This window comes from Amphiprion ocellaris, chromosome 21 (assembly GCF_022539595.1).
Source record: "Amphiprion ocellaris isolate individual 3 ecotype Okinawa chromosome 21, ASM2253959v1, whole genome shotgun sequence".
In the NCBI taxonomy this organism is placed as follows: Eukaryota; Metazoa; Chordata; class Actinopteri; family Pomacentridae; genus Amphiprion; species Amphiprion ocellaris.
In genome coordinates, this window is record NC_072786.1 from 1,142,807 (window position 1) to 1,375,171 (window position 232,365).

A 232,365-nucleotide genomic window follows, 5' to 3' on the forward strand; every position below is an offset into this window, starting at 1 on the left:
ATAAATTTAGCAGCGGCTATCTGCTACTGCGCCTATTAAAAGTGTGACTGAATCACGGTCAGTTTAACTCAACTTTATTGACAAGAAATTACCAAAACAAAGACTCTTTCATGTCAAGCTGGATGTAAATTAGTTAAAAATATTAAATGTAAAAATACTGATTGCAGCCATTTTGAAATACAACATTAGTGAATGTGCACAGTGGTGGCAGCATCATGATGTGAAACATTGTGGTGGCAGCATCATGATGTGAAGCATGGTGGTGGCATCATCATGATATGAAACATGGTGGAGGCAGCATCATGACGTGAAGCATGGTGGTGGCAGCATCATGATGTGAAGCATGGTGGTGGCAGCATCATGATATGAAACATAGTGGAGGCAGCATCATGATATGAAACATGGTGGAGGCAGCATCATGATGTGAAGCATGGTGGTGGCAGCATCATGATATGAAACATGGTGGAGGCAGCATCATAATGTGAAGCATGGTGGTGGCAGCATCATGATATGAAACATGGTGGTGGCAGCATCATGACGTGATGCACAGTGGTGGCAGCATCATGATATGAAACGTGGTGGCAGCATCATGATGTGAAGCACGGTGGTGGCAGCATCATGATGTGAAGCATGGTGGTGGCAGCATCATGATATGAAACATGGTGGAGGCAGCATCATGACGTGAAGCACGGTGGTGGCAGCATCATGACGTGAAGCACGGTGGTGACATCATGATGTGAAGCATGGTGGTGACATCATCATGACGTGAAGCACGGTGGTGGCAGCATCATGATTCAATGTTAAATCCGCTGAAATGGAAAATAAATTGGACGGCTGCATATTTTAGTTTTTTTTTTTCTTTTTACATTTTTCACTTTGACATTAAAGAGTCTTTATTTGGGAATTTTTGATGAAGAAGTCAAACCAAATCAAACATGATTTGATGCTAAAACACAATAAAAGTGAAAAAAAAACTTCCTCAAGGGGTTCAATTAGTTTTATAGTTGCTTTATAGGATCCTCAGAACATAAAAAGATAAAATCATAAACATAAATCTATACAACTCTCTCTCAGATACACTGGTTTTAAACTGGCTTTAAGCTGATTTTAAACAGTTTTTTAACTGGATTTACACTGGTTTTAAACAGGATTTAGACTGGATTTATGCTGGATTTAAACTGGATTTAGATTAGATTTTGGACGTAGTTTTAATCTGGTTTAAAACTGGAATTAAACTGGTTTTAAACTGTTTTTTGACTGGATTTACACTGGATTGAAACTGGAGACTGCATTTTGGACGAAGTTTTAATCTCAGTTTTAAACTAGAATTAGACTGGTTTCAAACTTGTTTCAAACTGATTTTAAACAGGTTTTAAATGGGATTTACACTGGTTTTATACCGAATTTACACTTTTTAAAAACTGGATTTACACTGGTTTTAAACTGGATTTAGACATGTTTTAAACTGGATTTAAACTAGTTTTACACTGGCTTTACAGTGGATTTAAACTGGATTTATGCTGGATTTAAACTGGATTTACACTGGTTTTACACTTGTTTTTAACTGGATTAGCAGTAGTTTTAAACTGCATTTAAACTGGATTTAAACTGGATCTAAACCAGATTCCATCTCTGCTGTTTCCTGACTACTTCAGGACGTTTTCGTCTAAAATCTTTTTTTTCTGTCCAGCTGCAGCATTCTGCCAGAGAACCGAGTGATGAGAGAATAAAGAGAACAAATGTTTCGTGATGCGGGCGGGTCGTCCTGACATTTCCTGTCCTTCTACCTGTTTCCACCCAGCCAGAGGTGAGGCGACACTGCGCGACACTAAAATCCTCCCCCACACTCCCAGGAGCTCCACAACCACTCCAGCTCCGTTCCTATTTATAGACGCTGCATCCCAGAGCCGCTCACACAAAAAGACTGTTTTCTGATGTGTTCATAAAGATGAGGGGGAGGGAGGGGGACTGGGAGGACTGGGAGGACTGGGAGGACGGGGGAAGGGGGAGTAGCTTCAGGCCATCGTTGCAAATGAAACTGTGAAATATGCATCAAACCCGAAACAGTTTGGTGATTTGTTGGACGGTTAACGGGAACATCATCCAGTTATTGATCACCACCGAAGAAGAAACGAGGAGAAAAAGATTTTATTGGGTTAAAGAGGATCAACAGATCAGATCTGGAGGTTTAAACTGCAGATTTTATTCACTTTAAAGCAGAAAATGTGTCTAAAATCGCAACATCATGATGAAGCATGGTGGTGGCGGTATCATAATAGCAATTTTGTGTCTCTTTGGGCTGGTTTGTGTCTCTGTGGTTGTTTTGTGTCTTTGTGGTTGTTTTGTGTCTCATATTTTCTGTGGCCATTTTAGGTCTTTAAATGTTGGTTTGTGGTTATTTTTTGTCTATTTTCATTATTTTCTTTTCCTTTAATGGTTGTTTTATGTCTCTTTGTTTTGATCTTGTTTGTTTTTATGGTGGTTTTGTTTCTTTTTGTGTTGTTTGCTTTTCTTTGTAGGGGTTTTGTTCTTGGTTTTGGTTGTTTTGTGTGTCCCTCTGGTTATTTATGCCGTTTTTGGTTGTGTCTGTCTTTTAATGGGCGTTTTTTCCTGTTTGTTGTGGTTTTGTGTCTTTTTGTGATTTGTAAGTTTCTACATTTTGGTCTTTCTGTGGATGTCTTTCAGTAATTATTTTTTGACTTTTTATAGTTATTTTGTGTCTCTTGGTCGTTTTGTGTGGCGTTTTTGGTCTTTAAATGTTGGTTTTGCATTTGTTTATGGTTGTTTTGTGTCTCTTTGTTGTTTGTGGCCTATAATTGTCTTTAAATTGTTTTGTGTCTGTTTGTGGTTAGTTTTAGTCTTTGTTAAAATTATTTTTCCACTTTTATGTTTATGGTCTTTTTATGGTGGTTTTGTGTTTATTTATGGTTGTTTTATGTGTCTTTGTGTTTTTTTTCTGGCCATTTTTGTGTTTAAATGTTGGTTTTATGTCTTTTTGTGGTTGTTTTTGGTCCTTTGGGGGTTTTTTGGTCCTCCTATGGTTATTTATTGTCTTTTTTATGGTGGTTTTGTGTCTTTTATGGTTCTTTTGTGTCTCTTGTGTTGTTTTGTGGCCATTTTATGTGTTTAAATGTTTTTTTGTGTGTCTTTGCAGTCATTTGTTTGTCTTTGTGGTTCTGTTTTTTTAGTTTAACTTGATTTAAAACTCATTTTCTCCAGTAAAGCTGCAGGTGAAACTACTCAGACCTGTGTGGAACATTTATTTAATTCATCTTCTGATAAACTGATGATTTATTCACAGTAAAATCTGACGCCACAAAGAATAAAACTCTGATTTCACTGATGATAAAGTTCACTTTTAAACTTTTATCACAGCGTCCTAATGCTTCTTCCCTCCTGCGCTGGCTATAAAAACCATTTGGCGTGAGAGAAATCAGCTTTATTGAGTTTAACATGTCGACCTTTTTACCCAGAATGCACCACAGCGGCGCCTTTTGTTGTGTGAATTATTAAAAGCCACTGGAACCAGCTACATCATTTATGTTTTATTACATTACCACAGCGGCATAATTGCAGATGTCAGGATGAATTATGGATGAGATTTACCTTCGGAGGCGCAAAGCACAAAGACACACACACAATAATACAGTAACACACACGCACAATAACACACACTGATTTATTGACGGGGAGCCTTTAGAACATCGTTACTGTTACAAGAACTTCAGTTTGGACTTCAGGATCCATCAGAGATCAAAAACAAACTGATTTAAATCAACAAAAATATCAATTTAGTCTGTTTTCTATTGATTGACTTTTTTGGAAAATACAGAAAACAACTTAAAGTCACAAGTTTGAGACGAGTTTTAAAAGATCTGATTCCTTTTTTCAAGAATCAAGTTAAATCTTGTTCTGCCTTTAACTTCTTTCTTCATGTTAGTCGACTCAAAAGGACCACAAAAAGACACCAAACGACCACAAAAGAGGCAAAACAACTACAAAACAACCAAAAAAGGACTCAAAACAACCACAAATGACACAAAAATATGCAAAACAACCACAAAAGACACAAAACAACCAAAAAAAGACTTAACCACAGAGACACAAGTAAGATACAAAACAACCACAAAAAACATAAAACAACCACAATAGATCACCAACGAGTCTGTTGGTTTCGGGTCTTTGTCCACTTGTTTTTGCCACCACCCTCCTGGTGGATAAATATCTGGTACTCCCCACCAGGCTTTCAGAACTGAAGAAGCCTCTTGGATGAGAGGTGAAACGTTTTCGACTCACACGAGGTTAGTCCAGTTGCCATAACTTATGCTTGCTTGAGACTTATCATGACCTGGATGACTGAGAACATCCACAGATTTAACCACAATAGATGCAAAACAACAACAAAAGATGCAAAAAAAGACGCAAAATAACCACAAAAGACACAAAACGACTAAAGAAACGCAACATTACAACAGACGGACACAACAACGACGTCATGAAGTCAGTGGACATCTGAACTTCAGAGGCCTCGGCGAGTGTGAGAGTCTCGTTTCCATGACGACGGCGACTCTTTTCATCAGCACACCTCATCCTGCTCCTCTGTGTGTGTCTGTGTGTGTGTGTGTCTGTGTGTGTGTGTGTCTGTGTGTGTGCGTGTCTGTGCGTGTGTGTCTGTGTGTGTGTCTGTGTGTGTCCGTGTGTGTCCGTGTGCGTGTGTGTCTGTGTGTGTGTCTGTGTGTGTGTCTGTGTGTGTGTGTGTGTGTGTCTGTCTGTGTGTGTGTGTGTGTGTGTGTGTCTGTGTGTGTGTCTGTGTGTGTGTGTGTGTGTGTGTGTCTGTGTGTGTGTGTGTCTGTATGTGTGTGTGTGTGTGTGTGTGTGTGTGTGTGTGTGTCTGTGTGTGTGTGTGTCTGTATGTGTGTGTGTGTGTGTGTGTGTGTGTGTGCCTGTGTGTGTGTCTGTCTGTATGTGTGTGTGTGTGTGTGTGTGTGTGTGTGTGTGTGTGTGTGTCTGTCTGTCTGTCTGTCTGTCTGTCTGTCTGTCTGTCTGTCTGTCTGTCTGTCTGTCTGTCTGTGTGTGTGTGTGTGTGTGTGTGTGTCTGTGTGTGTGAGGTCTCTGAACTCCATCGATCTGTTTCTCTGTGGTTTTAATGAAAGCAGCAGACGACCAGAATACTGATGTCAACGTCCTCGTTTGTCTGAGTTTCCTCCACTGAGTGATTTTTAATCTTCATGATTAATTATTTCAGAGAACAACAGGAAGCAGGGACTCAACGACTCCATCATGAGGGCTGCTAGCAGAGTTGCTAACAGGGCTGCTAACACAGCTGCTAACAGAGCCGTTAATACAGCTGCTAACAAACTTGCTAAGAGAGCTGCTAATACCTTTGCTAGCAGATCTGCTAACACAGCTGCTAGCAGAGCCGCTAATATAGCTGCTAGCAGAGCTGCTAATACAGCTGCTAACAAATTTGCTAACAGAGTTGTTAATGGCAGTTTTCTGTTGTTTCATGTGTCACTTTTTTCTAATTTTATGTCTAATTTTTTTTGTTTTGTGTCTCATTTTTCTCATTTTGCATCGTGGTTTTCTGGATTTGTTTAAAAATTTTCTCATTTCGTGTCTCATTTTTCTGGTTTCATGTCTCATGTATCTTGTTTTGTGTCTTACTTTTCAGGTTTTGTGTCTCAATTTTGTGATTTTCTGTCTGTTTTTTCTCAATTTGTGTGCCATTTTTATTGATTTGTGCTTTTTTCTCATTTTCTGTCTCATTTGTCTAATTTTTGTCTAATTTTTCTCATTTTCTGTCTCATTTGTCTCATTCTCTGTTTCCTTTTTCTCATTTTCTGTCTTGTTTTGGCAGTTTTGAGTTATTTTTTTCTCATTTTGTGTCTCATTTATATTGTTTGCGTCTTGCTTTTATGGGGCTGTGACTGCTTTTTCTTTTTTTTTTCTTTTTTTTGGTTAGAGATCTTGTTTCGGTCATGTTGTACCGGGTCTTTCTTGTTTCATATCTTGTTTTTCTCATCCTGTGTCTCTTTGTGATGTTTTCGTTTCTCATTCTTCCCGTTTTGTCTGATTTTTCTAACTTTTCATTGCAGGATCTAACATCAGCTCAGACCAGAGGCCCCAAAGACCCACTGAGAGTCTAATTAATTACACTGAAACCTCCAATCACTTCATTACAACATCAATGATCCTCTGAGACACAAAATGTGTTTTAACAGAGAAGAAAAAGAGTTTAATCAAAATCTAACACAAGTTTTATCCTCCAGGGACCAGTTTGATCCAATCAGCTTCAAATAGAACGTAAACACCAAAAGGAGTTGAAGCGACGCTGAAACAACAGTTTTCCCCAGAGATGCAACAAACCAAAGCAAACAGTAACACAAAATAGCACACAATAACACACAGTAATACACTGTAACACACACCAACACACACCAACACACACTCAGGTCACCCTCTGTGGGTTTCAATCTGACTTCAGTAATGGTTTTTCTGCTTTGCGTGCAGTCGAAGGCTCTGAGTATCAATCATCATCAGATCACACATGCCTGTGTGTTTTGTCATTTTGTGTCTCATTTTTGTTGCTATGTGTCAAATTTTTTTTCTTTTGGGGCGGTTTTGGTGTTTTTTTGTCTCATTTTACTTGTTTAATGCCTTATTTTTGGTCTTGTTTTGATTGTGTTGTCTCATTTTTTTGTTCTATGTCTTGATTTTGTCATTGTGTCTGTTTTTCCTCATTTCTCTTGTTTGGTGTCTCACTTTTCTTGTTTTGTGTCTCATTTTGGTGTTTTTTTTTCATGCTCTCTCATGTTTAGTGTCTCATTTTCTGCATTTTTTTGTGTTTTTTCTCATTTTTTGTCTTTTGTTGGGCATTTTTGTGACTTGTCTTCTTGCTTTGTGTGCTGTTTTTCTAATTTTGTGTCCTTGTTGTCTTGTTTTCATCATGTTGTGTCTCATCAGGTTGTACCATCGTGGTGAAACTCTTCCAACCTTCACTGATGGTCATGATGTCTAAAGACCAAACTAACGAGATCCCATCAGAGAAGAAATCAGTTTCAGTTTTCCTCCTTTCTCTGGTTTCTTTGCCTCCAAAATTGTTACTGACTCAGAGCATTGATCCATCGAAGGGATTTTACTGGTTAAACTGGGAGAAAATGACAAGAAGAACCAGTTAGAGGACGGATTGAAGGATCAGGTCAGGAGATAAAGTGGAGACAGAAACCGAACATCATCAACTTTGGGATTGATTTTAGATCTGAGGAACAAACAGAGCTCTGAAGGTCAGAACGTCCACCGATGAAGGAGATGAAGGCGATGATGGAGGGTTGATGGAGGGATTATGGAGGGATGATGAGATGATGAGGAGAAGTGAAACCAGATCTGATGTTTAACGACTTTGATTAGATCCAATAATAACCGACCTGCAGCACTTGGATCAATAAATGTCGCCTCCACAGACAGATTTCTGTCTTAGTGTCTCCTTCATCTTTGATTGTGTCTTGTTTTTTAAATGTTGTCACTTGTTTTTTTCATGTTAAATCTCGTTTTTTTTCATTTTCTATCTTGTCTTTCTCATATTTCTCATTTTCATCATTTTGTGTCTCGTTTCTCATTTTCTTTTCAATTTCTCTTATTTTATGTCTCCTTTTTCTCATTTTTGTTTTGTGTCTTGTTTTTCTTATTTTGTCACTGTTTATTCACGTTTCGGTCTCATTTTTCTCATGTTTGATCTTGTTTTTCTCATATTGTTTCTTATCTTTCTCATTGCTTTTCATTTCACATTTTTTCCCCAGTTTTTCTCATTTTGTTTCCAGGATCTCATTTTTGTCTCATGTTTCTCATTTTTGTGTCTTGTTTTCCTCATTTTGATACTTTTTTCATGTTGAATCTCGTTTTTCTCCATTTTTATCTTGTCTTTCTTGTATTTTTTCAGATTTTCACCATTTTGTCTCATTTGTCCTTTCTTTTCAGTGTATCTGATTTTGAATCTCATTTTTCTTATTTTATTCATGTTTGTCTTACTTTTGTATCTCATTTTACATATTCCACCCCCGAGTTTTCTCATTTTGTTTCCAGTGTCTCATTTTTGTCTCTTTTTTCTCAATTTTTATGTTGTTTTTCTTGTATTGTTTCTAATTTTCACCATTTTGTGTCAAATTTCTCCTTGTCTTTTGAGTTTTCCCATTTTCGTCTCATTTGGTGTCTCATTATTCTTATTTTGTCACTGTTTTTTCCACATTAAGTCTCATGGTTCTCATTTTTAATTATTAATTTTTTAATTTTTTCTAGTTTATTTTCTTTTTGTTTGTCATTTTCTCATTTTGTTTATAGTTTCTTTCATTTTTGTCTAATTTTTCATTTTGTGTCTCATTTTTACTTTTTTCTTGTGGTTCTCATGTTGTTTCTCATTTTCTCTCCTGTTTTTCTCATTTGGTTTCCAATTTTTTTCACTTTTGTGTCTCATGTTTTGTTTTTTTGAGACACAAACAAAAAATTAGACATAAAAATATAAAGAATTGGAAACAAAATGAGAGAAACTGGAGGAAAAATGAGAAATGAGACACAAAATGAGAAAATGAGACACAATATGACAAAAAGCAAATAAAAAATGATAAAAATGAGACATAACAAGAAAACAGTGACAATATCAGAAACAGACAAAAGAAAAAATGAAATGCAAAATGAAAAAAATGAGACAAAAATGAGAAATTGGAAACAAAATAAGAAAAGTTTTGTCTCCAGTGCTTCACATTTTTGGGTCTCATTTTTCTGTTTTTTTTTTTGTCTCGTTTTTCTCATTATGTGTCTCATTTTTTTTCTCATTTTTGTCAGATTTTTCTAATGATGGGTTCCATTTTTTTCTTTTATGTCTTGCTTTTCACAGTTTTTTTTTACATCATCTAGTTTTTCCCATTTTGTATCTCATTTCTTATTTCCCCCCAGTTTTTATCATTTTGTTTCCAGTTCTTCAAATTTTTATGTCTGTTTTTCCTGTTTTGTATCTCATCCGTTTTGGTTTTGAGTCTCGTTCTTCTCATTTTTGTTTTGGTTTTTCTCGTAGTTTCTCATTTTCTGTCTTTTTTTCTTTTGTGTCTCATTTCTCATTTTCATTTCAGTTTTTCTGATTTTGTTTCTTATTTTTCTCGTATTGTTTCTCATTTTGTGTCTCATTTCCCTCCAGTTTTTCTCATTTTGTTTCCAGTTCTTCATATTTTTTGTCTAATATTTCTTATTTTGTTTCTCTTTCTTTATTTTCTGTCTTGTTTTTCTGACACGATGTCACGATTTTTTCAGTCTTGTTTTTTTGCAATTTTTTGTCTTGTTTTTTGTCAAATTGTGTTTACTTTTTCTCATTTTGTTTCCAATTCTTCACATTATTATGACCCATTTTTCTGTTTTGTGCCTCGTTTTTCCTCATTTTTTATCTGGGTTTTGTTTTAGGTCTTCATATTTTTGCTTCTCTTTTTTCTCATTTTGAGTCTCTTTTCTCATTTTCTGCCTTGTTTTTCTCGTAGACCCAGAGTTCTCTGCATGGATCGATGTATCTCATCCGGCCCATGAACATCTCAGGATTCAGGAGGATTCATGATAAATCTTAATCTTCCCAACAACATGTGGACATTTCTGACAGCAGAACATGTTAAATAACGAACTGGAGGCCGTTAATTTATCGACCCGGTGCTGTGTCTGCTGACCGACAGCTCTGTTACTGTCAGGATGATGCATTCACTTACTGCTAACGCTGCTGCTGCTCATTAGACGACGTAAACATGTTAGCATTCATGTCACTCTCTCTGTTATTGATCTCCAAATAACTTTTGATGTTTCCACGGGACGCATCGTCTTCATCTCTCTGGAGGAGGAGGAGGAGGAGAGGCGTCGCTGCGGCAACCGGCATCCTCCTAACGACGGCCTTATAAGGGCGCCGGTTCACAGATTATGCTAATGAGACAAGACAAAGAGGAGGAAGATGAGCAGGCGAAGGAGGAAAAAAGCCATTTTCCCCGGCAGCAGAGCCAGAGGAGGCGGTGATGGAGGTGATGGATGGAAGTGATAAAGAGGAGGAGGATGAAGAAGATGAAGTGGACGAAGGACACGAGTTCAGGGTCTGAGTTCAGTACTTTAACTGAACAACTGGAACATGATGAAGGCCGGGGGGTTTTCTGGTCACGTCCAGCTGAAGGAAACTAGAAAACTCACAAATAAACTCCAGATTAATCAGAAAAACTGCTGGAAAGACGTCAGAGTTTCAGAAAAACTTCTGGAAAATCCTCAGTGCTCATTTAGTTTCACTGGGTTTTGTCATTTTCATCATTTTGTCTTTCTTTGTGTCTTTTTTAAATTTCACTTGTTTGTTTCCAATTTGATTCTCATTTTTCTCATTTTGTTTCAGTTTTCTCATTTTAGGTTTTGTTTTTCTCATTTTTGTCAGTCTTTTCTCATTCTATATTGTTTGTTGTTTTGTGTCTCATTTCTCATTTTGTTTCCCACTTTTCTCATATCATGTCTTGTTTTCTTGTTTTTCTCATTTAGTTTTGTCTCATTTTATTCTAATATTATACTATAATATATTCCTACAGTCTTTTGGTCCTAAATGAATCCTGCTGCAGGTCAGAAATATATTTAAATATCAGGTTCTTATAATTATCAGCTGCCTGGGAGGCAAACATCGGGGCAAAAAGTGCAGAAAGCTGCATCTGATTGTAAATATTCTGGAAATAGAAACAGAAAAATGCTGCATTGTGTGTTTTCCAGACAAATATAAGATGTTCTGCTTCTAACAGGATCACTTAGAGGCACGGGAGTCGCAGGAGAAAATGGAAAAAAGCATTTTTTTATCATGCGGCGGCAGTAAAACCTTAAAGAAGATATATTTGGATGAGCCGATTCAGTCAGAAGCTGTTTTTCTTATCGTGTTCTCTGCTGAGCTTCTCACACAGAAACACTGATAAGAGCGAGTGCAGAAGGTAAAGAAGTAAATCACAGCAGGAAGAGCCGAGGAGGAGGAGGTAATGCTGCATTTCATCACTGTCAGCACGCCGACCGCCGCTCGGCATGCTGGGATGCCGACACTCGCGGTTCCAGCTCACTAAACTCAGTTCGTTTGTCTCTAATCCCTTCGACAAAACTCCCAGAGACACCGGGAAGTCGTCATCCACCGACCTCTGGCTGCGACGGCGAGATGGAGAGCAGCGGGGGGACGACGGAAAATCACCAAACGCCACGAGAAACAAGAGAAGAAACACAAAATAAGACAAGAAACACGACAAGAATCAAGAGAAAAAACACCACAAGAAACACTACAAGAAATGCAAAATAAGCCAAGAAACACAAAATAAGACAAGAAACGAGTAAAAACACCTAACACAAGAAGAAACTAGAAAAAAACACAAAAACACAAAAAGAAGCACAACAAGAAACACAAAAACATGACAAGAAACATAAAACTTGTCAGGGTACATGGAGTAAGTTTTATTACAAACTAAATTATTTACATTAATGCTGAGGAGGAACTAAATAACACCAGGAACAAACCAACAGAAACACGGTGAACTAAAGCTGGGAATGAATAAACTCAGGCTGGACTAACAGGGAGGGATGGGGGCAGGAGGAACACGGTGGTCTGGATAAAACCAGGTCCTCCTCAGGGAGTCGGGGTCCAGATGCCCCTCTAGCGGCCAGGTTGTCCAGCAACGTCAAGGAGGTCCAGGTTGTCTTCTAGAGGTGGAACAAACCTGCAGAGAACATCTGGAGCCTTAAAACGAGGACAGAACCAGACAGAACAAGACAGAACCAGACAGAACAACCAGAGAGAACCAGACAGTCCAGATGGTAGAATAAACAGAGCTACAAGAAGATTCCTCACAACTTGGAAAATAAAAATACAAACAGAGCCAGCTCTATCGACAGCACAACCTGAGGCTAGAGATCCACAGCCAGGCTTTATAGCAGCGATGACTGGTGCAGGTGAGCTGCAGGTGAGCTGATTACCAGCTTCAGGAGGTGGCGGAGCAAAGCTGGGACCCTGACAGGACCCCCACCCTCTACATCCACCTCCTGGTCCACAGCTAGATGATCAGGATCCTGACGGAGAATCCCTGATGAGGAGGAAAAATAACCATGCTTCACATCATGATGCTGCCACCACCGTGCTTCATATCATGATGCTGCCACACCATGCTTCACATCATGATGCTGCCACCACCATGCTTCACATCATGATGCTGCCACCACCATGCTTCACATCATGATGCTGCCACCACCGTGCTTCACATCATGATGCTGCCACCACCATGCTTCATATCATGATGCTGCCACCACCGTGCTTCACAGCATAATGCTGCCACCACCATGCTTCACATCATGATGCTGCCACCACCGTGCTTCACATCATGATGCTGCCACCACCGTGCTTCACATCATGATGCTGCCACCACCGTGCTTCACATCATGATGCTGCCACCACCATGTTTCACATCATGATGCTGCCACCACCGTGCTTCACATCATGATGCTGCCACCACTATGCTTCACATCATGATGCTGCCACCACCGTGCTTCACATCATGATGCTGCCACCACCATGCTTCATATCATGATGCTGCCACCACCGTGCTTCACAGCATAATGCTGCCACCACCATGCTTCATATAATGATGCTGCCACCACCGTGCTTCACATCATGATGCTGCCACCACCGTGCTTCACATCATGATGCTGCCACCACCGTGCTTCACATCATGATGCTGCCACCACCGTGCTTCATATCATGATGCTGCCACCACCGTGCTTCATATCATGATGCTGCCACCACTGTGCTTCACATCATGATGCTGCCACCACCATGCTTCACAGCATAATGCTGCCACCACCGTGCTTCACATGGGGATGGTGTGTGTATTCTCTTTTGAGTAAAAAGCAGGTGAATATTTATGCAGTCACTCATTTTAGATTTTATTTCTGTAATTAGTTGGCATTACTTTGTCGAAGCTTTTTATTCTGTTGTAAATTCTTGTGAAAAAGCCAAATTAAATTGATTGTGATTCAGTGCTTTAAAGTACTAAAAGAGGTAAACTTCCAGAGGGATGAAAACCTTCTACAGGTTTTACCCCTTAGAGTTGCTCTGCATCGATGCAGTGTTGAAAACAAATAACACAAAACAGAAGCTTGAAGGAAACATGATTTATTTTTCTGTCAGGTTTCTGTCTGGTTTGAGCCGCTGACTCTTTGACCGACTCCGGCTTCCAGCACATTGTAAACAGGCGACAGGAGACGGAGGAGTTTTTTATTGTCGTCTTTTCGCTGATGAAAGACGGACGTGGATCCTCCCCGAGAAACAATCGTCTCCTCCATCAGCTGCTCACACTTAATCGTCACACTTCATTTGTCTTCGAAGCTCCTCCTCTGCTGTCGGAGGCTGATGGACTCGGTCCGTCCGGGACAGATGTCGGGGGATTCGGGGGAGCAGGCGTGCAGAAAGGCAATATGAGCTGGAAATGGGGGAGAATTCATGCGTGTTGTTTGGGGATGGATTGAAACCTGCAGCCGTGGTATTGACTGGAGTCCCTGCTGACGGAGGGAGGATGATGGAGGAGGAGGAGGAGGTGAAGTTTAACTGCAGACAGGATGGATGTGTTTCTGACGGCCGGAGGTCAGCGACGGTCCAGACAAACTCTCAAAGTGAGATAAATATGATCTGCTGCATCGTCCTGCACAGTCTCTGACCTCAGCTGCTGCTAAACGCCAACAACAGACAGAATGAAGGCTTCGGTCCTTTAAAAGTGACGGAATGTTAGAATAAGATTTAAATAAAACACAAACATGTTCATCAATGTATTTGTTTAGACACAAAAAAGACTAAGACTAAGTCACATAAAGCAACCACAAAAAAACCACAGACACACAACAATCACAAAAACACACAAAACGACCACAAAGAGACACAAAACAACAAAGTGACACAAAACAACCACAAAGAGACACAAAACAAATCTTTTCTAATTAGTTGATTATATTTAACTCGTTGTATCTATTATTGATTAAGCTACATTTTTAAGTGACTGATTAATTTTGCACATTTAATGTCCAGTAAAAGTTTCCAGTACAGTGAAATGAGATGATTTCGGTGCTTTAATTATTCTAATTATAACCAGAACTCACAGAGAGGAAAATAAAAACAAATATTTAGACTCAGAAACAGTCAGAGTGAGATAAATGTGAAAGTGGAGTCTGTGACCTGAGCTGCTGCTAAACCTGAACAACACCCAGGTTTTTATTTTATCCAGCTGCACCGTGAAAAACACAAGCTGTGAAACTCCAGAAGAACATTTTAACATGTTAAATTTACACCCAGAGTCTCTGCAGCTCTCTGGGAGGAGCAGAAGGAGAACTTCACAGCGCTGGAATGTGTTTTCTGACAAATAAAGTGCATTTAAAACAACTTCTGCTGAGATTTTATTAGATTTGTTTCACGCTGACAGTAAACAGCTCGATGTTTAACAGCTGCACCTACTTTTAATCGTCTAATTTTAACGAATAAAACGTGAAAATGTTTATTTATGGGTTTCTTTAGTTGTCTCTGCTGAACTAAAAACTTATCAAGCTTTTTACAAAACCTACTGGCACAAAGCAAACACAAAAAGATACAAAACAACCAGAAAGACACAAAACAACCACAAAAACAACTAAAAGAGACCCAAAAAACAATCACAGAGACACAAAACAACCACAAAGAGACACAGAACAACCACAAAAAGACAAAAAAAACAATCACAAAAAGACAAAAAACAATCACAGAGATACAAAACAACCACAAAAAGACACAGAACAAACAGTATAGATGTATAAACAAAACCACAACTGAAAGAAAATGTAAGTACAGATGAATTTAGTTTGTGAACGAACCAGCAGCAAACAAAAACAATGAAAACCCAATAGTTCAGGTGTGTTTTCTGTCCAGAGCAGCATGTGTGGCTATAGATCATCTTTCAGCTCTCAGAAGGAACGTTGTGTTTGTGTTGTCGGGTTGTTTTCTGTTCTGACCTCGTCGTCGGTCTGAATCCATCCTGGAGTTTAGAGCGTCTCCGAGGAAACGAGACGAGAAGCTGGACGAGGAAGCAGCACATCTTCCACACATCAGACCTCAGAATAACGAGAAAAAGTGACCTGCAGAGTCCGTCTGATTACCTGAAGGTTCCCAGAAGGTTCCGAGCTGCTCCTTTAGACCCAAACATCACCCCAGGAACCGGTTTATCCCAGGACCCTGAACACAACACGGACCGACCAATGAGCTGAATCTGAACTAAGAGAAAGTTTTAGTGTCGCTAACAACCACAAAGACACACAAAATGACTACAAAGAGACACAAAACCGCCACAAAGAGACACAAAACCGCCACAAAGAGACACAAAATGACTACAAAGAGACACAAAACCGCCACAAAGAGACACAAAATGACTATAAAGAGACACAAAACCGCCACAAAGTTGTTTGTTCCTAATAGTTGCTGTGATTTTAACTTGTTCTGACTCATTCCTCTGTGGTTTTAGCTGGTTCCTACTGGTTCCATTCGGGTTTTAACCAATTCTTACTGGTTCCACCGTGACTTTAGTCTGTTCTTACTGGTTCCCTGGTGGTTTTGGCCTGTTTTTACTGGCTTCATTGTGGCTTTAACATGTTCCTACTGGTTCCACTGGGGTTCTAGTCAGTTTTTACTGCTTCCATTGTGACTTTAGTCTGTTCTTACTGGTTCTGTGGTGGTTTTAGCCTGTTCCTAATAGTTTTACTGTGGTTTTAGCTGGTTTCTACTGGTTCAACTGTGGTTTTTAATCAATTCTTACTAGTTCCACTGTAGTTTTATGCTGTTCCTACTGGTTCCGATTATGTTTTCAGTCAGTTCCAAATGGTTCCACTGTGGTTTTAGCCTGTTCTTAGTGATTACTCTGTGGGTTTAGCAGGTTCCTTCTGGTTCCAGTTGTGTTTTTAGTCGGTTCCTACTGGTTTCACTGTGACTTTATGCTGTTCTTACTGGTTCCTGGCCTGTTTTTACTGTGTCCACTGTGGCTTTAACATGTTCCTACTGGTTCCACTGTGGTTTTATGCTGTTCTTACTGGTTCCACTGTGGTTTTATGCTGTTCCTACTGGTTCCGCTGTGGTTTTATGCTGTTCTTGCTGGTTCCGCTGTGGTTTTATTTTGTTCTTACTGGTTCCGCTGTGGTTTTATGCTGTTCCTACTGGTTCCGCTGTGGTTTTATGCTGTTCTTACTGGTTCCACTGTGGTTTTATGCTGTTCCTACTGGTTCCGCTGTGGTTTTATGCTGTTCTTACTGGTTCCACTGTGGTTTTATGCTGTTCCTACTGGTTCCGCTGTGGTTTTATGCTGTTCTTGCTGGTTCCGCTGTGGTTTTATTTTGTTCTTACTGGTTCCGCTGTGGTTTTATGCTGTTCCTACTGGTTCCGCTGTGGTTTTATGCTGTTCTTACTGGTTCCGCTGTGGTTTTATGCTGTTCCTACTGGTTCCGCTGTGGTTTTATACTCTTCCACTGTGGTCCAGCTGATAAATGAATGAATCTCCTCCAGGCTCAGCTCAGTTTAAAATATGATCCCAGTCGGATGTTAAAGTGCCGACTCAGCTGAGAAGCAGAGAGACAAATATATTTCCATTTGTCACTTTCACTTTTCGACTTTCTAATTCAGTCCCACTGGGTTCTGCCTGTAATATTGTACATCACTGGTTTTTAATTGCATCCATTTCTGCCGTCTCTGTGAAACTAATCTTAATTATGTGGAAGGATTCAGGTTCAGTCAGGCTTTACGAGCTAATCTACTCCCAGCTTCATATGAAAGGATCATCTGCAGACATTAAAGGAGCTGTTCAGCCTTTCAAGAAATCCTCAGTGTAGCTTAGCTTAGCATTAACACTGGAAACAATGGGAAAATGTTAGCCTGTCCAAAGTTAAACTACACCAGCTAACAAACATAAAAATAAAACCTGCAGTTTGTGGTTTCAGCTGAAGTTACATGGAAACCTGTTAGAACTCTGTTGTTAACATCAAACATTTGGTCTAAAAAAAGACCAGAATTCATTTACAGCAACATTTTGGAGGCAAATTAAATCTATCCTAAATATTTTTGTTAATGTGGTCTTCGTTCAGCATCACAGATGTAAAAAGAGATTGATTTTACAGCTATACTAACTTTTTAACTGACAAACACTATAAAAATAAACACGCAGTTAGCAAACAAGTGTCCCAGCTAGCTATAACATTACAGGCTAGCTTGTTAGCAAATGTTTGATTACTAACATTGATAATGTTGACATGTATTTGTATGTCAATTCTGATTTAAGTGTAACTCCTAATTTTTATATTTTTATCTCTTTTCCTGCTGATCAATAAAGTCTTATCATTAGCGTGTTATACTGGCTAATGTTATCTTGTTTCTAGCTAGCGATCATTAGCTTGCTGACTAATTTTGGTTCACAAATTTGTAAAACATTGACAAATATTTTAATGTAGCTCTAATTTGGTGTTATCATACCATAAAATAAATTTTATTTGTGTTTCTTTATCTCCTTTGCTGCTTATTTCCACCAGTGAGCAACAAAACTTTATCATTAGCGGTAGGCTAAGTTATTGGTTTGTACTAATGTGTTTCTAGCTAGCTATTAGTTAGCATGTTGGCTAATTTTTGTCCACAAACTTGTATCATGTTAGGAAGTATTTGTTCATAACTCTAATCTGGTATGATAGTAGGGAATAGTATCTCTCCTATTTTTGTATTTTCAGTCACATTTTTGTTTATCTGTTTTGCTGCTGATAAATAAAGTCTTATCATTAGCAAGTTAGCTACTTTGGTAGGCTAATTTATATTAGTACAGCTGGCTATGTTACAGCAATGTTAGCATTTTAGCATGCTAGCGGATGTTACCAGCTAGCTTGTTAGCTTATTTTTGTCCAGAATCGCCAACTTTGGCATGTAACTTTTTGTAGCCCTGAATTTATTTTATAGCGTAGATTTTTTCATTGTTTTTGTGTTTTTAGCTGGTTTGTTTCTTAGTTAGCTTGTTGTAATGTGGTTAGCTATTCTCCTTTGGATTATTAGCAAGTGAGCTACATCAGTGGGCTTTTTTCTTGATTCATTTTTAGCATGTTAGCTGATGCTACCAGCTAGCTTGTTAGCTTATTTTTGTCCAGAAATGCCAACATTGGCATGTAACTGTATGTAGTTCTAAATTTATTTTATGCTTTAGTTGTTTTTGTATTTTTGCTGGTCTGTTAGCTTATTGTAATGTGGCTAGCTATTCTACTTTAGATATTAGCAGGTCAGCTACTTTAGTGAGCTATTAGTTCTTGCTGTATTTTTTTCAGAAACGTGCGTAGTGATGTTGTTTTGCAGCTAAGTTAAGATGCTAAATGCTACATGCTAACTTTCAGGAAGCTAACTGTCTTTATATTTCCTGTAGCTTGTCTGTACAGAGACACCAGATGCTGGTAAACTGAATGTTTGAACATCAACGCTTTACTTTAAGTTTTCACTTTATCAGTGGCTGTGATCTAAATATGAAACCCGGTTTGGTAAAAAGTCCAAACGGAGTCTGGGCGTGTCGTCACCTCCGACCTTGGGGGCTTTAATGTGGCAGTAAAAGTGTAATGGAGCCATTAAAGATCGGTCGATAGTCGGATGTTGGCCGAGCTCGGAGGAAGGACGGCGGGATGTGAGATGGAGATAGAGGAGGAGGACGAGGCTCTAATTTGCTCTGCAGACTGAGAGGTAATTAAAAGAGACTGACCTAATTAAGTAAGAGAGCTGGGACTAATGCCTCTCCCTGTGAATTACACCGTTAGACTGTCCATCACGCTTTAATCACTGCCTCAGTCGCCTCACAGCCTTTAGAATCAGTCGCATTATTAAGAAGACGCACAGAGAACATAACGAACCTCAGCGTGAACTAATACTGGAGCTTTAAACTGATATCATACGTAACCACAGATACACAAAAAAATAGCAAAAAAGACACAAAAATACCACAAAGACACAACAATGACCACAAAAAGACACAAAAATAGCCCCCAAAGACACAAAAATACCACAAAAACACAATAATGAACACAAAGACACAACAATGACCACAAAAAATTATACAAAAAGACATAAAGACACAAAAAATACCGAAAAGACACAAAAAATAGCCACAAAAAGACACAAAAATGACTACAACGACAAAACAATGACCACAAAAAATTACACAAAAAGAAATAAAGACACAACAAAATACAAAAAGACATAAAGACACAAAAAATACAAAAAGACAGACACAAAAAATACCAAAACGACACAAAAATGACTACAAAAAGACATGAAAGACAAAAAATATCAAAAAGGACACAAAAAATTATACAAAAAGACACAAAGACACAAAAAAATACCAAAAATGACACATAAAATCACAGTAATACACAAAAATGACCACAAAAAGACACAAAAATATGCAAAAAGACAAAAACACACAAAAATACCAAAAAGACACAACAGTGACCACAAGACACAAAAATACCATAAAAGACATTATTATTTTTAGGCATCAGCAGCTCAGCTAACAAGAAGCTTCCATTTTACTCCAACAGCTGAGAATAAAAGCAAATAAATTATTTAAAAGTGGAATAAAGATGAGTGAATGGAAGCAAAATAAAAGCCAGAGTTCCATTAATCTGAGCGATAATAAGAGAATCTGCATGAAAGAACTCCGAGGTCCAGGTTTTATCTGCTGCAGGATGAGGAGGATTCAGGTCGACACGAATTTAAAACGTGAATTTAAGAGAAAACAGAGCTGGAGGATTTTTCTTTTGACTGAAAATCAGTGAGAGCTGCTGCAGGAAACACACGTCCCGTTATTACTGAGGAAAGACACAAAAAATACCACAAAGACACAAAAAATTAGACTAAAAGACACACAACAACCACAGACTGTTGTGACACAAACTAATTGTGACAGAAAACAAAGAAAACAACCACAAAGACACAAAACCTCCATAAAATAATACAAAAAAACAGGTTGTCCAGATGTTGTAGCAGTTTATACAGATGTTAAGGTTTGTACATGCTGTACAGGTGTTGAAGATGTTTGTACAGATGTTAATTATGTTTGTACAGATGTTGCAGAGATTTAAACAGATGTTTGTGCTTAGCTTTCAGGGAGGGCTGGTGATGGTCACACACATGCACTAAATATTAAAATATTTAGCCGCAAGACTAAAATATGCATCAGTCTCATACAATGTTGACTCCTCTTTTGTGGAGTTAAACAATGAGAATAAATGCAGACAAAAATAAATAGATAAATAAAATAAACAGATGTTTGAGGTGTTTTCCAGATGTTTCAGAGGTCTGTACAGATGCTGAAGAGATTTGAGTAGATATTAAGGTTTCTGCAGATGTTTAGACAGATGTTGTAGAGGTTTATACAGATGCTGAGGAGGTTTGTCCAGATGTTGAGGAGGTTTGTCCAGATGTTGAGGAGGTTTGTCCAGATGCTGAGGAGGTTTGTCCAGATGTTGAGGAGGTTTGTCCAGATGTTGTAGAGGTTTGTCCAGATGCTGAGGAGGTTTGTCCAGATGTTGAGGAGGTTTGTCCAGATGCTGAGGAGGTTTGTCCAGATGTTGTAGAGGTTTGTCCAGATGCTGAGGAGGTTTATACAGATGTTTAAGGGTTTTGTTCAGCTCATACAGATGTTTTAGGAGCTCCAGATGTGTTGAGGACATGTTTACAGTCCTTGCAGGTGTTTCAGAGGACCTTGAGGACAGGTGAGGTGAGGACGTCTGTCCTTACTGAGTTTACGTGCAGCTTATTTCCAGCTCAGCCAATCAGAACACAGCTGGAAGCAGTTTGTGTCCTTTTGTTCATTTCCTCCTAAAAGACGAACGAAGCCGCAGAGAAACGAACTGATGATCAAAAATACGTCAGAAACATCTGAGACGGACAGTTGGAGACACACCTGTCCTCCATGTCTCCATCCTCACCTGTCCTCATCTGTCCTTCATGTCTCCATCCTCACCCATCCTCGCCTGTCCTCCATGTCTCTGTCCTCGCCTGTCCTCCATGTTTCTGTCCTCCCCCGTCCTGTCCGTCCCTGTTGCGACCAGCAGCAGCAGCAGCAGCAGCAGCAGCAGCGTTGCAGCAGCAGTGGTAGTACTGCATCGCTGCTCCGTCTCTCCCTGCAGGCCTCAGAGCAGCAGCATCAGTCAGATCTAATTCTCTGCATCCAGTCGGATCGTCTCTGCAGGAGAACCAGGATCCTACTGAGACTCTGATCTCCTGTCTGGGATTAAAACTCTCAGCGTTCAGCCTCTAAAACCCATAGCATCCTTCATGTCTCTGTCAGCAGGAACCAGGAACCAGGGACCAGGAACCAGGGACCATTTGTTCTCCTGTCAACATTCAATAAAGTTCCCACTCAGAGCAGACTGCAGGTGGCGCTACAGTCACAGTACACAGCTGTTTAAGGAACAATAGTTGGAATAAAAATGTATAAATTTCTGTCCTTCAGGCTGAAAACCTCAGCAGAGTTCAGAGACGTTTCTGCAACCAGTTTATTTCAGTCAGAGAGCGATATTGAACAGAAACACAACAGAATGCTACTGTTTCCTGTAGGAACGTTAATAAATGATACAAAGAGACACAAAACAACCACAAAGAGACACAAAACCACCACAAAGAGACACAAAACCATCACAAAGAGACACAAAACAACCACAAAGAGACACAAAACAACCACAAAGAGAAGCATAATTTGTTCATTTTGGACATTTTGACCTTAAACTAGAGCGTAGCAGAGTTGGACATGAGACATGTTTTTCTTGATTTGGAACTTGGTTGATTTGAACTGAACCTTGTTCTGGGACTTGTTGGACTTGAAGTGAGACTTGATTTAGGACTTGTTAGACTTGATTTGGTACTAGATTTAAACCTTGTTGGGCTTGATGCTGGACTTCCTTTGGAACTTGTTGGATTTGAACTGGAACCTGATTGAAGTTTTGTTTGACTTGATCTTGGACTTGATCCGGGTCTTACTGGACTTGAACTGAACCTCGATCTTGGACCTGTTGGACTTGATCTTGAACTTGGTTTGGGATGTAGAGTTAATCTGCTGACCTTTAACCTTCTGGGGGTTTCTGGGAAATGTGGTCCATTAAAGTCCTCTAACACCAGAACCAGGACTAACCGGACCAGGTTCTTGTTCTGTCCCATTCTTGGTGCTTCCTGTTTCCTGTTTCTTGTTCATCTCTTCCTCTCGGTTCTGCTGCTGAGTCTCTGTTCAGAGTTTTTCTTCCCTCTGTGTGATTTTGTAGTTTTTTTCTCTCTTATTTTCTGCAGATTCGCCTCGTTTTCCTGTCGGCTGATTTCGGAGCTGATAGTTTTATCTCCTGTGTGGCTCCAAACGTTCTTCTGATAAACAGAAAACCTCGCCTTGAACCTGAAGCTCACCTTTTGTCTGTGAACACGGAGAATTAATGTGGGAACTCAGAGGCGGCAGCGACTCGTCTCTGTTGGATTATTTATCATTCGCCGCCGCTCGGCTTCCTGCCCACGACGCTCCCGGCACAAATTGGATTTTCTCCGTCACAAAAAGTGTGTTGGAACATCCAGAAACAATCTTTAGAGCGCCGGTTCTCCGCATACAAAGAGCGTCCTTCATGTGTCATCCTGCAGCGAAGCTTTTATCTTCTACTACCGCCCACACCCAAAACATTCAACCATCAAACAAGAACACAAAGACGTACTTTGTTCTGTTCCTCGTCCTGAAAACATGAAAGGAACTCCGGAACATTTGAAGAACTAATCTGGTGAAACAGATGACAAGTTAGAACCCAGTAGGACGATGTTTTAGTTTACTGACAACATGCAAACACAGTGTGGAGAACAGTTGGGGTTGTTATGTTCCAAAGATGTTCTGAGAAAGTTCTGCAAAGTTCTACTGGTACTTGAAGATATTTTTAATTCCCAGAGTGTTTTTCTGAAAAGCAGGACTAAAGACATTCTAAAAATGTCACATGTAATGAATTGTTTTGTACTTTTTAAATGTTGCTTAGATTACCAAAAATTTTACTTTTGTTTAGAAAAGTTCTATAATTTGTTCCATCAACAAAAATGTCACATGTAATGAATCGTTCTGTACAAAAACAATCCTTAAGAACATCTGGAAAACATTTTTTAAATGTTATTTGAGAACATTCTTCCTTTTATTATTAGAGAACATTGTGAGAATGTTTTACAAAAGAACGTTCTGTAATGTGTTCCCTTAAGAACATCCCCAAAACATCCTCAGATCATTTCAGACAGAATGTTTCACCTTTATCTGAGGTCTCAATAACATCTTGTTTATGTTCCCTCAACATCTTTAGAACATTTCAGACATAACGTTCCTGTCCATTGGTGGTGGTGCTCTCTCCCTCCTCAGTGTGTGAAGCTGGCAGCAGCTGTGGCTCGTTGCAATCAGCAGATCTGGTGCAGATGTGGTGCAGATCTGGTGCAGATGTGGTGCAGATGTGGTGCAGATGTGGTGCAGATCTGGTGCAGATGGGGTGCAGATGTGGTGCAGATGTGGTGCAGATGTGGTGCAGATGTGGTGCAGATGTGGTGCAGATCTGGTGCAGATGTGGTGCAGATGTGGTGCAGATGTGGTGCAGATGTGGTGCAGATGTGGTGCAGATCTGGTGCAGATGTGGGAGCTGCTGATTGCTCACTCTGGCTTCTTCGTGAAAGCAGACTTCACCCGTCTTTGGAAACTGGACCATCATCTAATCTCCAGTCGGTACTGGGAGTAGAGCTTATACTTAGTACCATCAGCAGCCCTGTTCTCTGTGTTTGCAAGTTGAGTCCTGCCTGGATTTCCTGGGTTTCCGTCGCCTGCTGATTCTCCGTTCATCCAAGGATTCTGCTACCCACCTTCTGCCAGCTTCGCTTGGGAAACATCAGCTCTCCACCTGGGACGAGTTACGCCATGAAGGACGCCAGCCTTCAACCTCACTCCACAGAGGCCAAGCTGCCATCTCTGCGTCAGACAGCTGGGAGCTGGATGGAGGCTGGTTCCAAGTCCAACGTTCCCCCCAGTTAGAGTCAGCTAAGTTCCCAGTAGCACCAGACATGCAGTTCATGCAGTAGTTTTACATATTGAATTTTCTAAGTCACTTTCCGTGTTTAGACTTCTGTTACTTGTATTTTATGCGTAGCGTAAAATAATTTTTTGTCTTGGGGTTTTTGTATCAGGGAATTCTGTAGTCTAGGTTTTAGTTTTAGTTTTGGTATTCTAATTAGTTTCCTGCCTTGGTTGTACCAAACGTGGGTTAACCTTAGTTTAAGTTTCTTCTAGTTGTAATTAGCCCTCTGTCCCTTTAGGGGGTTCATAGATCTGTTCCGTCCTTAGGATTCAGTAGTATTTCCTTTTCCGGGTTCTAAGTTCCAGTAGTCATTTGTAGTTCTATTTTTGTGTTGTAAATAAAAAGCATTGTTAAACCGTATTCCTCAGTCTGCATCTTGATTTCCTGCTGTAACAGTTCCACCATTGCTTCTATTAATAAACTAATGACCCAAATTATTAGTTTAATCTGAGATTTTAATCCTAAAGTTTGTGTCAAAATAAAACATATTTTTAAAAACAGAATTCTTTTATTGTGAAATTATTTTTTTTCTAATAAAACATCATAATAATCCTGATTCTATTTGAAGTTTTTCTACATTTTAAGGTTCCACTTCCTGTTATTTTCTAGAACGAGTGTTTTTATTGGTTGGATAGAACTCAGAGTTTGTTTTAACTCTAGAACATTGTGTTTTTATGGTTCTCTCCTCAGATGGAACCTGATGTCTGACACTAAGAACCTCCAGATTTCCACTTCCTGTTGATCTTCTTCTTCATTAAACGCCACCATCAGGGCGATCGAGCTGCACTCGGACCAGAAGAGAGAGAGTGGAACCAGCTTCAGGCTGTTGGATGTAAAAATAGAACGTTTTCTTTACGTTGTCGTCTGAATAATGAAGTCGCCTGAAGCCTTGATTCTTCTTTATTCTGTTTTCAGCTCCGATTCACCAGAAATCCTTTTATGTAACGACCAACAGACGGCAGAAATGTTCAACGAAGTGAACGAAGCTGGAGCAGCTGATGGACGAGATGACATCAGCTATCAATAGATTATTAGATTATCAATAGATTATTAGATTATTATTAGATTACTAATGGATTATTAGATTATTAATAGATTACTAATGGATTATTAGATTATTAATAGATTATTAGGTTATTAATAGATTATTAGATGATCAGTACAGCAGAAACACACCTCATACCAGAAACACAGGAAATAACACAAAGAGAGAAAGATTCCAGACTGTCTAACTTCATCTTCAGACTCTCCAGGTCAGATTTGGACATTTTCAAGTCATTGTGGAAGCATTTAGATTAACTGAACATTTTAAACTCATTTCTGGAGCTTCTGGACCCTTTAGAGTTTCTGGAGCTTCTGAAGTTTCTGGGGGTTCTAACCCTGACCTTACTAACCAGACTAACCCTACTAACCCTATCATTCGATATGTCCATCATGGTAACGACAGTAAACAACACTGACTGAAACAGGAAGTAAACATCAATCTGTGATGTTTTATTGACCCATGGATGGATGGGTCTGGTGGCTAGACAGCTCTGCATCTCCTGACCTGAATCTGGCTTTTGATCTTAGAATTTTGACTTTATCTCAACTATTTTTATTCACTTAAATTTTTTTCTCATATTTTTAACTATTTATCGACATTTTTGCTCAGTAATTTAGACTTTTTATTATGTAAAGTTTATTGAACAATTCTGCCGTTTTACCATATCACTTTCATAGCATCATTTTGATGCTTTCTCTTCTTTTTTATTTTATTTTTATTTCATCTCTTTTATCAAATCATAATTTTGAAACAGGAACCAAACCGTGATGTCCAGTGTTTTATCAACCCATCCATCCACCCCGGCCTCAACCTTTAGCCTCGATGTCACCTGATTGGAATTTAGGCTTTTAATATTTTTTTTTATTTTTTATTTGAATATTTCTCCGGTATTTTTTAGGTAGTTTTGAATGTTTTACCTCTCTGTTTATATTTATTATTTCTGTTCAATGTTTTTGATATTTTATGTTTGTTTCATTGTCGGTTGTCATAAAAGTGATCCAAATTGACTCAAAAATGATCAGAAAAGACAAACATGGGTCCAAACCTGTCCAACATGCCTCAGAGTTTGTGGAGCAGCAGCAGGATTTTAGATTTGAGCTGCAGGATTCTTGTGTAATGACAGAAAATCTTTAAACTGAGTTCAAACAAAGCAGCGGTTCGAGGAGGGTGGTTTGAGGCGGCAGCTGGAGCTCAGCGAACATCTGGACGAGGAGGAAGCATCGGGGGTCAAACGGGGACACCGCTGAGGTCGGAGGGCCGCCGTCGTCGTGGCAACGACACTAAACAACACCGACGGAAACCAGAAGCAAACATCTGCCCGCGGCATTTTCTGGAGCCGCCGTCCAAACTTTGAGTCTCTGCGTCACTCGACCTACATTCAGTCTTTTCATCTCAGCCCTCCGTTAAATCTGGATTATTCTGCAGACAGCTGTGGACAGATGTGCTGCTGCTGTTCTAAACTTACTCTTTGTTTTTAACAGTCGACCAAATTTAATCACTCAGACATGAAGCTTGTGTTTGAATTAAAAGCATAAAAACAAGCTGAAATTGAAAACTTCTCACTGAAACAGAAAATGTCTGAAGAAATATTGAGTCTAAAAATACAGATTCCGGTTAATATGTCCTCCTATAATTATACAAAAAGTATCATTTATAGAAGAACATTAATTCTGAAAAAGCTGACATAAACCCTGGTCAGTTCCTTTAAGTATCTCTGAACTTTTACTTTGAAGCATACGTCACAGAATCCTGTTGACTTCCTGTAAACATAAAAGTTTTTTGTGGGCTTTAAATCAAAATTCAGTTCTAAATTCACATCCAGGTTACTCAATGCGGTGTCACTGGTACAGACTCTTATTTTGAAAGTGAGTCCAAATATCAAGCTCCTCTGAATATCAAGACGCTTTTATTTTGACAGTCTATTACAGACACATGAGGTGGTGTGGGGTTTTTTTTGGGCTAATTAGGGGCTTTTGCTTTGAAAAGTCCACTTACAATTAAAATCAAGGATCTGACTTTAAGTCTGCAGAGCCTTGAAGCGGAAACTCCAAAGCTCCAGAAACACCAGAAGCTCCAAAACCCCAGAAGGTCTAGAAACACCAGAAGCTCCAGAAGGTCTAGAAGCTCCAGAAACCTCAGAAGCTCCAAAAGACACATTTTCCAGAAGAATTTTAATGAAACTATGAAAGAAATAAAATGTGACAAAGATTCATGTTTCAATGGTTCCACCTTAAATTCAGAGTTCTAGGAGTCTTTGAAGACTAAAGAGTGAATGATGAACATGATAAACAACACTTCTGTCTGTAGATCTGGATCATCTTTGGTTCTTTCCTCCTGACGGCAGAATGTTTTTATTTTCACACCGCTGATATCAGATTGTGTTTCTGCCGTTCGGTTCCTCAGAGACTCTGAAACTGAAACGTCGTGTTTTCTGTCAGCTCCCTGAAGTAAACAGATCTCAGCTGTCGGAGCAGCAACCGAACATCTGGAGGCAAACAGCAGAACATCTGGAGCCTCAGCAGCCTTATGTAACATCTGACAGTCAGAGGAAGGAGCTGCAGCTCATCACCATCATCTTTCTTCAGATTCTTTATTTCAGGTTTCTTAATCTTCAGGTTTTTAGTTTTTCTGTGTTTTTCTGACTGAAGATGAACCGACGTCACTTTAATGTTCCTGATCCTCAGGAGAACGTCTTCACAGGAGAACGTCTTCACAGGAGAACGTCTTCCCCAACGTTCCTCACACAGTTTAAATTAGATTAATTTACACTTTGACTCCAAAATGACACAAATTTAAACGACAGAATTCTGATTAAAGGAGTTCATCCAGAATCAGAGAATCCAGCAGCAGCAGGATTTTAGGATTCAGGCTGATCTGCTGGATTCTTCTGTAACAACAGAACATTTTTAAACTGAGTTAAATCAGACGGACGGATGTTTGGTTCAGCAGCTGGAGCTCATCGAACATCTGGATGAGGCGCACAAGAAACTCATTTTAACAAACATTTCAGTCCTTTTACACTAAATTTTGTACAAATACTTGATTCTTTTTTGGACAAATTTTTAAGTCTTTTTTAATTTCAGTCATTTTGGACAATTTTTTTCAATAATTTTAGACAAATTTGAGCTTTGGGGTAATTTTTTATGTGTTTTTAAACCAATGTTCAAGTCTCTTTTTTTAGATACATTTTTTGAATGTTTTTGGACATATTTTGTGTCATTTCGGACAAAATTTTCACACGTTTTGAACAAATTTTTGCCTCTTTTTTGACATATTTTTTAGTCATTTTGGACAAACTAATTTCGACAGATTTTTTTTAGTCTTTTGAGACCAAATTTTCAGTCTTCTTGGGCAAATTTTTGAATGTTTTTGGACATATTTTAAATCTTTTTGGAGAAATTTTATGTCATGTTGGACAAATGGTTGAATGGTCAAATTATCAAGCTAATATAAACAAACACATTTTGGACAATTTTTGAGTCATTTTAAACAAATTTTGTCATTTCAGACAAATTTTTGAGTCACATTGGACAAAATTTGGACTCGTTTTTGACACATTTTGAGTCATTTTGGACAAAATTTCAAGCTAATTTCAAAAAGTTTTGATTCATTTTGGACAATTTTTTAATCTTTAGACTTTTTGAGTAAATGTTCAAGTCTTTTCTATCTTTCAAGTCTCTGGACAAATTTTGGTAATTTCTTTTACCTATCTCTAGACAACTTTTTGAGTCTTTTTGGTCAAATCTTGTGTAATTTTGTACACATTTTTGTAGTGTTTTTTTTTGGGGGGGGGGAACCAATTCAGTCGTTTTGGACAAATTTAGGAATAATTTTCAACAAATTTTGAATAATTTTGGACAAATGTTTGAATGTTTTTGGGCAAATTTGAAGTAATTTTGGACACATTTATGTCTTTTTTGTTGTTGTTTTTTATGTTTGAGTGATTTGGGTCAAATTTTTAAGCTCATTTCCAACAAATTTTGATTCATTTTGGACATTTTTTGAATCTTTATAGACAAATTTTGTCATTTCAGACTAATTTTTGAGTCATATTGGACAATATTTGGACTCATTTTGGACACATTTTGGAGTCATTTTGGACAAATGTTTAATCTTTTTAGACTCTGAGTAATTTTGAGTAAATTTTCAAGTCTTTTCCAACTATCTTTTAACTCTCTGGATAAATTTTGGTAAATTTTGGTAAATTTTGGTAAATGTTTTTTTTACCTATCCCCATCCATCCCCATTGGCTCCCTGTTAAATCTAGAATAGAATTCAAAATCCTTCTTCTGACATATAAAGCTCTTAACAACCAATCTCCATCATATCTTAAAGACCTGATAGTACCATATTACCCTAGCAGAACTCTTCGCTCTCAGACTGCAGGCTTACTTGTTGTTCCTAGAATCTCTAAAAGTAGAATGGGAGGCAGAGCCTTCAGTTATCAGGCACCTCTCCTGTGGAACCAGCTCCCAGTTTGGGTTCGGGAGGCGGACACCCTCTCTATTTTTAAGACCAGGCTTAAAACCTTCCTTTTTGACAAAGCTTATAGTTAGGGCTGACTGGGTGACCCTGATGGGGTGAGCTGGTGTTTTCATTTGCACAACTGACTTCCCCTCTTGACGTCTCTTTAGTTTGCCCCTAGTTATGCTGCTATAGGCCTAGACTGCTGGGGAACCTCTCTTGATGCACTGAGCCCTTCTCTAACTACCTATGTATTTACTATATATACCATTATTGCATTACATTCACTCTGTTTCTTTCTGTGTCCTTTCTCTGAGTGTCCCTGGTCCCAGAGCTGGATGCTGGATGCTTCAGATGTGTGGCTGTTTTATGGTCCTTGTGTCCCACCCCCCCACCTCTCTATCTCTACCCCTCTATCTGTATCCCTCTATCTCTATCTCTACCCCTCTATCTCTACCTCTCTACCTCTTCTGTCCCTCTCAACCCGCCCGGCCAGCAGCAGATGGTTCCCCCACATTAGAGCCGGGTTCTGCTCGAGGTTTTTTTCCCTGTTAAAAGGGTGTTTTCCTTGCCACTGTCTCCTTAGGGCTGCTCTGGGGGTTCAGGCATATGGGTTCTGTAAAGCGTCTCGAGACAATTTGACTGTAATTGGCGCTATATAAATAAAATTGAATTGAAAATTGAATCCAAATTTTTGAGTCTTTCTGGGAAAAAAAATCCAGTAATTTTGGACAAATTTGGGAGTAATTTTGGACAAATTTTGAGTAATTTTGGACAAATTTTTTGAATGTTTTTGAGCAAATTTTAAGTCATTTTGAACAAATGTTTGAATCTTTTTTGTTGTTGTTTTTTATGTTTGAGTGATTTTGGTCAAAATTTTAAGCTAATTTACAACAAGCTTTGATTAATCTTGGGCAATTTTTGAGTAATTTTAGACAAATTTAGAGTAAATTCTCAAGTCTTTTCTAACAAATTTCAGTCTCTGAACAAATTTTGGAGAAAGTCTGAATAATTTTTAGCAAATTTCTGAGACATTTTGAGACATTTTGAGACGTTTTCGTGTCATTTTGAACATAAACTGTCCTTTCTAATGATGATCTTGTCCATATTTTACCATCTAAGCTCCTCCAGCTCCTCCTGTAAATATGTTTTATTCCGTACGTAATAAAAGCGACCAGCTGAACTCAGTAATGACCTGCAGCTCAGGTTTGTTTTCTAATGTCCTCCTGATAACTGGGTAAATATTCGTCCTCTCTGGGGTTCGGTCCACAAACATCCATCACATGTTAATAACGGGATCATGTTCTGCTCATCATAATGAAGCCTGCCGGTTGAAGAACCCACCGGGAACCAACTCCACTTTAGAGCCAATTAGCTGGAGCCGGGTTGGACGGGGTCCTCAGGGGGACATCGAGCCTCTGCCGCCTCCCACCAGCTGCTTTATTTAGACGCCGCTGAAGGTGTTGAGATGCAGATAATGAAGATCTGAAACGTCCTCTGGAGGCTGCAGCTGAATCAGAAGCAACGTCTGAATTCCTCACAGACGGAAACGAAGATTCAAACCTAAAGAACAAAAATGATTCAACCTGAAGGACGTCACGGTTCAGCGGTGACTTTGTGGTTGTTTTGTGTCTCTTTGTGGTTGTTTTGTGTATTTTTGTGGTTGTTTTGTGTCTTTTTGTGGTTATAGTTTTAGTTTTTTGTGTCTCTTTTCCCCACTGCCGTCTCTCTTTTCTCTTTCTGTTACAAACTGGTCGTTCTGCAGTCGTCGGATTTATTTTGAGGATTTATTTCTCCACATAAACGTCCCGTCGTCCATCATGACTTGGCCACAAACTCTCTGGTGGAGTCGAACTGCTGAACCTCGGAGGTCGACTCTGAACTCGATGTCCTCGTTACGCTGGACGCTCCTCATCGCCACGGCGACCTCATCTGATCTGATGCAGGTCATTGGATGGCGGCGGGATTGAGGTCACGCCCCCTGCTGCACGGCCTGATGGGAAGACGGACGCCGCTCTAATGGAACCAATCAGGGGACATCAGGACCCAGAGGAGACGCCAAGGTGAGGACAGGAAGTCCACCTGGAGACAGGAAGCTCAGTCACACTGGACCTGGAACAGATACACAACAACAAACACAACAGCACAACAATAACAACAACAACCACAATAACACAACAACACAACAAGAACACAAGAACAACAACTACAAAACGACAAAATATACACACAAATCCGCCAAATATACATATACACATACATATTTGGTAGTTTTGTGGGTATATTTTGTAGTTTTGTGTGTATATTTGGTGGTTTTATGTGTAAATTTTTTGGTATTGTGTGTATATTTGGTAGTTTTGCATGTGTATTTGGCAGTTTTGTGTGTATATTTTGTAATTTTGTTTGTATAGTTTGTAGTTTTGTGTATATATTTTGTAGTTTTCTGTGTATTTTGTAGATTTATGTGTATATTTGGTGGTTTTTTGTGCATATTTAGTAGTTTTGTGTGTATATTTTGCAATTTTCTGTGTATATTTTGTACCTTTCTGTGTATATTTGGTGGTTTTGTGTGTATATTTGATAGTTTCGTGTGTATATTTTGTAGATGGATGTAATAATCCTCCAGTTCCTCCTCCCAGTGATGAAGATGTTTTATTCTAAATGTTCCAATTAACCCGTCCTGTTCTGTTCTCAGACGTTCTCTAAAGGAACCACTCTGCTCTCCTGAAGGATTTTTATTTTATTATTTATTTTATTTATGTTCTCTAAATGTTCTCAGACGTTCTCTAAAGAAACCGCTCTGCTCTCCTGAAGGATTTTTATTCAGAGTTTCCTGAACAGCCTCATTTTTCTGTCTGGTTGTGGCTCGTTGCAGAGAAAATGATCCCTTCATCGTCCTCCATCCTTCATCCGCAGACAGACTCCTCGTCTTCATCATCTTTACTGCCGTCTCGCTGCTCTTCATCATCCTCCTCTTCCTCCACAGCTGATGATCTACAGACTGAAGCCAGAACACCTGAGAGACATCATCCGTTATGGAGTCGCAGAGAGGTTTGTAGAGCATCAATCCTCCTGGAAAGAGACCAAAAAACCTGCAAATATACCACAAAAATACTAAATATGCACACAAAACCAGCAAATATACACACAAAACTACCAAATATACACACAGTAATACTAAATATACACACAAAACAACAAAATAAACTACAAAACAAATGAAGGTAGACATTAAATTACTAAAATTAGACACAAAACGACAAACATTTGACAAAACTACTGAAACTAGAGACAAAGTTACTGAAATTAAACATAAAACAAACAAAATTGCACATTAAATGACAAAACTAGACACAATACTGAAATTAGACAAAATTATCCAAATTAGACACAAAAATACTAATATTAGATACAACAACCAAAATTAGACATAAAATGACTAAAATTTGACAAAACCACTGAAATCAGACTAAAAACTACTAAAATTAGACACAAAGCAACCAACACAAGCTGCAAAATGATCAAAATTAGACACAGAAAAACCAAAATGAGACAAAAATGACCGTAATGTGACCAAAAAAATGACAAAAACGAGACTCAAAAGACCTTTAGGGGCAAAACCACAAAATGAGATTTTAAAAAATAGCAAAATGAGAAACAAAACATCATCACAGAGACTCATTAACTCAGAAAATATCAGATTATTGTGAAACTAAAACCAGATTCTCTCTGGAGTCTGATGGTTTGTCTTTGGTTCTTTTCCTGTTTCTGGTTTCAGCTCGTTAACCGTCCTTCCTAACGAACGTGTCGTTGATCAGACGTTGAATTAATCGTGCTGCGCTCTGATTGGCTGCTGTGATAATCAGGTAAACGGACTGATTTCCTCTGAGACTCTGATCTGATGAAGCTCAGTTTAATCAGTTCAGTGAAAGAACGACGGTCAGATCTGTTCCTGTTTCTGTGGATTCATTATTTATCATCGTTTGGAGCAGAAATATGGAACTAAATTAACCAAAGCTGTAAACATCAGCCACAAATATTTAACTAACAACTGAACAAACAACTAAAATAAGGCATACAACAACTAAAATTACACACAAAACAACCAAAATTAGACACAAAAATACAAAAATTGGACATAAAACAACGAAAATTAGACACAAAACAACCAAAATTAGACATAAAAAGACTGAAAACAGAGATAAAAATAAAGAAATTAGATACAAAACAACCTAAATGAGTCTCTAAACTTTTGATCATCGTTGTACCTTCATGTTTCTTAAATGTCTTTTATTTCTGCGGGTACACAGGAAGTTACTGTGATCTACATCCTGATAAACAACATCTTTAAAAGGTAATGAAGTAAATAACGAGCTATACCTACGACTTCATCTTTACAGTCTGACACCAAGAACTTTAATAGAACCAAGAACCTCTGAGATTAATGGTGTTTATTTTTACAGCTTCTATCAAACAAAGAGTTAGGAGATCTTTTACAGAGAAAAGCATCAATAAATCAATAATTATTCATCAATAAACCACCAGGAAAGACCTCAGACGGCCTTAAACTGAGTCAGAACAAACACTGGGTCTGTTTTTGAGGATAAATCTGTTGTTTCCTGTGGTTCCGTCTGGTTCCGTCTGGTTCCATCCTCCGCTGCTCTCTTTGTTCTGTCGCCTCGCTGGGATTGGTTCCTTCTTATTGGCGCTGCAGCGGCAGAAGTCTGGATTTTCCTGTGACAGTTTCAGCCAGACATCGGCTTGTTTCAGAGTTTTCCTTCCAAACATCAGACCGGAGCTCCGATGACGTCGACGCTTTCACAGCTTCTCTTATCAGCCAGAAACAAACCCAGAGTCTGAAGTTACAGCCTGGACTGCTGGAGGGAAAAACAAATTCATGGTTTATAGTTTATATTCCTTAAAGTCACAACATTTAACCCAGTAGTTCAACTTAAATCACAGTCTGGATTTTATAAAGTCCATGTTTATCGGCTATGGTCTCCAAAGACTCCTAGAACTCTGAATTTAAGGTGGAACCATTGAAACATGAATCTTTGTCACATTTTGGTTCCTTCATAGTTTCATTAAAGTTCTTCTGGAAATCAGACAAAATCTGCTGGATCATAAATAAACAAACAGAAACTTAGAAAGTAAAGTTCTGTGGTCAGATGGAACAAAAACTGAAGGTGAGGCCTTCAACCCCAAGAACCTAAAACCTACCACCAAGCATGGAGGTGGCAGTATCATGCTCTGGGGCTTTCTAGAGGAGCTTCTGGACTGGTTTCAGACTGGATGTTGAACTGGTTCTGGACTTCTTCGGGACTGGTTTATGTTTGGTTTCAGACTGTCTTGGGAGGGTGTTGGACTTTTTTAGGAGTAGTTTAGGTAGGCCTTGGTCCTGGTTTTGTCCAGGTTTTTGACTTCTTTAGGACTGGGTTTGGACTGTATTGTGACTGGTTCTGACTGGTTTATGTTTGGTTTTGGTCCTGGTTTTAGACCTTTTAAGGACTGGTTTAGGACTAATTTCAGACTGTCTTGGGCGGGTCTTTTTATAACCCCAAGAACACCAAACCTACCATCAAGCATGGAGGTGGCAGTATCATAGTAGGTTATATAGGTTGATCTTGGACACAGTTGGATGTTTCAACCAGACAATGAGCCCAAACACACATCAGACGTGGTAAAGAAATGGTTCCATCAGGCTGGAATGAAGGTTCTAGACTGGTCTCCTCAAAGCTAATATTTGGTTAAATTTGTCAGTTTCCTCCTCAGTTCAGTTCTTCTGGTTTCAATCTTCTGGTTTATCTTTGACTCCTCTGGACAGAATTGGTTCAGTTCAACTACATTTATTTTACTTGTTTCTTCATCAATCCATAGGTTCTTGATGGGTCTAAGTCAGGACTTTGGGGAGACCAGTCTAGAACCTTCATTCCAGCCTGATGGAACCATTTCTTTACCACGTCTGATGTGTGTTTGGGCTCATTGTCTGGTTGAAACATCCAACTGTGTCCAAGACCAACCTTCTGCTGATGGTTTTAGGTTCTCCTGAAGAATGTGGAGGTGATCCTCCTTCTTCATTATTCCATTTACTTTGTGGAACGATCCAGTTCCACAGAGCATGATACTGCCACCACCATGCATGATGGAAGGTTTGAGGTTCTGAAAGAGGTTCTCCAGGACGGTTCGTCTGGTCAGACCAAAGGTTTAATCTGTCCTGAAACAACCAGTAAGTTCAGCTGTTAGAGATCCTTCAGTTACCTGAACGTCTACCAGGAGAAATTCAAACCTGCTGGTTGGGTTCTGCTGATCAGGTCTGGATGTTGACTTTTTGTTGTCTTGTTGTTGTTGTTGGATTGTGTGCAGTTGTCTGTTGTTTGTGTGTTTCTTGTAAAACAGTAGAAGGATGAAGTGTGAGAATAAAAGAGGAAGAAAAAGAAGAAGCAGCATCTCCTGGATCAGAGCTCTGTCTGGTTAAATTAAGGTTCAGTATTTTTAGCTCCAGCTGCTCCGTCATCCTGCTCAGGCTTTAATTAGAGAACCCAGCAGAACCCAGAATAACCTGGAGGAAGAGGAGGAGGAGCTTCACCTTCATCATCATCATCATCATCATCATCATCACGTTTATCTTCATCATCATCATCATGTTTATCTTCATCATCATCATCATCCTCATCTTCATCTCCGTCTCTTCATTTGTTTTTCGTGACCTTTGTCGACTTTGCTGCTCTTTGTCATCCTGTTTGTGTCAAGAAAGTTTCTGTGATTAAAGTGTGGAGAAGCACACACACGCACGCACACACACACACGCACGCACACACACACGCACGCACAGCGTTCTGAAAATGAAATTGAATATCTCTGCTCCAGAATCACATCAGGCCTCCATCTGCATGAAATTTAATTTGACGTCTTCAGACTTCAAACAGCTGCTTCCTGCCAGTAAACAGACTCTGACCGTCCTCACCATCACTTCCTGTCATCATCCCTAACATATATATAACATCTCCTGACCTTCTCAACTCCACCTCAGAAAACTAATTTCAGCAGGTTCACAACCTCAGCTGAGGAAAGACAGAAACTCTGTTTAGACGTCTGAACATGGCAGCGATCATTAGAAATACACCTGTTACAAATATTTATATCAGCTGCCACATGATGCTTCCACCGCCATGCTTCACATCCTGATGCTGCCACCTCCGTGCTTCATATCATGATGCTGCCACCACCATGCTTCACATCATGATGCTGCCACCTCCGTGCTTCATGTTATGATGCTGCCACCACCATGCTTCACATCATGATGCTGCCACCACCGTGCTTCACATCATGATGCTGCCACCACCGTGCTTCACATCATGATGCTGCCACCACCATGCTTCACATCATGATGCTGCCACCTCCGTGCTTCATGTTATGATGCTGCCACCACCATGCTTCACATCATGATGCTGCCACCACCGTGCTTCACATCATGATGCTGCCACCACCGTGCTTCACATCCTGATGCTGCCACCACCGTGTTTCACATCATGATGCTGCCACCACCGTGCTTCACATCATGATGCTGCCACCACCGTGCTTCACATCATGATGCTGCCACCACCATGCTTCACATCATGATGCTGCCACCACCGTGCTTCACATCATGATGGTGCCACCCCCGTGCTTCACATCATGATGCTGCCACCACCGTGCTTCACATCATGATGCTGCCACCACCATGCTTCACATCATGATGCTGCCACCACCGTGCTTCATGTTATGATGCTGCCACCACCATGCTTCACATCATGATGCTGCCACCACCGTGCTTCATATCATGATGCTGCCACCACCATGCTTCACATCATGATGCTGCCACCTCCGTGCTTCATGTTATGATGCTGCCACCACCATGCTTCACATCATGATGCTGCCACCACCGTGCTTCACATCATGATGCTGCCACCACCGTGCTTCACATCATGATGCTGCCACCACCATGCTTCACATCATGATGCTGCCACCTCCGTGCTTCATGTTATGATGCTGCCACCACCATGCTTCACATCATGATGCTGCCACCACCGTGCTTCACATCATGATGCTGCCACCACCGTGCTTCACATCCTGATGCTGCCACCACCGTGTTTCACATCATGATGCTGCCACCACCGTGCTTCACATCATGATGCTGCCACCACCGTGCTTCACATCATGATGCTGCCACCACCATGCTTCACATCATGATGCTGCCACCACCGTGCTTCACATCATGATGGTGCCACCCCCGTGCTTCACATCATGATGCTGCCACCACCGTGCTTCACATCATGATGCTGCCACCACCATGCTTCACATCATGATGCTGCCACCACCGTGCTTCACATCATGATGCTGCCACCACCATGTTTCACATCATGATGCTGCCACCACCGTGCTTCACATCATGATGCTGCCACCACCATGCTTCACATCATGATGCTGCCACCACCGTGCTTCACATCATGATGCTGCCACCACCATGTTTCACATCATGATGCTGCCACCACCGTGCTTCACATCCTGATGCTGCCACCACCATGCTTCACATCCTGATGCTGCCACCACCGTGCTTCTCAATGGATCCACAATGGTGGATTTCTCATGATCTGCAGTGTTTTGTGTCTGGGAAACATAAAATACTTAACTGCAAAAATGAGAAATAAATTATTTTCACTTAACTTTCATAACCGATTGAGCAGGTAACGACAAGTTGTACCATGAAAACAAAAGAAAAAACAAAAACTGCTCATATTTTAATCCAAGTAGAAGTGGTTCTCCAAAAAATAACTCTGAAAAGCTGTAGTTTTAAACCAACATTGGATCATAAAGCTGGTTTGGAGGGGATTTGTCATGTAGCAATATTGAGTACACAAATACCTTCATAAATATCTAGATTTTATGTCATCAAATTTTCAGACAACTCAGACATAATTGACCAGAAATTCTTCTAAAGATATCATGATCTGAGATGGAATAACCTTTGAAAAAACACATAGGTTCAGTTTAATTTTGGTCATTTGGTCTGTTTTTGTTGTTATGAGTTCTGTTTTTTGCTATTTTTGTCTTGTTTTTTGTTGTCTTGTTATAAACCACAGATGTCCAACGCATTGTTCAGCTGTGATTCTTACACTTTCGGTATAAACATAAACTGTTCAGTAAATATCGCCGTAAATTTGTTTTTGTTTTCTTTTCAAAAACGATTATTTCAAGCAGAATCCCCACTTTTCTTCTTGTTTCTTTTCCATCTCATGTAGGTGTAGAAGTGTGATCCTTTGTAATCATTAAAAGGTCAAGTATCTCCTGAAATGAATCCAACCTCAATAAAAAAAGCAGCAGAACACTAAATGTTCTTCCAAACTGCAGCGCTGCCACCTAGAGGCCGGACACTGCTTCATCTGTGGACATTTACCAAGAAACTGTGGACGTTTGGCTTGATATCTGAAATACAGTCAGATATTTTTATTTTAATTATCTGTTGACCCACTTTCTGCATGTTTTTTTCTCACATTGAAATCTGGGGCTGTTAGAACAACAGTATCTAAGGAACTATTTAGGACAAAATGAAAAAAAATCCTCTGAGTTATATTTAGAGAAGAGCATCAAGAACTGAGCTTTACTTGGATCAGGCTGTTCTGAATATTTTAGTTTTTCTGTCAAACCTGCTCAGTCAGTTGAGAAAGTTTAACCAAAATAAGTTTCTTTTGATATTTCAGACTCAGTATTTTATATTAAAATATTCTATATGTTTAGTTTTATATTGTTGTGACCTGCAGCTACATGTAGTTCCTTAAATATCACTAGTTGGCTTCTGATTATCAGTGTCTTTTTAATGAGCTCAGAGATGGAACAGCTTTTATTTCATATTTAAACTCAGCCATAATCAGAGATTATTTGATTTATTTGTTCAGTATTACAGATTCTGAATCAATGCCATGATTACAAATAATAGTGAAAATGATGTGAAGCACGGTGGAGGCAGCATCATGATGTGAAGCATGGTGGTGGCAGCATCATGATGTGAAACATGGTGGTGGCAGCATCATGATGTGAAGCATGGTGGTGGCGGCATCATGATGTGAAACATGGTGGTGGCAGCATCATGATGTGAAGCACGGTGGTGGCAGCATCATGATATGAAGCACGGTGGTGGCAGCATCATGAAGCACGGTGGTGGCAGTATCATGACGTGAAGCACGGTGGTGGCGGCATCATGAGTTGAAGCATGGTGGTGGCGGCATCATGATGTGAAGCATGGTGGTGGCGGCATCATGACGTGAAGCATGGTGGTGGCGGCATCATGACGTGAAGCATGGTGGTGGCGGCATCATGACGTGAAGCATGGTGGTGGCGGCATCATGAGTTGAAGCATGGTGGTGGCGGCATCATGACGTGAAGCATGGTGGTGGCGGCATCATGACGTGAAGCATGGTGGTGGCGGCATCATGACGTGAAGCACGGTGGTGGCGGCATCATGACGTGAAGCACGGTGGTGGCGGCATCATGACGTGAAGCACGGTGGTGGCGGCATCATGACGTGAAGCACGGTGGTGGCGGCATCATGACGTGAAGCACGGTGGTGGCGGCATCATGACGTGAAGCACGGTGGTGGCGGCATCATGACGTGAAGCACGGTGGTGGCGGCATCATGACGTGAAGCACGGTGGTGGCGGCATCATGACGTGAAGCACGGTGGTGGCGGCATCATGATGTGAAGCACGGTGGTGGCGGCATCATGATGTGAAGCACCTTGGTGGCGGCATCATGACGTGAAGCATGGTGGTGGCAGCATCATGATGTGAAGCACGGTGGTCGCGGCATCATGACGTGAAGCACGGTGGTGGCGGCATCATGATGTGAAGCACGGTGGTGGCGGCATCATGACGTGAAGCACGGTGGTGGCGGCTTCATGATGTGAAGCACGGTGGTGGCAGCATCATGATGTGAAACATGGTGGTGGCGGCATCATGACGTGAAGCATGGTGGTGGCGGCATCATGACGTGAAGCATGGTGGTGGCAGCATCATGATGTGAAGCATGGTGGTCGCGGCATCATGAGTTGAAGCACGGTGGTGGCAGCATCATGTTTAGTAAATCAAATGTTGACGCAGTCATGCAGGATAAAAACCAGTGTTCGCCTGCAGTTCCAGCTGCGACCTGTCGTGTCGCTGCAGCTGCTTTGATCCGCTCCGCCAGTCAGCGCAGAAGAAGAGTTTTAGCGCGGGGAGTTTGATTCAAAGCTAACGGCTACAAACAGTTAGCATCAGCGCGGCTCTGCTCTGTCAGCCCGGTGAGTCTTTTTAGTGATTTTACTGCTAAAATAACCCAAAACCTTCTTATTAATGTCACAGTTTTAGTCTCAGGCGACACTTTAGTTAAAGTTAAAACAACCAAACCGTTAAATCAACTTTATATTTCAGCTCTGACAACTGCTCCGCTCCGAACTTTCAACCAGACTGGGTTAGGAAATCTGCTATTTCTGTGTTTTATTTAGATTTTAGACAAACTTATATTCTATACCAGACTAGTTAATATGTCTAAATAATCAGGAGGATGTGGTGTTGTGTTCGGCTCGTGATTAAAGACGTAAAACTATTAATATTCTACATAATTTACCGTTATAGTTGTGGCTCAGTTATGAAAAACAACCGCACCGGCTAACTACATTTATATATCAGACTTTTAGACGTATTAAGAGATAATTAACAGATGGTGCTGTAAATGCTGTTAATGATAAGAGAAATGTAAAGTGTTTGGTTGATAAAAATGAAATTAGTGAACGTAAATGTCCAGATTTTTAACCGGAGTTCGGTGCAGCTACTCTGAGTTTGGTAAAGTTGGCAAGATATTCACAGATTCGGACTTCCGGCATCAATAACTCATGAGATATACGTTGTAAAAACATAAACAATACCTCTTTCAAATCGCTGTAAACTAGACAATGTGCTACGAGGCCAGTTTTATCAAAAGTCGCTGTCTTTCAAGTTGCAGAAATAGCACTGATGTCTATGAGCAGCTGGCTGTGCAACGAGTGAACAGGGACCGTCTGCAAATAGCAAAACCGCTGCAACAGCGAAGAGAGAAATATTCAATTACTTAACTTTTATACACTGTAGTGTCACCAAATTTACTGCAGCCATCAATTGGCTCCTGCTCTGTTTGTTAGTTTACTTCGTAGAAATGAAGGTTTTGCTTTAATATCTCACTGAAATAAAGTTATAGCTGCAAATATTAACTCTAAAAAGTGGCAGAACTGTGGCAGTTAATATACAAAACACAGAAACACAACTTTATTTCTATTTCCTTCACATTTTACTTTGAGTTCACAGGAAATGACGTCATTACTGTGTCTATAAATCAGTTTTAGTAAATCAATACTTAATCAGTATAACAGTTAACGTTAGCCTGACATGTTTTCTGCGTAATTATGTGTGTTTTAACATGTATAATTAAAAAATAAACATGTATAGTATGAAAAATACCAAAAGAACAGTGTGGAAAATAGAATATTTTAAGTTTTGTTTCGGGTTTTATTTAAATGAAAGTTGTTGTTTTTTTTTTTTTTTTAGCAATAAGTAAGTTTATTTAATACAACATTGCTGTAATAACTCTGTTAGATGAATTTATTAATCCATGGAGGGAAAATAAGTTGTGACACCAGCATTAATATTCAATAAAGAGCTTATTTAGCTCTTTATTATAAGACAATACAGAGTATTAGGGGATAAAGTGAAGGTAAAATCAAATAAAATCATCAAAATATATACAACATAATATAGAAAAAATCAACAGAATATACAAGAGTGAAGATCTTTGGACAAACCAAGACATTAGGGGAAACTAATCCACTTTTTAAAAAAAAAAAAAAAACAACTATTTTCGAGACTATCCTTTCACCAAAGTAAGTGTTTAAATTTCAGTTTTGACATTGTCGTCTTCTTCTTCTTTTTCTTGTTCTTGTTCTTCTTCTTCTTCTTCCAGGAGTCATGGAGGCAACTCAGAGCCGATACGTTCACCTGCTACAGCCAATCAGAGAATTAACCAAAAACTGGGACATCGACCTGGCGTCTGAGCTCAACGACTACTTAGATGAGGTTAAACCTGTTTTTATACGCAGTGAAAAACTGTAATGTTATGGTCACATTATGATGCTAAATTACAGATTTGTGTGGGCAGTATTTATAGTTTTAGTTGGTTTTTATTGTGTTTTTTCTAATGTTTAACTGGTAAATTAAGACTTTTTCTGTGATTTTTACAAGATATTGTCTGTGAAAGTATATTATTTACCTTTTTAAATGATCTTTCTTTCAAATATTAACAAATATCTAAAAAACTATATTTTTCTTTGTTTAAATGATATTAATAAATGAGATTTTATTTATTTCTTTGTGTCTCCAGCTGGATGAGATGTGCATCACCTTCGATGGAGGAAAAACCAGACTGAACTTTGCAGAAGCTGCTCTGCTGATCCAAGGATCAGCCAGCATCTACAGCAAGAAGGTCAGGAAACTCACCTGTTGGTTTACCTGTTGGTCCATCTGTTGGTTCACCTGTTGGTTCACCTGTTGGTCCATCTGTTGGTTCACCTGTTGGTCCACCTGTTGGTCCACCTGTTGATTCACCTGTTGGTTCACCTGTTGGTCCATCTGTTGGTCCACCTGTTGGTTCACCTGTTGGTCCATCTGTTGGTTCACCTGTTGGTTCACCTGTTGGTCCATCTGTTGGTTCACCTGTTGGTTCACCTGTTGGTCCATCTGTTGGTTCACCTGTTGGTTCACCTGTTGGTCCATCTGTTGGTCCACCTGTTGGTTCACCTGTTGGTCCACCTGTTGGTCCATCTGTTGGTTCACCTGTTGGTTCACCTGTTGGTCCACCTGTTGGTCCATCTGTTGGTTCACCTGTCCGTTGGGACTCTAACTGTCTGTCTTGTTTCAGGTGGAGCTGCTGCACAGTCTGGTTTTCCAAACTCTGGAGTTCATCAGCGACAGGAACAGGAAGTACGATGACTTCATTCAGGATAGGTGAGGCGTTCACCTGGTTTCAGTTTCTGATCTTATTTTCTGCCGACAGACGGAACAAACAGGCAGCAGCGTCTCAGGACGACGACAGAGCAACAGATCACCACGACCATGGCAACCAGGACGAAGTAAGAAACCAGGAAAATACAAACTCTGTCTCAAAACTTTATTGAAACGTGTTTTTATCAGAATGTGACGGTGAGACTAGAGTCTGACTCTATTAATAATAAACTCTCACTTGTAGCAGCTAAACTAACAGGTGAATGTTTTACTCTGGTATAAATAACAGTTAATGTGGATCAGAGTTTCCTCAAAGTCCAGAAATATTCAGTTTACTGTCACAGAGGAAAGAAAACTAGAAAATATTCACATTAAAAAGTTTATATAAACTGTTTATATCAATAAAAAATAAATGAAAAAATGTCTGTTTACTTTTTAATGTCTATTGAAGTTTCTTTTAAAAAATAAACATGACCTTTTTTGTTACAATTTTTTTCGTAAATTTTTGAAAAATATTTTTGCCATTTTTTGAATATTTATCAACATTTTTGATTTTTTTTAAATGTTTCTTTATTTTTCCATATTTCTGTTTAGATTTTTAATAATATAAATAATAAATAATGCTTTTGATATGTTTAGATTTGTAAAAAAAAAATATTTAGATGTTTATTTTGATTTGTTTTTTTAAAACATTTTAGATATTTTAAAAAAGATTTTTATTATTTTTATGTTTTAATGGCTTTTTAGTGTTTTTAAATAGCATATAAATTTTAGAATTTTTCTAAAACTTTTAAAAAATATTTCAGTTTTTCCATATTTTTTTATTTTTTGAAAATATTTTTTTATTTTAAATATATTTTTAATAATGTATTTTACTGCTGTTGGTGCATGTTATTATTGATTATTTTTCTGCTCAGTTCATTGTCCAGCTGCGGCATGATGTCACTTCCTGTAGCTGCGGCCTCAAAGCATTCTGGGTAATGTAGACAGCCGCTGACATCATCGTCTGTTTGTCTCCTTCAGTTCAGGCCTCCGAAGCTGCAGGAGTCTGAAAATTCTGAGACTTGTGACTCTAACATGGTGAGTTTATTGATCTGTAACTGACGTCTGATCAGTTTATTGATCTGTAACTGATGTCTGTAACTGATGTCTGATCAGTTTATTGATCTGTAACTGATATCTGATCAGGTTATTGATCTGTAACTGATATCTGATCAGGTTATTGATCTTTGTTCAGATGGTGGAGGTGATTCCTCTTCCTCCTCAGTCTCTGATTCCTCCTGAAACTCGTGAGAAGCAGAAACTTCCTCTGATCAGGTTGGTGTTTTTATTATTGATTAGAATCAAACAGTTTTAAATGTCTGTTAAATTGATCAGATGGCGTCTTCTGATGCCGGTTTATCAGGTTACTTTGGTTTGGGACAGAAAATCATCAAATCCTTGTTTCTGAAAGACGACAAGAAGGAAATTGAAGTATTTACATGCAGCAAGCAGAGATACATGAGTCTGCTGGTTTTCCATTGTTTATTGTTTTTTATTGGTTTTCTATTTTGTGTTGTTTTTTGTTGTTTATTGTTGTTTTCTTTTCATTTTCTGTTGATTTTCCATAGCTTGTTGTTTTTCCATTGATTTTGGTTGTTTTCTGGTGGTTTTTCATTGGTTTTGGTTGTTTTCTTTTGATTTTTGTTGGTTTTCCAGTGTTTATTGTTGTTTTCTGTTAATTTTCTATTAGTTTTCCATTGCTTGCTGGTTTTCTATTGGTTTTCTGTTGGCTTTGGTTGTTTTCATTTTCTGTTGGGTTTCTGTTGTGTTTTTGTTGGTTTTGGTTGTTGTCTGTTGGTTTTACATTGTTTATTATTGTTTTTCTGTCGATTTTTTTTATTTTTTCTTTGGTTGTTTTCTGTTGGCTTTTCAAAGTTTTTGTTCTATTCTATTCTATTGGTATTGCATAGTTTTTTTTTTCAATTCAATTCAATTCAATTCAATTTTATTTATATAGCGCCAATTACAGTCAAATTGTCTCAAGACGCTTTTTTGTTCTCCTCTGTTGGTTTTCCATTGTTTATTGTTAGTTTCTTTTGCTTTTCCATTGGTTTGGGTTGTTTTCTGTTGGTTTTCCAAAGTGTTTGCTTTATTCTGTTAGTTTTTCACAGTTTTTTGTTCTCTTGTGTTGGTTTCTGTTATTCTGAGCTGCTGTGTTTGTGTTGCTTAGTGTGAAAGGCGACATCGTTTGCAGTGTGAAGGACTTCAAGATCAACCTGTTCATCCCCGGAGACGAAGACATGATTCTGCTGAGGCACCGATCGACCGTGGACAGGTTTCTGATGCTGCAGCAGAATTCCACAGAGTTCCACCCGCAGCAGCTGCTCACAGGTAGAAAAACGATTTAGTATTCAGTTTATTCACTCTTTACTGTCTTCAGACACCAGCAGGACCAGCTTCAGTCCACTGATCTACTGAGTTAGAGATACTTTTAGATACTTTTACTGATTAATTCCTGCTTTAGGCCCTTCAGGTTCTTGTTCTTTACCTCCAGAGAGTCGATGTTTGTTGATTTGATCTTTGTTTTAGATGCTGAAGCTCCGGTTGGTGGAGCTGAAGCTGAAGGATTTGAAGCTGAAGATGTTGGAGGTGAAGCTGCAGAGGACTTCATGGATGTGGAGGAACACGTCGACCGACACCAAGGCTCAGTACTGATCTGCTTTTATGTCCTTTGGGCAGATTTCTTCTTCTTTTGTGGAGTTTTTTAGCTAAACTATGAATTAAAAGTTAATTTGTGTCCTGTTTTTTGGTCTCAGGCTCCCAGTGAAGGTCGGATGATCAGAGAGAGACGACAGATTGAAGCCGACAAAAGGAAGAAGATGGACGAGGTTCAACCTGAAGTACGGAAATTAATGTGCTGCTTTGTTCTCAGAATTACAACAAAATAACTTTTCTCTCTGTGTTTCATGTTTTCCTCCACATTATCACCATATTCTCAAAGTAGTAGGACTTTTTTTCCTAATTAATTCATTTAATTTTATGATATTTTTCTAAAATTGCCACTTTCTTTACTTTATTCTCAGAATATTACGACTTCAGCTCCATAAAATTCAAACTTGATGCATAAATTGTAGGTAAATATTTCTCAGAATCTACAACTGTGGTTTTAAAATTTTTGTGTCAGATTTTAGTTTTTTATTATTATACAATTGTAGCTTTATTGCATCAACTAATTTTTAATAATTAGAACTCAGTCGTACAAATGACTTTAGTTTTTTTTTTTACATGTTTGTGTATTTTCTTACAAATTTTTCTTCTAAATTACAACTAAATTCGTCGAATTTCACAACTTGAACTTCAACTTTCTTATAAATTATGGCTGAATTCTTGAAGTTTTTGGTTAAATTGAACATTGGAATTTGTTTTTAGTTACTTTTCTCATATATTGAAACAGTATTTTAATTGATTTTGTTGGTTTTCTTTTGGATTTAATTGTTTTCTGTTGTTTTTATGGTTGATTTTCCTTTTTTTTCTCTCAAATATGTAAACTAAAAAAAATTTTACTTTCTTGTAAAATTAACAGTTTATTTTCTTGTAAATCATGATTTTATTCTTTTAAATGTTCAATTATTAAATTTACTTTAAAAAAATGTTTTAAACTTTTCAAAAATCTGCACCATTATTCTAAAAATCTAGTTGTTTTTTCCTAAAATTCCACCAACAACGTCCACGACTTTTGTCTTTCTGGTAAAATTTCCAAGTAATTTTTAAAAATGTTTTATATTCATCATTTTTAAAAAGTTCTTTTCTTTAAATAATAAGACTTTTCTTCATATTACGGCTTTTTAAAACAGCGGGATTATTCTTAGAGCACTTTTAAAAAAACAGATTTTTCAGGTGTTTTTTAGTGAGAATGTGGGTTGATTTGTGTTTCAGGATGTTTGGACGCTTCATGACGCCTACGCTGTGCTGGACGGAGAAAAAACGATAAAATTAGGTAACTGAAGACTCTGCTGGTCTGACTGTCGTGTTTTATTGTTTGTGTTTTGTTGTATTTTGTGTGTAACGTTGCTGACAGTTTGTGTCAAATGGTCTGAAATTATTTTAATCGTGTCCAAAACGTTACAAAACTTCTCAAAAATGGCTCGAAATGTATTAAAATAGATCCAAAAGAACTTTAGATTTCAACAAAATTACTAGAAATCTGTCCAAAATAACTTGAAACTTGTCCAACATGTCTCAAAGGTCTCTGAATTGACTGAAATGTGTCTGAAATTGCTTGAAAATTTTTCATATTGTCTCCGCTATAAGTCACAACTGACTAAAACTGTTCAAAAATGACGATGCTTGAGACTTGAAAGTTGTAGACAATGATTGAAAATGGTCTGAAATTATTTTAGACCTGTCCAAAATGTCACAAAACCTATCCAGATGGACTCAAAATGTGTTAAAAATATATATAAAACATGTCAAAAATGAATAAAACATATCCAAAATGATTTTAAAGTTTCCCATTATTACCAGAAATTAGTGTAAAATGATTTCAAACTTCTCCCAAATAACTTGAAACTTGTCCAACAGGCTTTTAAAGGTTTTTAAATTGACTCAAGCTGTCCAGAATTACTCAAAACGTTTTAAAAATAGATTAAAACTTGTCCAGAATTGATAAAACCTGTCTGAAATGACTAAACCTTGTCCAAAACATCTCAAAAATGTATCCAAAATGACTAAAACTTGTCCAAAATTATTTAAAATCTGCCCTAAACAACTCAAATATTCCAAGTTTAAGCTGTCCGAGTTGACTAAAACCTGTCCAAAAGACTTGAAACTTGTCCAACATGATGGGAAATGGTCTGAAATTAGATTAAGTGTGTCCAAAATGTCACAAATGTATTAAAAACAGATTTAAAAGATTTAGATTTAAAAACAAAATTAATAAAGCCTGTCTAAAATTTCTTAAAAATTGTTCATAATGTGTCCACAACAACTCAAAATTTGTCCAAAATTAGTAAAAATTTGTCCAAAACCACTCAAATGTCAGAGGTTTAAACTGTCCAGAACGTCTGTGTTTCAGGAAAGTGCTACAAGGTTCCTGATGGTCTGGATGACGGAGGGAAACGTAAAAGAAAAGCAGCTTCTGCTCTGCAGGACTTCAGCAGCTGGATCAGACGAACCTGTAGGTTGAAATCAGTTTAATCTGCCGCAGGTTTCATGTTTACAGAGTCTGATTGTGTTTGTTTGTTTGTTCCAGATGATCCGTCTGAACACAAACTGAAGAATGGACCCAAGTTTACAGGTAACAAGTTAAAAACTGATCTCAAATAAAGCTGAAATGTTGAAGCAGCAACAGAAATGATCAGTTTAGAGTGAAATTATTCTTTATTGTTGGTTTTCTGTTGTTTTCCCATTGTTTATTGTTGTTTTCTGTTGGTTTTCCGTTGGTTTGCCTTTGTTTATTGTTGGTTTTCTGTTGGTTTTATTGTTGTTCATTGTTGGTTTTCTGTTGGTTTCCCATTTTTATTGTCGTTTTCTGTTCATATTCTGTTGGTTTTCCATTGTTTGTTGTTGGTTTTTGTTGTTTTTCTGTTGATTTTCCATTGTTTTTTTGTTGGTTTTCTGTTTTTTTTCCATTTTTATTGTTGTTTTCTGTTCATTTTCTGTTGATTTTTGCATAGTTTGTTGGTTGTCTGTTGTTTTTTCTTAAATCTGAATATAAGGAAAGAAAAGGAGGAAAGCTTATTAGTTTATGTAAGAATTAAAGAGTTTCCTTAATGTTAAATTAAAACTTCTTGTTCTTTCAGACCTGAACTACATTTATTTGAACACAATGGAACAAAGACTGAAGACTCAGAGGAGGATCAACAGAAGGGCGGTAAGAGAAAGTTGATTTCTCCTCACTTTGTTCATTTTTTAAACTAGTTTTACACTGTTCCACCTTAACAGCTCTGATTCTTGACTCACACATTTATTTGCCTTTTACACAAGAAAACAAAGCTTTCTTTTTTCCAAAATCCTCTGAAATATTTGGAAACTTGCCCAAAATGAATCACAAATTGACAGAAACTTGTTCAAATGAGGTAGAATTGATCAAAATGACTTAAAATTTGTCCAAAATTGCTTAAAACCTCTAAAAAAAATGACTCCAAACCTGTCCTAAGGGATTGAAAATTGGTTCAGAATTACTTATAACCTTCCAAAAGTTGTCAGAAATTTGTTCAAACTGGGCTAAAATCATTCCGATTGAGAGTTAATTTCTCCAAAAAAAGGTCTAAATGAATGACAAAGCTTGTCTAAAATGACTCGGAGCCTGTACAAAATTACACAGAAGTTGTCAGAAATGTGTTCAAAATGATTCAAATTGTTCAGATTGACTCAAAGGTTTTGTGTTTCACTGAACAGACGTGACATATAGCTGTTTTACACGATATTTTATATCAAAAATTATCAAATGAATCACAAAATTTGTTCCAAAATGACAAAATGTCCACAAATTTGCTCAGAAAAAGTAAAACAAAAAAAGACCCAAACTGATTTGTAACGGCGTTAAAACTGTTCAAGATTACCTTAAAATGTATTTACATTTATTTAAATTTTTCTGAAAACTGTCTAAAATGACTCAAAACTTCACCAAAATGACTTGATAATTGTCTAAACATGGTCCAAAGTGAGTTGAAATTGTTCTGAACAGCTCAGATTTTAGTTTTTCTTTAAACATATTTGACATAAATCAGTTTAATGTGTTGGTTTACGTTGGTCTGAACCTGTTGATGTTTCAGGGTTTGGTGGTTTCTGACGACGACATGAGGAGGACGTTCCTGCAGAGGGAGGGGGCAGGGCTAAATGACCAGGGGGAGGAGCCTGTGGACAGGTTCATATCACCTGACCTGCCAGGTAACCGTCACACATTTACCTGAGAAGATGATTCCTTCACTGCACATGCTCAGTAGAGAGTACCTGCTGGCTCTGCCCACATTTTCACTTGACTTTACGTTATGGTGATTTTCATTACTAAAAAATTGTCCAAAATGACTCAAATTTTGTCCTAATTGAACGTAAAAAATTTCAGAACGACTCAACTTTTGAGTTTCACTGAAAAGATTTCACATTAATCTGTTTTATGTGACAAAAGAAATGACAAAACTTGTCCAAAATGACAGAAGTTTTGAATGAATGACTGGGCCAAAATGACTTTAAAATAGTCAGAAATGGTTCAAAATGAGTTGAAACGGTTCAATATGGCTGAAAAAATGGTTCACAATTACTTGAAATTTGTCCAAACTACATTTAGAATGTTTAGAATGACTCAGCTTTTGAATTTCACTGAAAAGATTTGACATAAATCGTTCCATATGTTAATTTCTCCCCCAAAAATGACAAAATGAATAATAAAAACTGTCCAAAATGACAGAAAATGTGACTTGAAATAGTCAAAAATGCTCTGAAATGAGTTAGAATCGTCCAAAATGACAGAAATTTTGTCCTAAATAAATTGAAACCTGGAAAAATTACTTTAAAATAATCAAAAATGCTTTCAGAATTATCTGAAATGGATTAAAATGACTCAAAATTTGTCTAAAATACATTTAAAATGTTCAATATTGACTTAGTGAGTTTATTGAGTTTGTTGCTGATTTAAATGAATGTCCCACAGGTGGAGACGACGATAACTTTGATAACTTGGAGGTTTTTCCTGACGAAGGTGACGGAGGAGCAGACTTTATTTCTCCTGGTAAAACTGATGCTGTCTGATTAAAACTTTATTAAAGAATCAATATGGTCAATAAGTTAAACGAGTTTCATTTTTTGTCTGTAGAAGCTCAGAGAGACGAGCTGAGTTATGAAGATCTGGTGATGCTGCGAGTGGTAAGAGATCAATGATGTTACTGATATGTCTGCTGACATTATAATGTTTTAATTATTGTATTTAGAGTGATTTAAATTAGAGTTTAGATGTTTGACATCATAGAAAGTTTGACAAGTTAGATTTGAAATTATTATGTCATGATGAAGCACGGTGGTGGCAGCATCATGATTAAAGCACGGTGGTGGCAGCATCATCATGACTTTAACACTTCCTGTTCTCCGTGGTGCGTTCAGGAGCAGCTGGTGGCCAACAGTCAGGCCTACACTCAGGAAACGGCTCTCTCCCGACGGGTCAAAGACTGGGAGGAGAAGATCCGACCTCATCTGCAGCTGCAGGTAAACCTGCTGGAAACCGGTTCAGACTGGTCGCCTGTCTCAGTTCGAACCACCTGTCCTCTGACATCACTTCCTGTTCCTGCAGGAGGAGCGTCCGACGTTTGACATCCACGACTACGGAGATCGAGTGGTAGAGTCTCTGGGCGCCATCAGCCATCGGAGGTTCTTCTCCTCCATCGTTCATGGTTTGGATCCAACAGAGGTCTGCAGGTTCCTGCTGGCGTCACTACAGCTGGTAAAACACAGCAAAATGACACAAAATTCACATGAAAAAGATCCAAATAACCACAAAAAGATTCAAAATCTCAACAAAAACACTTCAAAAAGCCTCAAAATTGCCACCAATGACGCAAAAATAACCACAAAAAGAAACAAAATCACCACAAACATGTGTAAAATCTATCCAAAAAGATGTAAAATAACCACAAAATGACTCACAATCTCCACAAATGACGCAAAATCACCTCAAAATGACAAGAAATCACCATGAAACGCTGCAAAATCACTTCATAAAGATGAAAACTCACCATATACCACCAATCAAAATTACCACGAAAAAACACTGCATACAAGCACAAAAAGACACAAAAGCATACAAAATCACCACAAAAAATACCAAAATCACCCAAAACAGGTGAAATTGCGACAAAAACTCAAATTTGGCACCAAAAAAAAATCAACCAAATAGGACTAAAATTCCTTCCTGACCTCCTCAGGACCATCTGGTTATTCATCTCCGGTATCTTTATCAATGATCAGAGTTCTACCTTGATACTGGGAATATCTCCAGAGTTCCAGGTCCTCGAAGTCCATAGAGGAGAACGTCTCCTGGAGAAAGTTCTGTCCAGTTGTCGGTAGGTCTACTCTAGAACTTTCTCCAGTTGTCAGTAGATCTACTCTAGAACTTTCTCCAGGGGACGTTCTCCTTTTCTGCTTCCAGTCTTTAAGTTTAGTCTCACTTAGAACATTCTAGAACCTTGAAATCCATAGAGGTGGGTCCAGATTTATCACTGTTTGATGGACTTTTTCCATCATTTCTTAGCCTCAGAACTTGCTGATTATTGATTATTGACGGGTGTTTCCTGCAGGCCAACGACTTGACGGTGCAGATCGACAGCGCTGCAGGACTCGAGGACAGTTTGGACACGATGAGTTTGATTCTCCTCAGCACTCAGAGAGCGACAGACCGGTTCAAGACTGACCGACTCCAGCTGAAGATCAGTGATCCTGCTGCTCCTTCATTCAGGCCTGTTGACCTGTAATCCTCAACTAAAATCATGCTGTTTGTCTCCATGGGACCTCCTCAGTCGTCCTATAATCTTTTTAAATATCAATATTTTTAATAAACATCCATGTTTGCAAGAGCTGTGTGGCTCTTTATAAAAACACTTTCCAAAGGTTGTATGTTTGTTTTATTTCCCGTCTTTAAATTTAGGACATCAGATAATCTGGAAACTGAAATTTCCACAAAAACTCACCAAAGTAGAAAATATGCATCGTTATCTTGTATTTATTCAGTTTCTCACAATTCTGATTTAATTTAACAGGTAAGGTCGGAGATGGTGAGTAGAAATGATTTTCTTTTTTCAACAAAGTACTTTGAAAAAATAAATATCTGAACAGACACACTTTTATGGAAACAGGAGGTTTAAAGTTGCCATACTTCCTTAGATATCTTTGGAAAACCATTTTGAAACTACGGAAGTTCGATGGAAATAACTTTTTTCTCATATGAAGCATCATGATGTGAAGCATGGTGGTGGCAGCATCATGATGCGAAGCATGGTGGTGGCAGCATCATGACATCATGACTTTTTCACATTTTATTTCACCCATAATCAGTAATTATTTGATCTACAGGAAAAATTTTAAGTTTCAGGTTTTTGTCTTCAATAGTTCCTATAAATATTGTTCAGACTCAGATTTTAATATGAATTTTAATATGAATAAAGGAAAAAGTCGATTTTCAAAACAATTTTACAACAAATTTACAATTTATTGGAGTAAAAAGAGTCAAACAGAGACGTCATCAGAGTTCGAGGCAAAGCTTCTGTTCCTCCTTTGAAAACTTTACATTTCATCTTTTTATATCACATTATGATGTAAAGTTCATCACTTGGTTGCATTTTTTTTTTACTAGATTTTACACCCTAGTAAATCATGAGGACATTTTTGCCGTTATTTTTTTGCTCTTCTCAGACACTGATTTTCTGCTGTTCAGAAAAGACCTCCAGAGCTGCTGCTCTCTCACCTTCTTCAACCAACTGTTCATCTGAACTCCTTCACACTGAGACTGACGGATTCATTTTAACGTTTTTGCTCAAAAATAACTTAAAAGACACTTTAAATCTGTCTTTCAACGGCAATAGCAGGTTTGTTTTCTCAAAGCTGAGGAGAACATGTAGGTCTCTGGTTGTAGGTCCGGACGGAGCTGCTGATGTGGTTCCTGACGTTCCCTAAACAGACATGAACTTATACAGAAACAAGAGGTATCCGTTTTAAGAAATATAATTTTCTTAGTTTTATTTGAAAGTTCAATGAAAGTAAGTTTTTCCTTAATTTGCAATCCAGTTTTTCATGTTTAGTGGACCGCAAACGCAGCATCACGATGAAGCACGGTCGTGGCAGCATCATGATGAAGTTCTCTGGTTTTGGATCCTGTTCTAGCTGTCGATGTTGTTCCCGGTGGTTCTCCAGTTTCAGATCTTGACATAGCCGTTGATGCGGTTCTTGACGCTCTCTGCGATCTGCTCCTGGTTCTTCATGCGGTTGTAATAGTCCACGAACAGCCCGTCCGGACTGATCAAGTAGATCAGAATCGTGTGATCCACGATGTAGTCTCCGTCCTCGTCCTTGGGCCCAGCGCTGGCGTACACTCTGTAGTCCCGCCCCGCATGTTTCACCTCCTCCAGTGTACCCGTCAGTCCGATCATCCGGGGGTGGAAGTCCTGCACGTACCGGGCCAGCGCTGCCACGTCGTCCCGCTCTGGGTCCACGGTGATGAAGAGCGGCTGGACCGGCGGCAGCGACTTGTCCTGGTCCAGAGATGCCACCACGGCGCTGAGCTTGTCCAGCTCGTCTGGGCAGATGTCTGGGCAGTGGGTGAAGCCGAAGTACAGCAGAACCCAGCTGCCCAGGAAGTCCTGCTTGGTCCGGCGCCGGCCATGGTGGTCCAGCAGGCTGAAGGTGCCCTGGCCTAGCGCCACCTGTCGCAGCTGCTCCACACGCTGCCGCCGCAACTTCTGCTGCTTCTCCCAGCTCACGTACCGCCAGGCAGCCATGATGCCGCCACCGAACAGCAGCATGATGAGCAGCCGAGTCCGAAGCTTCAGTTTAGCCGCCGACGCTGAATCCCGACCCTGAGACCTGAAGCGGACCTGCTGAGGACCAACATCCCGCCGGGTTGGACGGACCGCCGAGCTCAGAGACGATGACGACACAAACGTCCTCAGGAGTCGTCCTCGCAGATCTCCCAGAATGCAGCGCAGCGCCAACATGGCCGACGTCCTGCTGCAACACAGACAGAAGAGGAAGTGAGACGACGTTCACTCTGCAGGTTTTAATCTAAACCTTTTACGATCATGAAGCCCAGAAATATTCATGATATGATAATTAAAGATGCAACTACTTTACATTTTAATTATTATCTGGATGAATAGATCAGCTGTTTGTCGCTAAAATCTCAGAAAATGGTGAAAAATATGGGGGAAAAAAACCCAATTTGGTCGCCCAGATAGCTCAATTTGCACATAATCAGGGATTATAGTCCCAGCGCAGTAGTCATGGGCTAATGTACCTCGTTTTTTTAGCTAAATTTAGCTTGACTTAGGCTAACATACCTCGTTTATTTAGCTAATCTTAGCATGACTTCAGCTAACATACCTCGTTTTAGCTAAACTTAGCTTGACTTAGGCTAACATACCTCGTTTATTTAGCTAATCTTAGCTTGACTTCAGCTAACATACCTCGTTTTAGCTAAACTTAGCTTGACTTAGCCTAACGTACCTTTTATTTTTTAAGCTAAATTTAGCTGGACTTAGCTAAATATAAACTAACACAGTCTGATATAGAACACTAAAATGTCCGAATGTCAGAAACCATCGTTGTAAAACACTCTAAAGCAACACTATTAAAATTAATCAGAAAAGCGATTTGGTTTAATTTTGACCCCTTCGGGCTTCCATATATCCCTAATGTGTTGTAACCAACCTCCGCCATCTTGGCTCTAAATTTAAACAGTTTCCTTCGCTGGGTGATAATAAATCCACTTTCAGTGACTTTAAACCCGCCTGACATCGACATGAACCCTCCTGTCCTGCTGCCCAGACCTCCGCCTGCTGCTCAGGTGAGTTTAGAAACGTCTTTAACATTAAAAAAGTTGAATTTAGCCGCTGGGAAGCTAACGGTCTGTGGGAGCTAACGTTAGCAGTTAGCCGCGGTGCTAACGGCTTTAGCTCCAGTTACTTCCGCATCAAATTGAGAGTTTCAGGTAAAGAAATCAGCTGTTAACTCACCTGTTCAGGTACAAACACGCACCGGAGCTCCGCGGTCACACGCCGGTCAGTTTACATCACAGCACCGGATTTACTTTAACCGAATCCGGTAAGCAGATTCGACACGAACCGGAAGAAGAACTCATGAATCCTGATCATCAGAAAATCAATAAAACATATATTTATTGTTTCTCTACATATTAAACTGCATGTAAGGAGACAAATCTCTTATAATTAGCCAGAATGCTTTTCTTTTTTTCTTGGATCTGTTCGATTACTATCAGCAGATTCATGCCTTTTTCACTTTTCACAATAAAACTTAAACAAATATAAAAGATTTAACTGTAATCTTCAGTCTTTATGTAAATAAATAAAATACAAACAATAGCAAAACCAAATGAATGCTAATGACAGACGCGAGGAAATGGGTTTATTTCAGAAACTGTTGGAAAATAGAGTTTATGGAACTTTATTTTGAAAACATCTAATATAATTCAAGGTGGGTTTGTTAATAAAGTTATTAAATATTACAAAAAATAAATTAATTCTAATAAATAAAATGTGACAGATAAAAACTGACAGCAAAATGTAAATAAAAAAATGATAAAAATAAGTCATTTTATTCTATGTACATGGATTCATAATAAATACTATTTTAAATGTATTTTTATATATTTTAGATTTAAAATATTTCAAAAAATCACATTCAACTGATAACAGAGAATAAACTGTGAAACCTGTAAAATAACTATAAATGAATTTCCTCAGAAATACCAGCACATATATATTTGAAATATAAACATACAGTAATATAATAAAGTCATAAAATTATTGATTAATTTGTTAATGTTCTAAAGTATAACTGACACCTGATTTATATTTATACTAATAACAAGAATATTTTTTCTATAATAGTTATTAAAATATGCTAGTTGTGTAAAAGAGGAATAAAAATCAATTCATAAAAATGAAACGCTAAGATGTTCTTCTTTATACTCAAAAGTAGAGAAAATGTTCAAATATTCAGATTTCAGCTTCCAGATGTGGAAAATTTCCTGTTTTTCTTTGTGCTTTTCACATTTTTTACAAAGATATTTTTAATTATTTGGAGTTTTTTTAAACTAATAAACACACTGATGCTGTTTTTTCTGAACAATTTTCTAAAACTGTTATTATTATTATTATTATTATTATTATTATTATTATTATTATTATTATTATTATTATTATTATTATTATTATTATCATCATCATTCTTATTATTATTTTTTACTGGTTTTCTTTATGTCATTGTTAAAAAGATTTCTATTAATCAGTTTATTATTCATGATTGTGACGCTTCCTGTTTGTTGCTGTGACAGGTTTTCTCCAGCAGGTGGCGGCCTGATGCTTCCAATTATTTTATTCCAGCAGCTTTAGGTTCATTCTGTAGATTCATTACAGGAAAATAAAAGTTTCTATATAATTTCTGAATCGGTTTCTGCTTTTTATTATTGTTCTAGATTTATTTATGTGTCTGTAAATAAAGATGAAAAGTTCCCAGATGATCCTCCGACTTCTAAAAGATTTAAAGCTTTTCTAGGTGCAGCTTCTGATCTCCAGAGTTTTAATAACTTTATTAATCAGGATTTATTGTTGTCGTTGGATTTTAGAGAATGTTTGTGTTTCGTTCTCTGAAGGTTCTTTGTTCTCCTGCAGGAACATGTTTTATTAATGAGCTGCAGAACCAGAAGAAGAAAAAAATAACAGGTCAGAGAGACTGAAGACCATCTGTCTGCCTGTTATTATTATTATTATTATTATTATTGTTATTACATCATACAGGAGAATCACTAACATCTTCAAAATATCACATTTTAATAGATTTTTTTGTGTTTTTATTGTTTAATTTATTAATATTGACATTGTGTGTTATCATATTTTCCCCTTGTTTTATTTTCTGCTATAGTATGCCATAATATTAACTGTTAGCTTAGCTCCGACAAACCCCCAGGCTAGCTCTGATAGACGGCTAGCTTAGTTCTAAACTGATAACTTAGCTCTGACAAAATGTTAATTTCGCTCTGGCAAATTGCTAGCTTAGCTCTAATAGTTAGCTTAGCTCTGACAACACTTTAGCATCTCTCTGGGAAACTGTTAGCTTAGTGCCGACAACTCTTAGCTCTGGCAAACTGTTAGCTGTGAAAATTAGCTTATCTCTGACAAACTGTTAGCTTTGATCTGACCAACTGTTAGTCCAGCTCTGACAATTTATTAGCCTCTCTCTGACAAACTGTTAGCTTAGCTCTAATAAAGTATTAGCTTAGGTCTGACAAACTGTTAGCTTAGACAAACCATTAACCTAGCTCTGACAAACTGTTAGCTTAGCTCTAACAAACTGTTAGCTTATCTCTGACAAAATATTAGCCTATCTCTGACAAACTGTTAGTTTAGCTCTGACAAACCATTAGCTTAGCTTTGACAAACTGTTAGCTTAGACAAGCTCTTAGCCTAGGTCTGACAAATGGTTAGCTTAGCTCTAGAACACTGTTAGCTTAGCTCTGACAAACTATTATCTTAGTGCTGACAAACATTTAGTTTAGCTCTGATAAACTGTTGGTTTAGCTCAAACAGTTAGCTTAACATGAAAAACTGTTAGCTCTATACTGTTAGCCTAACTCTGACAAACTGTTAGCTTAGCTCTAAAGTGTTAGCTTAGCTCTAAACAGTTGGCTTAGCTCTAAACTGTTGGCTTAGCTCTAAACTGTTAGCCTTGTAATATCTTGTTGCTAACTGTGTGGCTTCATGAACTGTAGCTCAGTCTTGAGTACAGTTTGGTACAGTGGTGATAAATTAATTATTATGAATTAATTAGATAAATAGTCTGTTCACAGATGGTTTATTAACAGTTAGTTCCTGATTAATGATCTGATATTAATACTAGTATTAATTAGATAAATATTTTGTTCATAGATGGTTAATGAACAGGTAGCTGCTTATTAATGATCTGATATTAAACCTTTTTATTAATATTATCTCCTACTACAGGTGATGCAGCAGAAACACGCGTGTTCTCTGCTGCAGATCAGGAATAAATCACGTCATACTGCCTCATCAGGATTCTCATCATGGAGAGTCTGACGTCGCAGCAGCAGTAAATATAGGACAGGAGGAAGAGGAGGAGGAGGAAGAGGTCTGGAGGAGGAGGAAGAGGTCTGCAGCAGCAACAACGCAGCTCTGCATCAGGTAACGTCTTTATTCTGCATGTTTGGAGCAGCGACGCATGAAAAGGTTTTAGACCAGGAGGAGATGATGATGATGATGAAGGTCATTCAGAGGAAACAGACGCTGCAGTAAAACCAGAAACTACAAATCAGAGATCAGAGGACGTTTGTAGCATGTAATATGTAGTGTGTAATGTGTAGTATTATATGTAGTATTATGTGTAGTATGTAGTATTATATGTAGTATGTAGTGTGTAATGTGTAGTATTATGTGTAGTATTATGTGTAGTATGTAGTATTATATGTAGTATTATGTGTAGTATGTAGTATTATATGTAGTATTATATGTAGTATGTAGTATTATATGTAGTAGTATTATGTGTAGCATGTAGTATTATATGTAATATTATATGTAGTATGTAGTATTATATGTATTATTATATGTAGTATATGTAGTATTATATGTAGTATTATGTGTAGTATGTAGTATTATATGTAGTATTATCTATGTAGTATGCAGTATTATATGTAGTATGTAGTATTATATGTAGTATGTAGTATTGTATGTAGTATGTAATGTGTAGTATTATATGTAGTATTATGTGTAGTATGTAGTATTATATGCAATATTATATGTAGTATGTAGTATTATATGTAGTATGTAGTATTATATGTACTATCATATGTAGTATTTAGTATTATATGTAGTATGTAGTATTATATGTAGTATGTAGTATTGTATGTAATATTATATGTAGTATGTAGTATTATATGTGGCATTATGTGCAGTATGTAGTATTATATGCAATATTATATGTAGTATGTAGTATTATATGTACTATCATATGTAGTATTTAGTATTATATGTAGTATGTAATATTATATGTGTAGTATGTAGTATTATATGTAGTATGTGGAAAAACAACCAGAGCTGCATCGTTTTCATAAAAAGGTAGAAATGAGGAAACAGCAGCAACAATAATGAGGTTAGATCAGTGAAATATCTTCATTAATAAACGAATGCTGTAATAATCAGTTATTAGTAAACAGTGACTGAAAACAGGAGTGAGTTAAATGATCCAGGTTCTACCACCAGCTCAGTATCAGACATTAAACTGTTTAAACTCCTGCTGGGATCAGTTCAGTCTGGAGAAGAGATTAAATCTGGAAGTCCTGGAGCAGCTCTGTTCTATCAGACTGGACCATTACCGACCCGCTGGACTCGATATCGACCCGTTGGACATATTATCAATGCCCTAGACTCATTAACGACCCGCTGGACTCGGTATCGACCAGCTGGACTCATTGGTATCAACCCACTAGACTCAGTATTGACATGTTAGACTTGTATCAAGCCTTTGGACTCGGTATAGACTCGTTGAAATTGGACTCGGTACCGACCCTTTGGACTTGGTATTGACCCGCTAGACTCGGTATCGAGCCTTTGGACTCTGTACTGACTGGTTGGACTTGGTACTGGACTTAGTATTGACCCGTTGGACTCGATATTGAACCTTTGAAATTGGACTTGGTATCGACTCGTTGGGCTCGGTATCGACCTGCTGGACTCCTTGGTATCAGCCTGTTAGACTTGGTATCGGCCCGTTGGACTCGATATCAACCTGTTAGAATCAGTATCGACCTGCTGGACTCGGTATCGACCCATTGGACTCGGTATCGAGCCGTTTGACTCTGTACTGACTGGTTGGACTTGGTACCGGACTTAGTATTGACCCGTTGGACTCGGTATCGAACCTTTGAAATTGGACTTGGTATCGACTCGTTGGGCTCGGTATCAAACTGTTAGAATCAGTATCGACCTGCTGGACTCAGTATCGACCCATTGGACTTGGTCTCAACCTGTTAGACCCGGTATTGACCCGCTGGACTCGGTATCGAGCCTTTGGACTCGATATCGACCCACTGGACTCTGTATCGAGTCAGACTAGTTGGTATTGACCTGTTAGACTCAGTCCTGACCCGCTGGACTCATTGGTATCAACTCGTTGGACTCTGTATCGACCTGTTAGACTCAGTTCTGACCCATTAGATTCGTTGGTATCGACTCGTTGGACTATGTATCGACCTGTTAGAACCGGTACCGACCCGTTGCACTCGTTGGTATCGGCTCGTTGGATTCTGTATCGACCTGTCAGACTCGGTACCAACCCGTTGGACTCTGTATCAAGTTAGACTAGTTGGTATCGACCTGTTGGACTCGGCATCGACCCATTGGACTCCGTATTGACCTGTTAGACTCGGTATCAACCCAGTGGACTGGTTGGTATCGACTCGTTGGACTCCGTATCGACCCGTTGGACTCTGTATTGACCTGTTAGACTCATTGGACTCGGTATCGACCTGTTAGACTCTGTACCGACCCGTTGGACTCGTTGGTGTCGACTCGTTGGACTTGGTGTCGGTGCTACAGTTCTCATCCTCCCTCCTCTCTGCTCCAGGAGGATGAAGGAACCTCAGCAGCTCCCTCTGCCCGGAGCGTGAGGACGTTTCTGGGCCGTGTCGTCCTCGTTCCTCACCTGTGGTCCTCCACCAGCATCTCTGCAGCAGCTTCTGTCTTCGGCTGAATCATGGACGGACTCCGGCTGCCTCCCGTCATCGAGGAGGTCCTGGACCCGGCAGGTCAGTGGTTACTGGTTTTACTGGGATGATTAAACCCACTGTAACTGGTTTCATGAGTCAACCAGTGCTTCAGATAGAATCATTTATTCAAGGTTTTACACTTTTAATGTCGATCAGCGGCGAGTTTCATTATCAGGCTTCAGGTGAAGGCAGCAACTCAATCAGAGGCTGGAAACAGACTGAAAACGCACATTCAAGGTAATTAACACTTAGAGTCGTCTCTCAAGTCAAAGCAAAGTAAAAACAGCGACTAAAATCGACTAAAAACAGTGACTAAAAACGACTGAAAATGACTAAAAACAGTGACTAAAACGACTAAAAACAGTGACTAAAAACTGATTAAAAACAGTGACTAAAATGACTAAAAACAGTGACTAAAAATGACTGAAAACTGAAAACAACTAAAACAGTGACTAAAAACGACTAAAAACAGTGACTAAAAAGATTAAAAACAGTGACTAAAAATGACTAAAAACAGTGACTATAAACTGACTGAAAATGACTAAAAATGCCTATAAACAGTGACTAAAATGACTAAAAACAGTGACTATAAACAGTGACTGAAAATGACTAAAAATGCCTATAAACAGTGACTAAAAATGACTAAAAACAGTGACTCAAAACCACTAAAAACAGTTCTAAAAATGCCTATAAACAGTGACTAAAAACAGTGACTCAAAACTAAAACAGCTACTTATAAACAACTGTAAGCAACTACAAACAGTGGTGAAAGATGACTGAAAACAGTGAATGAAAATGTCTGGAAATATCAACCCAAAGCATACAACAGCTACTTAAAAAAAACTGCTATCTACAAACAGTGATGAAAAAAAAACTAAAAACAGTGACTGAAAATGACTAAAAATAACATCTGAAAACATAAATAAGCAACTGAAAATGACAGAAACAGTGTCTAAAATCAGCTTTTGAAAGAGACAGAAAACGATGACTAAAAACAGGCCTTTATGGGGGAAAAGGACAAAATCAGACGCAGAAAGTTAGTTTTGTTTTATTTAAAATTTACCAAAATGATTCAAAAATTGTCCAAAAATGACAACTAAAAATCACTCAAAAGGTAAAATGACTTTTGTTCTAAATGTTCTAGAACTTGTCCAACGTGACAAAAAAATAACAGTCAAAAATTAATTAAAAATTAGTCGAAAATGACTCAAAATTTATGCAAAATTGTCAATTTGGACCTTTATGACTCAGAACTTAAGTGGGGAAGAAATTTATTCAAAATGAATTAATTAAATATTTTTCTAAATTATTTTTTAAAAAGTAACTTAAAATCAAAAACACCTGTACCTCCACCTGATTAAATAGTGAGAGGCTCCACCTGGTGGAACAACCGGGAACTACAGCTGATCTACTTTTACTAACATGCACGACCTTCTATCGGTTCATATATTTTCATTCTATTTTAATCTTGTTATAGTTTATCGATCAGTTTCTTCTTTTTGTCTGCTGCATATTTCCCCCTGAGACTGAATTTATTTCTGGATTTATTGTTGGATGTTTCCAGGAGGATAATCAGATCAGATTTCATCACCTTCTGTCAGCCAGAAACGCTTTAAAGTCACTGAAATATCTGGACTTCATGGCGTCTTTTAATACTTTTAGAGGAATCAGAGTGAGGCGGATCAGCTCCGTGTTGGATTTGGTGTTTAAATGAGATTTACTGCCTGAAATGAAAATCCAGAAAATCACCAAAGCTGCTCAGAGCGGAACAAGTCGTCTTTTTTTGATCCTTCTTCTGTCTCTCTGTTGTTCTGCTGAGGCTAATTAAAAAACCAGAGATCAAAGAAAGACAACGGGGACAGACACTGATGAGGTTTTAGAGATTCACAGCGGACAATGATGCCGTCACAGCTGGAACATGATTGGCCGCCTGCCAGGAGGCTCGGCCAATCAGCACCAGACCTGCAGACAGAAGAATAAACATGTTTAAATCCTCCTCTGCAGTCTGGAGGCCAGAAACCTTTCAGGATGTTTGATGAAATAATCCAGATTTATCAGATGTGCTGAGTGTCGGGTGTAGATGTTTCCTGTTCTTATTAAATCATAAAAACTAAACATCACAAACACGCTGGACTGTTTGTGTTTCGGTGTTTGTGGACTGAAATAAGCCGATGATTCCTGATGATCTGGTGTGTTTCGGAGCCTCCTGAGGAGCAGCAGAGAAACATGAGCAGATCTATTTATAGCTAAGTGATGACGATGGAGGATGAAGGTCGACAGCAGGAGATGATGGAGGCTTCGTTTGGTCCAACACACCGACATCAGACTGAAACCCAAACACTTTCATTCACAGAGGCTGCAACGAACATCACGTCTGACATTTAAAAATACACACATATATATTATGTCCATCGATGTTTTTACACTCTCATGAGAAACGATGATTAAAGTAGATTAACTTGGTTTACATCTTCTGGTTTATCTTCGACTCCTCTCGACTTTATACCTGCCGTCAAGCAGAGAGGTGGCAATATGCTCTGGGGCTTTCAAGAAGAGCTTCTGGACTGGTTTCAGACTGTCTAGGGAGGGTCTTGGAATTTTTTTTTAAGAAATAGTTTAAGTTTGGTTTTGGTCCTGGTTTTTGACAGTTTTAGGACTGGTTTCAGACTGTTTCTAAAATTAGTTTCAGTTTTCGTTTTGAACTGGTTTGGGTTTAATTTTGGTCCTGGATGAGGAGTGGTTTAAGACTGTCTAGGGAGGGTCTTGAACTTTTATTTAGTAGTTTAGGTTTGGATTTGGTCCCGATTTTGTACTGGATTTTGACTTTTTTGGGACTAGTTTTGGACTGTTTCTAAAACTGGTTTTGGTTTAGGACTGGTTAAGGACTGGTTTCAGACTATCTTGGTCTTGTTTAAACCCCAAGGACACCAAGCCTACCATCAAGCATGGAGGTGGCAGTATCATGCGCTGGGGCTTTCTAGAAGTGTTTCTGGACTGGTTTCAGACTGGATGTTGGACTGGTTCTGGACTTTCTTGGGAGTAGTTTATGTTTGGTTCCAGTCTTGGTTCTCCTGGTTCTGGATGTGATTTAAATTTGATTTAGGATTTATTTTGCTCTGGATCTGGTCCTGGATGAGGACTGGTTTCAGATGATCTTGGGTGGGTCTTGGACTTCATTTAGGAATAGTTTAGGTTTGGTTTTGGTTCCGATTTTGGACTGGATTTTGACGTTTTTGGGACTACTTTTGGACTGTTTATAAAACTGGTTTTGGTTTAGGACTGGTTTCAGACTGTCATTGGTGAGTCTTTTTTTGAACCCCAACAACCTCAAACCTACCATCAAGCATGGAAGTGGCAGTATCATGGTCTAGGGCTTTCTAGAAGAGCTCCTGGTTTCAGACTGTATGTTCTACTGGTTCTGGACTTTCTTGGGACTGGTTTATGTTTGGTTTCAGTCTTGGTTCTCCTGGTTTTGGATGTTCTAGACTGGTCTCCTCAAAGTTAATATTTGGTTAAATTTGTCCACTTCCTCCTCAGTTCAGTTCTTCCGGTTTATCTTTGACTCCTCTGGACAGAATTTGTTCAGTTCCACTAAACTTGTTTTACTTGTTTCTTCATCAGTCCACAGGTTGTTGATGGGTCTAGTCAGGACTTTGGGGAGACCAGTCTACAACCTTCATTCCAGCCTGATGGAACCATTTCTTTACCACGTCTGATGTGTGTTTGGGCTCATTGTCTGTTGAAACATCCAACTGTGTCCAAGATCAACTTTCTGCTGCTGATTTTAGGTTTTCCTGAAGAATGTGGAGGTGATCCTCCTTCTTCATTATTCCATTTACTTTGTGGAAAGCTCCAGTTCCACAGAGCATGATACTGCCACCACCATGCTTGGTGGTAGGTTTGGTGTTCTTGAGGTTAAAGAAAGACCAAGACCCACCCAAGACAGTCCTAAACCAGTCCTCCTCCAGGACCAGATCCAGAGTAAAATAAATCCTAAACCAACTTTAAATCACATCCTAAACCAGAAGAATCAAGACTGGAATCAAACATAAACCAGTCCCAAGAAAGTCCAGAACCAGTTCAACATCCAGTCCTAGAAAGGTCTAAAATCAAAACCAAAATCAAACCTAAACCAGTCCAAAAAATGTTCAGAACCAGTCAGAATACAGTCTGAAACCAGTCCTAAACCAAAACTGAGACCAGTTTTAGAGACTGTCTGAAACCAGTCCCAAGAAAGTCCAGAACCAGTCCAACATACAGTCTGAAACCAGTCCACAAGCTCCTCTAGAAAGCCCCAGAGCATGATACTGCCACCTCTGTGCCTGATGGTAGGTTTGGTGTTCTTGGGATTAAAGGCCTCACCTTCAGTTTTTGTTCCATCTGACCACAGAACTTTCCTCCAGAAGGCCTTTTCTTTGTCCATGTGATCAGCAGCAGACTTGAGTGGAGCTTTAAGGTTCTGCTTCTTCATGGAGGCATTGGAACCAAAATGTGACAAAGATTCATGTTTCAATATTTCCACCTTAAATTCAGAGTTCTAGGAGTCTTTAGAAACTCAGGAATATCATGGTAAACATGATCTTTACAAGTGGATGTAAACTTTTCATGACTATCTTTACACAGCATTAGTTCCACCTGGTTCCTCCTGAGTTCCTCCTTCATGTCCAGCAGGTGGAGCTGCTCCTCACCGTTGTGATGGATGATCTGATGTTTGACCTCTAAACTCTGATCTGTCTGCAGACGAACTCTGTGAGCTGAAGGGGGAGAAACCTATCATGTTGGGAGAAACTCTGACGGCCAAAGAAAGGGAGTCTCTGGAGGAGAAGGAGGAGCAGCAGGAGGAGGAGAAGGAGGTGAAGGAGGAGAAGGACCAAGAGCCTGGAGGGGGCGGAGCCAAGGGCAGAGAGGCGGAGCTTCAGGAGCTCAGATCTCAGGTGTTACAGCTGCTGCTGGAGCTGGAGGAGACCAGAGAGGTTTCTCAGAGACACGAGGAGAGTTTCACCGAGCTGCAGGGTGAGTATAGTTACAGTTACTCTGATTACATTTGCTCTATTACAGTTACTCTATTACAGTTACTCTAGTTACAGTTACTCTGGTTACAGTTACTCTGCTTACAGTTACTCTGCTTACAGTTACTCTGGTTACAGTTACTCTGGTTACAGTTACTCTATTACAGTTACTCTAGTTACAGTTACTCTGATTACAGTTACTCTATTACAGTTACTCTGATTACAGTTACTCTGGTTACAGTTACTCTGACTACAGTTACTACAGTGAGTCATCTTCACCTGTCCACCCATCAGGTCTCCTGGAGGAGGAACGTCTGGCCAGCGCTCACCAGGCTGAGAGCTTCACCAGACAGATCCAGAGACTTCAAGGTTTCTTTATTTAAAACACTTTGACGAAATACCCGAAACTAAATATTTAGATTTAAATATCTGAGCCACAAAATGTCTGAAGTTTCTCCTTTTGTTGTCTCCTCTGTTGTCTGCGTTACCTCCATTACCTATTTGCCTGCGTTGCCTCTGTTGCCTCCGTTGCCTGTGTTGCTGCATTGCTGCTCTGCAGCTCAGCTGCGCTCAGTGCAGGAGGAGATGGACAGCCTGGAGGAGGAGAAGGAGAGCGAGCTGGACGAGGTGCAGCAGGAGTTGCGGTCGGTGCAGGAGGAGGTTCTGGTTCTGCAGCAGGCGGCCGAGGAGGTGGCGGCGGAACGGGAGAACGACATCGCATCGCTGCAGGAGGAACTCTGCCGTCTGAGGGCGGAGCTTCAGAGGCTCCACGCCATCACGGCCGAGTACGAGCTGGAGGTGACGACACTGAGGGCTGAGATGAGCATGAAGAGCAGGAGTACGGCCCCGCAGGGTAACTGTAACTAAGTAACTGTAGAGAGTACGGCCCCGCAGGGTAACTGTAACTAAGTAACTGTAGAGAGTACGGCCCCGCAGGGTAGCTGTAACTAAGTAACTGTAGAGAGTACGGCCCCGCAGGGTAGCTGTAACTAAGTAACTGTAGAGAGTACGGCCCCGCAGGGTAGCTGTAACTAAGTAACTGTACAGAGTACGGCCCCGCAGGGTAGCTGTAACTAAGTAACTATATCTAAGTAACTGTAACTAAAACTTATGAGGGTTTGAAAAGAAACTGAACAAAAGACCTGAAAACTCAACTGACAACCTGAAAACCAATCAGAGAAACTATCATCAGATTAATCAATAATGAAACCAATCAGAGAAACTATCACCACATTAATCAATAGTGAAACCAATCATCTGATCAGTGCTGGTATTGATCTGTGTATTGATCTATGTTCAGGTGACGTCGTCCAGCTGCAGGAGGAGTTTCTCTCTTTGACATACGAACGTCAAACTCTGACCTCCGACAACAAACAGCTGAGCAACAAAGTGGAGCAACTGCAGCAGCAACGAGACACGTGAGTGGTCCACACAGCTGTCAATCAAAGACGCATTTTAACTCGCCTCACCTGTCATGTCTGCTCTCACCTGTCCTGTCTGGTCTCTCCTTCCTGTTCGCTCTCACCTATCCTGTCTGCTCTCACCTATCCTGTCTGGTCTCACCTGTCCTCTCCTGGTGAACAGGTGTGATGACGTGTACCTGGCAGTCAGGGTGGAGGGCGACACCGAGCACGTGGACCAGGTGAAGGCGGACTCTTACATCACTTTGTCCCAGTCGTCACCTGACCAGCAGGACTCGGACTCGTCTTCGGTTCTGGAGGACGTCTCTGAGCTGAACGTCCTGAAGGTTCAGCTGAAACAAGCCGAGGAGACGGCCCAGAAAGTCCAGAGAGAGGTACCAGCAGCTGTAGTACCTGGATGTCCCACCAGGTGGAGCCTCTTTCTGTTTAACACGGTAGAGACCAGAGGTAGCAGAGAGCATTGTGGGACACATTTTAGACAAGTTTCGAGTCATTTTGGTCGAGTTTCGAGTCATTTTAAACAAATTTGGAGTCAACTTGAACCAATTTCAAACCATTTTAGTCAAATTTAGAGTCATTCTGGTCAAGTTTCGAGTCATTCTGGTCAAGTTTTGAGTCATTCTGGTCAAGTTTCGAGTCATTTTGTTCAAGTTTCGAGTCATTCTGGTCAAGTTTTGAGTCGTTCTGGTCAAGCTTTGAGTCATTTTGTTCAAGTTTCGAGTCATTCTGAACAAATTTCGAGTCATTCAGGACAAGTTTTAAGTCGTTTAAGTCAAGTTTCGAGCCATTTTGGTCAAGTTTTGAGTCATTTTAAACAATTTTGAGTCATTCTGAACATGTTTTCAGTCACTTTTGATAAAAAAAAATTGAGTCATTTTGGACAAATCTTTCTCAATTTCGACAATTCTGAGAAATTCTGAAGAAGTTTTGATGATTTTAGACCAATTGTGAGTCTTTCTTGAGAAATTTGAAGACTTTTTGGGCAAATTTTTAAGTTTAGTAGAACCTGGTTCCCCTCTTCCTGTTTAATGCTGTAGCGACCAGACTACAACAGAGAGCATTTTGGGAGTTTAGCAGCAACGGGCACCATGACAAAGACTTCTGGGACAGTTAATGACCTCCAAAGAGACTCAAGTGTTTTACACAAAGTGAGATCAACCTGGACAACGTAACTGTGCCCTGTTCTGCTGGTTTTTGTTCATATCTACTGTCTGGCCTCAGATGATGCTCTCTTATGAATCATTTTGGAACATTTTGAGGATGTTTTGGCAAATTTTAAGTCATCGTAGCCAGACAGATTTTGAGTCATTGAGAAGTTTCAAGATGTTTTAGTCATTTTTGAGTTTAGCTGTAGTACCTGGTTATTTAATACTGTAGAGACTAGAGGAGGCGTCACTCAGACTACAGCGGAGAGCATTGTGGGAGTTTAGCAGCAACGGGCACCATGACAAAGACTAATGTGGAGCTTCATGACATCCAACCAGAACTCATATGTGAAGATCTGCTGGGATCTGAAGCTAAAGTCATTGGTAAAAACAGTAAGGCTAAGAATTCAAATGCTGATTATCAGTTAAATCCCTGAAGTAGAAGAAGCCTTTATTTGTCACAAATACGTCTTACTGCATTGTGAAATGTTGTTTTTGAGTATCCCAGTTGAGGTCAGAGGGTCAGCCATGGTATTGTCCTGGAGCAGGAAGGGTTCAGGGCCTTGATCAAGGGTCCAACAATGGCAGCACTGGGGTTTGATCCTCTGACCTCCTGAGAACTTCCTATCAGTAGCCCAGAGACTTAGCCGTTGTGCCACCACTGCCCCTTGAGCTTCTTGAGCCTGATATCACTACATGACAACAACATGTAATCTAGTATTGACATTTTAACGTCAGCACATCAGACACAAGTTTGTCTTGAACTTCCCACAGGACTGTCGGTGTAACATAGTGTTTTCTTCTGTCTTACTCAGTGCGACGGTCTGAAGGGCGAGCTGGCCGAGCTGCAGCAGCTGTACGACTGCAGCCAGCAGGAACGAACCGCCCTGGAACAGGAGCTGCAGCGCTGCAAGGCTGAGCTGCAGAAACTGGTGGGCAGGAAGTCAAAGGTGAGAGGTCAAAGATCAGGGCTTGGGTGGTTCAGGGAAGGCAGTCATCCTCCACATGCATGTAAGAGATCTCTGATATATTAGAATTCAAACCAGACATGCATCATGTTACCGGGGTTTAAAGGTTTAGATGGGAGCTTTATTAAGATGCAGCCGTCCTCTGAAGGTAGGATGTCGGTTAAAATGACATCAAGGTAAGTTTAAAACACACGAGACACTACAGGATGATGGGTATTTGTCAGATCCATGTTCCGTCACCATGAAGTCTGTTTGTCTGTTTGCATGTCGACCGACAGCAGCTGAGCTGAAACTTGTTCTGGATGCCTCATCGGTCATTTTGCTTCCTGTTTTCTGGCTCATCGGTTCCTGAGCTTCTTCACAACTTTGGTTTCAGGGCACTTTGTTTTCCTCAGACTCATCTGTCTGTTTCTACGTCGGCTCAACTTACGTCTGATCGACCGCCTCCTCTGAACAACCCTCCGAAATCTATTGAGTTATTGAAATCTGCTGTCAGAAACACACCGACAGGACCATCTGATTGGCTGACAGAGACGCATCAGTCCTAACACAGATTTGGATTCTGACCTCAGAAAGTTGAACAATCTCAAAAAGACTTGTACCTCCAGTTCAACACCAGACTAAAGATTTGAATGTGATTTCAACCCAGAGACTAAAACAAGATTTTTTCCAAACAGGATTCTGGGTAACATCATGACCTGAGACCAGACTTGGGACTCGAATTGTGACTAAAGACTTGGAACAACATAAGGTTCGCCTCATGTCTTGACTTGAATTTGACATTGGACTTAGAAGAGTCTAAACTTAAAACTTTCCATAACCTGGAACTTACCTTGGAACTTGAGACTTGTCATGAGACCTGTGCCTATTTTGATTTGGGACTTGAGTGCCTTTGCTAAAGACATGAGGGTTTTTGAACTTGATTTGATATGAAACTGAGACATGCTACATGCGATACTTAAAACTTGATTTTGGCTGGACTTGCTGTTTGACTTGAGACCTATTTGTCCCAACCTGGAACTCTGGAGTGTTGACATTTGATGCTAAACACATGAGTTGCTTGTTTCTTGGCTTTCTTGACATGAGATATAATTTAACCTGTGACTTTACTTGGTAACCTGAGTTGTCAGCACTTGAAGGAATGGATTTAATTTGTCAAAACTGAGTTTCTACTAGCAGATGTCTTGTCTTTACGTGGTATCTGCCTCTCAGAGATTTGACTTAAGACTTGGGACTCGCATGCCTTGGAAAGTCTTGGATCTTGATTTGAAACTTTAGACTTGTCATGAAACTTGGGTATTTTGATTTGGAACTTGTCTGCCAGTGCTTGAGGTCTTCATATAGGTCTTGACTTTGAGCTTGACATTAGTCGTAGACTTGATATGACACTTGGAACATGACATGGGACATGTGAGACTTGAAACTTGACTTTGGTTAGACTTGCTGTTTGACTAAAGACGTTTCTGTCCTGAACTGAAACTTGGGAGTGTTGACACTTGAGATGAAATTTGTCTGAAATTCCACTTGTTTCTTGGCTTTCTTGACTTGAGATGAATTTTAACTTCACTTGGTCCCCGAGTGTCAACATACAGGACTCAAGTGTGAATACTTGGTGGTAAACATGGATCTTGTCTGTCTTGACTTGGAACTTGACGAAAAACTTCACTTGTTATAAACTTTATTCGAGAACTGACTTTCTTGACATGGGACATGAGTTCTGAGATGACTTGATGTTGCCTGTCATGACCTGGTTTTGTATTTATTACTTTAAACCTACATTCATCTTACTTGGTAGGTAATTTTCTTGACTTTGGACTTGACTTGTGATCAGAAATGGGACTTGGGTGTCAAAGCTTGGGACTAGACATGGGACTTATCTGACTTTGGTCTTGAAGACCAAGAATTAAGACCTGAAAGTAATTTGTCTCAAACTTGCCTGTTGGTACTTCTGACTTGTAAACAGTGACTTGGTTCTACCTCTGCTCCTCTTCATCGAGTCATTCATGTACATTCCTGTCCTCCACGGTTGTAGTTTACCTGCTGGTGACTCATTACCCATGATCCCCTGCAGTGCTGATGCCTCTGAGTTGGTTTTTACGGCGGCACTTCAGCGTATTGCGGAGATCTTTAAATGACAAGATGTGGATGTTTTTAGCTAGCATCTTGTCTCTGATTTCTTGCTGTTTCTGTTTCCTCCCTTTGCTTCATCTCCATGTTTTTGTCTGATTGCCACCACTTTTGTTTCACACAAACTTCACACGACAAACTATCAAATTCTCTGTAAATTTGATGGGTTTTGATGCTCAACCTGCCTGCTGTCAATCTCTACCTCTCTCCTTTTTCTGTCCTTTTTTAAATAAAATCACTTGTTTTTGTTCAGCCCCTGCTCGCCGTTCTTCCTCACGCCTTCTGACTTTATTACTCTGATTATTTTCTGGTTTTATTTTCTCCTCTCTCCATCCCCCCTACACTCCTTACTTTGTCTTCTCCCCAGAACTGCACTCGTCCGTCTGAGCCCCCTGTTCTCTCCATCCCCTTCATAGGAATGATTGTAATAGTGGCCTTGATTTGGTGCTGGTGGGAGGAGCTGGCGTCCTAGAGGGGACCAGGTATGGCCACGCCCTTCTTTTTCTACCAGCATCTTCTTTTGTGGTCTGAGAGTGGCTGAAACATGGGGGTTCATCCAAGCAAGCTGTGTTCACTCCTTGTTTCTGGAACAAACTGAGGCAGGGTCTACATGTAGGTTTTAAAAAGTGGGAAGTTTCCTAAGAAAATGCATTTGGAAACTCAAAAACAAAACTGAAGTGCTGTTTAGAACCAAACCACCATGCGTCAGTCAATTAGAAGCTTGAAGAGAAGCTATTACCGGTTCCTGCAGACTACCATCAATACACCTTTATCCACTGCAGTACCTAAAGGGGTCTTTTAGGTCGGACTTAACCTTTGGGTGTTCTGACCATCAGAACATCTTTCAGGGTCCTTTTCAGTCATGAACCAAAGTTTACATACACTTGTAAAGACCATTAATATCAATTGCCAGTGTTTGACATCAACATGAGTGGAGAGCATCCATGAAGAAGCAAGTTCTTCCTCTAGAAGCAGAACCTTAAAGCTCCACTCAAATTTGCTGCTGATCACATGGACAAAGAAAAGGCCTTCTGGAGGAAAGTTCTGTCATCAGATGGAACAAAAACTGATGTTTGGAGGAGAAAAGGTGATGCCTTTAACCCCAAGAACACCAATCCTACCATCAAGCTTGGTGGTGGCAGTATCATGCACTGGTACTTTGCACAAAAAACGACCAAATAGAGTCCCAAAATTCTTTAAACAAGGCACAAACAACCAAAATGATGCATAAAACGACCAAATGAGGCACAAAATGACCAACATCAGTCACAAAACAACAGAATGAGACGCAAAATGACCAAACTGAAGCACAAACTTAACAAAAAAGACACAAAACAACCAAACTGAGGCACAACACAACTAAATCTTTCATCATTTATCGACCAGAAACTGCAAAACCATAAAGAATCCACAGATTTTTAACTTTCCAACACTCCTTAAATGTGTCAAGTACAGTTTGCTGCTGAGGAAAATTCTGTGGTCAGATGGAACAAAAACTGAAGGTGAGGCCTTTAACCCCAAGAGCTAAACCTACCATCAAGCATGGTGGTGGCAGTATCATGCTCTGGGGCTGTTTTGCTTTTGTCTTTCTGTGGCAACGTTTCATGTGTTTCAATGATTCCATCAAAGAAGACTCAGAGTTATAGGAGTCATGATTGCCCCAGTATACAAGGTCTTTACGAGTGGATGGAAACTTTTGTACTTGCCCAGTATGAGGATTGATTCTGATCCTCTGTTCCTCATTTTAATGGATAAGTAACTTTATTTTTACCTGTTAACTTCAGAACTATTACTGTTTATAGTCCCATTCCACAAAGTCGCCTAATTTAAACAAAGACAGTAACACCTTTCTCGACAGGTCAGCATTCTAAACTGAGCTTCTGAACATCCTTCGTTCCAAAAGCTCCATTTACATTGATGGAACACATTCAGAAAGCTGCATTTTAAAGAAAACCTGTGTGGACAGAACCAAAGAAACATGCTTCAAATTAACTAGTCAATCAGTTGGAGATTCCAAGGTTCATGCTGGAGCAACTTCCTGTCAAACCTCCCTGATCTCAGTCCATTAAGTCCTGCTGAGGCTGGAATACCAACATGAAAGAGCAGCACCAGAGGCCTCATGGTCATGAAATCCTTACCAACGAAGTAGAAAATCAGCTACAACAGTTCCTCCATCTTGTAGCCGTTACTTGTAAAGGAACGTTTTTAGATTTAATTTATACTGAGCTCATATCTAAAGTTTGTTTTATCCAATGACTTTGACAGAAAATCTTAGTCAAGCTGGTATTTATCCAACACAGAAACATTCTAAAGCTCAGTCGTCCAAAGTCTCGTACACTCTAAGTTGTTTTCTTTCCTTTTTGATGGATTCTTTGGTGTAGTTTGGGGAACTGAACATTTTCAGAAATGGAACCATTGCAGAATGACCTCATGGCAACCATTTTACTTTCCGCTGCAACGGAATTAAATATTTTTGAACCATTTCTCCTGAACACTTTCGTCTCTTTGGCATCAGTTTGACGTCATTTTGGGTCTTCTCCTGGTCTCTTTGTCGTTTGGTGTCTTTGTCAGTCATCTTCTCTCTCTTTGGGCCTTTTGTTGTCATTTTGTCAGTGCAGGTGATATTTATTTTAAGTTAAAGCATTGAACTTTGTACACTTGAACAGCTTTTTTTTTTTTTTTTTTTTACCCTAAACTGTTTCAGAAATGGAGCCGCTGCAAAAACATCTGGTGGTGGCCATTTTACTTTTGCTCATAACCTAATTTAATATGTGCTGTCCACCATTTCTACTGGACCAGTTTTGTCCTTAATTTAAAAATGTTTTACATCTTTTTGTCGTCATTTTCCGAATTTCTTGTTGTCTTTTAGTCTTTGTTTTATGCTTGGTAGCCATCCTGCAGCTTTTTGTTGTCTTTTTGCATCTTTATACTTTTTACTTTCAGCCATAACCAAATATTATATCCTATCTCCTATAAAATATTAACTTTTTTGTTAATAGACAAAGTGGTTATTGATTTTAGCTTTAGTGTCTGGACGTCACCTTCTTCATGAAGCTTTTGAACCTTGTTGTTCAGCAGTTTTGTTGGTTTGTGATGAGGATGTGTGTTTTACTGTGTGTGTTTTTGTGTGTTATCATGAATCTGTTGGTCAGTTCAGTTCAACATACTTCACTGTGAAAGTCTCCTCTGTTTTATTGTTCTTCTCTGTTCTTGGATCGGTCTCGTAGAACAGGTGTGTTATTAGAAAACAGGTTCCAGGGCTCAGGCAGGTGAAGGACCGCCCACCTCACCTGTACAGGAAGCTAAAACTAAACACTCTATGGTCATTTTTCATCTCTTTGTGGTAAATTTGTGGCTGTTTTGGGTATTTTTGCAGATTTTTTGATGAATGTTCTTAAGAAAGATTTCCTTTTTTCCACCAAAAAATGTTGAAAAATTTCCCAAAAATGCTAAAAATGTGGACATCAGAACTTTCACTGTGAATTTTTATTTTTTTTTTCACATTTCCAAACTTTCAATTGGCAAAATCTTCAGGAAGAAGATTCCAGTAATTCCTTAAAAGTTTCCCTTAAAAATTTTGTAAAAAAATAAAATAAAAATTTCCCCAAATTTGGCAAGAAAATTCTTGTAAATGTTTTCAAAAAATTAGTAAAAATCTTTCAAAAATCTTAAAAATATCTAAAGTGATTCCATATATATCAGTAAAATTTCTAATATTTTCTTTAAGAACATTCAGAAAAAAATCTACCAAAATCCTGTGAAATTCACTGGATTTTGGTTGATTTTTTTGTGAATGTTCTTAAGAAACATTTTTAACATTTTTTTTCTACCAAAAAACATTCAAAAATTTCACAAAAAATGTTGAAAATGTGGACATCAGAAGTTTCACTGTGAAATTTTTGGGTTTTTTCACATTTTCAAACTTTAAATTTGCAAAACCTTCAGGACGAAAGTTCCAATAATTCTTTAAAAGTTTCCCATAAAGGTTTTATTTAAAAAAAAAAAAAAAAAATCCCCAATTTTGGCAAGAAAATTCTTATAAATCTTCTCAAAAAATGAGTAGAAATCTTCCAAAAAAATCCTAAAAATATCTAAAGTGATTCCATATATATCAGTAAAACTTCTAATATGTTCTTGAAGAACATTCACAAAAAATTTCGCTGGATTTTTTTTTTTGAGTTGATAATATTTGTTTGTGAATGTTTTTAAGAAACATTTTTAACATTTCTTTTTTTTTCCACCAAAAAATGTTCAAAAAATTCCCAAAAATGTTGAAAATGTGGACATCAGAAGTTTCACTGTGAAAATATATTTTCTTTCCACATTTTCAAACATTAAAACGGGTCAATTTGATCTGCAGGACGACACGAGGGTTAAAGGGATCTACGAGGTTTTGGTTCAATCCATCCTGAGCTCATGAACTTTTAACTTCTCATTGTCTCCACCGTTCCTATTAAAGTTTCTTCTGACGTTTCTCTCCCAGCAGAGTGACCATGAAGGCTGGAACCTGGCGGTGGCGGCGGTCGCCGTGGCAGCCATCGTAGTTCTGGTCATCCCCAGCTTCACCCGGGCCTGAGGACCAAACAGGAAGTGGCCTCCCGTGGACTGTGGAATCGCCGTCACCCATCCAGCGCTGCCCTCATACATGTCGCCGTCCTGATGTCTGCTCGTCGCTTTGACCGAACGCCGCCACAGACGTCAGTGAGTTCTGGAGGGAAACGCAGAAATGTCACGACTCCAGCAGCCAGTCGGATTATCAATCAGCTGATCAGATCTGTGGCTCTCAAACATCCACTGTCATGATCCAACGTCCAGCTGGAGGTTCAGGTTCAGGCTGAGGCAGGTTTTAGCAAAAAATACAGAAGTTCTAGTGGAAAAATGGAAATCAGGATCATCTTTATTTAATATTCCAGCTCATTAACCCTCCTGTTTTCTTTATTTACGGGCACCAAAAAATATTGTTTCCTTGTCTGAAAAAAATCCAAAAATTCAGTGAAAAAATTCCCCAAATTTCTGAAAATTTGCAAAACCTTCAGGAAGAAAATTCCAATAATTCCTTAAAAGTTTCCCTTAAAAGTTTTATTTAAAAAAAAAAAAACAAATGTGGCAAGAAAATTCTTGTAAATATTTTCAAAACATGAGTAAAAGTCTTCCAAAAAGTCCTAAAAATATCTAAAGTGATTCCATATATATCAGTAAAACTTCTAATATTTTCTTTAAGAACATTTTTAACATTTCTTTTTTTCCACCAAAAAATGTTCAAAGATTTTCCAAAAATGTTGAAAATGTGGACATCAGAAGTTTCACTGTGAAAATATTTTTTTTCCCACATTTTCAAACTTTAAAACGGGTCGATTTTGACCCGCAGGACGACATGAGGGTTAAAGTGAATTCTATCTGTTTATCATTCAAACAGCACCGTATAGAACACGTAAATAACGGTAGTTATGTATTAAAACAAGCTTAAAGTAGTTTAAACGTAGTTAATCCAGGTAAATGCTGGATTTTAACCTTAATATTTATACTTATTAAATGGATTCTAGACTTAGTTTTAAACTGAAAATCACGTTGATGACTCATATGTACTGCTTAAATAACTTTCTTTTGCTTTCCACAAAATCACTTGTAAACCCATGTTTACAAGTGATTTATAAATAAAGTTATTAGAATTTAAAACTTAAAGATTAAAAAACAAATCTATGTTTTGTTCTATCATAATGCTATTTACCTTTTCCCATAAATACACCATACAAATTATAGTATTTCTCCCTGAAATGTTTCAGAGGCAGAAAGTAACATGATGTTTAATCGCAAAACTATTTTATTTATGGAAAATCAATAAAAATTTAGTACAAAACTGCAAAAAAAAAATTACTCAGCAGTCGCAGTTCGTCCAAGTTACGGACAAAAAAATACAGTGAAAGTTCAGATTCTGTATATTTTTATTTTTATAGCCATGAATCAAACTTGTTTAACAAAAAAATATAATAACCACTGAAATATTGGACTTTGACAAAACATTGAATCTGCTGCAGTGGACAGAAGTAAAGCTGATTTCTTGCCACTAGAGGGCAGAAATTTAACTCCTACACATTTACATAGACTTTCAAAATTATAAATAATAATTAACGATAATGTAGTTGTTTATTTAGAGTCACGTTTTTGTCTACTTGACATAGAAGTCTAATATTTTGTGTGTTTGTGCTCTGTTTTTGGTCTCCTCCATCCCTATAAGGATGATTCATGCTCATCAGCTCACCTCTGGTTTTAACTGATTCGGTGAAAGTGAAGTTCGTTGATTCAAAGTTGGAACAGAAGTATTAAAAACATCTCAAAACATCTCTACATTCACATTAAACTAAAAAACATCGGTTTACGAGGCTTCGAGTGAAAAAGTTTGTCTATAAATTAACTCTTTAGTGGAACTTCTGGATCGCGACGGCTGTTTGAGAATCACCTGATTTGCTGTTAAACTATTTCTTTCAAATCATTTATCAATGAAACAGTTGATCGATTGATTCTGTATTTAATCTAAATCTGGAATCACCAAAGTCCAAAACACAAAACTGGTTGATTTTCTAAAAACTCCGATCTGAGAATCTTAGCAGATATGTTTTAGATTTTTACTTTTGGATTTATTTTGTTGCTGATGGATCGTTTGAGCTCTGAGATTCTTCTGTTTCTTCGCTGGATTAAAGAATATTTTTCTGATGATGGAGAAGATAAAGTAGCAGATAAAACTTGATTGTTTGGTGTTATGGCATCAACTCTGCTTAACGGTGTTCATCGTCCAACACGTGTCTGTTTAAAACCAACCAGTTTGGAGCTTGAAAAGCTGATTTATTTCATAGATCAGTTTAAAACGTCTGTATATGTGTGTTTCTTGAACTTCTCCACCAGTGAAATAGCACTTTTTTAAAAACCTAGCAGTTATTAGTTAGAATAGAATAGAATAGAATAGAATACAATAGAATAGAATAGAATAGAATAGAATAGAATAGAATATGCTTTATTGTCATTATACAGTGTATAACGAAATTGAAAAGCTTCTCCTTTTCAGTGCAGAAATCTTTAAAAATAGTGCAAAACAGTCTATTTACAAATATACATATAAATAACAGTGTGAATATAAATATAAATAGCAAAGTGAATGAGGTAGTGGTGTATATTGCACATTTGGAGATAATTTGACTGATTTCACTGTGTTTTAACTCAGACTGGACTGGAGTCGCTTTAAATCTAAAAAAACCGACTTCTGTTGTAGTAAACGGTTGGAAAAGTGTAAATGTTGCTGTTAAAAATGTACATTTCAGGTTTTCTTTATGCAGATATACACTTTATTGTAGCTCTGAATGTTGATCAAAGTTCAGGTTTTAATGAAACTTAAGAAGCTGAAAACTAATATTATTTATTAAACCCTTTACAGCCCCATTCTGACAAGATTAATATGAAATATTTCATCTTATGTGGACATTATTTTAGCCATTTTCACTAAACAGAACCATTTATAGCCATTTTCTGCATCATAAAATTTATATCATTACCACTTTTAACATCATAGATATAAAATTATTTCCTTTAGTTGCACTTTTATAGACAAACTGCTCAAATGTTTGAAAACCAGTTGTGATTTTACAGTAAAGTACATCATATTCAGCCTGGAAAAGAATTAGTTATTTAAGTAATAAATTCTTTAAGTATTTTTTTTCTCACTGTGATTTTATTTTTCCAAAGAAAAACTGTTCAGAAGCCAGATTAGTTGAAAACCGTGAACAGAAGAGGACTGATAACGGAGCCCTGTGGAACCTCGGCTAACTTCAAAATCAGACAATGTCCTGAACGGCGCCCCTTGTGGCCACAAATGACAATCACAGCACAGGATACGTTGAAGTTCTCTTTGTTTCCCAACATTCTTGGACCAGTTGTAGTTGTAGAAAGTCATTTTTACTCTTAAACAGAAATTCAGTATTTCAATTTTTTGCTTTTTCCTTCAACAAATATTTTACTTTTTACTCTACTACAACTATGTGATAACTATATTTACTTAGCAGATTTAGTTTAATAATCCAAAATATTATCAACAACTAAATGATTGTGTAATTGAGTAGATTTTCTCGTTTATTGATTCCTGAGTGAAACTTCAAACTTCCCAGCAACTAAAGTCTAATTAAATCAACTTTTCAGTTTTAACATTAAAGTGAAAATAACAATCCAAACCAATAATATACAGAATTATTTTCATAATCTACCATCCAGCATATGGAGTACTTTTACTTTTAGTACTTTAAATATATTTTGATGTTGATACTATGCACACTTAAATATGAGTTTAAACCGAAGATGTGTTTATTTCTACACTGTGATACTGGAACTTTTAGTAAAGTACAAGAAGTACCACGTACCTTATCCACCTCATGAGTTAAACTTTTGTGTCATTCAAACATTTTAAACAAAAATTGAGATAATACAATATTTTTAAGGCGGAGAATAAGAGCAATTAACAATTTAAATAGAAACCAAAGAGGACCGACAATAGAGCCCTGTGGAACTCCACTTCAAGAACAACGTCATAAAAACATTTCAGTTGGGTTATCATCCTGATTTTTTTTTTTTTTTTTACTATTAAAAGAAAAAATAAGTAAAATACAGAACAAATCCTGTCTGAATGCGGCTTTGAGGATCTACTTTCCAACTACGTTTTGGTTTTTAGTCGGTCTAACCTCTCAAAGTCGTCTCAGATTATTTTTTCTTACGATTGTTTTGTAGCTTTAACTTTTTTATTGATAAAATCTTCCTTATTTTTGCACAGTTTCAATCTTTAAGTAAATCTTTATTCATGTTTACATTAAAATTGAGACCAAATAATAGAAAATCTAATTCAGACGACTGTGATCCTGTTTGACGCTTAATCAGGTAGAAAATAATAATCAGTAACAGACATTCCGCTTTATTTAAGTTTTAAACCACAGAGAAATAAAATAAGAAGCTTCCTAATATCTGAAACACAAAGAACGATCTGTGATTAAATGTAGACAACAGAAGTAGAGACATTAATGAGACAAAGAACGCCTTCAGGATGTTAAATGAACTCATATTAGTTCTTTAGTGTTTATTGATAAGAATGTAGCAGGTTTCTAATGGTTCTAAATGATTAGTAGCATGGACACATTCTGCATGTAGTTAACTAAACTTTAAAAGTGTTTTTGTGACGTAATAAATCAAATCACATCATGAACATAACCATCTAAAGTCAAAAATCACAGAAAAAAACACATTTTATGAAATATTAAGTCAAATTAAATGTACAGAAGCCCATTTCTGACAAAAAAGAAAAAACAATAATAAAAAGCAAAACATTTGACTTAATGTTCCATAAGTTTGATTTAAAATCTGCAAATTTTGACTTAATTAACTTCAAAATTTAGATTTACTGAATAATAAATGTAACACAATGATCTAACTCTGACTTTTTAAGTGTTTTACTTCATGTTTAATAACTTTTAGTCGTGTTTCCACAGTTTCATCGCCGTCTTTATCTGTAAATACTCAACAGAACGGGTTTTATTTGTGAATATTGCTCGTTTAGGTCACTTTATTTTTAAATTAATTAATGTCAGTATATATTCTAAATCTTCATGGAAGCTGCATGCTAATATCTCTGCACCAATATCTGATTATTTTTATTGACTTTAGTTTTTTCTGAGAACAGTTTTGATGCCTGTTTTATCATTTTTCTTATGACTGATTAAACTGTGGATGTTAATGAATTCAATGTAGCACAGAAACAACTGATTATTGGTTTATTGATGAACAAACTGTATATTTTCGGGATTTATTCTTCCGTAACTAACAGCATCAACACAACTGAGTGCTTTAAGTGTTTGAAATGTTTTTTTTGTTGTTGTAAAAGTTCTGATATATTTAAGTGAATAACTTTTATTTGCACTAAAGTTCAAGAAACTTGAACTTGTGCAAAAGTGCAAAATTCACTCAAAAATCAAGCGTTAAAAATAAATCTGCGAAGTTTGGTACGAACGTTTTATGTGTGAAAAAGTGTCTAACATCTTGTCACCAAACCTGATGGTTGTAAAAGTGAAACTAAGGGTGCTTTCACACCTACGTCTTTTAGTCCGCTTAAAGCGGACTGGAGTCCGCAACACCTGCAAGTACGGTTCGTTTGGGCTGGTGTGAAAGCATACCAGATTTTTTTGGTTCGGACTAACGAACCGCACCGAGACCACTTTCGGGAGGTGGTCTCGGTCCGCTTCTATGTGAACTCCAGTTCGGTTTGCTCCTGGTGAGAACACAAACCTGTCTCCATTCGGACCGGCTTGATGGCGCAGCAGACTTTTTGGTCTACGGGAGCTTCCGTAGCTTCCGGGATTTTTCCCTCTTCACATGCTGCGCCAATCAGCGTACACCTACGTCATCGTAAACGCCTTGTTTTCTAAACAGCGCCGCCAAACGACTGGGGGGAGATATAACATTAATTGGAGTAGGTTCAATGGCGAAAACACTGGTGTGAATGCGAACCGAACCAGTTGAAAATAGCAACATTGTAACAACTTTTGGGTCCAAACGAACCACTCTAGCAGACTAACAGGTGTGAAAGCACCCTAATAGTGATGAAATAATCGTCAAAACAAAAGAAAACACGACGACTTAGAGTAGCTGCTTAGTTTTCTATAAATATTTATCATGTTATTCGAATATCTACAAGCTTTATTTAACGTTTTATTGTCATTTAATTGTTAGTTTTCCACAAATATTCAAGGAGCGGTTTTATAACTTCATGTATAAATAATACTGTAGATTGTAGATTCATCACCTGAACAAAAAAAAGTTCCTGAAAGTCCCTCAAGCATCTTCGAAAAACAAGCGTTTTGTTACCGAAATGTACGAATTTAGAGGAACCTATGAAAGTTTCAATAATTTCTTCTTCGTGACGTTAGCTAGCCATAGCCGTCGGTGTTGCATGTTAGATTTAGAGATGAAGTGAATTTGCATGAAAGTAGATTCAACCGCTGTAACAGCTTTAGCTTTAGCTATAGCCTTAGCATTAGTGTTAGCCGGCACTCAGTGGTAGCATGAGCGCTGTAATCCAACTCTTCCATTAGCTAACCTCAACTGTTTACCTGTTTTGCTGTTAAAGTCTGATATTTCAAAATCTACTCGTTTGTAAAGAGTTTCCTCCTGTGTGCAGGGTTAACCTAGCTTAGCATATGGAATGGAATTAGTAGCAACCTCTAGCTACTGTTGCTATAAAATGACTAGCTTGATTGTCCGACAATAAGTTAATATCACTAGTAAATGTTGGCAGCTATCCAACATTATGCTAGCAGTTTGTAGCTAACTGCTGTAAACAGTTAACCTAGCTTAGCACAAGAACAGGAATTAGTAACAACCTCGAGATATTGTTGCTATGAAATGACTAGCTTGATTGTCTGACAAGAAGTTTATATCGCTAGTTGATGTTGGTAGCTATCCAACATTATGCTAACAGTTTATAGCCAGCTGCTGTAAACAGTTAGCCTTGCTTAGCATAAGGACTGGAATTAGTAGCAACCTCTAGCTACTGTTGTTATAAAATGACTATCTTGATTGTCCGACAAGAAGTTTATATCACTAGTTGATGTTGGCAGCTATCCAACATTATGCTAGCAGTTTGGAGCTAGCTGCTGTAAACAGTTAGCATTATCTAATAGATGTTTTAATGGTTACAAACATCATGTTGGGCGGACTAGTGTAGTACAATGACTGTATTTGCCCCTTGGAGATAGCTGTTAGCAGTGACGCTACCATGATAACTGGATAAGCTTTTCTAACTAGTTATTGTTGTTAGCTACAGTTAGCCTATCCAACACTGTGCTAGTTTTAATAGTTATGTCATTAGGTGAGCTGTTTGCAGCTAGTTGCTGTTAGGATGGGTACAAGCAGAGTGTTTGGTGGCTAATCTCTGTGGGGTTTAGCCTAGCTTAGCACATGGACCGGAATCAGGAAGAAGCAGCTGGCAGTGTTGCTACAAGATGGCTAACGTGATTATTTTATGACATGTTTTATAGCTAGTTAATGTTGTGTTTTTTGTTTTGTTTTTTAGCTATTTGCAGTTAACAGATATAATCGGCTGTTCATAGCTAGCTGCTGGTTGTTTGATAGCATTATTAGCTGTCTGGCTAGCAAAGTAAATCTGTAAGAATCTAACAGTTCCACCTGTTTCCAGTCTTTGTGCTAAGCTACGCTAACATGTCCTAGACCTGACACACAGATAAAAACTGAAACAAGAAGGTTTTAGAGATGTTTAAACTGCTCAGATTAGCGTTTGTTCTGTGAGACTGTGTCTGTTAGCTTTGTGCTCGTTGCTGTCAGGTGATGTCATGTGATGTCAGGTGATCTCAAGTGATGTCAGGTGATGTCATGTGATGTCAGGTGAACTCTGACATTTTGTCTTGAGGCTGTCTGAAGTGATTTTCTGATCTTTGTTCTGATGTTTCTGCTGTCGTCAGATCCAGATTGTATTTTTGTGTTTCATGGACTAAAACATTTTGTAAAAGAATAAATAAATGAATAAATAAAGTTGATTCTTCTGGTCTTTAATGTGTTTGTGTCTTATTGTGAAAGGTTCAACTTAATAAATGAGGAACATTTAGATTTAATTTCGAATATTTCATGTTTTGTAAAATAAGTCACAGATATCAGCTAGTTAGTAAAATTTTGCTTATTTTTTTTCTTGTAAACTCAGTTTTTTGGCACTTCAGGGCGTCCGTACAAACACCAATTTAATCCGACGGATGAAGATGATTCTGTTTTTTTTTTTTGTTTTTTTTTTTCAGTATCTCTGCGTCTTCCTGCCGAAGCCTCTGAACTCCTTTGAGCCTCTGATCATGACGGTTAAATTTAGTTTGTCTCTAATTTTACTGTGATGATGACAGAAATCTGAGCCCACAGAGATTCTCAGAGTGTTTTTATAGTAAGAGCCATAAAAATATCTGCTGCTGTCATGATTCTGTTTAAAACATGACGTCACTGGACTTTAGAAACACAATAAACATGTTATTTACTGTCTTCTATATGTAGGACAGAAACTCACCATTTTCTATATTTAATAATCTTATTTTTAGTTATTAAATTATAAAATGTCAGAAAACGTTTAAAAAACTTTTATCTTAGTTCAACTGAAAATCACAAGCGAGAAGCTGCAACCAGTTAATCAATAAATTAACTAATTATTTACTAATTAACGCTGAAATGCTTATTTAATTCATTATACAAAGCTTTTTTGTTTAAATATTTAATGTGACTAAATCATGGAGCCACAGAAGTGCCAGAAAAAAAATAATAAGAAGAAAATAAATGTTGAAAAATAAAAGAATAACTGTCAGTATTTTTATTTTCACATTTAATTGCCTGTTTATTCTGCATATATTCCTGTTTTATGTACATTCAGCATATAGGTTGTTGTGTTTGTTCTTTATTAACACATAAAATTAGTTTATTTTTCTTTATTATTTTCTCCATTGGTTTTTGTTGTAGTTTTGTTTTTTTATGGCACTCCTGTGACTCCGTACAAAACCGATGCATGAAAACAGCAACAAATAAAAACAAATTATTTATAATTACACTAAAAAACAACAACTAAACACATAAAAAAAAACAGTAAATAAGGAAGAAAATAAAGCAAATTTGGCATTTCCTGGTTCCCACAGTTCATGTTGCTTTGAGTTTTAATAAAATCAGAAAATAAACAGATTATTTAAAAAACTGCAGCTTTTCTTACAGATATCTAATTCCACATATTTGCAGCTCACTAACTGCTAATTATTCTGAGAGTTTTATCTGAAACAGACATTATTTGGTGTTAATGAGACTCTAGTTTCTACGTTCAGCCAGCAGGAGGCGCCGCTGCACAGCTTCAGTTTCACTTTAAATGTCGAGAAAATTTTAAAGCAAACGTTTGAAATGTCAGAAAATCATGAGCGAATAAAATTGGCCTCGTCAGAAGGTGGTGCTATAAACTACAACAGCTGCAATAAAAAAAAATGTAGAAAAAAAGAAAAAGTATAAAGTTTAAAAATTACAGTGTGTAAAACAGTAAAAAAAAAAAAAGAAAAGGAAATTACAAAATATATAGTGTGTAAAAAATAAATACAAGAATTTTTAAAAAATATATAGTGTATGAAAAATAAATACAAGAAAATTTTAAAAATATGTAGTGTGTAAAAAAAATAAATACAAGAAATTTTTAAAAATATATAGTGTGTAAAAGTGTAAGAAAAAAAGACTAAATCAATATAGTGTATAAACACGCAAAAAATAAAAGTAAAGTTTTAAAATAGTGTGTAAAAAAGTTTAAAAAAGAAAAGAAATAGTGTGAAAAAAGTTTTAAAAATTTAATTAAATTAAAAAATATAGTGTGCAAAAATGTTTAAAAAAATAAAAGTAAAGATTAAATAAATATAGCATGTAAATCAGAAGAATAAAAGGAAAATTTAAAAAATAGCGTAAAAAAGTTTAAAAAAAGATTAAATCAATATAGTGTATAAAAACAAAAAAATAAATGTAAAGTTCAAAATATATGAATGTGTACAAATGTAAAAATAAAACTAAAGTTAAAAAAATATAGTTTACATCACTTAATTTTTTTTTTACATTTTTGCAAAAATATTATTTTACTTGACTTTATTTTTGTTTTTTGCACACTGTATTCCCTTTTACATTATTTTTATTTTTACATTTTTGCACACTGCATATTTTTTTGAAATCATAAATTGTTTGCATTTTTACACTCTTTCAAACTTTTCAAACTTTTTTCACAATTTTGCAGTGTATATGTTTAAACTTTATTTTTTCTTCATTTTTGTCCACTATATATTTTAAACTTTGCTTTTATTTTGATATTTTTACACATAATGTTTTTTGAAACTTTGCTTTTTACATTTTTGCACCCTACATTTCACATATTGTTTATATTTCTAGACTTTAACATGTTTTTGTATTAAAAACTTGTTTTTTATATTTTTGCAGTGTATATTTTTACATTAGAATTTTTAATTTAATCAAAAAATGTACTTTTTATGTTACTTTTTTTTACATTTTCACACTTTTTTTAACGACTTTTTTTGTGTTTGTTTAGTTTCTCTGGGTTCGTTTAAAGTTAATTTTAATTAAAAATAAAATAATTGATGAAACAAGAAATTTAAGAAAATATTTCTGAACAATTAAATTAATAAAAGTTAAATAAATTAACTCAAATAATCAGAACCGGATGTGATCTGATTGGCTGCCCGCCGATGACGACAGGATCCTGTTATTGAGGGTCTTTTTAAACCACCCCCTCCCCCCTCCCGTATCTCCCGGTTTGGAGACTAAAAATACCGGAGGTGTCACCGAGTGGGGGTCCGGTGTGACCACGCCCCCTTCCAGGCTCCGACCAATCAGCGTCTTCTTCCGTATCTGCGGTGATGGAGGATGGAGGTTTATGGTCACAGCGGCGGCATTCCGGAGAGTCCAGCGGACTGACGGAGCCTCTAAACCCGCAGAGGAGCCGCTGGAGCCGCAGTCTGGGCCGCCAGACCCAGACCAAGAACCAGACCCGGATCAAAAACCAGACCCGGACCAAGAACCAGACCCGGATCAAGAAGCCAGAACCGGATCAAAAACCAGACCCGGACCGTCCGGAGGAACTAGAACTTTCTTCTGCTCCATGAGTCTCCGGACCAGCGGATCTTCTGACTCTGGATCTGCGCATGTTCCGCTCTGAGTGACTCGAGGTGCGCCCCTTTTCTCTCTTCTGCGTGTTTTCGGACCGAACAGCGGAACCATGATGAGCAGCAGCGGCTACCTGGAGCCGCCGCAGTTCTACCAGGCTCCGGATCCCGGCGAGGAGGAGGAGGAGGAGATGCCGGCCACCGAGAAGGACCTGGCCGAGGACGCGCCGTGGAAGAAGATCCAGCAGAACACGTTCACCAGGTGGTGCAACGAGCACCTGAAGGTGGTCAACAGGCGGATCGTGGACCTGCAGAAGGACCTGAGCGACGGGCTGAAGCTGATCGGGCTGCTGGAGGTCCTGAGCCAGAAGAAGATGTACCGGAAGTACCACCAGAGGCCCAACTTCAGGCAGATGAAGCTGGAGAACGTGTCGGTGGCTCTGGAGTTCCTGGAGAGAGAACACATCAAGCTGGTGTCCATCGGTGAGTGGTGCCGCGGCTTTTACGCACAACTTTGCGCACAACTTTACGCACGGTTTTACGCACGGAGCAAACTTTGATCAGAGGTTCTTAGATGATGTAAAATGAGGACGAACCACGTGTGTGTGTGTCCGTGCTGAGTGACAGCTGACGGTGCTGCTGACAGGTGTGGTCACAGGTGTGAAGAAGCAGCTGATTGGTCCGTGGGGGTTAAAATGAGAGTCTGTTGATTCAAAGTTTCTCCTAAATCAAAGACTTAAGTTTTTAAACGGAACATTTAAACACGTTTTGATCAGTTTCAGGGTTTCTGAGGTAGAATAAAATATCATATTTAGATTTTAAATTTAGAAGTTTAAGGTCTTCATGAGGAGTCGATCCTCAGAAACAGAAACTATTTCCAGTTAAATCTGTGGTTTATTCAGGTTCTAGAGATGTTCCAGCTGAATTCTGTTCTATAAACTAAGTTCTGTTCGTCTCCACTGTTTAATTAAAAGTCAGCAGATAATAAAAAGTTTGAATCTTCTGTTGGTTCAAACCTGAAGGTGTAAAAGGTTCTAGAAGAGGAACTCATTTAAACATCTTCATTATTCAGTATTTTTAGAATGTGGTATCAAAGAACCAAACACTTCCTTTAACTTGCAGAAGGTTTGAGTTCCACCAGGACGTTCTAGAGGTCTTTAAAAGGTGTTTGTGTATTTTTATAACTAGCTGAGAAGATTCTGAGGAGGTTTCAGAGGTTCTTTTTGAGGTTTCAGCAATTCTTTTGGAGGTTTCAGAGGTTCTTTTGGAGGTTTCAGAGGTTCTTTTGGAGGTTCCAGAGGTTCTTGAGGAGGTTTCAGAGGTTCTTTTTGAGGTTTCAGCAATTCTTTTGGAGGTTTCAGAGGTTCTTTTGGATGTTCCAGAGGTTCTTGAGGAAGTGTCAGAGGTTCTGAGGAGGTTTCAGAGGTTTTTGAGGAGGGTCCAGAGGTTTTTGAGGACATGTCAGAGGTTCTGAGGAGTTTTCAGAGGTTCTTTAGGAGGTTTCAGGGTCTATTGGTGGTATTTGAGGTTGAATTAAACTTTGTTTAGGTTTATAGGTCTTCAGTAGGTTCAAGGAGTGCTTGAAGATGCTCCAGGACCAAATTAAGTGGTTCCAAACATCTTTGAGGAGGTTCTAGAGGTCTTGATGAGGTTCTAGGGGTGCTCAGGGATGTCCTGAGGTGAATGTCAGAGGCTTCTAATGTATTTCAGTAGGTCTCAGATCTTGAACAACTTGAAGGACGTTAATGAGTTCATGGATCTTGAATGGCTCCTAGTCCATGGTTCCAAACATCTTTGAGGGGGTTCTGGAGGTCTTGATAAGGTTCTAGGGGTGTTTCAGGAAGTCCTAGGGTTAGGTTCCTAGAGGTTCTTCAAGAGGTTTCAAATGTATTTTAGTTGGTTTCAGGTCTTGAACATCTTGAAGGAGTCTTTGAGGACCTTAAATGGTTTCCAGTCCTGCTTCAAAATGGTCCCAAGGTGATGAACTGGTTCCAAACATCTCTGAAGACGTTCTGGAGGTCATGAAGGTGTTCCAGGGTTCTCTTGAGAGGAGAACTGCATCCTTGTTGGGTTTGGAATTCTGGTATCAGTTCTGGTTCCTCAGTTTGTTGACTCAGCATGATATCATCAGTGCAGCATCATGACGAGGTCCAAACTTCCTTCAGATGTTTGCTGGTTCCTGCAGAATCAAACCGCTCAGAGTTCATTAGAACGTTTCACCTTCAGCTCCTGTTCAGATGTTTATCAGTCTGTGATGTTCAGTCATCTTCTGGAGATCAGAAACACTGACGCTTGTTTACCTGCAGAGGATTGTGGGTCAGAATCTCCAGATTGTTGGTTAGAACCTCCAGATTGTGGATCAGAACCTCTAGATTGTGGATCAGAACCTCTAGATTGTGGATCAGAACCTCTAGATTGTGGATCAGAACCTCCAGAACTACAAACTACTGCAAACTGCAGAACCAGACCAGAAACAGTAGAACATTCTGGTGTTTCTGTCATTTCACAAACTTTATTGGAACAAATTAAGTCTTTTTCTGGACACACTGTGGTGGTTCTGGTTAGAACAGAACCAGTTTATACTGGGAACACGAGGGTCACTGGGTTTATACTGGTCTGACTGGATTTTTACTGGGTTTCCATAATGTTTGCACTGGGTTCTATGTACTGGGTTCTACATATTTGATACATACTGGGTTCCACATACTAGTTTGGGTACGTACTAAGTTCTGCCTACTGGGTTCTACCTACTGGGTTCTACCTACTACACTCTATGTACAGGGTTTGAACCGAGTTCTGTGTTCAAGGTTCTACATACCTGATGTGTTCTTGGTTCTAGTTTGTACTGGAAGTTTGTCAGGTTTTTTGTGTCTGAAACTGAATCTTTTCTGAGTTTTAAATCACTGAGAGAAAAAACAAACTAGAATTGTGTTGTAAAAAGATTTCAGTTTATTATCGTAGTATTATTTTAATCAGTGTGGAATAAAGAACCTGTTTTCAATGATTCCAAGATGTTCTGGTTCTGTTCTAGTAGAACCAGGCCCTGTTAACTGCAGGTATTGGATCTAGATGTTCTGGTAATGGTTCTATGGTTCTGTTCTGGTCGAACCGGTTCCATTAATCCAAGATAATGGATCTAGATGTTCTGGTAGAAGCGGTTCCTGTTTACTCCAGATAATGGATCTAGATGTTGTGGTTCTATGGTTGTGTTCTGGTAGAACCCAGATAATGGAGCTGCTGTTGTGGGTCTACGGTTGTGTTCTGGTAGAACCCAGATAATGGATCTAGATGTTGTGGGTCTACGGTTGTGTTCTGGTAGAACCCAGATAATGGATCTAGATGTTGTGGTTCTATGGTAGTGTTCTGGTAGAACCCAGATAATGGATCTAGACATTCTGGTTCTACGGTTGTGTTCTGGTAGAACCCAGATAATGGGTCTAGATGTTGTGGGTCTATGGTAGTGCTCTGGTAGAACCCAGATAATTGATCTAGATGTTGTGGGTCTATGGTAGTGCTCTGGTAGAACCCAGATAATGGATCTAGATGTTGTGGGTCTATGGTAGTGCTCTGGTAGAACCCAGATAATGGATCTAGATGTTGTGGGTCTACGGTTGTGTTCTGGTAGAACCCAGATAGTGGATCTAGATGTTCTGGTTCTACAGTTGTGTTCTGGTAGAACCCGGGTAGTGGATCTAGATGTTGTGGTTCTATGGTTGCGTTCTGGTAGAACCCAGATAATAGATCTAGATGTTGTGGTTCTACGGTTATGTTCTGGTAGAACCCAGATAATGGATCTAGACGTTCTGGTTCTACGGTTGTGTTCTGGTAGAACCCAGGTAGTGGATCTAGATGTTGTGGTTCTACGGTTGTGTTCTGGTAGAACCCAGATAATGGATCTAGATGTTGTGGTTCTATGGTTGTGTTCTGGTAGAACCCAGATAATGGATCTAGATGTTGTGGGTCTATGGTAGTGCTCTGGTAGAACCCAGATAATGGATCTAGATGTTGTGGGTCTATGGTAGTGCTCTGGTAGAACCCAGATAATGGATGTAGATGTTGTGGGTCTATGGTAGTGCTCTGGTAGAACCCAGATAATGGATCTAGATGTTGTGGGTCTATGGTAGTGCTCTGGTAGAACCCAGATAATGGATCTAGATGTTGTGGTTCTATGGTAGTGCTCTGATAGAACCCAGATAATGGATCTAGATGTTGTGGGTCTATGGTTGCGTTCTGGTAGAACCCAGATAATAGATCTAGATGTTGTGGTTCTACGGTTGTGTTCTGGTAGAACCCAGATAATGGATCTAGACGTTCTGGTTCTACGGTTGTGTTCTGGTAGAACCCAGGTAGTGGATCTAGATGTTGTGGTTCTATGGTTGTGTTCTGGTAGAACCCAGATAATGGATCTAGATGTTGTGGTTCTATGGTTGTGTTCTGGTAGAACCCAGATAATGGATCTAGATGTTGTGGGTCTATGGTAGTGCTCTGGTAGAACCCAGATAATGGATCTAGATGTTGTGGGTCTATGGTAGTGCTCTGGTAGAACCCAGATAATGGATCTAGATGTTGTGGTTCTATGGTAGTGCTCTGATAGAACCCAGATAATGGATCTAGATGTTGTGGGTCTATGGTTGCGTTCTGGTAGAACCCAGATAATAGATCTAGATGTTGTGGTTCTACGGTTGTGTTCTGGTAGAACCCAGATAATGGAGCTGCTGTTGTTTCCTGCGGGGGATGATTGATGCTGAACAGCTGAACTCTGAGGTTCTCCGGATGCTTTAAATAGACTCGGAGGGAACCGGCTGCTGAGCTCCGACTTTACTAGAAACAAACCAACGAGAACCGACCAGGTTCTGATGACCCAGAACACTGAGGCTTTATCCTAATTAAACAACAGAATCTCCTTCAGGATTAAAACATTTATAAACCTTATATCTGATCTGATAATCGATCGGTTCATAGAGGAGATAAACGATGGAAAATCAATATTAGATCAATAAAATAATGATGAAAACACGTTTAGATCCTCTTAGATCTGAATATTTGATGTTTTCCTCATTTTTCTTATTTTTAATTGTTGGTCTGAGTAACAAATCAAACGTTCTCTGGATAGATTTCACAATAATCTGATGTTTAAGCACAATCAATAGAAATCAATAGAAAACAGATAATCAATAAAACTGTCATTTATTCATAATAAATAGACCTCAGAACGTTCTCTTCTTACCTGCTGGGTTTTTACTCCAACACACCTGTAGATGAGAACCCGAAGGTGTGAAGGAACATTTATGGATCAAACACTGAAAAATCAATTGATCGATAAAGAAAATCAAACATATTGATGATTGTTGATGGTTTGTTCCTGAATCGGTTCCTGTTGGCTTCCTGATTTCATTCTGCTTAGTTCCTGGTTATTTGTTGGTTGCTTGTTGGTTAGGTTTTGGTTATTTATTGGATTGATTGTGGTTATTTATTAGGTAGTTTTTGGTTATTTATTGGTTAGGTTTTGGTTATTTGTTGGTTAGTTTTTGGTTATTTGTTGGTTAAGTTTTGGTTATTTATTGGTTATTTGTCAGTTAGTTTCTGGTTATTTATTGGTTAGTTTTTGGTTATTTGTTGGTTAGTTTGTGGTTATTTATTGGTTGGTTCTTGGTTATTTATTGGTTAGTTTCTGGATATTTGTTGGTTAATTTCTGTTCATATCTTTGATTGTTTCTGTTTTTTTGTTGGTAAGTTTTTGGTTATTTGTTGGTTAGTTTGTGGTTATTTATTGGTTGGTTCTTGGTTATTTATTGGTTAGTTTCTGGATATTTGTTGGTTAATTTCTGTTCATATCTTTGATTGTTTCTGTTTTTTTGTTGGTAAGTTTTTGGTTATTTGTTTGTTAATTTCTTGTTATTTGTTGGTTAATTTCTGTTCATATGTTTGATTGTTTGTTTTTTGTTGGTTAGTTTTTGGTTATTATTTGGTTGATTTTTGGTTGTTTTTTAATTAGTTTGAGTTTTTTTGTTGTTTATTTTCTGGATACTTATTGAATTGTTTTTGGTTATTTGGTGGTTATTTCTTGGTTAATTTCTGTATATTTCCAATAATAAAGTCTTGAAATGGTTAATCTAACGTTCTGTGAGTGTTCCAGTTGACCTGATTTCTGCCAGTGACGGTGCTCTGCTGGATAAACCAGACTCCATTCAGATTTCTGCTGATTCTGGGCCTGTTTCTCTCTAATGGCTTCCATGTGTTGCAGCAGTCAGCAGTCAGGAATGTTGGAACCGTCAGTAAAACTCCACTCGATGTGTTGCAGTGATTCGTGTTCGGCCCTTTGTTTTACGGCCTCCAGCTCTGAATCGTGTTTCCTGAATGTAATCCGACTCTGATGATTCAAATGTAAAATATGAAACATCTTCTGCAGCAGGACTGAAGGAGTAAAAACCAGTTGTTCTGCAAACATCCCACCATGCTCAGCCTGAAGTCTGGCTGATGTCAGTGGTTTCATGGTGTTTTAGCACCTGACAGTTCAGCTGTTAGCTTCTGGTTTCTGTGGTTTGTTCAGCGTTTTCCTCCAGAGGATCAAACAGCAGGCTGACAGGGATCATGGTGGAGGAACGTCTGGAGGTTAAAGTTCAGGTTCAGGAGGTTTAAGTCGGAGACACGAGTCTGGATTGAAGCTGCTGCAGGAACAAAGTCTGTAGAGAACAAAAGAAACCAAAGAAAAGACTCTTCGACTGATCAATGAAACCTGCAGGTTATCAGATAAGATACAACTTTATCAATTCAGAAGGAAAATTATGGAAAAACAAAATGACAAAACATCAGAAATGCAGTGAATAAAAAGTTGCTCTATATTGGTTATAGATTTCAGTTCATTTCAAACCAGATGTTAAAATCAAAGATGAATGAATTTTCCCGACTTCCTGTCCTACCTTCAGTCTGAACCTTTAAAGACGTCTCTCTGGATTCAGTCTAACAAGAAGTTAAAGTTCAAAGACTAACGACGGATTAGTGACAGAAAAATGATCGTCTGACTGAAACGGGAAGAATTAAAGCTGACGGTGATGATGATCAGCTGCAACTGTTTAACAAACCAAGAGACGAATATATAAGGAAGGAAGGAGGGAAGGAGGGAAAGGAGGGAGGTAGGATGGAAGGAAGGGAGGGAGGGAGGAAGGATGGAAGGAAGGGAGGGAGGGAGGGAGGGAGGGAGGGAGGATGGAAGGAAGGGAGGGAGGGAGGATGGAAAGGGAGAAGGAAGGAAGGGAGGAAGGAAGGAGGGAGGGAAGGAAAGAAGGGAGGAAGGAAGGATGGAAAGGAAGAAGGAAGGAAGGGAGGAAGGAAGGAGGGAGGGAAGGGAGAGAGGAAGGAAGGGAGGGAGGCAGGCAGGAAGGAAGGATGGAAAGGAAGAAGGAAGGAAGGAAAGAAGGACGGAAGGAAGGAAAAATGGATGGACGGAAGGAAGGAAGGATGGACGGAAAGGAAGAAGGAAGGAAGGCGGGAGCGAAGGACGGAAGGAAGGATGGAAAGGAAGAAGGAAGGAAGGAAAGATGGATGGACGGAAGGAAGGAAGGATGGATGGAAAGGAAGAAGGAAGGAAGGAGGGAGCGAAGGGAGGAAGGAAGGATGGAAAGAAAGAAGGAAGGAAGGGAGGAAGGGAGGAAGGAAGGAAGGGAGAGATGAAGGAAGGAAAGAAGGAGGGACGGAAAGGAAGGAAAGAAGGATGGAAGGAAGGAAGGACAGACGGAAAGGAAGGAAGGAAGGAGGGAGGGAAGGAAGGAAGGATGGAAAGGAAGAAGGAAGGAAGGGAGGGAGGACGGAAGGAAGAAGGAAGGAAGGGAGGGAGGAAGGAAGGAAGGAGGGAAGGAAAGAAGGAAGGAAGGAAGGAAGGATGGAAAGGAAGAAGGAAGGAAGGGAGGAAGGAAGGGAGGGAGGGAAGATGAAAGGAAGGAAAGAAGGAAGGAAGGATGGATGAAAGGAAGGGAGGAAGGAAGGAGGGGAGGAGGAGGGACGGGAGGGAGGGAGGGAGGACAGAAGGAAGGATGGAAGGAAAGATGGAAGGAAGGAAAGAAGGATGGAAGGAAGGAAGGATGGATGGAAAGGAAGGGAGGAAGGAAGGAGGGAGGGAAGGAAGGAAGGAAGGAAGGAAGGATGGAAAGGAAGGAAGAAGGAAGGAAGGATGGAAGGAAGGACGGACGGACGGAAAGGAAGGGAGGAAGGAAGGAAGGAAGGAAGGACGGAAGGAAAGATGGAAGGAAGGAAAGAAGGATGGAAGGAAGGAAGGAAGGACGGACGGAAAGGAAGAAGGAAGGAAGTAAGGAAGGATGGAAAGGAAGAAGGAAGGAAAGGAGGAAGGAAGGAGGGAGGGAAGGGAGGAAAGAAGGAAGGAAGGAAGGGACTGAGGGAGGCAGGAAGGAAGGATGGAAAGGAAGAAGGAAAGAAGGACGGAAGGAAGGAAAGGAAGAAAGAAGGAAGGAAAGAAGGATGGAAGGAAGGAAAGATGGACGGAAGGAAGGAAGGACGGAAGGAAGGAAGGAAGGAAGGAAGGAAGGAGGAAGGAAGGAAGGAAGGAAGGAAAGAAGGATGGACGGAAGGAAGGAAGGATGGAAGGAAGGAAGGAAGGACAGAAGGATGCATGGATGGTGGCCAACATTAGCATTAGCCACAACTATACAAGAATCCTTAGATTTGGCTTCTTGTACTCTAATGTGGCTAACATTAGCATTAGCCACCACTATAGGAGGATCCATAGTGTTAGCATGTTGTATGCTAATGTGGCTAACATTACATTTGATAGTCGTAGTGCTAGCAGCTTAAGTAGAAGTAGTGGTTGTAGTAGCAGCTGTAACAGTACTAGTACTACTTGTAGTAGTGGTAGTTGTGTAGTAGTGTATATTCCAGTGTGTATCTCTGTGTGTGCGTGTGTTCTAGTGTGTATTTTCCAGTGAGTGTGTGTTAGCTATCTGCTGACTGTCACACTGCAGCTTCTTCTCTTCAACAAAGACTCACTTTAGTTTCTGAGATCACATGACAGGCATGCGTGTGTGTGTGTTTTAGTGTGTGTGTGTGTTTTAGTGTGTGTGTTTTAGTGTATGTGTGTGTTTTAGTGTGTGTGTGTTTTAGTGTGTTTTTGTGTGTGTGTGTGTGTTTTAGTGTGTGTGTGTGTTTTAGTGTGCGTGTCTGTGTGTTTTAGTGTGTGTGTGTGTGTTTTAGTGTGTTTGTGTGTGTGTGTGTGTGTTTTTGTGTGTGTGTGTGTGTGTGTGTGTGTGTGTGTGTGTGTGTTTTAGTGTGTGTGTGTGTGTGTTTTAGTGTCAGCTGTCATCACAGTTGTCGTCCAGCGTTTTGTGTTTTCAGCAGCTGGAGTCTCTTCAGTTTGACTTTAACTCAGTTTTACAGATAAAATCAGCTGATTTGATCTGTTTTTTGTATTTATTGTTTGTTTACGTTGTTTGTTTGTAAGATGGATTGTTTATTTGTAGGTTTATTTAGATTCCTGCAGGAGAATCAAACAGACAGTAGCTGGAGGTGAAACTAAGAACCTGATGAGAATAAAACCACAGACCGTGTGTTTATCTAATGTTCGGTTTAGTTGTTTACATGTTTATTTACAGTCAGAAATGATGATCAGAGTTACTAATTATATATTTGATATTTTAATTATTTGTATATCATAAAGTATTCAGTGATGAAAGATTAGCGTGTTTGATCCAACACGTGTGTTCCAGTTTAACATGTTAATAGTCAGTTATTATTAAAGCAGATTCACACTAACAGTAGTTCCATTTACTGAGGCTTCATTTACACGGTTTATGGTTAGAATACGGTTTGTTTAAAGTTTGTTTTAGGTTAGCTTAGGATGCATTAAAGGTTAGAGTCAGGTTGTTTTATGGGTTATGGGTATTGAGGTTCATTTGTTTAAAGTGAGTTTAAGTTAAAATTCAGAGAAGTTTGAGGTTAGTTTAAGGTTTGCTTCAGAATTTTAAGGTTAATTTAAGGTTAGCTTAAGATTTGCTTAAGACATTTATGGTTAGTTTTAGGTTTATTTACCACTTTTAAGGTTAGTTTAAGGTTTGCTTAAGGTTTGCTTAAGACATTTATGGTTAGTTTTAGATTTATTTACCACTTTTAAGGTTAGTTTAAGGTTTGCTTAAGGCTTGTAAGGTTAGTTTAAGGTTTGTTTGTGCTTAGTTTAATGCAGGTTTATTGTAGTTTAAAGATAATTCTGCAGAGTTGAAGTAAATCAGTGAGAAATTTCTGAAGTGATGGAAACGCGAGAGACTTTGTTTGCTGACGTGTCTGAACAGGTGAAGTAAAATCCAAGATTCAGTGAAAGCAAACAAAGTTCTGGTTCTGATCTACTGAGAACAAAATTCTCAGAGTGGGCGAGAAAATGTGTAGAACAAGAACTACACAACAGTGTGTCTGCAGCTGTGTGTTACTGTGTTTACTGTGTGTGTTTGTGTGTCTGTCGAGGACTGAATCAGCTGTTGGCTCGATCTGCAGACTTCAGTCTTTAATAGCTCACAGGTGTGTGTGTGTGTGTGTGTGTGTGTGTGTGTGTGTGTGTGTGTGTGTGTGTGTGTGTGTGTGTGTGTGTGTGTGTGTGTGTGTCTAAACAGTTGTGTCTTTGTGTGTCTCTCGGGGTTTTTCAGGATAAACAACAACATTTGTTTGTTCAGCCGTCCTCCAGCTGCTCAGAGTTTCTAAACCTCGACTGTTTCTGGTTCAGCTGCAGATATTTTCTGCTGCATCAGCAAAGAATCAACCAATGGATCCATTGATTGTTTAATTAATTAATCAATTAATGAAGAGTTTTCCTGTTTTTGATGCCTTTGGTAGTATTTTGCATTGACTGTTTCTCTGGTGTTTTTAGTGTTTTTCTAGCAGGTTTACTGGTTCTTCTCATCCAAAACATTTCATAGTCGACTGTATGTTGACCTGCAGATGACAAATAAACAAATAAATGATGAATGAATGAATGAATGAATGAAGGTCCACATTTCTGAGCTGCATCAGTCTCCACGAGGAGCTCGGGGTTGATGGACGGCTACAGACTCCGTTAGTGTTTCGACAGTTTGACAAGAGTCACAGCATTGCTAACAAAAATGAGACAAAAAAACTACAAAACAAGACACAAAACAACACAGTGAGCCACAAACTGACTTTATAACGAGACAATACTTTGTTACCTAGACAAAAAACAACTAAAATGAGCCAAAAACTACAAAAACAAGACAAAAAACAACCAAAATTAGCCAAAAACTACAAAAACAAGACAAAAAACAACCAAAATGAGCCAAAAACTACAAAACCAAGACAAAAAACAACCAAAATGAGCCAAAAACTACAAAAACAAGACAAAAAACAACCAAAATGAGAAAAAAACTACAAAAACAAGACACAAAATGACATAAATGAGGGAAAAAAGCTACAAAAGAAGACACAAAATGACTAACGAGATAAAAAACTAGAAAAGAGACATTAAAAACAAGACACAAAATGACAGAAATGAGACACAAAGCAACATAAACGACACACAAAATGATGAAAATGAGGCAATACTTTGATACCAAGATGAAAAAACAACAAAATTAACTACAAAACAAGACACAAAATGACACAAAAAAATGCATAAAAACAAGACAAAAAACAACAAATAAGACAAAAAATGGCAAAAATGAGAAACAAAACAGAAACAAGACACAAAATGATTAAAACAAGACAATACTTTAACTGTTTCTCCTAAATGTTATGGTTCTATCTGCTGGACTGATGAAGTTCTGAGGATCAGAAATGATGGAAAAAGTCCATTAAAAAGTGATAAATCTGGAGCCTCCTCTATGGACTTGAAGGACCTGGAGTTCTGGAAATATTCCCAGTATGAAGGTAGAAATCTGATCATTGATAAAGTTACTGGAGATAAAGAACCAGATGTTCTGAGGAGGTCTGGGAGAAACTTTAGTCCTATTTGGTCATTTTTTTTTTGTACTGAATTTGAGTTTTTATTGCAATTTCACCTTTTTGTGTTGATTTTGGGACTTATTGTGGCAATTTTGGTCCATTTTGTGGCGATTTTGGTCCTTTTTGTGGTGATTTTGCGTGTTTTGCTGGCATTTTTAATCTTTCAGGGTAATTTTGGCTCTTTTTGTGGTAATTTTGGTGGTTATTTTGTATGTTTTTTGTACCAAATATGAGTTTTCGTCACAATTTCACAGATTTTGTGGTAGTTTATGTCCTTTCTGTGGTGACTTTGGATGTTTTTCCTGGCACTTTTGAACTTTTCAGGGTAATTTTGGCTGTTTTTGGGGTAATTTTGGCTGTTTTTGTGTTTATTTTGCATGTTTTTTGTCAGATTTCACCACATTTCCATCAGTTTGAATGAACCTCTAGATAAAACTGGAGGCTAAACCAACATCTGAGTGACAGATGAAAATGTTTGTTTGCAGAATGAATTTAGGTTGTTTGTGTTCCTGTTTAACTAGTTTAGTTTCAGCTAATGACCGGCTGGTTAGTTGTTTTAACTTCTTGGACTCCTGCAGAGTTCAGTGTGTTAAAGTGTCTTATTAATTCTTTCCGTCCGTCGTCATCACATCTTTTCCTCTTTCCACTCTGCCCTCCATCACTTCCTCTCTCGCCTCATAAAGCCTTTTCTTTCTAAATGTCACATTACACAGTTTCTCCGCCTGTTCGGGCTTCTATCAGGACTCCATTGTTTCTCTGCACTGCCGGCGACCTCCGGCTTGTTTGTTTGGTAACCGTTAGCGACCGGCTAACCAACAGGACGAGCTGTGTTCAGACAGTCGAGTTGTTGTGCGGCTCAGAGAGCTTCTGGCAGAAAACCAGAGTCCATTCCTGATTTTACAGGGTTCTGCTGCCGGGACAGAAGCTGCCTCCTGTTTATTTATTTATTTACTTACAGGATTCTGCTCAGTAAACAACCCTGCAGAGTAAAACACACCTATAGTCTGTAGCGCCGTTAGTTCACCAGTTAAACATTTCAGAAATGTCCCCCAGATTTTCCAACCAATCCTCCATCCAGATAAAAATCTGTTGGAAAATATTGTTTCAGGATCTGAGAGGCGTCAGTGTTCAGCTTCAACACGGAGCCTTTAAAAGGTTTTAGAGAGTTCAAACTGAAAGGACAAAGTGTTTATCGAGCTGTGAACAGAACAGACAGACCGCAGCAGCTCCTGTTTCCTGGGGAAAGATTACAGCGACGCTCCGACCAGCACTTCCTCTCTGGCCGGACTAATCTCTGGACACGAAGCTTCCTGAGGTGAATAACGGTCATCTGGGCTCGGAGGAGGAAAATATGATGCCCTGAGTGGAAACACATGCAGCCGAGTTTCCATCACTTCAGACGACGTTACGTTCACTTCCTGGAGCTGTAACCTTCATATAACATTTAAATAACCTTTAAAATAACCAGCTCTTCTCAGTAAACTTCATTTATCGTACGAGGACTTTTTAAATAATCTGGTCCCCATAATGTGAATGTTTGGACAGATTTATGTCCTCACAGCTCCTGTAAACAAACACACACGAAACAACATTTATTTAGTTTGAATTTAAAGTGTTTAAAAAGCAGTTGAAGTTAAAGTTCTAAAAGCAGCTGAAGAGTTTAATTTCAGTGAATAAAGATCGACGTTTCACTCTCCATCTTTATTCACTGAAATTAAACTCGTATAAATTAAGTCAGTTTTTGTTGTTACTGTGTGTTGTTGTGTAATGTTCTGTGGTCCTGTGTTTGTACGTGTATTGTGTATTATGTTGTGTTTCTGTGCATTATTGTGTATTATTTTGTGTTACAGTGTATACATGTATGTTATTGTGTGTACATGTGTATTATTGTGTATTACGTTGTGTATTTCAGTGTGTATTTCAGTGTGTACATGTGTATTATTGTGTATTACGTTGTGTATTTTAGTGTGTACGTGTGTGTTATTGTGTATTACATTGTGTATTTCAGTGTGTACATATATTATTGTGTATTACATTGTGTATTTCAGTGTGTATTTCAGTGTGTACATATATTATTGTGTATTACATTGTGTATTTCAGTGTGTACATATATTATTGTGTATTACATTGTGTATTTCAGTGTGTATTTCAGTGTGTACATGTGTATTATTGCGTATTACGTTGTGTATTTCAGTGTGTACATATGTTATTGTGTATTACGTTGTGTATTTCAATGTGTATTATTGCGGATTACGTTGTGTATTTCAGTGTGTATTTCAGTGTGTATTTCAGTGTGTACATGTGTATTATTGTGTATTACATTGTGTATTTTAGTGTGTACGTGTGTGTTATTGTGTATTACATTGTGTATTTCAGTGTGTACATATATTATTGTGTATTACATTGTGTATTTCAGTGTGTATTTCAGTGTGTACATGTGTATTATTGCGTATTACGTTGTGTATTTCAGTGTGTACATATATTATTGTGTATTACGTTGTGTATTACGTTGTGTATTTCACTGTGTACATGTGTATTATTGTGGATTATGTTGTGTATTTCAGTGTGTACATGCTTATTATTGCGTATTACGTTGTGTATTTCAGTGTGTATATATATTATTGTGTATTACTTTGTGTATTACATTGTGTATTTTAGTGTGTATTTCAGTGTGTACATATATTATTGTGTATTACGTTGTGTATTACGTTGTGTATTTCAGTGTGTACATATATTATTGTGTATTAGGTTGTGTATTTCAGTGTGTACATGTGTATTATTGCGTATTACATTGTGTATTTCAGTGTGTACATATATTATTGTGTATTACTTTGTGTATTACGTTGTGTATTTTAGTGTGTATTTCAGTGTGTACATATATTATTGTGTATTACTTTGTGTATTACGTTATGTATTTCAGTGTGTATTTCAGTGTGTACATATATTATTGTGTATTACGTTGTGTATTTCAGTGTGTATTTCAGTGTGTACATGTGTATTATTGTGTATTACGTTGTGTATTTCAGTGTGTATTTCAGTGTGTACTTGTGTATTATTGTGTATTACGTTGTGTATTTCAGTGTGTACATATATTATTGTGTATTGCGTTGTGTATTTCAGTGTGTATATGTATATTATTGTGTATTACGTTGTGTATTTCAGTGTGTATATGTATATTATTGTGTATTATGTTGTGTATTTCAGTGTGTATATGTATATTATTGTGTATTATGTTGTGTTTTTCAGTGTGTACATGTATATTATTGCATATTACGTTGTGTATTTCAGTGTGTATTTCAGTGTGTACATATATTATTGTGTATTACGTTGTGTATTTCAGTGTGTACATTTGTATTATTGTGTATTACGTTGTGTATTTCAGTGTGTATTTCAGTGTATACATGTGTATTATTGTGTATTACGTTGTGTATTTCAGTGTGTATTTTCCTATTTAAAGTGACCTCATTCCTGCCGGTTGGATGACTTCATGCTGCTGCTGTCGATGGATCAAACTTCTCTGCAGGAAAAATAAGAGCTGACGTCTGAAAGATAAACAACGTGAACAAACGATGTTCAGTGAAAATATTCTGAAATTTTATTGACAGCAGTTTATCTTCACGTGTCAAACAATCAACTCACACAAACGAAAAACCTTCAGAGAACATTAAACTAATGGGTTCCAGAAAGTCTTCAGATCCTTCATGAACTGTTTACTGTGGTGGAGATTTAATTCTAAATGCATGGAATTTATATTTATTCCCATCAGCACCTAATAACTCACAGATTTATTAGAATTTTCTAGGTTTTCAGTTTTTGTTTTCAGACATGTTTTTGCTTTGTTGTATTTTTGGTTATGTGACGAGTTTAGATTTATTTATTTTTTGATAATTTTCTAACAATATTTTCTTTTTAAAGCATTTTTTTTTTATAACTTTTTATTCCTGTTCTGATATCTCGTTATTGGACTTTTTAGAGTTACAGTGTTTTCTTTTATTGTTTTATCTAATGATTTGTGTATTTAAATGCCTTGAGAAGCACTTTATGACCCCAGTTTACTATTAATATTGTTGACCTTTTATTCTTCTTTGTTCATTTCTGTAATGTTAGTTTTGTATGCAAATAAATGGTGATAACTGACAACAGTTGGGGGGAAGCTGTTCTGTAATGTTGTCTGATTTTTATTCTGTAAAAAATAATAGACAGGAAAACCAAAATGAAAAATAATACTTTTTTATGAAAAAAATTAACATTTTGAGCTGGCTATATTTATTTCACTGTTTGGGACATTGTTTGACTTTTGTGGGTTTGAAGAGTAATAGGAAAAAACCAAAAGCAAAATAGTAAAGTAAAAAAAATTGTGAAATATCAATAAATAGACAAAAAGAAATTTACAGACATTTTTAAAAATTACAAATTTGGGCTGAGTAAGTAATGTTGCTGATTGGGGTGATGTTTGACTTTTGCTGGTTTTAATGATTAAAGTAAAAAAAAAAAAAAAAACATAGAAAAATTATAAAAACAAAATAGCATTAAAAACACATGTATAACAGAAATACAGCTGAAAAATGTATAGTTTTGTATATTATTGAATGTGCAAAATAATTATAATTAATGAAAAAGAGACTGAAATATTTCTTTGTTCTTTTAGACTCTAAAGCCATCGTGGACGGGAACCTGAAGTTAATCCTGGGTCTGATCTGGACCCTGATCCTCCATTATTCCATCTCTATGCCCATGTGGGAGGACGAGGACAACGAAGACGCCAAGAAACTGACCCCCAAACAGCGACTGCTGGGCTGGATCCAGAACAAGGTTCCCCAGCTGCCCATCACCAACTTCCACCGGGACTGGAGGGACGGCAAGGCACTGGGAGCTCTGGTGGACAACTGTGCCCCCGGTAAGAACCAGAACTTTGCCATATACGGCGTTTAACATATTTATCAGACCACCATCCAGTGGAAGGTGTTTGCCACCGTCGCCCTAAATTTACAGTATTGCTGATATTATTTTATGTTTTATAATGGTTCATCCTCCAGTATGTGCAGCTCTTTAATCAAACCGATGCCTTTAATGCTAAAATATAATTATGGTTGTTATCCCTTTTACAAAAAAGCAAAAAAAATACTAAAGCACATTATTATTATTTGATTGGGATTTCAAATTACAGTTATTTGCATTCCTGAACAGAAACATTTATTTTAGTGGTTGTATGTTATTCTGGATTAATTTCTGATTTCTCATATACAAAATTTTAAGATTGTTGATTAATATATGTGAATATTTGCTACTTAGTTGTTCCAGTTTGTTATTTGTCTAATAAACAAACTTAAAAAAAATCAGTATCAGGATAAAATGTCACGTTAGAAAAGTGTCCCAACTTAACAGGACAGAGAGTCGGTCCCCACCTGGCAGGTAGGCTAGAAGTCCACACACTCAGTGCTGTCAGCTGAATTAAATCCTCTTATAACGAGCTTCATTACAGCAGCTGCTTCATGTGAGCAGGTAAAATCACCAGAAGGATTAAATCTGCAGTTTCTTCTTGAGGAAGTTTAGAGCCAGAGCTTCATCAGATTAACCATCATTACTTCATCAGATTTAATGTTCAGGTGTGCTGCTTTTAGATCTGTTAAATCAAAACCTGGCTAATATTTCCTGGTTTCATTCATAAGTTTGTTTATTTTCTGACGCTTTTTCTTCAGGTAAAGATCTTCAGTTTCTTATTCTACAGTCCTGCATAGTTTAAATGAAAGATTTTTGCAGAAATATATAATAAACAGCTGTGATATGGTTCCATCTGTTGGTTTTTTGTCTTGTTTTTGTTGTTTTGTCTTGTTTTTGTCATTTAGTGTCTTGTTTGTCGTTTTCTATCTCATTTTTGTCATGTTTTTGTCGTTTTGTCTCGTTTTGTCATTTTATGTATTGTTTTTGTCGTTTTGTGTCTAGTTTTTGTCATTTTGTGTCTTATTTTTGTCATTTACATCATCAAACTGTTTTCCTAAAGAATAGCTAGAGCAAAGTTTTGCAAATTACTGTAAAGGATGTCTGGAAAATATTTTTCCTCCAATTTTCTAATAAAATATGCATCTTTTATCCATTTTTACTATAAAACCAACATTTGTGAAGTTTATGACACTTTTTTTGTAGTAAAATTAAAGCTCTTCTCTTAATTTTCCTTCCAAGTATGAATCAACTATCCACCAAAAGAAGATTCTTTGGATCGAAAAGTCGAATTAAAACAAATTTTCTGTCTTTTTGTCTGCAGTTAACTGACTTTATGGAACATTTTAGACATTTCTGTTCAGTTTTTTGACTTTTTAAATTTGTGTTGGTATCTGTGCTGCCTTCAGGTCTTTGTCCTGACTGGGAAACATGGGATCCCAGTCAGCCGGTGGAAAACGCCAGAGAGGCCATGCAGCAGGCTGATGATTGGCTGGGAGTCCCTCAGGTAAATCTACCTGTTCACCAAACACATTCTGAAACACAGCAACACCTTCTGGGTCTGTTTGAACACCATTAATCTCTCTCTGCAGGAGTTTATTATTTATTTGTTATGAAATCTGAACAGAAATTAGACAAATTCCTGAATAATGTGAAACACAAACAAAAAATGTTTATTTTTGACATTAAATCATTATTTCAATGACTCAGTGAGCACAATGAGTTGATTTTACTGTTGGACGTTTAGTTTGTGAGAACATTTGAGTCATTTTTGGTTTCATGAAAGTGGAATTATTGAAGTGAACTGATTTTTCTTTTAGTAAATAAAGTCCCAAACCTCGTGTAGAAATGTGACGCATTAGAAGATGATGCTAAACTTTTTCTTCTGCATTCCAAACATTTATTCTCTTTTTGTTTTATTTCCTAAAGTGTTTCCGTTCCGTTTGTGTTTCTTTTTGCTTTACATTTTAAAAACCAGACTAGAAAGGTTTCAGTTTCACTTTAAAGCATTCGTCTACTCTCGGTGTTTAGAGGTAGAAATGTGCAGAAACAAGCAGATGATTCGTCGTCGGTGTTTGATTAGTTTGAGCAGAGCGACGGTGATGGAGGCGTTGGTGAGTGATAACGTTCTGTAACAGCAGAGGCTGAGCTGGGAGGTTTCAGTCGGGTTAAATGGTGTTCTGGTCTATTTCCAGCCGGCAGATAGACGAGCAGCAGTTTAAATTAGCAGCAGGGACGCCGTTAGCTCGTTACGTAGAGACAGAAAGTCAGTTTCATCTTCTTCCCAGAGTCGTTTAAGGAACATTTCAAAAAGCTGCAAGAGACAAAACTGAAAAAATCAATCGGAGCCCAAATGTGCCAATGTCCCAAATTACTAAGAATTGTAAAAAATAAAAAGAAATGTCTCAAAAGATGTCCAAAATGACTCAAAATGTGCCCAACATGATGTAAAACTTGTCCAAAATGACTAAAAAACTGTCCTAAATCAATTTAACCATGTCCTAAATGACTCAAAACCCATATAAATTCACATTTCTTACATTTGAAACAGCTCCATTTTTAATTTATTACCTTTTTTTTAATTGAACATACACTGTATGTTTCATTGTTATTTTTTTCATATAAAGAGAAATTATTTTATATTTTCCAGCATTTTTTTAACATCAACAAGCTTGATTTTATAAACATTTATTATCTGGCTTTCAAATGTCTCAAGACATTTCCAGAAACATCTTCCAGAACCTACCAGAGAAGTTCCATTGATTTCTACTGAAGCTCCTAAGTTCTAAGTAGTTCACCATTCATCCAAAAAAATATATTTTTCTAAATGACTCAAAACTGGACCAATTTTCAAAAGTCAGAAATGATTAAAAAAAATGTCCAAAATGTCTCAAAATTTGTCCAAAAATGTTTTAAAAAACCCCCCAAAATATCCCCCGACCTGAATGACAAAAACATCTCCAAAATTCCCTGAAACCTTCAACAAAGACTCAAATTTTGTCCAAAAGGAAAAAAATGTGCTAAATGATATTTTAAGTCAGAAATTATAAATATCTGTAAAAATGACTAGAAATTTGTACAAACATTTGAAGTTTTTAATGTCCAAATTTCATCATATTGTTGTTTAACTTCAATATAATAACAATAAAGCTCCTACAAATGGAGAACGTTCTACAGATATTAACCCTGTAAAGCCTGACCCATCAAAAAACAGCCAGAAAATAAAATTTTTTTTCGAGCTGAGATCTTTATTTACCCGTTTAACAAAATACACAAAAGACACAACAAAAAAATTGCCATATGATTTTGTTTCTGGCATTTTTTTGTATCACATCTGATATATTGGGCAGTTTTGGCAACTTTTTGCTCACAACAATGTTGATTTTCTACACAAAAAGTAATTTTCTCCTATTTGTTTAACTATTTATTAGATGGATATGATATGAGATAGATGTCACAGAAACTCATGTAGCAAATATGATAGAAATGGTAATAATGGGTTAAATACCTGCTGGTTATATTCAACTTCCTAAAGATAAAACTCTTAAATAAAGCATTGTGTCAGTGAGAATAGTTTCCTAAAGAGATGATCTCAAAGTCTTTCTTTTCTCCAGCAGCTGTTTCACATTTTACAAACCTTTCATGTGATTTCACAACAGTTTCCTTCATTATTTGTCTAATTTGGAAACATATTTCTCTTTAGTTTGTCTTTTGTTGAAGGTTTTGGACCCAACATTCAGTCTGACAAACTCTTTCTGATGTTTGATTGTAAGAGGGTTTTTAACAAGGTCGTCTGATGTGTTTCTGCCGGAAAATCACTTCTCAGGCCAGTTTTCTGGTTTCTGCAGCTGGAAATATGTTTATCTCAGTTTTTACAGGTGACAGTTAATCAACACTGACATGCTCAGAAGGTCAGCGGGATGCATTTAGCTCAACCGCTAATTTATACACACAGTCCTGACTTAAAGGTAATTAAAACGAGTAATTACATCATCTGGACCAAACACAACTTTTTGTTCACATTCACATATCAGACAAAAGCATGTGTAGAGCATAAAACAGTTCAACTAAAGCTATAAAACTAAATAAATCCATGCCCATTGATTTAGGGGTGTGAGTGGGGATATGCCCTCTTGATTTGTGACTGGACCTGAAACTTGCCTGTCTTTGAACTGGACCTTATCTGGGATGTCGTCTGACAGGACTTGACCTGTCTTAGGACTTATTGTTTTGATTTGTGAACCTGGAGTTTTCCCAGAATTGCCATAGATTTAGCATACAACCCTGGACCCTTGCACCTGACCCAGAACTTGGTTTGGGACTACCCTGACTTAAAAGTGGAGTTCTGTCTTGTCTTGGTTTAGAACTTGACATGTTTGCTCTTGATTTATGGGTGTAAGTGGGGGCATACTACTGTAATTTGTGACTGGACCTGGGACTAACCTGACCTAGGACGTCACGTGGGATGTCTTCTGACAGGAGTTGACTTGTCTTGCAACTTGTGAACTTGGGGTTTGCCCGAAATTGCCCCAGATTTGGGATATAACGGTGGACGTTGTTGATCTTGGACCCTTGGACTTGACCCAGAACTTGGTTTGGGACTATCCTGAGTTAACTGTGGAGTTCTGTCTTGTGTTTATTTAGAACTTTGATGTAGGGTTGCATAAGTGGGGACATACCACCTTGATTTGTGACTGGACCTGGAGCTACCCTGTCTTTGAATTGGACTTTATCTGGGATGTTGTCTGACAGCACTTGACCTGTCTTGGGACTTGTTGCTTTGACTTGTGAACTTGGAGTCTGCCCAAAATTGCCCTAGATTTAGGGTATAACCCTGGGACTTTGTTGATCTGGGAGTAGAAAACTATTAAACTAAAACTATAAAACTAAATAAATTATATCTAAATGACAACATTTAAAGTCTGATGTAATCACTGTAACTTTAGAGCAATTAGCCGAATACAGTAAAGAAAATCGAACATTTTCAGGTTTCAGGGTCTTAAATGTGGAAATTTGATGCTTTTCCTGGTGTTTTGTAATGTGTGATTGAATAAAACCAAACATTTGAAGCACTTCAGTAAACTGGACTCCTCCTTGTGATTCTTCTAAATATTTCACCTTCATCCAAAACAGTTCCAAAGTGGTGGAAAATTTTAAGTCTTTATTCTCACCTCCAAATTACTGGACTTAAGGGTGTGAATTACGACAAATGAAGATAACTTTCTTCCTGATTTTCTGTCCAGAATGTGGTCATTGTTGATTCCACTGATCAGTTTCTTAAAATGCAGTCCTGCCATTCCTCTCCAGACAGTTTCACCACATTTCACACCTCAAACAAAGTGGGTTGGGCGTTAAAAAATACTTTAAACTTCCCACCAGTCAGAACTGAAGTATCTTCAAAAACTATAAAAGACGTTTAGTTATCATCTGGCTCTACACATCAGCACTGACCAGTCAGGATGTTTTACAGACCAAACTATTGACCAGTTAATCAGATAAATAGTTTTAAAAGTCAAATTTGAATCTAAAGCAACCCAAAGACATTTAAAGTGGTTGACAGGTTTTTATTTTTACTCTGTTTAACAGGAAAGACTAACCAGTGAACCCTACAGAAAACACCTTAAGAAACAACCTGACAGTTAATGAAACATGTCAAATGTTTTTTTTTCCAAATCTTTACTGTTGGTCAGCATGACTGTCAGCAGGCAGATCAGATCTATAAAACTCTACATCATCTGCATACGTGAGCACTTTAAACTTCACCTGCTCCCTGTGTCTTAATCCCGGTTTTCTTCTCCAGGTGATCGCTCCGGAGGAGATCGTTGATCCCAACGTAGACGAACACTCGGTCATGACTTACCTGTCTCAGTTCCCCAAAGCCAAGCTGAAGCCTGGAGCCCCTCTGAGGGCCAAAACGCTGCATCCCAAGAGGGCCAAAGCCTACGGACCAGGTAACAATGAAGACCCAGGACCAGAATCTATTCAAACCTGACCCATTTTAATCCTTTTCAATTTGCTTTTACTCTCAGATGAGCAGATTAGTCAATCAGGAAAGTATCTGAAAAGTAAACAATTAATAGTTTTGGGCCATTTAATTACAGAAAACTGATATTTTGAAAACATCCCATTGGTTTCATGGAGTCGTGACAAATATATTTTACTACTTTGTGATGTTTAGCCGATGCAAAAATTGAATATGTGTGGATTTACTGATAGTGAAAACTTTTGTTAGATGTGGCTCAACTTACTTTGACAAATGTCAGACCTGAATGACTGAGATAAACTGGGTTTTCTAGACAGTTTGCTGTTATTTTGCAATAAATCACAGAAAAAAATATGAATACATGATGGAATTAAATCCACAAATGGTAAAATTATGTCAAACATGAAAAAAATGTTTTATAGATGCAGTTTAGTTGTAAAGTTAGAAAAACTTTAGTTCTGAAGGGCTTGTTATACCTCACTGCATAGTAACATAGATAATATTATCTCCTGTCAGGTATCGAGCCTCGAGGTAACGTCGTTCTGAAACCAGCAGAGTTCCTGGTGGAGACGGTGGAGGCCGGGCTTGGGGAGGTTCTGGTTTATGTGGAGGATCCAGAAGGACACACAGAGGAGGTGGGAACTCACATTCACATTTGTATAAACACATTAAAGTAAAATACAGTCAAAATTTACTGTGATTTATCTGTATGTCCATCAGGCTCGGGTAATACCCAACAATGACAAGAACCGGACCTACTCCGTGGTCTACCTGCCCAAAGTGGAGGGGCTTCATAAGGTCTGATGATGGCTCTGATGGTTCCCTGGTTCTTCCTGGGTCTTACTATTTTCTGGTAGATAAACTGAGTCTTAGACCCTGACAGGCCTTTGTCCTCCCATTCCCCCCAGGTAAAGGTGCTGTTTGCAGGACAGGACATCGACAGAAGTCCCTTCATGGTGAATGTTTCGAAGGCCATCATGGGCGACCCGAGCAGAGTTCAGGCCCGCGGGCCGGGACTGCAGCCGAATGGGAACGTGGCCAATAAACCGACTTACTTTGATATTTATATTGCAGGTAACTGAAATCGTCATCGTCCTATTAATCACAAATGAAAACTAAAACAGAACACACAGTAGTTTGTTTCTCAATTAATCATCTTCAAAACAGACAAAGGAAACAGAAAAACTGGTTTCTTCAGTCAAAAGTTGTTTATCATTAAAACAAGTTGATGAAATAGATGTGAAACACATTTCAAAACTGCTCAACAAATGTCCTGCCTGAGGATTTGAAAATGAGCTGAGGTGTTCCAGATTAATTTGTGTTTGTTCATGTGTCTGATAATGACAAGCTTAGAGGTTTGCAATTTCACAGATCTTTTTTTAAGGGATTGTTGAGTTTTTGTGGCATTTAAAGCACTTTGCAACATTTTAACAAGTTGCTATATAAATAAAGTTTCTATCTTTAGAACATAAATAACAGATGCAGCTGAATAAAGTGCAGAGGTGTAGAACTGCAACCTGTTGAGGATGAGCTGTGGAGAGTATAGCCCTAAATTATTCTCTTTTAAATGTTTGTTCTGTCTTTGCTTCTTCGGTATCTTGTAATCAATGAGGTGATTTAGTCGTCTGAATAAAAACTGTGAAGGATAAAGAATCTCTCTCCTGGTCTCCACAGCAGCTATATTTCATTTTTCTGGTTCTTTTCCAGTAACAGTCACATTCCTCGTCCACAGTCTAAAGGCCTTGTTGTCCTCTGTCTGTCCACCAGGGGCGGGTACGGGCGATGTGGGCGTCATCATTGTGGACTCGAATGGTCGGCGGGATACAGTGGAGATTGTCTTGGAGAACAAAGGCGACAGTATATTTCGGTGCACCTATGCTCCTGTCCTGGAAGGGCCTCACACTGTCTATGTGACGTTTGCTGGGCAGCAGATTCCCAGAAGCCCTTTCACCGTCAACATCTCAGAGGGTAGGTTTAATATCAGCGCTGGCTTTTTATTGTCTTCTATATGTAGCTTAAATCAAAGTCAGATTTTCTCTTGTGAACTGTCATGAAATGATTTAGTTTCCTGAATCCTGCAGATATTTTTGTTTTATTTCAGTCAGTCCATCATTTAATCTAATTTAATATGATCAACTAACATGTTGACCCTCCCTCTTACTGCCACCCATCCACAGCACTGATTTCTAATCAGAGTGAGAGTCACTTCGAACTCTGATGTTAAGGCCGTCTTTGACTTAGCTTTTCCTCAAGCCTAGGTCTTGGGAATTGAACAGGATTACCCTTGGGTATTTCCCTGAGGAAACAGATCTTGCATAAAACCTGAATCTTTCTTGAACCAGGACCCTTGGACCTGACCCAGGACTTGGTTTGGAACTGCCCTTAATTAACCCTGGAATTCTGTCTTGTCTTAATTTAAAACCTGACTTAGGAGTTGCCGTTGATTTATAGGGCATAAGTGGGGACATACCACCTTGATTTGTGACTGGACCTGGAACTAACCTGACTTTGACTTGGGAACTTATCTGGGATGTGTGGCAGGACTTGACTTGTCTTAGGATTTGTTGTTTTGACTTGTGAACTTGGGGTTTGTACAAAATTGATCTACATTTAGAATATAACATGGAACTTTGTTGATCTGGGACCCTTTGACCTGACCGAGGATTTGGCTTGGGACTACCCAGATGTGATTTTAGGTTGACATTGGTTTGAAACCATTCTATTGTGGTTTCAAGACTTGATTTAGGACTTCCCTGTCTCATCTGATTTGCCTGAAGCTTTAGCACCTAGAGACACACTTTACTTCAAGTACTCGGGTTTGTCCCACCTGTTTGGTGGTCCTGTTGTCCGTTGGACTGGAGGTCTCTGTCCTCCCTCTGCCTTTGTACAAATGTGTCATCATTGTTGTTCCCTCCTTCAGTTCCACAGAGTGGCCCTCCTCCTGGGTCTCCAGTGCAGGTTGTACCTCAGTCCATTCGCACCCCACCCTCAGACAAGACCAGGAGAGCACCCCCTCCTACACCACCCAAACCCAGGCGACCAAGTTAGTACAGGCCAGGGTCGGGGGTGTGACTGGAGCCTGCCTGCGCTAGCCTGGTTCTTCCACCTCAACTCAAACCGTTCCTACCTTGGCCCCTCTGGACGGGGTTTCCCAGCTTTACAGCATGAGCCAGCACCTGCTTCGTCCTGAGCAGCTTCTTCTTTTTCTACAACTCAGACACGAAGTGAATGTGGAAGTGTTGAGCCCTCTGGATGGCGTCAGGATTAATGATCAATTGGTGTTTTAATCGCATCTCAAAAAAATGTTTCAATCTACCTTTGCAGAAATTCCAGCTTCACATGTGGGTTAGTTGTCATGGCCAAACCCATTTCATGTGAATTCAGTAATAATATACGTACTTGCATACCATACCAAGCTAATTGTCCAAGCTAGCAGAGGTGCAACATATACTGGCACTTTGCAAGCTATGCTACATAGCTAATGTCTTCTTTGATAGTTTATTTCCCCTGCCAACAGCGACAAGCTTCAGCAAGAAAATATTTCTATTAAACAAAATCTTTTTTTCCAAAATATAGTCAATAAATATTAACATATCAGCCCATATTGACACTCAATATTGTTGGTTTTTTTTTGTAATTTTATGTTCAAACTGTCATCCAGAGGGGGTTTGGATGTGTGGTTGGTCACTTATGTCAACATGTGGAATCGGCACCACCTTTAGTTTAGTTTAGATTGATTTATAAAACACGTTTGCAGGTACATGAAAGGAAAACCAAACGGGCAATGTAAAGCCCAAAAAGCTCTGGTTCATTTCCTGTCAAAGAGTTTAATGGAGTTTAGTTAGTTAAAAACCGGGACTGAAATTTGTCTGAGGTTTTCTACTGAGACAATTAAATAAAACATTTAGTTCTTTCCATTGGATTAATTCTGCATTTTGAATAACGACTAATGAGTGAACATAACAATGTTAATATAACCTGCAAAACTAAAAACTTCAGAATAATGTTGGGCTTCAGTTGACCACTAGAATTAGGTGCCTGGGTGACCATCTTCCTTCTCCTTCTTCCCACCTTCATCATCTTTATTGTCTGCTTGACTTCCTGTTTCCTCCTCATGTCACCATCAGTCACCTTCCTCCTGCAGCGCTTTTTCATTTTGAAATCTGATATTTTCTGTTGGTAAGACACCAACTGATTCTGTACGTTTGCATTGTTGTGGATAAAAGGGTATGGAAATGTCTTTGTGTCTAAACTCTCAGCTCCCATGTTTTCATTCTGCAGCTCTGATTCTCTGGTTTCATCTCGTCTTCATCTTTGCTGCTCTTAGCGCTGATCAGCTGACTAACAGAGAAAATCCTGCAGCTCTGTGTGTGGAAATGCGTGTTGTTGGCAGACTTTACTCAGAAAATGTATTATCTTGTTAATAAGTTGGAGGAACACTTTAGGAATGTATGTACATCGATTAACTGGAGATCAGACATTACTTATTAAGGACCATGATTTAGTAGTTTCCATTCATGGTAACTGTTTGTGCATTAGTAGAAGCAACTGGACATGTTCTTGGTTCTTGAAGATGTTTCAACATTCATCCAAAATGCTTCCTAGCTGACTGGTGGGAAGTTCAAAGTAATTATGAATCAAGGCTCATAAATGACCTGAAACTCACTTAAATCGGGCTCATCAACAAACTGAAACGCAAAACTCAAACACACGAATGACAAAAATTCATTCCTTGACTTTTGGGTCATTGACGAGCCTTGATTCTTGTGATGTCCTCTGGGAGGATTAGATCCTGAAGAGCTTTCAGGTTGGTTTTACGCCTTTTTGGAGGTTGTTAAGGAACTTGAAGATATCTTTAGGGAGGTTTCAGGGATCTTGTTTGTAGTTGTAGGTCTTGAATACGCTCCCGTTTGTTTGGGGAAGTCAAAGAGATGTTTTACAAGAATTGGGGCTACTGACGAGGTTGAAAAAGTCTTTTAGTACGTTTTAGAGGTCACGGAGGAGACTTAACATGTCTTACAGAAGGTTTCAGAGGTGTTGTACAGGTTGAAAGAGTCCTTAAGGAGATTATAGGGGTCCTTGATGAGTTTGCACCCTAAAATATATTTGGTTTTCCAGCCTTAAAGGTCTCTACAGGCCTTTAAGTTTCTACAAGCCTTGTTGAAGTTCCAGAGTTCCTTGAGGAGAATTTAGACCTTTCAGAGAGGTTCCAGTGATTACTGAAGAACTTTTGAAGGTGTTGAATGACATTTTAAAGGTCTTGAAAAGGTGTTAATGGTACTCTTAAATTAGCATAGCCTTAAGTTAGCTGTGCAAATCTTCAAGGACACAGAGAGCTTGATAAATTTCCAGATGTTCTTTAGGAGGTCCTTATCTTGGAAGGATCAGGTTATTTACCTCAACTTGCACAAGTTGCAGTCCTTTAATGAGCCTTGATTGGATGAAGGATCCTCTTGGATGAAGGCAAAACATCTTTAGGGACCTAAAAGACATTGAAGTACTTAGTGCTTCAAGAAATATTACTTCAAGACAACAAAGTAGTTGTTGCACAACAGAAATGAAGTGTTATCTTTCTACCAGGTTTACTTTTATCTAAGGTCAGACCAGTGAGGGTTGGATGGAAAGTTGTTTGCTAACAAGTCTCTAATTGAACCTTCTTAGGAAACAGGGCTGCGTTTGTGAGTTTTTAGTTTCATTTTCACTCTAACATCATCTCCTAGTCTAACATTATCCTACGTCTCCTTCTCATTGATCCAACCAGCCTGTAATCCCAATGCCTGCCGAGCGTCGGGTCGAGGTTTGCAGCCGAAAGGCGTCCGAGTGAAGGAAGTGGCAGATTTTAAAGTTTACACCAAAGGAGCCGGCAGTGGAGAACTCAAAGTCACCGTGAAGGGACCAAGTAAGACACCGAAAGCAAAATTTCATTAAAAAAAATATATTTCACACAATTCAGTCAGCCTCAAATTGAATCCTTTCATGTTTCCTAACATTAAAATGTCATTGACTTGCTAATGAATTATGTAATAAGGGCAAACATGCATTTTTACAGGTTAAAACCTCTTAATCTGACCCCAATAATATAGTCCATTTATATTTACAGTTAGAACTTATGCTTTAAAATGTATTTTAGATGATGAAGCAGATTTTTACAATTTGATTATTGCAGTTTTTCACCCGTACAAATGGTTTGATACATGAAAATCCATTAATGTACCCATTAAATGGTGAAACATTGGGAGGAACCCTTAAATTTGAACCTTAATTGGAAATGTTTTTATAGTCTGCGTCAGTAGTTAAGTTACCTTTTGTCCATTTTAGGGAATTTATGCTCCCCAAAGTTACCCTTACTCATGCAGATAATCAATGTAAAGCCTGTATTAAGTTCTAATCCATTAATTTGGCAAAATTTGAACGTGTTCATAGTTGTGTTTTTATTTTATTTTTAACGTTATGTCATAAATGTGATTTATGTTGGGACCAGTGGAAAACTAAATGGTTTATCCAAATAAACAAACATGGACACAAAAATCTGAAATAGAATACAGTAAAATATTATTCATTTGAACCTGAAAATGGAATCAAAATTAAGATGCTATTAAAAGGTTTAATGTTTTTTTTTTCAAATGAATGGATAAATTAAGGGAGTATTACTATAAGTGAACATTTAGATTTAGATATGAAATTTGTTTGGTTTTCAGGGCTGTTTTAAAAGTGCAATTAACTTCAAATATAGCTGAAGTCCTTTAAAATCATCTGACAGGATTTAATTTTTCTCCATGAACTTCCTCAGCCAATCAGCAGGATTTATCATCGAAATATTTTGGCATTAAAATTCAAATACTTTTAATTCAGTGCTGAGAAATCGATGTTTGTATTTTGGGTGTTTGATTTACTTGTTTACATTTTTATTTTATTCATAATCATTGTTAATATTTGGTAATTTTGAGTTAAGTTTAACTTTTAATAGCAGCTGCATTATGATTTCTTACTGTACTGATAGTGGGTTATGTATTAATTTTAAATCCAGAGGGCCTAGAAGAGCCGGTGAAGGTGCTGGACTTGGAAAATGGTGTCTATGAGTGTAATTACTACCCCGTAATGACCGGAAAGTACGTCGTCACCATCAACTGGGGAGGACACAGCATCCCACGCAGGTGAGATCAACGAACCGGCTGAGTTTATCCTAGTTTATTTAGAAAGTGTGTGTTAAAGTGTGTGTCCTACAGTTTATGTTAATGTGTTTAACATCACATTTTACACACATTTGTATAATTTAAGAAAGAGCTGCTATGTAAAGGAGAACTGTAGAGGACCCAGGATTGAACCCCGAGGTTCTCCAGACTCACATATATGTAGAATAAATGTGTTTTTCTCTGGAATTATGATAAAACTCAGATTTTCTGTGTGCACTTGTGCTTTTTCAGCCCGTTTGAGATACTTGTGAGTGAGGAGGCGGGGCCTCAGAAGGTCAGGGCCTGGGGTCCGGGTCTGGAGACCGGAATGGTCGGGAAGAGCGCTGACTTTGTGGTGGAGGCCATCGGCACCGAAGTGGGAACTCTGGGTATGTTACAGAAACATCAAGATTAAACTCAGGAACATCAATATAAAGACGGTCTGAAAGTTGATCCAGAGAAACGTTCAGTGTCTCAACAACTAGTGACCAGAGTTTAGTAAAAAAAAATAAATAATTAGCCTAAAATAACCTTTATCTCCTGCAGCACTTTTCAAGGGAACAAAGTTATGAAGGAAGTACAGAGAAGTTTTGATACAAAAAGAGTCTACAGAATGAAACTAAAAGAACTTAAAACAAAGAAAACAAAAGGTTTTTAGGTTGTATTTCAAAGATGGGACTGATTTATATTCTCTGAAAACTGTTTGAAGTGGAGATTCTGCATTATCTTTCCTGAAGATCCTCTTGTTAAAAAAAGATGATTATGAAAATCAATCTTAAAAGTCATGGAAAGTCAATGGAAAGCTGCTAAAATTCAGTTAAATTTGAGTAAAAAGTCTCATCACAGATGTTTTTTTAACAGAGTGTGATTAGTGGTTTGTTTTTGTCAAATTTTGAAATTATGTAGAATAAAATGATTTTGATAGAATATTAAGGTTTTTTGGTTGATTTTTCAGAGAGAATTGGAAATTTCTGGCTAATAGATGGCGTCATTTTAGACACAAGATAACTTGTCTTTTTAAACTCACCAGCAGGTTTTTTGGGTTCAGAAGTTTTATTTTTCAGTATTTGTCTTCAGGTTTCTCTATCGAGGGTCCCTCTCAAGCAAAGATCGAGTGCGATGATAAGGGTGACGGATCTTGTGATGTCCGTTATTGGCCAACCGAACCGGGCGACTACGCCGTCCACGTCATCTGCGACGATGAGGACATCAAGGACAGTCCTTTCATGGCTCACATCCTCCCTGCTGTCAATGATGTCTTCCCTGAGAAGGTCTGACCAGAATCGACCGACTCTACACGGTTTTATCTGGTGTTTTACTGTTAAACGTTACGTGTTGAATGTTCTCCTGTAATCAGGTGAAGTGTTTCGGTCCTGGTCTGGAGCCTCTCGGCTGCATCGTCAACAAACCCGCCGAGTTCACCATCGACACCCACGGAGCCGGAAGAGGAGAACTGAAGCTCTACGCTCAGGTCAGAACCCAACAGAACAACCGAATCTTTCATTTAACGAAGCTTCCTGTAACATGAAGTCTGTGTTTCAGGACGCAGAAGGTTTCCCCATCGACATCCAGATCACCAATAATGGAGACAGCACCTTCTTCTGCGTTTACATTCCCACCAAACCCATCAAACACACCATCATCATCACCTGGGGCGAAGTCAACGTCCCCAACAGCCCCTTCAGGGTAAAACCAACCATAATCCACCACATATTTAACTTTAGAGCATTTTTAATCTCTTTCAGCAGTTTGGACACCTAAATGTTTTTGCTCATGAACTCAAACTAGTGTCCATATTATTCAGACGCAGCTCTCAGAATTATTAGCAGCTTCTAAGCTACAAATATTTGGAACTAACCCTATAGAGCCCAGTGTAGAGCTATGATTGCATGTTCATATACACGTTCAAAATGGCAAAAAAGGTCCAACATGACAACAAACATCCAAAATGGCAAAAAATGTCCAAAATGACAGAAAACGTCCAAAATTACAAAAAGTCAAAAATGACAAAAAATGTCCAACATGACAAACATCCAACATGCCAAAAAAAGATCCAAAAAAACTGAAACATCCAACATGACAAAAAACATCCAACATGATAAAATACATCCAACATGACAAAAAATGTCTAAAAAAACAGAAACGTCCAACATGACAATAAACGTCCAACACTTAGGTTTTAGTAGGTTTTCTGCAAAACAACGTTTATCTGTTGCCTAAATTTAATTTTCTATAAAGAGGCTTAAATCAGGACAAAGTAGACCCCAAACTGTATAAATGGGTTAACTACTCTGTGTAGTTTCTCAAAATTTCACTGACTTTGGAAAAAAATCTGCTTAAATATTTTGGCGTCAAATGTAAAAACATTAAAAACGACTGAAATCTACTTAAGGTCATTTAAGAAGAAAATAACCAATAAATATTAATTTATCTTTATTTAATTATACATGATGGCAATGTGCTCAAAAAATTGCACAAGATAAAAGAAAACTCAACTTTTTTTCTCTCACATATGTAAAATTATCACCTGTTTTTTTTCAGCAATTCTGAAATGAAGACCATGAAATGTGACTGAAAGCTTCAGAAAAGCTGCTGAATGGATTTTGTAGGGAAATTATTTTATTATCAGCTGCTTCCAAAGTCAAGAATGAACTTTCAGTCTGAATACTTTCATTCAGTTATCAGACGTTTCCTCCATATTTGTAGTTTTCTGTCAGAGGTTTGATCCAGATTATTGATGATGATGATGTCGTTGATCAGGTGACCATCGGAGAAGGAAGTCATCCAGAGAACGTGAAGGTTTACGGTCCAGGTGTGGAGAAAACTGGACTGAAGGCCAATGAACCAACGTATTTTACTGTCGACTGCAGTGAAGCTGGACAAGGTGAGACAAAAACTAAAACAGCTTCAAAAGAACCACAAAGAGACACAAAAGAACCACAAAGAGACGCAAAACGACCACAAAGAGACACAAAACAACCACAAAGAGACACAAAACAACCATAAAGGGACACAAAATGACTACAAAGAGACACAAAACAACCACAAAGACACAAAATGACCACAAAGACACACAAAACTACAGAAAGAGACACAAAATAACACAGAGACACAAAACAATCACAAAGAGACACAAAACAACCACAAAGACACTCAAAACTACACAAAGGCACACAAAACAACCATAAAGGGACCCAAAACAACCACAAAGACACACAAAACTGCACAAAGAGACACAAAATAACACAGAGACACAAAACAATCACAAAGAGACACAAAACAACCACAAAGACACTCAAAACTACACAGAGGCACACAAAACAACCATAAAGGGACCCAAAACAACCACAAAGACACACAAAACTGCACAAAGAGACACAAAATAACACAGAGACACAAAACAACCACAAAGAGACACAAAATGACCACAAAGAGATACAAAACCACCACAAAATGACCACAAAGAGACGCAAAACCACCACAAAATGACCACAAAGAGACACAAACTGACCTTTACTTGTAATGAAATCTGACAACTGTGAACTTTGTGTTTTACCTGTCTGACCTGAAATAACCTGCTCACCTGTGCTACCTGTCCAGGTGACGTTAGCATGGGCATCAAATGTGCTCCAGGTGTGGTCGGACCTGCCGAGGCCGACATCGACTTCGACATCATCAAGAACGACAACGACACGTTCACGGTGAAGTACACGCCCCCTGGGCCGGGCCATTACACCATCATGGTTCTGTTCGGAGACCAGGTGAGGCAGCTGACAGGTGAGTCTCTGCTACAGACACACAACGTTCACACCGAGCCTCATACACACCTTTACCTCCGCCACAGGAAATCCCCATCAGCCCCTTCAGAATAAAGGTGGAGCCTTCACACGACGCCAACAAAGTCCGAGCAGACGGACCCGGACTGAACCGCACAGGTGAGTCTGCTGTGGAGACACAACTCAGACACACAACTCCACAGAACTCAGACACACAACCAGGACCAACTGCTGACTGACAGTCTATAGTTGGAAAATATCACAGAGACAAACAACGACCACAAAGAGACACCCAATGACAGTGTGTGTGTGTGTGTTGTGTCCTCACCTGTGCAGGTGTGGAGGTGGGGAAGCCGACCCACTTCACCATCTATACTAAGGGAGCAGGAAAAGCCAAACCTGAGGTCCACTTCACCGGAGCAGCTAAAGGTGACGCTGTCCGAGACTTCGAGATCATCGACAACCACGACTACTCGTACACGGTCCGCTACACGGCACTGCAGCAGGTAACTGCACACCTGGCAGGTGAGAGGGCGGAGCCTGGCCGGGGCTAACCAGTGTGTGTCTGTCTCAGGGCAACATGTCCATCACAGTGTGTCACAGAGGAGATCCCATACCCAAGAGTCCCTTCAGCATCAGTGTGGCTCCTCCTCTGGACCTGAGCCGGATCAAGGTCCAGAACCTCAACAACAGTAAGTCCTGATAAAGAATCATGAAGGTCCAGAACCTCAACAACAACATCTATTTATTTAATGTGTGTATTTTCTCTCGGTATAAACCTTGTACCTGTCGACAGATTAACTTCCCGTTTCGACAGATTAACTTCCTGTTTCCGTCTTTACCCTCAGAGGTGGATGTCGGTAAGGATCAGGAGTTTTCCATTTCCACTCGCGGCGCCGGCGGTCAGAACAAACTCGACGTGAAGATCACCTCGCTGTCACGTAGACCAATCCCCTGCAAGCTAGAGTCGGCTTCAGCCAATGAGCTTCACTCGGTGAAGTACATCCCCCCTGAGGAGGGAACCTACCGGGTGGACATCAGCTATGACGGGAACCCGGTTCCTGGGAGTCCGTTCAGCGTGGAGGGGGTGATGCCGCCGGACCCGTCCAAGGTCAGAACCGCTTAAATAAAGGTTATTTTAAGGTTCCCAGAATGAAAGATTCTGTTTCAAACATTAAATTAAGATTTTGTCTTTAGAATTAAACTAAAAAATATCCAAAAGCTGCATCACAGAGTTCCTCTTAAGTTCTTCAACCCTTGAAACCTTCAAACTGTTTCAGGCTTCTGACACAGTTTTACTGAGTTCTGATTGATTTTGTACAAATTTTGAGTCTTTTTGTACAGATATTTATAATTTCTGACTTTAAAAAATAGTTTAGGATAAGTTTTTGGACAAATTGTGAATCTTTTTGTACAAATTTTGAGTCTTTTTCAACAAGTTTCAGGTCATTTTGGAGACATTTTTTTCATTTAGGTTGTTTTTTTTAGGTAAATTTGGGGGTGTTTCTAAATTTTGAAAAACTGGACCAGTTTTGAGTCATGTAGGAAAAGTTTGTTTTTTTTGGACAAATGGAGAACTACTGAGAACTTAGGAGCTTCAGTAGAAATCAACTGGACTTCTCTTGTAGGTTCTGGAAGACATTTCAAGAAACATCTTCCAGAACCTACAAGGGAAGTCTAGCGACCATGACGACTGAGAATCTACACTGACTTAGAACAAATTTCAAAGTTCAGTTGAACAAACTGAGTCTTTGTCGACAGGTTTCAGGTCATTTTGGATGAGTTTTTGTCACTTTAGTAGTGGTCATCTTGGACGTGTTTTGGAGGTTTGAACAAATTCTGAGTTGTTTTGACAGAGTTTCAATTCTTTTTGTGAAAATTTTTATTTCTTTCTTTTCACTGGAGTCATTTTGTCCCATTGACTAGTTTAACATTCTCTAACTACTTCCTGTCCCCTCCAGGTCCGGGCCTATGGTCCGGGGCTCCAGGGAGGTGTTGTGGGTAAACCGGCACCCTTCGCCATCGACACCAAAGGAGCCGGTACCGGAGGTTTGGGCCTGACGGTGGAAGGACCCTGTGAGGCGAAGATCGAGTGCCAGGACAACGGGGACGGGTCGTGTTCCGTGTCCTACCTGCCCACCGAGCCCGGCGAGTACGCCATAAACATCCTGTTTGCCGACCAACATATCCCCGGGTCGCCCTTCAAGGCCGCCGTCCAGTCGGTGTTTGACCCCAGCAAGGTGACGGCCAGCGGGCCGGGCCTGGAGCGGGGGAAGGTCAACGAGGCCGGCGCCTTCACCGTGGACTGCTCCAAGGCCGGGGAGGCCGAGCTGACCATCGAGATCATCTCCGACTCTGGAACCAAAGCCGAGGTCCACGTCCAGAACAATGGCGACGGGACCTACTCCATCACCTACATCCCCCAGACCCACAGCATGTACTCCATCACGATCAAGTACGGAGGACACGTGGTGCCAAAGTTCCCGACCCGACTGCAGGTCGACCCGGCCGTGGACACCAGTGGGGTGAAAGTCTACGGACCTGGAGTGGAACTGACAGGTGAGTTCCTGGTGACCAGGTGGTTAAAGGAGGCAATCTACCAAAGTCTCAGATATTTTGGGGTTTTTTTGTGTCTGTTTGTGGTAGTTTTGTGTCTTCTGGTTATTTTGTGTTCTTTTTGTGGTTGTTTTGTGTGTTCTTAAACTTAATAAAAATCTCTAGAGTATGATTTAGTAGCCAGAGATTCAGGTTTTCTACATTAGTTTAAAAAACATTTTAAATGAATAAAGTAAGTTTGGTGTCCAGGTCTTGATTTTCACCCTAATTTAAGTTACTTATTTGTTTGTCTCCAGTGGGACCAGCTTCTGAAACAGTTAATATTCCACCTCCTCTTACACATAAACTGTATTTCTGGTAGTAATCACGATGATAACTGCAGTTTCCAAACCCTCAGTCCTGTTTTGTGGCTCTCAGTGGTTCAGCTTTCTGTTTATTGGCTGCTGGACTTCATCTCACTTCATTATGACAGTTAATAAACTTTCAGCTGCACATTTACAGCTCTGAGCTCAAACTTCAGGCTTCTCTGGCTTCAGATTTACACCCTTTAGGTTCACATTTATTCAAACTGGAAGAGCGAAGGAGCAGCGAAGTCATGAAGCCACTTAGTGAAAGAGAAGCTAGAGATGATCCATAAAACTCATCAGATCAGAAACAACCTCAGAATGTTCTCTAATAACCTAATTTATTTCACGTTGTTTGTGTAGAAACTACATTTAAAATAATCCAACATCAAACTCAACATGTTTCCTCAGAGTTTGATTTAGTTTTTGTCTCTGTTGGGTTTCTGCTGGATGTTCAGATGGAAAAATAAACTCAGAGTTTCCATCAACATCTGAACCATGAAACTGATGGAAACTAGCAGGAACAAAACAACGTCCAGTTATTTACTGCATCACACTTCAGATATGTGATGTTTTTACTGATAATCAATTGGACCAAAGGAAGTTGCAGAGACTAGTTTATTGATTATCCATCAGTAGAAATCTGAAACAGTTTTTAAAATTGTTCGCTGAACATTTCCTAGTTTGATTTAAAGATTTTTATTAAATCTAATGTAAATCATGAATATTTGCTATCTGGGTTCATGAATGCATCACCATTTTTTGTCTATTTGGGCTGGTTTTGTCTGTTTTTGTCTTAATTTTGTGTGTTTTTGTGGCTCTTTGCGGTGGTTTTATAGTCTTTTTGTGGTCATTTTGGGCCTTTTTCTCCCTTTGTGGTGGTTTTGTGTCTCTTTCTCCGTCTTTTTGCATCTCTTTGTAGTGGTTTTATATCCGTTTGTGGTGGTTTGTCTGTTTTTGTGTTTATTTTATGTGTTTTTGTGGTGGTTTGATGGCTTTTTGTGGTCATTTTGTGTCTCTTTGTCTCTCTTCCTGATAGTTTTGTGTTTTTGTGGTGGTTTTGTGTCTCTTTCTGTATCTTTTTGCATCTCTTTGTGTTGTTTTTGTGTGTTTTCGTGGTGGTTTTGTGTGTTTTTATGTTGGTTTTGTGTGTTTTTGTGGTCATTTTGGGCCTTTTTATATCTCTTTCTGGTAGTTCTGTGTTTTTGTGTGTTCTTGTGTCTCTTTCTGTGTCTTTTTGCATCTTTTGTGGTAGTTTTGTGTCTTTTTGCCTCTTTTTGTTGTAGTTTTGTTCTTATTTGTGGTCATATGGTATCTTTTTATGGTCTTTTGGCTGTTTCTGTGGTCATTTTTGTCTTTTTTGTCGCCTTGTGTTGGTTTTGTGTCTTTTTGCATTTCTCTGTGGTGATTTTGTGTCTCTCCGTAAACTTATTGTGTCTTTTTGTGGTCATTTTGTGCCTTTTTTAGTCCCTTTGTGTTGGTTTTGTGCCTTTTTGCGTCTCTTTGTGGTAGTTTTGTGTTTATTTGTGGTCATTTGGTATCTTTTTGTGGTGTTTTGGCTGTTTATGTGGTCATTTTGTGTCTTTTTGTTTCTCTTTCTGGTAGTTCTCTGTTTTTGTGGTAGTTTTGTCTTTTTGTGGTCACTTGGGCATTTTTGTGTTGTTTTGTGGTGTTTTTGTTGCCTGTATTGTTAGTTTCTGTGTTGTTCTTCGACCACTATGTGAAACTGACGCTTTCAAAGTGCAGAAGCATTTAGAATTTCTCTGTTTTTATGTCTTTGTCTGTGTTTCTCGTTGGCAGGCGTCCTGAGGGAAGTAAAAACCCATTTCATCGTGGATGCCAGAGCTCACTATAAGGTCGGAGGGAACCACGTCAGCGCCGCCATCTCCAACCCGTCGGGCGCCAACACGGACGCCTACATCATCGACAAGGAGGACGGGACGTACCTGGTGCAGTACACACCGTATGAGGACGGTGAGTCCAGCAGAAGGTCCACTGGTTCTGGTCTAAAGGTCTGAAACACCTCAGTTCATCAGCTGAGCATCATGATGGAGAAATGAAATAGTTCTGTTCCTTCTGCAGTAGTAAACGCATCTGTGGTTTAAACTGGTTCATTATGTTCAGACCTCTAATGAGGGAAACACTTCACTAAAAACTGGCTTTAAATACACAGAATATCAGCCAAGAGTTCGGTTTTTAGAGTTTATAGTCTGTTAATGTGTTTTACTTCAAAGTTAAAGTGGAAAAAGTGGTTTTCAATTATTACTGGATGTTCTAAATAAAAGAACTTTAACAAGCTAATTACTCTGCTAACCCGCTAAAGGTAACACTTTAAAACTGTATCTTAACACTTAACACTTGAATAAACACTTTGAATGTAAAAAATCATCAGCATGTTAACTTTAAGACAAATGTGCATGTTTACATGCTAGTGTTAGCCCAGTAAGAGGCTAACTTTGTTATGCTAGCATGCTAATGCAGCTCAGTTTAACTAAACTAATAAAAGTCACTGATAATATATTTAAAAGTAGAGACCAAACTCATCTACATGGTAGATATTAACTAGTAAACACGTTAACAATTAGAAGGAATAAATTCCATGTTAGTACTCTGAACACGCTAAACTTAGCTTGATGACATGGTAGCATACAGTATTTGTTTTGTCATGAAAATTATAACTTGATAAATACGTTAAATAAAGAACATGTTAGCATTTAATACTTAGGAAATCTAAAATATCAGAATGTCTGAGTAATTGAATGAGGAACATTCAGCTTTTTAAAACAAAAACTGCAGCATGTTTGCATTTAGTTGGTAAGAAACTATAAACATAATCATTTTGACATGCTACTGTGAGGACGGTAATGGGATAGCCTTAATATGCTAGCATGCTAACGTCCAGCTCAGTTTAGTTTAACTAAACTAGTAAGATTTGGTGAGAGTACATTTTAAAGTTTAAACTCATTGTTTACTCTAATACTAGCACATGAACAGGCTAACCTTAGCTTGATAGCATGCCATCATACAGATAGAAATGTTTGTGAACTAGCCTGATAAATATGGTGAAAATCTTCATGTTTACATTTAGTTGGTGAGAGACCTTTAACCTGCACGTACGCGCGTTAGCATGCTAATGTAAACACAAGAACAGGGTAGCCTTATTATGCTAGCATTCTAATGTAAACACACGAACAGGGTAGCTTTATTATGCTAGCATGCCAATCTAAACACACGAACAGGGTAGGTTTATTATGCTAGAATGCTAATGTAAAGACAAGAACAGGGTAGCCTTATGCTAGCATGCTAATGTAAACACAATAACAGGCAAGCCTTATTATGCTAGCATGCTAATGTAGACACACGAACAGGGTAGCTTTATTATGCTAGAATGCTAATGTAAACACAAGAACAGGGTAGCCTTATACTAGCATGCTAATGTAAACACAAGAACAGGGTAGCCTTATTATGCTAGCATTCTAATGTAAACACATGAACAGGGTAGCTTTATTATGCTAGCATGCCAATCTAAACACACGAACAGGGTAGGTTTATTATGCTAGAATGCTAATGTTAACACAAGAACAGGGTAGCCTTATGCTAGCATGCTAATGTAAACACAATAACAGGGAAGCCTTATTATGCTAGCATGGTAATGTAGACACACGAACAGGGTAGCTTTATTATGCTAGAATACTAATGTAAACACAAGAACAGGGTAGCCTTATACTAGCATGCTAATGTAAACACAATAACAGGGAAGCCTTATTATGCTAGCATGCTAATGTAGACACACGAACAGGGTAGCTTTATTATGCTAGCATGCTAATGTAAACACACGAACAGGGTAGCTTTATTATGCTAGAATGCTAATGTAAACACAAGAACAGGGTAGCCTTATGCTAGCATGCTAATGTAAACACAATAACAGGGAAGCCTTGTTATGCTAGCATGCTAATGTAAACACACGAACAGGGTAGCTTTATTATGCTAGCATGCTAATGTAAACACACGAACAGGGTAGCTTTATTATGCTAGAATGCTAATGTAAACACACGAACAGGGTAGCTTTATTATGCTAGCATGGTAATGTAAACACAAGAACAGGGTAGCCTTATTATCCTAGCATGCTAACGTGTAGCTTAAAACTTAACATGTATGTTTAATATTTGATACTAAAGATGTGTTAACATGCTAATAGTATCTATAGCATACTGTATGTAGAAATCAGTTCTTTAGCATCATATTGAAACACCTGAAAGAGTCCACAGCTTAAACTAATTAAACTTTATCTGTGATATTTCTAGTATTTATTGTGTAGTATTTTACTCATCACATGGCTGCAGTACATCGGTTAGCTGGATGACTGCAGGCTGTCGGATGGTATTTATAGCGGGTCTGTCTGCAGGCAGCAGATGGTTTTCCACTGATAGCGATGTGTGACACGCCGCGGTGCATTGTGGGACGGAAATACTCGGCCGGCCGAGGCTTCGCTCAGCCTGGAATTTTAATGGAAAGTGATTCTCTGCTGGAATCTCTGCTGTCATCTCCGGTTATAACAACAAACCACAGTGGAGGAGCTGTGAATGAAAACAAGTTTTATTCAGGTGGTGATTCGAGCTTGATGAAGTTAGCAAGCTATTGTTGCTAATGTCTTTCTACATAACATTTTAATGAAAACTGTAAATAAATACTGCATCAACCAAAATTCCAAAGTTATTCTTGAATTCTGATTTTATAAGAGTTTTGTACAATAAAAAAGGGAGTGGACAGGAGATAAAATAGTCATTCAAAGGTACAAAGACAAAGAGTAACTTCAGTTTGGCTAAATGTCATGCTAACTTTTTTGATTCTTTTGTAGAGATATGGGAAACCAAATTTAGTGGGAGGTAATTAACATAAATTCCCTTCAGGTAAAACAAAAATAAGTAGAATTTTTACGAGAATCATTTTAAAGGAAACAGAAATTAGCCTTCTGGATATTTAGCTAGGTGCGTCAAAGGGCTACATCCAGTAGATCCAGTGTCCAAAATGATTCAAAAATTGTTCAAAATGATTCTAAACTTTTCCAGAATTACTCAGAATTTATTCAGATTAATTCAGAATGATGGAACCTGTTGATAGTCACTCCAACATTGTCTATAATGTCTTCCAACACGTCCAAAATGACTGAAAAAGTGACAGAAACGGCTCCAAATTTGTCTAAAAGAGTTTATCGTGGCTACTGAGCAAAATGCTAACTTGCTACCAAAGACACCATCTGAAGGATTCATGTTTGAAAGTCTTAAACCTACATTTTGTCTAACAGCCAGCAGGGGCCGACTCCTGTGCAGTCCATGACTCCACTTATCAGGTACTTATAGCCTTGACACTCCTCTCCAGGCAGTTTTACCACCAATAACACCTTGAGTCATGTCAGACTTTAGCCATTGACAGTAAGTTGCACTGCAAAAGCTCAAAATCTTACCAAGTCAATTTGTCTTATTTTTAGTCAAAATGTCTCATCCCACTTGATTTAAGACAAATTCTCTTAACAAGAGACATTTCAGCAGATGAAGGGACTTGTTTTAAGACAATGCATCTTAAATATCTTGTTAAGTCAAACAATCTTGAAATTATCTTGTTTTGAGTTGAATTTTACAAGAAAACTCAAAATAAGTTAAACCCTCGTGTCGTCCTGCAGGTCAAATTGACCCGTTTTAAAGTTTGAAAATGTGGAAAAAAATCTATTTTCACAGTGAAACTTCTGATGTCCACATTTTCAACATTTTTGAACATTTTTTGGTGGAAAAAAAAGAAATGTTAGAGCTGTTTCTTAAGAACATTCACAAAAAATCTTTTTTATGTGAATGTTCTTAAAGATAATAGAAGTTTATTTTTTTATATATATATATATATATATATATATATATATATATATATATATATATATATATATATATATATATATGTACACATATATTTTAAAATATTTTATTTTATATATATTATATTTTAAAATAAAACTTTTAAGGGAAACTTTTAAGGAATTATTGGAATTTTCTTCCTGAAAGTTTTGCAAATTTTCAAGAATTTGGAGAATTTTTTGCTGATTTTTTTGGATCTTTTTCAGACAAGGAAACAATATTTTTTGGTGCCTGTAAATGAAGACAGCAGGAGGGTTAATGCATCTCAAATTAGGGGTTACATGAAAGCAAAATCTATTTTTGAGTGAAAAACTGCTATTTTTTTAAGCATGTCTGGCTTATTTTAAGACACCTAAGCTTGACAATCCTGGTAAAATAGAGCTTAAAATCAGTTTTCCCAGCTAATTTTAAGATCTCAAGATTCTAAATATCATAATTTATTTCAAGAAATCTTACCAAGCTATTTTTCACTTGTTCTATTGGTAGATTTTTTTCACTTATTTCAAGGTAAAAGTTCCTTGAAATAAGTTTTTTTTTCTTGTTTTGAGAGGGGCATTTTTCCAGTGTGGTCATGTGGTCTGGGGACTGAGAATAAATACCTGGAACTACCCACTGGTGAGCTAGAACTGAGGAACCTCTGGGATGAAGGTGAAACGTCTTCAGGAACAACAAACACAAATGTTGCTTTGCTAAAACGGTTGCTAGCATGATGGACTCTGACTTAACGACTCCGTCCATCTCCAGGTTTGCATCTGATCGAGGTTCTGTTCGATGAGGTTTCGGTGCCCAACAGTCCGTTCAAGGTTTCGGTGATCGAGGGTTGTGATCCAACTCGAGTCCAAGCCTACGGTCCGGGTCTGGATGAAGGACTGGTGAACAAATCAAACCGTTTCACCGTTGAGACCAGGTAGCTTCCCTCAGTTTGTTCATGCAGCATGAACCTTCCAGCACTCTAAATGTCTTCGACTGTTGAAACTTAAATTCACTCAAAAACCTTCTTTTTGCTTCATCCTCAGGGGTGCTGGCACTGGAGGTCTTGGTCTGGCCATCGAGGGACCATCAGAGGCAAAGATGTCATGTAAGGACAACAAAGATGGCAGCTGCAGCGTGGAGTACATCCCCTTCACACCTGGAGAATACGACGTCAACATCACCTTCGGAGGCCGACCAATCCCAAGTAGGAGATGGCAGCAAAATGTCTGAGCAATAGGGTTGTGTTTGGTTTAGAGTTTATTGATCTTCTGTTTGTCTTGCAGTGAGTCCGTTTCGTGTTCCAGTTAGAGAGCTGGTTGATCCCAGTAAGGTGAGGTGTTCAGGTCCTGGTCTTGGAAGTGGAGTTCGAGCTCATGTTCCTCAGACGTTCACCGTGGACAGCAGCAAGGCTGGAGTAGCTTCTCTGGAGGTCCAACTCTACGGACCAACAGGTAAGACCAGGAAACAGCGCTGAACTGTCTTCTTGTACCTGGAGGGTTCCTCTGTTGACTCATTACAACTTGAGGAATTCGAGGTTCATACAGACCCCAAGTACCTAAGTAGAAAGCAACTGGACTTCTTTTTAGGCTCTTCAAGACATTTCAAGAGATTTCCTTAGGGGAAAAAAAGGACAAACATTGACATTTTTGACTGAATTTCAGCCGTCTTCTAGTTTGCATTGTTCTATCAAGGTGGGGTTGTACCATTGAAGTCCATATCTACATATCAATCAACCTGTACAATTTCAGGACTTCATCTCCATTATGTCTCAGGGTATGACTTCAAACATCAAATTGACATCACCCCACTTTCTTTAAGAACTTTTAACTCAAAAGCTAATGTTACCTATGAGCCCAGATTCTACACATGATCAGCTCAATCATTATTCACCACTTAAAAAAATAAAAAACATCAAATTGAAGATGGTCAAGCGTGGGGCGTTTGGTGAATTGAGGCAGAATGGAACTGGGTCATGTTTGTATCAACTGGACCAGGTGTTGTTCTTAGTCTCTGCATACATGCATGAAGCCTCTTTGTAGTCTTTGTTTACATTCTGAATGTCTGGTTTGTCTTCAGGTGTGGCTGAACCTATCAGCATCACCAACAACGGCGACGGTACCCACACCGTCAACTACACTCTGACCAACGAAGGTCCGTATACGGTGTGCGTCAAGTACGCCGACCAGGAGGTTCCCCGCAGGTCGGTACTGCAGACTTTACAGGAACAGAAAGTCCTTCTGATCCTGATAACTCAGTTCTAACCTCTCCAGCCGTCTCCTCTCAGTCCGTTCAAGATCAAGACGTTACCGGCTCATGATGCCAGTAAAGTCCGGGCCAGCGGTCCGGGTCTCAATGCTTCTGGGGTTCCAGCCAGTCTGCCCGTTGAGTTCACCATTGACGCCAGAGATGCTGGAGAAGGTCTGCTGACCGTCCAGATACTGGTGAGTCCCAGAGTCCTGATGTGGTACCGCACCAACCCTGAGAACAAAAAGGAACCAACCAAAATCTCCCTTCCTGTCCAGAAGTCCTGAGGTTTTAATGACCATTTGAACCAAACCAGCAGCAGCTCTGATAAACATCTAATATCACATTTTAGTAAGTTCACTGCTAGCCTAGCAAGGATAGCATTACCTACAAGTTGTAGCAAAGTTTAGAAAATATCTGAGTCTAATGTTGAAAGAACATATTAAGCTCAGTTCAAAGAATGTTTCTGTGAGGTGAAAAGTTAATTAAGACGTAATGTTGTAGTTGCAAAATTTAGTGGAACAACCTAAAAAAGGAAGAATGTTCTTAAACCAATGACTGAAAAATGTTTTGAAGATGTTGGTGAGGCCGTTTATCATAAATAATCTGATATATCATTGAAAGTATAACATCTTTATTGTGGGAGTTGGAAGATCTTGACAGCAGAGGGCACTGCAGAAAAACAGTTTAATGAATTAGACCCAATCTACAGCTCAAACTGGACCATTGTTTTACATCATTTGTGCTTAAAATAGTTTTGTTTGCACTGTGATGATGTATTTTTGACCATTTCCATGTTCCCACACCCAATGCTGCACCAACAGGCTTTAATAAGTGTTTTATCTACTGAGAACCATTAAGAACCAACCAAAATCTCACTTCCTGTCCACCGATGAACCTGAAAGAGAGTTTAAGGGATCTGATTCAACCGATAGACTGTTGTTTTGTTTATTTTTTGTGTAGAAATATATATCGTAAGGTGTATTTTTGTATAATGTTGGTAATTAAACAGCTGTCGGAGAGACGGAGGTTGAAAATTAGCCGTCTAGCTAACCCTGCAGTCGCGCTAAAGTAAACAATCATCCCAGCTGGTGGAGTTTTCATAACTTTGGTTGTGTTGTACATCCAGGCCTCAGCTTCCTTCGCCTGCAGTCAGAGTTCAGGGTTTAGTGAGGCCGGTAACGGAGCCTCACTAAACCCTGACCTCTGACTGCAGGTAACGGAGGTGGTGCAGCCTCACTGGCCTCCCCCTCCAGCCTCCTGCTGCTGCTCTCTGTTTGTATCTGTGAATGAAACCAGCCGTGGGCTTGTTGCTGTCGCTGCAGGGTCCGGACGGCTGCAGGCGCGAGGCCTCGGTGTTTGTGGAGGACTGGGGCAGGAGGGTTTGGGAGACTCATATAGTAAAGAGAACCATCCCCTTCAGTATTCTGAGGAGAGGCTTCGTAAGGCTTCACCTCCTTCACCTCCCTGCTTCACCTCGTCTCACGTCTAACCTCACCTCCCTTGCTGCCTCCTCGTCCCCATAAAACAACATTTAGAGTCCTCAGAAATCTCCTGTAACCTTTAATGATTTGTGTTTCTGCACCAACGACCACGGCAGCCCTGATTAGTGGTACTATGACTCTTTCTATACACTGGAAAAAATGCCCCTTGCAAAACATGAAAAAAAACTTATTTCAAGGAACTTTAACCTTGAAATAACTGAAAAAATAGAACAAGTGAAAAATGTCTTGGTGAGATTTCTTGAAATAAGATTTGATGTTTAGAATATTGAGGTCTTAAAATTAGCTGGGAAAACTTATTTTAAGCTATATTTTACCAGGATTGTCAAGCTTAGGTGTATTAAAATAAGCCAGACATGCTAAAAGTACCAGCTTTTCACTCAAAAATAGATTTTTGATTTCATGTAACCTCCTAATTTGAGATGCATTAACCCTCCTGCTGTCCTCATTTACTGGCACCAAAAAATATTGTTTCCTTGTCTGAAAAAAATCCAAAAATTCAGCAAAAAAATTCCCCAAATTTCTGAAAATTTGCAAAACCTTCAGGAAGAAAATTCCAATAATTCCTTAAAAGTTTCTCTTAGAAATTTCATTTTTAAAAAAATCCCCCAAATTTGGCATGAAAATTCTGTAAATTCTGAAAATGTAAATATTTTCAAAAAATTCGTGAAAATTTTCCAAAAAATCCTAAAAATATCTAAAGTGATTCCATATATATCAGTAAAATTTCTAATATTTTCTTTAACAACATTCACATAAAAATCTACCAAAATCCAGTGAATTTCGCTGGATTTTGGTTGATTTTTATTAAGAAACAGTTTTAACATTTTTTTTCCACCAAAAAATGTTCAAAGATTTCCCAAAAATGTTGAAAATGTGGACATCAGAAGTTTCACTGTGAAAATCAATTTTTTTGTCCACATTTTCAAACTTCAAAACGGGTCAGTTTTGACCCGCAGGACGACACGAGGGTTAAACTTATTTTGAGTTTTCTTGTAAAATTCAACTCAAAACAAGATAATTTCAAGACTGTTTGACTTAACAAGATATTTAAGATGCATCGTCTTAAAACAAGTCCCTCCAACTGCTGAAATGTTTCTTCTAAGTGAATTTATCTTGGGTGGGATGAGACATTTTGACTAAAAATAAGACAAATTGACTTGGTAAGATTTTGAGTTTTTTCAGTGCATCTCCTGATTCGTGATACTATGACTTCTTCTCCTTCTTCCACTCCTGGTGACCTGAATAAACTAGCGATAGATTCATGGACTGAAACAGATTTTCAGATGACTGGTATCAGCAGGAACCATTTTAACACTTACAGTTAATATTTCCCTGCGCCCCCTCTGCCTCCTCCTTGTGGTCCACATGTGAACTGACTCCATCAGTTTGTCTAATGAGCTAACAAGCAGATGTGGTGTTTAGCTCTAAACTAACCAGTTGCTTCCTGTTTGCTTCGTAAACGTCCATCCGTTGATCCATCCATCCTCTGCTGCGGTGAATAGTTAGATCCTGTGTGACTGTAAACTGGGTTATTCCATGAAAAATCAGTTCTCCTACCTTGAATCTGATCTTTTTCTAGCTACGGTAACTTTAGTATATTTAATGAAACCATGCAAATGTTACCACCATACTATAAATGGGATTGTAACTCTGAAAATATTCATAGTATTAGAGTAAATGTTGGCATGGGAGAACTGTATTTCCAGATTTGTTTGATATTATATGGAATGACCACTAAGTGCTGGTGACACCACTGCTCTCAAACCATCAGCAGCCATCCATCGTTTTACTCCACAGTAGAAACTTTCACGTATTTCTAAGCTGCTAATAATTCTGAGAGCTGCGTTTGTACAATACAAACCTGGACATCCACACAGTAGGGGGCGCTGCTGCACAGAAAAAAAACAGTTTTACACCTGTTTTTAAATGCTGTTCCCAGTTTTATCACCACACAATAAAAGATCTACATCCAGAAGTCTGAGTTTTGGCTTCCATGAGTATGATAGTCATGTGTTGTAAGGTATTGAACATTATTAGAAGAATAATGTTAAGAAGTAAAACCTCCCAGAGCCACTAGTCACGAGTGCAAAACTAAATATATAAACAAAATAATCAATTTATTTATCTGCTTGAAACTAGGAGATATAAAAAACACATTTTTCGATGGAAAACAATACATTTAAAACCATTAATCATATAAATCAACCTTTTATTGTCATATGTTCAGAAAGAAAACTGATGTAAATTACATTTTTAGTGAAGAAGAAAATCCTTAGAGTTTTAAAATGTCTATTTGTACTTGAGTATAAATATAATGTAGGTGGATGTCATAAAAATCCACTAAAAAATACTGAAATACATGTTTTAAGAATTAGGGATAAAAGCAGTGTCATCAGCAAACAGTTTTATACAGAAACATTGCTAGAATTTTCACACAATGTTTTTAGAACATTGGGTTGTAAGTAGCCAGAAGACACTTGCGAACTAAATGAATAAACATAAATGATTTCATATATTTATCTACTTGAAACTAGAAGACATAAAACACACATTTGTCTCTGGACAACAATACAATTAAAACCATTTATTATATAAATCAACATTTTGTTGTCATATGTTCAGAAAGAAAACTGATGTAAATTACATTTTTAGTGAAGAAGAGAATATTTAGAGTTTTAAATTGCCTTAATTTGTACTTTAATATAAACATAATGCAAATGAATGTAATAAAAATCCACTGAAAAATGCTGAAATACATGTTTTAAGAAGTAGGGCTAAAAGCAGTGTCATCAGCAACCAAGTTTATACAGAAACATTACTAGAATTTTCTCAGAATGTTTTTAGAATGTTGGGTTTCAAGTAGCTAGTACCTGTGAGAGTTGTGTTTGTTTGAACAGACTCCACCCAGTAGGGGGCGCTGCTGCACTGACTGAACTTAAACGGCTCCGCCCACTAAAATTCACAGCAGTTTTACTGTTTCTGTCGATGGCAGATGGTAGAGTCCAGTGATGATCAGTAGAACATCTTTGACATTGACCACCACTAACTTTTTGTTCTCGTCTCCAGGATCCGGAGGGGAAACCGAAGAAGGCGAACATCCGAGACAACTGCGACGGGACTTACACGGTGTCCTACGTACCCGACATGGCCGGACGCTACACCATCACCATCAAATATGGCGGAGACGAGATCCCGTACTCTCCTTACCGCATCCACGCCCTGCCCACTGGAGACGCCAGCAAGTGTCTGGTCACAGGTGAGGCTCCGCCCATCGATTCTCTGTCCACCAATCAGACTTCACCTCCTGTTAGAGTCACTGATCGTGTTGTTGTTTTGTTGCAGTGTCGATCGGAGGACATGGACCTGGTGAGTGTTCAGTGGATCTTAAACTTTCCTTCAAGACTCTTCAAGAATCTTCTATACTAGATTAAAGCCACCGACTGGAGAATTAGCTCCACCTGCTGTTTGTCTGAGAACAAATGAGGAAAATATGAATGGAAACAGATGTTAATTCTCATTTTCTAAATTTTTTTGCCACATTTTTAGGGAATCCAGCTGGAATTTTGACAGCAGTGCACTGAACAGATGTTCTTATATAAACACAGCATGAATTTAAAGATGCTGAAGAGACATAAAGATGTTATAAAGATAGTCCTAAAAGTATCACATGGGTAAAACTTTGGATCCAGTTGTAAATTCATCAGAGTTAGCTAAAAAGCTGTTCCCATCAGTTGTCTTCCATCTGTTCCCTGAACAGACAAGACACCATAAAACCAGAAAATGAAGTTAGAAATTCAGTTGATTCTCCTTGATGATTGTCGTCGAGTCCTTAACCAGTTCAGAAACACGGCATCCATCTTGTCAGGTTCAGGTATCGGCCCAACCATCCAGATCGGAGAGGAGACTGTCATCACCGTGGATGCAAAGGCTGCTGGGAAAGGTAAAGTCACCTGTAAGGTGTCGACGCCGGACGGGGCAGAGCTGGATGTGGACGTGGTGGAGAACGCTGACGGAACCTTCGATATTTACTACACGGCTCCAGAACCCGGGAAGTACGTCATCACCATCCGGTTCGGAGGGGAAAACATCCCCAACAGCCCCTTCCACGTGGTGGTAAGTCACTGGATGGGTTGGTTCGGAAGTCTTGGTTGGATTAGTTTTGGTTGGGTTGGGCTGGAGTGCCTTAGGTTGAGTTAGGTTGTATAGGGTGGGTTTTGTTGGGTGGGACTGGTTGTGTTGGTTTGGTCATTTTGGTTAATTTTGATTGGTTTTGGGTGCATACAATAATTCAGGTAGGTTTGGTTGAATTGGTTTGGATTAGGTAGGTTGGCTGGGTACTTTGGTTAGCTTGAGTTGGTTGGGTAGGTTTTGGGAGGGTTGGGTTGGATTGAATTGGGATGATTGGTTTATTTGTGTTGGTTTGTTTGAGGTGGTTTAGGTTTTGTTTGGTTGGTCTTGGTTGGGTAGGTTGGCTCGGTTCGGCAGGTTTGGGATGGGTGCTTTAGTTTGGGTTGGTTGAGTAGGGTTCTGTAGGGGTGAGTTGGATTGAACTAGGATGGCTTAGGTTAGTTAGGTCTGGTTGGATTGGCTTAGATTAGGTAAGTTGGACAGGTTTGGTGGCTCTCAGTTGGATAGGCTGGCTCTGTTCAACAGGTTATGGATGGGTTTTTGGAGGGTTGGATTGGATTGAATTGGGATGGTTTAGGTTAGGTAGGTTTGGTTGGATTGGTTTTGATTAGGTAGGTTGGTTAGGTACTTTGGTTAGCTTGAGTTGGCTGGGTAGGTTTCAGGAGGGTTGACTTAGATTGAATTGGGTTGGTTGGTTTGTTTGGGTTGGCAGGTTTGGTTGGTCTTAGTTTGGTAGGTTGTCTGAGTTCAGGAGGTTTGAGGTAGGTTGATTGAGTATGTTTGCTTGTATGGTTGGTTGGGTTGATTTGGTTTGTTTTTGTTCTGTTTTATCTGGTCTGTCTGGTTTTGTTTGGTTTGAAGCTCAGTGGTTCCCGTCTTCACGTCTTTGTTATTTTTGTGTCAGGACTTTTTTATTCCTCTGGTTGTCTAAACTTCAGTAAACTCCTTGTTGGTGAACCTGAATTTAAGACGTCTGGTTGGGGACTCTGATACCGAGGAGTCGATCTATTACATTTCAGGGTTAAGATCCGATCAGGGAACCACTGGACCTTCAGACCAATAAAAGTTTAATAGTATTAACTCTACATGTTGTGTAGCTCAGTGTGTGTTTTATAACCAAACATTAGCACAAAAACACTGTCATGAAAAGCAGCTGTTACTGGGAAACAACAAACATTTAAATACTTGAAGTTAGTCTTCAGAATACTAAAAAACAGGATTTCTGTTAGCATCAAATGCTATTAATGTGTTCATTATCAATGAAGTGATTTAGGTTTTACATGGACTTCCTGCATAGTTTAAGGACTTTAATGGGAAAAACTGTTATTTTCTTTATTTTTATTTTCTTTATTTGCTCTGTATAAACCAAGTCAAATTTCTCGTGTGTACTCACTTGGAAATGAAGGCTTTCTGATTCTGATTCTGAAATTATTTATTTTATTATTATTCAATTTTTATTTTTGTTTTTTAATTTTCTTTTTGGTTTATTTCCTGTTTTTATTTTATTTTATATTTTTTATATATTTTATAATGTTGTTAGTTTTATTTTTACTATTTTGTATTATTTTGTTCTGTTTTCTTTATATTTGATATATTTCAGAATATTTGTTTTTATTCATTGTGTTTACATTTATTCTATTTTTATGTTTTTTTTAATTAATTTAAAATTTTTTACTTCATTTCAGTTTTTATTCATTTAAAAAATTAGAGAATTTATTTAATTTTTTTTAACATTTTGATGCTTTATTAATTTAATTTAGTGCTTTCCAATATCATTTCTAAATTTGTCCTTTGTTTTACTTTATTTTTCGTTGTCAGTCTAATTTTTGTTTTATTTATGTTTTTAGACATTGAAAGGGATTCTATTTTTTCTTTTTATTACTCAGAAATGATTTTCCCATTAAAACTCCTTAATCTGCAGTGATATTTTAAACCTCCTGAATAAACAGAATGTATGAGTGACGCTTTTCAATTTGGAACGTTATTTCTGTCTTCATTTAATTCTGAAAGGTCCAAAAGTTAAGTCCATCCGAGGTTCTAGCTGCTTGTTGTGTTTGTTTACTTGTTTGTTTGTTTGTTCCCTGCACCTTGTTCCCCGTCAGGCGAGTGAAAGCATCCCAATAATAGAGGAACCGTGTGACCAGCTTCAGTTACAGCAGAACTTCTTCTCCCCTCCATGGGTACCAGAGTTTATCACCTGATGTTTACCTGCTGCTTCTGACAGACTGTTTGTTTTCTAATCTTACAGACTGGTTTCTGTTTATTCAGACTGTTTTCTATTCTTGCACTGTAAAGAATAACTCATAAAGATGCCAGAAAAAACACTTTAAAAACAGTGGAACACCATGAGGTCCGAAAACTGTAAGAACTGTGAAAATAGAAGAAAATATCTGCTAAATAATCCTAATTTTAGCTGATCTAAATGCACTAAAACTGTCATTTTATGGTCACATATTTTCAACTACTCACAGTTAAAGTGTAAATTAGTACTTTTTTCTGTGATTTTATTAGATTTTATCTGTAATTAACCAAACTCCTTCCAAAAAGCTTAAAATTACAGTAAATTGGTGAAAAATATTCAGATTTGTGTTGTTTTTTTGCAGTGTTTCTTCTGTTCACATAAACTATCTTCTGTTTCTCTGCTGCTGTATTTTTCTGACTCACGCCGTCAATAATAACCCAGATTAATTTAATTAATTTATGGATTCTTCTCAGCATGAAGCTGCTCGTTTCATCTGCATGTTGGAGGTTCTGATCTAATCCAGTCTGATTTCTACCAGCTGATGTTTCAACATCTGGACAGGGACACTTTTTATTTTTTATTTCTTTACCAACATTTAATTTTATGATTTGGGTTTTTTTCATTCGTTATTTTTTCTATATTTTTATTTAATTTATGGTTTATTTTTTCGCTTTTTTCATTTATTTTTTTCATTATTTTATTGTTTTAAGTTAGTTTTATTTTGTTTCATTTATTTGTTATTTATTTTTAGATTTTTCATTTAGATTTTATTTTTTCTGATTTTATTTTATTTCCTTTTTTTATTTTATTATTAATTTTGTGTTGTTTCTTTTTATTTTTTGTTTTTTAATTTATTTTGATTTTTTGTTTTATTATTTCAATTTAGCTATTTTGCTATGCTTCCTATATAATTTTTTTTGTTTTTAATTTTTTATTTCATGTAGTTTTAATTTTTCGTTTACATTTTTTAAAATTTTATTATCTCAAATCAGATTTTTATTATTTATTTCTTATTTTATTCTGTTAATTTGGTAGTTTTTGTTATATGTCTTATTTTATTGCTATTTATTTTTATTATTTTTAATGTCTTTACCTTGTTATTTTAGTTTTTATTTTTATTATTTATTACATTTTTCATGTAGTTTTAATCTGTCATTTTAGTATGTAATTTTATTAATTTAAGTCAGATTGTTATTTATTTCTTATTTTATTAATTTGTTATTTTTATTATGTGTTCTATTTTATTGTTATTGTTAAAAATATTTTAAATATTTTTCTTTAATCAGTTATTTTAGTTTTTATGTTTAGAAAAATTTTTGTTCATCTTTTTTTATTTTTCTTGTTTGTTTTTTTATTTACTCTTTTCTTTTATAAGAACAGTCTGCTTCTATACCAGCTCAGCTCAGACAATAAAAACCACTGTTGGTTTAACTGGTTTCAGACCAGTAAGAGCTGACCTGGCCCTGTCAGCCTCCTCCCTCCTTCCTCTCTGGATGAATTCCCAGTTCTCCCAGTTTGCGTCACTAACCTCCTCCTGTGGTTCCGGTTCAGGCCACCGACGATCCGATCAGTCCGGTGGACGGTTTGGAGCCGATGCTGCGACCCTTCAGTCTGGTTATTCCGTTCACGGTGCAGAAAGGAGAGATCACAGGTAAGAAGAACACCTTTATGAGGAACGTTATTCCTGTTTTATTGAGATAAAGAACTCATGTAATGCAATAATGTGTGACTGTTGCATAAACAGCTGGAGCCGGGGAGAATTTCAGGTTTCATATTTATGTCCACAACATGAATTTTCTAGCAGTCAGACCTTTGTGGTCCCTCAGGTTTATCTCAGGGACCCATTAAAGGCCCTGAACCTCAGATTTGGAACCAGTGGAGCCTTTTAGTTTATTTATTCGGTGATGGTTTGAGTCTAAATGTGGAAAATAAAATATGACATGGAAAGATTTTCTGTAAAACAAAACCTCCAATGAGAGCCGCGATAGATTAAGCATCGTTTGTGTTTATTGTTTGTGTTTGATTGTGTTTTATTGTTTGTGTTTTAATGTTTGTGTTTAGTGTTTGTTTGAGTGTCTATTGTTTGTGTTTGTTGCTTGTGGTTATTGTTTGTTTTGTTGTTTTTGTTTGTGTTTATTGATTGTGTTTGTTTATTGTTTGTTTATTGTTTTTATAGTGTTTTATTGTTTGTGTTTTGTTTGTGTTTAATTGTTTGTGTTTGTTGTTTGCGTTTTATTGTTTGTGTTTAACTGTTTGTGTTTTATTGCTTGTGTGTATTTATTTTATTGCTTGTTTTGTTTGTTTATTTTTATTGTTTGTGTTTTGTTGTTTGTGTTTGTTAATTTTTATTGTTTGCTTTGTTTTGTTTATTGTCTGTTTTGTTTTTTGTGTTTATTATTTGTGTTATTGTTTGTGTTTGATTGTTTTGTTGTTTGTGATTTTTGTTTGTGTTTTGTTGTTTGTCTTTATTGTTGTGTTTTATTGTTTGTGTTTATTGTTTCTGTTTTGTCATTTGTATTTTAACATTTGTGTTTATTGTTTGTCCTCCAGGTGAAGTGCGAATGCCGTCCGGTCGAACAGGTCATCCTCACATCATCGACAACAAAGACGGAACCGTCACGGTGAAATATTCTCCAACTGAACGAGGTCTGCATGAGATGGACATCAAATATGACGGAAACCACATCCCAGGTAAACAAAAAACATCCAGGTAAACCTAAAGACATCCGAATAAACAACTACATCCCAGGTAAACAACCACATCCAGGTAAACCAACAGCTTGAGTTTGTGTTTTCTGAGGCGAACAGTGGAGTATCATCACCAAACAGTTGGACTTTAGGGTGAATCAGACTATTTTCTGACCTTAAAAATGTCCCGTTTATGTGGAATGTTTTACTTTTAATAAAGTCACATCACATTAAATTAGAGGTTCTTCTGTTTGTTGCAGGAAGTCCACTGCAGTTCTACGTTGATGCCATCAACAGCGGTCATGTGACGGCGTACGGACCTGGTCTGAGCCACGGAACCATGAACCGACCGGCGACGTTCACCATCGTCACTAAAGACGCTGGAGAAGGTATCAAACTGTCCACCTGTCCTGAATGTATAGACTGTCAATTAGAGGAGACTCAGTTTAATCCCACTGAATAAATGTTAGCCGATACAACCCTTTAGCTAAAACTAAACTTTTAATAGACTTTTCAAAGAATAAAATCTGACATTAGAAAATAAACGGATGTTTCGTAGTTATATTTGGTCCGTCTCCCTGCAGGCGGTTTGTCTCTGGCTGTCGAAGGTCCGTCCAAAGCAGAGATCAACTGTAAAGACAACAAAGATGGAACCTGTATGGTGTCCTACCTGCCCACTGCGCCTGGAGACTACAACATCATCGTCAAGTTCGATGACAAACACATCCCCGGCAGCCCGTTCACTGCCAAAATCACCGGTACGACGACTCGCAGCGCAAAGTTCTTTTCTCTAGAGCCTGACTTTGTTTATCCAGTTAGTTTTACTGAGAATTACAGGCTTCTGTTAATTTAGTCAGGTCTCACACATACATAACATGATGAAGATTATCTGCAGTTTATTAAACAGACATGTACTGAAAACTGAAAACTGTAAAAATGAAACTCATTTAATCGGTCAGTATTTGTCCTGATACCAAACTGGCCGATTTCAGCATCATTTCTTTAAACTCATGCCTGTAATACTCATTAAACATCTTTATTTTTTGTAAATGCTTCTCCAAAGTAACTTTATATGCATTACATTTATAGTACTTTATACAGATGATACTCTGTTTTGTCTTCACGTGACACCCCAAAATGCCAACTCGTTTTTAGTATTTTTTCTTCACTTAAATGTGGATAGTTTTTTTTATAACACAGCTTTGTTTTCAGTGCCTTTTACCAAATATTTGATTACACTCTGCCTAAAGTTAGTCAACTCATTTCTTTTAGCTATCCTGAAAATCTGAAATTTGTCTTTGATAGTCTCCAAATTCCATGTTTTTTTCTGTTTATTGCCAAAACAGCACTAAATTGCTTCTTTGTCATTATATTATTTGGTATTTGTATTATTCTTGAACAGCATCACATTTTTTTCCACTAAAAGACCAAAAGTTCAGCTGGTTCTTTCCTGTTTCGTCGTCATTGATCTCCAGGTGACGACTCCATGAGGACGTCGCAGCTCAACGTCGGCACGGCAACAGACGTGTCCTTAAAGATCATGGAAACGGACCTGAGCAGTCTGACGGCGACCATCAGAGCGCCGTCTGGAAACGAGGAACCCTGTCTGCTGAAGAGGCTTCCCAACAGACACATCGGTCGGTTTCACTTTCACTATCAGAGTCATACTTTGGTTGAGTTTGGACCAAATCAAACCTCCGTCCCAGGTTTTTCTGTTGCACCCATCAGGCAATTTTAGGCTTTCTATGTAGCAGCGGACATTATTCCATATTCCAATAGTAGTTGTTGGCAATTCTCACAGTGATTAAGACTCGGTTCCATCAGTCAATATGCAAGACAAATACTATCCTAGTAGACTCCATGTTTTGGGAATGTGAGCTCTTCTCGGAATCCATTAACCTTCACAGAAGTCTTTGTCATGGTGCCCATTGCTAGCTAAACTCAAACAATGCTCTCTGTTTAACAGGAACTTCCTCTGGTCTCTACAGTATTAAACAGGAAGAGGCTCAACTACGGTTGATCTACAAACAATACATTTTCTGACATGCACGACCTTCTTTTGTTCCTCATTGGTTAACATGTTTTTAATTGGTTAATTATTAGCAGTAATTAATTGAATAATCGTAGTTCTAACATCATTATTCCTTAGGCGATCCATAAAACAATCAGTCGATCGCTGAATGTTCTGCAGTGAAGTTAACTGACTAATAGTGATTTTATACGGACTGGAAAGGCAAAGTTCACACTGGAAAAAATGCCCCTCTCAAAACAAGACAAAAAAACTTATTTCAAGGAGCTTTTACCTTGAAATAAGTGAAAAAAATCTGCTAATAGAACAAGTGAAAAATGGCTTGGGAAGATTTCTTGAAATAAAATATATTTAGAATATTGAGATCTTGAAATTAGCTGGGAAAACGTATTTTAAGTTATATTTTACCAGGATTGTCAAGCTTAGCTGTCTTAAAATAAACCAGATATGCTTCAAAGAAATAGCAGTTTTTCACTCAAAAATAGATTTTTGATTTCATGTAACCTCCTATTTTGAGATTTATTAACCTCCTGTTGTCTTCATTTATGGGCACCAAAAAATATTGTTTCCTCATCTGAAAAAAGTCCCAAAAATCTGCAAAAAATTCTCCAAATTTCTGAAAATTAGCAAAACCTTCAGGAAGAAAATTCCAATAATTCCTTCAAAGTTTCCCTTAAAAGTTTTTTTTTTTTTTTTAAATCCCCCAAATTTGGCAAGAAAATTCTTGTAAATATTTTCAAAAAATGAGTAAAAATCTTCCAAAAAAATCTAAAATTATCTAAAGTGATTCCATATATATCAGTAAAACTTCTTATATTTTCTTTAAGAACATTCACATAAAAATCAACCAAAATCCAGTGAAATTCGCTGGATTTTGGTTGATTTTTTTGTGAATGTTCTTAAGAAACATTTTTAACATTTCTTTTTTTCACCAAAAATGTTCAAAGATTTCCCAAAAATGTTGAAAATGTGGACATCAGAAGTTTCACTGTGAAAATATATTTTTTCGCACATTTTCAAACTTTAAAACGGGTCAATTTTGACCCGCAGGACGACACGAGGGTTAAACTTATTTTGAGTTTTCTTGTAAAATTCAACAAGATTGTTTGACTTAACAAGATATTTAAGATGCATTGTCTTAAAACAAGTCCCTCCATCTGCTGAAATGTTTCTTGTTTAGTGATTTTATCCATAATCAAGTGGGATGAGACATTTAGACTAAAAATAAGACAAATAGACTTGGTAAGATTTTGAGTTTTTGCAGTGCAGGACTTGGATCTGATTTGGGATTCGTTTTTGTGTCTTCTTTTTCTTGTTTTGTCCCTTATTTTTCTTGTTTTACGTCTCATTTTTCTTGTTTTGTGTCAAATTTTTCTTGTTTTGTGCTTTTTCTTCTTTTACATCTAATTTTTCTTGCTTTGTGTGTCATTTTTCTTGTTTTACGTCTCATTTTTCTTTTGTGTCTCGTGTTTCTTATTTTACATCTCATTTATCTTGTTTTGTGCCTTGTTTTTCTGGTTTTATGTCTCATTTATCTTGTTTTACATCTAATTTTTCTTGTTTTGTCTCTTGCTTGGATGGGAAACCTTTGACTAAACTCTCCAGACAATCCAAAATTAGGCGCTAAAATATGTTCTACTTTTCTGGTCATGTGTCTACAGGAATCTCCTTCACGCCAAAGGAAGTGGGCGAACACGTGGTCAGTGTGATGAAGAACGGCAAACACGTGACCAACAGTCCGTTTAAGATCATGGTGGGCCAGTCGGAGATCGGAGACGCCAGCAAGGTGAAGGTTTACGGCCAGGGCCTGGTGGAAGGACACACCTTCGAGGTGGCCGAGTTCATCGTGGACACCAGGAACGCCGGTGAGGATTCAGACCTCTGTCACACCTGTAACCTGATGGATGTTTAGTCTTCTAACCGTTTATATGTGTCCGTTAGGTTACGGAGGTCTGGGTCTGTCCATCGAGGGTCCCAGTAAAGTGGACATTAACTGTGAGGACGTGGAGGAGGGGACGTGTAAAGTCACCTACTGTCCAACCGAACCTGGAAACTACATCATCAACATCAAGTTCGCCGATCAACACGTTCCAGGTACGAACAGCAGTGATTCCAGGATTTATGTCAGAAAACCGACATACGATGTATATTTAGTCGAGATTAGAGATAAATTTGGAACTAATGATCTCGAGTTTGAATCCGTTTTTCTTGTTATACATCTCCTTTATCTTGTTTTTTGCCTTCTTTTTCTTGTTTCACATCTCGTTTTTATTATTTTGTGTCTCATTTTTTTGTTTTACATCTCATTTTTCTTGTTTAGTGTCTTGATTTTCTTGTTTTGTCTCATTTATCTTGTTTTTCTGGTTTTACATCTCATTTTTCTTGTTTTATGTCTCATGTTTCTTATTTAGTGTGTCGTTTTTTCTTGTAATAAGTCAAATCTCATTATAGTTATTTTCTGTAAATTTTCCTCATGGATCATCATATCAAACATGATGCTTTCAAGGACTGTTGGAACATGTACAAATTTTATAATTCTTTTTGTTTTTACAGTCTCTGGCTGATGAATTGTGTGATTTTGGTGATTTTTGACCCGTGACTTAAAGCAGAAAGCCTCACTGTCGTGTTTCTGGCTGTTGGACTCGTTTGTTCTTTTTTTCCAGTTTTCTGGTTAAATTTCATGATTTTTGTTCATTAACAGGAAGCCCGTTCACGGTGAAGGTGTTTGGTGAAGGCCGGATGAAAGAGAGCATCACCAGGAAGCGTCAGGCTCCGTCCATCGCCACCATCGGTAGCACCTGCGACCTCAGCCTCAAAATCCCAGGTGAGCTGTGACATCACTTCCTCCTCCACCCGTCTCTCTTGTCCTCCCTGCTTCCTCCTCTTCACCTCCTCTTCCTCCTCCTCCTCTTGCTTCTCCTCCGGTCATAGGGAACTGGTTTCAGATGGTTTCGGCTCAGGAGCGTCTGACCCGGACCTTCACCCGAAGCAGCCACACCTACACCCGAACCGAGCGGACCGAGATCAGCAAGACCCGGGCCGGAGAGACCAAGAGGGAGGTCCGGGTGGAGGAGAGCACTCAGGTCGGAGGAGATCCGTTCAGGGATGTCTTCGGAGACTTCCTGGGTCGGGAGAGTCTGAGCGGGTTCAGCGGGATGCCGGCCGGCAGCCGACCGCCGCTGCAGGACGGTGTGTTGGAGTGGAATCCTAACGAGTTAACCAGACTGGAACACTGCAAAAACTCAACATCTTACCAAGTCTATTTGTCTTATTTTTAGTCTAAATGTCTCATCCCACTTGATTAAAGATGAATGCACTTAACAAGAAACCTTTCACCAAAATGGAAGGACTTGTTTTAGGACAATGCATCTTAAATATCTTGTCAAGTCAAACAATCTTGTTGAATTTTACAAGAAAACTCTAACCAAGTTTAACCCTCGTGTCGTCCTGCGGGTCAAAATTGACCCGTTTTAAAGTTTGAAAATGTGGGAAAAAAAATATATTTTCACAGCAAAACTTCTGATGTCCACATTTTCAACATTTTTGGGAAATCTTTGAACATTTTTTGGTGAAAAAAAGAAATGTTAAAAATGTTTCTTAAGAACATTCACAAAAAAAATCAACCAAAATCCAGCAAATTTCACTGGATTTTGGTTGATTTTTATTTGAATGTTCTTAAAGAAAATATTGGAAGTTTTACTGATATATATGGAATCACTTTAGATATTTTTAGGATTTTTTTGGGAAGATTTTTACTCATTTTTTGAAAATATTTACAAGAATTTTCTTGCCAAATTTGGGGGATTTCTTTAAAATAAAACTTTTAAAGGAAACTTTAAAGGAATTATTGGAATTTTCTTCCTGAAAGTTTTGCAAATTTTCAGAAGTTTGGGGGATTTTTTTTCTGAATTTTTGGATTTTTTTCAGACAAGGAAACAATATTTTTTGGTGCCTGTAAATGAGGACAACAGGAGGGTTAATACATCTCAAATTAGGAGATTACATGAAAGCAAAAATCTATTTTTGAGTGAAAAACTGCTTTTTTTTTTTTTTTTTTTTTTTAGCATGTCTGGTTTATTTTAAGACACCTAAGCTTGACAATCCCGGTAAAATATAACTTAAAATAAGTTTTCCCACCTAATTTTAAGGTCTCAAGATTCTAAATATCATATTTTATTTCAACAAATCTTACCAAGCCATTTTTCACTTGTTCTATTAGCAGATTTTTCCACTTATCTCAAGGTAAAAGTTCGTTGAAATAAGTTTTTTTTCTTGTTTTGAGAGGGGCATTTTTTCCAGTGAAGAGTCTGGACTTGTTCTTCTTCATTAACCCTGGAGCTATCTACCACCTGCTAAGTCACTCATTTCCTTCAGTGAAGCTCTAACCTCCCTGCTGTCACTCAACACAAAATGTCACAAATTATCACATTTTCATCTGTAGGAACATTATGGTGGGAGATGTAATTCACAGTTTGACCTGAGGGAGGTAGTGTTGTGTTATTGTTCCAACCAGGTTTTTTTTAATGAGTCGGTTCAGACAGAATTCAGGAAATGTGTCGCTCAACTGTCTCAGTTTCTGCTCAAATTTTGCTTATCTGTTTGTTTATTCGACCCAAAGCTAAGTTCTGTAAAATATTTTGGCTGAATTTTGAGAATTTTTTGTTTTCAGAACTCAAATTTTTTGTATTTTAGCCCCCCACCAAACAGACAGAATAGCTTCCAGGAGATCATGATGATTGAAAGGATCCAACAGAGGGCAGATTTTTAATTCCCGGACCTTGAAAATGGAAACAGTGCAAAATTTTCAGTCAACGGTGGTGGGATGGATCCATATCTCTACTAAAATCCAGTCTTTGGTCGACATTTCACCAACTTTTGAGGCTCTAACATCAGTAGAATCTGATGTGTTGGACGTTGGTGTTCATAGAGGTCTAGATGTTGGTGTTCATAGAGGTCTAGATGTTGGTGTTCATAGAGGTCTAGATGTTGGTGTTCATAGAGGTCTAGATGTTGGTGTCCACAGAGGTCTAGATGTTGGTGTCCTTAGAGGTCTAGATGTTGCTGTCCATAGAGGTCTAGATGTTGGTGTCCATAGAGGTCTAGATGTTGGTGTCCTTAGAGGTCTAGATGTTGGTGTCCATAGAGGTCTAGATGTTGGTGTCCATAGAGGTCTAGATGTTGGTGTCCTTAGAGGTCTAGATGTTGGTGTTCATAGAGGTCTAGATGTTGGTGTTGGACGTGGAGAGTTACAAATTGCTTTTATGTCTTCTACTATAAGATGTGAGAGGAACACAGTGTGGTCATGACTGGTAACAAATAATTGTGGTCTATAAAGGACATAAAGAGAAGACTTTTTCCATCTTCATAAAGGGTTGTTTACTTGCTATTAATTAATTCAGAGTAAAATTTAGAACAAATTTCAAAAGTTGAGTTCGATAATAATCAGGCACTTTAAGTTCTAATATTTGTACAAACAGTAAAATAAAAAGAAGAGGACCTTGAATTGATCCCTGAGGAACTCCAAACCTTATTGTTTCCCTCGTCTTCCTCCTCCCAGGTGAGGCAGGTAACCAGGAGATGATGGCTCAGGTGACGAGTCCTGGAGGGAAGACGGAGGACGCAGAGATCATCAAAGGGGAGGACAGCACCTACAGCGTCAGGTTCATCCCTCAGGAGATGGGACCTCACACCGTCAACGTTAAGTATCGGGGCCAACATGTCCCTGGTTCCCCCTTCCAGTTCACTGTGGGGCCGCTGGGCGAAGGAGGAGCCCACAAGGTACGAGCCGGAGGAACCGGACTGGACCGGGGAGTGGCGGGAATCCCAGGTGGGCTGAAGAGTTTGGATTTGTCCTCCTCGTCTTCATCATTTCTGCTTTTAGCTTGTTTTCCATCCTCTAATTTCTTTGTACTTTCTTCCTCATTATCTTTTGGTAAAAATGTTCAGTTTCATTCAGATGTCCGCCTTTTGGTTTCTCTTCAAGTTGTGCACTCTGTTCTTTGTTGCGTCCTCATATGCCCTAAAACAGATTTTTTTCAGTAGAACTCATTAGCACCCCCTACGTCTCAGTCTGATAGTCAGCGAAGTTCAAACTTTGGTCAAAGACGCCACCAGGACAGCTGTGAGGTGGTGTATTAGGACTGTGTACCAAATTACATTTCCAAAGTACAATTGGGACAGACTACTTCATCATAATAGTGCACCTTAAAATTTACCATCACAGTCACCTGTTTGTCAGCTGTTGATGGTTTAAGCTTGTTTCTACTCGTGTGCAACATTTGTGATGTTACTGCACTGAGGATTGTGGGAAAGAATACTTCAGAATCCAACCAGATGTAGTCGGACATCCGGGTATGTACATTTGATGTACTGCATATTAGAACAAATTAAAATTTTATTGTGTACTATATCGTGAGGACATTGGATTGCAGCCAAAGTCTTGGTTGAGTTTTCTTGCAGGCGGCCTCTAGTGTTCATTGGAGGAACTGCAGCTGTGCAGGTTCACTATGATAAACCTGACTGTTGTCTTCAGCTGAGTTCAGTATCTGGACCAGAGAAGCCGGAGCTGGAGGTTTGTCCATCGCCGTGGAGGGACCCAGCAAGGCCGAGATCACCTTCGAGGACCGGAAGGACGGATCCTGTGGAGCCTCCTACGTGGTTCAGGAACCCGGTAAGACTCCAACACAGATGAGGTTTTTGACTTATCTGTTTTAACCATGATCAACATTACCAGGACTAGTTAGGGGATGAAATATCTCCTTAAATTCTGGTCATTTAATTCCAGGATCCGTCTGTAGTAGGCGAGTAAGTAAACATCCAAAGATCTGCTTCAGAAGCTGCCCGAGAACCAGTTTGTTTTTAGTTTTCTTTAGTTTTACAATGATCACGAGAGTTCTGCTGGTGAACTGTGGAATACAGCAATGATATATAAAGTTTTAACATTTTATGACTTCTGTTTGTTCTGTCCAGGTGATTATGAAGTTTCCATTAAATTCAACGATGAACACATCCCAGACTCGCCCTTCATCGTTCCTGTTGCCACTCTGTCGGACGACGCTCGCCGCCTCACCATCACCAGCCTGCAGGTGAGAAAACATCACTTAAAGCTGCTTTAAATCAGTATAAATCAGCTGAATCTTCACATAATAAACCCTCTGATGTGTTGGTGCTATATTAAAAGTGACAGATTTATTCAGGTTATTTACTAGGTTATAAATTTATTAATGTGGCTGGAAGAAGCTGAACATCAGAGAGTAAATCAGATAGATAATTCCTGTATTTGTATTTTTTCTCCTCCTGGTTCTTCTTCAGGAAATGGGTCTGAAAGTGGGTCAGGAAGCTTCTTTTGCTGTTCAGCTAAACGGCGCCAGAGGGCTGATCGACGCTAAGATCCACACACCGTCTGGAGCCATAGAGGAGTGTTATATCACCGAGCTGGACAGCGGTAAGAACCAACAACCATCATTACAGACTGGGTTTGTAAAAGAGTCTTTGGAGTTCCACAAGGTTCAAGTCTGGGCCCACTGATTTTTAGTTTTTCATGTTTACACCATGTTATCTACAACCATAATAACTAATGGGGTAGTTGTTAGCTATTAAAATTAAATTCCAACTATTAAATTCATTATTGATTAATTGGTTTGAGTAATTAAAACAATACTTAAATATTAATATTTCTGTGTTCTTTCCTCTTCTATGGTGGTAAACTCAGTATCTTTGGACTGTCAACATGTCATACAGCCCTAGTGTTAGTGTATTTTATTTTTGTGCTGTTGTTGTTGAGTCTGTAAATTTTTTTTGTAACTTTATAATTCGGTCTTTTCATGGCCAGGTCTCTGTTGAAAGTTAAATGTAATCCTTATGGGTTTCCCTGGCTTAATAAAGGTTCAGTAAATACATTTACAGCAGTAATAATCATTAGTGGTAGCCCTGGTGTTATCATCAATAAATAGTGTTATTAATATTTGCCGCTATGCAGACAACACCCTACTTTACATAGCTGTAGATCCTATGATTGGAAAGTCATCATTTTTAATATTAATTTTTTGGAAATTTGTGGGAAAAAATGCAAATTTACAATTCACACTAAAACACCCCTCATACCAGAACCACAATATCTATCAAAACAGTCCCAGTGGGATTTTATTTGCATGTCATTCAGCGTTAGGTTTGGCGTGTTTTATTTCCATCTCATGTCTGTTGTTGTGAATTTCACCTTTTTTGTCTAACTTTATGACAGCGTTCCTTCCTAGAAGAAATTTAAATCTCAAGAGTTTCTCTGGTTAGCTAAATAAAATTGAGAGTGAAAATTATCATTCATTGCAGCTCTGGTGTTATCATCTTTAAATAACTTATTATTATTCAGATATATGTAGACGACGCCATGCTTTACATAAATGTATTCTGATAATCTGAATCCTCTTTAGAGCCTTGAAAACTGAAGCTGTCATCTGAAGGTGACCCAGAATTGAAATCAACTAATTTACAAGAAAAGAATAAACATATTCTAACTAAAAAAAACAAACAAGGAAACTTTGACAAGAGCACAATTTTCAGCACAACACAGTGAAGGCGAGAAATCTGCCTGAAAACTCTAAAAAGTTCTAAAACTTAATACATGCTTTGACCTGTAGTTAGAACTTTCTGAGGAACGTGCAGAACCTGTTGAAGTCACTGTTGAAGGTAAAGACAGAACATGAATGTGGATCCTTGTGTTTCTACAGATCAGCATGCTATCAGGTTCATCCCACGGGAAAACGGGATTCACTCGATAGACGTTCGTTTCAACGGCAGCCACGTTCCTGGCAGCCCCTTCAAGATCCGAGTGGGAGAACCGGGTCAGGTCGGAGATCCAGGGATGGTGTCTGCCTTTGGACCGGGCCTGGAGGGAGGAACCACAGGTATCAACAAACCTTCATGTCAAAGCCCTGAATCAGAACGTTAAGGTGATTTTAATGGTTCTGTGCTGTTGTTCAGGTGTGCCATCCGAGTTCATCGTGAACACTTGTAACGCCGGTTCTGGAGCTCTGTCGGTGACCATTGACGGCCCGTCCAAAGTGAAGATGGACTGTCAGGAGTGTCCTGAAGGCTACAAGGTGTCCTACACACCAATGGCTCCTGGAAACTACCTGATCTCCATCAAATATGGAGGACCTCAGCACATCGTAGGAAGCCCCTTCAAGGCCAAAGTCTCAGGTGGGTCGGTGGACCACAGAACTGAGGCAGTCGGATTAAAGCAGTCCGATTAAAACATTATCATTACTTTTCCTTCATCAACCCTTTGAATCAAATAATTTTTTCCTTCGTATTTCTACTTTTACATTTTGTCTTTGCAACTGCCATCTTTTACAACCATCGTCTGTTTTGTTTTACTTTCTGAACTCCAAATGTGTCTTATCTTAGTTACAGCGTCCTGTCTCCAGTAAGAAAAGGAAAAAAAATCGATGCAACAAAAGTGAAGAATCTTATCGTAATACAAAATGAAATGACCAGTAGTTAAAATTATTTTTCCTGTAAACAAAATATTGAGTTGTCAGTTTGTTCCAAATTTTTTTCCCCTTAGGGGTTTGTTTTGCCATTCAATGTACATTAAACATTAAAATTTTACATTATAAGTCCTTAGGAATTCTTAGATTTTTTTCTCAGTTTCAGAGCATAACCTCCAAGCAGGTTTGAAAGGCGAGTTATCTTTAAAATTATGCCAAAACGACACAAATTATTTGCCAGAAACTCAAAAAGAATTTTTGTATTTCAGGCTTTTTGACAGTCCATGAGCTATATAACACTTCTTTGAGGAAAATGAACTGAATCTAAGCTTAATATCTAAATCATTTTATCTACACGTCTCATTTAACATTTCTCCAAAAATAACCAGATTCTGCAAAAACCAAAGACTTCATCCAAAATGAGTCCACAGTGATGAAAAATGAGGAAACTGTCATATAAAGAGAGGCGTCCACGTACTTTAGTTGACTTGTGTCTCTTTAAACCTCCTGCAGGTCCTCGTCTGTCTGGAGGTCACAGTTTACACGAAACATCATCGGTTCTCGTGGAAACTGTCACTAAGTCGTCATCGTCATCCATGGGGGGACCTTTTGCCTCTTTGCCTAAATTCTCCTCAGACGCCAGTAACGTTGTCTCCAGAGGCTCCGGATTATCGAAGGCCTTCGTTGGTCAGAAGAACACGTTTACGGTCGACTGCAGCAAAGCAGGTGAGCATGGATGTGAATGTTGTGCACGGTTTGTTCTGTTTTGTTTTATCGCCTGCTGATGTTTCTGGTTATCTGGTGATCCTTTTGGGTTTCCCTGGCTAAATGAAGGTTAAGTAAATAAATTTACAACAGAAATAAATAATAAATAATAAGTGCAATATTATTATTTAAAGCAGACAACACCCTGCTTTACATAGCTGTAGATCCTGATGATCGAAAATAGATTTTTGGGAAATTTGTGCAAAAAATGCAAATTTACAATTCACACTAAAAACACTACTCATACCAGAACCATCTATCAAAGCAGTTCCAGTGTGATTGTATTTGCATGTCGTTCCGTGTTAATTTTAGTGTTTTATTTTCCTCTCTTGTCTGTTGTTGTGAATTGTACCGTATTTTTTCTCCTGTAACCTTTTAACAGCATCCCTTCCTGAAAGAAATTTAAATCTCAAGGGCTTCTATGGTTAAATAAAGGTTAAATAAATACATTGAGACTGGAAGTAATCATTACTTGCAGCCCTAATGTTATAATTAGGGCTGGGATTTAACACGTTAGAATTTTCTGATCACCGCAGCACTTCAAGCTGACAGTAAAACATGTTGCTGTTAGGACCAGAGCTAACGTTGGCTACAACAGTCTTGCTGACGGCTAATGGTGTAGCTATCCTATAATAGACTACTTTTCTAGACAGTGCTTGAGTTTACAAAAAGTCTTGAAATGTTGAATCTAATCGTTATAATTACACTTTGATTTTGCAGTAATCTGTGAATGTAGCAGACAGATGAAAAATGCAGATAAATAGAAATGAAACAGACATTTTTGTGGTTTAAGTTTTTACACTGTTGAGGCTCCGCCTCCTCGGAGAAGTAATAACTTAAACAACAAAAATATCTGTCTTTTAATAACTTAATTATAAACTTTTTGTTTATAAAGAAATACATAAATAAAAATGTATATTCTTAACAAAAAGAACCATCAAAATGACACCATTTATCAGACCCAGAAACTATGAAAACAGAATGAATCTCTGGATTTTCAACTTTTTGAACGTCCTTGAACTACTTATGTTGTGTGCCATACAGTGGAAAAAAATAACTAAATCCAAGCTTTAAATCATCATCACTTTTTTCTATTTGTCCCATTTTCCATTTTTTAAATAAATTTTAAATTATAAACACGTATATATGTCTATTCATTGATTCAACTGTCAACCACAATTTTTTTAATTGAAAAACTTCCCTTATTGTGTCAAATATTGCTATTTGACAAAACTGCAAATATTGCGATTAATTAATTACAAAGCCTGTAATTAATTAGATTTTTTTTAATCGCGTCCCACCACTAGCTATCTCTAAATAATTTATTATTATTATTATTATTATTATTATTATTATTATTATTATTATTATTATTATTATTATTATTAATATTATTATTATTATTATTATTATTATTATTATTATTATTATTATTATTATTATTATTATTATTATTATTTTTATTATTATTCGCCAATATGCAGATGACACCCTGCTTTACATAATGGCAGATTCTGATCATCTGAATCCCCCTTAGAGCCTTGAAAACTGAACTGACATCTTTTGGCGACCCAGAATTCAAATCAATTAATTTACAATAAAGAAACAAACATATATATAACAAACAGTATGATTTTTTTCCATGTCTTTCAGCGACTTTGATGTGAATGTTGTGCATGGTTAGTTCTGTTTTGTTTTATCGCCTGCTGATACTTCTGGGTTTCGGTCTACAGGAACCAACATGCTGATGGTCGGCGTCCATGGACCGAAGACGCCCTGCGAGGAGGTTTACGTCAAACACATGGGCAGCAGGATGTACAACGTGACGTACACGGTGAAGGAACAGGGCAGCTACATCCTGATCGTGAAGTGGGGTGATGAGAATGTTCCCGGAAGTCCTTTCCACGTCACCGTGCCTTAAAACTGAACTTCCTCCGTGATGCACTGGAGACGTTCTCTTTGTTCTGGGACAGTTTTCACACTCGATGCCAAAGTTCTCATGTTCATTGTCCTGGTTCTTCTGTTTGTCTTCTGCAGATTCAGTCCTGAAACTGAACTGTGATGTTCTCACAGCAGCTTTTATAAACAGCATTTTAAAGTGGAATTAATTAACTTGGGGTGAGTCACTGCTCAGTATCTGGTGTATTAAAGTTTATTCACAGAACTTGTTTTTGGAAAGTTAAAGGATCATTCTGGTTCATTTTAGTCAGCTCTGTTTCCATTAGTAAGTCTGTTGTGTCTCTATGTTCACTGTTGTCGAGATTCAAGGAAACAAGTGGAGTTGCAGCTTCAAAAAACAGATTGTACATGAATCAAAATTTGTTTTCAAACACAAACTGATAGTGACACAAAACCACGACAAACAATGAATTTTAACGATGACTGCAAACAGCAACAGGTAACTGCGTCTGAAAACAGTGACTAAAAATGACTGATGGCAGCGATAGAAACGGACTGAAAATGGTGAATGAAAACAACTGTAAATAGTGACTAAAAACAGCACGAGAAAATGGCAAAACTGCATCTGAAAAAGAAAGATAATTGTAACTGTAATGGACAGAAAACAGCAACTGAGACAACAGAAACTGAAAATGACAGAAGACAGCAACTAAAAATGACAACAAAAGACTGACTGAACTTGATGGAAAGTAGTGAATCAAAATGCCAGAAAACAACAGAAAACAACTACAAATGACGACAAAACACTAAAAACGATGGAAATTGGTGAGATAAAATGCTGGAAAACAACAGATAGTTTCTGAAAATGACAGAAGATATCGACCAAAAATTACGAAAACAGCAACTGAAAATGACATAAAATGACAAAAAACAACTAAAAATGACAACAAAACACTGACTGAACATGATGCAAATTAGTGAGCCGCAATGACGGAAAACGGCAACTGAAAAAGACGGAAGACAGCGACCAAAAATGATGGAAATCAGTGACTGAAAATGACAACAAAACACTGAACGATGGAACTTAGTGAGTCGAAATGACAGAAAAATGACACATACACTGTCTGAAAATACCGGAAAAAGAAACAGCAACTGAAAATGACAAAACACTGGCTGAACACGATGGAAAATAGTGAATCAAAACAAAAGAAAACAGCAACTGAAAATGACCTAAGATGGCAACTAAAAACGACAGAAACCGTCTACAAACAGCAAACAGTGGTTGAATTTGACAGCAGGGATTCAGTGTTTTTAGTTCTCACTCTTAGAGACTCAACAGACCCACTGATGGAAACACAACAGGATGAAATAAAGAATCTTTTTTATCAGCGTAAACGTAGAAATGTACTGCTTCAGACAATCCACCCTTCAGGCAATCAGAGCTCAGCAGACGTTTGTACCAGAACCCTTCGGGAACCTTTGGGATGTTTCAAACCTGTGGATTTAGATTCTCAGTGTTTTTATTTAAACTCAGAGCTAAACAGAAGCTGATCAGGACAAACTGTGATTTTATTTATTCTCCTCCTGATTTTCTTTGACAGAAAAACGGTCTTATTGTGAAAGAGCTGGCGAAGAACTCGATCTTCTTCCTGGATTCTTTGGAGAAAAGTCGACGTGATGCCTTAGTTTTTGTTGTTTTTTACCACAGGAAGCAGTGCAGTGGAGTTTAACGTGTGAATGTTGGAAACATGATATTATAGAGTGACTTTTTCTAGTGATTTTCTATGAGTGAATAAAGTTTGATATGTAACCAACAGTCAGATTGTGCAGGCATAATGAACACATCTCCCAAATAATAAAGAAGAAGAAGAAGCTGATGATGGTCTCATTGAGAAACACTGGAAATGGTGGCGCCTCCTGCAGGACAAAGACATCATTACAGCTATTATACATTATTATTATTATTATTATTATTATTATTATTATTATTGTTATTAATAATAATAATAATAATAATAATAATAATAATAATAATAATAATAACAATAATAATAATAATAATGATAATAATAATAATAATAAATAAAAATAATAATAATAAATCGGGGTTATTATTATTATTATTATTATTATTATTGTTATTATTATTATTATTATTATTATTATTATTATTATTATTATTATTATTATTATTATTATTATTAATAATAATAATAATGATAATAATCCTGCTTATAGTGATAATTATTAAAAATAAGAATAATAAATGATAATAGTAATAGTAATAAAAAAATGTATTATTATTATCGTCATTATTTTCATTATTATCATTGTTATTAATAAGAATTGTTATTTTGGGATATTATGTTATTTTCAGAATTATTTTTTGTAATAATTATTATTGCAATAAAATAAGAATATGAATAATAGAAAATAATACATATATAGTCAATCAATTAGTATGAAAAACACGTTTATCATATTGATTCTTAATCTAAGTTATCTTAATAAAATAAAATCAGAAATGTTACTGAAACTGAAATATAAATTATAAATCCATTTGCTGCATTTTCCTGAGACTAAACCATGTTTAAAAATATGTTAACATATTTAAAACAATGCAGATGTAATAGTAGCTACACTTATATTTATATTTATATTTAATATAAATATCCATAAATAAATATCCATAATTAAATTCTCCAGCCTTAAATATTAACCTTCACATCTATAAAAATTACAGCCATTCTCCATAACAAACTAAATTTTCTAGCCTTAATGTGTGCATTTATTGTCTTTTTAATGTTATATGTGTGTGTGTGTGTGTGTGTGTGTGTGTGTGTGTGTGTGTGTGTGTGTGTGTGTGTGTTATTATATAACATAAAGATGAGAAGTTGATTGTTTTTATTAAAGTGAATCAGCACTGAATCAAATACAGAAATACACAACAAATTGTCTTAATGTTCCTAAAATGTCCTCAAACAAGAGTCGTCATGTCTCCAAAAGTGTCCTCACACTCTGTCCTCATGTCATCCAGCAGGGTTTCTCTGTTCCCAAAATGTCCTGATGTTCCCAAAAATATCTTCAAATCTCCAAAGTGTCCTGATGTTTCCCCCAAAATGTTGTTATATTCCCATAAATGTCCTCATGTTCCCCAACCTGCCCTTATGTTCTCCGAAAGGTCATCACGATCTCAAATTCTCCTCCATGTTCCCAGAAATGTGTTAAAGTGCCCAAATTTTCGTCACGTTCCTAGAATGTTTTTTACGTTCTCAAATTGTCTTAAATTCCAAAATTGTTTAAAATTGTCCTCAGGTTCTTCAAAATGTCCTCATGTTCCCAAATATGTTCCCACATTTCCACATTGTCTTCAGGTTCCCATAATGTGCTTCTGTTCCCTAAAGAAATGTCCTCATTTTCCTTAAAGTCTCCTCTCATCCCCAAAATTGTCCTCATGTTCCCCACAGTGTCCTAATGTCTCTAGAAGTGTCCTCACATTCTACAAATTGTCCTCACATTATCCAGCAGGATTCCTGTGTTCCTGAAATGTCCTGATGTTCCCAGAAATATCTTCATGTCTCCAAAGTGTTCTGATGTTCCCCTAAAATGTTCTTATGTTCCCATAAATGTTCTCTCACGTTCCCAAAACTGCCCTTACATTCTCCAAAATGTCATCACTTTCTCAAATTCTCCTTCATGTTCCCAAAAATGTGTCAAAGTTCCCAAATTTAGTTGTAAATATTTTCACAGAACGTGTTTCCAGAGGAGTTTGTGTAAAATATTTACTGCAGTTTAACTTTAATGAAGCGATGCAGCAGCTGGCCAGCAGGAGGCAGCAGAGACCAAAGTTAGAAATGAAGATCAGCAAAGAGAAACTCTGAAACAGGAAACTGACTTTAAACAAGAAGATTCCTCTGAAGTCAAACAGACTTTTTAGTTAAAATCACAGAGATTCTTTGATCTTTAACTCATATTAAATTATTCAGATTCATTTCATCAGCTGAAAGAAGAAGGAGAAGAAGAAGAAGAAGAAGAAGAACTTTTTCTTGATTTAACGAAATCCTGCAGACTGTCCTTGACTGGAAGTTTAATAAAATACCAAGAAAATCCTCGAGGATATTCTGGGAACAGTGGAACATTTCTGGAAACATGAAAACATTCTGGAGATGTGAAGGAAATTTTGAGAACCTCCAGATAATTTTAGGAATGTGGGGTCTTTTCTTGAAACATAAAGTTCAGTTTGGAGACCATAAAGGGACCCATTGGGAATGTGGGGACCTTTGTTGGAACCTCTGAACATATGGGGACATTTCTGAGAAAATGTGACGGTGTTTTGGGAACCTGAGGGCATTTTTGGACCATGAAGATATTTATGGGAACATCAGGAACTCTTCTGGATAATGTGAGGACACTGTTGGGGACAAGAGGAAACTAAGGAAAATGAAGACTTTTTTTAGGGAGCAGAAGCACATTATGGGAACCTGAAGATGATGGGGAAATGTGGGAACATATTTGGGAACCAGAGGACAATTTTGGATTTCAAGACAATTTGGGAGCGTAAAAAACATTCTAGGAACGTGACAAAAGTTTGGAAACTTTAACACATTTTTAGGAACATGAGGAAAATTTGAGAACGTGATGGCATTTTAGGGAACATGAGGGTAGTTTTGGGAATATAGGGACACTTTCGGGAACATGGGGACATTTTTGAGAACGTAGGGAAACGTTGGTAACAGAACAATTCGGAAACATGAGAAAGTTTTTCTTTAATGTGACATTAGTGGAGGACAAAAGAACATTTTGGGGGAACATGAGGTCACTTTGGCAACATGAAGATATTTTTGGGAACATAAGAACATTTTAGGGGAACATGAGGTCACTTTGGGAACTTAAGAACATTTTGGGGGAACATGGAGTCATTTTGGGAACATGAATATATTTTTGGGAACATAACATTTTGGGGGAACATGAGGTCATTTTGGGAACATGAATATATTTTTGGGAACATAACATTTTGGGGGAACATGAGGTCATTTGGGAACTTAAGAACATTTTGGGGGAACATGAGGTCATTTTGGGAACTTAAGAACATTTTGGGGGAACATGAGGTCATTTTGGGAACTTAAGAACATTTTGGGGGAACATGATGTCATTTTGGGTACATGAATATATTTTGGGGAACATAACATTTTGGGGGAACATGAGGACATTTTGGGAACTTAAGAACATTTTGGGGGAACATGAGGTCATTTTGGGAACAGGAATATATTTTTGGGAACATAACATTTTGAGGGAACATGAGGACACTTTGGGTACATGAAAATATTTGTAGAACATGGGAGCATTTTTGAGAACGTAGAGAAACATTGGTAACAAAGCAATCTGGGAATGTTTTTTAAATATAAGAACATTTCTGGGAACATTTTGGGGAACTAAAGGAGGTTTTTCTGATCCTCACTCTGTGATGGATTGTAAAGTTGTTCCTGTTTTTCTGGTTCTAGTTTTCCTGGTCCTGGTTCTGTTTTTCTCTTCTGGGGCTGGATGCACCCTGTTGACCCCGGGTCCCCACACCGTCACCGGGACCGGCCGGTGTGTGTCGGTCCACCTTAAATCCGTCGCCGCTGCGCCACGTGACCGTATTCCTGGAAAGTTCCTGGAAATGCTGCCTTTGTGTTTACGGTGATCCGGCGGTGATCCGGTTCTCTGCAGGACTAGGAGACGCGGCTCGGCGACGGACGGACGGACGGACGGACGGATCGGTGCCTTAAACACAGTCCGGTTAACGGGAGCCGGTCGGTGCTTCGAGGCGGGGATTCGGTGCTCAGATCCGACGATCGGACCTCCGAGGGGACCCGCCATTAGAGAGCCGAGGGGAGCGGAGCGGAGCGGACCGGGGACTGGACCGGGGACTGGACCGGGGACTGGACCGGGGACCGGAGCTCGGAGCTCCTCTGCGGGTCTGACATGTCGAGTGTTACCGGAGGACGAACTTCAGGTGCGTCAGAACCGGTCCGGGTCCGGTAAACAGCTGCTGGTGCATAAAAACTTTAAATCATCTCATTTTTATTCAGATTCTGGAGAAAAAACTTCCTAAAAAATATATATTTCCATGATTTAATTGTTAATTTTCTTTTAAAAAAACAGCTTAAAAAAAACAGTAAAGTTCTTATTTGTTCTAAACAACGGAGAATAATTCTCCAAATTCTGCTCTAAATTCTGGTATTTTTACTTTATTGTTATTTTTGGCTTTAAAATTAAACCTATAAACCTTCAGTTTGTAATAATCCACCTTTAGTTTGTCTCTAAACTCAGATTTTCTTCAGTTTCTCTCGTTTTTCTGGGTTTATTTCATTAGAACCAGACCTTTATTCCACATTTTAATGAGAAACATGAGAATAAAAACAACCAAAGCCTTAAATTTACCCTGAAAATGACGAGAAAAACAACAAATTCTATTTAAAAATTCCTTTAAATCCAGGTTTTATCAGTTTCAGTTTATAAATGTGAAGAGAACAACCTGTCCTTTAAGGTTCAGTTTTTAAAAAACTGATTTATTCTCCAGAAAACCTTCCAGGAAACAGAGAAATGCATGTAATGTATTTTTAATAGAGTTTGGCTGGAAAAAGTTAGTTTTTGCTGTTTATTGTTGGAAAATCTCAGTTTTAAGTATGAATTGTCTAATTTAGGACCTTAAAGGACGACTTATTTTTCAGAAAACCCTCCAGGAAACATAGAAATGCAGGAATTCTGACTATAGTTTGGTTTAAAATGACCAGTTTCTCTATTTTACTGCAATAAAATCTATTTATTTTCAATAAATACCATAATTAAAGGAGTTTCTTGAACCTTAAAAGTCCGATTCTTCCCTCTGACAGATCAGTAGAAGATCGATGCTAACGGATGTTTTTCTGTGATTTTTTAGTATATAGAGGGTTCTGGGCTGCAGAAAAACTAGTAATGAGCTCATTTTGGTGTTTTTTTTTCTGCTCAGAATCTGGAATATTTTCAATTCAAACTCAGATCTTCCGTGTTTTAGAACCTAAAAGCTGCTGTTAGCGCTAAAAATTCCTGTTAAATAACGAGGAAGAACTAGTTGGAAGCATTTCAACTCAACTTATTACTAATTTTAGGACCTTAAAGGACAGATTGTTCTGAAAACCGAAACGTAGAAATGCAAGAATTTTAAATATAGTTTGGTTTAAACTGACAGATTTTCCAACAATAAACAGTAAAAACTCACTTTTTCCAGCCAAATTCTATTAAAAATTCTTTAAAAAAATAAGTTTTTTAGGTATTTGGTCCAACTATTAGCCTGTCAGAGGGAACAATCTGTCATTTAAGGTTCAAGAAACTCCTCTAATTATAGTAATTATTGAAAATAAACAGATTTTCTTGCACTAAAATACAGAAACTGGTCACTTTAAACTAAACTATAGTCAAAGTTCCTTCATTTCTATGTTTCTGGAAGGTTTTCTGGAGCACAATCCATCCTTTTAGCTCCTAAATTCAGCTCACAAGAAACAACTTTTTTAACCGCGTTTATTAAAAATAGATTTTCATGCACTAAAATAGAGAAACTGGTTCCTTTAAATTAATTTCTGTTCAGAATTATTATAAACTGCTTCCTGCTCTTTAATCAGTTTTGTTTATCTGCTTGAAAACTTTAATTTCCCTTCAGGCTTCTGTTGTTTTTGTTTGTCTCAGCTGAATTTTTACAGACGGAGGAGAGTTATGGAACAAATAAAAACAATCTGAGTGATTCTGATCAGAAAATTAAAAACATTCTCATTTTAACCACAAATTGTCCCTCATTTTTATTAAAACGCACAAATAAAACTATATAAATGTCCATTCAAGTCTGAGGTTACACTGTTTAGTCTAAATATATTCAGACACAAACAGAACAAACCTAAAAATCACCTCCTGACAGCATTTAGCATCTTAATCAGTCTTAAATTAGGTCATTTTTGAATGGAGAAAGTGGCTTTTTTCCCACTAGAATTCCTTAAAATGCTCCCAAACATCCCATTTCTTTGCTGCTGAGTGAATCATTTGTTTGCAGAATTTAAGATTTAATCTGGTTGATTTGTAAAAACTCAGAGTTTCTGGTCTGTCTGGTTTATTTTTAGTTTGGGAACAATTTGTCCTTAAATTAAGTCATTTTTGAATGGAGTCAGTAATGAGAGAACAGAAGATCTTTCTTTGGCAAACCTCCCTAAAATACTTTAATAGTGAAAAGGAATTTTTATTTTCACAAAGTGTTTTAAAATATTTGATTTGTTGTTTATTTTCTGGATTTAGTTTTTTAAAGGGTCAAATTGAGCCACCTGACAGCATTTAGCGTCTTAGCTGGAGTCTTCAATTAGCACATTATAAAATGGAATCTGGTGAGAGAAAAGGGGCATTTTTTTTCCAGTAAAATTCCTTCAAAATGCTCCCAAACATCCCAATTTTTTGCAGTTGTGTTTGCAGAATTTAAGATTTAATCTGATTGATTTGCAAAAACTCAGAGTTTCTCCTCTCTCAGGTTTAGTTTTAGTTTGGGAACAATTTGTTCTTAAATTAGGTCACTTTTGACTGGAGTCTGTTATGAGAAGAAAGAAGGTTTTCTTTTACAAACATCCCTAAAAATACTGTAATAGTAGAATACTTTCTATAAATAATTCTCATTTTCACTGAATCTGTGTTAAAAGATTTGATTTGTTGTATATTGTCTTGATTTGTTTTTGTAAAAAGCTCAAACTGAGCCACCTGACAGTGTTTAGCAGCTTAGCTGGAGTCTTGAATTAGCTCATTTTTGAATGGAGTCTTGTGAGATAAACGGGGTTTTCCTTCCTGTTTTTATTGCCTCTTTGGTAACTGCCCCCGTTGAATTCCAGACTGGACTCATGTCTGAGCGGCGGGCCTGAAGCCGGACCAGTCCAATGACCTGCCAGTCCTCTGAGTCCACGGAAACCATCGAGGACAGACGAGCCGACAACACCTCTGCTGTGGACGAGAGCCGGGTGGCCCTTGCCATGAAGGACCTCAGGAACACCGGTCAGTCTCCTGGAACCCAGCCGGTTCTCCTGGAGCCTCCAGATGAGCACAACAGCTGGAGGCTCTGTGTGTTTTGGCAGATTGGGCAGATTTAAAAATACGTCAAATTAAAGCTTTCTGCCTCATAAATCAGACTTCAGACGATGCTTCCCTCCACTGAGCTGCAAAAACAGAAGTCTGGATGAAAACCAGCAGAACCAGAACTGAAGAAAATGTTTTCTGTCACATTTAAAATGACAGAATTCACATCTGGTTGCTTCAAGAGTCAAATCAGGAAGTTTAACATTTGCCGCAACGTTAGCCTAATCAAGCTAAAGTAAGCTGCTACATTAGCCTAAACATGATAATGTTAGCCACTACGCTAGCCTAAACAAGCTATTTTGAGCTGCTACGTTAACCTAATCAAGATAATGTTAGCTTCTACATTAGCTTAAACAAGTGAATGTTAGCCGCTACATTAGCCTAAAAAGCTTACATTAGCCTAAAAAGGCTAATATAAGTTGCTATGTTAGCCTAATCAAGATAATGTAAGCTGCTACATTAGCTTAAACAAGCGAATGTTAGCTGCTACATTAGCCTAAAAAGGCTAATGTAAGTGGCTACATTAGCTTAATCAAGCTAATGTAATCTGCTATGTTAGCCGAATCAAAACAATGTTTCCTGCTTAAACATTAGCTTAGAAAAGATAATGTTAGTTGCTACAGTAGCCTAAGCAAGCTAACGGTCTCCATGCTAACAGTCTGTAAACTTCGAGTCTGTAATCTAACAGTCTGTATGCTAACATTCTGTAAGCTAACCGTCTTTAAGCTAACATCTTTTAAGCTAGCTGTCTGAAAGCTAACATCCTGTAAGCTAACTGTCTGTAAGCTAACATCATGTAAGCTAGCTGTCTGAAAGCTAACATCCTGTAAGCTAGCTGTCTGAAAGCTAACATCCTGTAAGCTAACATCCTGTAAGGTAACTGTCTGTAAGCTAACATCTTGTAAGCTAGCTGTCTGTAAGCTAACATCTTGTAAGCTAGCTGTCTGTAAGCTAGCTATCTGAAAGCTAACATCTTGTAAACCAGCTGTCTGTAAGCTAACATCCTGTAAGCTAACTGTCTGTAAGCTAACATCTTGTAAGCCAGCTGTCTGTAAGCTAACATCCTGTAAGCTAGCTGTCTGTAAGCTAGCTGTCTGAAAGCTAACATCTTGTAAGCTAGCTGTCTGTAAGCTAGCATCTTGTAAGCTAGCTGTCTGTAAACTAGCTGTCTGAAAGCTAACATCTTGTAAGCCAGCTGTCTGTATGCTAACATCCTGTAAGCTAACTGTCTCTAAGCTAACTGTCTATAAGCTAACAGTCTAATTGATGGTAGTGTTCCGGTTGTTCCGGTTGCTCCCGTTGTTCGGGTTGTTCGGGTTGTCTTGACCCTGACTTGGTGTCCGTTTTGGCGGCAGGGTGGTACTGGGGGAGTCTGACCGCTAACGAAGCCAAAGAGATCCTGCAGGACGCCTCGGAGGGGACCTTCCTGGTGCGGGACAGCTCCCAGCAGGACTACCTGTTCACCATCTCGGCCGTGACGTCGGCGGGACCCACCAACCTGCGCATCGAGTACAAACACGGCAAGTTCAAGCTGGACTCGGTGGTTCTGGTGAAGCCGCGGCTCAAGCAGTTCGACAGCGTGGTCCACCTGGTGGAGCACTATGTCCAGCTGTCCAGGACCAGCGACAAGGCAGCGATGGCGAACTCTGACTCAGCGGCGGCGGCACCCAATGGCATGGTGCAGCTGCTGCTCACCAAACCAGTTTATACCACAACACCGTCGCTGCAGCACCTGAGTCGCATTGCCATCAACCGCAGGACGCGGCGGGTTCAGGACCTGCCACTGCCCAACAGACTGAAGGACTACCTGACGGACTACGCCTACAACGTGTAGCCGGGGGGCGGAGCCATGCCGACATGACCACTGACCAATCCCAGCTGCCCTGGGACAAACAGGAAGTAACATCCGGACGATCTTCGTCTCTTCTGGTCGCAGGTGATGCAAAGTTACCTGAAGTCACATTACCTCCACACACAGGTACACATGTAACCAGAGTTCTGAGAGTTCCTGATCATTGATAGGGACCAATACCAATCAATACGATCAATACCAATCAATACCGATCACTTCAGATCAATACAGATCCCCATTGCTAATCATCGTTCGTAGCAACAGATTCCTCTGCAACCAACAGTTCCACCAATCGGATATTCACATTATCAATAAATCATCTCGTCTGTAAAATGGTGAAAAATGTCGCAGCTATCATCGTCGTGTTTTATCAGAATAATTATTGATTAATTATCAGTCAATCAGCTGAATTTAACAAATTAAATTTGCACAAATTTGAAAGGAGGCTGTTGAAAACAAAGTGGAAGATTAACCTAGCATTAGCCTAAACATGACAGCATTAGCCTAAACATTATAACGTTAGCCACAACATTAGCCTAAATAATATATCATTAGCCTAAACGAGACAACGCTAGCCTAAGTGAGGCAAATTTTACTGATATGTTAGCTTAACCAAGAGAAGTTTAGCTGTTGCGTTAGCCTAAATAAGATATTGTTAGGCTAAAGTAACAGCTAACAAAACAACATTAGTCTCATCAAGAGAAGTTTAGCTGCTACATTAGCATGTATTAGATAACTTTAGTCACTATATTAGCTTTACCAAGAGAAGTTTAGCTGCTACAGTAGCTTAAAGATGATAATGCTAACTGCAACATTAGCAGCTAAGTTAGCCTAAACTAGATACTGTTAGCCTGGACCCAAACAAAACAACATTAGCTAAAGCATGACGAATTTAGCTGCTACGTTAGCATATATAAGGTAGCTTTAACCACTATGTTAGCCTTATCAAGAGACGTTTAGCTGCTACGTTCGCATATATAAGGTAGCTTTACCCACCATATTAGCCTTATCAAGAGAAGTTTAGCTGCTACAGTAGCTTAAAGATGATAATGCTAACTACTACATTAGCTGCTACATTAACCTGAACAAGATATTGTTAACCTGAACCCAAACAAAACATTAGCCTCATCAAGAGGAGTTTAGCTGCTACATTAGTATATATAAGGTAACTTTAGCCACTATGTTAGCTTACACAAGAGAAGTTTAGTTGCTCCAGTAGCTTAAAGATGCTAACTACTACATTAGCTGCTACGTTAGCCTAAACTAGATGAAATGATGAATCAATTATCAAACTAAACTCTCTGTTGATCACCTAATTGTTTCAGCGCTAACTTGGTTTGGTTATTTTGGGTATTTTTCAAGAATTTATTGATTTCCTGAAGAACAGAAGTCGACTAAAGTAAATATTGATCATTAATTATTGGAAAGTGTTCCTGTTTCACTTGTTTTGTTTAAAAAAAACTCTCTGAATAGTCGTGGATTGTTTCCCTGGCGGCATTCTGATTGATTAGCTGATTGATCCGTTCGGCTCTAAAAACCAAAACAAGCGTCTGATTGGCTGCTGGGGAGCAACTGACCTGGAGAACGTCATTAAAGTGGCAGAAGCAGAACTGAGTGAACCTCCCCGCCTTTCTACCTGTAAACACCTGGAACGCTGTGCTCTGATTGGCCGATGGAGGCGGCTTTCCCGATCAATGCGTCGAACAAACAAACACTCCCAGTTGTTGATGGTTTCATGAGAACAAACGTCAGCCCGGGTTTGACCTCTCCGGGCTCCGGTAGACTTTGTCCTGCCGCTGTAGTGCTCTGCAGCCGGAAGCCAATCAGGTCGCAGGAAAACAAAGGTGTGGCATCACACAGAGGAAAATACAGAAACACTGAACGCCTCGTATTCAAACTGAAAACCAACAAACAGCAGCTCTGGACAGCAAAACTCCAGCCAGAAAACGTTCATTTTTAGGATTCCTTGATGATCAATAACCATCATTAGAATGTAAAATATTAATCTGTTTGAAAACTTAGAATCATCTGCTAAATTTTTCACAAATTAGATTATTCATGTACAGTTATATTTCAGAAAAATTAGAAAAAAAGTTTCAGCTCCCTTGTTAGCACTTTTTGTCTGTTTAAAGGCCGTTTAACAAATATAACCAAACTCCATTCAAACAACGTTCATTTTTAGGATGCCATTCGCATAGAGACCGTTAGCGTGGCTCGTTTAGGCTAATGTAGTGGCTAACATTATCTTCTTTAAGCTAGTGTAGCGGCGAACATTATTTTGTTGAGGCTAGTGTCGTGGCTAACATTATCTTGTTTAGGCTAATGTAGCGGCTAACATACCCTTGTTTAAGCTAATGTAGCAACTTACATTATCTTCATTAGGCTAACATTGCAGTTTACATTAGCTTGTTGAGGCTAACATAGCAGCTGAAATTATCTTGTTTAGGCTAATCCCTCTGGGGATTAATAAAGTCAGTCTAAGTCTAATGTTGCAGCTAATATTAGCTTGTTTAGGCTAAGGTAGCACCTTACATTAGCTTGTCTAGGCTAATGTAGCAGCTAACATTATCTCGTTTAGGCCAATGTCTCAACTTACATTAGCTTGTTTAGGCTAATCTAGTGGCTAACATTGTCTCGTTTAGGCTAATGTAGTGGCTAACATTATCTCCTTTAGACTAATGTCATAGCTAGCATTATCTTGTTTAGGCTAGTGTAGCATCAAACATTATCTTGTTTAGGCTAGCGCAGCAGCTAACATTCAGTTGTTGAAGCTAATGTAGCAGCTAACATTATCTCGTTTAGGCTAATGTAATGGCTAACATCTTGTTTAGGCTAATGCAGTGGCTAACATCAGCTTGTTTAGGATAATGTAGAGGCTAACATTACCGAGCATATTTCATAAAACATCCTCAAAAAAAACTTCAGCTCCCTTGATTGCACTTTATGTCTGTTTAAAGGCCGTTTAACCAAAATAACAAAACTCCATTCAAAAAACATTCATTTTAAGGTTCCCTGGTTGAATTTAAATCAGGAACCTTTTATTAAACGCTTGGGTCGGCTGATGAATTAGCCCAATATTAACTCTTTCTGTCTGTTTAAACTTTCAAAATATTTTATTCTACTTATTTGGACACATCCTTAAAATGTTTTAACTGAACTGGTCGATCTTTCTTTGTGTTGGAGACCATTTAATAGTTCAACCAGACTCCATTCAAAAATCGTCTGTTTTTAGGTTCCCATGTAAACTATTCACTAAAAACACAAAATGGAACATAAGTTTTTAAATTTCTGTCAAACATTTGAAGCACCTGGTTAATTCGGCACATATTGGATTCATCAAAATATTTAATATAAATGTTAATTTTACTTATTTTGGATACGTCAGAAATCCGAGTTTAGCTAATATAGCTAATTGTTAGCTTCAAAAGTCTTTAATTTTAAGGATTTTCCTTTTGATTATCAACTAGTTTGTGGTTAAATTCAGTTTAATTTGATTAAACTGTCCCTGAATCAGATCTCGGAGGGTTACATGTGTACCTGGAGATCAATAAATTCTTATCAACTATCAGCTTATTCCAAACAAAAACACAAACACAGTTGCACTTGACAAATCCCTGAAATTAATAAATAAATCAAAAGTTTATTTATGCTTCATGTTTATGTTTCATGTTTATTGATTCCCTTCAGAATAAATCAATAACTGATCGATCTGATCGTAACTTCATCACCTGTGCTGAGGGGGCGGGGCCACGTCCTGGTCAGGTGGTCACCCAGGTAAAAGGGGCGTGTCCTGCTGCTGATGTTTCTTCTTCTTCTTCTGCCTTTGTATGGAGGCCAAACAGCGCCGCCATGTTTTCTGCTTTCCAGTGAATGAATCTTTATTCTGAACACGAAGACGAGCGTGGGCCTTGGAACGCGTCGCGGCCGCGGACTGGAGGCCGCGGGGGGATTTTCTAAAGATATTTATTGATTGTGTCACACTGTGTTTTCTGGTACATTTTTTGTAAAAGACTCTGAAAGCATGCGATGTTCTGCAACCCGTAAACATTGATCAGCTGTGAGATCAATAAAGTTTTATATGGTGCTTCATCACACAGTTAATTTATTCAGTGTTTCCTGGTTTTATGGTGTTTATTTAATCAGTTTTAAACTAAATATATTCATGCAAGTCTATTAGTATGGAGGCTCAAGTGTGCCAGGAAAAAAGTAAGTTAAAAAAAATCAAAAGTTGTCATATTTGTTTGATTTTATGTGAAAAAAATGCAAAGGTTCTGCAACCAAATGAACTAAAAGATGTGAAATTCATTCTCATACCAACAAAAACAAAAATATGTTAATTTATTTTTGACGATTGTCATATTTTTGTATGGAAGCTAATACCTGCCAGAAAAATAAATAAATGGGCAAAATTCTGTAGTAAGTTAAATATTATTATTATTATTATTATTATTATTATTATTATTATTATTATTATTATTATTATTATTATTATTATTATTATTATTATGTCTTCATTTTATTCATTATTAATTAATGTTAATCTATTTTTAATCATTTTGGAAGCCTATTTGTACCAATAACAAAATCTTCTTAAAATAACAAACAATTTGGCACATTTTCTATGCCTCACATTAAAAAAAAATCTGATAAATTCTGCAAAATAAAAATTTAAAAAATGTACTTAAACTCTAGTTCACCACTTATGTGATTTTTTAAAATTGTATTCCTTCCTAAATTTTGTATTTTTCATGTAGTTATAATTACATAATTTTATTGTCTTTATATTTAAAATACCATTGATCGGGAAAATAAAAAATAAAAGAAAAAAGGGGTGAAATTTAACAAAAAAACTAACAAAATTCTGTCCTTTTTTAAAATTAAGGAGACGAAAGTATTATTAGAAACTATGACTATGGAATCAATTAACCCCAAACTCCATTAATATTTTATCCTATTTTAAGATTTCTTACGGATCATTTCACTTTTAAAGCTTTAAAAACTATAAATATGTAAAGTAGTGAATACTTCAATGTGTTGTAATAACTTCGGCAGACATTTGATCTATTTAAAAAACACTTTATTTAATAAAATAGATGTTTATTATCTGCTCTGCACAGTTTAAACTACAGCAGTCTGGACGGGAAGTGGTGTTTTTATTTAAATTAGTTCAGTGTGGTTGAATAAATAGATGCCGAATTAATGATCGACCATAATGGATCCATAAATTAATTTTAATTAATAGTTATGAACATATTTTACTATTTTAAATGTTAAAGGTAAAACTGTTATTGGAAACTGGGCAGTCAGTTAAACTTTGGTTCCGCCTGCCTGTTTCCAGTCGGACACAACAACACCGAGCAACAGATAGCTGCCGGGGCCGCAGCTGAGGACTCGTTACCATGCCGGGAGGACTGGTTGGTGACTAGTTAGTAAATAGTTAACTAGTCGGGTTAAAATGGACCCGGCACACCGCGATCTGCTCCGGAAGCACCGCTTAGAACTGTCCGACCAGCTGCTGGTCAGCGACACCATCGTTCCGTTCTTGTACCAGGAGGACATCTTAACGGACGGACAGGTGGAGGACATCCAGGCCCGGGGCTCGGAGCGGCTCCGGACCCTCCGGCTGCTGGAGCTGCTGCCCGGCCGCGGGCCCCGGGCATTCCCGGCCTTCCTGCGGGCCCTGGACGACTTCAGCTGGGTCCGGGAGCGACTCGAGCTGCAGCTCCGGAAGCAGCCCGACGGCGGAAGTAGAGGTGAGCTGAGAGCGTGAAAGTTAAAAACACGATTTAATGTCGTTTTAATGCGAAAAAAAAAACAGATTATCTCTGTTAAAAACAGATCAAAACCTAAAATTCTGTTCATCAAACTTTGATTTTACTGCTTAAAGAAGAAAAAACTGATGAAGGATGAACATTTTGTCAAAATAAAACCAGATTTAAAACATAAAAACACGTTAAAATAGTAAAGAAACTGTAAATAAAACCAGATTTAAGACATAAAAGCAAGTTAAAATACTAAAAAACTGTCAATAAAACCAGATTTAAGACATAAAACATGTTAAATACTAAAAAAAAAAAACTGTAAATAAAACCAGATTTTAGACAGAAAAACACATTAAAATAGTAAAAAACTAAAATAAATCCAGATTTAAGACATAAAAACATGTTAAAATACAAAAAAACTGAAAATACAACCAGATTTAAGAGATAAAAACAAGTTAAAAATACAAAAAAAACGTAAATAAAATTAGATTTTATTTTAAAATTATTCTTTTTATTTATTATTTAAAAAATTATTCTTATTTATTATTACTTCTTCTGTTTATTTTTATTGCTATTTATTAGTTTATTATTATTATTTATTATTTCTTCTTATTTTTTCTTCTCATTTCTTCTTATTTCTTTTAATTTCATCTTATTAATTATAATTTCTTCTTATTTATAATTTCTTATAATTTCTTTCTACTTAAATATTTTTATTTGTTATTTATCATATTTTATTATTATTTATTGTTAGAGTTATTTTTTCTTATTTCTTTAGTGTCAGATTTAAATAAACTCAGAATAAATCAGATTTCAGGTTAAACTTGCTTCCAGTGAATCCGTTTTTCTTTCAGCTCACATTTAGTTTTTTAAACCCTTTTTTTTGGATAATTTATCATGTGATGGATCCAAACATTCGCTGAAGATTCCTGGAAAGCTTCAAATGGAGTTTTCTTACCTTTTCTTCAGACTCTGAAGTTGAAGTCTGAAGTCTTTTCCAGGAATCCGTCATTCTGTTCGGCTGCTTTTCCAGGAAAATTCCTGAAAAGGAAACGGTTCTGAGAAAACAAGACGCAGCAGAAAATGATTAGTGGAAGAAAAAGACTGCAGCTGGAAGCACATTTAACCCAAAACTCACAGAAATAGAGCTTTTTATTAACTCTAAACTCATTTTAAACCCCCAGAGAGACAGAAATAGAGCTTTAGTACTAGAATTTAACATCTTAATTAACCCAAACCTCACAGATTTAGAGCTTTTAAACTAGAATGTAACGCCTTTATTAACTCAGACCTCATTTTAAACCTTCAGAGACACAGATTTAGAGATTTAGCCACCAGAATTTAACGTCTTTATTTAGATTTCTGTCCTAAAATCTGAATTTTAACCTTTAAACATCTTTAAACATCTGTCTTTGATCTCAAACTATGACTTTATATTTAAAACTTCATTACATTTTTTCAACAGTTTCTTCTTCTCATATAAATATCTTCATTTTTCTTTCTATTTTTATGGATTTTTGACGTCTGGGTCACAACTTTCTGGTTTTTATTTCCAGAATTTAACGTCTTTCTTTTGATTTTTGTCCTAAAATTTGGATTTTAATCTTTAAACGTCTATAAATGTCAAATTTTTGTCCCAAAATAAGATTTTTTACATTTAAAACCTAATTAAACAGTTTCATCTCCTCGTATAAATCTGTTGTTTATTTCCATTGTTATGGATTTTTGACATTTATTTTACAACTTTCCCGTGTTTATGACCAGAATTTAATGTGTTTATTTAGATTGCTGTCCTAAAAGCTGGATTTCAGTCTTTAAATGTCTCACTTTTATCACGAAATAAGACTTTTCACATTTAAAACTTCTTTGAACAGTTTCATCTCCTTGTATAAATCTGTTATTTATTTCCATTTTTATGGATTTATGGTGTTTATGTACAACTTTCTGGTTTTTATTCCTAGAATTCAATGTTTTTGTTTCGATTTATGTCCTAAAATCTGGATTTTCGTCTTTAAACATCTCATTTTTATCCCAAACTATGACTTTACTTTCAAAACTTCATTGAATTTCTTAAATGTCACCATATTTGTTTGTCATTTTTTTCCCATTTTCATGAATTAATGATGTTTGTTTCCAATTTCCTGGTTTTTATGACCAGAATTTAACGTCTTTATTTAGATTTCTGTCCTAAAATCGGGATTTTAGTCTTTAAGCATCTCACTTTTATCCCAAAATAAGACTTTTTACATTTAAAACTCAATTAAACAGTTTCGTCTCCTCATTTATTTCCATTTTTATGGATTTATGATTTTTTTTCCATCTTTCTCATTTTAACACTTAGAATTTAACGTGTTTATTCAGATTTATGCCCTAAAATCTGGATTTTAGTCTTTAGATGTCTCACTTTTACCCCAAAATAAAACTTTATATTTAAAACTTGATGAAATTTCTTCAATATTTACTTCAGTTTTCATGGATTTATGACGTTTGTTGACAACTTTCTGGTTTTATTCCCAGAATTTAACGTCTTTGTTTCGATGTTAGTCCTAAAATCTGGATTTTAACCTTTAAACATCTTTAAACGTCTCACTTTTATCCCAAAATAAGACTTTTTACATTTAAAACTTCATTAAATTTCTCCAGAATTTTCATCCCCTCGTATAAATCTCATCATATTTGTTTGAAAAAAAAATTAAAACAAAGAAAACAAAAGAAATTTATCAAAAAAATTAAAGTTTCTGGATGTTTAGATTTTTAGTTTTATGAGTTTATATTAATTTTGGCAGCTCTGGGATTCCGTATTGTTTAGTTTTATCACAAAATCTAAAAGTTAAACTGAACTTTTACTTTGAAAAACCTCCAGAGAAACTTCTAGAACTTATTTGGTCTTTTAAAAAACAGGCGACAATAAATTTATACAAATATTTTTTGTGTTTTAAGATGAATAAATCTCATTTAGAAATATGAGAAAAGACCAACAAAAGCTGTTTTTTCTTAGTTTTTTTTCTGCACCTATTTAATTTTTATTTAACATTTCAGTTTTATGTCTTAAAACTCACATTAAAATCTCAAAATTCTGATTTATTTGTTCAGTTTTCTTAGACTTCAGACTTGATGAAGATTTAAAACATTAAAAAAGACCAAAAGAGCGTGTAGTTGTTTGTTCTGGACGTTTCCTGGTTTGAATATTAAACTTTATTGGTTCTGACGTCCGTCCGGCTGGAACTTCTCTTCTCAGTATCGTGTTTTTATTTAACCTTCATTCAAAAACTACAACCGTCGGTCAACAGAGATCCTGGTTCTGTTTGGGTCACGGTGACTCTGAGTTCCCCTAAAGTTACCTCAAATGTTTGTTCAAGAAGAAAAAACAGATCAAAGACAAACATTTAGTCAAAATAAAACCAGATTTAAGACATAAAAACACGTTAAAATACTAAAAAACTGAGAATAAAACCAGATTTAAGACATAAAAACACACAAAATACCAAAAAAAATGAAAATAAAACCACATTTAAGACAGAAAAACACGTTAAAATACTTTTTTAAAAAAAGAAAGAAAAACACAAAAGCATTTGTGGAATTTTAACATAATGTGAGATAAATGAATTGAAAAATCACAGAAATATGAGAAATTTTTGGGGAAATAAATTGACAAAAATTAAGGTAAACATCAGAAAATTTAGATTAAAGTCTGTAAAAAAAACTCATTTTTTAAAGATTTGAAGTCAGTTAAAAATGTTAAAATGTCGAGATAAAAAATGAATTCTGAGATAAAAGTTCAACTTTAGAGATTTTGGGGTTCAGTCACAAGATTAGAGACTAAAAGCCTAAATTTGAGGATTTTGAAGTTTAAAAAATGTGAAAAATTACGTCAAAATATGGAAAAGTCTGAAATTTTAACTGTCAAATGTCAAAATGTCGAGATAAAAAATTCTAAATTCTTCACTGTGAGCCTGAATTTTAACATAATGTGAGATAAATTAATAGAAAAGTCAGAAAATTATTTGAGTTTTTTGGAATTAAGCTGAGAAAAAGTAAGAGAAACATCAAAAATTTAGGTTAAAGTCTGTAAAAAAAACAAAGTTGATATTTTTGAATTTGAATTCAGTTAAAAAATGTCAAAATGTTGAGATTAAAGATAAAAATCCAGTTTTAGAGATTTTGGGGTTCAGTCACCAGATTTGAGATTAAAATCTAAATTTTGAGAATGAATTTGAGGATTTTGAAGTTTAAAAAAAAAAATCATAGAATTAAATCAGAATTTGAAAAAGTCTGAAATTTAAACAGTTAAATGTCAAAATGTTGAGATAAAAAATCAACTAATGTCGGAATTTTGTAATAAAACGTTGAAGACGAAACTAAAATCTGGGAATTGGGTCACAAGAACAAATTCTGGAGTAAATTTTAGAATAAATTTGATGATTTTGAGCCAGATACTTGGAAAATTAAGTCAAAATTTGAAAGATGTCAAAATATTGAGATAAAAAAGTCTGAATTCTTCATTTTAAACCTGAATTTCAACATAAAAATCCGACTTAAACAAAACTTCAATTCAGTTCCAATATTTTAGATAAAATCAGATTTATGAAATTAAAATTTGATTTAATTATTAGAAATTTGATTTTAAAAAAAACTGAACTTCTGTGATTAAAAACCATACTTGGAATTAAAATCAGATTTTGTACGAATAAAAATAAAAGATTTTAGAGTTTTTGTCCAAATTTGACATAAAAATCAAAAGTTTGAGATTAAATTCAGATTTTCATACAAATTTCTTGATAAAAGTTTAGTTTTTGAGTTTTTTGGTTCCGGTTTTTCAGAATAAAGTTCTAATTTCAGAATAAAATCCTCGGTTTCTCCCCAGACCCCTCCCCCCTCCCGGACTCGGTTCTGCAGGCGGTTCCGTCGGACCGGGTTCTGTCCCGGCTGGCCTCCAGACTGGGTCCGGACTGGGAGACGGTCCTGCTGGGTCTGGGTCTGTCGGCCGAGGACGTGTTCCGTTGTCGTGCCGACCACGTCCTCGGCGTCCAGCAGGCGGCGCTCCAAGGTCTGGTCCTCTGGAGACGATCCGAAGGGAGGAAGGCGACGGTGGAAGAGCTGATGAAGAACCTGGAGGAGGCCGGAGTCCACCGGTCGCTTCTGGAGGAGGCCCTGAGATAAAGTTTAGAAAACAAACTGAAATAAAATAAACTTTATTAATAAACTTTATCAATGGATTCATCACAGAAAACAGAGAAAGAAAAGGACATGAAGAGACTGAATTAAAAATCCCTGAATGAGAGATTTCATCTGAAATATCTGAATAAAGTCTGAATTTTCAATATTAAGTCTGAATTTTGACATAAAACTCAAGAAATTTGAGATTTAAAGTCTGAATTTTGTTACAAAATTTAAGAAATGTTAGATTTAAAGTCTGAATTTGGAGATAAAAGTCAAGAAATTTTAGATTTAAAGTTTGAGTTATCAGAATATTAAGTCTGAATTTGATGTAAAAACTGCGGTTTAAAGTTCAGATATTTAGAATAAAGTCTGACTTTTAGATTTAATGTTGAGATTTAGAGAAGTTTGACATAAAAGTCTGAATTTTTAGACTTAAACCAGAATTTTGAGGCCAAATCTGAGTTTTTATATATCATAAAATCACAAACTGCTCCATCTCTTCCTCTTCGTGTTTTTTCTTTTTTCCTGGAATCGTCTCGGATTCTTTTCAGGAAAATTGATTCAGATTCTGAACCTCTGGAGCTGAAAACACACAAATACACATAGAACTACTGAAAGTACTGCACACAGACACACACGGTACTAGCGTAAATACTCAGTACTAGCGTAAATACTCAGTACTAGCGTAAATACTCAGTACTAGCGTAAATACTCAGTACTAGCGTAAATACTGGGTCCTGGTCTCAGTCCTGCTTCTGTCCTTCATTATTCCTCAACAGCCTGAAGATCAGTTTCCTGCTCAGATTTAAGGTGGACTGAAGAGATGCAGTCGATTCTACTTTTAGTCTCATTTCAACAATAAAAACAATAAATACAATAAAAAAAAAAAAAAAACTAGAAAATAAACTTCAGAAAAATAAAATCTTAGACTGAAAGTTAAATTTTTCTCAGTAAAGTCAGAAAAAATGAAAACATTGACAAAAATGTCAGAACACTGAGATTAAAACAAAAACAGATTATAGTCAGAAAAAATATTACTAAAATTAATTTATTTTGGCAATGTTTTAGTCATAAAAACTCAGAAAGTAATTTAAAAAACATTGTAATATATATAAAAAATCTGATTATAGTCAGAAACATTTTTGACAATACAGTCATATAAAACTAAAATAAATATAAAATGTTCTAAAATTTCATATCAGAAAAATAATCACATTATTTAAATCAAACTAAATATTAAATTATTTTGACAATAATATAGTCATAAGAAACTCAGAAAATAATGAGAAAATATTATATATTTTTAAAAATTTGCAGTTTAAAAAAAATCATATTATTGAAACTAAAAATTACATTATTTTGTCAATAATGTTTTGAATCTTAGAGTAAAAATCTGTATTTTCAGAATATAATAAAAAATTGATTTAAAAAACTACTATAATGTATAAAAAATTAGAACAAAGTCAGAAATCTGAAATTAACAATCGAAATGTTCAAATTTTGGTCAGAAAATACTACTTTTTTTTTTTTATTCATTTCACTTTAAATAGCAATTCCAAGACTTGAGAAAAAAGGATAAATTTCACATTAAAAGTCATCATTTTCAGAATAAAACCAGAAATAAGAGATTAAAAGTAAAAAATAAATAAATAATAGGAATAAAGTAATTAAAAACCCCACAAAAATATAATGAAGTTAAAAGAAATAAACCGTAAAATTATAGCTTTGGGTTTTTGGAGTAAAGAAAATCAGTTAAACTGACTATTAAATATTCCTGCAGTTTTTATAAAATTAGGGATTAAATCCATTCAAAACCTGTTTAAACTTTTAAATCTTCTTTTTTCTGAAATTTATGTAGAAAAGAAATCAAACATGAATCAATAATTTAAACATCGTTTCTCTGCTGGATTTAAATTAAATAATTCATTAATTTTAGTTATAAAACCGAGTGAAGCTCTGAAACAGCAGGATCCTTTAAAAGACAAATAAATAAATAAATTCTATAAATAGAAGCTCAGAAACAACTAAAGGATCCTTTAAAGGGTTAAAAAGTTCAACGAGTTTCTCAGAAAAACTTCGAAACTTCAACTTCCAGGAAAAAACAGAAAAATAAACCGGAAGAAACAGAAAAAAAATAAGCTTTGATTTAAATCAATTCAAGTTTAGATTCAGTTTGTTTTTATGTTTAAATTCAGACTTTAGAAGTTTAAAAGTTTAAATCCTTAAAGTTTTTATTTTTATTTAATTCCACCAGCAGGAGGCAGCAGAACCCGAGGAAAGAAGAACCAGATTTTAGAGGCAAAAAACTAAAAACATCAAACTAAAGATGAGAAACTGATCAGAGAAACCAACAGATCTGAGGATTTAAACATTTAAACTGATAAATATCTGAGAAAAACACTTCAGTTTGAGAAACCAAAGAGATTTAAAAAAGTGAAAATCCGAAACAACACTGTTTTTTTTAACCTTTTTTGAGTTTAACTTAAAATGATTTCAAACCTGAAACTAACCAAAGAATCAAAATAAATCCAGAAATCTGAGATTAAAGTCAAACTTCTGAGAATAAAATCACAAAAAATCAAATTATTTCTGGAATTATGACAGAAAAAAGAGAAAATAAACCAGAGAACTCAGCTGGACCCAGAACCTCCAGAATCACCAGAACCTCCAGAACCAGCTCCGGTTCTCTTGGTTCTGACCTGGTAGAACCTCATGGATCCACCAGACGTTCTCTTGGTCTGGTTCCTGAAGGTGGCGCCACCGGTCCATCAAGTGTTTGGAACCGGTTCCTCCCAACTCTTAGAACAATAAAGGTGATCCGAGAGAAGAACCGGTTCTAGTTCCACAAAGAACCGTTTAGCAGAAAGAAGTTCTTCAAGGAACCATTTCTTCTCATGTTCTCCAGAGAACCTCCTTTAAAGAACTGTTAAAGTGGTTCTTTTAGATGCTCTAAATATCTTTTGCAAAAACAGGTTCTTTAAGGAACTATTTCAGCAAACCATTCTTTTAAGGACCTACTAAGGTGCCTAAAGGAACCAGTCTTTGAGGTTCTTTTGAGAACTGTTGACAGGGATGGTTCCTTAATGCCACAAATGGTAGAACTTTAGTAAAGAGAGGTTCTTCAAGGAACCATTTCTCCTAATTTTGTCTGGAGAACCCCATTAAAGAACTGCTAAAACGGTTCCTTTAGGTGCTCTAAATATGACTAAATGTGACGATAATTAAATAAAATATTTAAGAAAATAAAAACATATACATGGAGGGAAAACACCACAAAATACATTAAAAACACGACTTAATGGTAACATTTGAAAATGTGTAAATAATGATTTTCTGCTGATTTTAAAACAATAAAATAATGTAACTTCATCATCAATAACTAGAGTTTTGAAACCGTGTATGGTTCGTTCATTCGTTTTTCCGTTTCAAAATAAAATCTAAAAAAACAATAAACCACGATGTTTTTCTGTTTTTCCGTTTTTAAAACCTAAATGTAAAAATGTATTATTTAACTAATGAAAAAACCACAGTGTTGTTTTTTTTACTCTAGCTTTTTAAACCCGAAATACAAAATATGGCTGTTGTTTTATTTTGTAGCAACACCGGAACTCGCCGAGGAAACGCAGTTTAGAGCTGGTCTGGACTGTGAACACATCTAGAATGGCTGTCCTCGAGCCCTTTTCCTATTTAATTCTCTTTAAGAGTGAAAACCCACACAGAAATCATGGAGCTCCACGTTGTTCTATAATGAGTGTCAGGAAGTTCTGCTGGAGAACAGTTCAAGAAGATCAATCATGTGTCTGATGCTGATTTGGAGAGAGCTGGAATTTGTTCTGTTAACCACAGATGTTACTTTCAGTGCCATACTTTATTAAGTGTAGAATGTTACGTTTCACTTCTGTGTGTTTTACAGTCAGATCTGACATGTGGACGACAGTTTATGACGGGATGCTGGTCATCTACTGGTGCTGATGTTCCAGTTTAACTGGTGATCAGGTTAACTGGTGATCAGGTTCACTGGTGATCAGGTTAACTGGTGATAGTTTCTGTCTCCAGATGTTTATCAGACTGATCGGTGACATGATGAGTCAGACTGTGGTCTCTAATTTTATCTCTGGATTCCATCATTTCCTCTCACCATTCATATAAAAGACGTGTTTTTATTTCTCCAGCACGTTTCTTTTTACTGTCTGTAGATGATATTTACATGGATATAGACTTTATTAAGTAGTGATGCCGACGTTTTTCAGCAGGTTTTCTTTATCAAGTATCTTTATTTCACACACAGCCAGGTCTGGTCTGGACGAATCTGAGGACGAAACATCTGGAGACGGAAACTTAAACTGTTCTCCAGCAGAACCTCCTGACTCTCATTATAGAACAACGTGGAGCTCCATGATTTCTGCGTAGGTTTTCACTCAAAGAGAATTAAATAGGAAAGGGGCTCGAGGACAGCTATTATAGCTGTGCTCACGGTCCAGACCAGCGCTAAACTGTTTCCTCGGTGACTTCCGGTGTTGCTACAAAATAAAACAACAGCCATATTTTGTATTTCGGGTTTAAAAAGCTAGAGCAAAAAAAAAAAAAAAAAAAATCTGTGTTTTTTTTTTCATTAGTTAAATAATACATTTTTACATTTAGGTTTTAAAAACAGAAAAACAAAAAAAATCGTGGTTTATTGTTTTTTTTTAGATTTTATTTTGAAACGGAAAAACGAATGAACGAATCATACACGGATTGTTTTGGGTTGTTCTTTTTTAAAAATTTTATTTTAATTCATTTATTTTTTTGTTTATTTTTTAAATAAATAAAGTTTAAAAAATAAATAAATAGCTAATTTTATTTATTGTTTTTTTTATATTATATATATATATTATTTATTATTATTATTTTATTTACGGGTTATTATCTGTGAGGTGAGAAAAATAAGTGAGGAGAAATTAGAAAAAATAGGTGATTAGAATTAAATTAAATATTGAAGAAAATAGAAATAAAATCCTATGCAAGGGTAAAAATTAAAAATAAAACTTTAAAATATTCAGAAAAATAAAATTAAAAAAAACACGACTCTACAAACGACTTCATTCCAAAACTGTAAATCTGTAAATAATAATTTTCTACTGATTTTAATACAGTAACATAATTTAACTTTTACTATCAATAACTGGTAGATTTTAATTTTTATTTTATTTTATTATTATGATTTTTTTACAGGTAACTTTTAAATTAGTATTTTTATTCCTGTTAGGTAAGAAAAATAAATGAGGAGAAATTTAAATAAAATAATTGATTTGAATTAAATAAAATATTCAGGAAATTATAAATAATATATATTGGAAATAAAACCAAATCAAAATACTCCAAAAATACAATTAAAAACACGACTGTAAAAATACTTATATATTATTGTAAATAATGATTTTCTGCTTATTTTAAAACAATAAACTAATTTCATTTTCCTATCAATAACTAGTAGATTTGGCCTGTTTTTTATTTTATTTTATTGTTCATTTTATTTATTTTTTAAATAAACGAATAAATAATTTTAAAAAATGTTTTAATGAATTTATTTTTATTTATTTTATTTGCTGGTTATTATCTGTGAGGTGAGAAAAATAAATGAGGAGGACTTAGAATAAAATCAGTGATTAGAATTAAATAAAAATATTTAAGAAAATAAAAATAAATACATGGGTAAAAAAAAATATTCAGAAAAATACAATAAAAAACGAATTGTAAAAACTACTTCATTCAAAACTGTACATCTGTAAAAAATAATTTTCTACTGATTTTAACACAATAAAATAATTTAACTTGTGCTATCAATAACAAGTAGATTTTTATTCATTTATTTGTTAAATAAATGAATAATTCTTTTAAATTTCTAATGAATAAATAAATAATTTTATTTATTTTTATTTATTTTACAGTTTTATTTACTGGTTATTATCTTTGAGGTGAGAAAAATAAATGAGGAGAAATTAGAATGAATTAAATGATTACAATTAAATAAAAACATTCAGGAAATTAGAAAAAGTAAAAATATAAAACATCAGATTAATGAGGATCAGTTTAATCAGAATATACAGATGATGATGAAGATGAAGATGAGGAGGAGGAGGAGGGGGAAGAAGATTTGCGTGTCAGTGCGTGTCCGTGCGTGTGCCGGGGTTCAGGGCGGGGCGGAGCCGCGCAGCAGCAGCTTCATCCCCGCTGACCGACAGCGACCCTCTGCTCGTCTCCAGGCCGCGGCATGGACCCCGGAGCCCGGCCGCAGAAGCTCAGCGGGTCCGGTTCGAGCTTCGGAGAGTCCCGGTGCTGATGAAGGTGATGATGAAGATGCGCCGTTAACGGACGAACCGGAGGATCGGCGGAGCATCGATGCGGCAGAACGACCGCCATTGTTCGGATGCGCAGCAGACTGAGAGGAACCAGGCCGGAGCTTAGACCCGCGGACCGACCCACGGACAGCATGCTGCTCCCGGCGCTGCTGCTCTGCCTCGTACCGGTAAGGAAGCGCTTTGTTCGGCCTCGTGTGGAGCCGAGAGCCGCTGATGTCTGGAGCCGCTTTGTTCGCTGCGATGCTCGGGTTGTGGGTTTGTTTGTGTCAGAGGCAGCTGGAGGTGATGGAGTGTGTGTGTGTGTTGTGTGTGTGTGTGTGTGTGTGTGTGTGTGTGTGTGTGTGTGTGTGTGTGTGTGTGTGTGTGTGTGTGTGTGTGTGTGTGTGTGTGTGTGTGTGTGCGCGCGCGCGCGCGCGTGTACCGGAGCGTGTCTCTCTCTGCAGCCGGAGATGAGGCTCCTCCGGCGGCCTGAAGCTCAGCAGCAGCTCGGTGTCCTGGAGAAAGTGGGTCAGATTGGAACCAGGAGACAAAATAAATACACAATACAGACACACAATAAATACACAACAGACACACACAATAAATACACACAGATACACACACGGATACACAACAGACACAATAAATACACACAACAGACACAATAAATACACAACAGATTCAGATACACAATAGATACACAATACAGACAGACACACAACAGACACATCTAGATAGATACACAATAGATACACAACGCACATATAGATATACACACAGACACTCAACATACACAACAGACAAATGACACCACACAGATATAGATACAGACACACAATAAATACACACAACAGACACAATTAATACACACAACAGACACACACAGACACACAATAGGTACTCAGTAACACACAGACACATAGATACACACAGATACACAGTTATAAATAGACACAAACACACAGACACAATAACACACACAGACACCCAGATCAAACGTGTTGTGTTTCTGAACAATAAACCAGATTTTAGTTTCACTTTAACACAAACTATAAACAGATAAAACCTGGAAGTTATTGATTAATCATTTAACTGATTAATCTCATCTATTAATGAGTTAACTGATTAAACCGATCGATTAATCAGTTAATCAATAGAATTCGAATCAATGTTTCTATTAAAACCTGCCGACCAGTCAGGGATGATCGATAGTTGCCACGGCAACAGATGTGAAGCTGCTGCAGCCAATCGATTGGTTCAGACTGAAATATGAGTCAGCAGATATTCAGATTATTGATCACCTGAGTCATGTTTTAATTCCATCAGTTAAATTAATTATTATTATTTTAATTAAATCAGTTTAAAGTTTGATTTTATCTCCTTCAGTTTGAATATTTTCTGGTTTCAACTGAAGATTTTTGGATAAAACCAGAAACATTTTCACCAGAACTGATCAATTAATGCAGAATTTATTGATTAGTTTCAGTCCAGTTAGAATCTGACGTTTTAGAAAGAATTCTAAAGAAACTACGATAATATCTGAATATTTTTATCACTGCTGGTTGTTTTTTTCTGTAAAATATAAACTGTTGGTTGTATAAATATTTCGTGTGTTTGAAGCTTTGTGCTTCATTTGAACCTTTAGAGCTTGTTGTCGTTGGCGACTGTGATGTCACCAGTGGGCGTGTCCTGTTGGAGGTTGATGATGTCACACGTTAGCCGCACGCCGCCGGAGGCTGCGGATAAACGGGAAAACGGGGACGGCCGTCTTGTTTGTTTGGCCCTGACCTACATTTGATGCTGTTGCCATGGCGACGCCACAGCTCTGCCACACAGGGGTTCCAGATGTTCTGATGGAACACAGACGCGTTCTCCAGACGTTCTGCCAGATCAGTCAGTAGACGGTCGGTCGTTCTGGTGTTTCTTTAATCAGCAGCATCCAAGCGTTAATCCATTATCTCTAACAGCAGGAGGAACAGATTACCTGGAAACACCCCCGTGTTTTTAATACTTTGGACTAGTCCAACCCGATGGAGACCATTAGAACTTATTTAATGTTTACGGAACGTTTGCAGCAACCACAGACAGACACTAAACGTCCACAAATTGACACAGACAAACCCCCAAAAATGGAAAAATTACCACAAAAAACAACAACTTTAAAGGGACACAAAAACAAGAAAATGACCATAAATAATGAGAAAACAACCACAAAAAGACACAAAACGTCCACAACTAAGGACAAGTTGATCACAAAATACTCCCAAAAAGATGCAAAACAACTACAAAAAGACACAAAATGACGACTAAAAGACACAAAACAGCCACAAAGACACAAAGTGACCACAAAAAGACAAGAAAACAACACAAATAGACAACAAACAACAACAAAAAGACACAATATGACCACAAATAAGGACAAACTGACCGCAAAAGACACCCAAAAAGATGCAAAACAACTATAAAGAGACAAAAAATTATGACTAAAAGACACAAAGTGACCACAAAAAGACAAGAAAACAACACAAATAGACAAAAAACAACAACAAAAGGACACAAAATGACCACAAATAAGGACAACTTGATCACAAGACATGTAAAAAGATGCAAAAACAACCACAAAGAGACACAAACACAAAAAAAGACAAAACGACTATAAAGAGACATAAAACAACAAGAAAACAACCACAAATAAGCACAAAATAACCACAAAGAGACACAAAATGACGGCAAAAAGACGTGAAAGTGACCTCAAAGACACAAATGACCACAAAAGACACCCAAAAAGATGCAAAAACAACCAGAGACACAAACACAAAAAACAACAAAATGACACAAAACAGCAACAAAGACACAAAGTGACCACAAAAAGACAAGAAACGACACAAATAGATGTAAAACAACAACAAAAAAACCCCAAAATTACCACAAATAAGTAAAAAAAATGACCACAAAAGACACCCAAAAAGATGCAAAACAACCACATTGAGACACAAACACAAAAAACGAGAAAATGACCACAAAACATAACATAACAACTATAAACAGACACAAAATGACGTCAGAGAGATAAAAAATGAATGCAAAGACACAAAATGACCACAAATAAGGACAAATTGATCACAAAAGACACCCAAAAAGATGCAAAACAACTATAAAGAGACACAAAATGACCACAAAAAGACACAAAACAACCTAGGGTTAGAGGAGATGTGGCGTTTCTAAATCCAGTCAGTTCTTGTTGGATATTTACTGAACTCAGAGTTTCATCTGATGTTTGTCTGGTTCGCTTTTATCTGATGGTCCAGGTTCTCATTTCCTTTCTGCTATCTCTGATTCATATTAAAGTATCATCGTCATGGAAACTGTGAGACGACGACAGACAGGAAGTAGAATCCCTGAACCTCCAGTGGTTTAAATGAACCTTTTATTTCTCCTCCAGCAGATCAAAGCTGGTTAACGTCTGAACCATCAAACCTTCATGTAGCTTTAAAGTCCTGTTTTCTTTAAAAACCACTGATCTGAAGCTGTTTATCAGACAGAAACTGTAAAAAACAGAAACCCTTGAACGTATCATCTGTGACTGGTTGTTCTGGGAGGAAAATGAACCAAATCTGAGCTTAAAGTTTTGATATAGTTTAACTTCAGTCTAACGGAACCTAAACCCGACCTAACTCTAACCTGATCTTAACCAAACCATGAAGTAACTCTAAATGTAACCTCAGATAACTAAATCTAATCTTATAGAGCGCTGATCTCAAAGTTGGGTTTCAACAAACCTCATCCAAACCTCAGCCTAAACCTAGTTTAGCTTTACCTTTCCCCACTTACACCAAAGTTGACCGATGTTGATGCACAACATGTCAAAAGTGACCCATATTCCATTAAATATGGGTCACTTTTGACATGTTGTGCATCAAAGGGTTAATCAAACCTGATCCCAAACTTAACCCTAACTTAAACCTTAAACTAACCCTACCCCAGCCTATAGTTAAACCCAACCAAACCTTAACCTCCAACCGTTTATTTTATGAAACCTCCTCAGAGGTAGAGTTGTGTAGCTTCATACATGTGATGTTGACAAGATGTGGAATGTTCGTGGTGATTTTCAGACTTCAGGCGTTATTCATATCTTTGTTATTGTTAAAGTAGGACTTCCTGTAGGCGAGGAAGGAGATAACCTTTTTAGGATCATGTTTGATGTAGTTTAACTTGTGTTTTAGCTTCATGCTGAACATATGTCAGAGGATAAAGACTCACACATTCCGTCTGGCGTCACAGTTCTTCTGTCGGAAGCTTTTCCGTCTTCCAAATGGGTGAAAATTCCATCAAAGCGTCGAATATTAGGAGTTTAATTCAGCTTAACGTAAACAATGATGGAATAACACGTGTAATGTAAATGCAGAGATGTTCTAATCCTGCTGTAAGCCTCCCAGCAGCAGCGTTGGGTGTCAGTCGGAGCAGAAAAACAGTGAATCTGTGGCAGCAGAGTTTGTGGATTAGCAGCGTCAGGGTTAATCCCCGCATGTGAAAGCGCTCTAATAATCTGAGGATGGAATCAATGTGGCGGCGACTTAACACAAGGTTCCCGCTGATTAGAGCCGCCGGTCAATCACAGCGAATTGGATCCTCACAGGACCACTGAGGTTCTTCAGTCCGCTACCAGAACACAACAGATCAGCGATGTTCTCTGGCCAAACGGGCCAATCAGACGGAGGCGAGCTGAATAACAATGACGAGAAACACAACGGGTCTGGACCCAGATGGTCTTCTTCTGCTTTATCCGCTGCTTTGATCAAAGACTGAGAACCTCCAACATGATGGAGACCAACAACAGCTTCAGGCAGCAGATTAGACCCAGTAGCATAGAGGTGAGAACTGGAACCAAATGTGGTTCTTCACAGCGATGCCAAAGAAGAAACAGTTTTAGTTCCACAGAAAAAGCTTTGAGGAAGAGATTCTCCAACAGATGCTTCCTTTAGGCACCATGAAGAACCATGCAGAAATGGTTTCTACCAGGAGCTGTTTTCAGGATAGTTCTTTGTGGTTCTGACCTGGTTCTAACTGGACTTGATGATTGTTTCAGTAACTTTAAAGCAGAAAAGTTCTGCATTTCTGGGTTCCCTCCATTAGAACACATTTCATAATCTGGTTTGGTTTTAGGAAACTGTGACGGATGTTTCTCGTTGTTTTCAGATGTTTCTGCAGCTCTGAGTTCATGCCACCAAACCAAGGAACTCAGATAAACCTGAGGAACTTTTAAAGAACCACATGAAGTACTCGAAGAACCATCCTCTAAATAAAGAGGGTCTTTAACTGGTTGAACTGAAGAACCAGGGAGTCTTCTCAGGAGCTATTTGAGAATTGTCATTTATCTGAGAGTACGTTTAAAATTCTTCATTATTATAAAATTCAAAAGTAGCCGTTTGTCCGACTCTAGCGCCGCTGAAAGAACCGTGGTTCTCCTTTAAAACCAAGCTGTACGCTGATCAATAACTGTTTTTACAGCATTAGGGAGCCTGTGATCTACTGATTGGTTTCTGCTAATCATTACAGTGACTATCTTTGGACAAACTGAGCCAACAGAAGTGTCACCTCCTGTTTGGACCAGTTTGTGGACCTCAGTTATGAAGTTTGGAATTTGGTCATTGCCATCTTCTTCTGACAAGTCCAGGACAAACCCAGTAGAACCAGTTTTATGATCGTATACGGAGAAATAAAGAAAGTAAAGGAGTGTTTTTTTGATGTTAATAAGACTCAGACCATTCTGTCAGCTCAGTTTTTGAAGTTTGATTTTAGTGATTGGAACTTGTAAAAATGCGGAGAAAGAGTTTAAAACTGGATTCTGTTGGTTTGGAAACAGGTTAGAGGGTTTTTTGCCTTTTCTGGAGAAGTAAAAAACTAAAAGACTGTTTTCTTAATGAAAGTCGGCTTATGAGTGGGCGTCAGACCATTCTATGGACTCTGTTTTTCAATGAGAAATTAGATTTTGTTGTGTAGAACCAATAAAAAGCCAATGAAAGTGTTTGAAACTGGAATCTGTTGGTTTGGAAACAGTTATTTTGGTTTTTCTGGACAAATAAAAAAAAGTAAAGGACTGTTTTCTTGATGTTAATGAGAGTCAGACCATTCTGTGATCTCACTTTTTTAAGTTTGATTTTAGTGAGTGGAACTTGCAAAAATGTGGAGAAAGAGTTTGAAACTGGATTCTGTTGGTTTGAAACTGGTTTTGTGGAGGCAGAACAAAGTGAAAGATCTCCGTCTCTGGATATCCTTCATTGAGGAAACATCAGATTTTAAACCTCATCAGCTCCTTTCAGTCTGATTCTTGCACCGTCTTCTGCAGAAACAACAAAACCTCGTCAGGTTTGCATGATAATGTTGCCAGCTGCCGCCTCCTGACCCCCATTCACCAGTTCAGAACCTCCATTCATGGAGCCTCAACGGACCAGTGTTAGTCCTCAGCTCGCCACAGAATCCCGTCTGTTAGCGGAGGAAGGAGAGACGTGGTTTTATTCACAGTCACCGATGGTTTCCCCTCAGTTTTTTTCACATTAAACTTAGTTTGATTTAGAAATTCAAACTTTTTCCTGGATGTTTTTCCAGCAGCAGCTTCAACATTTAATCAACTTTATTATAAACTTAGTTTTTTACTTTAACTTAAAATATAAAATACAGATTTTATTGGTGGAGGATGGAGCTCATTGATCAACAGATAAATTACAATTTCATCCATTAATTCAGAAATTCTTGTTTTTTTTCATTAATAATCATTAATATTTTGCAGTCCTGACTATAAATGTTATTGATCCAAAAACAGACCAAGAAATGCTAAAAACAGCTGATGACAGGAATTTACCAACCAAACGTCTCCTGAAAGCAGTCCAATTTTAGGAAGCTGTTAGCCTAGCTTAGCATATAGATTGAGAACAGGGGAAACTTGTTAGCCTAGCTTAGCACAAAGATTCAGAGCATAGGGAAACTGTTAGCCTAGCTTAGCACAAAGACTAGGAACAGGGGAAACTGTTAGCCTAGCTTAGCACAAAGACTGATGACAGGGGAAAAAGTTAGCCTAGCTTAGCACAAAGACTGGGAAAAGAGGAAAATGTTAGCTTAGCTTAGAACAAAGACTAGGAACACAGGAAACTGTTAGCCTAGCTTAGCATAAAGACTGGTAACAAGGGAAACTGTTAGCCTAGCTTAGCACAAAGACCAGACACAGAGGAATCTGTTAGCCTAGCTTAGCACAAAGACTGGGAACAGGAACACTTTTCTCCTTTTGGAAAACGTGATTGTAAACCATTAAAAATAAAAATTCAGTCAAAAATGATTAAAATATGTGAAACTGCAGAGAAAATCATTCATTCTAATTAATCCTTTAATCATTTTAGGAACATTTTAAGCTAAATTGTCAAAACATTTGCAGTGTCCAGCTTTTTAAACCATTTTTTAACCTTTCAGTATAAAAATAATCCTGTATTCTGTTGGTTCCACGACCTTAAATGTAAATAATTCAGATGTTTAATGATTTGAGGTTCTTAAATGTAAAAAAAAGTAAACATTTCGATGGTTTCAGACCTTTAGATGTGAGAATTTGCTGCTTTTCTTTGTCGGAACTGAGAGTAGATTGAATATTTGAAGTTTTATTTGAACATTTCTTCCAGTTCTGTTGACTAAACTCTGAAACTCTGCAGTCGTTGAAGGTAAACACTACTGTTCTCTCTCAGTAGATCTGATATTTTATTTTAGTTTTCCAGACTGTTTTATCCGCTGCCATCTGGAGGTTTTTTAGAATGAACTCTGCGGTGGATCCTGACATTAGCATTCAGCCTCGCCGCCCCCCGAGGCTTCGCCGCTTCGTCTCCATGGCGATCCTGAATCCGACATAATGAGCGTCTCCTCCCACCAAACCTCGCCGCCTTTCATCCCTGTTGCCATGGCAACGGCCAGGCAGCCACTGGGGTTTTATTTCCTGGCTCTGTACCGGATGGAGTCCACGTTTCTAAAAAAGTCCTTCACCTGGACACAGGTGTGTTTGGTGTCAGTGTTCATCCGCCGCTGGAAATAGTCCCTAAATGCTCCGTTAGTCACGTCTGAATGGCATTTGTTGGAGAGGAGCTGAAGCCACAAAGCAAAAAGGATGGAAACTGTTTTATTTTCTTCTGGATGTGGGTCGGATCAGTTCATCTCTGAACTGATGAATCTGATGCTCTGTTCCTGAGGAGGAAACTCCCATAATGCACCACTGCTGCACATGCTCAGTACCATCAGAAATTTGGGTCAGAATCTGCTGATAATCTGCTGCTGGTTTTAGTGTTTTTATTCTCAGACCTGCTGCTGTTATTGTTCCGATCAGATCTGTAAACCAATCACATCAATCTGATCAGTTCCATAATTCAATCACATCGATCGGCTGAAGGAACATTCAGGAAGAACTTACCTACCAAACTAAAACTTCTCTAAATTTAGGAAGCTGTTAGCCTAGCTTAGCACAAAGACTGGGAACAGAGGGAAGGTGTTAGCCTAGCTTAGCACAAAGACTGGACACAGTGGAAAGCATTAGCCTAGCTTAGCACAAAGACTAGGAACAGGGAAAACTGTTAGCCTAGCTTAGCACAAAGACTGGGAGCAAGGGGAACTGTTAGCCTAGCTTAGCACAAAGACTGGAAGCATTGGGAAAACTGTTGGCCTAGCTTAGCACAAAGACCTGGAACAAAGGAAAATGTTAGCCTAGCTTAGCACAAAGACTGGGAACAGGGATAACTGTTAGCCCAGCTTAGCACAAAGACTTGGAGCAGGAGAAGCTGTTAGCCTAGCTTAGCACAAAGACTGGGAACAGAGGAAACTGTTAGCCTAGCTTAGCACAAAGACTGGGAATGGGGGTAAGAAAAATGTTGTAATTATTAGGTACAAATTCAGTAGATTATAGGATGTTTTTCTCAGTGATGAGGTTTTATAAATATCAAATATTGTTTTCATTATTTTAGATGAAATAATTGAGTTGAGAAATAGGTGAGTTTTCTGATTTCATACAAGAAGTTTTTTTTTGTGCGACTATGAGGCACAGATTTAGTAAATATGAGTTTTTTCTATATCCAACATAATGGTTGTGATAAATGTTGCTGACGGGTAAATTGTCTTGTTCAGTTTCAGGATGGATTGATAGATTTTGTTAAAGAACAGGAACATGTTGGTGATCTGATCAGTCGACTGTAGTTCCGGTAAATCTGAGGTCAGATTTCTCAGACGGATGAATCTCAGCGACTCTCCTGCCGTCAGATTTAATGAAAACACTGAATCAATACGAGCCGATGAGACGGTGATGAGAGTCTGGAGGAGGTTCTGTTTATCTGCCGGTTATTAGATTCACATCTCAGACTGTCAGCAGCTAAAATCAGCAGACAGACATTAGAGATCCAATAGAATTAGATTAGAATACAATAAAACACAAAGATCGCAGTGAAGCTCAGACCAGCTTTAAAACAGTTTTGTACTATCTTGAGATTGTTTTTGAATTTTCTGCTCAGTTTTTTTGTATAAAAGGCTATAAAACAATGTGGATATTGTCTTAAAAATCAAATGTAAAACTGCAAATTTTCATTTAGTTATTACTATTATTTTATTAATATTTATTTTTTCTGTTCTTCTTTTAATATTTCACTGCATTTGTATAGTCAACTGATTCTGAGTAATTTATCATTATCTTAGTTGTGGTTTTTGTTGCTTTTTTTGTTTTTTAACATAACTACACTGTGCTTATTGCTAATTAGCTAATGTTAGCGTAGTAGAATGGCTACACCTACATGCTAATGGTGACTTAGCTATTCTGCTAATATTAGCTTGCTAAACCTGCTACAGTTACTTGCTAATGTTGAGGACTGACAACTAGGGTTGCCACCTTTCAGAAATGAAAATAAAGGACGCCCACCACGGTCCTCGGGGCCACAGTTCAGTAAAGTTGGAAAGATATTCACAGATTCAGACTTCCAGCATCAATAACTCATTAAATATATGTTGTCAAAACATAAACGATGCCTCTTTCCCATTGTTGTAAGGCAGACAATGTGCTACAAGCCCAGTTTTATCAACAGTAGCTGTCTTTCAAGCTACAGGAATAACATTGGTGTCAACAGGAGCCAGTTGATGGCTGCAGTGATTTTAGTGACACTACAATGTATAAGAGTGAAGTTATTGAATATTTGTCTCTCTTTACTGTTGCAGTGGTTTTGCAAATTGCAGACGGACCCTGTTCACTCCATAGACACCAATGTTATTCCTGTAGCCTGGGGCCACAGTTTACTGAACTGTGGCCCCGAGGACCGTGGTGGGCGTCCTTTATTTTCATTTCTGAAAGGTGGCAACCCTAGTTGCACCTACTAACTAATGTTGAACTAGCCTTTGTGTTTACTGTAAAATAGTTAATGCTAGCATATAACATGGTAACAGCTATACTAATATTTTGCAGGACGTTATATTTGCTGCTAATTGCTAACAGTAACTATTGTTACCTAATGTTAGCATGGTGACACTGCTTCAGCTACATGTTAATATTGACCAGGACTTTGTGCTCACTGGAAATGAGTGAAAGTTGGCATGGATGTTGTGTTTAGTATTAATTAGCTAATGTTAGCATGGTAACACAACTACTAACTAATTTTGTTTACTCTGAAATAAGTAGTAATAATGCCTAATGGTAACTACTGGTTGCTAATGTTAACATGGTGGTACGAGGCACTATACCCCAATGACGTTATGTTGAGCTGAACTTTGTGTTTACTGCTAATTAGCTCATGTTAGTATGGTAGGACGGCTACAGCTACATGATAATGTTGAGCTGAACTTTGTGTTTACTGCTAATGAGCTAGTCTTAGCATGATAGCATGGCTACAGCTACACGATAATGCTGAACTGGACTTTGTGTTCATTGTTGATTAGATAGTATTAGTTTGCTAACCCTGCTACAGTTACTTGCTAATGTAGAGCTGAACTTTATTTTTACTATTAATTAGCTAATGTTAGCATGGTGGCACGACAGCAGCTATATGCTAATGACACTAATGCTGAGCTGAACTTTGCCTTCACTGGGAATTAGCTAATATTAACTAGCTAACCCAGCTACAGCTGTATGTTAATGTTAAATTGGACTTTATTGTTAGCTAATTAGGTGATGTTAGCATGCTAACATGGCTTCAGCTACATGCTAATGTTGTTCTATGTCTAAGTAAAGCCTCAGAGCTGCTAGCATGTAGTAAACAGAAGGAACGAGACAGAGAAAGGTGTAGTTTAACATTGTTACATCTTTTCTTTTTCCGTTTATTTTTTGTGGTTTTTTGTGTTTTTTTCTGTCCTGTGATGAATCAAACAGTCTGAATCTTCAAAGTACAGACTGAGTGGATGTTCTACCTCTAGATCTGATCCCTCCATGATAAAGACTTTGTTCTGTTTCTGTATATTTCAGATGTCGTCGGGATTCCAGGCGTATGTAACAGACGACGGTTTGATCGTGGCGACTCTGGAGCGCTCCGACCTTCAGGAGAACGTCACATCATACGCTGTGCAGATCTCTGGAGAACCTCGACCGGTTCTGGTCCAATTCTCCAACAGCAGCGAACCGGTTCTGTTCAACGCCTCCTTCCATGGCCAGTGCTACTCTGTGGGTTTACTGGCCCGACTGGGCCAGAGCTGGTCCAGACCCATGAAGACTCTGACGCTGCTCACAAGTAAGAAACTCTCAGAGATGCTCTGGTTCTGTTAGAGCCTAGGATTTAACATGAAGATACTTTAGAGTTTAAACTGGAAGTTTGTGTTGGTTTTTACTATGAAAATGATGTTAGAGCTACAAGAACTTATTTCAAACATTTGATGGTTCCACGTTCTGAAATTTTCTGCTTTTACTTTTGCTCAACTACAATAACTTCAATCTGTAACTTTAGACTCTTTTCAATGTTTTCTGATGTTTTTTAAACCACATGATAAAAAACTGAGATCTGATTGGTTATTGTTTATGTCTTCTAGACGTCTGATATCTGATTGGTTGTTGATGTCGTCTGTACATCTGAGATCTGATTGGTTGTTGTGTCTTTCAGAGCCACTGCCCATCCTCAGCGCTCAGATTTCCGACTATAAAGAAGCTCCAGAGACGGGAGTTGTGTTTGAAATCGACCCTCCGGCTGGAAACGTCTTCAGCCGAGTGAACATCAGCTTCACTGAAGGACCAGAGAGACGGTCGATGCTCTACAAAGGTACAGAACTCTACTGGAACTGGACTAAACCCTCTGATAGTCCTCAGACGATTAATTTAAAACACTGAAGGATGAACATTAGAGAGGTCATTTCCTTTTATTTTGAAGATGATGATGACAATAAGAATTAGTTTCTGTTCCATCCATCAGTCAGATCATTTTAAAGCAGAACCGGCGCATGAAGGTGACAGTCACTTAGAATCTGTCCAGTTAGTGTCCAAACACACATTTTTCGAGCTTAAAATTGTTTACCGAAAGCTTATTGTCATTAGAAATAACAAAAACTGCACCAGCTTCTTAGTAAATATGTCATTTTTTTCTGTAATTTGACTTTTATATGTAGCTGGGGTGCCACGGCGGTGTATAATTCACACAAACAAGCAGTAAAATTAAAGATATGAGGACCCAGCATTGATCCCTGAGGAACTCCAAACCTTATTTTAGCTGAAAAAGACGAAAAATCCTTCATATAAACAGTTTTTTCCACCTTACTTTCTTCATTTTAGAGTCTGAGAGGTACATATTCTGTCCAAAACATTTCCCTGTTAACAAATGCTAGCTAAGATCTATGAAGTAGTCAAACTAAACACAGTTTACTTGAAGGTAGTCTTTTATCATTTCTGAGCTGACTAGCTGCACTAACACTTTTATTTAAAATGAAATTTTCTCCTTAATTTTACTTTATGTACCAAAAATAGTGGAATATAAAGAAAAGAGGACCCAGCATTGATCCCTGAGGAGCTTCAAACCTCATTTTAGCTGCAAAATCTTTTTTTTCTTTCCAGCTAATTGTTTTTAAAGATCTGGTCCTCTGTTGGAAAGCTTTATTGAAGTTTATTATTATTATTTTATCTCTAATGAAATGTTCTCGTCTGGCAGACTTTGAGTTTTTATCTTGTGTGTTTGCAGATTTCTACAGAGGGAAGACAGTGTTCAAACACTGGCTACCGGGGGTTTGTTACCGGAACATCACCTTCCAGCTCATCTCTGAAGCTACAGTTTACCAGACGCCATTGGTCGCCCACAGTGATGTCACACACACACCTCTGCACCACCGCACAGGTGAGAACCTCAGACCTTTACCTGTTAGCTTAGCTTAGCTTAGCATTTAGACTGGAGACAGATTGGTCTGGTGTTTTTTTTGTCTATTTTTTGTCATTTTCAACCTCTTTTTGTTTTTTTTGTCTCATTTTTGGTAGTTTTCAATCTCTTTTTGGTGTTTTTTGTCTAATTTTGTCATCGTCAGTCTTTTTGTTGTGTTTTGTCTCATTTTTTGTTATTTCAATCTATTTTGGGGTCTTTTGTAAAATTTTCTGTCATTTTGAATCTTTTTGTTGTTTTTTGTCAAATTTTTTTGGTCATTTTCAATCTTTTTTTGTTTTTTGTCCATTTTTTTGCCATTTTTCTTCCCTCTATTGTTTTTTTTTGTCAAATTTTTATCATTTTCAATCTTTTTGTTGTGTTTTTGTCCAGTTTTATGTTGGTTTCAATCTCTCTTTGTTGTTGTTTGTCTCATTTTTTGTCATTTTTAATCTTTTTGGTGTTTTTTGTCTCTTTTTTTCATTTTTAATGTCTTTTTGGTGTTTTTTTGTCTTTTCAATCTTTTTTTGTCAAATTTTTTGTACTTTTTTTATCTCTTTCTAGTGTTTTTTTTCTTTTCTTTAATCTTTTTGTTGTGCTTTGTCTATTTTTTTTGTCAATTCTTTTGGTATTTTTGATCTCTTTTTAGTGTTGCTTTGTCTAATTTTTTGTCATTTTCAGCTTCTTTTTGTTGTTTTTTTTGTCATTTTCAATCATTTGGTGTTTTTTGTCTCCTTTTTTGTCATTTTCAATCTTATGGAATAAAAAGCAAGAATAATTGCTCTATTTTTTTGCATGTGCTGTAAACTCACATTTCTGCCACATTTTCACCATTTTAATGGAATTATTTTTACAGCGTGCTTTCAATAAACCTTTATTTTATTTTATTCTCACCACTCAGTGTTTAAATGTTTTCTAGTTTTTCTACGTATAGAAGAATCTGTATATTTCTTGTTTATAATTAGATGTATTTTCCTGATATTCCTATGTTTTTACTCCACCCAGCTCTCCCTCTGTAACACTGCAGACGTCCTCTCTGTGGGATCCATTAAGGATTATCTGATCTCATTAATTTTACACCTTTAACTCAGTCTGAAGCGTTTATCAGTGACTCAGCGACGCTCAGGGAGTAAATATGGAGGCAGAAAAGATCAAAATAAGCAGAAATAAACCAGGAAAAAACAGCATTTACACTTCAACAGGCAGAAAGTCTGAGAGGCTGCAGTGACAGACGTTCAGAAACTGGTGTGAAATCTAAAAAATTGGGCGTGAAAGTCACGAGAAGCTCCGGTAGAAAACCTCTGATTCATTCATATAGCTGGAGGAGTTTCTGTTCTGTCTGGATTTATCTGATTCCATTGAAATGTCTCCGTCTCACTGGAGGATCGTTGAAACAGCAGCAGACTACTGAGCACACTCAGTCTGACCTTCCGCTGCATTATTGATTAGACATAAACAACATAAACATCCATCAGTTTTCACTCAGAAGCAGAAACAGTTCTTCAGTTTCTCTGCAGATTCAGGCGACTGCAGGTTCTTCTGGGGTTTAAACCTTTAAACATTTAGAAAATTAAAATGAATTTCAGGATTTCTTTCCTCCTGATGATCTACATGTTTGTTTTACTGGTTTTATTAATGTGTTTAACATCAGCTGCTCTTAGAAATTGAGTTGACAGATCAAAATACTCGTGTATCATCTGCATAGAATTGACAAACCACCTATGCTATTGTTCTAAAGTTTGAAGTCACCCAGACAATTCCATGTTTTCCATGAAAACTCCCACTTTTATTCATGTGCTAACTTAACTGCACAAGGGTTTTCTAATCATCAATGAGCCTTTCAACACCACTAGCTAATACAATGTAGCATTAGAACACAGGAGTGATGGTTGCTGGAAATGTTCCTCTGTACCCCTATGGAGATATTCCATTAAAAATCAGCTGTTTCCAGCTACAATAGTCATTTACCACATTAAAAATGTCTACACTGGATTTATCATTCATTTAATGTTACCTTCATTGAAAAAAAAGACTTTCTTTCCAAAATAAGGACATTTCTAAGTGACCCCAGACTTTTGGACGGTAGTGTAGATTATGAGTAAAGTTTAGGTTTAGAATCAGATTACAGTCAGTTAACGTTGCTCTATATTAGCTGAAGGACAAAAATAAATAAGGACATTTCTAAGTGACCCCAAACTTTTGAACAATAGTGTTTGTTCATACGTGGCTTTATTTTTGTGTGATTTAATGGATGCATGTGCCTTTGAGGAATTTAGCTTAGCGTAGCTCATCCTATGATGATAATAAACCCTGACCCTGTCCCCCACAGTGCCCTTCCCTCCCCTCAACATTTCCCATAAGATCATCCACCTGAGCCAGAGGGCAGCAGGTGAAGCTATCACGGCTCCTCTCCACCGTCACACCCGAGACGTCCCACTGATGGAGGAGCGAGAGGAGGAGGAGGTCCAGCCGGAGGAGGAGAACATCTCTGAGGACGCGGCGACCTCCAGCCCCTTTAACTCCACCATGGTGGTTAGCACCGCCGCCACCGCTAACAGCAGTCAGCCGGAGGAGGCGGAGCTTCAGAACTACTGGTTGGACCCCACGGAGCCGTCGACGGCCGACGATGAGTTTGTGAACGCCGTGGTGTCAGAATATGAGGACTCCAACGAGCCGGGTTCGGCCATGGGCCTCCAACCAGAGCCCTCCGTCCTGCCCACCAGGCTGCCCCCCGTCCTGCTGGAGCTCCGCTGGCTGCCGCCGAGGCCTCCGACCAGCCACGACGGCTTCAATGTCTACATCTACAGAGACGGTAGGACCGGATAGAAATCTGCTATAGATGATCCATGTTCTCCTGACCTTCATCTGTCTGTTCATGTCCTTAAATCCATTTCCTCTGTCCTTCAGGAAACTCCACAGAAACAGCGACCGTGGACGAAAACACTCATGAGTTCTTCACCGAGTTGACAGAACCGGGAACGTACCGAGTCCAGGTCACCACGCTGAGTTCATCTGGAGACTGTGACGCCCGAGAGAGCAGTGCCGACACCGGGTTCACCTTCTACCGCAGTACGTACCCAGAACCTGGACCCAGAACCTGTGGTTTAGAACGTCTCTTGGTCACCAGGAAGGTCAAAAACTACAATCATGACTTTATTTTTATGTTACGATCTTTTAAGTATCACAGCTTCTGTCTCTAAATGGTTCCAGGTCCTGGTGGTGAGCTGCTGGAGGAACTTCGAGAACGTCCTCAGTCTGTCAGTGTCCGACTGTTGGACTCCAGCACCGCCGCCGTTACCTGGGCGCCGTCCAACCAGAACCACAACGGCAGCCTGGTGTCGGTGGTTTCTACTACCTGTCTGAAGCCGAGCCTGAGCCAGAGGATGGAGAACACCTACTGCAGCGAGGTACGTTCACAACACCTACTGTAGGGAGGTACGTTCACAACACCTACTGCAGCGAAGTACTATACCTACTGTCAAGCATGGAGGTGGCGGAATCATTATACTATCAGTTCATCTGACTCAAGTCTGAGTCAGAAAGACTTGTTTCTTCATCAGTCCACAGGTTCTTGATGGGTTTAAGTCAGGAATTTGGGGAGACCAGTCCAGAACCTTCATTCCAGCCTGATGGAACTGTTTCTTTAGCACGTCTGATGTGTGTTTGGGCTCATTGTCTGGTTGAAACGTCCAACTGTGTCCAAGATCAACCTTCTGCTGATGGTTTTAGATTTTCCTGAAGAACATGGAGGTGATCCTCCTTCATTATTCCATTTACTTTGTTTAAAACTCCAGTTCCACAGAGCATGATACTGCCACCACCATGCTTGGTGGTAGGTTTGGTGTTCTTGAGGTTAAAGGTTCAGTTTTTGTTCCATCTGACCATAGAACTTTCCTCCAGGAAACCTTTTCTTTGTCCATGTGATCAGCAGCAGACTTTAGAAAAGTTTTAAGGTTCTGCTATGAGACGCAAAGTTTCTTTCTCGTGTTCTTCACAGGAGAACTCGACCAGTGACATCATCACCAACCTGACGCCAGGTGCTCAGTACAGGGTCGTGGTTTTTCACACCAACGGACCTCTGATCAGCCCTCCGTCTGAGCCCGTCATCATCGACATCGGTGATCTTCTGCTTTTAAACCTCGTCTCTGCGGGGTTCCTGCCGTAGTTTAACCTTCAGGTGTCGTCCTGGTGGTCATGTGACTCAGACAGGTGTGTGTTTCAGAGCCCACAGGTGTCCGTGAGTTGGCGGTCTATCCCCTGAGTCCAACAGCCGTCATCCTCAGCTGGCAGCGTCCGTACCACGTGGCCTTCAGGAAGTACGTCCTGCAGACCTTTTTCTTCAACCCCGTCACGCTGGCGTCTGAGTGGACCACCTACTACGAGATCGCTGCCACCGCTTCCGTCATCGCCTCTGTGGTAACGCCACCTTCGTTACGTCGTCACCGTGATTCGATTTCAGGACGTTGGCGCCACTTTACCAGCTTCTCTCCTGCCTGTGTTTGTCTCAGAGGGTGACCGACCTGCTGCCGGCATGGTATTACAACTTCCGTGTTTCCATGGTGACGTGGGGCGACCCGCCGCTCAGCTGCTGCGACAGTTCGACCGTGAGCTTTGTTACAGGTACGACTCACCTGTTGGTCCAGTCCAAAGCTTTATGTCGGTGATTAATCGATTAGAAATAGTTTAACTGATAAGGAATGTGCATGTCATAGATCGACTGTAGATCCTGGTTGTTCCACCAGGTTGAGCCTCTTCCTGTTTAATCCTGTACAGACCAGAGGCAGCAGAGAGCATTGTGGGACACATATTGGACAAGTTTTGAGTCATTTTAGACAAGTTTTGAGTCATTTTGGTCGAATTTTGAGTCATTTTGGACACATTTTAAGTCATTTTAGACAAATTTTAAGTCATTTTGAACAAGTTTCGAGTCACTTGGATTTTTAAAAAAAATTGAGTCATTTTGGATGAGTGTCGAGATGTTTTTAGTCTTTCTCAATTTCAACAATTCTGAGAAAGTTGGAAAAAGTTTGGAGGATTTTAGACCAATTTTGAGTCTTTCTTGAGAATTTTGAAGACTTTTTGGGAAAGTTTTTGAGTTTAGTAGAACCTGGTTCCCCTCTTCCTGTTTAATACTGTAGAGACCAGACTACAACTGAGAGCATTGTGGGAGTTTAGCTAGCAGCGGGCACCATGACAAAGACTTCTATGGAGGTTAATGACCTGAAATGTTCCACCTTTTAAATGTCGGAGCTTCAGTAGAAACCAGGCAGACTTCTCTGGCAGACGTTTCAAGAAACTGGTTTCTCCTAAAGCTCCTAGGATCACCAGGACCTGGATGAGTTTAGCTATCAATGGGGCATCATGACAAAGACTTATGTGGAGGTTCATGACCTCTAAATTAGCATCTCCTGCTGGTTAGCCTCATATATAGCCTGGTATTTAGCGGGTATCTCACCAGGTGTTTCCTCCTGCAGCTCCTGAAGCTCCACACATCTCCTCGGTGGATTATTCCCATGGAGTTTTATACGTCCGCTGGACTTACGGAGAACTCTTCATCGACCTGTCGCACTCCAGGATGCTGCACTGGCAGGTGGTGGCCATCAGCAAGAAGGGACCCGAGAGGAGCTACTCAGTAGACGTAAGTCCTGGAGCCTTTATTCTGGACCTGGAAGTCCTGGTTCATGTTTAGAGCTAAAGTCCTACAGCTCTGTGGAACCAGAATAACATGAAGGAGAGAGAACTCAGAGATGACTTCTGTCAGTAGGACTCAGAACGATGGAAACCAGGATAAAAAGTTTCTCATTTAGATAATTTTTTATGTATTTAGGACAGTTTAGTCTCTTTATGCTCATTTTGCAAAACGTTGTTTTTGGTGTCATTTACATCCGATTTTCCTCACTTTTTCATCTCTTTTCTGTCATTTTGTCTCTCATTTTTGTTTTACACTTCGTTTTTATCGTTTTATATCTCGTTCTTGTTGTTTTGTCTCGTTTTTGTTGTTTTGTGTCTCATTTTTGTCGTTTTGTGTCTTGTTTTTATCATTTTATGTTTCGTTTTTATATCTCATTTTTATTGTTTTATATCTCGTTTTTGTTTTCTCTCTCATTTTTATTGTTTTATATCTCGTTTTTGTTTTCTCTCTCATTTTTGTCGTCTTGTGTCTCATTTTGTTGTTTTGTGTCTCGTTTTTATCATTTTGTATCTCGTTATCGTTTGTCTTGGTTTTTTATAGATTTTCTTTATCGTTTTGTGTCTTGTTTTTGTTGTTTTGTCTCGTTTTATTGTTTCTTGTCCTGTTTTTGTCGTTTTTTGTCTTATTTATGTCGTCTGATTGAAACTCCAGCCGACTTCCCTTTAAATCCTCGTCCATCCTCGTTCCGTTTTCATCTTCAGGTGATTAAAACTGATCAAACTCATAAATCTGCTTCTATAATGGGATGCTTTTAATTCTTCACCAAACAATCACAGCGACTAAACTGGGAAACAGGATTTTAGGATTTACGGTTATTTTTAGTTTGTTTTGGAGGCTGATTAAATCATATTTTGGGAAAATACCTGCAGAAGAAGCTTTTTATACGTCGTCCTTTTCTGGCTTTAGCCAGTGGGTCGGTGCAGGTTCAGTTTGGTGGATAAATGAGATAAATAAGACATAATGAAGGTGAACATTACACCAGGATTTATGTGTGTTTATTGTGTGTTTGTGGTGCATTTATTATGTATTTATTTTGTTTATTGTGTGTTTGTTGTATTTATTGTGTGTTTATTGTATTTATTGTGTGTTTATTGTGTATTTATTGTGTCTTCAGGTGACCCGTAACGTGATGCGAGCCCACCTGCCTCTGCCTCCAGGTGACATCTACAACCTGACGGTGACGGCGTGCACAGAACGAAGCCGGAACACGTCGATGCCCAACATCATCAAGCTGGGTCAGAACAGATCACATGTTCTTTATCATTTTATTAATGAGCTCTTTAAGGTGTTGTTGTTCTCAGTGTGACCTGATGGAGGCACTGTTCTCTTTGAACTCAGACACACTGATACACAAGTTTGTCTTCACTAACATGAGCACATTTTGTTGTGGTGATTTTGCATCATTTTGTGTTGATTTTGTGGTTTTCTGTGTTTATTTTGGATATTTTTGTGGTAATTTGCATCTTTTTGTGTTGATTTTGAAACAAATTGTGTTGATTTTGCATTTTTTGTGGTGATTGTGCATTTTTGTTGTGATTTTGCATATTTGCATCTTTTTGTGTTGATTTTTGGGTTTTTTGTGTTGATTTTGCATGTTTTTGTAGCGATATTGCATTTTTTGTGTTGATTTTTGTGTTTTTTTGTGATGATTTTACATCTTTTTGTTGTGATATTGCATTTTTTTGTGTTGATTTTGCATTTTTTCAGTGATTTTCCATTTTGTGATGGTTTTGCATCTTTTTCTGGTGATTTATGCACCTTTTGTGGCAATTTTACATTTTTTGTGGTGATTTTGCATCTTTTTGTATTCATTTTTCGTTTTCTCTGCTAATTTTCCATTTTTTCTATTGATTTTGTGTTTTTTGTGTTCATTTTGTGTTTTCATGTGGTAATTTTGGACCTGGAATTCTTGAAATATTGACAGTCTGAAGGTAGAACTCTGATGATTCCTAAAGTTCCTGTAGATAGAGAACCAGATGTTGTGAGGAGGTCTGATCAGAATAATTCAGTTTCAGTCTAGCAGGTGACTCAGTTGTTGTTTTGACAGATTCTCTGTTTTTTTTTTCACCCTGAAAGTGAAAGTGAAACTGCTCATCCTGGACTTCCTCTTCTGGGCAGCTCAGGCGTTTCCTTCACACGTCGTTCTCTCTGAGGTTCTTGTTCTGTGTTTCCTGCAGAACCGGCTCCGCCCAGATCGCTGTTCGCCGTCAACGCCACCCACTCGTCCGTCACTCTGCTGTGGACGGAGGACGGCGTGGTCGACTACTACCAGGTGGTCTGCAGACTCAGCAGGAGCAGCAAGGAGCTCAAGGTAATGTCGTTTATACGGGTTCCTGTTAGAACCTTTAACCTCATCAGTCAGTGGGAGAACAACATTAAACTACAAGAAATGAAGCTTCAAATGTGAACTAAGCAGAATATTTACTGAGAGTTTAGCCTCTTATGAAGCACCGACTTTAATCTGATCCCATTTTTAGACATAAATCAACCAAACTTTTAATCAGAAGATGCAGAGACTCGATCATAAATCCAGAACTAAATCAAACACCATCTGCAGCGTTGAACTGGGAGCCGCAGTTTGTTCAACACAACACAGGAACTCCTAGAAAAAAACTAGCAGAAAGACTTTAAAAAATTAATTTCTTCTCATTCAGTCAAGAATCCAGATTTAGACTCAACTAATCAAACAACAGCTTCTTATTTCAGGATGTGAAAGTTTGGCAGTCTGTCAGCAGCTGCTCATCTCGTTTTCATCTTGTTTTTATCTCATTTTAGTCTTATTCTATATTATTATTATTAGTAGTAGTAGTATTCATTTCATTTTCATCTCCTTTTTAAAATCTTTTTTATCGTTTTCATCTCGTATCCATCTGATCTTTATCTTGTTTTCATCTCATTTTCCTCTCGTTTTATTCTTATTCTATATTATTATTTTCGTCTCGCTTTCATCTTGTTTGTATCTTGGTTTTGTCTCATTTCCATCTCGTTTTATTCTTATTATTCGTTGTTATTATTATTTTCATCTCATTTATATCTTGTTTTCATCTCGTTTTCATCTCAATATATTCTTAGTCTATAGTTAGTTCTTATTCTCAGTTTCATTTCATTTTCATCTCATTTCAGTCTGACTGTTGTCTAAATTTCAACATTTAGTCATCCATTTTTCATCTCCTTTTCACTTCAGTTTTTCTTATTTCAGTCTTGCTTTTAATCTCTTTTTTATCTGAATGTCATCTTTTTTATTTGTTTTTTATTATTTTGTCCTAATTTCATCTCCATTTCATTTTATTTGCATCTCATTTCTGCCTCAGCTTCATCTTAATTTCTTCTTCTTTACATTTCTTCTCATTTCAATTTAGTTTTTTTTCTCAATTTCTATGTATATTTGTTCTGTTTTCATCTCACTTTCATCTTGTCTTATTGTAGTCTTGTTTTCATTCTCACATTTATTTTATCCTTGTTCTGTAATATTTTCTTCTCATCTCATTTTTGTCTCAATTTAATTTTATTTCAGTCTTTCTGTCAAATATTCATCCATGTTTCATGTCAGTATCATCTTATTTCATTCTTATATTCTTCGCATTCTCATTTAATTATCGTTTTGTACTTGCCTTGTTTTCATCTCAGTTTCTTTTAGTTTACGTCTCATTTCAGTTTACTTTTTGTCACATTTCTACATATATTTGTTACATTTTTATCTCATTCCCATCTTGTTTTTACCTCTTATTGTAGTCTTGTTTTCATCTCATCTTTTTCTCATTTTTTAAAACTTCATCTCATTTTCATCTAGTTTTTACCTAGTGTTTGTCTTATTTTTTGATTTCAGTTTCATTTGTGTCTCATTTTTACCTGTTTTATCTTCTTTTATTTTATCTCAATTTCATCTCACTCTGATCTCAGCTTCACTATATATTCATCTTGTTTTCATCTCAGTTTCATATGAACTGATTAATGGTTTCTAGTAGCCTTTAAATACTCTCGGTATTTTTCCAGACGATATTTACCCTCACTATTAACCTGGTCAATTTTAACTTCTCATTTTCTTCCAGTTTTCATCTCATTTTTGTCTGTTTTCATTTGAATTTCTTTCTGTTTTCATCTCATTTTCATCCCATATATCATTAGAAACTTCTCTCACCACAGGCATCTTGTTAAAAGTGTTGCTCGTGTGAACAGATGGAAACTTCAGCAGAAACAGGAAGTATACCGTTGCCATGGAAATGTGACAGCATGTTTTATATTTGCATTTTGGAGAATGAAGTGAACTAAATTAGCCGCAATTGGTTCCTTTTTACTCCACATTTAAATCACTGATCTGCATGTGAAGCAGAAACAGATTTATTTTTATATCTTCTCTTTTTATTCAGTCAAAGATCAAGAATCAGAAGATTAAAAATATTTTGAGTGAAACAAAACACGGCAGATTCTTTTTGACTGATTTCAGGTTTTAGGAGTTGGTTGCTCATCCTGTTTTCATCTCATTTCCATCGCAGATTCTTCTGGTTTTTATCTTGTTTTTGTCACATTTTCATCGTCTTCCCACTCTGGTTTCATCTCTTTTGTAATCTCATTTTGGTTCAGTTTCATTTCCATTCTTATTTTTATCTCAGTTTCATCTTTTATCTCATTATCATCGTGGTGTCTTATCGTGTCTCATTTTCAACTCAGTTTCATCTCGTTTGTCTAATTTCAGTTTGTTTGTCTCAGTTTTAACTTAGTTTCATCCAATTTTCATCTCATTCTCGCTTCACTTTCATCATATTTTCATTTTTTTTCTCAATTTCATCTCATATTCATCTAATTTTTGTCTCATTTTAACCTCAATTATCCTGTTTTCATCTTGGCTTGGTCTAGTTTTTGTTTCGACTTCATCTCACATTTGCCTCAGTTTCATCTCATTTTAGTCTAATATTTGTCTGATATTCATCTCATTTTTATCTCATTTTCATCCCACGTTTATGAAATTTCTGTCTAATCTTGGTCTCTTTTTTATCTTATATTCATCTCGCCTTCATCTCCTTACCATCATATACTCATTCTGCTTTCATCTCGTTTATGATCTTATTTTTAGCTCAATGTCATTTTATCTTTTCTTATTTTCATCTCACATTGATCTCACTTTCATCTCATTATCATCCTGTATTTGTCTTTTTTTCATGTCATTTCTTTCTCATTTTCTTCTCAATTTCATCCTGTTTTTGTCTCATTTCAGTTTGATGTTTGTCTCAAATTCGGAAGATATTCATCCAGTTTTCATCTCACTTTCATCTCAATTTGCCTCATATTTATCAAAATTCGTCTTAGTTTCATCTCGCTTTTCTCTCATTTTAACCTCACATTTATCCCGTTTTCATCTCATCTCATCTTGGTCTCATATTTGTCTTGATTCTATCTCGCTTTCAGCTCAGTGTCATCTCTTTTAGTCTTATTTTCATTTGACTTCTTTCTCATTTTCAATTTTATTTTATCTTTATCTTATCCTGCTTTTGTCCAGTTTTCATGTCACGTGCATCCAGTTTTCAGCCCTCCTGTTCTTCTTTAATTTTCTGGATGTTGGCGTCTCTCTTCTCGTTACGTCTCTGAGGATTTTCCTGCATCTCTTCCACGTTTTTCCTTCTCCAGACTCGAGAGCCTCAGACGTCGACATCTCACATTGTGACGATTTCCGGTTTGTTGCCGTCGTCCAGCTACAACTGCACCGTGACCAGCTTCAGCTACAGCACACCGAGCAAACCGGCCCACATCAGCATCACCACCGTTGGTAGGTGGCGCCGTTCCAAACCTAGGAGCTGAAATACCTGCAGTCTGGAAACAGCTTAGTCCTCAGTGTTTGATACGGAAATCTACTAAAAGATGGAGAAAGTTTCTTTAATTATTATAATTACTTGATGAATCCATTAATGATGAGGTGAAGGTGTTCAGTGATAATTATTCATATTAAGTTCAAGTATTTAACAGGCTGACACATGATTGATGGATACAGTTTTTAGTAATAATTAAGTGATCTTTAAGGAGTGAAAATAACTTGAATTTGCAAATAAATTTTGAGGTTTTACCAGAGTTCAGCTAAGATAATTTAAAAAAAAAAAAAAATGGTGGCAGCATCATGACGTGAAGCACGGTGGCGGCAGCATCATGACGTAAGACATGGAGGTGGAATCATCAAGATGCGAAGCATGGAGGTGGCAGCATCATGATGTGAAGCATGGAGGTGGCAGCATCAAGATGTGAAGCATGGTGGTGGCGGCATCATGACGTGAAGCACGGTGGTGGCGGCATCATGACGTGAAGCACTGTGGTGGCGGCATCATGACGTGAAGCACTGAGGTGGCGGCATCATGACGTGAAGCACGGTGGTGGCGGCATCATGACGTGAAGCACGGCGGTGGTGGCATCAAGATGTGAAGCACGGCGGTGGCAGCATCATGATGTGAAATACGACGGTGGCGGCATCATGACGTGAAGCACGGTGGTGGTGGTATCGTGATGAGAAACACGGTGGTGGCGGCATCATGACGTGAAGCACGGTGGTGGCGGCATCATGACGTGAAGCACGGTGGTGGCGGCATCATGACGTGAAGCACGGTGGTGGCGGCATCATGACGAAGCACGGTGGTGGTGGCATCATGACGTGAAGCACGGTGGTGGCGGCATCATGACGTGAAGCACGGTGGTGGCAGCATCATGATGAAGCACGGTAGTGGTGGCATCATGACGTGAAGCACGGTGGTGGCGGCATCATGACGTGAAGCACGGTGGTGGCAGCATCATGATGTGAAATACGACGGTGGCGGCATCATGACGTGAAGCACGGTGGTGGTGGTATCATGATGAGAAACACGGTGGTGGCGGCATCATGACGTGAAGCACGGTGGTGGCGGCATCATGACGTGAAGCACGGTGGTGGCGGCATCATGACGTGAAGCACGGTGGTGGCGGCATCATGACGAAGCACGGTGGTGGTGGCATCATGACGTGAAGCACGGTGGTGGCGGCATCATGACGTGAAGCACGGTGGTGGCAGCATCATGATGAAGCACGGTAGTGGTGGCATCATGACGTGAAGCACGGTGGTGGCGGCATCATGACGTGAAGCACGGTGGTGGCAGCATCATGACGTGAAGCACGGTGGTGGCAGCATCATGATGAAGCACGGTGGTGGTAGCATCATGACGTGAAGCACGGTGGTGGCGGCATCATGACGTGAAGCACGGTGGTGGCAGCATCATGATGTGAAATCCAATGTCCATAGATTTGGAGGGTTATGTTTGTTTCAGATGCCTCGAGGTTCCACTGTTAATGCACAATATTAGACCAACAACATTCTGGAAAAGGTTCTGCTTCCTGTTTAGGCCAGGAGAAACACATCAGGGTCTGTGACTGAACAGAAAACGTTCAACAGACGTTCTGAACTGGTATTTATGTAGATGAAACCCATCCACACTCAAGAACCTTCTACATAGCATGCCTGAAGGACTGAAATACTGGTCTTTGAGCTTTGTTTTCCTGGGGAGAGTGAATTTTTGGGACACGGTGTAGATTCCTGGAGATGTTTTCACCTCTCCTCCAAGACACTGGACTTCTCTGGTAGGTTCTTGAAGATGTTTTCACCTCTCATCCAAGATGAGAAGTCCAGTTGATTTATTTTACAGCTTTTTTTAACATAATGGAGCCCGTATGACTCAGCAACGGTGTTCTGAACATCTAGATGGCTTTAAGGACGGATGGAACCCAAACTGTCCTGACCTCAACCCAACTGTTGGGGAACCCTGGACATCTTCACCATCCACCACCAACCACCATGAAACACTTTGACCAGTAAATATACTAAAGGTTGTGTGTGTCTGCTTGTTTGTTTGTGTGTCTGTCTGTTTGTGTACCTCCAGCTAAAGAGATGAACCCCAGTGTAGCAGCCATCTCGGCTCTAGCCATCCTCAGCATCCTGTTGATCAGCCTCCTGGTTCTGTTCCTGCTGGTTCTGAGGAAGAAACACCTGCAGATGACCAGGTAGCTACACAATGACTACACAATTACAACTACACAACAACTACACAACCAGAAGCTACAAAACTACACAACAACTACACAACTACAACTACACAACAACTAGACAACAGCACAACCAGGTACCTACTGGGGCTGGACCCGAATATCCGAATATTCGAATAATCGGTCGCTACGGTGGTTTCCAAATATTTATTTTGAGATCCAAATATTCAGAAATCGTGGAAATTCCACATCAAAACCATTTGTTTTGTGTTTTTGGTGGCAGGATTGGGTGTCCATACTTCTTATATTTTATGTCATATCCATAAAGCAGATAGCCAGATGAATTATTGACTATCAGAACTTATTATTTTACATTTTTTTCATTTGTTTTTTCTTTCAGGCAGGATTGGGCTTCCATACATGTTGAACTATATTTTAAATCACCAAATGTAATGAATAATTAATTAAAAATGGAATTTAACAGTTAATTTTAGCACATTGATAATGTCAGGCCTTTTATCTTACTTTTTTAAACTCTATATTATTGTTTTGCATTTCTGATTTTTCATTGAGTTATTTGGTTTTTCTGGCAGCACTGGGCTTCCATACGGGTAAACATTTTAATCTTATAAACGACTTCTAACTTTTAAAATCATTCAAGTCTAATTAGAGTTTTAATTTTTTGAATTTATTGTGTTTCAACCTTTGATCAAACATGTTTCCTGGAACTTTACAGTTTAATCTGAGTCGATAAACTCTGATGAGTTTTCAGTTTAAGTTTTCGGTTATTTTCGGGCACATTCTTCACGTCTCGCTTCCTCTTTCTTCCTGATAAGTCATCAAATATTTCTGGCTTCCCCAAACTGCGGCTCTGTTCTCACCACCGTTTTTTTTTATTTTCAGAGAATGTGGCGCCGAGACCTTCGTCAACTTTGCGTCATTCGAGCGAGACGGAAAACTTCCCTACAACTGGTATGAAGCTGCAGCATTTGTTTGTCCTGAAATGAGAAGTTTGAAAAATCCTCAGAGTTTTATCAGATCAGGGAACATCCTCAGACACCCTGAAGGACCTGATGGAGGCAGATTAGTGGCAGATTGAGGGTTCAGATTAGAGATTTCAGATTTTAGTTTGTCTGCGGCGCTTTAAGATGATGATGATGGTGGTGGTGATGAAGAGCCCCTCGCCTGCTGTGTTTGGACCAGCAGCTGAATCGGGGTTTTGGTTGCTGATGAGGATTTCCCTTAATCTCAGATTAAAGGGATCAAATGTCACTTTTTGGAGTCGGTTGAGTTAAATTTTCCAAAACGAGACACGACGATTCATCTAAAATCAGGCTTCTCTCTCTCAGTCCTCCACCGTGATCTTTCTGAAAAACAGTTGTGATTAATATAACAGCTGAAAGACGGTCAGTTAAGGCAGAACCTCGGCTTCCATCTGCTGTCGTATTTGACCTCCATCACTAAACGCTCTTCTCCATCAGATGTTCTGTGGGTCGATGCTTTGACTGTGCATGTCGGCAGATCAGTGTTGATGTTACAGCTGTTGATGAAGAATGTGACGCCTCCACTGATGCACCGCAAAATATCCATCCACCAGTTCAGGATTTATACCTAAAATAACAAGTTGAAGAAACAAATATGGTGTTCAGATCTTCATATTTACATCTAAAGAAATACAAACATTAACAACTTTTATGAAAAATCTAAAACGAACAGAACACGAACCATGGAGGTGAACCTCAGGGCTCCATTCTGGATCCTCTACTTTTCTCTATACGTCGTAAAACATCTTGTTGCCTTCAGACATTAATTTTACGTGAATAAAATAAATAGATTTCCAGTCGTGACAAGCACCAGAACGTTAAGGAGATCATCGGGTTCTCGAGGCGGACGTCACAAACCGAGGAGTGTTCTGTTGGCGGTGCGGGTTGAGTGTTGCATTGTGGGTCGCAGTGATGTCACAGAGGGTCTTAAAGGGAAAGAGCAGCCATTGACGGCTGCAGACAGAGTCCTGTTGTCCTGCAGAGACAACGGCTGCATGAAGCATTAACTCTGTGTTCAGCACTAATGTGCTTCTTTACTAATGGAGCTCCATGTTCTGTCCAACCTGTCGCCCCCTGCTGGCGTCTGTTTCCTTATTTTTTTCTTGTGTGTATTTTTATTTTTATTTTTATTTGAACCCCTTCAGGCGAAGAAGCCTCTTTGCCTTCCTTACCCTACTGCCATCCTGCCTTTGGACTGACTATCTTTTGGCTTTTTATATTAATCCTTGGTAAGTAGCACTGCTGGCCAAAAACACTGCACTTCAGGGGCATGTTTAATCAGAGCCACAGCCCACAGTATTGATCAGAGACACTGTTTATTAAAGTGGGGATCACTGATCAGTTCCGGTTATCGATCGGTCTGGTGCTGTTCTGGATTTCTGTCAACAAATCTCATGAAAAGACCCAAACCAACCTTGTTTATTGAGGCTGTGAACCTCAGTGCTCCGTTCTGGGTCCTCGGCTTTTCTCTGTTTACATGATTCCATTAAATTGGCAAAAATCGTTTCACTTTTACACTACCGTCCAAAAGTCTGGGGTCACTTAGAAATGTCCTTATTGTTGAAAGAAAAGCATTTTTTTCCCATGAAGATAACATGAAATGAATAAATCCAGTGTAGACATTGTTAATGTGGTAAATGACTATTCTAGCTAGAAACAGCTGATTTTTAATGGAATATATCCATAGGGGTACAGAGGAACATTTCCAGAAACCATCACTCCTGTGTTCTAATGCTACATTGTGTTAGCTAAAGGTGTTGAAAGGCTCATTGATAATTAGAAAACCCTTGTGCAGTTATGTTAGCACATGAATAAAAGTGGGAGTTTTCATGGAAAACATGGAATTTCCTGGGTGACCCCAAACTTTAGAACGGTAGTGTATGTGGTTTGTTAATTCTATGCAGATGATACACGAGTATATTTATCTGTCAACTCAATGTGATGCAATATGGTTGTCCAAAAAATGGGAATTAACTTTCTAGTATGTTTGGATTTTATGGGGATAAGACAGAAATTGTTCACTGCTTTGGTGTTCCTCAAGGCTCCAGTCTGGGCCTCATTCTTTTCTTCATTTACATTGTTCCTCCTGGTCACAGAATGAGTAGACAAAATTGGACTTGAACCATCCATCCATCCATCCATTATCTATACACCGCTTAATCCTCACTAGGGTCGCGGGGGGGGGGGGGGCTGGAGCCTATCCCAGCTGACTCGGGCGAAGGCAGGGGACACCCTAGACAGGTCGCCAGTCTGTCGCAGGGCTACATATATAGACAAACAATCACTCACACATTCACACCTACGGGCAATTTAGAATAATCAATTAACCTCAGCATATTTTTGGACTGTGGGAGGAAGCTGGAGTACCCGGAGAGAACCCACGCATGCACAGGGAGAACATGCAAACTCCATGCAGAAAGATCCCGGGAAAGCCGGGACGCGAACCAGGGATCTTCTTGCTGCACGGCGAAAGTGCTAACCACTACACCACTGTGCAGCCCCGGACTTGAACCAATTAGTTCTTTAATAAACTGCATTTTTGTTGACATATAACTAATCCGTTACAGTTTTCTGACCATAAAATACCCCTAGAACCATTGCTGTTAAAGTCTTACCCATTATAGATGGATCCAACCAAATAAACTGATCGATGTTCCTCCAGTTTAAACAAGTCATCATGTTGTTTATAGCACCCCTGCAGATCTACATGTTTTCGTCAGTAGGACCAAATCATTCATCGGTGTTTTCCAAAACTAATCCCTGAAATAAAAATAAAACCAATTGATGATCAGTTTTTTTCTGTGTTTAAAATTTAGGCCCTAAAACATCTAGTTTAGGCTCAGTGGAGCTTTATGTTTACATAATTAAGATTTAAATATGAACCACACTGGGCTAGATTTATGCCGTGGTCATGATGGTTAGTAGGAAACAGGAAACAAAAACTTTGTTCTGTGTTAAAGTCCAACGTTTTATGGATCAATCTGATGACCCCGACCTCCTCCCTCTGCTGTATTTAGGAAATTTAAAAGTACTTTACGTCAATGTTTGTTGTTTTAAACTTTTTTTGACTTTACTTGTAAAACAGATCGTCTTATAATACATTAATATTAACTTGTTAAGGAATTAACATTAAATCTGGTGTTCCAGAAGGATCCATTTTAGGGTTTTTGTTCATCTTAGTTTACTAAACCAACAAAACATTTAGAAATTGGTATTTACCTATTTCCCATTTTATCAATGGATGGCTGATTCTCTGACTCATTCTCTCAGTCAGAAAATTAATACTTTTTTATTTTCTGACTGAGTAAAAGATACTTGTGTAGTCAGCAGATAAAATACTGGATTCCACTTTATTAGTTTCTGACTAAAACAATTCTCGCTGGAACACCAGAATTAAGGAGTTTGATGTCTGGAAAACTCAAATTCATCATTTTATTTGGGCCTAATTTAAAATAAATACATAAAAAAGAAAGATTTGTTGAAAGAAATTTCTGTATTTTTGGGAGTTAAGTCATAGATATAATCCATGTTTTTTATTGTATGCAGATGGTACACGGTTGTATAAATACAAAAAGTATAATAAAAACATATAAAGAACAAATAATTCTATATATGTTGTTCAAATTAGCATCCTTATTAAGCCACTTGCAAAGAATTGAAGTCAGTTTCTTGCAGTTATAAATCTGGAGTTCCACAGGCAACCATCTTTGAACCCGACTACTTATTTATTGAAGTACATTTTATGACATTGGTGAGTATTTGTTGCAGCTGGATGCTGTTTGAGGAACAAAATAAAATGCAGTTGATGTGTTTTAATATTTTTTTAGCACCACTGGAGCTCAGATGAATCTGATCTGAACTCCAGTGTTTTGTTTTTTTTAGCATTTTAGCCTCAGCGTTGGTTTGAATCTGAGGTTTGTTGACATGAAGAGAATCCAGAACTTCTCCAGACTTCGAGCTTCATTCTAAACAGGAAGTCAGCAGCTGATCTTTGTCTTGCAATGCTGTGTCTGTGGTTGAACTCAGAGTCTCACCGAGTCTGTTTCTACTAACCCGTTGGATTAGCATGATGCTAACTCTGGCTTCGCTCCATGTCTGCATGTGTCTGTGCTTCTATTGGTGGGTTTTTCTCTAGAACTCTAGTTCCGTGTTTCCTGTAGTCGTGGAGTCGCGTGCATGTCGAGTGTTTCAGCCTCCAGATTTCCTCCACGCGATGTTTTCAAACTCTATTTCAGAACATCAGCCGTGAAAAAGAGGAAATTTTTGGGCATTTTAACACAGTTTTGAGTTAAAATGTTTGTAAGTAGAAACAGCAGCATGAAGTTTGTAAAACGTCGAATCGCTGCATGAAAGAAGCAGAAACAGATTCAGACCAAAGAGTTCTCAGCATGAAGGTTTTCTCCTGTTGGGTTGTTGTGAAGTTCTGATCCGTCGGTCGGACCGATGTTGGGTTTAAACTTTATGGAAATCTGTAGCTGCCAAGATTAAAATGAAACCAGCTGAAGGTCGAGTTTCTGTTAATGTTCATTTATTCATGACAAAAGTAAACCCTTAGTAAGTTTCTCTGGTTTATTTCCAACTTTGACAGAAAATAACATTCTAGTCTTTATATTTACATTTGGATGACAATAAAACCAAATGTTTTTACTTTCATTTTTACATTTTCCGTTCTTATGTTTGTAATTTAGATTTACCAAAATAAAAGAATCCAGTTTGCAAACAGAAAATTAAACAGAAAATGCTAACAATATCTAAATGTCTTGATTTTGCTCCTAATTAAAAAAAAAATATTTATAAGCCTCTTTGAAATAAATAAAACAATATATATAATCCATGTCCAGTAATAAAGGACTTTTTTTGTCTTTAGATTTCCATTTTAGAATGGTTAAATATAATTATTTTGTCATAAAAATGGGCATAAATGGAAACTCGGCTACAGATTTCCAGTTTATTTTCATTTAAAATTTATACAATAACTGCAAAATCCTTCAAGAATAAAATAAATCAGATTCTCTAAATGAATCTGTTTGGTTATTTCTGTCTTCCAACACATGAATGGAAACTGAGATTTTAATTTGAGTTTTAAACTTCTGTACCTTTTTTATTAAAGAATCCTGTCAGAATAATTTGGATATAAATCAGATTCACAAACAAAAATGTTGATTTAAAAATAGAAATTAAATACGTTTCTTTTTTGTTTTTTTAATCTGACTACAGACTTCCATCCAGTTTATTATTTTAGTTCCGCATGATTCCACAAATCAAGTCTTTAAAAGGTTTTATGGTGATAAAAATTTACAGAAATCTGTAGATAAGCTGAATATTTTTGGTTTTCTGATGTAAAAAGTAAACTTCAAACATTATCTATTAATAAAGTCAATTTAAAGTAGATTTACTTCCATTAAAATCTTCAATATTTACATTTAGTAAAGGCTTTAACTGCAGCTGCTGTTTCCTGTTTTTATATTTTTCCTATTTAAAGCTGCAACCTTTAATATTAGAAACATGAATTATTTCGTTTATTTCTCTGCAGCTTTAGTTTCCTGTGAACATAATAAAATCAGATTTATAAACAGGACCTTCCTAAAGCAGCTTTAATAAACCTCTAGTGTCACATATGAATATTTTAGAATCAGTTAATGATCAGAATCTGATTTTCTTTCTTTGGTTTCATGTGTTGGTATTTAATCTGCAGCGGCGGCATCCTGCCAGCAGGCGGCGCTGCTCTCAGTTAAACCCTTGTCAGTCGCTCAGACGTGATCAGAACCAAACATGTTACGTGTCAGAATCATCATGAGGACTTACGTGTTTTATTTTGTAGGAGCAAGACCGCTTTAAAGAAACGGAAGCTAACAAGGTAACACGACTCAACGGCAGCTTCAGCTTTCAGCTGCTGGCCTTCATCCAGTACTAATACCAGATACAGCAGGAGAATACACAGAAATACTGCAGCAGAATACACAGAAATACTACAGGAATACAACAGAAATACAATAGAAATACTGCAATACTGCAGAAATACAACAGGAATACTGCAGAAATACAGTAGAAATACTGCAGGAAACACTGAAATACTTCAGAAATACTGCAGAAATACTGCAATACTGCAGAAATATAACAGAAATACTGCGGAAATACAACAGAAATACTGCAGAAATACAACAGAAATACTGTAGAAATACTGCAGGAAGCACTGATATACTTCAGAAAAATGGAAAAAATACAGCAGAAATACTACAGGAAATACTGCAGAAATACCACAGAAATACTGAAGCTCCACCAGCATTCTGATACACAGACACGAGTTTCTGATGTTTTTCTTCACTGTTTCTCCACATATTTAACTATTTCTGTGGAAACACCGCCTGCAGTTCACCTGAAAACTCAGATTTTTTGCCATCAGACTGTCGGTCTGAGCTGAGTCGGTCCTGACGTCACGGTTTCATGAAAGGTCTTTCAATTTTTAGTTTTTTACAGAATCTAGTTAGAGCAAATGTTTGATTTTCTGTGATATTTTAAATGTTTCCTGTAGAACAGAGATTTAGATAAAGCTCAGATTTGGTTCATTATGAAACGTCTCACATGAGTAGTTCAAGGAGTGTCAGAAAGTAGAGAATCCGATGAATATTCTTGTTTTCTTCCCCTCTGAGAATAGAAACATTTTAATCTGGTGATAATATTTCAGATGTTCCTGTTTCCGTCTGACGGTTTTATTTCTGTTTCAGTCCCGTTCAGCTCGACGACTTCGACGCTTATTTTAAAGAAATGAGCAAAGATTCTGCCTATAAGTTCTCCCTGCAATTTGAGGTACGACTTTGATACTTTAATATCCAGATTATAGATGCTTTATTCATTAATATTCCAGATTTCAACACTAATGAATGAAACCTTTTTCCAGGATGTCATTTTATTTGAATCCTCTGAATCTTTTCCACGTTTCAGGAGCTGAAGAGCGTCGGTTTGGATCTTTCCCACGATGCAGCAGATCTTCCCATCAACAGACCCAAGAACAGATACACCAACATCCTGCCATGTGAGTCCCACATGATCAATAATCAATATTTACTGGATGACGTCCCTCAGATGATGGATTTCTAACGATAAGCTGAACTGTTTTTGGTCAGATGACTTCAGTCGGGTGAAGCTGATCTCGATGCACAACGATGAAGGTTCAGATTACATCAACGCCAACTACATTCCTGTGAGTCACGACTTTCACTTATTCATCATTGATTCATACAAACATCCATGACACAGTTTAACTGCAGCTCATAGTGATGATCTACTGACTAATCAATGATAAAAACTTTATTGACACATTTCCGTCTGAGATGTCGGAGGAGTCTTCATGAACTCTGACTTCCTGTCCGGTCTTCATGAACTCTGACTTCCTGTCCGGTCTTCATGAACTCTGACTTCCTGTCCGGTCTTCATGAACTCTGACTTCCTGTCCGGTCTTTATGAACTCTGACTTCCTGTCCGTTCTTCATGAACTCTGACTTCCTGTCTGGTCTTTATGAACTCTGACTTCCTGTCCGGTCTTCAGGGCTACAAACACTCCAGGGAGTACATCGCCACTCAGGGTCCGCTGCCTGAAACCCGGAATGACTTCTGGAAGATGGTTCTGCAGCAGAAATCTCCGATCATCGTGATGCTTACGCAGTGCAACGAACGGCGGAGGGTGAGTTTAAATCATTACCGCTTTTATTCTGACACTGAGACGAACTTTATGTTAGTGAAACAGATTCACAACTGAGACGGTTTGTTTTTTTCCGTCCCTTGCTGATCAGTTTCCATTGCTGCAGCTTTAATTTTCTATGTTTCTGTGTTCCAGGTGAAGTGCGACCACTACTGGCCGTTCACCGATGAACCAGTGATGTACGGTGAGATCAGCGTGGAGATGATGTCAGAAAGCGAATCTCCAGAGTGGACCATCAGGAAGTTCAGGCTGGGATATGTGAGTGTCACCATGCCAACATCTGCACTACAACATGGTATTTAATCCATTTATTGAACATGATTCTGTGTCGCCCCCTGCAGGCCGACGAAACTCAGGACGTCCTGCACCTGAACTACACCTCGTGGCCGGACCACGGCGTCCCGACCGTCAACGCCATCGAGTCCATCCTGCAGTTCGTCCACATTGTCCGGCAGCAGGCCAACCGGACCAAAGACCCCATCATCGTCCACTGCAGGTGAGAAACACCTGAAGACAGCTGCTGATTGGTTGTCTGGTTCAGCTGGCAGCGCCCCCTGGTGGACGGAGCTGGAAAAACGGTTTAAAAATACTTTGCTGGTTTTTGAATTTTTACTGCAACAGATGAAAACTGAATCTGTCAAACAGAAACAGCTGATTTTTATAGCAGAACCAAACGTTTCACAGTTTTCCACCATTTTGAATCATTTGAGTTTAACTTCTGGAGTTCTTCTAGATCATCAGAAACTCTCCGTCTACGTTCACAACTGATGGAGCAGCTTCCTCAAACTGAGACTTCAGGTTATTGGTTTTAATCTTATGGATTAAAACTGACTGCAGTTTAAATTATAATTTTTTTTGTCTGCCCCCTGCTGGTCGATTCTTGTTATTGCAGCTTTAATTAGCTTTTTTTCTGTCCCCTGCTGGTCAGTTGGTGATATCGCAGCTTTAATTATCTGTTTTTTGTCTGTCTCCTGCTGGTCGGTTCATGTTATTGCAGCTTTAATTATCTGTTGTTTTTTTTGTCTGCCCTCTGTTGGTCGGTTTGTGTTATTGCAGCTTTAATTATCTGTTTTTTTGATGAGAAACATTTGTTTCTCAACAGAGTTTCAACACTAAAAGTCATTCTGATGAATAAATGATGAACAAATAAATAAGAAGCTCAGAGTCGACAGATGAGTCAACATCTGAAAACATACAGTGAGCTCACACTGGTTATTTATTCAGTGTTTTAAAAATCTGTGCTAGTTTTATTGCCGTAGATGTTTAATTATTCTGAAAACATTGAGGTTTCATGTCTGAACCAATGAGCTCAAAATTTTTAGTTTTTAACAGAATCTGATTAAAGGAAACAGTTTATTTTTGCAGATTTTTGTGTTGAATAAAATTATTTTAATTTTTCAATTCAATTCAATTTTATTTATATAGCACCAATTACAGTCAAATTGTCTCAAGATGCTTTACAGAACCCATATGCCTGAACCCCAGAGCAGCCCTAAGGAGACAGTGGCAGGAAAACACCCTTTTAACAGGGAAAAAAACCTCGAGCAGAACCCGGCTCTATTGTGGGGGGAACCATCTGCTGCTGGCCGGGTGGGTTGAGAGGGACAGAAGAGGTAGAGAGGTAGAGATAGAGGGATGGAGGTAGAGGGGAAGAGGTGGAGGGATAGAGATGGAGGGATAGAGGTAGAGGGGTAGGGGGGGACACAAGAACCATAAAACACACAGTATAATACATGCATGATAAGACAGATGATACATGCAAAGTACAACTAACATGGAAACTAACTATAGTTTACTGCTATGGTGTACAGCTCTGGCATTAAATATAGAGATATGATGGAGATTGGTTGTTAAGAGCTTTATATGTCAGAAGAAGGATTTTGAATTCTATTCTAGATTTAACAGGAAGTCAATGAAGAGAAACCAATATAGGAGAAATATGTAACAGATGATGCATTCAAGGACCGTCTGAAAGTTTAAAATCCACCTATTGTTTCTGTTTTTACAGTTTCTGGCTGATAAATGGTGTCAGTTTAGACATTAAACCTTTAAAAGCTTCCGTCAGGTTTCAGGGCTCAGAGCGTTAAACTGTTCTGAATGTTCACAGGAGGAGAAAGCAGATTTAAAAAGGTGAATTAAAAACAGAAACAGAGGCAGTGAGACTCTCAGACTGGTGGATTTCATGGACCAGAACCGTTTCATTTTGTGCGGTTTGGTCGTGAATCTTCACTTTTATTTCCTGAACCATTAAAACGCTCTCAAACGAGGATGTCATCTCCATTATGTGGTCCGTTACCGTGTGTGCTGCCATGGTAACAGCAGCAGCAGAGGCTCCCCGTGTGCTGATTGGAGGAGTGTGTGTGTGTGTGTGTGTGTGTGTATGTGTGTGTGTGTGTGTGTGTGTGTGTGTGTGTGTGTGCGCGCGTGCGTGTGTGTGTCTGTGTGTGTCTCAGCGCCGGCGTCGGCAGAACCGGAACCTTCATGGCTCTGGACCGACTGATGCAGCAAATCAGGGAGCACGAGTTCACCGACATCCTGGGGATGGTGTCGGAGATGAGGTCGCACCGGCTGTCCATGGTCCAGACAGAGGTACCACTACACAACAATACTACACAACACACTGGCTGTCCATGGTCCAGACAGAGGTACCGCTACACAACAATACTACACAACACACTGGCTGTCCATGGTCCAGACAGAGGTACCACTACACAACAATACTACACAACACACTGTCTGTCCATGGTCCAGACAGAGGTACCACTACACAACAATACTGCACAACAATACTACACAACACACTGGCTGTCCATGGTCCAGATTGATTTTCGACACACATCAGCTACACACTAAATGTAGCACAACACCTGTAACATAATACAACATCTATACAGACACACAACACCTGGATACAACCTAAACCCTACAGTCCTTCTACTCAGACTGACTACCTGCTGTTTATTATTGGAACCTGATCAGGATCAGTAACGTGATTGATTGTGTTGTCGTTGTGTTGTCGTTGTGTAGGAGCAGTACGTGTTCATCCATCAGTGCGTCCTCCTCATGTGGCAGAAGAAGAAACAGTCCAGCATCACGTCAGACGTCATCTATGAAAACGCTAGTAAAACATAAACAACTGCCGACGTGAGTCACACGACCAATCAATAAACAATCATATGACTAATCACATGAACAATCAATGATTAGTCACATGACCAATCAGTGATCAATCACATGACTCCAGGTTTAATAAATTCTTCCTGTTCTTATCATTTAGAACAGTTTAACAGTCATGAACTAAAGGTTCCATCCTCTATAAAGTTCATGTTTATCATCAGTTCTTTAGTTTCTAGAGACTTCTAGAACTCTGAACTTTCTATGATGGAATCATTGAAACACCAAAAACAATCATGAAGTTTGTTTCTTCACAGATTTATTAAAGATCTTCCTTTAAATCAGTCAAATTCTTCTTGGACAGCAACTTGAATTGTCAGTTTTGTTGATGTAGAACGTTGTCTTCATGGTAACTTTCTTAGTTTCATGGCCTCTTAACTCCTCCTGAGTGATTCCAGTCAGCTACAGCTGCTGACTCTGAGTCAGTTTAAATCCATGAGGGCACATCCGCCCGAGACCTGGTGACAGACAGGTGCAGATTCAGTCTACAGCTGGAACAAACCGTCCTGATTGGTTCTGACAGCTGCAGCTCATGAAGACACTCAGTTAGCAGCAACCAGAACCTAAGTTAGTGTGATTCAGCTGAAGACTCTCAGGTGGAGGCGGTTTGTCTTCATCCAAGAAGAACCGCTGATGTTCTTCTTGGATGAAGACAAACCACTTGATTTCCTGTCCGGCCTTCACTAACTTTGACTTCCTGTCCGGTCTCCATTAATTCTGATGAAGGCTCTGACTTCCTGTCCAACTTCCATCCAGGAGGAACCTCAACAGTTCCTCCTTGATGAAGTCAAACCACCTTCAACTACAACCTTCAGCTCTCTGCTGGACTCTGATTGGCTGAAACTCACCTGTAGAGCAACAGAGACACAAACAAACTAAAACTACCACAAAACTTTAGCTAGAACCTTAAACTAGAACTAAAACTACCACAGACCTTCAGCTGGAACCTTCTCAGATTGAACATGTTCCAACTAGAACCTTTTAACGTTCTTGTTGTGTTTCAGGCTGACGGCTGAGCTTCAGGCCTCCATCTGTGCAGAAGAAGAAGAAGAAAAACGCTTCATCATCAGAACATCTCAGCGAGAACCAACCGACCGACCAACCAACCAGTTCCCCAGAGTTTAGTTTGGTATTATGGGATGGAAGCTTTGCCTTAAAGAGCCTTCAGACTGAACCACCAGGATCAACGTTTCTGATTCAATCTCAGGAGAACGACCAGCAGCACATCGGCCTCCTTCCTCCTGGACCAGACTCACCGGTACTGCCACAGCGACGAGACCGACCGGGACCCAGAACCTTCACAGAACCTCCGGAGAACCTCCAGAGAACATCCAGAAAACCTTCAAACCTTCAGCGAGTCTGCAGCTACATGAGCACAAAGTTTCCCATTGGACAGCTGCAGCAGAGCTTCAAAGACTAGAACCAGCAGGACCCGGACCAGAGAGCGGGTTCTGAGGGGGTGAAGGTCTGAGCTGCTGCCAGAGTTCGGGTCCAAACCGGTTCTGAAACATCTGAAGGCACAAAGACAGAAACGGGCCGAAGCTGCTGTTTGCATGTTGAGGAGTTTTAGACGTTTAGAAGCTGTAGGTTGATTTGCACTGAGGATGACGAACCGGGTCCAGCAGCAGAACCGGACCCAAGTCTGGAGTTTCAGATCAGAAACCAGAACCACAAAAACTGCTTCAGCTCTGAGTTCCAGTTTCCTTCAGGTGGCTGAAGGTGGAAGAAACAAACATATCTGCTGTGAACCGACCCGAACCAATCACAGAACCAGAACCTCAAAGTTTAAATGAAACCTTTCAGAGTTTTTGTTTCAACACAAAGTTCCTGAAAACAACAGAAAACTTTACGTCTGAACCCAAACCTTAGTTCAAAAACTAAATTCCTTTAAATGAACTTCACTGTTTTAGAACCCAAATATTAAAACTGAGGTCAGAGTTCTAGTTTCAGACCTCAACATGTCGATACTTTGATCAGTATTTTTAGTTCTGATCTGCAGTAAAACCTTTAAAACCAACATTTATTCTCAACAAACGGTTCAAATCCTACAAACTAATGAAACACTGACGGTAAACTTTGAGTTTTTCACACAAACAATGTTTCAATCATCCTAAAAGATTCAATGAAGCCCAAAGATTCACATGGAAACAGATGATTCAAGTCAAAACATTGAGTTTAACCCTCCTGTTGTCTTCATTTACAGGCACCAAAAAATATTGTTTCCTTGCCTGAAAAAAATCCAAAAATTCAGCCAAAAAAAATTCCACAAACTTCTGAAAATTTTCAAAACCTTCAGGAAGAAAATTCCAATAATTCGTTCAAAGTTTCCATTAAAAGCTTTGTAAAAAAAAAATAAAATCCCCCAAATTTGGCAAAAAAAATTCTAGTAAACATTTTCAAAAAATTAGTAAAAATCTTCAAAAAAAATCCTAAAAATATCTAGTGATTCCATACATATCAGTAAAACTTCTAATATTTTCTTTAAGAAGATTCACATAAAAATAAACCAAAATCCAGCGAATTTCGCTGGATTTTGATTTTTTGTGAATCTTCTTAAGAAACATTTTTAACATTTATTTTTTTTCCACCAAAAAATGTTCAAAAATTTCCCAAAAATGTTGAAAATGTGGACATCAGAAGTTTCACTGTGAAAATAATTTTTTTTTTCCCACATTTTCAAACTTTAAAACGGGTCAATTTGACCCACAGGACGACACAAGGGTTAAACTTATCAACTCACATTTAGGAAGAAGAAAACTTTGACATTTTTGAAATTTCAGCTAAAAAGATGAACTTTAAACGGCTAAAATTCTCATTCAACTCAAATCGTTGTTTAAATATAACCACTGGAATTTGTAATTTACCTAAAAATGATCATTAATTATGTAAAATTCTTCTATTAAGACTTAAAATCGCAACATTTAGAATTTTAACTTGTATAGTTTGTCTACAAAACTAGCAAATTTTAGGTTTAATTTCTAAACTTTTTGTATATTAATGATATAAACTGAGGTTTGGTGGAACAAGTTCAACATAAGTTTTTAAATAAATCAAAGTTTAAACTAAACTACTTTGGATTTCTAATTATAAACAGCAACAAAAACGTCACATTTTTACTACAAATCTACTTTTCTTCCAGTAAATTTGTTTGATTTTCATCTGGAAACTCAACATTTATAACATTTCTTTCTAAATATAAATTAGTTTAAACTACATCTCAGATCTGAAAACTCTAAAAACAATATTTCTGATTCTAAATATGTGAATTAAATCTCCCAGAGTTCGTGGATCTTTTCCGTGTTGGAATAAAAACTCGTGTTCTGGTTCTCGGCGCCCCCTGCTGGACGCCGGTCGTCGCTTCGGATCGGATCAACTTTCATTCGCTTCTTTCTACTGAAGGACACAAAAAAACTCCACACTTCTGATCAAACAAAGAATCTCAAAGTTTCACACTCGGTTCAGGAAGTCAGGGTGTCGCCAAAATAAGAGCTGCGGCCAAACGCCTTCACAATAAAAGCTCCAACTCTCTCTGAACTTCACTGCCAGTTTTAACCAGTTTAACACTTTTATTATTTCTAATTTAATTAATTTCAAAGATAATCAAACGTTGCTAATTTGAATTTAAATTTAATTAAATATATAAAATCATCGGTGCGTCATTTTATCTGACAGAAGCAGCAAAAATAACATTTAACCAAAAAAAAGAAAAAACATGTAAATAAACATCGGAATTACTTTTTAATAACATAATTTTAGGGAGCATTAATTACATTCATGTTAGAATATCAGCACAAGTAGATTCAAATGTTACATCGTTATCATTAAAATGTGGTACAAATGTGAGTTTTGAACTAATTTCTAAACGATTTAAGGTATTTTAGTGATTCTAATATCTGGTGAAACAACTCAAACTGCAGATTTCATTAAAAGACTAAACGTTTAGAACAATTTGAGAAAAAAGGAAAAAAAATCCTTAAAAATATGAAATATTCAGTTGTCAATTTTTTAAGAATACATTTACTTTATAGTTTACAATTGGAGGAGTTAATCCTGGTTTTTACACATTTTTATTTGCAAACAAGTTTTTTTGTCAACATAAATATCCAATTTTGCTAATTATCCTATAATTTCTGTTTATTTTGATACAGAAACCTACATTTATTCATAATATCTTCAATAACGGGTTTAGCAGAGTTGAATAAAAAGAAATCCTGAGATAAACTAATGAACTGTTTACATTCTTTCATCAAACTTCAAGTAAAACATATCGAACTATTAAAAATACTAACGTTTCTTCGTACTGTTTTCTCTACATGATGCTAAACTGCAAACAGCACCTGAAGCTTTTATTCTGAAGTAGCCTGTTGAGTGTGTTTTGGTGACTTCCTGTTTCCCTCTGTACAAACTGAAAGTAAACCGTTGAATGTGTGTAAAAGGCTGCTGGACTCTGTGGCCTTTAACTTTTCTGTGTCAGACGGTCGCTGGTTCGGACTTCGGTTTTGTCGCCTCTCGATCTGAAACGTTCGCTGTTAGATATCAGACGTACTGTACATAATACTACTGCTTAATACTCCGTTTCTACTCGTCATTACTGAGTACTTCTTGTGGAAATGTTGCTTTAGAGGTTTTGTTTTTTAAAGTTGTTGTAAATGTGAATCATCGTTTACTGAGCCAGAAGCCGAACTCGGCGACGCCTCGATGTTGGCGTCGTCTCGAGGACTCGGAGGACTTGTCTGAGAAACGCACTTGGGTACGACTGTTGGGAACGTTCCTGGAACCTCCGGAGAATGTTGGCAGATCAGCACTGAACACTTCTACAGTTCTTTCTCTTTGCTTCGTGTTCGTCCGGTCGACTTGTTCGTCATTGGTGCCATTTTGTGCATTGTGTCACTTACAGTTTGAAGCTGTCACAGAGTTTTAGTGTGTGTGTGTTGAACCAATAAAATGTTGCAGTTACATCTGCTGGGTTTCACTTCCTGTCAATAGTCCAATCACACAAGAGTTCTGTGCCTCCAAAACAGCATTTAGTTTTTCCCTTGTGTGTCTCATTCTCACGAACTGAAAATCTCTTGAATATCATCACAGAATGGATTCAAATTTAGATAAAACTGATTGGATGTTCATGGTCAATCATCTAACGTCATAGTTTAGTATGTCGTCCAAAATATGACAAAAACCTCATAGTTTAGTATGTCGTCCAAGATATGACAAAAACCTCATAGTTTAGTATGTCGTCCAAAATATGACAAAAACGTCATAGTTTAGTATGTCGTCCAAAATATGACAAAAACGTCATAGTTTAGTATGTCGTCCAAAATATGACAAAAACCTCATAGTTTAGTATGTCGTCCAAGATATGACAAAAACCTCATAGTTTAGTATGTCGTCCAAAATATGACAAAAGCCTCATAGTTTAGTATGTCGTCCAAAATATGACAAAAACCTCATAGTTTAGTATGTCGTCCAAAATATGACAAAAATGTCATAGTTTCGTATGTCGTCCAAAATGTTTGTATGTAGTTTACTATGACGTTTGTTTGTGCCAAAATTCATGATGATGTTTTTTTCAAAGAAAACCTTTCTGGAGTGTTTTTCACGGCGTCCTTTACATTATTTCATTGTTTGGCACGTTTTTACAACATGTTTGAAAAATCACATTTTTTTTTCGACATAGTATACTATGGCGTTTTTTTGCGCCAAAATTCATTATTGTCAAAGTGGCCTTCTACCTGGACAGGTTTTGTTGGAGCTCATGCAACAAACATTTTGGGTAACTGCACTTTAATATGGATGGATGACACTGAATTAGAGTCTGTTTTAGTGAGACTGAGTTAAGATGTGTAGCTCTGTCATTAAATAGGAAATTATTTCTCAGAATTCATAGAGAAAAGTCTGAAATGTTTGCTAGGTTAGCATCACATGTTCTTTGGCTCAGCTAAAGCTAACTCTCTCCAACTTCTGGATCTCTTGAGTTGCTTGTTGTTAAAATATCTTGCTAGAGGTGCTGAAGCTCAGAAAGTCTGAGATGTTTGTTCAAAATCAGCTCATTCTCAAGTCTGATCTGAACTGTCCTCTTTTGTTTGAACTTTCCCTAAACTTAGGAGTTAATGACAGAGCAGCACATCCAGACTCAGTCTCATTTATGTAGAGATTAAACTTCAGTGTCATTCATTGATGTTAAAGTGCAGTTTTTCAAATGTTTGTTGCACATGCTCCCGACCAAACCAGTCCAGGTGGAAGACGATGTGAAGAGAAAGCTCCAGAGGATGAATATCACACATTTACGTTGGAAATAAATGTCGTTTGTATGTAGTTTACTATGACGTTTGTTTGTGCCAAAATTCATGATGATGTTTTTTTCAAAGAAAACCTTTCTGGAGTGTTTTTCACGGCGTCCTTTACATTATTTCATTGTTTGGCACGTTTTTACAACATGTTTGAAAAATCACATTTTTTTTTCGACATAGTATACTATGGCGTTTTTTTGCGCCAAAATTCATTATTGTCAAAGTGGCCTTCTACCTGGACAGGTTTTGTTGGAGCTCATGCAACAAACATTTTGGGTAACTGCACTTTAATATGGATGGATGACACTGAATTAGAGTCTGTTTTAGTGAGACTGAGTTAAGATGTGTAGCTCTGTCATTAAATAGGAAATTATTTCTCAGAATTCATAGAGAAAAGTCTGAAATGTTTGCTAGGTTAGCATCACATGTTCTTTGGCTCAGCTAAAGCTAACTCTCTCCAACTTCTGGATCTCTTGAGTTGCTTGTTGTTAAAATATCTTGCTAGAGGTGCTGAAGCTCAGAAAGTCTGAGATGTTTGTTCAAAATAAGCTCATTCTCAAGTCTGATCTGAACTGTCCTCTTTTGTTTGAACTTTCCCTAAACTTAGGAGTTAATGACAGAGCAGCACATCCAGACTCAGTCTCATTTATGTAGAGATTAAACTTCAGTGTCATTCATTGATGTTAAAGTGCAGTTTTTCAAATGTTTGTTGCACATGCTCCCGACCAAACCAGTCCAGGTGGAAGACGATGTAAAGAGAAAGCTCCAGAGGATGAATATCACACATTTACGTTGGAAATAAATGTC

At 37.9% G+C, this 232,365-nt stretch overlaps 7 protein-coding genes across 22 annotated transcripts; 6 read left to right on the forward strand and 1 right to left on the reverse strand.

Annotated features, from left to right (window-relative positions):
• Positions 1-40,866: 40,866 nt before the first annotated feature.
• Positions 40,867-53,279, forward strand: ncaph2 (non-SMC condensin II complex, subunit H2). The gene is made up of 20 exons (XM_055006603.1): positions 40,867-40,979; positions 42,671-42,783; positions 43,088-43,189; positions 43,625-43,686; positions 43,760-43,835; positions 44,731-44,787; positions 44,945-45,024; positions 45,920-46,080; positions 46,279-46,397; positions 46,506-46,589; positions 47,626-47,686; positions 48,764-48,865; positions 48,941-48,985; positions 49,491-49,561; positions 50,466-50,580; positions 51,341-51,418; positions 51,503-51,552; positions 51,787-51,888; positions 51,974-52,123; positions 52,977-53,279. Exons 2-20 carry the CDS (start codon positions 42,676-42,678, stop codon positions 53,148-53,150), a joined length of 1,797 nt encoding a protein of 598 aa, XP_054862578.1. The 5' UTR covers positions 40,867-40,979; positions 42,671-42,675; the 3' UTR covers positions 53,151-53,279.
• Positions 53,280-53,380: 101 nt separating this feature from the next.
• LOC111562828 (protein SCO2 homolog, mitochondrial) lies at positions 53,381-56,531 on the reverse strand. Of its 2 annotated transcripts, none has more exons than XM_023261568.3 (2): positions 56,403-56,531; positions 53,381-55,398 (listed from the first exon to the last, which is right to left on the reverse strand). In XM_023261568.3, exon 2 carries the CDS (start codon positions 55,383-55,385, stop codon positions 54,588-54,590), a length of 798 nt encoding a protein of 265 aa, XP_023117336.1. In that variant the 5' UTR covers positions 55,386-55,398; positions 56,403-56,531; the 3' UTR covers positions 53,381-54,587. The 2 variants fall into 2 exon arrangements, with proteins under 2 accessions (XP_023117336.1, XP_023117337.1); XM_023261569.3 differs by having other exon boundaries at positions 53,381-55,395; positions 56,403-56,482.
• A 1,456-nt stretch (positions 56,532-57,987) lies between these two features.
• LOC111586897 (coiled-coil domain-containing protein 136-like) lies at positions 57,988-85,444 on the forward strand. Of its 6 annotated transcripts, none has more exons than XM_023296729.3 (11): positions 57,988-58,130; positions 59,409-59,606; positions 62,044-62,224; positions 66,926-67,198; positions 67,489-67,563; positions 67,754-68,047; positions 68,495-68,612; positions 68,779-68,989; positions 70,576-70,710; positions 73,223-73,337; positions 77,339-85,444. In XM_023296729.3, the coding sequence occupies exons 3-10, from the start codon at positions 62,173-62,175 to the stop codon at positions 73,325-73,327; spliced, it is 1,263 nt and encodes a 420-aa protein (XP_023152497.1). In that variant the 5' UTR covers positions 57,988-58,130; positions 59,409-59,606; positions 62,044-62,172; the 3' UTR covers positions 73,328-73,337; positions 77,339-85,444. The 6 variants fall into 6 exon arrangements, with proteins under 6 accessions (XP_023152497.1, XP_023152498.1, XP_023152500.2 ...); XM_023296730.3 differs by having other exon boundaries at positions 77,342-85,444; XM_023296732.3 differs by lacking the exon at positions 73,223-73,337 and having other exon boundaries at positions 57,989-58,130; positions 77,342-85,444.
• Positions 85,445-88,384: 2,940 nt separating this feature from the next.
• Positions 88,385-160,015, forward strand: LOC111585313 (filamin-C-like). 7 transcript variants are annotated; one of them, XR_008600217.1, is made up of 50 exons: positions 88,385-89,042; positions 105,157-105,405; positions 106,856-106,953; positions 111,247-111,397; positions 111,946-112,064; positions 112,150-112,227; positions 112,338-112,503; positions 113,197-113,397; positions 114,350-114,472; positions 117,191-117,328; positions 118,457-118,583; positions 118,854-118,990; positions 119,679-119,872; positions 119,959-120,072; positions 120,144-120,287; positions 121,362-121,485; positions 122,202-122,362; positions 122,446-122,536; positions 122,714-122,883; positions 122,952-123,069; positions 123,226-123,488; positions 124,339-124,936; positions 127,078-127,251; positions 131,925-132,087; positions 132,197-132,357; positions 132,437-132,604; positions 133,230-133,353; positions 133,438-133,594; positions 137,969-138,158; positions 138,245-138,268; positions 138,768-139,015; positions 141,133-141,210; positions 142,824-142,923; positions 143,823-143,963; positions 144,221-144,349; positions 144,545-144,718; positions 145,436-145,597; positions 147,651-147,854; positions 147,931-148,083; positions 148,691-148,813; positions 148,921-149,178; positions 151,547-151,816; positions 152,522-152,659; positions 152,959-153,074; positions 153,301-153,433; positions 154,713-154,889; positions 154,966-155,184; positions 155,988-156,200; positions 157,973-158,357; positions 159,740-160,015. XR_008600217.1 is itself a non-coding variant. In XM_055006592.1 (49 exons), the coding sequence occupies exons 1-49, from the start codon at positions 88,673-88,675 to the stop codon at positions 158,158-158,160; spliced, it is 8,319 nt and encodes a 2,772-aa protein (XP_054862567.1). In that variant the 5' UTR covers positions 88,385-88,672; the 3' UTR covers positions 158,161-160,015. The 7 variants fall into 7 exon arrangements, 6 of the variants coding, with proteins under 6 accessions (XP_054862567.1, XP_054862568.1, XP_054862569.1 ...); XM_055006592.1 differs by having other exon boundaries at positions 157,973-160,015; XM_055006593.1 differs by having other exon boundaries at positions 138,774-139,015; positions 157,973-160,015.
• Positions 160,016-163,762: 3,747 nt separating this feature from the next.
• On the forward strand, positions 163,763-173,199 carry socs2 (suppressor of cytokine signaling 2). 2 transcript variants are annotated; one of them, XR_002747248.3, is made up of 4 exons: positions 163,763-164,133; positions 167,018-167,177; positions 168,614-169,194; positions 172,798-173,199. XR_002747248.3 is itself a non-coding variant. In XM_023289496.3 (3 exons), the coding sequence occupies exons 2-3, from the start codon at positions 167,063-167,065 to the stop codon at positions 169,090-169,092; spliced, it is 594 nt and encodes a 197-aa protein (XP_023145264.2). In that variant the 5' UTR covers positions 163,763-164,133; positions 167,018-167,062; the 3' UTR covers positions 169,093-173,199. The 2 variants fall into 2 exon arrangements, 1 of the variants encoding a protein (XP_023145264.2); XM_023289496.3 differs by having other exon boundaries at positions 168,614-173,199.
• A 1,248-nt stretch (positions 173,200-174,447) lies between these two features.
• Positions 174,448-180,199, forward strand: cradd (CASP2 and RIPK1 domain containing adaptor with death domain). Its single transcript, XM_055006608.1, has 2 exons — positions 174,448-174,863; positions 179,737-180,199. Exons 1-2 carry the CDS (start codon positions 174,566-174,568, stop codon positions 180,030-180,032), a joined length of 594 nt encoding a protein of 197 aa, XP_054862583.1. The 5' UTR covers positions 174,448-174,565; the 3' UTR covers positions 180,033-180,199.
• Positions 180,200-186,184: 5,985 nt separating this feature from the next.
• On the forward strand, positions 186,185-230,227 carry ptpro (protein tyrosine phosphatase receptor type O). Of its 3 annotated transcripts, XM_023289509.3 has the most exons (27): positions 186,185-186,540; positions 197,811-198,072; positions 198,439-198,594; positions 199,504-199,656; positions 202,004-202,486; positions 202,582-202,743; positions 202,885-203,081; positions 203,672-203,792; positions 203,897-204,090; positions 204,183-204,294; positions 205,149-205,312; positions 206,481-206,601; positions 207,544-207,677; positions 210,989-211,127; positions 213,253-213,373; positions 214,259-214,327; positions 215,544-215,627; positions 220,220-220,255; positions 221,124-221,205; positions 221,341-221,431; positions 221,523-221,599; positions 221,945-222,079; positions 222,233-222,355; positions 222,439-222,593; positions 224,551-224,686; positions 225,125-225,241; positions 226,276-230,227. In XM_023289509.3, exons 1-26 carry the CDS (start codon positions 186,442-186,444, stop codon positions 225,227-225,229), a joined length of 3,711 nt encoding a protein of 1,236 aa, XP_023145277.1. In that variant the 5' UTR covers positions 186,185-186,441; the 3' UTR covers positions 225,230-225,241; positions 226,276-230,227. The 3 variants fall into 3 exon arrangements, with proteins under 3 accessions (XP_023145277.1, XP_023145284.1, XP_054862573.1); XM_023289516.3 differs by lacking the exon at positions 215,544-215,627; XM_055006598.1 differs by lacking the exons at positions 215,544-215,627; positions 220,220-220,255.
• The last annotated feature ends 2,138 nt before the right edge of the window (positions 230,228-232,365 follow it).

Excerpts from the sequence above, each read along its gene's own strand:
- LOC111562828 (XM_023261568.3), bottom strand. The coding sequence starts at position 55,385 with ATGTTGGCGCTGCGCTGCATTCTGGGAGATCTGCGAGGACGACTCCTG.
- ncaph2 (XM_055006603.1), top strand. The coding sequence starts at position 42,676 with ATGGAGGCAACTCAGAGCCGATACGTTCACCTGCTACAGCCAATCAGA. Across the intron at positions 47,687-48,763 it reads AGAAAAAACGATAAAATTAG|GAAAGTGCTACAAGGTTCCT; the intron begins GTAACTGAAGAC and ends TCTGTGTTTCAG. Across the intron at positions 51,419-51,502 it reads AGCAGACTTTATTTCTCCTG|AAGCTCAGAGAGACGAGCTG; the intron begins GTAAAACTGATG and ends TTTTGTCTGTAG.
- LOC111585313 (XM_055006592.1), top strand. The coding sequence starts at position 88,673 with ATGATGAGCAGCAGCGGCTACCTGGAGCCGCCGCAGTTCTACCAGGCT. Across the intron at positions 122,537-122,713 it reads ACCCGGACTGAACCGCACAG|GTGTGGAGGTGGGGAAGCCG; the intron begins GTGAGTCTGCTG and ends TCACCTGTGCAG. Across the intron at positions 151,817-152,521 it reads GGGAGTGGCGGGAATCCCAG|CTGAGTTCAGTATCTGGACC; the intron begins GTGGGCTGAAGA and ends TGTTGTCTTCAG.
- socs2 (XM_023289496.3), top strand. The coding sequence starts at position 167,063 with ATGACCTGCCAGTCCTCTGAGTCCACGGAAACCATCGAGGACAGACGA. Across the intron at positions 167,178-168,613 it reads GAAGGACCTCAGGAACACCG|GGTGGTACTGGGGGAGTCTG; the intron begins GTCAGTCTCCTG and ends TTTTGGCGGCAG.
- cradd (XM_055006608.1), top strand. The coding sequence starts at position 174,566 with ATGGACCCGGCACACCGCGATCTGCTCCGGAAGCACCGCTTAGAACTG. Across the intron at positions 174,864-179,736 it reads GCCCGACGGCGGAAGTAGAG|ACCCCTCCCCCCTCCCGGAC; the intron begins GTGAGCTGAGAG and ends GTTTCTCCCCAG.
- ptpro (XM_023289509.3), top strand. The coding sequence starts at position 186,442 with ATGCGCAGCAGACTGAGAGGAACCAGGCCGGAGCTTAGACCCGCGGAC. Across the intron at positions 206,602-207,543 it reads GCCCAACATCATCAAGCTGG|AACCGGCTCCGCCCAGATCG; the intron begins GTCAGAACAGAT and ends TGTTTCCTGCAG. Across the intron at positions 222,080-222,232 it reads AGTGCAACGAACGGCGGAGG|GTGAAGTGCGACCACTACTG; the intron begins GTGAGTTTAAAT and ends TCTGTGTTCCAG.
- LOC111586897 (XM_023296729.3), top strand. The coding sequence starts at position 62,173 with ATGGACGGACTCCGGCTGCCTCCCGTCATCGAGGAGGTCCTGGACCCG. Across the intron at positions 62,225-66,925 it reads GGAGGTCCTGGACCCGGCAG|ACGAACTCTGTGAGCTGAAG; the intron begins GTCAGTGGTTAC and ends ATCTGTCTGCAG. Across the intron at positions 70,711-73,222 it reads TGGTGGGCAGGAAGTCAAAG|AACTGCACTCGTCCGTCTGA; the intron begins GTGAGAGGTCAA and ends TCTTCTCCCCAG.